This window comes from Corvus moneduloides, chromosome 18 (genome assembly GCF_009650955.1).
Source record: "Corvus moneduloides isolate bCorMon1 chromosome 18, bCorMon1.pri, whole genome shotgun sequence".
NCBI classification, from domain to species: domain Eukaryota; kingdom Metazoa; phylum Chordata; class Aves; order Passeriformes; family Corvidae; genus Corvus; species Corvus moneduloides.
Window position 1 is genome coordinate 9,933,638 of NC_045493.1, and position 228,636 is coordinate 10,162,273.

At 50.9% G+C, this 228,636-nt stretch overlaps 5 protein-coding genes and 1 long non-coding RNA gene across 19 annotated transcripts; 1 reads left to right on the forward strand and 5 right to left on the reverse strand.

Moving 5' to 3' along the window:
• The first annotated feature begins 2,337 nt into the window (after positions 1-2,337).
• LOC116453248 lies at positions 2,338-7,101 on the forward strand. Its single transcript, XR_004243724.1, has 2 exons — positions 2,338-2,564; positions 5,782-7,101. It is a non-coding gene; the product is annotated as an uncharacterized LOC116453248 (long non-coding RNA).
• Positions 7,102-13,250: 6,149 nt separating this feature from the next.
• On the reverse strand, positions 13,251-67,217 carry MYO18B (myosin XVIIIB). Its single transcript, XM_032128343.1, has 43 exons — positions 67,200-67,217; positions 66,759-66,914; positions 65,625-66,665; positions 65,323-65,389; positions 65,013-65,125; positions 64,659-64,835; positions 63,322-63,520; positions 62,568-62,710; positions 61,518-61,618; positions 61,017-61,080; positions 59,587-59,731; positions 55,785-55,949; positions 54,904-54,994; positions 54,435-54,627; positions 53,087-53,167; positions 52,550-52,697; positions 52,257-52,416; positions 51,356-51,539; positions 49,862-50,054; positions 49,227-49,336; positions 47,429-47,494; positions 46,064-46,192; positions 45,665-45,808; positions 44,415-44,504; positions 43,049-43,168; positions 42,835-42,943; positions 42,096-42,220; positions 40,655-40,809; positions 40,213-40,336; positions 39,404-39,598; positions 39,183-39,293; positions 38,403-38,507; positions 36,122-36,268; positions 32,799-32,912; positions 32,281-32,397; positions 31,493-31,576; positions 30,528-30,665; positions 30,131-30,316; positions 23,115-23,248; positions 22,111-22,152; positions 21,240-21,401; positions 14,718-16,009; positions 13,251-13,949 (listed from the first exon to the last, which is right to left on the reverse strand). The coding sequence occupies exons 1-42, from the start codon at positions 67,215-67,217 to the stop codon at positions 14,719-14,721; spliced, it is 7,437 nt and encodes a 2,478-aa protein (XP_031984234.1). The 3' UTR covers positions 13,251-13,949; position 14,718.
• Positions 67,218-69,986: 2,769 nt separating this feature from the next.
• GRK3 (G protein-coupled receptor kinase 3) lies at positions 69,987-130,322 on the reverse strand. Of its 3 annotated transcripts, XM_032127674.1 has the most exons (22): positions 130,116-130,322; positions 116,521-116,597; positions 102,317-102,390; positions 99,558-99,659; positions 98,717-98,791; positions 97,701-97,762; positions 96,589-96,640; positions 95,888-95,979; positions 93,107-93,206; positions 87,691-87,769; positions 87,121-87,251; positions 86,275-86,369; positions 85,338-85,445; positions 83,238-83,304; positions 82,943-83,043; positions 81,520-81,586; positions 80,972-81,067; positions 78,624-78,786; positions 77,746-77,882; positions 77,446-77,481; positions 76,691-76,804; positions 69,987-76,182 (listed from the first exon to the last, which is right to left on the reverse strand). In XM_032127674.1, exons 1-22 carry the CDS (start codon positions 130,226-130,228, stop codon positions 76,021-76,023), a joined length of 2,103 nt encoding a protein of 700 aa, XP_031983565.1. In that variant the 5' UTR covers positions 130,229-130,322; the 3' UTR covers positions 69,987-76,020. The 3 variants fall into 3 exon arrangements, with proteins under 3 accessions (XP_031983565.1, XP_031983566.1, XP_031983567.1); XM_032127675.1 differs by lacking the exon at positions 77,446-77,481; XM_032127676.1 differs by lacking the exons at positions 116,521-116,597; positions 130,116-130,322 and adding an exon at positions 102,685-102,688.
• A 13,698-nt stretch (positions 130,323-144,020) lies between these two features.
• Positions 144,021-147,739, reverse strand: CRYBB2 (crystallin beta B2). Of its 2 annotated transcripts, none has more exons than XM_032128314.1 (6): positions 147,636-147,739; positions 146,794-146,869; positions 145,963-146,081; positions 145,015-145,147; positions 144,450-144,592; positions 144,021-144,333 (listed from the first exon to the last, which is right to left on the reverse strand). In XM_032128314.1, exons 2-6 carry the CDS (start codon positions 146,848-146,850, stop codon positions 144,165-144,167), a joined length of 621 nt encoding a protein of 206 aa, XP_031984205.1. In that variant the 5' UTR covers positions 146,851-146,869; positions 147,636-147,739; the 3' UTR covers positions 144,021-144,164. The 2 variants fall into 2 exon arrangements, with proteins under 2 accessions (XP_031984205.1, XP_031984204.1); XM_032128313.1 differs by having other exon boundaries at positions 144,973-145,147.
• Positions 147,740-150,026: 2,287 nt separating this feature from the next.
• On the reverse strand, positions 150,027-156,069 carry CRYBB3 (crystallin beta B3). 4 transcript variants are annotated; one of them, XM_032127518.1, is made up of 6 exons: positions 155,427-156,069; positions 152,540-152,619; positions 151,231-151,349; positions 151,020-151,152; positions 150,801-150,943; positions 150,027-150,293 (listed from the first exon to the last, which is right to left on the reverse strand). In XM_032127518.1, the coding sequence occupies exons 2-6, from the start codon at positions 152,612-152,614 to the stop codon at positions 150,128-150,130; spliced, it is 636 nt and encodes a 211-aa protein (XP_031983409.1). In that variant the 5' UTR covers positions 152,615-152,619; positions 155,427-156,069; the 3' UTR covers positions 150,027-150,127. The 4 variants fall into 4 exon arrangements, with proteins under 4 accessions (XP_031983409.1, XP_031983408.1, XP_031983406.1 ...); XM_032127517.1 differs by having other exon boundaries at positions 153,404-156,069; XM_032127515.1 differs by lacking the exon at positions 155,427-156,069 and adding an exon at positions 153,321-153,339.
• Positions 156,070-156,168: 99 nt separating this feature from the next.
• Positions 156,169-221,976, reverse strand: KIAA1671 (KIAA1671 ortholog). Of its 8 annotated transcripts, none has more exons than XM_032127505.1 (14): positions 208,922-209,028; positions 208,226-208,354; positions 201,381-201,510; positions 199,482-201,120; positions 198,884-198,977; positions 194,273-197,470; positions 193,371-193,493; positions 166,284-166,402; positions 161,498-161,753; positions 159,858-160,032; positions 159,539-159,666; positions 159,216-159,349; positions 158,992-159,064; positions 156,169-158,566 (listed from the first exon to the last, which is right to left on the reverse strand). In XM_032127505.1, exons 4-14 carry the CDS (start codon positions 201,065-201,067, stop codon positions 158,540-158,542), a joined length of 5,913 nt encoding a protein of 1,970 aa, XP_031983396.1. In that variant the 5' UTR covers positions 201,068-201,120; positions 201,381-201,510; positions 208,226-208,354; positions 208,922-209,028; the 3' UTR covers positions 156,169-158,539. The 8 variants fall into 8 exon arrangements, with proteins under 8 accessions (XP_031983396.1, XP_031983400.1, XP_031983398.1 ...); XM_032127509.1 differs by having other exon boundaries at positions 158,982-159,064; XM_032127507.1 differs by lacking the exons at positions 208,226-208,354; positions 208,922-209,028 and adding an exon at positions 221,859-221,976.
• Positions 221,977-228,636: the final 6,660 nt, after the last annotated feature.

Genomic DNA, 228,636 nt, shown 5'->3' on the forward strand with positions numbered 1-228,636 from the left:
ATGATCTCATTACCCAGGGGTGCACTGCGAGGGAGGGAGGGGAGCAAATGACTTATTGCCTTCACTGGGGGTTTTGCTGGCAGTGTGAGGATGGTTCATTCCCTCTTCCCCAAAGCCAGGGAAGCAGCAGGTGTGCTCATCACTGCCTGGGAGGTTCCTGAGGTACTGGGAGCAGATGCTGGACAGAGGCTGGGGTGCTCCTTGCTGGTCCCTATCCTCCTGCAGCCCAGAGCGATGCTCCATTTCCAGCCCCCATGCCCAGGAGGAGCCAGTGAGATGATCCAAAGCAGCCAAGGATGTCACGGGGCTGGAAATGTGCCTGCAGCCAGGGAAAGCACCTCATTGTGCTGGAGAGCCATCTCCATGCTCACCACTCATGGTTAGTTCATCCCCGTGTGCTTGCAGCGTGGATATCTAACAGGGCGATGATCCAACACAGGAGTGGGAGGGATTTTGACTTTTCTTTTGGGGATCATGTTTGTTTTCTTGACATGCTTCAAGGAGTTCTGTGCAGCGGTGTAGAGGATGAACAGGCTCTCCCCAGCGGTGACTGGGTGCAATTTTGGTAGGGGATCAGGGATGCAGGGACTGAGGGGAGATGGACTCTGCCCTTCAGTGATGCTGGGATGCTCCGGGGCTCATGGCCCAGGGGGACACAGTTTGGTGTACCCAACTTTGTTTGCCCTTGAAGTGAACAGTTAAAGGGAGAGTGGGAGCTTGAGCAGGGGAAGGTTCCTGGCTGTGTTAGAGGGAAGATTTGCAGTGCTGGCTGTGGGATCAAGGACTGCATTAGTATCGACCTCGGTTGTGGCGAGATTTCCTAACTCAGCACAAGGCTGTGCTCGACTCTAAACCTCACAGAGCATGGGCAGCCATAGCCCCTGCCTCGCAGGAGTGTTTGGGGTCTTGATTCATCAGTGTCTCCTCAACACCCCCATTTCCTGGAGGGGAAGGATGCTCCAGCAGTGGGACCCACAGTCCTGGCTGCTGATTGTGCATCAGGCACCAACATCTGAAACCCAGCGTTGTGCTGAGCAGGATCCCAGCTCCAGTCTCAGGGAGGGAGGGAGGGAGATGATTGAGGAAGGCTGGGGGAATAAAGCTCCCCTATCCCCTTGTCCTTCTGCTGCAGCTCTGCCCTGGCACAGCAGAAAGGCCTCATGCTGGGCTCTGGGCAGAAAGAGCAGGTGATGGTTGTAAAGTCTCGTGTTGCTTGCAGGAATGAGTTATCCCAGGAAAAATGCAGGTTCTCTCCTCCTGTGGTCTCCTGAAGCTTTGATATGCTCCGTCTGCGAGTGAGAGAGCCAAAGGGAACGTGGAATCAGCACCGTCTTCCCCCTGGAGTTCTTCTTCAGGCTTCACTTGGTGTCATAATGATCCAATCAATCCCAGGAGGCTCTAAATAATTATTAATTAAGGCAATGATTGGGTGATTTGGCCATCATTGCAGCTGTCTTTCACAGGGAGAGAGAAAAGCCTGTTCCTTTCTTATTTTTCCCTAAAGCCTGACTCTGATGGCACGCGGCTGCTCTGCAGAACACAATGTAATAGCAGGGTGAGTCACAGCCAAGGATTTGTATTCAATATCGGTTCGGATTACATTAGCTTTGCCTAATGCCTGAGCAATAAAGTGCCTCTTCATTGTATGGCTGCAATTTATTTCGGCTCCTGGGTTGGTACAGAGCAAACATCCATCATGCAGCAACACGTATGCCCTGCGACAGGAGCGGCCTGGGGGATGCCGGCTCTGCCTCTCCTCCTGCTGCCGGCAGGAGCTCTCATTGTCATGGAATCCTGGAATGGTTTGGGTTGGAAGGGACTTTAGAGGCCATCTTGTCCCACCCCCTGCCATGGACAGGGGCACCTTCTACTAGAGCACACTGCTCCAAGGCCTGTCCAACCTGGCCTTGGACACTTCTAGGGATGGGGAACCATCCATTTGTTCAGCCATGAAGCCTGCCCAGCTGTCACACAGGAGCCCAGCTGAGCATGGTGGCCTGTTCCCCCAGCGAGCTGTTGGACTGGTGTTGGGTGCTTCACTCCCGGAGCAGATCCCTGAATCCCCCATAACAATCCACAGGTCCTGGAGCAGCATTCCAGCCCCCTGTCATGCTCCAGGCTGCAGCTGCTGCCTCTCAGCTCTGAGCAAGGGCTCTGGCTGGGATTTGGATCCACCCAAGACCCTGGGTGGACCCGGCAGGTCCCCGAGCTGGTGGCGTTCTGGTCACATCCCTGCTGTTCTCCTCCCTCTGCCGGCCTCTCCTCGGTGCCTTTCCCACTCGTGCCGTTCCCCCGTGTGCGAGCGCCTTGTCAGAGGAAGAGAGAGATGCAGGAAAGCAGCACAGGCTGCGAGAGCACAGCCCGGGCTCTGTTCTGTGCCGGCTGCAGCTGCTTGGCAAAGGCTCCCTGTGCTGGGCTCTGGCAGCTCAGCACCGCCGGCACAGCCCAGAGCAAGGGCGAGGGGACAGCCAGGATTGCTTTTTTTAGTTTGCAGAGGTCTGGGAAAACGGAGCGTTTTCCTTGGCTGCCCTAACGGGATCCAGCGATGATTCACGTGGGCAGCGGTGAGTAAGAGTCTCATCTTTATTTACTCCATGGTTTCGTGCCGGCGCTGTGGAAGACCTCGGAGGAGGAGGGGCAGGTCCACAAGGAGCCTCTGTGAGCACTTCCAGCCTGGCTCTGGCGGGAGGATGGCTGAGCATCGATGATTTATGAACTCTCCCGTGCAGGGCAGAGGTCCCTTTTTGCCTCGCACTGGGCTAGTTGAAGGAGGGAACCGGCCCTTTGAGCGATGCTCAAAGAAGCTGCCAGAGATTTCCTCATTGCCGAGGAAACGCCCCCGCATCTCCTCCTGCCGTGTGGCGGTGGGTGTTGCGTGGTCCCTTCCTGTTTGTCACCCAGCCAGGAGGAAGGAGCGGGGCCGTGTCTGCACTCACCCGCAAGGAGCAATCCATGAGTATTCCCAGCGAGCTCGCTGCGGTGTCCCCAGGGGGGATGGACAGGTCAAAAAGCCACCACCAAGCAGGGACCCGGTGCTGCGCCACTCACCTGGTGGTGGCACAAAGTCCCAGCAATGTGGGAATGAAGGAAGTGGCTCCAGGGCTGTGCTGGGATTGAGGAATGTCCCTGGGATGGGGTTTTTAAGGCTGGGTGATGCCATCACCATTAATTAGCCCGTGCAGCGCTGACCGCGGTGCCCGCGCTGTCCCCGGCGCTGGACGCTGCCGGTGTCAGCGCTCCGGGAGCAGAGCTGCCGTGTTCCCGCACTGCACGGAGCTGGAACGCCGCTGCCGCTGGCTGGAGCCATCGCTAGAGGTGACATCTGACTGCTGAGAGCCCGTGACTGCCAGCAGGGCTGGGCCAGTGCCAGCTCCGGGCGCCACAGCCACCGCGGGCACATGCCCGGCCTGGGATGGGGCTGCTCCGGTGCCTGTGCGGTGCCATCCACCTGCAGGGCACCACCAGCACCCTCAGCTTTCCCACCTGCATTTCCCAGGAACCAACAGCTCTCCCATGGCCTCTTTGGGACCGTTTGCTGCTGGATAACCCAGGAGCAGCACCATGGGGCTGGGCCCTCGCTTGTGGTCTGGTGGCCAAGCCAGAGCCCTGGAGGGTGCATTGTCACCCTCTTCTTTCCTCAGAGGGTGGCTTGGCCACCCCTTGCCCTCCAGGGTGTGCCAGTGGCTGTGGCAGCAGCTGCAGGAGGGCCACAAGGACTTAGCAGGGCAGGGAATTCCCTCAGTGCTTCCCAGGCTGCCGGGATGGGAACGGGGATCCCAGAGTCCTGATCTTCCCACAAACCCAGCGCTGCTCCCACTAAGGAGCTTAAGCCATGGGGCTGATGCTAAACCTCTTAGTGCTGGCAGCAGCACCCAGGAGCCGATGGCTCCATGCTGAGGGTGATTCTCTGGGATTAAGAAACAGTTCCCTTCCCACAAAGTTTGGGTAAAAAGCCCTGTTTTCTGGGACTGCTGGCGAGACGGTGTCCCACGGGAGCGGGCGGATCTGGGTTCCTTGGTAAATCTACTGCCATCCAAGAAGAAAACACATTTTAATCAAATCCAAGGCAATGCTGCGATCTAGACACAGGAAATATAGGCCATGCTCACAAACTGGGAGGCTGCGTCCCAGAAAACATCAAATGTGAAAATCATTTAGAGGCTGGAGGAGTAAAAGCAGCTCCACAGGCATTCTTAGGGCTCTGGCATCCTCCAAGGCTGGAGCCAGCGGCCCCAGAACAACCCTGGTGAGGTTTAGGGAGTTGCCATGGTCCTGGCACAGTCCTGATGCACCTGTGGGACCGAGGGGAATATTCCATGCAGGGCTGGGAAACGTGGTTCATTAAAGAGGGGTTTGGCAAACAGGAGAGGGTGAATAAAAGAGGAGGAAAATTCTCTGAGGACTGAAAAAACACCACTGAAAGGCAAGGAGGAAGGGAGGTCCCTGGGGTTTAGCCGAAGAAGGATCCAGAGGTGCCTTGAATCCACTGTGCAAGAATGTTTCTGGGATACAGCAGGCTCTGAAAGGGCCTTTTAATCCAACAGGGAAAGCACACGAGAGCCAACAACTGGAAGCCAGAGCCAGACACACTTAAATTAGAACAAAAGACACATTTCTAATAGTGAGGTAATTAACCACTGGAACGAATTATCAAGGGGAAGTGGTGTTTTCTCAGCCTCTTGAAGTTTTCAAATTAAGTTGGGATGGTTTTTTCCGAGAAAAATCTTCACTTGAGCAAAAACAACTGGAGGAACTTACTGCCTGTGCTCGAAAGTCAGCCCAGACCCTGCAGAACACTCTGGCCACAAAACCAGCTTTTTATAAAACTGGTGGAATTTTTAAGTAATTGCCCTGGAAATGGGAAGAAGAGACATTTCCCATCATATTCCTATTCCCAGTGAAGCCAGGACCGCTGGCCCTGCCACAGGCCGTGCTTTTACACTTGTCACCCTCGGGGCAATTCCTTTGCCCTTTGGTAAATATTGTCCGAACAAAATTTGGAATTTGGAGAATGGCCTGGATGCTGTCCCAGGGACCTGCTCTGGGTCATGGTGCAGGTGCAAAACCACGCTGGAAGCAGAGCCCTGTCTGAGCTGGGGCTCTCCTTGCAGGACGCTGTAAATACACAGATATCTATATTTATATTTATCTATTTACATTTCTATGGCACACTGACAAGCCTCCAGCAGTGGCACCGCTGCTGTGGCCATGCCTGAGGCGAGGGTGTCCCTGTGTGTTTGGTGTCAGACAGTTTGGCCCTTCCCGTGAGCCGGGGCTGAGCTGGGAAGTCAATCACAGCAGCTCCGTAGAGCTCTGGTCCTGTAATTACTCCGTGATTAAATAAAAACGTAATTCCTTCAACACCTCCGCACTCCTGCTTTATTGCAGGAGAGCCCACACAAGGAATTAATGTTTAAATAATGGCTTTCCTCCCCAGGAGCAGGCTCTGAGATAGGCAGGAATATGTTAATGCTCTGTCCCGCAGATGGAAGGAGCAGCACCTTGCTGGGGGCCGCAGAGGCGACAGTGCAGCATCCACTGGGATTTTCCCACTCATCTCTATCTCCATGTCTTCTGGGCACAGCCCAGGGGTCCCTCTGGATTCAGCCCCCCAAATCCCCACCCCAGCTGGCACGAGGAGCCTTTCCCGCAATGCCAGGGCTTGGAAGGTGCCTGGTAATTCCTGCAATTCAGATGGAAGTTTGATGCCTGGAGGAGTGCAGAGAATTCCAGCCTCTGGCTGCGCTGATTCCTAAGCTGTCCATCTTTTCCTATCGGCAGATGCCAGCTGGGACGTCAGTGCCTGGTGAAGAATTGTCTCTCTCTGCAAAGGGCGACGCAGTTTCAACCTCTTTATTAAACCAAGCACAATCCTGTGCACCAGCAGAGATGAAGAAAAGCTCCTGATAAGTGGGACTGGCCATTCCCCGAGTTCCCAGTCTCCTTGGTTACAGTACGCCACACAAGTGCTTTTCTCGGAGAGCAGGCTGTGAGCAGGGAGTCTGAATCCCAGATTTTGAGAGGTTCCCCATCTCCCTGCCTCATACCTGGTGCTGGGAGGATGCTCAGCACACGACGGGGTGGGGAACGGGCTCCTGCTGGTTTTGCTGAGAGTCAGAGCAGATCCAATGGACTCTGTGCAATCCCAGATCCCAAAGCCTGGACGAGCTGCTGCCAGCTATTAACAAGGCTGAATGGGGGATGTGCTGCCTGTTGGAACTGGTGTGAGGATATGGGGAGCAATAGGGGGCTCAGAGAGCCTCAGCCCTCACCCAGCTCCTCCAGGGAAGCCCAGGAGGGTGCTGGTCCCATATCCAGTGACAGGAGGGTGCTGGTCCCATATCCAGTGACAGGAGGATGCCGGTCCCATATCCAGTGACAGGAGGATGCTGGTCCCATATCCAGTGACAGGAGGATGCTGGTCCCATATCCAGTGACAGGAGGATGCCGGTCCCATATCCAGTGACAGGAGGATGCTGGTCCCATATCCAGTGACAGGAGGGTGCCAGTCCCATATCCAGTGACAGGAGGATGCCGGTCCCATATCCAGTGACAGGAGGATGCTGGTTTCATATCCAGTGACAGGAGGATGCTGGTCCCATATCCAGTGACAGGAGGGTGCCAGTCCCACATCCCGTGACAAAAAGGTGCTGGTCCCAGCTCTAGAGCACAGGCAGGAGTGGCTTCAACACAAGTTTGCCACTCTGACCCTGCACCAATGCTGTGCCCACGGTGCCACGTGCTGCAATGCCACCTCGGCGGTGTCACCCAGGGCACGGCAGTCCCAAGGGGTTGCTGTCACCACAGCCAACCTGTGGCAGCCATTAGTAACGTGATCCCCTGGCTGGTCAGAACCTCCTGTAGCTATGGTAATGGACTACCATAATTCACAATTATAATGTCAGATTTAAACCCAGGGCTTGTGCAAAAGGATAAAAATATCTCTTTGCTCGTGGGATCTCGGTATTATTTGCTTTGCTATATTGGAAGCTAAATGCTCTCACGAACATCAAGTGATTGTGCTGAGATTAAACACTTTTCTTCTGTTTATGCACGTTTCACCCTTTTATAGTTTTATTAAAACGCTGGCTGCACTCTCAATTAAGTGAATCATTTCTGCAGTTGTAAGCACATTTCATAGGAATAAATAATTTAATCTGCAGGGTGTTTTGGGCTCAAAACCACAACGCTAAGATATTGGGGGGTGCAGAGGTGAGACGGGGGAGCAGGCAGTGCCATTTCACAGTGCTCCAGCTGGGGTCAGGGATGTGAGCACAAAACCCTCCAGGTGTGCCCTGGGTGTGCCCCCTCACACATCTGGTTTGCACCTCCAGCCCATCCCACCACCCACGGGGAAAAAGGGGGCTCACATTCCCCTTCCTACACCCCATTAGTCCTGCGTTGTCCTCGGCCACCCATCACAGCCATGCCACTGACATCTTTCATCTGAGGAGCCCAAAGCCCCCTGCAAATATTAAAGAATTAATCACCCAAACTGCACAGCTTGCGCTCCGCCAAGCTCGCAGTCGTCGTTTCTGCGAATTTCGCATGGAAAAATCTGTCTGTTTTCTGCCATTTCTTAACCTCCAAATGTTGCTTTCTTGGCACTTTCCAGAAAGCACATGTTCACGTTTCCAGTACAGAGTCCTGTTTCCCTGGATCCCTGCCCACGTTCCCCGCGCTCGGCTGAGCTGCCACGTCCTGGTGCTGGTCCTAGTGCTGGTCCTGGTGCCTGCCCAGGGCACCCCAGCACCAAACCCTGTTCCCCCTCCCTGGCACCTCTCCTGGGTGTGTTTGTACAGCACCAGGCAGACAAAATCCCTGTGAAATCCCACCCACCACTGCTGGGAAACTCTGGCAAAGCAGGATGGCTTTATCCTTCAGGATGGCAGCTGACAAAGGCGGTGCTGTTGGAGAGTAATTAAAATGGACAGGTACCAAACCTTTGTCTTAAAACCCCCGAGACCTTGAGCTATTTCTGACACATTAGCAAAAAGTGGCAGCAGCGTGACAAGCTCAGGGTCACAGCCAGCTCCGAGGGGCCCTTTTCCCAAGGCACAGCCATGGTGCCCTGGCTGCTCCAGCCAGCAGATGAAAACATGAATATTCCTTAGGAAAAGCATTTTCAGCAGCACCAGTTCGCCCCAGTTTTGGATTTTTGCTGTAGGTGATGCCTGGGTGGGTTGGAGTCAGTGCCAGCCTGGAGGTCTGCAACGGGAATGCAAATCAGCCTCAGATCTGGGATTTGCTTCTGCTGGGTGGGTTTTATTCCCTTTAAAACCCTCCCTCTGCTCCAGGTGCCCCAGTGCCAGCAAGGGGCTCTGGAAGGGTTCCTGCAGCAGGAGCTCTCTCCCCGGCTGATTTGCAATGTGCCGCACAAGCACAAAGACCTTGCACTGTAATTAAGCTCTGGCTGTTCTTTCAGGACTTAGATTCAGAGAAATTAATCACTCAGAAAGAGCAGCTTGACTGGGAGTTGAGGGAAAAACAACCCTTTCCCCCCAAAGCCACGGCCAGTGTGTGGAGGTTTATGCCCAGCAGTGGCTGCTCCCTCTTCATCACATGGGTGAGCAAATGAGGACCCATCCTGCCTTCAGTCCTCTTATAAATTATTTAGCACAATCCAAATTACTGGGAATGTTCACTGTCTGTCCAGCAAAATCTAATTTGTATAAAGCTCATTTGGCAGCGATTTTCCTTAATGGCCAGGGTGGCCTTCTGTGGGCGTGTTGTAAAAGTGATCTCTTGGGCACAGGTGGGAAAGGCCTGCATGGGCTTGCACTCCAAAATAACAACCAAAAATTAATTATAGCCATTATAACAGCTCAAAAGTACATTTAGTGAAAGTGGAAAATAGAATGAGGATAATTATAGTGGTTTTTCCCTACTGTATCAGTCATTTGATGACTTAGCAAGCTCCTCTATAAATATAGAACACATCAATAAAATACATCATACAGGATACAGAACGCAGAATATATAACATCTTACATAATATACAGTAGACAATGTAATTGTAAGGTGTATCAATAGATAATATGTATCTAACATCTATTTATATCTAATAATTTCTTTATAATGAATATGCAAAATATATATTAGCTGTATATGATACATAATATATTTAATATATAAAATACACAATATATTTAATGTATATATTATATATTTAATATAGAAGATACATAATATATATGTATTATATAATGCATATAATACATTTTCTGGACATTTTGAGTTGAGAGAGACCAGGAGCCATCCAGGGACACGTGGGGGTCTGGAGCAGAGCCAGTCCTGTCCCTACTGCTCCTGGGCAGATTCCAGCCTGGGGAGGTCACTGAACAGCCCCACCACATCCCCCTTTGCCATCTGGATCTCAGCTTTTCCAGGCCCCCGGAGCAGCAGGATCAGCGTCAGCCTAAACTGAGCCCAGCAGAGCCTCAGCCCAGACACCCCACTCCTTCCTCTGACTCCTTGTCCCACCTTCAGGGATTTTTCCCCCTCAGAGAGAGTGAGGTGCTGGCACGTGTGTGTGTGTGGGGTGGTTGATATTCCCAGATGATCCGGGATGCTCTGGGCTCCGCCGGGATCGCCGGGAGCCTCGCTGGAGCGCAGCACGCACCTGTCAGCGGCGCGGCAGGAGGGTGTGGGCTGGCTGGCACTGAGGCAGGAATCCCAGCGGGACTTCAATAAGGATAAAGCTCAGCCTGATAAAACCAAGCCCCAGCCTGACAGATGGCCCTGAGCGAGGGGGAAAGGCGGGAGCTGGGCAGGGAGCACATCCTGCCTTCCTCCCTACTGTTCCCACTCCAGCATCGGCAATGAGGGACACCCTGGGAAGGGCTAAGATCCTGATTTTGGTGGGGACAGGGGACTTGGGGTCACCCTCAGTGGTCCTGCACAGCACAGAGACACAATTCCCGCTCTCCATCCGCACAGGGATGAGGAGGGTGCCCAAGGCTGCACTGCTTTGGCAAACCCAGTCCATTTTAATTTTCCATCCATCCCTGCCATGCCACGCCATGCCAAGGACTTGGCTCATCTCTTCACGGACCCTTTTCCCCATTCCAAACCCATTTGGAAGTCCCTGTGCTGGGGATGGGCTTGGCCAGTGCCGGAGCTGCTGGAGCACAAGCCCAGCCTCAAGAGCAAGCAGTGAGCAGGGGGCAGGGGGAGGCTGCCACGCCTGCTGAGCCACCGGAAGGAAGAATAATTTCAATTCTATCTCCCTTTTGGAAGGGACACATTTAATGGCAGAGAGGCTCCATGCATGGCAGCAATCGGGAATTAACTCCCTTCATCCAAGTGCCGTGAAATTGAATCCTGTCAGCGCGAGCAGGAGCTGAACATGGTGCAGGAGAGGTGGGGCTTCCACGTCCCCATCCTGCTGCCAGAGCCACCAACCCATCAGGACAACCCTGGCTGCTCTACCAGCTGAGGATGTGCAGCTCTGGGTGGTTCCCATCCCTCTGAGCAGAGCTAGGAGTCAAAGCCAAGCATTCACAGATACAGGCGTTGGGAAGACCAGCTTATTTGTTGGAAAAGAGGCTCATGGACGCGGCTAATCACTTGGAAGTGCAGTAAATGGAGTTCCCTGATTGCTCTGAGAGCATTGGAGGAGGCCACAGAGCACCTCAGGCACATGGTAGGATTCTCGGGGTGGTGTGGTGCAGGACTAGGAGTTGGATTGATGATCCCTGTGAGTCCCTTGCAACTCAGGAATTCTATGATCTCCCTGATGCTCAGCACAGCAAAGGTGCCATGATTCAGGGGGGTGATGGGGAGACCAGGGGGGTCTCCAGCCCTGGTACCCACCTCAGAAGGGACTGGGAATTGCACCCAAGCCTGCCCAGCTCACGCTCAGTGCTGCTGGATTCTTCCTGAGAGATGGATGTGACGAGCCAAAGGCAGCTCTGCCAGCAGGAAAGCAGCCGGTCCCAGCACCGGGAGTGCTGCAGGATAGCTCTGGACACTGAATCCTGAGTGATGGGCATCATGCAGAGAAGGAGCTCTTACAGAGATCACTCCTCTGAGGAGGGCTTTCCACAGGCACAGCCAGTGGAAGAAAAGAGCATGCTTTAATTGCGCTAATTAGAGACTTGGCAGTCTCGTTGCTTGGTGCTTTTTGCATTTGCTGCGGAGACATTTCCCTTTGCCAGGGTCTGCCCTTCCCGGAGAGGGAGGGATGGCTGCTGTGGGGTGCTGGGGTCCAGGGGCATTACCCTCACATTCCTGCTGATCCTAGCTCTGAGATGCACTTGGGTGAAGGATCCTGGCTGACAGGATCCCTTCTCCAGGGGTGACGTGGAGCCTCCACACTTCCCATCCCTGCCAGCAGCACAGGGCAAAGCTCTTGTGCTGGAAGCAGGAGAATGTACTAAAACACAGGGGCAAAGGGAATAACTCCTGTCCTCCCACTCCAGGCTATAAATGGCCATGGTCCTGCTCCTGGCTGGCTCAGCCATCGTTTTTGTGTCTCCTGAGCATTCCGGGGGGAGTGAGGAACAGGAGCTTTCTCTCCTGTGCCGTGCACACGCCGTATTTTCCGCTGGTCAGCACTGATGGATGGCTCGGTCTCACCATCCATGAGCTTTGCTCTCTGGCTGCTCCAAGGGCAAACAATTCTCTGGACTCAGCCTGAAACGCTCCAGGCCAAGCATCGTTTTGTCCTGGTTTGTCATTAAAGGATGTGCACAGCCATTCCAAGTGACAGAGCAATTTCCTTTGTGTGCTGCAAAGCAAAAGGAAAAGAAAGAAGTCAGCGTATTACACACAAATCTGCTTTTCTCCTGCAAGTTGAAATAGGAACAGCTTAATTTCCAGCAAAGCCAACGCTGTAGTAATTCCAAATCAAAGGCTTCGTGTCAAAGGAATCATTTTGCTACAGCCACAAATAATGAGCAATTTATGTCACGTTTGGAGATTAGATTAAAAACGAGCTGCAAAGAGACACCTCAGCTGGTGGTGGTTGTAGGTCTGACTTCAGAAGCCAAAGGTGGGGCAGCACTGGACTCCTGGCCCTGGGTGTCCCTCCTCCAGGTGCCACTGGTGTCCCTCCCCTCAGGTGCCAGCAGTTGGCTCTGGGCAGGCTGGGCTCCCAAGGGCTGCTGCCTCTGCCATGGAGCCAGGCTGGGAGAGCTGGGGGCGTTCACCTGGACAAGAGAAGGCTCCAGGGAGAGCTCCGAGCCCCTTCCAGGGCCTAAAGGGGCTCCAGGAGAGCTGGAGAGGGGCTGGGGACAAGGGATGGAGGGACAGGACAAAGGGAAATGGCTTCCCACTGCCAGAGGGCAGGGATGGATGGGATTTGGGAAGGAATTGTTCCCTATGAGGGTGGGGAGGCCCTGGCACAGGGTGCCCAGAGCAGCTGTGGCTGCCCCTGGATCCCTGGCAGTGTCCAAGGCCAGGCTGGACATTGGGGCTTGGAGCAGCCTGGGACAGTGGAAGGTGTCCCTGCCCATGGCAGAGGAAGGAACTGGATGATTTTTAAGGTCCCTTCCCACCCAAACCCTTCTGTGATTCCCTCCTTCTATGAAATCCCTCTGGGGAGAAATACTTGCTGCAAAGAGAAAAGCACTTGCTTTTCTCTCCCAGAAACAGCAGAATCATTAAAAAAAGACCAATTTTAAACTAATTAGAGGCAATTTCTTCATTTGCTGCCTTCTTGCATGAGGCACACGTCGTGAAAGGGACACGTGGGAGCACAGGGAATGTCACCCTGAGCAGAGCTGCCTCCTGCCAGGCTGCTGGCCCTGCAGGGACCGAGGAATCGCCAGGAACTGCTGACAGGCGGCCGAGCAAAGTGCTGATGTGAGGCCTCATCCCCAGGCTCCTCATCCATTGCTGACAAGGAAAATGCTGCTTGCTGCAAGGCCTTCGCTTTAAATTAGAAGTGAAGGTGAAGAATCCAACAGGCAAAACAAAATGCTGAACAGTGCCCAACTGGCCTTTCAAGCTGCCATTGCCCCCTGGCTGTCCCGGGGGGTCCAGGGAGGTTGTGCAAATTGGTGCAAATTTCCCAGCCAAGCAAATGACTTGGAAATTGCTGATGGAAGAGGACAGATTTGTGCACAGATCCTTTTGCCCCAAACCTCTGATCAAGGATTAAGTTTGGATCTCTTCTAGGAAAGAAGGGTGAGGCTGAGAAAAGAGCTTTTTGTGCATGTGGAAGGACGGGCTGGGCTCTGCACTGCACCGCTCCCATGGACCTGCTCCCACCGTGGGGAACGGAATAACGAGAAGGGACCTGCGTGTCAAAGAAGCAAATATTTTATTGTGTAAAAACCAAGCAGGCATTAAATAGAGCCTCCCACTGCCCCCCACACCACGTGCCTGGCATGCCACTGGGATGTGCCCAGATATCCCCCACAGGCTGGAGCCATGGAAGCACAGACAGCTCCATCTTCAAATACCTGTGGAACTATAAATGGTTCCGAGCTCTGCTGTTGCTGGGTGCCACACTGAGACCCAAGAGCCTCCTCAAAGATGGTTTTTGAGCAGTGCAATGTTGGATGAGACACCCGGGCTGCAGCTCTGGGTTACAAAGGAGGGGTTTGGTGTTCCTCCAGCTCCTCCCAGCGTGGCCTTTCCCTGGCCATGACATGTCCTCAGCATCTGTGGCAGCCGCTGGGTTTTAATTAAAGCACCAACTCCCACGTCAAAAAACTGCAGGAGAACAGGAAAGTCCTCATCCCCGCGGCTGGCCCTGAGCAAAGCTGCGGCGCTGGGAAATGGGGCAGGAGCACAAGGAAACCGTGTCCAAGACCAAAAAAGTTTGTAGAACCATCCCATGACTTTCGTGGAGCCACCTGCAGTCTCTGCTCATGTGAGGTGGTTCTGCCAGGAGCAGGGAAGCCGTGTGCCCAACGTGGCTCCTCGTCGGGGCCGGCTGCTGTGCTTGATCGAAAGGAATCCTGCAGAAAGTGGGACGTTGCATTATGCAGATTTGCTTCCTGGAAAGAAATGTTTTATTAACACACGCTCCCTTCGTGTGTTGGCTTAGTCAATCTGGTCACAGCTTGACATCCAATAAGTTACTCTAAAGGCAGTGGTTTTACAAAATGTTTTTCTAATCTATTTTAAACACTTAATTACAGTTCTGGCGCATTCATTAGGGACTCTGCTTTCAAACCTGGATTGCAGCAATAAATCCTAATTTTCCAAGTGTCAGTTGCAATCCAGACATGGCAGCCAAGTGGGTGTCGGGGGCTGTTGATGACTGGGGGAAGGATGTCTGGGCCAGGCAGAAGCCCTGTTCTCCAGAGAGGGAACTCCCAGCATCCAGCCCGAGCTGATTTCTAATCACCAAAAGAAACTTGGGCCCCTGAGGAGAGAGCGCTCGAGGGCCTTGGGGTGATGTGTCTGCTGGGTGCTAGGGTGGGAGCTGAGGGATGCTGTTTTGGGAAACCCCAGTGAATTCTGAGCTGGTGCTGTGGACAGCTCTGCTGGGGCTGTCCCTGGCAACAGAAGCGTCCCCATTGCAGCCCTGAAGGTGCAAAGGCAAGCGGGGGCCAGTCCCAGTGCCACACACCCCGAGGCACACCCTGGCAGCCCTGGGATGCTCTGACATGCCAGGAGGAGCACAGGGACTCCAGCTGCCCTGAGGTACCCCGTCCCCACACACTGCCCAGCATCAGCACAGGCACCAAGGGACCGTGGATCAGAGCCAGCATCCCAAACGCGCCCCCACAGCTCTGAGCTCAGTGGCTCAGCACAGTTACCTCAGTCTTTGCCCAGGTATTTCTTCATGATGCTGCTGACATCGTCCTCCTTCCCCTCAGCCTCGGCACGGCGGCTCATCCCGCTGCCCTGGCTGCTGCCTCTGCTGCTGGAGCCCTCCCCGTCCCCTCTCGGGGGCTGCGGCCGGCGCTTGATGCTGTCGGCACTCCGGGAGGAGAGGTGGGAGCCAGAGGATGAGGAGGTGTCCGAAAGGTCTCCGGGCTCTTCCCGGCTGCTCTTGGCCGTGCCCTTGGTCCCGGAGGACTCCAGAGTGCCCGCTATGGCCTCATCCTCGAAGCGCACGGTGAGGGGCCGGTGGCCGTCCCTTCTGTCCCTGCGGGGTCTGGCCAGGCTGCTGGTGGAGCGGGACTTGCGGATGGCCGGCAGGAAATCGTCAAAGTCAACCTTGGTTCTCCTCTCATAGTTGAGGGTGGGTATTCGCCAGCTGAAGGGGTCACTCGCCTTCTCCTCACCCAGCCCATCGCTGGACAGGGAGCTCAGAAATCCCTCAGGCTCCTTCCCCAGCTCCACGTCCTCCAGCGACGGCTCCAGGCAGCTCCTCCAGGAGCTCAGCCGCGACACACCCAGCACCTCCACCCCGGCAGCCGGGGAGCTCGGCCGGCGGCTGGAGCCATCGAGGGCCGGCAGGAGGGAGTCGTAGGAGCCGAATTTCGATGCCCTCTTCAGCGCTGGGGAACGCGAGGGCTCGGCTGGCTCCGAGGCCATGCTCCGCAGGCTAGAGGAGCGTGCGAGGCTGGCACCTGCTCCCTCCCCTTCCCCTGCCTGACCCCCCTCCAGCCTCCCCAGGGGCTCCTCGGCCGCTGGGACCGCCCGGCAGCGCCGCAGGGCCGCGGCACCGGTGGTGCGGTAAATGGGGAGCGGAGAGGTGTCCGCCCCCAGCGTGGGCAGCCCCGGCTCCCGCTCCGCTGCCCGCTGCCGCCGCAGCTCCTCCACGTACTCGGAGAGGGCAGCCGAGCTGGGCACCGGCCCCGATGCCACCGAGAGCCTCCTTCTGCTGGGCACCGGCGGAGACACCGCGCTGGAGAACCTCCCGTCCGCAGCCGGGGAGCTGCCCCGCCGCAGCAGCGATGGGGACGTCTCTCCTGTCCTATCCGTGGGCTTCTTTGGGCTCTCCAGCTCCTCTTCTTCTGCCAGAGGTTTTCCATAGTCCCGTCTTCTGGTCCCCAGCAGGGGACTCGCCGTCCTCCCCGGATCTGCAGCCTCGCCAGGCCTGGAAGAGCTCCGGGAGGACAGCGGCCGACTCGGAGCAGGCTCCTTGGTGTCTCTGCTCACCCTGAACGACAGAAATTGGTGTTAGTTTAGACTGGGGGATTCCCAGTGACTGGGATGTCATTCAGCACGTGAAAAGCCGGCATAGGCATGGGAGTCTCGGGATAAACTCACTGCTGCATCCAGCAGTTGGGCAACGCCCAAGGATTTTATCTTAGCCCAGGTCAGCCAGGCCGGGTAATTCCTGGTGTAGAGCGTGTGGTGTTGGCTTCAGCTCTGCCAAGCCAACACTTACCTCCAAATATCCTTTTTCTTGACAGATTACAGCAATATGTAGGATTTATTTTATTTCTGTCAAAGCCAAAGATTATTCACTAAAATTTTATGAAACCAGCTCGCAGCGCACCCCTGACGCATCTCACTGTTATTGCTGGGCATGTTTCACCCAGGCTGCTGCTCTAACAGTTCTGAACTGCAGGAGCCCTGCAACACCTGGGCAGCAGCTGCACAGCGAGGGGGGACGGCCAGACAAGACCACACCTGGGACAAGGGCTGGTGCAGGAACCACGTGGGATCCACCTCTGCTCAGCCCTGAGGATCCACACCAGAACCCCCAACCACGCAGGCTGTCCCTGTCCTCGTGCAGCTGATGCACAGAGATGGGGGGGACTGCAGCCACCGGTGGGCTTGGGGTCACTGGTGCCACTAAGCCCCTGATGGGACACTTTATGGCCCCCTCCAAGCACCTACATTTGCTTGCTGGCAGTGTCCCCACTCCCATCACTGTCCCTCAGCCGAGGGAACCCAGGACTGGCCTGACTGGGAATTCTGCTGGGATGTGAATTTGGGAAAGAAAGGAGGAGGGAAAAAGAGGGAACAGGGCAGAGCAAAGCAGCAGAACCCAAACAACAAACCCATCTCTGGGAGGGAGCAGCACTCAAGTTGTGCATGGCTGTAATGAAGCTTCCTGCTCTGGGAATGCTGCTGTTGCCATGGGAATGGGGTGGGAGCAGATAATCCAGGCACGCCACTGGACGCTCGGACCAGGCTCTGCTGACCCGTGAAATAATTTACATGCTGAGATGGGCTGCAGACAAACTCCAGAGCTGGGAAATGCATGATTGCAGAAGGGAAGGGGCAGTGGAGCAGCTCCACCTTCCTGGCACAGCCCAGGGAACAGAGGTGCCCACCTGTCCGGGCACCCACCTCCTTTCCCTGCTCATTAAACCAGCCTAAATCATTTGATTATTCAATATAAAAAGGAATTAACCAGAGATTTCATCTCCCTGAATCACTGCACCCTTCAGGGCCATCCCGTGCTGACGCTGCCGAAGCACCACGGCTGATTAATAGTTTGAGACATTTCAATAATGCTGGAGTTTAGGATCCTAAATTGCATCTTACTTAAAATGGCTGGTGTAATCCTTCGGTGAGGTTTTGTACAGAAATTGCTCCATTCACTCTGCACGTTTCCAAATAATAACGTTGTAACCCGCGTGCTGCATGAATGGCTTTCATAAATTCAACGCCAGCATCAGTGTTTTTATTTGGGTTTAAAGGCTGAGATAAAAGTGAGTGGAGAGGTGAGAATCACTAATGGGCTGTGAACAAGGACTGAACGTGCCGTATTTATTGTCCTGTTCAGCCTGGCGGACAGGTACTGCTTTTATGAAAATCTTTGGAGTCTGAAATGGAGTGAAATCTGTGAAGCTGGGATTGTTCCAGCTTCCGTGGCTGGCAAGGGCCACACAGCCCCGGAGTCCAAGCAAGGATCTCACACTCTCCATGCCCCTGTTTCCATCCAAAGGCTAAGACTGCCCCATCCATCCTTGTCTCTCCCAACCGTTCCATTTTCTGCACCCATTAAACTGCCAGAGGGCAGGGTTACGTGGGATATTGGGAAGAAATTCTTCCCTGGGAGGGTGGTGAGGCCCTGTCACAGGTTGCCCCATCCCTGGAAGTGTCCAAGGCCAGGTTGGATGAGTCTTGGAGCAACCCGGGCTAGTGGAAGGTGTCCCTGCCCATGGCAGAGGATGGAACTGGATGGTTTTGAAGGTTCCTTCCCATCCCAACCATTCCATGATTTGTTTCTTTAACTGTACCCTTATGGCTACCAAAATCCCCCTCCAAAATCATGGCTAGTCTTCCTCATCCTCATCCTCATCCTCCTCACAAGGCAGGACACAAGAGCAAGATGGTCGCACCCCATCCTGTGGCATCCTCTGCTCATCCATAAATCCCTGGCAAATGGTACCAGCAAGAATTCCCAGGGCTTGGAATGACCCCAGGAAGTCGCAGGCAGCCCCAAAGGAAGGTGATGCCTCAGGAGGAAGGACCATGAGCCCCTCCAGCCCTGAGCTCCTCCATCATCTTCAGGGAAGATGATTTTCCCAGCAAAAAGCAAAAGATGCCGAGCCCAGGAGGCGCCTGGAAGCCAACGGAGCTCTGCAATCTGCCATTCACACCAAACCAAATGACATACAACAATAATTAGTGAAGATTACATAGCAATTAGCATGATTACAATTATACCAGTTGAAATAATTTATACAATAAAATCCACGCATGCTTTGCAACACATGACCAGGGCCGAAAGTGTGGCTGGGATGCTTTTCCTGGGAGCTCATAAATAAAGCCAAGACAGCTCCATTTCAGGGAGGGAAGGGACACCGGCCTCATTTCTGTCAGAAGAGGATTTTCTTGTCACACTATCATCTACTCAACAGCTCCCAGTTTCCCCATGTAATGATTTGCTTTTGACACAATCATGGTTAAAAATAAACGTGTTGGATCCCCAGCAGCCTTGGGACCAGGGCTCCTGGTTTTGTGAAGCCAGGTGGGAGGGGAATTGCTGCCAGGGTGATCCTGGGGTGATGCCACAGCTGTGGGATGCAGGATGGAAAGGCAGATCCTGGGTTGTGGATCCACTCCCTGACTGCACCTCTGGATAATCCCCCATCACAGCACGACCTTAACCTGCCTGGAAAGGGGCAGAATAAATACATAAACTTTTAAATTGGCTTCTTAATTAAAAAAAAAAATCGTATTTGTTCCAACTCTGTGCTGTGTCATATTTACGGAGGCTTAGCTCTGCTGGCCAGCGTTCTGTACAGCCATTTAAATAGCAGAGAATTAAAGGAAACGTTAATCAAAGCTCTCCCTCCTGTAAGCACACGGGTGATAAGAGCTCCCCACTCTCCTCTGGCTCTTGGCAGCTGTTTGTTCAGCAAACACCCCAGATGTGGTGCTGAGCAGCCAACACGAGCAAGACTCGTTTTTCATTACTGGGTGCTTCTGTAAGACAAAGGAATCTTAATAAGGAAGAGCTCGTTTCCCTGATCTCATTTTTATTACCTCCAGTCTCGTCTCCTGTTTGTTTGCATTTCATCTCCTCCTCGCTCTATTTCCATCTTAGATGAGCTGCAGCCAAACACAGCTCCCACACCAGCATTTGCAGTTTGCCCCTTCACAAGCCCCAGGATGGAGGGTGATGGTCACACTGTGGCCAGGGCTCAGGACAATTTGCTTTTCACAAGAGCCACAGGCAGCCCAGCAAACCCCGGAATCCCAGAATTGCTGAGGTTGGGAAACACCTCCAAGAGCATCGAGTCCAAGCTGTGACCAATCCCCACCTTGTCCCCAGCCCAGAGCACTGAGTACCACATCCAGGCATCCCTTGGGGATGGGGACTCCAAACCTCCCTGCGCAGCCCCTTCTGATGTCTGACCACCCTTTCCATGAGGAAATTCCTCCTGATGTCCAACCTGAAAGCCTGCATGTCTTTTACTCTGAGTCTGAGGAGTTTCAGCTCAGGAATAAGGTATTAGCCACAATGCCTGTCTTTCTGTCACCCATTAACGATCAGAGTTGGGTCATTTGGACCAAAACCTCCTCAGCAGCACTTAGGAAGGGCCTTATTTATTGTGCAGGGTCCCAGTGAGCTCAGCCAACTGCTCTCAGGGCTCCCACTCATCACTGGTCTGTGGAAGATGTCCCTGCCCATGGCAGGGAGTTGGAATGAAGATGATCTTTAAGGTTCCTTCCCACTCAAAGCATTCCAGGATTCTGTGATCTCCCCACAGGTCTTTGCCCTACCTGACTGTTCTTAGACTCTGCCTTGTACCTCCACGAACTGCTCCAGCTCACCCAAGGCATTTCCTGCTCTTCAGAACATCAGTTCTGACAACAGCAGTTCTCCTGTACAAGGCAGGTGGGGGGCAGAGCTTGCCAGAATGGGAGCAGGGAGATTAATACCAATGTCTGCAGTGCAACTGTGCTCCTGACAAATTCCATCGCCTTGGAGCATCTACCTACACACCTGAACACAAGCAGGGAGCAGCTGGGAGCTGCAGTGAGCTGTGCCCAGCCTCAGCCTGGCACCTGCCCTGGTTATGGGGAGAAAAACAGGAAAAATAGCGATGCAAAAATAGCGATGGGTGTCCTGAGAGACCAATCCCCGGGAAAGCAGCAGGGTGGGGAGGCCCCAAGTCACAGGGGCTGCAAGCAGGGGCACTGCCAGCCCTGCCCACCCTGAGTTTGGGTTGTTGGCACCTTTTCCACCTTGCCTACAGAGGGATGATTCTCTCTGGAGCCCACTCTGCTCCCTGTCCCAGGACTCAAAGCTCCATCCCTGCTCCATCTCTGCCCTCACAAGCCTCCAAGGGGATCTGACACACTCCTCCATCCCCACCACCTCCCTCCACGATGCAGCCCCACACCCTGATTTACAATGCTTTTCCAAACTCAACCCACGTGATTGTTTCACACATGAAACACAAAGAACCAGTTTCTCTGTGACCTGGAAATGGGGTTTTTCTCTGGATTGGGGGGTGGGCACCAATTCAGGCTGGGCACCTGGGCACCCACAGAGCCAAACAGAGACATTTGGGCTGTGCAAGTGCTCAGGCCCCTCTCCAGCTCTCTCCCAGCCTGTCAGCATCACTATCAAAAATTAACATATTTGATATTAGAATGGTAGAAATGAATCCCTCTTCCTCAGCAGCAAGCATATGGCATACAAATCCTCAAATAGGCTGCATTGCCTCTTTAAATTATCTCCAGAGAATACATCAAGGGATATTTTCCTGCTTGAAGCATGTTTTTGATGTAGTGACTTTCATCTGGTGTTTCACTGATCCTGGCGTGGCAGTGGCTGCCTTCCTTGATTTGATGCTTTGACCTTAAACACCACAGGTCCTGCTGAGCTCCATCCTGCATATCCCGAGGGAGCCCAGAGGAAGCCCCCACATCTCAGCACCCCCCAACACACCCAGGATGGGCTGGGGGTGCCTTACCTCAGGCTCTGGGTGCTGCGGCTGCCGACGGACGGTGCTGAGATGCTCCCGGCCACGCTGGCACTCGCCAGGGACGTCCAGCCTGCGGAGGAACTCGGCCAGGACTTGACGCTCTCCGCAGGCTCCAGGCTGAGCACAGAGCCAACACTGGAGCAGGCATCCCTGAGGGGACAGGAGAGACCTGTCAGCTCTGCAGGTGCAGGCAGGAGGGGTGCTGGGTCACTGTGGTGGTGACACAGGGCACAGAACGGGGCGTCCTCACACTTCCACCGCAGCAGCTCCAGCTGGTGAGCTCTGCTCGGGCTGGTTTGTGGCACCAGATAAAAAGAAATCTTTCCAGGCAGCCTGGTCCTTGTGCCATTGCTGCTGCCATTCATTAGTTCCTCAAGCTTTTGCAAGTGCCCTGCAGCCCTTGGGCAGGAAAACCCTGCACTGCCTGCCAGGCCTGGGGCTGGAGCTGCAGTGACAGAGCTGCTGTGACCCTGGGCACCCCACTGGGCCCTGTGCACTCCTGGGCTCCCCCAGAGCCAGGGCTACCCCAGCCCACCCTCCAGGAGCCCCCAGACCAGGTGCAGCGGATGAAATCCTTTAGGATCTCAGTTTTCCTTCAAAGCCACAGATCAGCTTCATCTCTCAAAGCACAGTCCAGAGGATTGGGAGCATCCCTCGGGATAAGAGCCAGAGCTCCCAGGGAATGGGAGCAGGTCGATGGGCACGGGGCACACAACGCCAGCACATCTGGAAGCCAATGTGAGCCCTGCCCGTGCAGTTGCAGCAGCCACTGGACCCCTCAGAGCAGCAGCTGGTGGTCCATGAGCTGTGCCAGAGGCAGGCACAGGCTCTGGCAGCAGCATCCCCCGGGATCACTCATGTGCCTCTCCTGGAGCACAGCGACTCCCGCGCTGTCTGCACGCTGCAAGGACCACAGGAGAGGGTCAGCGATGGCTCATGGGCACCCCAAAACCACTCCGAGGTGCAAAACTTCCCAGACCGACTGCAGCAGAGCCGCTGTGGCTGGAGCAGGGGCTGGGCTGAGCCGGGGAACACTCCCAAAACAGCCGGAGCTGCAGCGCTGGGGCAGGGAGCAGGGCTGGAGACCTGCAAGGGTCAGCCCCGGATGCAGACGGGACCCCAGGGCAAAAGGAGGGAGCAGAACACCCCGGCACAGGGCTGCTCCTGCCGGCAGCAGCTGCCGTTCCTGCTGGGAAGCACTTCTCACCTCCACCGGTGCACCAGCTGCATTGGAAATCATCCTTTTTTTGGGAAGCAGGGAGTGTCTGAGCTCACGGTTTGTATCTCACCCTTCTTCCCTCGTTTAATCACCACGCAGAGCAAATGCTGACAAGCACACCTCAGCTTTTTTTCTATTTTTTTTTAAGCTCATTTATCTCTTTTGTCTCCATTTGTCCATTTGATGCCCCTTTAGCTGTGTGGCAGAGGGGAAAACTGAAGGGCTTTAGGAATAACACCTGAAAAACGCACTGGAATTTTTCCCTCATTTTTTTCCCTAGTAAAACCCTCTACCCAAATCACCCCTGGCTCCTCCAGCTCCTGGGGATGATCAAAGCAGGATTTTCTCGATGAACCCAGCGCTGGGGCACCAACATGCTGCTGCCAGGGACCTGCTGTACAAATGGGGGTTTCCCACCCTTTTGGCTCGCTTTAAACTGGGCCACACAGGATGATTTCAAGGGTGCCACTTTTTCATGAAACCTTCCATTAACACGAAGTTTTTTGCTCACAGACACAGCATGCGTGAGCATGAGGACATGAAACTACAGCCACCCTGGCATTGCCCAGCGCTGCCTCTTCCCCACCAGAGAGCAGCTGAGTCCCCCACAACCCCTCCAGCTCCCCCCAGGCCCCGTTTCTCACCTGTCGGCATCGCTGTCGTCGCTGTCACGCAGCCCCTCCAGGGCCACCTGCAGGTCTGCGATGCGGCGGATGGAGGTGCCCAGGTCAGCCTGCAGCACCTGCCTCACCTCTGCCAGCTCTGCCAGCTGCTGCTCCTGCACAGGGGACACCAAGTGAGGGCCTGCACCTGACGTGGCACCTGAACTGCGAGTGGGGTGACTGCTAAACCACCCCTTCCTCACCCCAGTGCTCCCAGTGACTGTCAGGGCTGGTTACCTGCACCACGCCCTGCGGCACCTGTGAATGTAAACTGCAGCTTCCAGCACCTTCCAGTGCTTAAAGGGGCTCCAGGAGAGCTGGAGAGGGATTTTGGATAAGGGCATGAAGTCACAGGACACAGGGAATGGCTGCCCACTGCCAGAGGACAGGAATAGATAGGATATTGGGAAGAAATTCTTCCCTGTGAGGGTGGGGAGACCCTGGCATGTGTCCAAGGCCAGGTTGGATGGGGCTTGGAGCAACCTGGGCTAGTGGAAGGTGTCCCTGTCATGGCAGGGAGTGGGACAGGATGAGCTCTGAGGTCCCTGCAACCCAAACCGTCCCAGGATTTACAACCTGACACAACCCCCAGGGCTCCACGGGCCCAGCATCGCCCACCTTGCACACCAAGGACATCAACTTGGCCCTGCACCCCTGCTCATCACCCTCCAAGTCCTTCCTGCTGCTCCTCCAAGGAACCCTTCCTGCTGCTCCTAAGCCATCCCAGGGCAGAGAGGAGGGAGCAGCAGATCCCCAGTGATTGAAGCTGCCAGCTGTGAAATCGCCGTGGCTGCGGTGACAAGGGGAGGGATGATCTGTGACAGGCCGTGGCACAGGAGCTGGCACACTGTCACAGTAAATAATGGGAGGCCTGGAATCACCAGGCACACAGGCCCCAGGGGAAGAGCATCTTGGTTCATCAAAACAGGCAAAGAAACAGCCCCATTTGGGTCGCACGGTGTCACAGCGGCTCCTGGGAACGCGCTGGTCTTGGTGCAAACCTCAGTGCTGCTCAGAAGTTTTCTGAAACTTGGTGTCTCCAAGCCCTCCACTTCCCTCCTGGCTCGGGCAGAAGGTAGAAAGGACCTGTTTCATCAAGGGAAGTGTTTTGTCAAGGAGCTCGGGGGCTCAGAACAGGGCACATGGTGAAACACCAAGCCCTGAGAGGAGGAAAGAGCCCCAAGCTCTGGGTGCCTCTGTGCCTGTATTCAGCTATTTGGGGCTGCAGGAGCAGGGAGTGACCCCAGATAAAGAGCTGAGCCCTTCCACAGGCTGGTAAGAGCCTCTATTGACCCAGCTCCTCAGCTGCAAGATACGGCACAAATTAAATATGGTTCAGTAGCTGCCTTTAATTCCACTCCTCTGTTCTGCTGTTATTAACAGGGATGGGCAGGGAGGCACAGAGCAGCATCCCCCCACCAGCACCCCAGCCCCGCTTCCTTCGGCCACGGACACAGAAATCTCCTGGGATGGCTGTGGGAGCAGCAAACAGCGAGTCCTGGGGGCTGGAGGGGTCACCCTGGCTGGTGGGGTCCCCCCCGACCTCGCTACCTTCCGCATGGCACTGAGAATGCGGAGAGGAAAGGGACCATCCCAGGTGATGCTGCCGAGCTGGGGCCCCACCTGCCTCCTCCCAGGACATCCCTGGACACCCCACTTTGTGGCACCCACGCTGGTGGCCTTGGGAAGGGGACCTGCAAGGCACTGAGGTGACACTGGGGACTGTGGGTGACCCTGGGGTCCCCCACCCACAGGCCACCCAAGGGGCAATTTGAATGTGAGCCAGAAAATGGAGCTGACACTGCTCAACCCCACATGCCACCCCACATCTCAGCTGTCCCAAATCTCACCCACGGAGACACCTCATGTTTTTCTTTATACCCTACAATTGTCTCAGGGAAAGGAATCATTTTGCCAATATAATTCAATTTCAGATGGAAAAATACTGTCTGCAGAACACAAACTGACAAGGCCCATCCCAGCACCAGGCCCCTGGCACGCAGGAAGCTGCTGGACACCTCTGACACACGTTGTTTCTATCTAAATGTAAATCCAAGAAGCATTTCTCTTTTCAAACAGTCCCTGGGCTGAGAACTGACACCCTCACACTGGGCAGAGCTGGCTTTTTGTTTCCTCTGAGCAGAAAAAGGGGAGAAATAAAGGGGAAAATAGATCAGTTGAGAAAACTCATATTATTGGGCAAACTGCACCACAGCTGGACCTGAAGGGCTGAAAGGAGCATCCTCTGCTATTAAATCCCTCCTGGCACCAGCATCTCTGGCTGCTTCCACCAAACCAGTCAGACATGCACAGCAGGACCAGCCTGACCAGTGCAAAACCCCTGGCTGATGTATATTTTATCATCAATAAATAAAATATACGTTCTGCCTGCTACTGAGTACATTTCCAAACCGGATTCTCCCATTCATGCTGGGGGAAAGATCACCCCAGAGCACAGGACTGGCTCTGCTGGTGGGTCAGAAACCACGGTTCTAGAAGGTTGAGGTTGATTCTGGCTGACGGGGAGGCTGGATTAAAGGTTTCCCCAATTCAAGGGGGCAGGAGCTCACTCAGTGATGGCTGGCACTCAGCAAACCCACGGCGAGCTGCTCTCAGCTGGACTCCTGCCCTCGCCCAGGGGCTCCCAGGGAGGAGATTCTGCACATCCCTCATGGAAGGCAATTTCTAAACCTTTTTCTTAAGAGGTTTGTTTCTTTTTTTTACCCCCAACTGATTTCGTCTCAGAATTACTGGAAGAGAAGCTAAAAGGAGATAAACAAAATCAGCAGTGAAATGATCCGTGGGACTCCAAGGGATGCCCAGGCCGGCGCCGCGGAGCATCGAGCACCACGTCCTTATCACTACCTCGTCCTTATCACCACCTCGTATTTTTGTTTGCGGTTCTGCTGTGACAACACCACCTTTGCTCGCTCCCATCCACCTCGAGCGAAGTGCAATCTAATTAGTGCAATTTGGATCACTTTTCTTCGGATAACTTAGCACGCACCTGCACAATTCATCCATCATTGTTATTTTTAATTAAGCCGTTAACTCGCGGGTTTTCCAGAAAGTTTGAAGTGACAAAATTCGCTCAGCCAACGGCTGGGAGTGAGATGGGGCGAGCACCGTGTAATTGGTGTGTGAGCAGCCACCGGTGCTGATGGATTCCTGAGGAATTTACTCCTTTAATGGCAAAGCAGGATCACAACAGCCCTAATTAGCACGTACACAGCCGAGCTTTCACTCCTGGCTCCTCCATCATCCACCCTCACCTCTAAGGACCGGCTGCCTTTGATGATAATTGTCGTTACACTTCCTCAAAGACATTCGCTCTTTAAGGGAAGAGCAGCTGGAAAGACCCAGGAGCAGGCAGGGATGGGGACAAGAGACATCAGAGGGTTTGCTGGGACCCTGCTGGGAGCTGAGCGTTCGCCTGGGTGGGAGCGTGGCATTCCCGGCTGGAGGCACAAACAGCTCCCACTTCGCTTCTCGAGTTCACTGGAAGCGCCAAAAAAACAAAAGAAGCTTTAAAGTTTGCAAAAATGAGCAAAAAGCCCTAATCCTGGAGTTCGGGCTGTGTTGTGTTCCACAACGTGGCCATAGCAGGGCCGGGGCACAAAGATCTGCCAGCAAAAGAACCAGGGGAAAAAAAAGGTTATTTACTCTGAGGCTCTCACAAAAAAAAAAAAAAAAAAACAACTTGTGAAGAGTGTCTTCACACCTGTACTTCAGTTTTCTGTAAAATTAGTTAATTATTATGCTGATGAATTTTCACAGCTTCGTTAAAGAAACCTGATTCGAGGATAGCACCCGCCAGCCCTCGTGGTGTGCTCAGGGGGGTCAGTGGAGCTCTGCTGGGTACAGAGGGGCAGGAGGAGACCCAGCAAGTCCCTGGCTTGTGCCTCGGCCAGCCAGGGCTTCGTCCCAGCTGGATCAGCCTCTGTTTTTCCCTTGGCATTCCATCAAGAAGGCACCTAGCTCTCCGGAAGAAGAAACCTGAGAGGCTCCTGCCCATGGCTGGACCCCATTCCAGAGTTTTCATCCCAGAACCCTCATCCAGATGCTTGATTTCTGCCATGAAATCCAAGCTGTACAGGCAGTTCAGTCGGCAGCAGCACAGCCAGCACCATCCTTCCCTCAGAAATCCTGGATGCTGCCGTGTCCCAGACACAATGACACCCTCTCATCGTCCCACATCCCTGCTCCACGCCTGCTGCCAGCCCTTCTCCATCCTTCCCAGACCCTGTTCCATCCTTCCCTGCACTGCAGCCTCACCAGGGGACACGTGTAGGGGACAAGCACGAGCCTAAGTGCACACACGATGAACACAGAGAGCACGGCTTGGGTTTAAGCCCAGCAGGATTAACTCCAGGCTGGAAATCCATCCCTCACTCCTCACCATGACTCAGTGTCTGCCGTGGTCTGAGGACACCAGCGGGACTGAGGATGGCTTGTCAAGCTCTGGGTGACAGCACAGCAGCTGAGCAATGAGGAGCTGCTGCAGGCTGGGATCCAGATTTTGTTGGAAGAGGAGCTCCAGCTCCAGGGAGGAAACCCTCGATGTGCAGCCAGAGCAAAGAGAGACCAGCAGGGCCAAGTCCTACCCCCTGCCATTACCAAACACGCTTGGAAAGTGTTCAAAACCCATCCTTCTTACAAAATTCGTAAGGCAGAGCCACCTGCCTGGCAGCCAGCTCTCCAGCTCCCAGCCCTGATCCTCACTGCACATTCCCTGCTGAACGGCACAATGCTGCCTCCCAACTGCCCTAAACTGGGTGGGAAACGAGGGAGGGATGGAAATAGCTGCCCTGAGCCTGGCTGGGGATGGTGGCATGGGATTTTCCAGTGCATCCACCACTGATAAATACGAGTTGTGAGAACAAAAATACCTTCTATTTTGTATATTGCATCTGTATGCCATACATAACTACATCTACAGGCAGCAGCTGTGAAACAAGACAGGATTTCTAACCCAGTCTGTGCAAGAAATTTGTCCCTCCTTAAACCTCGACAGTGTGTGGCAAGTCCACAACCCCACCACCGTGTATTTAAATAAAAAGTAAAAAAAAAAACTGTTAGGAGCAGAGCATGACTTAAGTAATGTCAAGTGAATAATTCACGCTGGATTTATAATTGATGGGGAGTTTAGAAGGAGCAGAGCCGTAAGTGGCTTCCTATTAACTATTGATGCTCCCCACCAGGCTCCCGACAAGCTCAGCCAGGCTCCTCAATCACAGCCCTGCCCCATGTTTTATTTAACTGCTCTGAAGGGAACGCACAGTCTGGGGGATGCCTCTGCTCCCAGGAATGTCACAGCAGTCCCTGGCTGTGGCCGTGCCCACGGAGCCAGCTCCCGTGGAACAATCACCACGGAGAAGCCGGGATGGGGAGGTGCGTCTGGGGGAGCCCACCTGCTCCTTCCTCCAGCAGATGCCAGATAACCCCAAATATTTGAGTGTCTGGATAACCCCACACTCCTCAGTTCTGCCTTACAGATTCAGCTGTTTATGGGGGTTTGTGTCGTATTTGAGGGCGGTGCCCCTAAAATCCCTTTCAGACCTCTTAGCACACTTCACATGGGAGAGCACAAGAGTGCCAGGAAGTTCCTTCCTTCACCCGTCGCTCACATCCCCACATGAAACATTCAAAAAGCTTCTAAAAACCTAGGCACAAACCCAAAAATACAGCAAAAGATCCCACCCCTATTCCAACAGCCAGAGCATCCATGTTCCAAACACTGCCCTTCCAGCAGAGCTGCAACCAACACCCAGCAACCAATCCCTCAATCCCACAGGGAAAGCAGCAGGATCAGGGAGCCTGGCATGCCCGTGGCTCCTCAGCACAGCCTCTCACTCCACCATCCCATGGCTCTGCAGAGCATCAGAGGCTGAGAGATGCAACCTCATTCCATGCCCAGGGGAGCCAGAGCACTCAGGGCTCAGCCTGGCAGAGCAAGGACAAAGCCTGACCATGGCGAAGGCAGAGGATTGGGAATCATTCACACCATTCCCCTTGGGAAGGCTGGCAGCCTCGGGGCAGAATAAATGCTGGAATCTCCTTGATTGCTAAATAAAAGATTATTGATAAAGTAACTGCTCCTAATTAGGTCCTGCTGCCAGCAGAACTGCAATATCTTTCAATTACCGCTCGGGAGTGAGGCTTTCCCTTGGATTACTGGAAGAAACAACATGAAAAAGAGACACTGGGAAAGGGCTGGAAAGTGCAGGTGAATCTATTTTTGCTGCTCTCCAAACCCAGCTGGGGCTCTGCTCGCTCAGAGCGGGTTTAGCTGCTGGTTGGCACCGTCTGAGCTGCAGCCACGGGGGTGGTTTGGCAAAGCTGGGAGCTCCAAGAGGATCTGGTGCTTGGGCTGATTCCTGGCACACCCAGCCCTGAGACCAGCACTCAGGGGCTGCTGCAGCACCGGGGCATTTCCCACCCACCGTGGTTCTGCCTGGCATGAGGAGAACCAGCTTGAGGAGCTGCAGGAATGACCTGAGCAACTTGGAATCATAGGTTCATCTAGGATGGAAACACCTCCAAGATCATCCAGTCCAACCGTTACTCCAGCACTGCCAAGTCCAGCAGCAAACCGTGTCCCCAAGTGCCACATCCACACGTGAACTGCATTTCTGTGAGAGGAGCAGGCAAAGCCACCTCCTTCCCACAAAAAAAACGTGGAGCAGAGGGACTGTCCAGGCTTCCAGCCCAGCCATGGAGAAAGGCAACATGAGGGTCCTCAAGGACAGCTTTGGTTCAATGGTTTGGGGCTGCAGAGGGACGCAAAGCAATTCCCTGCTCCTCCCAGAGGAGCAGCCCAGGACACAGGGAGTACCTGCACAGGGAACAGCTCCATCCCCAGACCCAGAGCACACAAAGCACCGCACAGAAAATGACTTTTCTGGGGCCCTCAGGCCAACCCAGGGGTTATGAGGGGTCTGCAGCAAAACCCCCCTGACCATGGGACCACCCAAACCCCGGGAGCAGCACCCCCTCACCAGCTCCATGCGCCGGCGGCTGGACTCCAGCTCCCTCTGCACCAGCTCGTCCATGTCAGCCTTCATCTCCTCCATCCTCCTCTGGTAGTACCTGCTGTTCTCCCTCTCCCGTGCCTCCGACTCGGCCGCCTTCTCCAGCTCCTCTCCCATCTGGATGATGCTGTCTCGCAGGCGCAGCACCAGCACCTGGGGTGCGAGGGGAGGGTGAGGTGTTAGAAAGCTCTCTGCGAGCACCAAGCCACTGTTGGCTGTCAGAAACCCCCACGCAGACACAGCAGCAGTGCCACGAACCATCTGGGCTGCCTCAGCCCACACCTGTCCCTCCCAGCCCTTCGCAGGTGCTCCTGTCCCCACAGCCATGCTGGTGGCACTGCCCTGCCTGGTGAGGAGGGGGTACCTCAAAACGCTTCATCTGCACGGCCTGGAAGTCCAGCTGGCTCTCCAGGTCCCGGATCCGGGCTTCCTGCCGGCTGACGATGGAGCGCTCGGCCGGGCACTGCTCCAGCTGTGCCGCCCTGGCCTGAGCTGCCTGCAGCTGGGAGAGCAGGGGCTGTGTCAGCATCCCCCAGCCCTGACCATGCCAACACCCCCAAACCCCTCTGCTGAACACTTCACATGCACTGGGGGCCTCTCCTGGCCCCTGAGGTGATGGGCACCGTGGCCAAGCGTTGCCCTCACTTCCCAAAGAATTCCCTGCTGTTAAAGCCACACGGCACAGGCCTGACACCAACGTGTGGCTTTGAATGGAGAACCTGCTGGCGAGGGGCACGTGTCCGGGGCTCCTTTGCTTTCCTCTTCTCACAGACTCTTTGAGGACAGCAGGCATAAAAATTCACAGTCTTTGTGGAAAGCTGCCTGGGCCAAGCTGTTTCCTCAGCTCTTACAGCAGGATCTCCAAAGGAAACTGCTCTTTTAGTGATCCCGGTACAGCTCAGGTTCAGATTTTGAATTTGACCTAGAACTATGGGAATTTGTCTCCTTTTATCCGGCCTATCTCCAAAGCACCACCCGCTCCACCTCGGAGGGAGCGAGTGAGTCCCGCTTCTGATTCTCGGGCAGCTTAGCCACGCTCCAATAAAGCACTTAACTTAATGGCATTACTCATGTGTTTAAAATTAAATCCATCACTCCAGGAGGGCTGGCACAGCCACAGAGGCGAGGGGGTGCAGCCCCTGCTGGTGCCCACCCCAGGGCAGCCCTGGGGTCAGCTGGAGAGGAGGGAGAAGCGAGGCTGTGAATCCCAAGAACTCGGCCAGGAAAAGCTTTCTCCAGCCCAAAGCGCTCCCACTCTTCAGCAGGGGTGCCGCAGGCTGGCAGGAATTAGCTTCTCCTACAGGAATTAGCTTCCTCTGCAGGAATTACCTTCTCCTGAAGGCTCTGCTTTTCTTTCTTCACATCCTCCACCTGCGTCTGCAGCTCCCGGATCTGAGCGATGTCTGTGGCCGACTGTGGAAACGGAAAGTTGGGAGTGAGAGCAGCGGGATCAGAAGCAAGGGCTTGGAGCAGAGGGCTGGTTCCTGCCTGCACCTCCTGCCACTGAGACGGTGAGCTGCCCCTGGACTGCCCTCCTGGAGCTTAATGCTCCCAGCTCGGTGCAGCTTCCTTAAGTTTTGAAAGAAGTGTTTGTGGATCAGGACAGAAACTGTGTTGTCATCTCTGTCCTCAGGACCCTTCCAGACAGAAGCTCCCGGATCCCTAACACCTCTGCAAGGGGCACCAGACTGGGAATTGTCAGTCTGGCCAGCCTGCCCCTCTCCCATGGGAGTTTTGGGGTCCCTCAGCTCCCAGTACAATCCTTTGGGAGAGCCTGACATAGTTTGGGTGTGGCACTGAAAGCCCCAGGGCTGTCTGGCAGCACTTTTTAACCTCTGCATGAGTAAACGGTGAAAGAAAGAGTAAAAAAATGACCCAGAGGAGCAGCTGTAGGATTCCCCAAGTATTGAAACTAAAGGCAAAACACCTCTTGGAAGAAGACTCTCAAGTGCAGGTGAGCAGAGCCGCAGCCGTGAGCCTCCCCCTCCTCATCACAGCATCTGTGTCCTGCGGTCCCCACCCCCTGTGCACCCCCAGGGGCCACCACCTGCTCTGTGCCAGCCTGCAGGGCTTTCTGAGTGCCCTCCCAGGGTTGGAGACACTGCCCCAGCTCCCACCTGGGCGATCAGAGCCTTGTGCTTTTCCATGAGCTCGTTCAGGTCCTCCTGGTCCTCATCGATGCGTTTCAGCAGGTCAGCTCTCTCGTGCTGCAGCTGGAACAGCTGCTCGTCCACCTGCAGGAGGATCCACAGGACCACTGGTTCACGGATCCCACAGGGAACCCACAAAATCCCCTCTGGGATGTGCTGTCAACAGCCTCCAACCCACAGGAGAGGCAGAGCAGGACCACGGGACGCTGCTCCCTTGCAGGAATTTTATCCACCCATTGAACCACCCGTGGGCTGCTGTTTCCAAACAGTCCGAGTGATTTCAGTGAACATCCTTGGAGACTTAGTAAATACGCTCGGACACTTTGTAAATATCCTGCACGGTGTAATTAACACTCCGAGGGGATTTATTAAACGCTCTGGTAGTGGCTGATTCAAGCAAGCAGCTGCCCATTGCTGCCAAACCCCCCGAGGTGGGACTGTGCCCTCCCACCTGCCCTGCCCTGGTCACATCTCCAGCAACCCACCAGGGTCTTGCTTCTGCTGAGGGTCTCCAGCTCCGTGTGCAGGTTCTCCAGCTCCAGGGCCGCTGTCTGCTGAGATCTCTGGGCCTCTGCACACTTTGCTTCGCTCTCTTCCAGCTGGGAAAAGTTGCAGGGGATCATCATTAAAGGAGCAGAAACCACGTGCTGATGGTGCTGTCCCCGTGCCACACAGCCACGTGTATTTCCACTTCCACAGAGCTTTTTCTCCCTGCTAAAGAGCACAGAATCTCGACCTTTTAAACCTGCGCTGCTCCTGGTTTTCAGGGAAAGCAAAGCTTCCTTGGCAGTTCCCAGCACAGACCCCAACGCCACCGACAGTCCTGGTGAGTCCAGCAGCCAGTGCCTCGATGGCACATCCTCCCTCTGCCTCGGTGAGGTAGAGCTGGGATCATTAATTTGCAAAATTATGTGAATTACATGTAATTCCTGATTAGAGCAATTCACGATTCGGGGCTTTGCAAATGGGCTTTTCACGTGGCGTAAATTGCATTTGCAAATACACGTGGAAGATCCCATTTATAAACGCTAATGTGCTCTCGGGTTTCATAGCTCAGCCATTAAGATCACAGCGATCTTCAATGGGTTGCAAACATCTGGAAGCTGCAGCGTCATCCCCAAAACTCCCCCCTTGCCCGGGCGGAGGAGTTGTCGTAGGCTGTACCTGAACATCCAGTTCCTTCCCCTGCTCGCTGGGGTTCCTTTCTTTCCTTTATGGAAAACTAAACCCTTCGCTCACTGCTCATTTCCTGTGCCTGGTCCTGGTTTCCCTGTGGAGTTCCCAGGAGCAACGGGAAAAGCTGCACACCATGGCCAGAGTTTGAGAATTTTAGGCTGTTTCCTTAGGGTTTACTTCCTTTTTTATCTCTCTCTCTCAAAAAAAAAAAAATAAAAAATAAAAAGGAAAATAAAAAGGAAAAAGAAACGGGGGAATCATGGAATACTACAACTGGAGCAATCCTCAGCTCATTTCCCTCCACCGTTTGAGGAGATTGAGACCTTTCACTAGAGAAAGAAAAACTTTCTTCCATCAGCTGAAAAATAGTCTCTGTGCTTTGCTGGGATGAGTTGAAGATGCCACTCAGGTCAACTCCTGGTTTTATGGCCGAGGACTTTCTCACCTGTCCAGCTGCATCCACAGTCAGCCCTTGGAGCGGCCTCTTCCCTGCCACAATTCCCACCAAACTCCTGATAGTTCAGTCAGATAGAAAAGCACCTCCAGGACCCTTCATTAAACATCAGCTTCCACTTCACTCGGTGTAATGGAATTTTCCCACTTGGGAAGAATAAATTGAAATTCCCCCCAAAAAAATGCATAATGTATGAACTGTGGAACAACATTAGTTTGCTGTGAACACCATCTGTTAAATACCTGCATAAAATGGATGCCTCAGCCTTATTAAGAAACAATGCTGCACTTCCAGCCATATGGATTTTGATTAACGGAAATACAGCATTTTAGCAAAGTTTTTCTTCTCGTGCAAGTCCGTGGGCTGCTGGTAGGATGCACTGGCTTTTGAGAAAGTCGTCATGAATGCCATTAGAAATTGTTTCAGCTTAAAGGACAGAATAATCATGTGGCATTTTAAACACATGCAGAGTCTCCGTGTTGGTGGCACAGCAAAAACTCCACATTCCCAAAATCCAGGCCGCTTGCTTGTCCCCAAATACAAGGCAGCTGAGCACAGGCTGTGGAGTGAGGGAGCCAGGGATGGACTGAATGGCACCACAGGGAGAGAGAGTGACCTCCTGCCTTGCTGTGGGTGCTGGGCTGTGCAGGGAGCAAGAATCCCAGAATCCCAGAGTCATTTATGTTGGGAAAGACCCCCAAGGTCATCGAGTCCCATCTCTGACTGATCACCCCTTATCCATGAGACCAGAGCACTGAGTGCCACATCCTGCCCTTCCTTGGACACCTCCAGGGATGGGGACTCCAAACCTCCCTGGGCAGCCCCTTCCAAGGCCTGAGCACCCTTTCCATGAGGAAATTCCTCCTGATGTCCAACCTGACCCTCCCCTGGCACAGCTTGATGCAGTTTCCTCTCATCCTGTCCCTGGGAGCAGAGCCCGACCCCCCCGGCTGCCCCCTCCTGTCAGGGAGTTGTGCAGAGCCACAAGGTTCCCCCTGAGCCTCCTTTGCTCCAGGCTGAGCCCCTTTCCCAGCTCCCTCAGCTGCTCTTCCTATGACTTTACTCTAGAGAGTAAAGATTTACTTCCCCAGTTCTGTTCCCCAACTGGGCATCACTCCCCAGAGAGATGGGGCTGGACACCACGGGATGGCCACGGGATGGGCAGAGGAAGCACCTCAGCATCGATGTAGGTCCCTCAGCTCAGCACATGGAAGGGACCTGAGAGCAGAGTCCTGCCACATTTCCTCCCATCAGGGACTGGGAAAAAGCAGGGACAGTGCAACCTCTCCAGCCCGCAAGTGGGATTTGGGAAATATTGAGGGATTAACCAAGTGCAGCACTACAGCGCTGGGTCAGTAACATTTAAGAGAGAACACGTGAGTGCAAAAAATGGCCATTCCCACTGCCTGTCCTGGCCATGGCCATCTCCTGCCCTGGACATCCAGGTAATGGACACAGGTAAGGCCACGGACACGGGAATGGGCACGGACACAGCGCTGGCTCCAGCAGGCCCAGCTCACCTTCCCCTTCTCCCTCGGCACAGGTGGGAACAGCTGCTGCTCCCAGCTGTTAATTTATGCACAACGACCCTCCCAATTATATCTGGATGTTGCTGGAATCGCTCGTGCCTCCAGATTCGTTTGTTTCCAGGGGAAATGTGCAGAACAGATTAATTCCCGAGTGGTTTTAGAGGACCAGCATCGTTTGCTGAGCCCTTGCTTGGCACTGCGGGATACACAGCCCACAAGGGGATGGACAGCTCCGTGGCACCCCTGTCCCGTGGCAGGGCACCCTGCAGGACCCAGAGCTCACCCTGGGGCTGGGGTTGTCCCCAGTGTGGTGGCACAAGCTGGCACAGAGCTGGAGCCGCTGCCCAGGTCACTCAGCACCGCTGAGCCAGGGCTGAGGGCGCTCAAACCACGGCAAATCCCCCAGATCCCTCTCCCGCTTCCAGCATCCCTATGGCAACGCCGCCCCAGCCCGGCCGTATGAGACACACAGAAACGCACCAAACAGAAGGTAATTAACAGGGAAAAAAGGGAAAAACACTCCAACACCGTTGGCTTAATTACAGGGAAGTGCTCCTTACAAGGAGACTCTCGGCGGCGCCCGCCCGGGTGTCAGCGCTCAGTCAAACCGGGAGAGCTGGGAATGTTCCTCGCAGCTCCCCCTCCCTACCTGTTTGCGGAGGTGCTCCAGCTCCTGGCTGCTGGCTCCGGGCTCTGCTGGGGCCGCCAGCAGCAGCTGCACATCGGCCAGGAGGGCGCGGGTCCTCCGCAGGTCCCGCCGCAAACGCTTCTCCACATCGAAGTCACGGTGGCCGATCTGGGGAGGGGACAGGGGATGTCTGAGCCCTGATGCCTCCCGAAACCTCCATCGGGCCCTTCTGACCCACCCCAAGGTGTTCCCCACGCAATTTAGGAGTATTTTGGTGATGCTGAGGTTGTGAGGCAAGAAGATGTTGAGTAATAATGAGTAGATACTACTGTTTTCACAGAGAAATCACGGAGTCACTCAGGTTGTAAAAGACCTCCAAGGTCATTGAGTGCAGTATTTGATCACCACCTTGCCAACTACACCAGAGCACCGAGTGCCATGTCCAGTTGGTTCTTGAACACCTCTGGGGTGTTCCATATTTTTCCCCACCAAAGAGCTGCTCCTCCGAAAACATTTGCCCACCCCTGGTCTCCATCGGCCACACCCTCCCCAGTGACCACCCCTGTGGCCAGAGGGACAGCCTGGCCACACAACTGTGGGGAGCATCTTAAAAAAGCCCACCCTCTACGCTCCCCCCCTGGAGAGAGGGAGAGAGCAACCATGGTTACAGGGATAAAGGAATTAGAAAACCACCAAATAAACAGGGACATGGTTTCAGTGCTTGATTTCAGCGTAATTGAAGTATAAGAACATTTTCCATTTAGGTTGTTTTCCACGGCTCTTTTTTCAAACCCCTTCCTTCTCCTCTTTTCACTGGCTAATATCAACTGAGTGGATTTGACCTTGTAGCCTGCTTTAGAGCTGGCTGGAATTTGCTGGAACCAGAAATCATTGGCATCTCCCATTTCCTTAATTAGTTTTCTGGGTTGGCTGTTTTCTTCCCATTTTTTAATGAACTCGCCTCTGCAAACCAGAGGGTGTTTGCAGCACCAGCACTGCTGTTCTCCTGCCATCCCGCCAGCTGGATCCTGGACACTGCTCACATCATTTTCCTGTTGCTCAGGTTCTGTCCACAACCACGGGGGATAAATTTGGCTCCGTGGCTGGAACCAGCTGCCCCCTCCTGCCACTGCAGCCCGGGATTTTTAGGTGACAAAGCCAGGATTTGATTTAATAGCTGCTGCCAAACTGTGGTTGTGTCACGCACTCCCATCTCCCCTTCCCTGACACCAGGACTGCCCTTGGGGGGCTGCAGGCTGCCAGGGCAACACCTGGGGACTGGAGGGACAAGGAGCCTTTCCTCATGAGGCGCCCCCCAGCTCCTGCTGCCTCCTCATCCATCTCAGCTCTCCTCCACCGAACAAGCAGGACATGTTGGACTGTTGTAATAATCCCCTGCTTTGATACAGCAGTATTTATTGTGACAGTTCCCAAAACATTTTCCAAGCCGGGAGGGTTGTGTTGGATAAACCTCGTCAGACCATTTTGTGTCTACTTGAAATATTCCCCCCATTCCGGTGCTGCAAAGATCCCAGGTTCATCCCGGTCAATGAACACACAGGACTGCCAGGGCTGGGGAAATGGTGAAATCCAGCTCGTGCCAACATGAGGGTGGGCAGGAGGCATCAGGACAGATCCTCTGGGGAGTCCTGGGGTGCAGCACCACCAAGACGGTGACACTGAGCTGGTGCCACCCTCATCCCTAGGGGAAGGGCCGGGTGGTGACCTCACTCAGCCACCAGAGCTCTGGGATGGCCTCTGGGTGATGCCAAGGGCTGCCCTTGGAGGCTGCATGCAGCTCCTCACCTGCTGACTGAGCAGGAGCAGAACACGGTGTGCTTTTCTCCAACTGCTGCCACCGACTCATCAGAGAGGGAAAAAGGATTTGTTCACTAAATGTGCTTGGGATATAATTCCTCTGCTACAAGCAGGCTTGGATAAACTGCTTTTCTAGGCAGTTGGATGCACTCCAGTGCTAGACCTGGCTTGTTTGACTCTGATCAAACACCAGCAAAAAGCAGATGCCTCCCCCTGCTTGGATAATTCTCCTGTACAAAAAGGAACAGTTCCTCTCTGCAGGTCCTTAGTGGGACCACGTGGCTCCTGTGTGATCCCTGCAGTCCCAACACCTCCAGATGTCAGTGCCTGCTGTGGCTGGCTGGCATTTGGGAGAGATGAGGGACAGGAGCACCGTGGGCAGCTGCATGGCTGCTGCTCCGGCTGCACTTGTTTATCCCCGCTCCTGTTTTTAGGGCAGGACATGGCCTAGGAAGGAGCCCCTGGGAGGGCACTGTCCCCTTACCTGCTCACACAAGGTGCCAATGAGCACTTCCAGGTCCTGCTTCTCGTGCAGCACCAGCTGCTTCTGCTCGTGCTCCTGCTCCAGCTGCATCTCCAGCTGCCGGAGCTGTGTGGGAGAAACCCAGCCACGCTCAGTGCCCGGCCACCCCTCAAAGCCCCATGTCCCAGCAGGGCAAAGCCACTGCCATGGTGGGGACGTGGCATTCCCCAGGAGAGGGAGTGCATCGAGGTTTCTGCAGCCAGCACTGGGGACCAGGAATGGCCCCTGTCCCCTGGAGCACCTGCTACCCCTGGCAGTGCCAGTGCGGAAGAGGGGAAGCACTCCAGGGACCTGCAGGACTTTGGGGACTGGATGGGCTATTTGACACACACCCAGACATGCCCAAGGGCTGCCCCTGCAGCTCTGGAATTTGTGTTTGCACCCACCAACCTCATGGCCTTGTGGAAATGGTATTTTCTGCAAATCATCCCCAAGCTCGAAGCCCTGGAGTTGGCACCTTTGGTGGGACACTGGTGTTACTGGGAGCAGTGGGTCCACCTGCTGTTTCACGTGTGGCTCTCACACACTGTCCCCAACAGCCCCTCCAGCATGGCAGGGGCTCACCCCGGCCCCAAAGCCTGATCTGCACCCCCAGGCTGTGACCGAGGCTCACGCTGGGATGATGGTGGGGAAGCAGCACCCTGGCACTTCCCTGGGAACATGGACCCCTGGAATGGCTCCGGAGGACATGGGGAGCTTTGGGGAGCAACCAGCATCAACCCCCACTCAGCAAGGACCTACCCTCTTCTGGCAGGACTTCTGCACATCCTCCAGCTCCTCATCCTTGTCCTCCAGCTCCTTCTGGTGGATCTGCTTCATCCGCTCCATCTCCAGCTCCAGCCTCTCGTGAACCTGAAACACCCAGCGATGACACCCAGCCCCGAGGGGATGAGGAAGGTGTTGGCCTGGGGTCCATGTGCCCAGTAGGGACAGACACCTCTGGCCCCCCAGCCCCACACTACCTGCTCCAGGTGATCGACGGCGGCCGTTTGCCGCTCCAGCTCCTTCCTCTGCTCCGCAGCGCTGCCCTCCAGGTCCCAGAGCTGCTTCTTGAGCGCGGGCACCGTGTCCGTGGCCCCGGGAGTGCTGAGCTCCTGCACTCGGCCGGCCAGCACGGCCACCCGCTGGTCCAGCCTGGCCACCTCGGCCTCCTTGTGCTGGGCAGAGCAGTGGTCAGAGCCTGGACACTCACACCCCACCCTTAGAACCCACAGCATTTCCAGTGGCATCATCCCAACCCCCTGGAGCAGCAGCAGGGGTTGGGCAGCCCCCACCCCACACCCAGAGCCCCATCCCTACCTTTCCCTCTTGATCCTGATCTCACCTTCCCACTCCCCTGGGCGTGTCCCCCATGGATTCCCTGCAGCCCCCGCTGCCTGGGAGTGCTGGCAGCAGCCCTGGGGGTTCCCCCCCACCCCAGCAGCCGTGCCCCTGCCACCACGGTGGCATTTGATGCAGCCCCATCCCACGGGGCACAAACTGGCAGCTTCCCAAAGGTGGGATTGAGGGTAGGGATGTGAGGAAGAGCACAAGTGACCCCAGTGAAAATGGGGGGTGGCCCTGATTAGCTGAATCAGGGGATGGGGATCACTTATACATAGCAACAGCCCTTCTTCTGGAAGGAAAGTGATTTAAACACACAGAGCTGTGCTAAAAGAAATTGGAATCAAGTTTCCTGATTGCCTCTGCTCTAATTGCAAAGGTAATGGCTTTGCTCCCAGAGCTGTTCCCAAAACTGGGCACAACGCAGCAAAGTGGGGTCTCCTCTCACCTCCAGGCTCTGCTGAAGTTTGCCCATCTCCCAGCGGATGCTCGTGTTCTCCTGGGACAACTTCTCACGGAGGCTCTTCTCGAAGGCAGATTGCCCCAGGGCCTGGGCTAACTGCAGGTCAAACCTGGAGGGGAACACCCGTCACCTCTCCAAGGCCAGGCTGGGCTGGGCTTGGAGCACTCTGGGTGGAAGGGGGATCTTCCCATCCCCCATAGCAGGGGATGGAACTGGATGAGCTTTAAGATGCCTTCCAACCCAGCCCAGTGTGGGATCAGACCACGTGTCAGTCACACAGCAATGGGATGGAAAAGTAACTCCCAGCAGCCGAAAGAGATGAAACCAACCCCACCCTTGCAGCAGCTCCTCACGCACCCCAATCCTCCCCATTCCCTGGCTCCTGCTCCAGCACCCCCAGCCCTCCCCGTGCTCCCCCCAGCCTTACTTCTTCTGCCTCTTCTCCAGCTCGTGGCTGCGGCTCTGCTGGTTCTCGGCCAGCACTCGGGCGTCCTCCAGCTCGCAGGCCAGGCGCTGGCACCGCCGCCGCAGCCGCTGCGCCCCATCCCGCGCCGCCTGGCACGCGGCCTGCGCCTCGCCCAGCTGCGGGAGGGGTGGCAGAGACTGTGGCACGTGGACCCCGGGGGAGGGACAGATGGAGCCCACGGACCCCACAGAAGATGGACACGTGCGCCCCATGGACCCCGCAGCACAGATATCCCATGGAGGAGGGATCTCATAGACCCCATAGATCTCATGGCACATGCACCCTAAAAAGGAGGGACACATGGACCCATGGACCCCACAGAGGATGGACCCCATGGCACATGCACCCCACAAAGGAGGGACACATGGACCCCACACACCCCGCAGAGGACAGACCCCATAGACTCTATGGCACACACACCCCACAGAAAAGGGACTCTTGAATCCATGGACCCTACACAACCCACAGAGAAGGAACCCCACTGACCCCACAGCGCACAACCCCTGGAAAAGATCCCCACCAGGACTCAGCCTTGCTTCAGTCCCCGGCGTAGGTTCACCCGGCGATTTTTCACTAAATAAGGACAACCTGAGGTGCTGTGACCCCTCCAGCTCCAGGCACCCTCCCGAGAGCCTGCAGCATCCCAGCCCCCCCTGCTGAGTCAGCAGAGCTACCACGGGGCTGTGCCTGATCCCATTTCTCTGCAAAAAGCAGCGTCTGGACTGGAATCCCCATGGATTCCCGTTGTGTTTGGGACAGACATGCAGAGCTCTCCCACGCCAGGGAATGGAGTCGTTAAGGAATGACTTTAAATAAGCAAAATCTTGCGTTAATGAAGCCTGTAATTCCAAACGGAGAGCAAATGGGCTGCTTCGCTTTACCCAAGCTCCTAAGACTCAGCTTCTTTCTTATTACTATTTAATGTGCCATGAGAAATCTTTATTTCTTTGTTTTGTCCTTATGGGGAGTGACCTGGCTCCCAGGCACTGCTCAGGGAAGCACATTGGCTTTTTCCTTCCTTGGGGCAAAGCTCAGGAGCTGCCAGCTCTTTCCACCAGCAGCTCTTTGTGTGGCAGATGAGGGGAGCAGAGCCCTTTACAGATCCCAAAGGCAGAGCAGCACCAAGCCCCACCACCAAAAATCCCCTGCCCACAGCTCCCCACCCTCTGCCCACGCTCACATTTGACCAAGGTGGGATTTTGCTATACAAAAGTGATTTTTGAAGCTCAAACCAGTAGAAAATATCTGGTTTCCCCTGGTTGGTGGGAGCAGCAATGAGAAGCAGATGCAATGCTGAGGCTCAGCCCTGCAAAGCTCCTGGGAGCAGGAAGAGGACAACCAGCTCCAGGAATAGCCCTGCTCCCTCGGGGTCCCTGGCCCCTCCTGGGCTGGCAGCACTTGCCTTTTGCTCGAGCGCTGTCCTGGTGCCCAGCTCGGCCTCCAGCCGCTCCTCCAACTGCGCCAGCCGCTTCCGCAGGAAAACGATCTCGGTCTGGGCGCAGTCAAACCTCACCTGCCACTCATCCTCTGCCAAGGAGAGACACCCAGGGGTGCAGGGTGGGTGCTGGGGCCTGACCAGCCCCCGTGGCCCTGCTGCAGGCAGGGAGGGGGATGCACAAGGCACCGACGCCAGCACGGAGCTCACAGGGCATGGCTCTGCTCTGTGTGCCCAAGGCTGCCCCGGTCACAAAGAACACGCGCCCTGCCTCAGGCACAGCTCATCCTGCCACATCCCACCACCTCCCATCCCATCCCATCCCATCCCATCCCATCCCATCCCATCCCATCCCATCCCATCCCATCCCATCCCACCCCGTCCGTGCCTCAGCAGCGTCCTCTTCACTCCACACCTGCTTCAGACCCACCCTGAAGTGGGGAAGCGAGGCACTGCCAGCAGCACCCTGGGGCACAGTCCCTGGCAGCACCACCAGCCCCATGCCAGTCCCAGAGCTGAGTGTGACCGAGCTGTCACTGCCAGCTCCCGCTGGACGAGCAATGCAGGATGACAGAACACACTGGAGAGGCCTGGGGCTGGAGAGTGGCACTGACTGGGGGGGACAAACCCCTGCCCTCTTCTCTGTGGCCCCACAGGTCAGGCTGGATGCCCAGAGCATGCACTGCCTCCGGAGGGACGTCCCTACCTCCTCCAGAGCCACTTATCTTCATCTCACGCAGCTGCACCAGCTGCTGGGCCTCTTCCAGCTGCTTCTCCACCGACTCCAGTTTCTTCTGCACTTGGTCGTGTTTGCTCTGGGGAAGGGAGGGAGGGAGCAGCTCTACCTGGCTCTGGGGCACTCAGGAGGGCAGTGCCAGGGGGATGGCACGGCCACTGTCACAGGCTCAGGGCTCTGGTACCTGCAGCTCCTGCAGCTCGCGGGTGCCCCGCAGCCGCTCCGCCCGCTCCCCATCCAGGGCCTGGCAGGTGACATCGCCCTTGTACCGCTCGTCCGACAGCTCCGTGGTCAGGTCGATGATCTGGGGGAGCAGGGCATCAGTCTGGGCATAGTTCTGCCATCCCACAGCCACCCAGAGTCCTGACAGCTCTGCCTGTTCCTAGGAGTGCACACCAGCAGTGACCAGTGTCACCAGTAGGAGCCCAGGCTCCTGTCTGGCAGCTGCCTGCACTGCGCTGCAGGCAGGGCTCAGCACGTGTCTCCGTTGTCCTGCTTGATTACATTAAATTTCCTTTGAAACCAGGAGCAGATGAATGAAGGGGAGAATTATTAATCCAGAAAATCAATTCCATTTTCCGCAGAGCAGATGGGCACATGGTCCTTCCTGCTCAGCCGGCCCAGCGAGGGGCTGCAGAGGCAGCAGGGCCACGGGAAAACACGGCATTCCAACGCTCCTTTCCTGCTGTCTGACAGCATTTTAAGGCACCTCACATAGTGCAGGCACCAGCTCCTTAGGGGTTCTCACAAGTTTAACCCAGTAAGCAAATCCCACAGGATTTTTCTCCCTGGGGAGACAGTGTTTTCCTAGGTCTGCCCTGAGGCAGTCGCCTTGCTCAGCACTCCCAGCCTCATGGGGGTGATTTCACCTTTAACAAAGAGCTTAAACTAAAATCATCTTTACCATCTTTACCCCCTTCCCATTGACAAGGAGGGTCCTGGCCTTGGGGGCTGTTGGCACCATGAGGCAGAGCTGCAGCCTAGACCCAGCTGAGCCCTGCTGCAGCCAAGGGAGCTGGGAAAGCCCAGGGTATTTATAGAAACCTTGGGAGCTCCTTCTCCTCATGGTGCTTGGCAAAATCCCAGGCACAATCACACGGGAGCTGCGCATCCGAGAGCAGAACCCAGAGAGGACCAGCAGCCAGCTGGGATCAGGGAAATCCGGAATGCTTTGGGTTGGAAAGGACCTTAAAGCTCATCCCATTCCACCCCTGCCATGGGCAGGGACACCTTCCATTATCCCCGGTTGCTCCAAGCCCTGTCCAACCTGGCCTTGGATATTTTCAGGAATGGGGCAGCCACAGCTTCTCTGGGCAGCCTGGAGTGATGCCAGCCTGGAATTCTGCAGCTGGACACTGCAGCCTGTCCGGAGTCCTGCCCAGAGGACTATCCCTGGCATCTGCCCCTGCCCATGGCTTCTCCTGCTCTGATGGAACTGGTGCTCCTGTCCATTGGCTTCTTTCCCAACCCGGCCAAACAGGGCTGTGGCAAAGGTTTCGGGGTCTGTACCAGAGGTTTTGGGGTCTGTACCAGAGGTTCTGGGGCTGTACCTTGCTCTCCAGACTCTCTGTAGTCTGTCTGAGCTCGCTGCACGCCTGCTCGGATTTTTCCAGCTTCCTTCTCAGCACCGCCATCTCCTCCTAGGGAAGATTGGAAAAAAACACGCACAGAGAGTTCCAGCATCCTCGGTTTATTTATGAAAACCTTGTTTTCTGTTCAAAATAAGTGGAAGGGACATAGCTGCCTTATTAATAAAATTTACCAGGCAACTTTGAAGGCTGCTCACTGCAAATTGCCGGGACTACAGCTCCTGACATGAATTCCATCGGAGGGAATGTCAGCTTTGGTATGTGTAGAGCATGTTTTATGAGACAGCAGTAAACCTCAAAAGCCTGGGATGAACAGCCAAGGGCCTGGATCATGCCCAGGGAGCGTCCCAGGGCCCTGGCAGGTATCACAGCACGGTGCAAAGGCACGGTGTTGGCTGTGATTCCTTCCCAGGCAGCAGGAGCTGCTCCACGCAGCCTTGTTCTGCTTTGATGTCCAACACTGAGCAGGAGCAGAACGTGCAGAGCGGTGATAAAAACAGAGGTTAACAGATGATGGGGCCTGATGGATCCCAGGTGGGTTTGGAGACAAAAACAGAGGTTTGGGCAGCTTTTATTTCATCTGAACCAGCCTGAAAACATCTTGTTAAAACCTCACTAAAGCAACAGGAGGAGCAGGACTCCAGGGAAGATGGACTAGGAATTTAGCACAGATCTCAGATGGTGCAGAGGGGTGAAAGGAGCCTTTCCTGTATCAAAAAATGTCCATTAGCATCTCCCATCACTCAGGGCAACACAGGTGGATGCCGGCACAGCACTGGGGACAGTAGAGAGTGGAGTCCCCTCTGTCACAGATGTTTGAATGCTCATCTTCCAGCATCCCACAGGCTGATGAGCCCATTCCCAGGGGTTTGGCTCAGGGGACACAGCCCCTGGAGCTTGCAGAAGGCAGTGGGAGAACCCTGGAATGGGCTTTGACTGTGGGGACGTGGTGTGTTTGCTCCTGTCCCTCTAAGGAAGAAGCCACTTCTCCCTCACAGCCCTGCAGAACGTGTGACACAGGGCAAAAACTGCAGCGCTAAGAACAGATGGCAACGTCTGGAGGGTGGCAAAAACATCTTTGCCTGCACAGAAGTGACTTCCAATTTGACCAATCCACCTGGCAGAGCCCCTAAAGCAGCCTGGCCTGGCCTGGCCTGTCTCACCCATCCCATCCCATCCCATCCCATCCCATCCCAACCCTTGGCACTCACTTCCTTAGCACGGAGCTGCTCCTCGGCGAGGTTAACGCTGAGCAGGGGCCGAACGTGGCTCAGCAGCTGCCACCAGGGCCAGTGCCTGACTGCCTGGAACACCACCAGGTTCTTCTGGATGCAGCGGACGGCGAGGCGCTGGATCTGTGGGGACACAGCAGCAATGACCCTCACCCAGCCATGACTGGGACCGCTGGGAAGGACCGGGCTGGGACACCAGGCTGGAGAGGGAAGGGTGGCAGAGGAGCTCAGGGATGGCAGCACAGCATCTCATGGCTCATGGTAAACCTGGTACCCTTCAAAGGAGCTCGAAAGAGCTGTCATTTGGGTGCTTTGGGCCATACCCCAGCAGCACTGACCTGGGTGGGCTCAGGTATCCCCAACCCATGGGATGGGTACCTTCAACCTCTTGAACTTCTGGCGGCTGAGGAAGCCCTTGCAGGCAGCCTGGAGCAGAGTCATCTTCTGGGCTATCAGCTTGTCCCGCTGCTTCTCCAGCCTGGAGATGACCCCCGGCTTCAGGAACACCTGGCAGCAAGGAACAGGTTACACACCCCAGGTTGGGGGCTGAAACCTTTCCCTTCTCCTGCTCGAGGTGCAATTCCTCAAAACTTTTCCCTTGGGATGCTCCCCTTTCCCCCCACTGTGGGGATGGATGGATGGATGGATTGATGGATGGATTGATGGATGGATACCTCCACTGGCAGTGGATTCTGACAGGTAACACACAGCTGCACACAGGTAACAGCAATGATATGTGACAATAACATAACCAAAATGAACCACAAGGTTTTCTTTCACTGAACTGGTCAGAAACCCCTCAGAAATGACACAGATGTGCTTGATGCCATCAAATCCAGGCCGGTATCGATCTCTGAGTGTTTGAGGTGTCTCTGGGTAACTGCTGGGAGAAGCTCTTGGAATCCAGGACCGGGAGCTCCCACCCATTTGCATGGCCCAGCTTTAATAACCCCCGAGTGACACGGGCGAGGCCGGGGCTGTGCTGAGAGAACTGCATTTTAACCACGCCAAATTGAATCAAAGCACAATCCCAAGGAAAGTGGCTCTCCTGAGCTGATGCCGTGATTGCTCCACCACCCATTCGATTGCCTCATTAATGCCTGAATTAACTCCCCAAGCCTGCAAGTTTCGCAGCTGCTACAAAATCAATGCTCAAAGCGACGGCAAAGCGAACTCGTCCCTAACGAGATGTGACCGGGGCTGCCACCGCGCTATTGATTAAGGACGAGGGTTCCAGAGAGGAGATAATTACAAACTGCACAGTGCAGGATGAAAGAAAGTCATTTTGCTCCACAGAACCAGTTCCATGAATTCTTTCTTCACAGACTCCAGAGCTGAAGGCGAGCACGCACGTGAAATTAATTTCTCTTTGAGACCGTCACATCGAAGTTCAAATGTTGTTGCTGTGACAGTTCCTGCTCTGCAGCAAACCCACGAGCTGCCCAAGCCCCCTTCAATATCAGGAGACATCAGTGGTAATTAGGAACTTAAATACCACCAGGGGCTGGCTGGATTTTGGTAATTAGGTACGAGTTTTACCCAGGGTACTGCTTTCAGATGAGAATTAGGAGCCTTTTGCTCTGATTTTTAGCGAGGCTGTTTCCCAGCCCACCTGGTGCCACAGGCAGTAGTGAAGGGAGCCTTTCTCTCCAGTTTGGGGAACTTTGGGCTGCTGGGGAGCCTGGCATGGGGCTGTGCCCACACACACCAGAGCAAAGGGGAAGCAGGGCCCAGTTATAGTACCTGGGTGCGTCCTATGGCAACGCTCTTCTTCTCCAGATCCAGCGCCTGGAACAGCTCCTCGATAGCCTGCGGAGAAGGGGCATGTCATGGAATTGCTCAGGAAACACCCCCACCCTGCTGTGACCTGCTGAAATGGGGTGCAGAGACCCCCAGTCCTCACAGGCACCCAGTAAGGGTTCATCCAGCTTTGTGGCACCCCACAAGGGAGCACCCAGCTCTGCCCTCCTTTCTTCCTCCGCTTGCACTGCCCAGTCCCAAGTCCCAGTGCAAGGACTTCCCCCCGCCAAGGCTTTCAGCAGCATGGGGAGTAAAGATCTGCAGCTGCAGGCAAGATTTTGCCCCTTTTGCTGCCATCCCTGGTCTGGCAGGGCCTTGGTGAACAGGCAGGAGGTGACACAGGGGACAGTGCCTGCCCCAGGACCATCCAGCAGCACTCAGTGCTCCCCTCCTGCCCACCTCACCAACAGCTCATCCCATGGAGCCAAAAACAGGGGGATGGGCTGAGTTCTCCCTGAGTCCACGGCACAGCACGGAACTCCCTGGAAGATTTGAGCAGGAGATTATCCCAAGGAGAAGCCTGAACTCAATTACTCCGAGCTTTGGACTAAAACATGAACATAACAGCCGGCACCACCAGCCATTCCCCTGGAGCAGCCACGCTGTCTGCACGGGTGGATGGTTTGAAAGCCCTTGGGCTGCAGAAATCATTACAAAATTCCTCTGCTAATACCTCACTCCACACAAGATCCTTCAGCAGCCTCACGCAGCTCCTCCCCGAAGGACAAACCCGCAGAAGGAATATTCCACCATGGACCCAAGAGGAGCAGGATTGCACCCCTGACCTCACCAGTAGCTGTGCAAGGGGGGGATGGAGTACACCAGGGAACAGGGATGGAGTACACCAGGGAGTGGGGATGTGGACCACAGTGTCCTGTCCTGGACAGGTGAGGAGGCACCAGTGCTGTTGCTGTGCCTGTTGTGGTGGCACTGCTGGGACTGGGACTGGGACTGGAACTGGGACTGGGACTGGGACTGGGACTGGAACTGGTGTGGGCTGTGCAGGACAGCCCCATCCCATCCCAGCACAAGTGCAGGGCCAGCTGTCACTGCACTGTCCCCTCACAGCTGACGAGCCTCTCTCCTGCTCCAGCAGCCGGGTTAATGCCGTGTCCTGGGAAGCATTTCCCAGCTAACAAACCCTTGTGGCTCCAGGGAGGATGGGATTTTCCAAATCCCCTGCTTACACGCTGCTGACAAGGCACCCTCTGCCTCCGACAGCATTTCATAGCAATATTGACCTTTCCCGATTGTCAGACTTGTCTTATTAAATCCCGAGGTCTTAACTGCCTTTGCACATGCTGGCTGCAGTTTGCACAACACAGCACGTGCCCAGCTTTAATTCAGCTCCTCTCAGCTCTTCCTGCCTCATCCATAGCCCTATTCCAGGGGTGGCTTTGCCCTGGTTCTGCTACAAATTTACCAGGAAACAAATAAAACTGGCAAATGTCCGCTTTCCTTCCTGAGCTCTTTTGGCTTTCAGCATCATGGGATGAGGTGAGGAGTCACCCCAGGCTGCAGGTGATGCCCAGTGCCCAGCAGCTTCCACAGTCCCTGCTCTCTTGGGTCCCTGGGAATGTTGCCTGGTTTTGGGGGAGCCGGGGAGAGGGACTTGTTCTGCTGGGCCACAGCAGTGCCCAGATCCTGCCCTCAGTTCATGCCCCGTCCTGCTGGAATAGCTCTGGCATCATCACAGCCCCACGTGGGGGTCTCAGCTCATGCCCCCCAGCCCAGCACACACCTTGCTCTCATCTGGCACCTCGTAGGCAGAGTTATGCTTCTTCATCACCTCCGGAGCCAGCACCTGGAAGCGCCTGCGGAACTGGGTGAGGAGCAGTCGATCCGAATACCCTGGGGGCACACAGGAGTGTTGGGGGCTGCACCAGGCTCAGGGCACTGGAACTGGCACGCTGGGGAGGGACCTGCTGGGACATCCTGTGCACAGCAAAGGGCACCAGGGGTGGAGGGGACATGGGGAGCTTCCATGAGAGAGAAACCCCTGCAGAGGGTACTGAGATGAGTTTGAGGTAGCCAGATGCCCCCCAGCACCTCGTGTCAGGCAGGATATGCCCCTGGACCTCCTGCACAGCTTCCTCTGCACATGGCATGGGCTGTGGTCATGGTCAGTGCAGGTCCAGCCTGATCCACAGATGCTCCAAGGGGAGCTCCACTGGAGCTGCAGCTACCAAGCTCAGGCATGAGAGGGGCTCAGAACCCATGCAAAAAGCAAGAATAAAAATTGAGGGGATTTCTGAATTGAGGGGATTTCCTTGCCTGCTGGTGAGAAGCAGGTGATGAGCAAAGGCTGGAAGGGCTGAGCCAGGGGCAGGGAGCAGAGGGTGGGACTGGCATGGCCAGGGCAGGGTCTGGACGTACCAACACGGTGGAGCCGCAGGGCATCCAGGAGCTGGGTCCCTTCCAGCTGTGTCCTCAGGGCCACCACATCCAGCTGTGGGGCTGTGTCCGGCGGCGCCGGGGGCCGAGGGACCAGCCCTTCCCCACCCATCCCTGGGAGGAGGCAGTGGACAAAGTGCAGCTGGGACCGTCGGAGAAGGTTGGTGAGGGCATCCTGGAGGGCAGCAGAGGTCAGTGGGGATGGAGGGGACAAAGGGTCAGCATGTGCTGGCAGTGGGAAATGCTCCCTGTGCGCCTGCAGGGTGTCTGGGCAGGTGGAGGAGTCAGCTCCGAGTTGGGAGCAGCTCCAGTCAGAGGGGTGAACACGAGTGGTGAGCAGGACCCTTCCTCCTAATGTCCCATGTTTTCAGTTGGTGGCCACAAAAATTACCAGGATTCACAGAATCATGGAATGGTTTGGATTGGAAGCATTAAAGATCGTTGTGGTTGAGGGATGCTGGGCAGGGGGTTTGTGAGGCACAGGCAAGACCCCAAAATGGGCTGGTCAGGGAGTCAGCAGAGCGTGAGCCTCATCTCAAGAGTGTTTGGACACCTAATTACGTGTGAGAGCAGCAGGAGCCTGGCCCATGCCCAGCACCGAGGGCTGGTTACTGTCTGAGCACTTAAGAGGATTAAAGCAGAGAGGTGTGTGTGATCTGTGTGATCTCTGTGATCTGTGTGATCTCTGTGTGATCTCTGTGTGATCTGTATGTGATCTCTGTGTGATCTGTGTGTGATCTGTGTGTGATCTGTGTGTGATCTGTATGTGATCTCTGTGTGATGTGTGTGATCTGTGTGTGATCTGTGTGTGATCTGTATGTGATCTCTGTGTGATCTCTTTGTGATCTGTGTGATTTCTGTGTGTGATCTCTGTGTGATCTCTGTGTGATGTGTGTGATCTGTATGTGATCTGTGTGATCTCTGTGTGATCTGTGTGATTTCTGTGTGTGATCTCTGTGTGATCTGTGTGTGATCTGTGTGATTTCTGTGTGTGATCTCTGTGTGATCTGTGTGTGATATGTGTGATTTCTGTGTGTGATTTCTGTGTGTGATCTCTGTGTGATCTCTGTGTGATCCGTGTGTGATCTGTGTGATCTCTGTGTGATCTCTGTGTGATCTCTGTGTGATCTCTGTGTGATCCGTGTGTGATCTGTGTGATCTGTATGTGATTTCTGTGTGTGATCTGTGTGTGATCTCTGTGTGATCTGTATGTGATCCGTGTGTGATCTCTGTGTGATCTCTATGTGATCTGCACCTGATCTCTTTGCCTGGGAGGCTCTCCCTGAGGGACAGCAATGCTGGACAGGCCAGCACAGCATCCCCGGTGGCCAAAACCACAACGGGGACGGCCAGGAGGTCACTGCTGGGGCCTTGGGGCACCCCAGTAAGGGAGTGTGTCCAAGGCAAAGTCCCAGCGTGGGGTCACCATTCTCTGTGCCACGACAGGGGCAGCAGGGTCCCGGCGCCGGCACTCACCGCCTGCAGCTTGATCTGGGCACACACCGACCTCTTCCTCAGGGCCGCCAAGCTGCTGGCGAAGGTTTTCCTCAGGCAGGCGTTGCGGTGCAGGGCGGCCTGGGAGCGCCCCTCCAGCCCGGCCAGGGCTCGGCAGGACAGCGGAGCGCTCGCCCGCGGCTGCACCAGCTCCCGGACCGCGGCTCTGCCGGGACACACACGCCATGGGGCACCGGGCTCGGCTTCCCAGCTTCTTCTACAGGGGTGCAACACCCACGGCCCCAAATTCGGAAGTGGTGCTGCTCTGCAGAGTGGAGCAAGATGCTGGGACACCCCCACCCACTGCATCCTCTCTGGTCCGAGCACGGAGCTGTTGGCTGCTGTTAGAGCTTCCCTGGGCTGAAGCCCAAACCGAATGAGTCAGGAATATGCAAGCAGAAGGTTAAAAACCCCTCGTGTGCGCAGACACCTGCAGCACTTCAGTTCCTTTTCAATTCCAATTTCGTTTACAAGGTTGCTCAAAGCAGTGGGAAACCCGGGCAACTGCTGGTGAAGCCTCACGGCTCTGACTTGCGCAGGATGCCCCCAGGCAGGGACACTGTCCATGGAGGAGATTGCTCCAAGCCCTGTCCAACCTGGCCTTGGACACTCCCAAGGGATCCAGGGGCAGCCACAGCTTCTCTGGGCACCCTGTGCCAGAGCCCTCACCTCCCTCCCAGCCAGGAATTCCTTCCCAATATCCCACCTAACCCTGCCCTCTGGCAGTGGGCAGCCATTCCCCCTTGTCCACACAAGGGATGCCTCACACACCCCTCCATCTCCAGAGCTGGGGCAGGTTTGCAGCTCAGAGCAGGGGCATCCCCACCCCCCTCCCAGGGGCACAGGGTTCTCCACTGGTGCCGTGGCACCTCCTGGTACTTACACCGTGGAATTCTGCAGCACCTGGATGGCGTTCTGGGCCGAGAGGTTGAACTTGGCCTTGCTGACCCAGCCCGTGAGGTCGTAGTGCACGGGGGCCGTGCCCAGCTGGTGGCAGATCTCGAAGTGCAGCGTCTGCTCACACCTGCGCAGGTGCCCGTCCCCTGTGACAGCGACAGCACCCCAGGGCCAGCCCAGAGAAAAGCCCAGTGAGGGGTTTAATCGTCCTCATCTCCCAAATTCCCAAAGCCAAATGGTGATGGCAGAGGCTGGGCAGTCGAGCCGAGCCCAACTCACCCTCCTGGTCGGGTCCCTTCATGGCGAAGTAGGAGCAGAGGCGCTCGAAGGCAGTGCCATCACCAGAGCCTGGGATCAGCACCTCCTCGTCCAGGATCCACAGCAGCCCCCGGCGAGCGGCCCCGGGGCTGCCAGGGAGCACCTGCGGCTGCCAGGGGACACGAGGGCTCTGGGCTCTGGCCACAGCCATGCCAGCCTGCTCTGCTCCCTCTATCCTGCTCCCACTGCCCAGATGTAGCCCCTACCCCACAGCAGAGCCAGGAGACCCTCCCGACCTGATCCAGCTCTGGACATCACCCTGAGCCCTCCACAGTGACAGTGTCCCAAAGGAGCCCATCATCCCAGGCTGGGAGGGGTGATGGAGTGCACAGCTTGGTCAGGAAGGGTCCCTGTATTTTAAAGAGCCACAAAGGTCCTGCTGGATGCTGTCCCCTCCCCTGCAACACCTCAGGTTGCTCTGGGACACTCCTCAGGGTCCCGCTCTGCCTCTGGAACCCTCGCTGCTCGGAGCAGCGGGATGCAGAGGGGACAGGGTACCTGGGAGCAGCTCAGGTCGATGATGGACAGCGTGGCCAGTGGAGAACGCTCTGGAAGATCAAAAGACACCTCAACATTTTCCTGGAAAACATCATTTAAAAGCTTGCTTCAGTCATGGGATGGCATCTGGAAGCCAAGAGCAGATCCACTGGCAGGGATAAGGAGGAAGGCAGAGATCCAGCACCAGGGGAGAGGAGCAGCCACCAGAGCTGTGACACAGAGGCATGGCCATGTCTGCCCCCCTGGAATTCCCTATGGAATGCTGCTTCGGGGTGTCAGCCAGGCTGCCTAAATCATATGATTTATGTTATAGTTGAAAAGAATCTCTTGACAAGAAAACAACCAATTACTTAATTCGCAGCTTGCAGGTGTTGTGTCCCTCCCTCCCTGGGGGCTCCAGGGGTCATCCCAACACCCCCAGCACCGGGAGCCCCCCAGGAAGGGAAGGGAGAGCACGGCTGGTCCTTCCTCATGCCTGAACCAGGGGTGCTCAGCAAAAGTCGTGGCTCCAGCGTCTCTCCATGGCGACATGGAGAGGTTCTGCCAAGGGATCCGGCTCTGCGGGCAGAGCAAAGGCAGCAGCGGGGACTCCGTTTCTTCCTGCACAGGGCACGTGCCACTGTCACCCATGTGGGACCCAGCACTGGCACTGAGGGGCTCACAGAGTGGTCTGGGGCTCACAGGGCCGTGTCCTGCACCATCCTTATCCAGCAGCAAAGCCCAGGCAGGGGGAGCCTGCCGAGCCCTCCGGCATTCCAGGCAGCAATTACATCTTCATCACTAGGGAAGGGCACATCTGTCCTTACTCGGTGATGTGTGTGTTAAACCATGGGAATTCAGCTATTTTCCCAGGGCTAGAGGCATTATGGTAACTCCTTTAAGCCTATAATAAGTTCATCTCTGCCTGTAGGTTTCTCAGCAGCTTATTTCTGCAATAATTTATCATTTTCCTTTCTATTCTCTATTATTCATCACCTGAGGAAAAAGTCAGCTGCACCAGCAGAAGGGCACGAAGTCTCCTGAGCTGGAGCAAGTGTATCCCAGGATTCCAGAATGGTTTGGATTGGGAGGGACCTTAAAAATCATCTCATTCCAACCCCCCTGCCATGGCAGGTTCCACCAAGATGCCAAGAGAGCGTCTTTCTTTGGCACATCAGAAATAGCCAAGAGGATTCAAAACTGAGGCAGGGGGTGAAGAGAGAGGCAGCCCAAGCTTCCTGCTCCGTGCAGACCCCCAGTAAAACTCGTGAGTTATTCACCCACACCACGGCGGGACACAGGGATTCCTGGAGACAAAGGCAGCCCCACTCCCAGGTGCTGGGAGCTGCTCCCAGCCCCTGCTCCTCACCTCTCGGTACCTCTCCATCTGCCACAGGAAGGTTTTCTCATAGAAGAGGCCCTGCAGCCTCTCCTGGACGTAGTTGTGGCACAGCTCCTCGAAGGTGGCCGCTCGCTCGCTGCGCTGCTGCCGCGGGCTCTGGAAGCCAGGGGTGTCCACCACGGCGATGGAGGCCATGGAGAGGTGCTGGGAGGAGAAGGACCTGGGAAGAGCCACACACACCACCAGGATTTACCCACGGGCAGCAAAGTGGTGCCAGCCAGGCACACGCAGTGCCTGTGCCACAGGAGGGCAGGACACAGGAGTCCCAAGTGCCACTGCAGCCCCAAGGGCCACCGCCATTCCCACTCAAAGATTTTTCACACAACTTCCTGGTTTTCCAGCAGGAATCAGTCACCTGCTCCATGCTCCCTCTCCTCAGCAGCCCCTGGAGAAGCGGCTGCCACCCCAGCCCCAGTGCCCAGCAGCTCTTTGGTACCTGTTGATGAGTGAGACCACGGCAGCAAAGAGCTCCTCGTAGAGCCCCGAGGCCATTCCCTCCACACACTCCACTCCCGTCATCTTGGGCCCTGGCACAGCGGGAGGGAAGAGCAGGCACACACATTTATTTCCAGCCAAGTTCAGCCTGCTCAGAGCTGAGGTGGGACCTGGGATTCCCTGGATTCAGTGCAGGAGAGCCCACATGGCTCCACAGCATCGCCCCTGCACATCCCACTCCCCCTGCCTGCCTTCGGCTCCTCTCCTGCCTCACGAGGATTTAAGGAATACAGCTATTGCCATGACAAAGGCCACTTCCTCAGGCTCTCACTTTTATCAGGAGAACTTGCTGGGCCCAGCTGGAATTCTGCTGCTGCTGAGCATCATGGAATCATCAAGGTTGGAAAAGACCTCCAGGATCATCAAGTCCAACCTTCAAGGAGTGTGGGAAGGCTGACCTGAAACCCAGGCAGTATCTCACCCTCCCACCTTGCACATGCTGGATCTGCCTCCATGAATTAGATCCGTACATTAATTTAAGGTTTGTAGTGGCTCAGCAGCACAATCCCTGATCCAGATCTCCTTGCAGGACACAACACCAGCTCAGCTCCATTCGTGGAGTTTGGGGTTTTTTCCCCATTTTTCTAGCAGAGCTCTCACAGTGTTTAAGCCACATCACTTATCCAAATTCACCTGACTTCATGTGTCCCTAAGGAGAGTCAGGCAGGGGCAGCTGCAGAGCTGAGGGCAGCGACGTGACACAGCCCAGTTAATGATTTTATTAATATTAACAACCTAATTGGGCCAGAAGAACAGGACACGTTGCCTCACCATTCCCTCTCCTACAGAAATAAAGGAAAAAGGGATGGGGCATCCCAGTACCTGGCGGGCTCTCCTCTGCTGGGGGCCGGCCCCGGGCTGTCACCTGCGCCAGGATGTGCCTCAGGTGGTGCTTGAAGACGGCGGTGCCGAGCTCCTCCACGTCGCAGCCCAGCACCTCGGCAGCGCGGCTGGCGCTCTCGAACCTCAGGAACTGCTTCCTGCCAACTGGGGAGGGGGCACGGGGGGCTCAGCCACGGCCAGCTCTGCCTCAGCATCACCAAAAACCTCCCACCCCCTCCCTCGTGCTGCCCCAAAATCAAAATGATCCGAGGCAAGTCGGGGACCAGGTGAACCACATGACGGAGCAAAGCAGCAGATGTGTTGATGGGAGTTGATGGGAGCTGATAGGAGTTGGTGGGATTACAAACCAATCCCTCGAAATCCGGGATCACCTTTCAGGGTCCCAGCAGTGTTTGCTGTCCCTCCAGCCGGCAGCAGAGGTTCCTCCCCACGAGCAGAGCTCTGCACATCGCTCACACCCGGTGATAATGATTCCAGCTTAATGATTAAAATCAATAGGGAAGTAATCTGCAGGATTAATCCTTTTACAGATCCAGGGCAGAAAGGTGTCGTGGAGGCAGCCGGGCAGCACAGCTCAGGAACACGGGGGATGAGCACAAATGGCAGCAGCCAAAGTCACCCAGAGACCTCAGGGTGGCACTTTTGGGTGCTCGGGGGGTGATGAGGAGCTCAGGGGGCTCACAGCTAAAATGGGCCCTTAAAACACAGCTGGTGGCTGGTGGTGGGGAGAGGGTGTGGGATGGAGAGAGAGAGGTGGTCACATCCTGGGCAACCCCATGGGGGACCCACTCCTGGCCGAGGGGATGCACAAAGCAGGGCTCGATGCCTGGGGGTGATTCACAGCACACCCACAAGAGTCAGCCGCCCTCTCCCTTCCCCTTTGATCCTTTCCCAGTATTTCCTATGCTGACTGAAGGACTCCAACATCAAGGGCTGTGCTGGAGCAGGCGGAGGAATTGCCTCAACGCTCCAGGCTTTGATTTATTCTGTTCCCACTTGTTCTTGTCTGAGCTGGCTGGACAGACACTGATTCCTGTCAGACACAAAAGCTCTGCCTGCCAGGGAGTGGAGGGGTTGGGGGGCCAGGGCTGCACAGACCTGGCTGGCATCCCATACTGCCCATTCCAGTATCCCACACTGCCCACTCCAGCAGCCCTGGGACAAACCAGGGGGTCCACTCAGCCCTGGGCATCCCCAGGCACCATTTCACCCTGCATAAACTACAACGAGCAGCAGCTCCACGTGGCCCTCCTGGGTGTGATGTGACCATGGAAAATTCACTGACTTTAACCTGAAAGGAATTACTTTGGCCCAGGTAATATTTAAGAGAAGCAGAAGGAAAACACAGGGACAGCTCAGCCTCTCGTGCTACATCCCCAGCCCTTCTCCTAACCACTCAATGCCCAATTTCCTGGGTCAGAAACAGGGATGCTCCTTTTCCTGCCTTCCAGGACATGATGCCACAGGCGTGGGTCTGTGCAGGAGCTCCTGGGCAACAGCAGCCCCCACGTACCAACAGCCTGAGCACTCACCCCGGCCTATTGCAGGTGGTCTCACTGACCCCAAAACTGGCCCCTGGCTGTCTGGGTACTCCCATCCCTCCTGCTGCCCTGGTGCCCCTGACCTCTGCATGGTTTTAGGCAGCTCAATGTCCTCCAGCAGGTTCCAGCCCTCCTGCCCTGTGGTTTTCCTCCATCCAGAGGGGTTCAGGAGGTTGGGTTTGCAGCAGCCTCGCTGTGCCATGGGGTTTGCAGTGACTCCTGACCACGACTGACTCCTGACACACCTGTGGCAGCACCAGGAGGGCTGGAATCGCGGCCACCTCCGTTACAGGTGCGTGGTGGGAAGCCCCCAGGGAGCTGGGAGCCACAATGGTTTATTCTGATATCAGCCAGCAAAAGGACAGCGTGGGAGCGAGCGGAACGCCAGCCCCGCTGCGCCCCAAACCTCCCTCCCGCTTACAGAGGTAGCAAATAAATGAAAACAGGGGATTTTCTGCAGCCCACAAAGGGACTGGAGCACTCAGGTGAATGGTGCCCGGGGTGCCCCGCTGGCCTCCAGCTGCCAGGCTGCTTTCCCACTGAAAGAGCTGCTCTAATACGTTTCAAAGGCAGCGGGGAGGGCTGACACCGGGATGGAGCAGAACGAGCTTTTGAAATTCAACCTTTTCTTCTCAGTGTTTTTGTAGCTGCAAATGCATTTCCCACCCCCAGCCAGGGAGAGGTGGTGCTGTTCCCTCCCGGTTTATTCCCGCACATACTGGACGGGTGAGGAGAGAAGGGAAAAAGGTGCCTTTAGCCCACTCTGGGGCCCGTTTAACACGTGCCGGGGCCGTGGCTGTGGATGGGGATGGAGGAGGCGCCCGGCTGAGCTCCTGAATGCCCTGGAAAACGAGTGCCGAGGCTCCCTTCGGCGAGATTTCAAGGAGAGGATTTGGAATACACAACATCAAAGGGCATGAAAGGGGAAGGGAAGAGATGGCTATCGGGAGACAGGTTTAACCACATTAAAAGAGTCGTCGCCCCCACTGAGACTTTTGCTCCATCCGGCTTTGATCCATTTTTTATCCATATTTCCTTTCATTTCTCCCCTTTTGTTGACACACGGTGGGGGAATCAATACCAGAGTGAGTGACACTGAGACATGCTCTGCTTGTTAATCCCACACCCGAGCGCGCTCGGAGCCGCAGCCCTGCCTGGATCCGCTACTCCCATTCCTGTCCCTGCTGCAAGAATTGAGCAGGATTTGTTGGATCCAGCACTCGATTCCCTCCCAGACTGATTTACAGAGGGCTGAGGACAGGATGTGCAGGAAGTCTGAGCAAAGAAAAGCTCCCTGCGATCATTCCTCCACCTGCCCTTGAGCTGGGCACTCCCAAAACGAGACACCTCTCCAAAATCTGCTCTCCTGAAAACTCACAGGGCAGAAGGACTTTCAAATTTTTTTGGCCAAGAGCCTTCCTGACACTCATCGGCCTGTGCCCACAGGGTCATCTATAAAAGCTGGAAGGGCATTAAGGTAGATGGAGTTGAGGAAAGAGAACACCAGAAAGAAGGAGAAAAGAGAACTCACTGTAAGTCATGACAGCATCTATCCTTTTAAAATAATTAATAAATGATTAATGGCATAAATTACCATAAGATGTGTTATGACATGCTGCAGAGACGTTTATAAATGTCTATGGCTTGGTTTATGGCAGCCTTTGTGCAGCCCTCATAAATTGAAGTGTGTAAATCAATGTGGCTGCCTCCAAAATGGGTTAGAGCACGTCCTAAAATAATTTGCAAGGGCTAAGGCAATTTCTGCTCACCCGTATTAACAAAGTCTCTATAAATACAATCTTCATCCAGACTCAGCCTGTTATAATTCAGTTACTGTGGTAGACACTCAAGAGATGATAGCATTAGTGCTACCTGAAGCTGTCCCTTCGTGGTGTCATTGGGGACAACGTGCCAGTGAAGGAGTCACCCACAGGTTCTTCCTAAGGAGCTGGCATGAGGTGACACCCAGCAGCCCCTGCCCTGTTCACATGTGGCAAGGACAAACCTGCTCCAGAAGTCCCCACAGGGCAGGACACCAACACCCCCCATCCCACCGTGGAGGAAGAGCAATGAAAAGCTTGGAGCCCCCACAGATGAACAGCCTCGGGATGAGCATCATCCCCGCACACCTCCCCATTCCCTGCATCCCAAAAACCCCTGCTCCCCGCCAGGACACGCTCCCTGCCCTCTCCAAGCACAGAAACAAGGTGTGAGGGAAGCAGAGGCAGGAGCCCCCGTACCTTTGCAGGCTCCAGCAGCTCCCAGGTGGTAGATTCCGGCCAGGATGCGCCACACGGCTGCCTGCTCCTCCGCGGTGATGCCCAGCGTGCCCATGGCAGCCCGGAGCTGGGAGAAGGCCACCGAGGCTCTCTGCTTGTCCTCGGGCTGCAGGGGGAGACAGCCAGGGGATGTCACTGTGCTGGGCACTGTGCCCGACAGAAGCGAGAGCGAAACCATCAGGACAGCAAGGAAAGACAGCAAGGGGTTCTCGGAAAATTTGGACAAAGTGGAGAAGCCGCTGGCAGGTTCCTCGGGTGCCTGGTGTTAGGAGCAAGCTGGGTACACCACCTCATCGGACAAGGACACGTAATTCCCGCTTCAGGAGTGTCTACAGAGCAGCAGCTGGAGATGGATGCTTTATATCGTGGAATCACCAAATGGTTTGGGTTGGAAGGGACCTTAAAGCTCATGTCGTTCCAAGCCCCTGCCATGGCAGGGACACCTTCCACAGCCCAGGTTGCCCATCCAGCCCCGTCCCCTCACTCCTCACCAAACACACCTGCCCAGAGCTGAGCAGCTCCCGGCCACCAGCAGGGCCTCACCTGCCACCTCCCACCACAGACAGCCCCTCCTGCAGTCCCTGAGCTGGGGCTGCTCCGTGGGGCCAGGAGCCACCGGCTCCAGCGGGCAGCATCCCTCCTTGGCAAGGACCAGGGAAAACCATCCGTGCTGGGATGGCAAATCCCCAGCAATCAGAGTTGTGAAAGGAGGGGAAAACCCCATCTCTGAATGCAAGCCTGCTGCATCAGCAGGGTGAGGACTTTCGCTGTGCCCTCCCTGGAGCTGCTGCTCCAGCAGGAGATTCCTTTGGCTGCCGAGGCGGAGCAGGAGCTCCCTAATGAAGATGGAATATTGGATTCATCAATAGATGATGTAACTGCAAATTGCTGTGATTCATCCCTGCACTTTGGCTCGTGGACAACCTGCTGGGGCTCTGCAAACAGCTCAGACTAATGAGGGGCTGGGGCTGGGAATCAGCTGTGGAGCTTTAACCCCTAAAATTCACCTTCTGGGCTGCCCAAAAGGATGCTCTTGCCACTGGGAGTTGCTGCTGCAGGGGAACATTGGGTGTAGGTGACCCTGGAGCAGCAGGATGTGTTCCCAGGGTGGCTGTGGCATGTGGAAAAACCCAAGCAGAGATCCCAGGCAGGGCAGCCCCAGTCCCAGCAGCTCCCCTGTGGCTGTCAGAGGGGTGCTGGGGGCTGTTCAGGCAGCCCCTTCCTCACATCTCAACATTCCCTCCCTCCCCTCCATGCTCCCAGCACAGTGGCATCATCACGAGTCACCCACCCAGCAGCCAGGGACTCCTCTAACTGGGGGTGACAAAGGGGGTGCCCTGCAGCAACCCACGGCAGAGGGGCACAAGACTCCAGCATTTCCCTCTCCCTACCTTTGTGAACGGTTTGATCCCAAAGGAATTGCTCTCAGCCACCTGGTGCAGGTGCAGCATCGTCCTGGGAGTAGGCACAGAAAAAGAGAGTCAAGCTCCCCCCTTGCCTGCCCCCAGCACCCCCAGCCCCCTTTACAGCACCATCGGAGGGACCTGGATGGGACAGGCCACCACAGCACTGCCCTATGCAGGGACATGAGCTGGCACACCAGGAGCCTTCACTGGGGACACAGCTTGGGTGGAACCAGAAGTGAGAGGGAAAGGGACCTCGATCCCATTTATCACCCCAATTTCAGCTTTAGTGGAGGGGCAAAAAAGCACCAGGAAACACCCCCCTTTCACAGAAAATCTCTCTGTGTGCAGAAAGATCCCTGCAGCCCCACTAATGCAATTGCTCTCACAATCTCTCATCAGGGGGGTCTCAAAACCATTGATGGAGGGAATTTGGGTATAAAGGGGGAATCTCTGGACAGCCCAGGGCTGTGGGAGCCTCACACCCACCTCTCTGCCACATCCAGCCCCGCCAGCAGCAGAGGGAAGATGTTGAAGCTGCTCTCTCCGTCGGGCTGCTGGGCAATGCGGGCCCTCTCCAGCAGCAAGGTCTGGGGAGGGAAAAGGGGACAGGGAGATGAGGAGATGCTCCTGGGACCTGCCAGGGAGGGGCTGGATTTCTCCTTGCAGGGACTCAGCTGGATTTGGGGGCTGTGCAAGCAGGAGCTGAATCATGCCCCAGGCACCAAGGGGCAACGCTTCAGTGCATGAGAGCAACACCCATGGTCCCTCTGAGCTTCCAGAGGTCTGGGAAGTGCTGCAGCCCCAGGAAGATGCTGCAGGATCGGGGTAAGTCATTGCCTGGGCTTAAGATAAGCCCAGCTCAGCTCCAGCCTTGCCGAAGGTGTTCAGTACCAGCACTGGGGCCAGGAATGAGTCTCTGCAGAGCTGGGGGTCCCCATCCCAGACTGTCCCATGGACATCCCAGGATGGTTCCAGTGGTACTAATGGGGACATCCCCACTCCTGCACAAGGACAGCTCTCCCGAGCCACCGGCTCCCTGCGGGTGCCCAGGGCAGAGCAGGGACAGCAGTGGGAAGCCCTGGTGCTCCCCAGGAGCAGACAAGGCTCCAGCCCTCTCCTCCCTCAGACAAGGCCCAGAGGCACGGGCAGCTCTGATTAAAGAGCCTTTGATAAGAGCCCTGACGGTGATAAAAGCCCTCTGAGGCTCAGCTCCAGGCCGCCGTGAGGTGCTGCTAATGAAACGCTGAATTATACATTTCCTCATGAACATTTCATCTCAGCATTGCCCCGAGCTCCCTGCCAGGGATGGGGACAGGCTGGGGGACCCTGCCACGCTGCTGACAGAGCTTCTGCTCAGGGGCCACTTGGTCACCCCTGGTTTAGGAGCAGGGAGGGGAGCAGGGAGGGGAGCAGGGAGCAGAGCGTCGCTCCTCATGCCCAGCCTGGCTGGGAAGTGCAGCACAGGCGTGGCTCATCCCCACCCCAAGGACCCCCATTTTCAGCCACAGCCCTCCCATCCCACCAGGTGACAGGTACCTGGAGGTGTGCAGCAGTGACCTGGCCGGTGGCACTGAAATCCAGCGACAGGACCATGGAGAAGCGCGTGGAGCTGCTGCTGTGGCTGGTGGTCACCGAGCCAAAGGCTCCCAGGACTGTGAACATCGCCTGGATCTTCTCCACTGCAAAACCACCACCAGAGCCCCCTCAACCCCCCTGCAGCTCTGGAGGAGTCATCTCCTCCTGCCTCACCTCTGCCTGCTCCTCCCAGGGTCTGTCCCAGCACTGGGGAACTGGCCAGGCATGGGGCCAACATCCCACACCGGCTGTACGCTGACAGGAAGGGGATGTGCCAGCCTGCCCAGCCTGCCCACTCTGTTCCAGGCCACCCCTCAGTCCTTTGCGAGAGCACGGTGTACCCAAGAGAGCTCCAAAATCCAGCCACGCCCTCTGAAGCCACTGCCTGCTGAGCAACGCTCCCTCCTGCATCACCAGTAACCCGAGCAGGTGGGAAAGCACTGCCCCAAGCACCGGAGTCATTCGAGTAATTCCCTCCTGCTGCTCACGCCGGTGTTTATCAAAACAGCAAATCTGTTGAGTCTGGGACGGGGACAGTGGCAGTCGTGGCCACACCGGCTGCTTAGGAGCCACCGCAGGGGAAACAAATCAGGCCATGATTGGTGTGGTTTTTGTGCCCCCAGCCTGCCCCCTCCATGTGCTGCCTCTGCCCAGCATCCAGTGCCATCCCTGCCCATACCTGAGACCCTGCCCCTACCTGAGACCCTGCCCCTACCTGAGACCCTGCCGTCCAGGCTGCCCGCCGTGCCCACCAGGTACTCCAGGGCACTCTGGCAGCACCGGGTCCTGCCGGCCCCGCTGTGCCCCAGGGGGACGATGGCCTGGTCCTGCCGCTGCATCAGCAGGTTCCTGTAGGCTCGGTGTGCCAGCGAGCAGATGTGCGGGGGAAGGTTGTCCCGCTTGCCCCTGGGAACCTGCAGGCAGGGAGAGAGTGGCAGAGCACATCCCAAACAGGAGAAAATCCTGAAAGCATTCACACCTCAGGGTGCAGAACCCCCGAGACTGTGTCCTCAGAGCACCCCCAGCCCCAAGACCAAGCACCCTCAGAGCATTCCTGGCCATCAGTATCTTCAGAGCATCCTCCTCCCAGAACATCCCCGGTCCTGAGTGTCCCCAGAGCATTCCCAAGTCCCAAACGTCCTTAGAGCATCCCAAATCCCAAACGTCCCCAGAGCAACCCGGGTCCCGAGTGTCCCAGAGCAACCACAGTCCTGAACGTCCCCTGAGCATCCCCGGTCCCAAGCGTCACCCGAGCATCCCCGGTCCCAAACGTCCCCAGAGCGTCCCCGGTCCCGAACGTCCCCTGAGCATCCCCGGTCCCAAACGTCCCCAGAGCATCCCCGGTCCCGAACGTCCCCTGAGCATCCCCGGTCCCAAACGTCCCCAGAGCATCCCCGGTCCCGAACGTCCCCTGAGCATCCCCGGTCCCAAACGTCCCCAGAGCATCCCCGGTCCTGAACGTCCCCTGAGCATCCCCGGTCCCAAACGTCCCCAGAGCGTCCCCGGTCCCGAACGTCCCCTGAGCATCTCCGGTCCTGAACGTCCCCGGAGCATCCCCGGTCCCAAACGTCCCCTGAGCATCCCCGGTCCCGAACGTCCCCGGAGCATCCCCGGTCCCAAACGTCCCCAGAGCATCCCCGGTCCCGAACGTCCCCTGAGCATCCCCGGTCCCAAACGTCCCCAGAGCATCCCCGGTCCTGAACGTCCCCTGAGCATCCCCGGTCCCAAACGTCCCCAGAGCGTCCCCGGTCCCGAACGTCCCCTGAGCATCTCCGGTCCTGAACGTCCCCTGAGCATCTCCGGTCCTGAACGTCCCCGGAGCATCCCCGGTCCCAAACGTCCCCAGAACGTCCCCGGTCCCAAACCTCCCCAGAACGTCCCCGGTCCCAAACGTCCCCTGAGCATCCCCGGCCCCGGCTGTCCCCGCACTGTGACGGTCTCACGGTGCCATCTGCCGGCCCCGCCGCGCCCGGCGCCCTCCGCCACTGTCCCCAGGGGGGTTGGTGGCCTCTTCCCACGGGAGATCCCGCCGCCCCAGGTCCCCTCTCTCACCTTCGCGGCACTGCCGGCGGGCGCGGGGCCGGTGGCGATGGCCACCAGGCTGGGCCCCGCGTAGGTGCAGGGCAGGCGGGCGCGGAAGCGCTGCCGCAGCGTGTTCATGACGCTGCACTCGTTGAGGCTGATGAGCGCCGCCAGATCCTCGGCCTGGTCCAGGCTGGGGGGGTTGGTCTGCGGGACGAGAGGCAGAGACCCCTCGAGCTCTGCTGTCACGGCAGGGCTGTGCCAGCCCCGCTGGCACCGCGACACCTCGGGCACAGCCAGAAGCAGAAGCATCATTGTGCCCGGGCACTGTCCTGCACCGGGACTCTCGTCCCTGCACCAGCCCAGGCTGGGGAGGGGGCTCACCCTCTGCACGCTGTCCTCGTCCACCTCGGTGACAGTGCCGTCCTCGTCCCGGCGCACTCTCACCCTCCCCACCGGCAGCTCCGGTGTCCCCACGTCTGGCTTCAGCTGTGTGGCTGAACGAGAGGCTGGTGAGCATCCCTGGAGTGGGGCAGCCCAGGGCAGAGCTGGCTGTGGCGTGGGGAGAGGCCAAGGGGCCAAATCCAACCCCGACCCCAGCAGGGCACAGCCGGGCAGGCACCCGGAGCCTGCCCTGCTCCCGACATGTCTCATCCCCGGCGCTGGAAAGCCAGGGCAGAGGGAGGAGAGTTACCGAGCGTGAACCCGTCCTGCTGGAGCAGCCAGACCTTCTCTGCTTCGTACCAAACGTCTTTCGGAGCCTGCAGGGAGGAGAGAGGGGAATTGGGCAGGAGCAGGAGGAAAACTGAGCTGAACAAAATTGCCTTTGCCCCACGGACAGGGACAATTCCACACTCCTGCCCCTCTGCTGCCCATCCAGGCCCGGGGCCACCTTCCTGCCAGGCCCGGCCCAGCCCAGGGGAACGGGAAGAGCTGCATGAAACCAGAAAACTTCATCAGGGCCCCAAAACCCCAGATAACACCCCGACACATTACCTGGTCCTTGTCCGTGCTCTCGCCTGATGCCTCTTTATCCTGGTCCTTTTCCGTGTTCTTGCTCATCTCTTTGCTCTTTCCCGATGTTTCTTTAGCCTGGTCCTTGTCTGTGCTCTTGCCAATCCCTTTGCTCTCCTTCAGCATCTCTTTACCCTTTCCCAGCTCTTCCTTCACCTTCCCCACCTCTTTTCCCACATCTGCGGACTTCTCTTGGATTCCTCCTGGCTCCCCCTTGAGCCCCTCTGACTTGCTTGTGGTTTTTTCAGGCTTTTTGATCTCCCTTGGCTCCTTCTTGCCACCTCCAACATCTTTCTTCATCTTCTCTGGCTCTTTCCTGGCTGACAACAGCTCCCTCTGGGCTTTCACCTTGGCTGGGGGCTCCTCGTGCCTCGGGGGCGTCCCCTTCTCCTTCTTGGTGCTCTTGGGGACTGTCCCCTTGAGCGTGTCCCCTTCCTTCACTGGGACTTTGTTGCCACGCTGGGAGCCCTGGCTGGATGCAGGGGCTGGAGCTGGGGGGCTGCCCCCCAGGCAAGGGTCCTTAGGGGTCTTCCCAGGGCAGAATGGCTTTCCCACCTTGGGAGCCCCTGGACGAGGGGTCTCTGATGGTTTGGAGGAAGCCTCTGCTGTTTTGGGAGATGTTTCTGCTGGTTTTGAGGATGTCTCTGCTGGTTTGCAGGGGGTCTCTGCTCTTTTTGGGGGTGCCTCCACCAGTTTGGGAGCAGGTGCTGCTGTTTTGAGGGATGTTTCTGCTTTTTTGGGGGGTGTCTCTGCTGGTTTTCGGGGGGTCTCTGCTCTTTTTGGGAGTGTCTCTGCTGGTTTGGGGGCAGGCACTGCTGGGCCAGGTGCAGGGGCCGGGTTTTTGCTGAGGATGGTCCCCGGCACAGCCTTCTCAGGGGGCAGCTCCTTGTGGGGGGGGGCTGTGACCCCCTTGCCCCCCTGCCCCTCAGCCTTCAGCCCGTTCCGCAGTGGCCCCTCGCTGGCCCCCCCTCCTCGGGCAGCGGGGCCGTCCCCGGCTCGGGCCTCGCCGTCCCTCCCCACGGGCTGCCAAGCAAAGGAGAGGAGCCGGCTGTGACACCTGGGGACACCCGGGCACATCCAGCCCCCCGGTGCTGCGTGGGGTCCCTCAGTGCTCACCTCCTCCTTGGTGCCCACCCTGCTCTCCTTCCTCCGCCGCGCCGCCTTGGCCTCCTGCTCGGTCTCCCGCACGAGCTGCTTGATGAACCCCCCTGGGATGACCGACAGGAGCAGGGGGGGTGCAGACGGGGGCGGCCCCCGGTCCTCGTCACGGATCTGTTTGTGGGAGCAGAGGTGGGTCACAGGGCAGGCACAGAGACAGGAGCCAGCACATCCCGTTAGTGGCAGCAGCACCCTGCTCAGGCTGAGGCACTGCCCAGGCTCCCACCGAGGCCACGGAGCACCCGTGGGCACCACGCTGGGTCAGGGATGCTGTGGGAGCAGAAGAACTTAGAAGAAAAGCCCGGAGAGAAGTGCCCAGGTTGGTGCAGCCCCTGAAGGCTGGCACAGCAGGAGCCCACGAGTGCTGCCAGCTCTGCTCTGTGCCAGCAGCCCCGGCACGGCCACAGGAGGAACCATCCTGGCTGCAGCCAGGCAAGAAGCAGCTCCAGCATCACCGCAGCCACATGCAGCCCCGCAGGTCCCTCCAAGCCAGGCTCCAGGCCAAAACCAGCCCCACTTCCTGCAGCTTTCCCAGCAACAGCACCAGCATCAAACCCTGCGGCCGCCTGCCAGGCTCACCCAGGCAGGCAAAAATCACTCAAACCAGAACACTGAGGCTGTGAAGGAGCCCAGAGCCTGGGGGTCAGAGCACAAGGGAGTGCACAGGGAGCTGTGGGGATGCGACCCCGGGGGCTGCTGCAGTGACACCCCCCCAGCACTGAGTCCCCGGGCAGCCCGAGCACCCAGCCCCGAAACACCACCAGTGCCAGCCTGGACCGAGACTTCCCTTCTGCTCCCAGAGCGCGAGGCGCGAGGAGATGGCCATGGTGGCGGCGAGGCAGGACGGTGCTGTGCGGAGACACGTGGGGACACACCGCGCAGAGAGAGAGGAGAGAGTTAGCCAGGGGCTGCCGCTGGCCCCAGAGCTGTGCCACGCCGGCAGCACCGTGACCTTGCCGGGCATTGCCCACCTGAGCTCGCCGCACGGCAGGGGACGGGGTGGTGTGGCAGTGTTAGGGGGGACACGGCCACCAGCGGCCACCTCCAGCCCTGGCAGCGATCAGGCAGCGTGGCGAGGTGGTGGCACACAGGGTTGGTGGCACGGGGGTGATGGTGGGACCCCACGGCCCCAGGCTGGGTGGCCGCAGGAGCCCGTCCGTGCCCCACTTGGGGCTGACCCCGGCTTCACCTGTCGGGATCATTCATGCACCGAGCGCGTCGGGGCTCGCCCGGCCCTGCTGCGCTCCCCGGCAGCCGCATCTCCTTGTACAGTAAAGGGCAGGAGCGCGGGAGCGGCCAGGAGCGGGCTGGGGAATGTCACTTGCCTTCCCGGGCGGCTGCCCCGAGCGCCACGTGGCCTCAGGGACCGGCGCTGCCCCCGCGCTGTCCCCCCGGCCGGGCTCCCCGGCCCCGGCAGAACTGGCCCCGATGGCACCGCAGAGCCCGGAGGGGGCGAGCGACAGGGCATTGTCACCCCCCGGCCGGAGCGGGACCCTCCGTCCTGCCCGGCACACGGGGAAACTGAGGCACGGAGGGGACGTGCCTTGACCAAGCACCCAGGATGGCACCGGGGGGCCCCGGGACCACCAACACCAGCACTGCGCTCCCTCCGCTCAGGATGCAGCCCCAGCTGGGCCGCGGGCGCTTGGGTCTGGTCCTTATTTGGGACCCGCTGCCACCCTGGTGCGTGCCAGGAGCCGAGGCCATTGAGGGGTCCCCAGCCACCACCCTGCACAGGGCAGGGAGCACCGTCCCCGTCCCCAGCCCCGCTCCCATCGCTGCCCTGCCGTGCTCCTTTCCGCAGCACAGCCGCCCTCGGAGCCGGGGCTTGCCTCTATCGCCATCCATTCCCAACTAAAAATAACCCTCCCGGCCCAGGGGCACCGACCGGACCCCGACCCCCACCCAGAGCCCTCCCCACCCCCCGAGCGCCGGTACCTGGTGGGGGCGGTGGGAGCAGGGAGCTGATGTCCCACACCAGCACCGGCTCCGCGGGACCCCGGCGAGCCGAGAGCGGCGGCGGCGGCAGCGCGGGGAGCGCCGAGAGGGTCAGCAGCCGCCTCCCCCCGCCCCCGCCGCGGTGGCAGCTGAGGTGACACATGTCACTGCTAAAAATACCCGCGGCGGTGGCACCGGGGCCTCGGCTGGGGAGAGGCACCGCGGGGCCCTCCTGTTCCTTGGCCTCTGCACCGGCTGGGACACGCGTGTCACCTGTGCTCTCCTCAGCACACGTGTGTCACCCGTGCCCCCACACACACACACAGTTTGTGTGTCCCCCCCCCCCCCGGTGCACACCGCTGCACCCCAAAGAAACGGGGCAACCGCTCTGGTTTGGTGTGAGCCCGTCCAGGGCACTCTGGTGCTGCCCGAGGGGACACTCTGTGCTGGGAGCCCAGCACGGGGCTCCCCAGAGCACCCCAGTTCCCCCCGCCCTGAGATGGGGCCGAGCTGGAGAAGGACCTGAGAACAGAGCTCAAAATAGCCCCTGGCACCAACACCAGCGTGGTCAGCACCCGGCCAGGGCAGGTGGGAGGGGAGCAGCAGAGTGGACACGTGGTGACCACATGGGGTAAAGGGTGACCCCCCGGGCCCAGCAGGACCTGTGTCCCACATGCCCCAGCAGCCGACAGCCAGTCAGGATACAGGTCACCAGCTCAGGCCAAGCTGAGCTGCAAAGGTGCAATGTCCCCACCTCGGCTGCTCCACATCTGACACACCCACGGCATCAACACCCACAGCCAGAACAGCTCTGGAGTAAGAAAGGAAATGGGATTGTCACTGTGGAGTCACCTGGCAGGAGACTGAGGGTTGGCCCAAGCATCTCACCAACCCCAATTCCACCCGGGACAGCACAAGGACACGCAGTTTCTATGATCCTTCCCAGGTGGCACTGCAGAAAGCCACCCTTGGTCACCTATCACACAACTCCAGGCCCTCCTGGCACAGCCAGCACCGCCGCGGCCGCAGGACACGGCCGGTGTGTCCCTCGGAAAAACCAGGACAAACGCAGTGCACAGGGCTGGGGGAGTGAAGGGACTTACCTGGCAGCGGGGCAACGGGGCGTGGGCTCCATCCAGCTGTGCCCTGCAGGCAGCTGCTCAGCCCAGTACAGCCCAGTACGGCCCAGTACAGCCTCATGGCCGGAGCGGCAAGGGACAGGTGACACGGAAAGAACGAGGCGCCGGCACACACGCAAAGGACGGTTTTTATTGGGGTCTGGTCGTAGGAGAGCAGTTGTACTGACCAACACACAGAAGCAGCTTAGCTGTGCCAAAATAATCCGTTAAAAAAATACTGGCGGCAAGAACCGAGGGTGGCACACCCGCCACGACGGGGCTGTAAACTCCGGGACAGTCCGTGAGGAGCGAGGCCACAGCTCACAGGCACCGGGACCCTCCTCCCCACAATAAATATGGAAAGAGCCAAGTACATAAAACAAGGAATGATCTCATCGATACAATATCTAAAGTTATTTACAGATCCTGGCTTTGCTTACCATTCATTACACATTTTGGACAGGTTCTTTTTCGATCGTTTCCTTCATCACGAGTAGCTGTTCGTGTGAATCTGCTCCTTTTTGTTTTGAAGGACCTAGTGAGGCACTGGGAGTGCTCACAAATCCCCTCTCCGAGGATGTTCCTGCTTTATTCTGTTTTTCACACGCATTTTTTGTGCCATCTTGCCCACATCTACTGTCTGGGAGCAGGCAGAAGATGCCTGCTACCAACAGGAAAGCCTCTTCCCAGCCCATACCTCACCCCATCTCCTTTTCCAGCCTGGAAACACATCGTGTCACACAAACCCAGACCAGACCTGGCCCTGGACAAAGCCACCTTCCTGCACCTGGCCCCAGGTTCTCTGCCAAAGCCCTACCTGGACACACCCCAGGCCAGCAGCCTCAGCACTGTCCCCACCAGGGCACCTTTGCAGGGGTGACATTAAAGAGCCACAATGCCACCAGCACAGTCTCACCCACCACCAGCTCCCCCCTCCCTCCAGGAACACCTCAGGCTACAGCTCACCCCAAAATCCAATGGGGTCAGAGGGGGAAACGGGAAAGAAGGCAGAGACTGCTCCAGAGTGAGCACAGCAGAGATCCCTCCCTGCCCCAGGCAGCTCCTCAGCAAGCAGAGAACTTCAGCAGCAGGAAAATGCCACATTTAACCCCGGAAAAGCCACGGGGATCAGCCCTGACCAGAACACACCTCCAGCCCCACCACGGCAGAAATTCAGAGCAGGTGGAAATTCAAGAGCACACGACGTTCCACCCCAAGTATTCCTCAAACTCACAGGCCATGCTCGCAACTGGAACTATTTTTAGGAACTGATAAATTTAGGGCTATTTCTGTACTTCACTGGGGATGGGGGTGCCGGGGTTGACTCTGCAGATGTGCCCAGATGTGCCCAGCAGAAGCAGCTCCTGGAGCAGTGGCACCACAGGGGGGTCCTGCCTGGGGGTCACCCTCCCCACACCCCCGAGGGACAGTCCCTGCAGGGTCCCGGGGCAGCCACTCCCCTCCTGGGATGTGACACGAAGCAGGGTCCTGCCCTGGCCCTGGCTATGGGACAGGCACTGCTCCTGCCTCAGGATCCTGTTTTTTAGGATCACTGATCCCCCTCAAACACCAAACCCAGCTGCAGTAAGAATGTTTTGGGTCCAGGCTCTCCCTCCGCTCACTCCTTCCCCTCGGAATGATGGAGCTCTGCAATTCCCTGATGGCTGAGCTGGATCAAACACCAAGCTGACTCCTTGCCCCAAATTAGGTCATTAGTTCTCATTAACTCAGCACAGACTCCTGTGAATAAAACGCTTGCTCTGGGAATGCTGAGGGATAAAGGGGAAATTTGGAAATACCACATTGAGGGGTGGATTTGCAGGAGCTTCCCAGGTGTTTTTGCGTTCAGGAGCTACCTGAGATGGTCCTGACAGAGCCTGGAGTCCCTGTGCTGGGAGAGAAGGGCTGCACAGCCTCAGGGAATCTATCCCCACTTTGTCATGAAAAACAGAATAAAGCTGGCTGATCCTGCTTGAAAGGAGCTGCCACTTCCATACACATATGGAGCAGAAATTCTGTGGAATGTCAGAAGTTGGAGAAACATGTATTTAATAAATAATATAAAATGCTTTTTCTGTTAAAATAGAATTCTCAGGTTTATACCTACAGAGCATAGCAACCTTTACATAAACAAAATAAAGCTGAGTCTGTGATGATTAGTTTAACACAAAATAAAAATACAATTTAACAACAGTATTAAAACAGCCAATGTTCCATCCACACAATATGTACACCATGGAATAGAAACTAACAGGAAACAAAAGTAGATTATCTTGAAACTCCTCAGACATTTGGATATACATATCTTCTCTGTATATTTTAGATATCTTCCTTTTTTTTTACAATATTAAAATTAATACTATGCTTTGTCAAAATACGCTTTTCAGATTTTTTTTTTCTCTTTAATTCGTAGAACTGACTCATTCCTTTCATTAATCAACACAACTAGAATTATTTACTGTCTACTGTACACTTCAAACAGTCCTTCCTCCAGGGATATTTCAGGTGCAAACACCTCAGAGGCGGAGGAGCCGTGTCACTGCCACGTGCTGGGAGGTGACACCGCCGTGCCAACGGCCACGGGACATGGATATGGACGTGGAATCAAGGAACCTGGTCCTAAAGCTGACCAGCTGCCAGGGAAAGAGCAACTCAGAGCTCCAGGGATTCCACTCCTCATGAGCTGGTTCACTGTAAACGCGAGGGATGACGATGCCGAGTCACCCCAGAGCTGGGGCTGGTCCTGCTCAGGGAACATCAACCCTGAGAGCTCCTCTGGCCACCAGCAGTGTCCACTACGGGCAGGAGCACAACCAGAACAAGCCTTTTTTAGCACAAAGCAGCGTTTCCACCTCCTCCACACCGGGCTGCAAACACCTGATATATCTCAAAGCCAAACCCAACCTCACAATTCAATTTCTGGGTTTTCACCCCTTGATGGAAGTGGGAGAGGCAAAACTCCCGCTGCGTTTCCAAAGGGGAGGTGCTGAGTCACAGAATCATGGAATATCCTGACCCACAAGGATCATCAGAGTCCAACTGCTGGCCCTGCTCAGGACAGCCCCAAGAAATTGAGGGAAACTCGAATGTGGCTAAGCCCAGGTCTATCCCCGGAGCTGCTCTCCCTACCTGCCAGGCTTCCCTTCCCAGACACACTTCCAGCTATTATTAGCCTGTTCCAAGATTTTTTGAAGCCTGCTGGGGGGTGGGGGAACATACCAGGAATGTCAATCCCAGCTGGATCCACTCCAGCATTACACCAGCTTCTCTCACAGCAGCATTTTGGGAAGAATCCGTGAGCCTGCAGCTGAGGCTCTACTGGACCAGGGACAAGAACACAAAAAGCTCAAACACAACTAAGAGGAAGAAGTTTTACACTTGGAGAAGTGGATGGCCAACACTTGGATGAAGGATTGGAAAAAAAAAAACCACAAAAAACACCCCACAGTAAGTGTTTCTTTAACAGGTTTCATGAGTTTGCAACATAATTACCGAATAAACGAGGGGTTCCTAAACACACAAAGACCCTCCTGCAAATTAACACCACCAGGAATTTTTGTCCAAAACAAAAACTTCAGAGACCCTGCTTCCTACAGCAGGAAGGAGCAGTCTGGGGCAGTATCCCAGATTTTTCTGGTTTGGAGGGAGCAATTCCAGCTCTCCCTCCACACCAGCACATCCAGTCACTTCCACAGAGAGCCCTCGTTTCTTACTGGGATCCCAGCTTCGTTCGGGAGTTTGTCCCTGTGATAACCTCTCCTCTCCTAGCTGCACAGTTGGATACAAGTCAAAAAAATACAGCTACTTTAAATTGTCAATAAATCAGCTGGCTAAAGAAATCCAAATCTTTTCCTGCCCCTCCCATCGGGATGGGGCAGCAAGGACCAGGATAACGAGGGTATTCCGGGGCCATCCCAACTCCATCACATTCCAAAATAGATGTATTACCCTAAGTCAATACACAGCCTTCATTTCATACAAAATCTCTGGGTTTGAGGCACAATTTCCCAGCTGATGACCTGTTCCTCCCTCCCTGACATCGGCACCGGAATCTGCTGACAGGGAGTGAGAGTGAAACCCAGCCATGGAAAATAACTGAAGGAGAAGAATGGAACTGATCAGGGACTAAGAAAGTAAAAACAAGTTACACAAGAACTGTGAGCAGGTTTTTACACCATCTGAGGGAGATTTTTTCTAAATCAAGGAGGAAAATACGAGCACTGCATGGTATTGTAGGGAAAGCTGAACCACAGCCAGCGGGATGGGACATTTTCTATCCCAAACACTTGTTAAATACCACACACAGAATCATGGAATCATTTAGGTAGGAAAAGACCTCCAAGATCATCAAACACAACCTTTGACCAATCACCTCTGACACTGCTCCTTACAGAGGAGCTGAGATGCTCAACAGGAATGACAGAGAGGCTGGTACTCTTTATACAGAATAATTTGGAAAATAAATGGGGGGGAAAAAAAAATCATGGGAAGGAACCACTGACTCACTGGGGGTATTTTCCAGAATGCATTTTCCCTTTGGTGCAGCCCCAGGTGGTCAGTCAAGGTTTGCACAAGCTCTGCAGCAAACCCAGCCCCCATGCAGAAGCAAATAGAGCCACTTTTACTACTTTTCTCCAAGGAACTCTGTGGTGATCTGACAGCCACACACGCTCGACAAACCACGCACAACTTCTGCTCCCACTTACACAGGCACAGCTCCACTGTCTTCAGGGACTGGGAGAGTTGTACCTCTGTAGCTGGGAAGAAAAACCTTCTCTAAGGTGTTCACTGAACTGGAAAAAAAGCTAAGTTCAGCCCTGACCTCTCTCTTACAAACCACCACAACACCCAGGGCTGGAAGCTGTGTCCCAGCTGGAAGCTGTGGGGCAGCTCAGGATTTTCCTTTCCTTCAGCAAGACCTTCCACCCAACACACCTGATGCCCCAAGCAGAATTACCATAAACCCAGCATTTGATCAGCTCGTCCTGTCAGTTCCACTCTCACTTTTCCCACACTGGTTTCAATGTGGGCAGTTTGAACTCTTCAGAACAGAAAACGAGAGATCTTTTCCCAAGCTGAGCTGTGATATGTGCACGAACCTCCCGGGCCGGGCTCCAGGGGGAACTGGGGATTTCTGGGGATTTCTATGCTATGGGAACACGCCTGTGTACAGCAGAGGAGGATCCCGAGTCCCAGGACTGAGGAGTGATCCGGAATACGTACCGAGGTACCCACACACACCGGAACCCAGCACATGCTCTACAATGCACTGGATTTGAATCATTTCTTTTTAATTTTTCAAAAAGTGCAGTTGACCTGAAATGGAAAAGAACTGTCTTTATGTTCACTGTAAACTTGTCAAAAGGAATCTGCTCTTTAAAAACTGTGCTAAAATAGTCAATTTATACAACAGAGCACTAGATGAAGCTACCATAAATTCCTCTTCACCAAATTATTACTCTATTGTGTCAGTTATAGTACTGCATATACGTAGAAGAAGCAAAACGGTGGTAGCTACTATTAGTGAGTACAACAAACCCAGGGAATAATTCGAGTTCAACGCTCCCATGAAGTAGCAATAACATTTAAACCACAGGACAGTTAGAATTCAGTACTTTGAAGTGCATCAGAGTCACACTGTTGATCATCAGCAGTATGGAGCAAGGTTATCAGAGAGTCAGCAGTAATGGTCGGGAAGGACACGGCAACACGACAGAGTGAGAGGCACCCACCACGGCCAGGCGGCAGCTCCGGCTCCGTCGGTGCCACCGCGGGAGCGTCACCCAGCCAGCAGCACCCGCGCCAGCCCCGGCCCGGGGCCGCCGAGCCAGGGCACGGCAGGGAAAAGCCTCTTCCTTCCATCAGTAGTTCCAGAGGGACGGAGCTCGGCCGGGCCCCGCCGGGGGTGGGGACGCGTGGGAGCAAGGAGCAGCCTCTCCGCTTGGTGACTTCCAGGGGCAGGGTCTCCCCCCCGCCACCCTTGCAGTCTGCACAGCCTCCGGAGACAGAGTCCTGACGTGATCCCACGCTGTAAACATCGAATTCCTCCTCTTGCGAGCACATCCCGCGTCCAGGACTGCACAAAGTCATTCATTCACAAGGATTCTGGGACACTCTGCAGGTTCACCAAGCAGCTCTCCCTGTGGGGACGTGGTCGGTGTCTCCTACAGCCCGTTGCTGTTCCTGTGGCTGAGCGGGGGCTTCGAGAGCTCTACGACTGTGGAGCGGGATTTATTGAGGAACTTTGGAGCCCGGCGCAGCAACCTCTGGGCCTCAGTGAAAGCCTCTGTCAGCTCTTTTTTCCACTGAACAAACTCGGGGTCGCTCTGCAAGAGACACAGAAGCAGTTTGGCACTTCATCCTACGCGGCCAACAGCATCTTCTCGCTCAGACAGCACTTTAGGGAAGTTATTTTAATTTTCCGAAGGAATGAGCAACTTGGGTATTGCCCACGCGCAGCCCTTGGCTTCTCCATCACCCCAATGAAGGCTGGTACAATGTTTTGAGGACTTGAGCACTTCCCCCTTCCACACAGCAGCTCCCCACAGTGACACATGAGCCAACGAGGCCCTTGGAGCACACGGAGTTTGAGCAGTTTGGGAGCTTTTAGCTATTTAATAAACTGAACTCGTTTTGGCCCAAATACCACTGAAATCCATGACAGGAACTGGCACAGCTGCAGGTTTCCTGCTTTCAAAACTCGACTGTGATAAACACTTCAGCTCTGCTTCACCAAGTGCCTTAGTTAACATGCAACAGGATGACCTGAAAAACTTGTCAATTGTTTATCATATGCAAAACAATCTGATCAAGTTATCAAAAAACAAGTCTTACCTCACACTGTAGGACAAACTGTTTTCCTCCTTTAATTCTCAGTAAGATGCATTTCTTATCTTTAATTTGTGTTTCTTCAACAGATACTATTTGTTCCATTGTCAGCAGATTTTGCTGCAGCATGTGCAAAAGAGCAGAGAATTAACTGAAAAAAAACCCACCTGTTGCCCATCAAATAAAGCCACTATCTCATTTTCCTGGACTACCCACATGAATTAAGTTATGAACATTAAGAGTCATTACACAAACATTTATTTCTGAAGGCTGGGTCATCAACTAAAGATAGACAGGAAGGTAAGAGAGATTTACAAGGGGCTTGGTTGCTTCAATAGTGACAACAAAATATCAGCTCTAAAAGCCAGTAATGACAGCACGAAATAAGAATCTACAAATAGGTGTGTCTGCAAACAGAATATTCACTATTTCCCCTCAAGAGCTGCATATAATTTGATACATTTTTCAAGCATTACTGTTATTACAAAAAAAAAAAAAAACAAACCCAAAAACCAAAGCCAATCTTACTATTTCAAAGAGCTGAAAGGGAATATTTCAGCACTGAACACTGACAAAGAGAACATACACAGCAGTGTGCAGGAAAACTCTCCCTATGGACTGCAGAGGACACAACGTCTTAAATTCCAAACCTTTCCTTAAATATACAATTTATCTGCCCTGCACATGAGCACAGCTGGGCTACACTACAGCCACTATAGCATTTTCTTGGAAACAAAATGCTATAGCATTTGTCACCTTACCAGTTTGTGTTTTTTTGTATAAATAGTCCAGAGGTCCTAAATGAAAAACAACACCATCAACTACCAAAATCCTTTAAAAACACGACAAAACAGAGCAAACAGGTTTCTCAAGACAACTTTATGTCTCCTCTGTGCAGTGTGAGCTACCCCTTAACTACAGTGAGACTCGAGAGAAGTTACTCAAATCCACTGGGCTTTTAACTCAGAGAAAACTCCTTCCCCAGGAGAACCCCTGGGCACTCCAGGTGTGTCTCACCTCCAGCTGCCTTCCACCACAGCTCCCCAGGGCCCCTCACTCACCCGGGACTCTCCTTCTCCTCGCCACTCCAGCCGGTTGGGGAAGAGGTAAAAGTAACGCCGCTGCCACTGAGTCAGGAAGGGGTTCCCCAGCTTGAGCATGTATCCATGCATGATACAGTCCTTCCCCAGGGCATAATCTAAACCAAGAGGAGACGTTAGCAAAGCCACAGGAGGTGCAGCCTAAAGCATTCTGCGTGAGCTCTGTGAGGAGGGGACGGAGCCCTGGACCCGCCGTGCCCTCAGCAGGTTCAGATCACACACACAGCCCCAGTTCTGCCCTAACTACACAGCTGCTGTGGCTGCAGAGCAGGGATCAAGGACAGGACTTGGCTCTTAAAGAAGTATTTCACTGGAGGAGTTCATTAAAAGCATTTGCTCTCCAAAGTTTGGGGGTTTGATGCAACACCCCCGTGCAAGCTGCAGTTTGCTGTGCAAAACCTCCTAGGGCCCTTCCCAACTCCTGGGCAGGAAATCAAATCCCACAGACTGGGAAGGTGGGCAGGCCCTGGCACAGGGTGCCCAGAGAAGCTGTGGCTGCCCCATCCCTGGAAGTGTCCAAGGCCAGGTTGGACAGGACTTGGAGCAACCTGGGCTAGTGGAAGGTGTCTCCGCCCATGGCAGGGGGTGGAACTGGATGGGCTTTAAGGTCCTTTCCAACCCAAACCATTCCAGGACTCTGTGATTCCATGAATCTCTTTCCAAAGCCTGATGTCATCATTCGGCATTTCAAAACATTAAGAAACATCTTAAGCAACACGACAGTGATCAAACGAATCCTAACAACTCCCAGGAATGACAGCAACAGGAGACTGTGGAACTCCAAACCCAGGAATTACTACCTAGCAGCAAAAGATGAGAGAAGTGTAAGGACAGATTACCTTCCTCGTGGCCAAGCTGCTTATTTTTAGCCCTTTTTCTGGCCTCAATTTTATCTGTGTCTGCATTTACTGCATCATAAACAGTTTCTGCTACTTCTTGCTGCCAACGCTCCGATATTACCAGAGGGAAGTTCTTATATAACTCCTGGTCACTATCAAGCAACTTGCAAGAGAAAAACAACAAAAAACCCATCATTTTAATAACTTTCACTATTCTTATCCCCAACAGTTAATAGTTACCCATGCAACAGTATTATTTGACAAGATGGATTGAACTCAAACCTTCACAAAACAGACAGATGCAAGCAAGAGAAGCACAGACACTAATTGAAGCAAAGATATTAATTTATGTGCAGAGAACAGGCCACCTGCTCAAAACTTGTTTGGATGGATAGCTCTAAAATCCTCAGCATTGTCCCATAATGCTCTCTAGACTTCACATTTCAATAATTACTCCAATGGAAGCAGCAGCATTCTTAACTTTGTTGCACAAAAACTTCCTCAGCACAAAAATTCCCCGAATAACTGATAAGACACCTTTCCCACAGCAATGCCTTCCATGCTTCCACAGCTTGGCTTTATTTTCTTAATAATTAACCCTCAGAATTCATCAGCATGTGCTGCAGACCTCAATTTCCCTGCTATAAGGATTCTTTTCCCCACTAATCCTTGGAGAATGTAAACTGAATTGCACTGAAGAAAATTAGGAACAAATTCCGCACCCAAAGGGTTGTCCAGCACTGAGCTGGGCAGTGGTGGAATGCCCATCCCTGGAGGGGTTTAAAGCCACGTGCATGCAGCACCAACAGCTGCAGGAGCAGCACTGGCTTAATTCCCCTCCTGCAGTCAGGCCAGACACTCCTGGAATAGATATTCTCCTCCTTTTCAGAGATCCATGGCCACATCCCAGCAGGAAAATACACACCAAGAAGACCTCTCTGCAATTGCAAGGACTCCCTGGGGCACCCGAGGAAGGGGGAAAAGACCCAGGCATCCCCTGCTGGCTCCCCCCGCCCCGTAACCCCAAAGCTCACGTGCTCTACTCGGGGCCACAGGACATTCTGCAGGATAAATATAATCCCAGGGGGCAGGGAGGAGAGCAAGGTGTTCAAACTTGAACAGAGAGGGCTCCTGGCACCTCGCTGGCAGCTGACTCAGGCAGGAACCATCCTGTCCCCTCTGGACGCCTGTGACACCCGGGGAGGCCGTGCTATCCCTCCCTGATTCACCCCCAGGGGTAAATTTATCCCATAGGCAGCCTGAGCTGTGGGATTCTGAGTTCACACTGGAGATGACACAGCACTGACCTGATGATAATTCACACGAAGTGACAGGATTTCTCACTAGATCATCTCATTGAGAATATCTGATCCCCTCAATAAATAAAAAGACTGCCCGGTTCCTCCTTGCAAAAAAATGTTCCTCTGAATTCTGGCATTCCAGAATTACAGGAGGCTGGAATCCTGCCAGGCTAACATTGATGCTGAAAATGCGGAATTTTCTGGGATAAAGAACATCCTGGGCTCTGTGCACTTTTCTGTGCCAGCTTCTGTCACCATAGCAGGTGACACTGACAGACGAGCTCCTTTTTAGGCTCAGCGAGTACTTAATGGGGCTTTTTGCTTATAAAGTTTAGAACAATTAGTTTCCCTCCTGACTCACTTCTGTAATAACAATAACAAGGTCTGATCTACTGCAGAAATGGGGGATGAAAACAATGAAGAGCAATGACCCCAAGCCCTGCTGTCCAAAGTCCCAGGGAAACTTCAGAGAGTGGAGGAATTCACAGTGGGGTCACCCCTTCGTGTGAGTCCCAAAGGGGCCAGCAGCTTTAACTTCTCTTTTTTTATCATTTATATTATTCTCATTACATTTTGGATAATACCAGAACCTGAAAATCTCTTTTACCATTTTTTTTAACTTATGACATTGTTACTATCAACACAGTTTGTCATTTTTAAGAGCTTTCCCCACCACTCTCTGACCACTCAACTGTTAAAATGATGTTTAGCTCCATTTCTCCAAGCCACCAGAAATAAATCACAGCTTTTAAAGACACAAACCATAAGGTACTCTAAAAAATCTGAAGCTTTCCCAATTGCTTCCTGACCATTTGAAACATTTCCTTTATCCCATAAAACTTTTGGGTAAGAAAAGTAGACATCAGTTAATCTAAAACCATGAGGACTTGGGAACCAGCCCAAGGTACCAGCACAGACTGAATTTCCCAGCCTGAAGGAATTCCTTGCACATCCAGAGCCCTGAAGCAAAGGAATGCCACACACACACACACGGAAAGCCAAGCACAGCAGTCCCAGTGCCACCCTCCACCACTGAGAGCTGGGTACCTTAATGCCTTTAGTGTCCTCTTCATCAAATGAGCCAATATCAAAGGCATCTGCTGCATTGACTTCTCCCCGGGGAGGAATCAGGGGGGGAGGGTACTAGAAATTAAAAGCAGCATCATTAAAGACAAATTAATGGGCATTATTTAACTCCATTCTGTAGTTATGCACACCCCCTTTTGATTTTTTTGCACAGATTACACTCGACCGTGCCAGCGTGTCCCCCTTGGAATTAAACTTCAGTGCAAAGTCGTTGCCACTTCTTTTAATTAAAGCTCCTTCAAAAATTTGGGGATAAAACTCCCCAGTTTAGAGACAGCAAAGGAAAGGAAACCATGAAGTCACTTGACCCCAGAAATGTAACAACTCACCCCTAACAAGCAGGAAGATCTGTAGGAATGAATATTCATCAACAACCCTCCCTGTATTTGTGTGAGTGAGCAATGTGCTGGGCACTGCGACCCTCGAGTATTCTGCTCAGTACCTGTTTGGGTTTATTTTCCTTTCACTGCTTTAGCAAGTAAGCCAAAATTACTGTCTTCATGCTTTACCTTCTGTAAATAGACTTGCTGCCAATCAATGCCTTTGAAGAAAGGATGTTCCTTTACTTCTTGTGCGCTGCAAAACAGAAGTGACTGAAGTCAACAAAGGGAGGGGCTTTTCAAGTGGATTCAAGAAATACAAAGCCTTCAAAGGTCACATTTCTATCACTTGAGAGTATCGGGGAAACGCTTTTTTTGTAAGAAAAACGTAAGAATTCTTCAGTAAGCAACAGGAGAGAAGATTTTCATGTGGAAACACTTGGAATAGTGCTCTAGGGCTGGCAGGCAAGAACTCCTGATGGCACTCCATCATTTCCAACAGCAAACAGTGTTCCTCTCTTGTCAGATCCCAACACTGATCTGTGTCAATCCCAAACTCTGCTCTGTGTCAGATCCCAAAAATACTCTGGGTCAGATCCCAAAAACTGCTCTGTGTCAGGCCCCAAACACTGCTCTGTGTCAGATCCCAAACAAGGATCTGCGTAAGATCCCAATACTGCTCTGTGTCAGATCCCAAACATGGATCTGTGTCAGGCCCCAAACACTGATCTGGGTCAGATCCCAAACACGGATCCTTTGGCGGATCCCAATCACTACCTGTTAATAACCACATTGCTCCACACCATTTCACATTACACAAATTCTATGGGAAAATCATCAACTACTCTTGTTAGGCCCCAGGGAAAAGCAATCTCGGGTCGTTATCAAAGAGTGCTCCAAGACAAAATCTCCCACTGGAATTGGAGCCAGCCCCAGGCTCAGGTGTGACCATTATCTGTTATCACACACCCCAATAGTTTCCCAACAGTTGTTTACTCCCCTCCTTTTCTCTCCCAGTCTCACACTGGATTTTGAAGCAGGAGATAACAATTTCATGAACAGCTACAAGCAAGGTGAGCTTGGCAGGAGCAAGGAGTGTTTTGTAGTCAAGAAACAAAACAAAAGCTCTTTTCCTTAGAATAATGAAGTGACACAGGCAACACCAGCAATATTCACAGCTTTTTGCTGGGTGGTTTTGGGATTGGGTTGGGGGTTTTTTTTGTATGTAATATGCTCCTATCATTACAGATACAATAAAAGCAATAAATTTTTCCCTATCAGTATGTCTGAGTCAAGTCATATGATCTCATGCCAAAACAGATCAGGCAAAACCAGAAAAACAACCAAGGGATGAGAAGGAGGAACACCACCCAATGCAAGCATGACTGCAGGGAACTCAGGGGAAGGCTTTAAGGACAGAAATTGTCCAAAAAACATGTCCAAACCAAAGGAAGCTGAAATGTAATTCCATGCAGCAGCACTTTTTCATGTTCTCTTTCCAAAATTAAAATCCGCACAACAGGAAGCAGATTTTCACTTGAAACGAGTTCACTCATTGACAGAGAAGTGGAAATTTTTCAAGGCAGAGGTCCAAGGAGAAGCCAACACCTACCTTCTTCCTTGGCATCCAAGCCTCTTGCTCACATCCCGCTGCAGGAGCCCTTCCAGAAGGGACTTCAGCTCGGGAGAAAAGGAATCCGGGAGCTCCACATTCTGTGGAGAAAGGAAGTACAAAGAGATATTCCAGGATGGAAGTGGTGTGTTCTGCTTTCTTGTCTCTGATGGTGTTTGTTAACTGCTCTGCCATGTGCAAATACAGGTCTCTGGGAGAGCAGGGGGTGCAGTTTTAGTTTTAGGGGAAATGGGAGCTGGGGGAACACGGGGATGTCACTGAGGCCAGGCCTTACCACGGTGAGCGTCATCCGGTCGATCTCGTGCTTATCTTTGGTTTTGTGCTGCCTGAAAGGGCTGTGCCTGTGGAAAGAAGAAAAAAACCAAAACACTAATAAATGTAAAGCCACAGCATATCGGGGTAGTTCAGCTGTGGCAATGCCAGGAAAGAGTGGAGCATCCTGTTAGTTCCATCCTTCCCCCTCATCAATCCTGTCCTGCAGAACAATCTGATCCACAGGAAGGTGAGCAAAAAAGCTGGGTAATTCTTAAACAGTGATCTGGCCTTAAAGATGTGTTTCAAACGCCTCACCAATTACGTCTGTCTCCCAAAAACCTGAACAGTTCTCAGCTAACAAGGAAACCCCAAACAGCCATCACCCACAGGGATTTAAATCCATGGATTTCTATAGGGAAGCTGAGCATGACCCACTGAACTCATCACTCCCCATCATGGAGAGTAAGGAGATAAGAGAGAAGGTAATCACAGATCCCACAGCATCAGGCACTGGGAAGATATCTGATGGTATCTAGTAAATTATCAGCTTTATCCCTTTCCTGCTTTATAATTCTGGTTTGAGTTTGAATTTTCCTCTAAGCTATGGAAGACCGTGGCACATTAGAGATTTATCACACAGTCCTTCATGAAAGAAAGAAGCAGCATTGTAGTAAGAGATATTTTAATTACATTTAGGACATATTCCCTGCTTCTTTTCTTCAAAACCTTGAGGGGATGATTATTTTTTTGAAATCAAAATGTTACTCACTTATCAATTCCATTAATTAGCTATTCTAAAGCATTCTGCCTTGCCACATGGCTGAGTGTACCAGCATGTTTCAGCTGGAGACCTGCTACTCCCAAGTTATTTTCCTTTTATCCTCAAAATTGTTCTGATTGATGGATGCAATGGACAGACCAGGACTTCAATATTTCTCTTTTTAGCATGACAGGTAAATGGTTCCCACACAGCCTCATGCACTCTGACAAGGAGGCTCTGAGTAGATCAGGGAAGAAAATGATTCACTGGCAACTTATGGGCAGATTCTTTGCCAGACTAAATTTACCAAACACCAAGAAATGGCACCATGTGCCCAGCCCTTGTTTGGGGATGTGTTTAATTGGCTTCAGAACAGATGAGGAACCAGGAGTTCACCGTGGATAATGCTCTGGCTTCTGGCTGAGCACTGATACCACCCTGAACATCTCTGCCAGGGAGAACCACAGCCCAAAGACCAGCAATTTAAACACTTCTTTCTCTGTTTGCACCCTTACATAGCCCTTTTTGTGCACAATTACTGTTAAACTGATACAGCTCTGCAGTTCAATTCACAAGTCACACACTGACCTTCCTTTGTACAGTGTCTGGATGGAGATAAAAGCTTATAATTAATTATGTGTGAGGACACAGGATGACCTAATGATCAATCTTTGCAGAGAAGCATTGTGAAAAGCCTCAGATTCTTCTGGTTTGCCATTAACATCGAGGATGCCATTTTCAACAAGCACTTGCCCATCAGTGCTTGTTGACTGCTCAGATAAATCCCATGGTATTAATCAATTCTAGACACGTAAATTTAACAAGAAGGTAATTGCTGACAAGGCTGTAATTACCGTGGACCTTTGGACACTGATAAGGTAACAGGCCAGAGTCAGCAAATGGAAGGATCCACGCTTTGTACCTGCCCCAAACCCTGCAGGAGGGAAGGCTGAGTAGCACACAACAAGGGACCAGTGCAGCCAAGAGCTTCTCCACCACACCACATCTCAGCTTAACATGAAGCCCACGATTTAACAGGGCTGCTTCGTGCACTCCAAGGAGTAACATCCCAGCATTTAAAACACTACCAGCTACCAAGAGAGGAGTAAACTGCTGTCAGCAGCAGTTCAAAGAGCACACAGAGGACCTGCCTTCCTCATGTCCCACATGTGTAGCCACTACAGGGAGCAGGGCTTGGGTTTGGTTTGGAAGGAATAGCCTGGTTTTGTCTCACATGAGGATGTGGGTCAGCACTGAGGGATCATTTCAGACAACCTGTGACACATGATGTCCTGATATTCCAAGGGATGCCCACAGAGGCCCCCAGGCTCCCAAAGGCAAGGCAAGAGCCCCACTCACCCCCTCAGCAGCTTGAAGAGCATGCAGCCCAGGGAGAACCAGTCGGCACTGCTGTCGTAGGCCGTGCCCTTCTGCAGCACCTCGGGGGCCATGTACCCGTGGGTTCCTCTGCAGAGCACAACAGCACAGAACATTCATTACATCCAACACTATCACTGGAAACAAAATCATTCAATGTTCTCTCGGTAAGACAGCCCAGTTTGGAAAGAATTCATTTTAACCATTTTATTTTGCTTCCAGTGGGTTTCATGTGTCACCTGGGTGAGCACAGGACACTCCTGAGCTCAGCCCTGGGCACCACTAGAAGCAGCCACCAGGTATTGCTTTTACCCTTGACATACTCAAAACATATGGACTTTTTTCAAGAAGCTACTGAATTGCAAATCTTTTAAGGTGTGACAGGCTGGAGTTTCCCTTTTTGCATAAATTCCGAGACTAAATCAGGGCAATTGAGGACTTCAGAATAAAATGTGCCAGGTAAGATGTAAATCCACACACAACTCTGGGAATTCAGTTCCTAGTTAAATCCTGATGGCAAGTGGCAGAAAGGAACATCATTTGCCTCCAGTTCCAAGAAGATCCAGAAAGACAAAGGCACAATAAATCCAGGATTTTAGTCAGTTTGGGAATATTTAATTACCAGGTTGGGACAATTAAAGCAATCTGGTACTTTAACTCAGTCGCGTTCTTCTCTGAGCAGTGAATCATCCCAAAATAATGTGTCATCTCCCAGCCATGCCTACACATCAGCTGCTACAACTGTGTAGGAAAACAGGGAGAGGAGTCCGAAAAACCTCATTAGAGCCTCCAGCTCAGCAAGCCTGGGCCACACAAGTGTCACTCCTCCCCTTCAAGCAAAGTTAAACTATAAAGACAAATTCAGGATGTACTTAGCACTACCTGTATGTGCAGCAGAGCTCCCAGATATAATACTTACACACTGGCATGTGGCTTCTTTTTGGAAAAGTCACAAGCCAGTCCAAGGTCTGATATCCTCACGTGCCCATGTTCATCCAGCAGGATATTTGCAGGCTGGAAACCAACACAGGGAGGTGAGTGCTTGGTATTCCTCAGCTGACACAAGTGCAAACTCTCACAGCACAGCAACTCAGACATCAATACTCCCTGGTAATTGGTAATTGCCCTTTTTTTATTTAACATCACTAGACCAGGCACTTTCCAGACAAAAATCTACATTCTCACAGAGCACTACCATCAACTCCACAGGTTATGAAAGACTGAACACCAGAAGAGAACAACCAAGCAGGGTTTGAAACACAAAGCAGGTAATAAATGAATAATCCATTCTGGCCTCAAGCTGCTTTTGGTTTCTTCACAGCAGGGTCTGTGTGTGGCTCTCACACCTTTTATTCTCAGTCTCTGGGTAGACTTTAATCCCCTTGTGCTGTCACTTGGTCCAGGGACCCTTCTCTGGGACCTGTCCTCGACTTCCCAGCTGTCAGTGAAACCCCCCAGCAACTCCCCTGCTGTTGTCCCCCATCACACACACAGGCCTCTTTCAGGGCTCCCAGAAACACAGTAGATCCTCTAAATTATTCCCATCAGGGAGATAAGTAACACTGCACAGGATTTACTGTGACCCCCAGGAAGCCTCTCCCAGGCTAGTTAAATTGGATAATGGCACAGATTAGAACGACTTTGAAACCTTATTACGAAAACCAGGCAGATAAAGAAATAATCCTGCCAAGGAAAGGTTTCAGATAAAGTAATCCATGAAGTTATCCACGGGCCTGTGTGGATGCAGGCACCCACCAACCATTACCTTCAGGTCTCTGTACACCACGAAGCGATTGTGCATGTGCTCTAGCCCCAGGATGATTTCAGTAGCATAAAACCTCATCTCTTTTTCAGAAAACACTCCGTGCTGGGAGAGGTGGTAGTGCAAATCTCCTCCTGAAACGAGAAGAATTGAAATGTAACTAAATGAACAGTAAAATCTTACCCTGCAGGCAGACAGGGTGACACTGTGGGGGAACAGCACAGCTTCTGTAGGTTCTTATCACCTGTGGAGCACACAGGCCCACCCTCTGCAAGTCTGTGTGGTGACAAAATAGCTGAGAAAGTTCATACAGAGATTTCATCAGTCTGAAACTCCATTTTAAAATGCATTTATTTCATAAACATTTGCATTCAGTGACTAATCCAGCAGAGGACTTCCACCCAAGCAAAAGGCTGTACCACACATTGGTTTGTGAGAGCTGAATAAATCAGCTCATAGAGCAGCCCAGGCTTGAGGGACCAACCATCTCAACAATCCTCCTGCCAAAATTCCTGTAACATCATCATCATCATCATCATCATCATCATCATCATCTGCACAAGTCTTGCTTACCATTCATGAGGTCCAGAATGAAGCAGAGCTTGTCAGGGGTGTGGAAGGCATAGGTCATACAGACTATAAAAGGGCAGTCCTGCAAGGGAAGAGCAAAGAGGTTTCACCTCAGGCAATGAGCAAAGTGTGACTTAGGAAAGCTAAAAATACATCTGGTATTTTTCCTGTGCTATTTGCCAGTATTCCCAAGTTCTATCCTCACTCCTGAAATGCAGCTATGCTGGTAACCCCTGTCCCCCTGGGAGGGCCCTGCCCAGGTGACAGGGAAGGTGTTTGGCTCCCAGCAGCATTTCCAACAGAAGACTGAAGGAATGTGAACACACCAGGCAGGAAGTTGGGATTCTGGGGTGTTACAATGGCCAGGAAGCAGCAACAGCAACGTCCAGATCGTGTAAAACCCACAACACGAGGAGGGTGGGAGCAGCTTTAGGAGGTCAGAGCAGAGCAGCCAGGGCAAGGATGGGTTACAGCCCACCTCCAGATGCACCTGGAACCTCAATTCACCCCATGTTTAAGACAAGCAGCCATAAAAAATTCCATTGAAAAACACATCTTTATTCCCAGTGTCCTGGTACCTCCAGCACACACATTCAAAACTCCACGGCAGCAGCTGGCAGATCTTCCTCTGCACTGGGCCTGTGCTGGATGCAAGGGCTAATTCATAATTATGGAATTGCTGAGGTTGAAAAAGCCCTCTGAGATCATCGAGTCCATCCCCCAGCACTGCCAAGGCCACCACTAACTCATGTCCCCAAGTGCCACATCCACACATCTGTTAAATCCTTCCTGGGATGTGACTCCACCACTGCCCTGGGCAGCTGTGCCAGGGCTGGAGAACCCTTTCCAGGAAGAATGGAACTGCTTTGGTCCTGCTGGCCACACTATTGCTGATACAAACCAGGAGGCTCTTGGGGGTGGCTATCACTTCGTCAACTTCTCCAAAGCCATATGGGATGGAATCATGGAATGCTTTGGGTTGGGAGGGACTTTAAAGCCCATCTTGCTCCAGATGGGCAGGGACACCTTCCATGGATGGCTGTGGTACAAAACCAGGGCTGTCTGGTGAGCCTGCAGTGAACCCTCCAGGAAAGGCTGTGCTGCCCCATCCCACATCTGATCCCAAAGCTCCAAGGGGGGCAGGGAGACGATCCCAGAGGAGACACCCCGCAGGAAGCAGAGCGTGGCCTCACGTGACTCCAACAACATGCTCAGCATTGCAGGATGGACAAGGGAAAGCTCTGGGAATCTCTGACAGGAACTCGCTCCCTTCCCAATTTAGAAACAGCAAAACACGGCGGCCTTGGGCAGCGCGGGGCCGGCTCTGGAGAGAGGAAAGGGAGGGACAGGGACACTTCAGAGCCCCTTCATCCTTCCATGAGGCTCAAATACAAAGCTTTATAGACCTGACTGTAAGCCCAGGGATCCCCACAGTGCTTGGGTACATCCTGCCCTGCTCCAACCCAACTGCACTTTATGTTTTGCTCACCCCAAACGCTCCCTGCAGAGGGGAGGGATGGGTGTGAAACACCTGCACAACATCCAGGAAGAAAAGCCAATGGCCCTACAAATAAGGAGCTTGATGTGGTGTCTAACACAAGATACCACCTCTGGTTATGAACTCTGTGCTGGGGACTATTGCAGCTGCCACTTAACTTCACAACAGCAGCTTGAGCAGAATTATTAACTTAATTTCCTGCATCGACTGGGTAATTCAGAAGTGTCCCCAAGCAGGACTCCTAAAATTTCAGAGCAATCTAATTACCCAGAAGGATTTAGTGGCAGAATTTAAACACCACACATAGACAAATAAAAGGGTTTTTTCGACACCAGAACATAGCTTGCCTCTATTTTTATGGATTTGAAAAATAAAAAGTTATCTGGAAGTGTAAATGTGATGCATAACTCATTTTTGTGGAAGCATTCCTAATTTCATCATTACCCTTTTCTCTGCTCACAGAGAGAAAAACTGTACTGCAGTATTTTCCTGACACAAAAACCACAGCAAAAGAGTATTTTACAGCATAAAAATTTTTAAAAATCCACCCTACAGTTATTTTTTTAAAGGACACATAAAGCAATTAAACCAATTTCCCAGGAGAGCAATTCTTCATTGCAGTCAAGTTTCTGCTCTGATGAAAATAAGCAACATTATGACATTAATGTGTGAATTAAGACCAGTTTGGAAAGAGTTCCTTACATCCAAACAATCCTGGATTGAGTCCAGAGAACTGCTGAAGTCAAGTTTGTGGTAATAAATCAAGTGGAAGGAAAAAAAATATTAGAGCAACCATAAAAAATGCAGAAATGTGATATTTTGAAGACATTAGCACATTAAAAAGTGCTCTAGGAGGAAACCTTTGGTTCTGACTCTTCCCTGAAAGCCAAGCACTCGGCTTTGGGGGCACAAAGTGACAGCAAAGAGGGGACAAAGGTGTTCAGAGCACAGAGCAGCTGTGCCCCATTTTAACTGGAGGGCAGCTCTGCCCTGAGGCATCACTCAAAGATGTGCCAGTCCCTGCCTGAAACACGTGAAAACCAAGTACCAGTTCTGCTCCAAAAACCCCAATTATTGATCTCAGACCCACCTCACGGTGGGCAGGACTCCTGGGGTGTCCTGGGCAGGGATAACTGAGGATGTTCTAGGATTCTGTGATTGTATTTATCATCCTTTGGAGGGAGTCTTGAATCCAGCCATTAGTCAAATTATCTCAAGAAGATCTGGATAAGGCAGCTGAAGTGCTGAGGTTTTTCAGAAGGAGAAAACTGGGAGCCACAACAGAGAGAAGCCCTGCACGGCCCCTGGTCTTGCAACAGACAGATGGAATGACCCCCTCCTACCCTCAGGAAAAGATTCATGGAATAACCACTTCCTTCCACAAACAGCACCTTGGGGCTGGCTGGTTTCACAGGGTCCATCACCGCCTTGGTGATTTCCATGTTCCAGTTTTCTGAACAGAAATTAGGCAAATATTGGCTACTACAGAAATTAAATATTTAAAAGAAAGTAAACTCTCTTCCCTACTCTGTGACCTTCCAAGGATTTCACAATGCCTTTCCAGCCTGAAGGTCTGTGTGGGAGGGGAAGACGGGGCCTGTGCCTTGCAGAAGAGGAAACCCAAAGCTCAGTGACAGTTTGTCCCTGTTACACCACAGTGACACAGCAAAGGCACCAAGGGAGACTGAGCCCTGCAGAGCCCAGTTCGGTGCCACCAGACCCATCCAAGAGGCTCCAGATGCTCTGCAGAGGTGCCTGTTGTACTCCTGAACCCATGGAAAGCTGCTCTCACCACGCAGCCACGACCGACTCCAGCATGGGAGCTCCCTGCTCCAGGAGTGCTGGGGAATGCCAGAGCTTTAGGTGGATTAACAGAACTGATTACACAACCAGCTGTGTCATCTGCACAGCTGTTATTTGCAGAGACATCTGGATTCCCAGTTAAGTGACTAATTGTACTGTGATGAACTTCCCAGTTCCATTCTGCTCTGGGCAGTGCAGAACTCCTGTCCCTGGGCACAGCACGTGCCACTCCAGCCCCCCAGCTTCTATTCAGGGATTGAAGGAATTTTCTTATTCCACCACTTTCAAACCTATCTCATCCTGCATATTCCAAGTGCTCCAGCCTCTGCTATCCAGGTGTACCTGACCTGAATGAGCAGTACTTTGTACAAAACCTCTCTTCAAAGTCTTTCAAATTCCTGAGAATCTGAAAGAAATGTCACTCTAACGAGCTGACAATCCTTAATGAAAGAAATAAATGGTTCCTCCTGCTGCTCCCCCTGCTCAAAGCCCCACTGTGTGCTGGCCTGTGAGAAAGCTGCCTCCACCAGCAGCTCCTGAACTATTTTCTCTTTGAATCTCTAGACATGCAAATTCACATTCAGTGCTGGAGCCACAGAATCACAAATTGAAGTTAATGGGACAATTATTACTCATTTGCCTCAATTTCTTGTCTAGTCTCTGCTACAGACCTACTCCCCACTGGTTTTCAGGAATCCTGACACACACGGACAAGCCACAACTTATCTCTGGTGAAAACAGGTAACTTGATTAAAAAGTCTGAACGGATAAATCACAGATCCCAGAATGGTTTGGGGTTGGAAGGGACCTTAAAGCTCATTCAGTTCCACTCCCACAAGGCAGGGACACCTTCCACTAGCCCAGATTGCTCCAAGCCCTGTCTAACCCGGCCTTGGATACTTCCAGGGGCAGCCACAGCTTCTCTGGGCACCCTGTGCCAGGGCCTCCCCACTCCCACTGGGAAGAATTCCTTCCTAATACCCCATCTAATCCTGCCCTCTGGCAGTGGGAAGCCATTCCCCCTTGTCCAAAGTCCCTCTCCAGCTCTCCTGGAGCCCCTTTTGGCACTGGAAGGGGCTCTAAGGTCTCCCTGGAGCGTTGGCTCAGTGGTGGCCAGGCTGGGATAATGCCTGGACTCGAGGATCTTCAAGGTCTGTCCCACAGAAAAAATCCTCTGATCTCTGAGGACACAGCCCTGGTCCATGAGAAGAAATCCCACTGTTTGCCACTGCAGGGAATTCTGCTCTTTGCACAGCTCTTGTACAAGCCTGGAACAAAACCACTCACGATTCCTCCTCATTCCTCCCGTGTCTGCTGGGAACGGGGGCTGTGTTCCCACACTGAGCGTTTAATTCATGCACCACAAGGTGAGGGAAGTGAACCTTCCTGCCAGCATCACCCGTAGCCATGGTAACCACGGTGTCACTGCAACGAGGGCAGAGCCACCTCCAATCCTGCCTGGAATTTCTCTGAGCCCAACACACCTCAGCCACCACCCAGTGGCCCCAGGGCTGGGCAGCCAATGCCAGGCAGGTGTTGGCTTTTTGCACACATCAGTGATGGTTTCAACTTGTACTCGATTTGAATTAATCCAATTTTAATGCAATTTATAAGTAGACTAGATAGGCAGAGCAGCTTGGTACACCTTGACTCAGCTGAAGTACATAAAAACCAAGAATTGGGTATCAGAGTAACAGGAAAGAGAGGATGAACCGGAGTTTTCTCTGCAGCAGCACTTTGGATTCTACTAAAGCACTATGTAACTAGAGCAAAAAAGGAATCTTTTTTAAAAGACAGAATCGTGTTTTGGAAACGTTTCAAACAGAAATAGTTGAAAAAAGGATATTTAAAAAGTCAGGAGGGGAGGAGGATGAATTACCTGAGAAACAGGCACCCCCTCAAGCCTCTGCAGCAAAGATGCTCATTCTGCAGGAACCAAACTGATCAAGCAAGTTTGGTTTTCCCTTCTCATTTCAGACACATTGCAAGGATCAGGGGGAGGCTCCAGTGGGGGTTAATTTTTGCATGGCACACAATGGAATTGATGGAATATGCATTACATGTAACAGCTTTTCCATTACACAGAAGGAAGAAAGAATAACAAATAGTGATACTTACTCCTGTACTGACAAGAGACAGCATAATTCTTTCATTTAAGGCTAATGTTTCTCCTTGCTTCATCTTAATTCTCTTCTTATCTAAACATTTCATTGCATACCTGAGAAAAAAAGACAACAATTCAGAAAAAGCACAAAAACCTCCTCTATCAGTACTACTCACTGGCAGCCAGGCCATGCACATTTACAGGATCCTGTAAGCAAGCTTAAACCCAGGACTAAAAACATCATTTCAGGCTAAGCATGAAACCTCCAAAACCCTCCAGAATTAATACATTTCCAGCAGAAGCCTCCTAACAGAGAAAAGTGCTTTAACAAATAATTCCATGTCCAAGCTATCACAGTGAGATAGGAATTACACAACATATATTCATTTTCTCATACCTACAAGCAAGGATCTGCCATAGGAATTAAATAACAGAAATTCTGTTATGGTTCCATTTAATTCCAACAGTTTCAACACTACCAGGAAAGCAATATCTTCTCGAACACACACTGAGTTTTATATATATATATATATATATTTTTTTTTTTTTCCCCCTTAATTTTCTTTCTACTCAGAAAAAGGTCAGATACACACAAGAAAGCTTTTTTAGTCTTCTACCATCTGTGCTACACAAATTAATACAATTTTGCTCACAAAGGATGTTACCCTAACAACCACCAACCACAGGAGGATATGATACAGGCTGGGTATTTTTCCAAGACGTTGGGTGAGTTCATTAATAGCTATCAGTGAGAAGAACACTTGTGCTCCTCCACAGAAGACTCCTAGACATGGGCACCCGTGGATTTTTAGGAAGATGCCACATTACAGCAGTGCTTCAATGCCCATCTGCCTCACTGTGCCAGCTCCAGCCAGCCCCAGGGCTTCACCTTGGCTCCAGCTCCTGAAAACAGCCACGTCATTCCTGACATCAGCGTGTTGGGAGTGGGGGAGTGAGGGTGAATTTTAAGTTTCCAGACTGGGAATATTATTCATGTGTTCTTGCTGAGGAGTCTGTGAAGGGTGAGTAAAAATAACCTCTGATTCTGCCCTGCTCTGCCCTGACCGGAGAGAGGGACTGGGGATGTTCAAGGCTCATGGAAATCACAGAATGGCTTGAGTGGGAAGGGACCTTAAATTCATCCAGTGCCACCCCCTGCCATGGGCAGGGACACCTTCCACCAGCCCAGGTTGCTCCAAACCCTGTCCAACCTTGGACACTTCCAGGGATGGGGCAGCCACGGCTTCTCTGGGCACCTGTCCCAAATCGAGTCTGTCACTGTCCTGCTGTCCCTCTCCCTGCAATGCAGGCTGCATCCTGCTTCTGGCCCCTCTCTAGAGGTCCTTGCAGGGGTGGCTGGCAGAAGGCTCAGGTGTGTGTGTGTTCAGTGAACACTGCTCGTGTTACCTGGGAGGGAGGGGAGGCTTCCCACGCTCCTTGCAGGCTCTAAGTGCAGCAGAGGCAGCCATCTAGAGGGGATGGGATCTGGGTTAGGGATGGGCAGACAGGTTTGGATCAAGAAAGAATTAAACCAAACCTCTACCCAGAAGCTGAACCTCATGTAAACTTTTGCTTCACATTTGGAAAAGAAGGTTGGTTTTCCCACATTTCACTTCCTTTTGCTCTATTTATATCTGATAAAACCTGTCCTTTGCTTCACTTTTCCTGTCCTTCTCACTTCTCAAGGTTTATCCACCTCCTGCCAGAGCCCTGCTCAGACACAGAGATGGCTGTGACTCTGAGAACTGCCTGCTGAGTGTGCCTCAAGCTAAATAAAATGTTTATTTTTTGTATGTGGACAAATGAATGAATTGTACACGGACAAAAAGTACCAAAGCAAGAATAAAGCCAGCGTTGTTAGTAAGAATATTAATATAAATACTTGAAGTCACTGCAGAAATACTGAATATAAGAATAGCAACATTAAGATGTCTTCCACTTGTTCAGAGTCAGAAGTTTATTATTGTCAGGGATGTCACACAAGTGCCAGGGGAGCCAGCTGGAACCAGAGACAGGGCACGTCACAGACGGCCTGCTCACTTGGAAGGGAAATGTTTAACGATGGGCCATGGACTAGAATTGTTAGGAGAAAAGCAAGATGAAAGGGTGGGGTGTAAAGAAGTGGATTGTCATTGAGACCAACTGCTTAAATCCATGCCCAGATGTTCAGATCAGAACATCATGGGAAAGTGATGCCTAGAAATGGAAATCTGATGACCAGGTGAGGTGTGTGAATGGTGAGATCACAAAAAGAATAAAAAACCACCCAGGGTTGACCCTGGAGTTCCCACGGAGAGCTCTGGGAAGCACAAGCCCAACACTGGGCTACCCCCTTCCAAACAGCAGCAGGGATCACTGCTTTCACCACACATGGGGCAGGCACTGATGCAATTCCCCAAATCGGGAACAGCACACTGGGAATGGGCCCTGGCACAGCCCTGACTGCCCAGCACTGGGGACAGGTTCCTGCAGCACCCCCAGCTGCCCCTGGAGCAGGTGACACCCGAGCAGCCACCACAGCTTCCACAGGAACATCCCTCTGCCCTGGCAGCCTCTGATCCAGGGAACTGCTGGAGCACACACACCTGATTTTAACACACGTGCATTTTCCAGCAGTTTTGACAGGACATTCCATGTGCCCAGGAATCAGAACCTCTGGGGATAAAACTTCATCACAAAGAACTTTACAGCAACGTGATGCTGCTTTCCAGTGATTTCCTAGGAAATGACTAAAAGGATTTCCTTACCAGTCCAGAGTTTACAATCACCTCTGCCACAGAGTGGGTGATACTCACATTTTTCCAGTGTCTGCTTTTCTGCAGCCGTACACTTCACCAAATCCCCCTCTTCCTATTATTCTATGTACACTAAAATCATTCATGGTCAGCTGCAAATGGAAACAGAGACAACAAAACAAAACCTTCATTTTTCAGCATTAAAAAACTTACTGTGAAAGCATCTAAATGATCCATGAATGTGTTGAGATCTTCAACTGTAATTCAACTGCATTTATTGTGTTGGAAAAGCAGCCCCTTCTTGTTGATATTTCCATGTACTTGGAAGCACTACACTGTGAAGTAGGAATAAGGGGAATGTTCCCAAAAACTGCCAGTCTCATTCAGGGCTATTTTTGCAGCCCAAGTTGTCACAGAGAAGTGCAGAGGGACAAAAGCAGAGGCCAAGGGAAGGGGCTCAGAGGGTGCTGGGATCACGGCAGGACTGGAGTGGGAAAGGGAGATGGACAGGGATTGGGGCTGATAAAGAGCAGCAATTCTGGCAGTTCAGCTCTTTCAGCCATTAAAAAATCAAAATTCTATTAACAGAGGAAGGCAGAGGGGACGTCCAGACAGGAATCATCAGGGCTGTGCCTAAGAATAGCAGAGCAGTGACATCCACCACCCTCCTTAATGAGGCCTTTGCAGAGCAGGATTCGAAACTGAACATTCTCTTTCCTGTATCAGCCTCTGACAAGATAAATATACTTGTAAGTACTTACATGAATATTTAGCTCTACATTTTTCCATTGACAAAATCTAGTAAACTTGTCACTGCAAAAGAAAAAAAAAAAGTTTAAAAGTTGTCTGAGACTATTGTGTAGAGTATTACAGGAAATGTCAAGACTCTGATATTTAAAATCTTGTCTGAGCTAGGGCGTGGGGTGGTATTTAATAAATGACAGCCTTCCTTTCACCAACTGTAATCTCACCCCCACCAAGAAAAACAATTCCCAGGCAGAGCACACTCCACGTTTTACGTCCTTGGGAGAGGAAGAGAGCAGATAACCTTATCCCTGTAAGGGCTCAGTGTGTCCCCACACCTCTCTCACAGGGTTTTCAACCATTCAAAGATGGTTCTCGATTTTTAAACAACTACGTTTGGAACTAACAAACATTTAAATTACAGCAAGAGGAAGATAATGATAAGAAAACAGAGGCAGCTGGATTTATGTTAATGAACCTCCATATACTCCAAGGAACGTTTTAAATTCATTGTATCTTAAAATAGGAAAAACATCAGCAATACCACAGGCTTTGGGGAAAAAAATAAATAAAATAGTTGCTTATTCCTACATGAATAATTAAGTATTTATTCTCAAAGTAAGAAATAACAGCTTTATGGAGGCATTTTTATAATTATCACAGAATAGCAGCAAACCAGTTTAGAGAGTGGATTTGGGTGTTGCTGGGTGGCAGCTGAGCTTTCCAGAGCCTGACACATGAGCAGGAAAGGGCTGCTCTGCCGAGCCAGACTTGTGCCTCCAATCCTTCATTACACCTTCATTGCAAGGGGCCCAGTCCCACACCAGAGAAGGGCACTCAGAGAATATCCCCAAAACCCCAGTTCTGCCTTTTCACACCTTGGAGCCCAAACTCCAACCTCTCCCTGCTGGGACTGAGAAATCCCTCAGCTTTCCAGCTGTTCCACTCACACATCCTGACACTGGTTAGGTCGTCCCACAAAGCTGGGTATTTACAAAGCTTGCTGATAAACTCCATCTGATTCATGGTGTATTAATACCCATTTTTAGCCTTATTTACAGCAGTACTGAAGGGACCTGGCTTCCCACTACATTAGGCAGCTAATTCAGGTAATATTCCATGTTCATACCTTTCCATAAATTTCTGAAATATTTTTCCTCGGAGACTATCACAAATTTCTTCTATATATGGCTAAAAAGGGTGAGGAAACAATTAGTATTTAAGCAGACAATAAATGGCTTTTTTCAACCCCATCCATTACAGAGAACTCTCGTTGGCCCCACACAGCTGCAGCACATCCTGGGTTGTCCTTAAGAAGCCTCAGTGAAGCATTTTAGCTTTATTTGGCTTTTGAAAACTGAGCAGGTGTCCTGAAGTCAAACACAAAGTATTTTCACGAGCTAGAGAACCTTAAGGGTTTGCCAGGGGCAGGGGTGTGGGGGCAAAAAGTTCTTTTTTTCAAATGTATTTAAACAATAAATTGTCACCCTCTGCGCAATCCAAACTTTCCAGAGCTGCTCCCTCATCTTTGTGGTGCTTCTCTCCTCTCTGTCCTTGCTGAGAGATCAGCACCTTGAAATTGCAGGTGACTTTTTCCAGGGAAATCCCTCCCCTGGCTGTGTGATGGCCCAACCTCTCCCCAGTTAGTGCTGAGACATCACCCAGCACTGCCATCACCACATGGCAACAGCCAGAACAGCTCAGGAGCACAAGAGGGATCAGGCAGGGGCAACCTCCACATTTTTTCAGCATATAAAAATACATCAGATTTAGATAAAAGAGATTCAAGCTTACAAACACCCCCATGATGGATAAGACAATTTCTCCACTGTTGCAGCTCAGTTCACCCTGACAGGATGAGCATCTTCCTGATGGAAAGTGATTTACTCCAAATCATTTAATGGCTTAAAATTACACAACTATAAAAACTCTTCTGTTCACATACCAAGGTACAGTTTGCTTTTCTAAATGTGCTTGAAAATATTATAGGTAAGAAGAGCAAATTGTAATTTTGACTTGGAAAAGCATTTCAATCCCACTTACAGCACAGAATTAAACTGGTCCCATTTACTCTGTCTCTTTAAATAATATCTACAAAGTCACTTTCTGTCAGAGAAGCTGAACGTTCAGACTGTGAAAGCTCACCTGGAAAAGGCTGGCTGGCACTTGTTTCTTGGCTAAATGTGTTTGTACATGATCTACAGCTTGTTTTGAGAAAGGCTTTTGGAAAAGAAAAAGAAAGATTTCAAACAGTTGGAACTGGCAGGAGTTTCATTTCAGGTCACAGCACTGTTGTTCTTTTCCTCACATGGAAACACCGACCCCAGGGGGAATCAGTAAGGCCTCCCACAGGTGTATTAGAGTGAATTTTAGTGTGAAGTGTGCAGAATGATCCAATAACAGGATTAATCTGAAGCAGAAAGGCAGGAGAGGGAAAGATGAAGAGGAGGAAGGTGAAAATCAAAGGGGGTGATGATCTTCCTTTAACAAATCCATGAAAAATTCCATTTACAGGCACAGCTCCAGAGCCAGAAGCAGACATGGACTTTTTACTAACAAAATAATGCATTTTGGCAAAAAAAACCCCAAAAACCCACTTAAACCCTCCACCCAAAGCATGATACCACCCTGCAAATCCTTCTTTCAAATGAGAGCACATGAAACTGTTAAGAACAGATCAGTGAGCCCAAACTTCAGCTGGAGAAAACTGTACTTTCAGTGACTTTGGCCACTTAATTTCATCCTTTTGGAAACAGAGATTTAGTCTAAAGAAACATAAACCAGATACATCTCCTGATCCTTCCTTTGCGTGCCACTAAGTTCAGTGAAAACTGCAGCACACCGTCAACCTTTACACCTCAGAAAAGAAAGGATAAAAAAACCAATATTCTGAATTTGGCCAAACCCAGAGCACCCTGTGGATGGAACAGCAGATGTGTTGCACCATCCCTGCTGCCAGGCAGGGGGAAAAGGGCAGGATACCCACGTGGGAACAGGAGAGCAGCTCCTTCATGATGTAGGTGTCGTAGATCTGCCGGCTCCGCGACAGCCGCTCCTCCTCCGAGTCCAGCTTCTCGTACTCCTTGATCTGCAGCACAAGGGCAAGCACACACCACTCATTTTCTAATGATTTCTCACCCATTGGGTCAAAACAGGACTGTGGCTGGAGCTTTACTTTATAGTTTTCTTTATTAATGAAAAATCACCTGCAACAGCACAGTTAAGAGTTGAGATTTCTCTTTGATATTAGAATTTTCCAGCCCTGGCACAGCTGGCACTGGTGGAGTCCCCATCCCTGCAGGGATTTAATAGGATGTGGCACTTGGGGACATGCTCAGAGGTGGCCTTGACAGTGCTGAGGGAACAGTGGGACTCGATGGGCTCAGAGGGTTCTTCCAACTCAAACAATTCCCTGATTCCCTGATCACAGCACATCAGGTACAGATGTCCAAGAAAGAATAACAAGCACATTTCAAAATGTTCACATAGTTCAGCTACACTGTGGATTTGAAGCCTAAAGGTGGCTAAAATACAATTTTACCAAATATATCAAGTTTCCTCAGGTGTGCTGTAGGAGATCAGCGTGTTCCAGGTGAAACAACAGCAATCCCAGATGGTTCAATTACAGAACAAAACCTGACAACCAGTTCCAGAACAAGAAGTTCACCAAGTCCAAGGGTCCTCTGGAGCATATTTAGGGAAAGAGTTCTTCCAGGAGTGACAAAATGTAAAAAACTGTGCAAGATCATTAGGGGAAAGACTCAGCTCTGACTTCCTAGACCTTCCCAGCCTGTGAAGTCCTGGGATCCAGATCCCTGTCAGTGAGCAGATCTGCTCCGTGCCACAGAATCCCAGGATTGCTTAGGTTGGAAAAAACCTCCAACATCATCGAGTCCAATTATCAAGAGACAAACTGAAACCAACCTACCTCTGGAGGTGGAACATTAATTAAACTCCGTATCTTTCTAGCTGTACTCCTCTTGTTTGCTGACATGATAAGGCACCAGTCCCACCCCGATTTGCCATCTGTGCTGCTTCCCCCTTGATACCAATTTAAAATTAAAATGACTCAAAACATCTTTGCCCAAGAAACAATTTTAATTAATGCAATGACACAAAATAATTAGCAGTACAGGAGGAAGCCTGATGGATATCTGATCGTCTTACTTGAGTACAACCTCCTGTCCCTCAGTGTTTGGTTGTTAAAGCACCCAATTCCACAGCCAGCGCTGAAGGGTGTCAGCAGAACCCCCCAGCCATCCCAAAAACCAGCAACAGGCACAGCTGGGAGTGTCCCATTTATAACACAACCTGTGCCTGGGCAGCAGCTCCACTCCTGACCCCGGGAGAAGGGAATGTACCCAAGGTCACCCCGGCAACCTCCAGGAAGGGGCAGACAAAGGACCTCCTCAAAAACTGGGATCAGAATGCATTTGTTTTCAAGTATTTAGAAGCTCTTTTTTTCCTACTCTTTTTTTTTCCTTTTTTTCTGTTTTTCTTTTATTTTTCCCCCCTTTTTCTTTTTAATTCCTTTTCTTTTCCTTCTGAAACTGATTGGGATGAATCACTCATCCTGTTAAATGCCTGATCGTGACTCCAGCTGCAGCGATATGAAATCCCTGGAGTACGGAGCTCTTCTACATCAAGCAATTTTTAATGTAGCAATGTACTCAGATTATTCTATGTGTAATAAATGCAGCAAGTAAATCAAATATATAAAAAAAAGGAAAAACTCCTGGATCTGGTATGCCACAGAGGAAAACACAATGAACCTCTCTTTAAATATCTTTAATGGGATTTTTCCAGAAGTACATGACAAAGCACTGAAATTCTTTTGAGGCAACACTTTGCTAATAACCTAAAAATACAATTTTGAATTGTTTCAAAGATAAAGAGGCAGCTAAAAATATCTTGCTAAATAATCTGGTACAAGAGGCCTTTTCGGATTACTTATGACAGTGATATCTTCAGTGTACAGAGAGATGGAAATGACAGAAAAAGATTCTTTATTGACAGCAGGTATCTGATCTGAGTGGGGGAATGGAGTCTTGCTGAGGACTGATCTCCAAATTGATACCAGCTGCTTGCGCTGATAGCAAGAAAGAAGTTAAATTATCAGCTCAAGAGTGAGGCAGCCAAGACCACCCCAGCTCTAATTAACCCTGAGCATCAGGCGTGGGCATGTCTGCCCTGAAACCAGCACCTGGGAGAGAATTCACTGGGGGTTTGTTCAGTGTCACAAATGTAACAGGGAATGAATGAATGAATGAGGGAATGGAGTGATGGAGCTCGGACCGCGCGGCAGCGGAAGCTGGAGAGGACCAGGGCATTCCTTGGAATTCCTGATCCTTTGGGACATGCCCTGCACAGTGCCTGTCAGCTCCTTCCCTGGCTATCTCGTGACAAGGGACACAACTCACCCACCTGAAGCTGCCTCTCGTGTCCCCTCTGCGGCCCTGCCACAGCGGCTCCTGAAACACCTGGGCAGCTCCCACCCTACAATCCCCTCCAGCTGTACCCTGCTGGCTTTTCTACAGGCAAAAGGCTGCTGGGGAAAGGCCTGAAGGGTTTCAGTGCCATCCCAACACCAGCAACTTCATCCCAGATCCTTTTCTACCAGTCCACACTGCTTCACGCCATGGACCCTCTCCTTGCCTCTCAGCATTCCCTGACGGAGCAGGAGCGGGACAGCCTCCCTCAGCCTCGCTCCTTGCACAGCCCCAAACCTCCATCACCAGCACTCACCTCTTCGTAGAACTTCAGCTGAGGGACAGCTTCATCGATCTCATTCATGCAATAGTCTTTAAAGAGCAAAAATCCTGGAAAGAAAACCAGAAAAATCAGAAAAACTTGTCTCATTATGCTGATGACTTGTAAAAAGGCTCATGGAACCACCCAGGTTCCACCACGGACTGTGTAAACCTGTGTGAGCATCCCCAATTGCCAAGGTTTAGGATTCTGATTCCCACCCAGCTCTTCATTTCCAGCACAAAAAGATCCCAAGCCTGCTTCACCTCCCACAGGTGGATTAAGCCCATTACTGCTTCCACCTGCTGAGGATTTTATGAGGCATTTCCATAATGCACCAAAATATCTTCTTCCTCTTCACAGACCACATTTTCTTCCTTTTTTTTTTTTTTTTTTTACCCCAGTAAAAACTAGATACTATTCATGTTTTGGGTTTTTTTTTTTTGCAAGAGATTTACCTACATTTCACTGATGAAGCACAACCTTTTCTGCACTCCCATTTTAGAATTACCGGTTCATGTTACCTCTAATGGGTTTTATTGCTCAATAAATTACATCAGGGTCCTTACAGTTCGTTTGCAAGTAATTTAGAGCATGACCCCGGCAGGCTGCAGATGAGAATCTTCCATTAGGAGCATTTTAATGCACTGTCACAAGCCTCATCCCATGGAAGCAATGTCTTTCCCTGCCTTTGAGCTGGCACCTGCTACCCTGGAATTTCACGCAGGGATCTGTGTCACAAATGTCCCCATCACTGCCAAACCCACCCAAAGTCCCCCATCTCCCCAGCCAGACCACCTCTCCTTGCCAGCGTGGCTTTTTGAGGACAAAAAGTGAAACTTTGGGAGCTGACTCAAATTCCTTATTCCCCCCGTGATGGAAGCAGCAGCAGCACGGAGCAGAATCCTGCTGAATGGACTGAACTTTTCTAGGACAATGAACCAAAGAAGATTGGGTAATTAAGAGACTGAAGAGTGGCACAAACAGCGCTGAATGCAGTGAAAGAAAAATCCCTGGCCTGGTCCCAGCTCCTGGCTGGGGCCCAAAAAAAACCGACAAACAACAAAAAAAACACAACAATAAACCACAAAGACAACTGTGGGAGGAGTGTGAAAATATACCAACACACATTTCCAGCAAGGCCACGCCAAACATTCCAGCCCTGCTTAGTATTTTCCAAACTTTTTAAATTTAATTATGGCAGAGAAAGAAGAGGTTCCCAAGCCCATGGCACAGGGAACAATCAGAGGCTTATGCAGCCACAGGACACGGCCTGCTCCTCCCCGAGGCCCCTTGGCACTGCACTGCAAAAACCCAGATATACCCAAAATATACAGACTGAGAGCTGGGGCTGTTCAGCCTGGGGAAGAGAAGGTCGTGTGGAGACCTCACAGCACCTTCCAAGATCTGAAGGGACTACAAGGAAGCCAGAGAGGGATTCTGCATCAGGAGCTGGAGTGACCTGACAAGGGGGAATGGTTTCAAACTGAAAGGGAAATTTAGGTGAGATGTATGGAAGAAATCCTTCCCTGTGAGGGTGGGGAGGCCCTGGGCACAGGATGCCCAGAGAAGCTGTGGCTGCCCCTGGATCCCTGGAAGTGTCCAAGGCCAGGTTGGACATGGCTTGGAGCAAGCTGGGATAGTGGAAGGTGTTCCTACCCACGGGACTGGATGAGCTTTAAGGTCCCTTCCAACCCAAACCATTCTGCGATTCTATGACTCAGAAAAATCCAATTAGAGCTTAATGTTCCTCAGACTGGAATTGTTTCTGTTTCGACCTCCCATTCTATCAACAGACCCTGCACTTCCCCTGCAGCACAAAGGAAATCTCCTCCTTTACTGCTGCACTTGGATTAAGTGAAAAATGATCAGCCAGAAACTGCAGCTCTCACATAATGGCACAACGAAGTGACAGATGCAGCATTGAGTAAGTGACAGGAGTTTCAAGAAGTTCAGGGAGTGCTGACGAGGAGCACAATAAGCACAGTTAACAGCACACAGAAAAATAAGCCCAGGAACAGAAAGCAGGAATTAATAAAATGATAGCGTTAAGTAACAGCTAAAAAGAACCAGCAATTATTTATGAAATAAAGATGCTGACAGCTTTGGCTTTAAAGATTCCTTCTGCTATAACTATATAATTTCTGCAACAACCAGATCACTGGTTGTTAAGGGAAAGGAAAAATATTTTTTAAGAGCTTCTTCTGGTAGCACCAAAGTGATGGATGGTATCAATAATACACACACAGAGTGTGAAGCAGCACCCAGCTCCCAGCCTCCTCCTTCTCAGTCTCTGGACAATCATTTCCCCCTTTATCTTTGTATGGACAATCCTAAGAGAAATTTTCCAATTGCCATGGGTTGCACTGATTCTAATTACCAAGGCAAAATATCTTCCAAGGAGGGATAAAAGCCACCTTTGAGGTTTGCAGCTCAGTGTACACCAGAGGCTGAGGAGCAGGGAGGGATGGGGTGGTGGGGAGAGCAGAGTCAGGTGAGGCAGCTCACCTGTGACCAGGTATTCCCAGAGCTCATCCCCAGCTAGACAAGGTCCCTGTCACAAGCTTGGAGGGCACAAGGAGGGGAACTAAGTTAACCCAACTCTTTTAAAAAGAACACAAACGTTTACTTCAGTATTTATTTCAAATAATTACGCTTTTCTAGCATGACCTCAGGAGTTCTGCATGAAATCCCAACTCTAATCAACGGCATCCCTCCACCCCTGGTTTTTGTCTCCAGAATTCAGCCCTTCCCACAATGCTGCTGCTGACCAGCCACACACTCCAGACTCCCCATCACGTTTGTGGCCTCCGCTGGACCCTCTCCAGGAGCTCCTTGTCTTTCTTGAACAGCGGAGACCAGAACTGAACACCACACTCCAGATGTGGCCACTCATCACGATTAAAGCCACCTTCTTCTCATCTCCCAGTTCTGTGGCATTTTCCTGCCCTGCTCCCAGTCTGTGGCACTGCCAATGTCCCCCCAGGATAGCTGCCACAGGGGCCACCTCCTCCAGCAGTCTAAAGGTCACCTGCAGCCACAACACCACCTCTCCATCCCTGTCAATTAGCTGAGAGCACTGAATAATAAATATAATAAAACAACAACGAAGAACTCCATCATAAAACACTTGGAGAAAACGACTTAACTGGAATTTTATGAGCATCTGATTCAAGTAACCTTTCAACAGGAGTAAATAAAAATCTTATTAAAGCAAACAGGAGTGACTAGGTGAGAGAGCAGAGCTAAAAATAGCCATGTTTAGCCCCGATACAAGTGTTCACAATGTCACTGATTGAAAGGAAGCTGCATCTATTTACAGCAGGCCTGAACGTGGTCCAAAACGCTGATGTAGCCTCTTTCTAGCAGGCAAAATAGCAAATTAGAGAACAAAAATATCAAGCTGCTTCCAAATCCTCCCGAAACGTGCTGTGTATAAATACAGAATCCTGACAAACAAAGCAGCACTGACATCTGCACCAGACACGGGCTCCTTTCCCGGCGCTCCGGCCAACGGCTCCCGGGCAGGAAAAGCTTTGGGAATGTCTCTGCAAAGTCTGCAACACAGGGTCTGGCCCTGTTTAGGGCACTTAAAGGTCTCCAATCTAAGTCCCTCCAAGATGTCTCTCGTGATCTTTCTTGCTTGGTGAAGTCAGACAACAGCAAGAAGCCATGGCCAGAGGGACATGTCACCTCCTGCTCTCTGCAGGACACTGTACCAAGCTGGGGGTCGGGGTCTGCTGCCAGGGAACAAGGGACAGGACAAGAGGAAACAGCCCCAAGCTGTGCCAGGGGAGGGTCAGGTTGGACATCAGGAGGAATTTCCTCATGGAAAGGGTGATCAGGCATTGGCAGGGGCTGCCCAGGGAGGTTTGGAGTCCCCATCCCTGCAGGTGTCCAAGGAATGACTGGATGTGGCACTCAGTGCTCTGGGCTGGTGACAAGGTGGGGATTGGTCATGGGCTGGACTTGATGGTCTTGGAGGGCTTTCCTGAGCCAAATGATTTTGGGATTCTGGTGCATCTCCTCCCCAGAAATGTCTCTCATGTAGAACTGCCACAGGACAGCAAAGCTCAACCACCAAACCACAGTGACATTACAGCACAGCTGTGTTTAAATCCAGCTGTGGGTGTGTTCAACCTCCTCAAATAGCCTTCGGTGACCTTCAGATCCATCAGTACCAGTAACAGATCTGGGTCACAGACACAAACACTGGGACAAAGTCTACTATTAAACCACATAAAAACTGTAATTCCCACCAGCCTGCAATTGTCACAGAACACCAGGCCAGGTTCAGACTCCTGTTCTTTCCAGTGCCCACACGGAGCTGCCACAGCACAGGGTAATTGAGGCCACCTGAGAGCTCCAGAACTGAGAGAACCACCAATTTCCCTCTCCAGGAACAAAGATTACCAAGGAAAACTGTGTAGGAATTGTGTTCTGGCAAGGTCCAAAACCACAAAAATCCTCCCAACCCAGAAAGCACCACACATTCCACTACTTTTCTTTCCCTAATCTATTCTTTCCTAATTGAGCCTAATGTTCATTCACTTTGTATTAAAAATAATACATTATAACAGACTGAAACATATTCCTGTGCATAGAAAGCAGGGGAAAAGAACAAACTGTATTTCACAAGAGGACGGGCATCCAATGGTGAGGAGAACAGAACAATTTCCCTAGAACAGAACCAAATTGAGCTCAAAATTAGGCTGCAAGTTGCCAGGTAGCTTGTTTAATGACGTCTAGAAATCATTATATGAAAATAAGCTTTGGCTAAAAGGTTTTACGTGTTGTCAAAGGAACTTCTTATTTCCAGGAGTATTTTCCAATAGCTTTTCACCCAGGGAAATCATTGTTCAAGCTTGGTCAGCCCTCCTTCTAAACCAGACTTGTGCATGCCTGAAATTCCTGCAGGGAGAGGAGCAGGAGAGCTGAGCTGCTCCTCCAGCACTGACACTGGGGACACAGTGGAGCGGTATTCACAAATTCTGTGTCAAATCTCAAAAGCTTGAGGTCTGACACAGGTAAAAGCATCTCAAGCAGTGAATATACAGACTTAAAGAAAGCATTCAATTATCATTATTAGGTTGCCCAGAGAAGCTGTGGCTGCCCCAGCCCTGGAAGTGTCCAAGGCCAGGCTGAGCAGGGCATAGAGCAACCTGGGATAGTGGAAGGTGGAACTGGATGAGCTTTAAGGTTCCTTCCAACCCAAAACATTCAGGGATTCTCTGAATATCCTCACGAAATAGTAGTTCTGAACACTGAGCGTGCGATAAATCATTTTTTAAAGCCATGGAGAGAAAAGAATGGGGAAAACTTATCTCAGAACCGTATTTACTACAAATCTTTCATATTCTGGTCTCCCTTAACATGCAGATTCCAGCTGACTGAAGCCGAGGATCAAAGGCACTCAACATATCAAAGGTGAAAGAAAAAAGAGCATTTTACACAAGAAAAATCTCCTCTAAAAGATGGAGAAGTAATAACACTAAACAGAGGTACACAAAAAATTCTAGTTTTTTTAAAAGGACCACTAAACACAGAATTGAAGCACTTCATTTCAATCAATTATTGCAAAGAATGTGATTAAATTCCTTCACTAAGTCTCATCAAGGAATACACAGCATTTGAGGTTTTGTTTTTTCTTCACATGTAAACAGAAGATAATCTCAGCCCTTTGCAACGGGTAATAGAAGGTTCCAGCAAGCTGTGAGCAAGCTAACAACCAGGAGCAGCTAAAAACCCTCATGGTGGTGGGATTGGGGTCTGTTGTCTCTGTTCTTTCCCCACATCAAAATTCAGGCCCTATGAAGGACGTGAAAGTTGTTATTTTCCCGACCGGTATTTTTCCATTATACAACATTTTAAAATTAATTACATAACACAAACCAACATCCCTTTATTACTGAGAATCCCACTTTTCTTTCTGCCCTGCTCCAAGCTATGAACTTCACTGTTAGCAATTACTGAACACACAAACTACACTGGGAGCTGCAGTTCTGCTCCTCAGGAAGGGCCTAGATCCAGGTATGGCTTTCAGGTGGCAGCAAGGTGATGGGATCATTTGATGAAGACATGGAGTAATTCCACAACAGAAGGGTGTTCTCAAGTTCCTGGTGCCAGTATTTGCCTCAGCAAGCTCTGCTCAGTATCTGAACCACTGCGAAGAGCCAAATTGTTCAGCCAGAGCATCGAGGAACTGTTGTGCTGTGGTCAAAATCAAAACACAAAGCCAGCAGTATTCAGTTGGTAAATACACACAGCACTTAGGTAAAGAGCAGCAAAACCACTAAAACAACAGTGACAGAGCCCAGCTGATTCTCCTACAGGAATTTCTGAGCCTTCCTCTGGTTTATTCTGGCGCTCTGAGAAAGCTGCTGTGAGCTGGAGGCTCAGAAACAGATAGTTCTGCTGTTTTTCCTCTTTTAATCACAGAAAGTATGGGCAGAACTACCTAGAAACGTTCAGAAACTGTTTTGCAGATTTTTTGACCCCACCTATCCAACCTCCATGGACACGTGTGACAGCAGGATGGCACAGAGGCCCTGGCTGGACAGGGCACTGTCAGGGAAGGGGGTTTGCCAGGTGTACTGCCCATGTTCTTTTATAGGACAGATGTTGGTATGGACCAATAAAAGCACCTGGAAATGGGGTAATTGATAGCCAGAGCTCTCCAGCGCCTCTGCTCTGCAACTCTGACTGCTCCACCCCTTAAATGCACTGCTGAAAGTGAGAACACTTAATAGCTCCAGTAATTTAGATTCTACTGACTGGTGCTGGTTCTGAGCTGCTCTGTGGCTGCTGAGTGATCCCACTGAGCGGGATGAGCAGCACTGGCAGGCCCAGAGAATCTGCTTTATTAGTGACACACAGTTATGCAGGTAAAACTCATTAAAGCTGTTGTTATGCCACCTTACAGACCTGGCAAGTTAATATTTCCCTATTTCACAGTGGTGCTCAAAGGCTTAATTAGTCTGTGAACTGTTTCAAGACACATTGATAAAAACTCCACGGGAGTGCAACTGTTTTGGATTGAGTGAGGAATTGCTGGGCGGGAAGAAGTGGAAATCAGGATGGTGTGTGAACAGTGGCAATGCACAAGGAGAAGATTCCACCAGGAATGGGTGAATAAAGCCCAGGTGAGGACAAGCAGAGAAAAACACCACCTTTGGGATGGAAGTCACTTTGCACAGTATTAATCACAGAATATCCAGATTTGGGAGGGACTCACAGGGATCATCAGCCCAGCTCCTGGCCCTGCCCAAACACCCCAACAACCCCACCCTGGGCATCCCTGGGAGCAGTGTCCAAACGCTCCTGGAGCTCTGGCAGCCTCAGGGCCGTGCCCATTCCCTGGGGAGCCTGGGCAGTGCCCAGCACCCTCTGGGAGAAGAACCTTTCCCTGCTCTCCCACCTAAACCTCCCTGACAAAGTTTAAAGCCACGGCAAAGGGAGCTTGAGGAGAGGCTGGAGAGGGCTGAACCAACCACACAGGGCCCCTCTGATCAGAAGGGGATGAATTTTCCTACAGGACTCCAGGGACAGACCTCTGGCAGGTGCGCAGCAGGGCAGGCGTTTGTGTTTGTTCGCTGGAAGCTTCCTTAGAAACATCCAAGGGAAATGTCATGCAAATAATTTATCATTTGTTCTCTCTATAATAGAGTGATAGTCCTTAACACTCTCTTCTTCTCTCCTGTGATACTACTACTTCAGTTCAAAAGTGCCAGTTTGCCTGGAATTCTTGATAATTTAACCCAAAAACCGTATAACTGCACTGCTCTGCTGAGATAAAGACTTTCTCCCCATGCCTTATATCTTGCAAGAATTGTACTGCATATAAATGCTAATCTACCAGGATGTGTACATTATCCATCATGGGACGTTCCAGATGATAAGGTATATATTTTTCCTATTTTAAAGCTCAGATTTAATCTGCAGCTCCCCTGGGAAATCACACAACTCAGCATCTTCAACCCCCCCACAAAGGCAGGCAGGGGCATCAGGCTGCAGCCCAACAAAGAAATGCTCAATTATTTCTCATCAAAAGAAAATCCAAAACGAATACATGCATTTTGATAGTGCCCACGGATACTCTTTATCCCTGACACCAAGACAGACAATTCCAATGCACATAAAATCTACAGCAGGAGCTCCAGCAACACCCCTCGAAACGATCTTCAGTGTAATTCATGCCAAGTATCACTTTATTTTCCCACAAAATAAGAGGGTGTTGAAAGAAATGTAGCTTCCAGTAACACTGAAATTACGACGTAATAAAGAGATCTTAAATCTAACACTCATTTGGTGAAAAACATTGCAAACAGCAAAAAGGACCAACTTCTAGAAGGCTCAGAGTGCAGATTTCTCTATCACTGTCCCCTCACCCCAGTTTGGTACAAGCACAGAATCGTGTGAGGAGCAGAACCCTGTGAAATGTCCCACATGAACGGTTTCTGTTTCAGTTTACAGCCACACAGTTTCCGATGTCTCCTTGTGGTTTGGGTTCTGTGTCGTTTTTAACTGATCACAGAACTGTGCAAGGGCAGAAGGGCTTCCACAGCCCCCCTGAGAACCTCCTGCAGGCTGTCCTCAACCCACGTCCCAGGCTGATCTTGTACTGAAAATTAGAAATACCATGAGGAAGAAGATCAGTCTTTAAACAGCATTTTAAATGTCATTTTTTGTTCGGAAGGCAACTTCCTAATTTTGGTGGTGACTACTTCTGTGTGGTGGCTGCCAGGTCAGAACCAGAACCTCAGAGTAAAACCACTTTGAACAAACAACCTGTGCCCCTGCTTTTACAGAAAACCCACCAAGTTACAATGTCCCTGCTACTTGGCTGGACATTATTTAACATCCAGGTAGCAGAACAGAGCAAAATAATCACAGTGCTCATGATACAGCTAAGAAAAGTCATCCCTGCTCACTTCACAGGTGCTTTTCTTTACTCCTGACCAAGTTTTATTGCCTTCATTGTTATTTCCTCAGAGGACTATTTAATTAGTCCAGAATGCCAACAGCACATACATCTTCTGCTTAAATTAAACAATAGCTTAAATAATGCTCTAGGGAGGCACTTTTCCCAGCCTGTTATTTTTAGGAAGCTCAGGGAGCGTGGTGCCAGCAGAAAGAGGAAGAGCATGAATGTTTTTCTCAACAGATTTTAACTCCTATCTAATGATTAACGCCAAAGCTCTGAAATAATGAAATACGAGTCCATAACTTGAGAAAGAAGCAACAGAAAGCACGATTCACTGCCCCCAAAAAAACCACTGTAGCTGTTCTCACCCTAGTTTCAGTTGGGTTTTTTTTTTTTTAACAGCAAATTGTCCCTGACCAAGCTGGAGGAAGCAACAGCCAGAAGGCTCAGCTCGAGCACATCTCCCTCGAACTGAGGAGGGCAGGCACAAAAGTCCCTGTGCAGAAGGAGCTACAAAACAGACCAAACACTCTGGAAGCTCAGCTGAGGAGCTACAGAAGGAACATGATCCATGCTGAGCTGGATCAGGACAATGGGAGCAGGGAAGGTGCTGAGAGCCCCCACAAGCCCCCGTGGGTAGGAAGCAGCGCTGATGCAGATGGCAAAATGCTTCTCCTCCCAGCTGGGAAAACCTCCAGCTTGGAGTTGGTTGAGGAGGATATGGAAGACAGTGGAATGAATCACCTCAGAAAGATCATCCCTCACTCTGCCAAAGTGGATGGTAAATAAGGGGGGAAAAAAAAGGTTTGTAACTTTTTACGTCAACTACAAGATGTTTTAATTAGTCTTATTTAATGAAAATATAACTGAGCCACCTTCAGGGGGAAAAAAATGCAAGTTACTTCCTAGGCAAGGTGAAAAATTTACACTGCAGCAAGACCAGCTGCTGAAACAGCTAAAATATGTCCTGTTCTCATCCTTCCCCCAGACCCAAACCCAACGGCTCTGCGAGAGATGAGAAACTGAGAAGGGTGTGAAGGAACTGCCACGTCCCACCAGCTTCAGGAGATGAGAGCAGCCTGTTTGCCTTCACAAGGGTCTCGAGCACTCACCAGAGAACCCAAAGGCTGAACCCAAGCCAGGCATGGAGCTGTAGGATGCTTTAATATCACATCCCAGGATTTCTAACCCAGCTTCGCTCCCTTCCTCACAGCGCAGTTTGTCTGAAAGCCCGGAGTCAGACACAAGAGTCACCGAGCTGTAACTGGCAGCAAGTTTGCTCCAAAGCATTTAATAACCAGGATAATCCTGTTCTAAAGCAATATTATGATCTAGGAGATTCCTTTGAAGGCCTGGCAGCACGTTGACTGCAGCAGCCCCCGATTTGCTCATTTCCCACCTGCCCTCTGAGGGCAGGGGCTCCCCAAGTGTCCCCACCCCACAGGGCAAGGGGTACATGACAAGGACTCCACGTGCAATTTTAATGCAGTTGTGAAGCAGAGTGGATTCCACATGTAAATTATGGATATTGGGATACCAGAACCATAGAATGGCTTGGTTTGAAGGGACCTTATAGACCATCTCATTCCCACCCCCTGCCATGGGCACAGACAGCTTCTACTAGCCCAGGCTGCTCCTAGCCCTGCCCAACCTGGCCTTGAGCACTTCCAAAACCTCTCAAAACGTCTCTATTTCTAAAGAAACTCATAATCTGGTGTTGTAGCAAACAGGATGTGGTATAAGAAAACCAGCTAAGGTGGTTACGCACTCGGCTTCGAGACAGGCTGTACTTCCCCAAGAGGCTTCTGCTGTGGAGGAAGCAGCCTCTGAAGGAACAGCCGGCTGGGCTGGGCTGCCAGCGCTGCCAGAGCACTCTTCTGGGTGCTTCTATGAGCTCCATGTCCTCTGACTCACCAGGACATTCTTAGAGAGCTCAAGATCTTTCTGGAGCATCACGCAGGGGGCAAACAGCAGCGCCAGCACCAAGGGATGAGAGCAGCTTATTTGCCTTCCTGAGGGAAGAGATGCAAATAGGGGACAGACGCTTGTTTATGCAAATCTGATGGGCGCTTCCAGGCCATTTTCATCCCTGATGAGCTTCCTGCTCTTATCCTGATCCCAAAGGTTTTGGTTTCCAAGCCAGAGCTGTCCCTGTGGCTCCCTGCAGTTGCACACCTGGCAGGAAGGGAATTTGGGCCAACCTTTAGCAGTGGGACCAGGAAAGCACTGACCCTAAAACGATTTTAGGGCTCACCAAGAATAAACACTTGCAGATGATGAGACTAGCACCATAATTAGACACATTCATAGGGAAACATCCACAGGAACGACTCCACACTGACATCAGAGCCCTTGGATCAGACAGCTGATCAAAGCCTGGGTTTGCATTTGACAGGATACTGAAAAACAGAAAAAAAAACCAGTGACCTGGAGCTGTGAGGAAGAATTTAGGTCTGGGGAAAAAAAAAAAAAAAAAAAAACAACAAACCAGTTCTCATCTAGAGCAGTTGCCAAGGAAAAACTGGGGAGCTCGGTGCAGTTTTATAGTCATTGTGTAAGGATAAAGCAGGGAGTGCTGGATGGCTCCTCAGCTGAGGAAATAACAGCCCAGGAGAGCCGGCAGCAAGGGATGATCCAGCAGAATTACTCAGGAGATCCAGGCTCATGGAGACTCCTTGGAGAAGGAGGAGCCTCCCGTGGGTCCCCCCACATGAGCACACCCAGGACCTGCCTCACCTGTGGTCTCACCACATGCCCCCCGGACAAAGAGACAACAAGCAGAACAAAAAAGTGATTAGGCTTTTAATTACCTCCCCATACTTCTTCTCACAGCCCTTTGCATAACGCTTGCCTAAAATTGCAGGTACTTTACCACAAGCAATTATGCTAATGTCTGGAAACAGAGCTAATTGAATGGCAAAGAACAGGCTAGAAAACGCAATCAAATTTAAATGAACAACCACAGTAAGGAAATACTGTATTTTCCAGCGCAATGCAAAGTCTGCTGTGAAGAACAGTCGTGTTTAGCTTTAATCTTTTTTTTTAAATTCCATTCGAAATCCTGTTTCAGCTTCAGAATTAACCGAAACTCTTGCACAGCATTCACAGAACTGCTTCTCATTTCCAGGTAATCCAGGCCAAGTACTGCTCTGACTGTACCCGGGGAGAAGAGGAGGAAACCTCTCCTCTGTGCATAGAAACTCGTATGTTAATGGAACTCTGGGCTCTAAAATTCCAGGTTTAATGGCTACTACCAACATGAGGGGAAAAAAAAGAAAGATCTAATCCTTCCAAGGTTCCAGTTACCTAACTATAATTGCTGTAACTTATCAAAATAACTGCTACAGTCCTCACTGTAACTGGTAATGAGAAGTATTCAATTACATAAATAGAAGTATCCATTACACAGAAGATGGTCTGTTTGACTTCTTTTTTTATAGAGGGGAAAAAGAAAAAAATAACTTCTTCATTTCACTGCCCCCAAAGAGACTCAGCTGAAGTCAGGCTATGTTTGGTTGCTTAAAATTCCGCTTATTTCGCAACTGCCAGGCTACAGCAAAATATTAATGATTCAGCACAGGCGCTGGAGCTGAAGCACACACTGAGGTGTCAGTACAAGCAAACAAGGTATCTGTGCATTTACACGGCAGAAGTTTTGGCCACAATAAAAATTCATAGTTTTAAGCACAAGTACAGACCACACTCCAATTGCTGAACCCTGCTGGAAAGCTCCCCGAGACTTCCAACAGCTCTGAGACCCATTAATGACACTCTGAGACACAAGAACACTGATTGTTTTAATGTGGCAATACCTAAAACTCCCACTCCAGTGAGCTGCACGCTGCCAGGCAAGCAGGAAGGTTTTGGGGCATTTCTGCTCCAGCCTGAAGGGAGGCCAGTGAATGCTCAACCAGCCCAAAGATGCCCTCATTGCACCACTTTTCCTGGGAAACCAGGGACTTTGTTCACTACAGTCTCATTTCAGACAGGAATAAAACCACTGACCTCCTCAAGACTTCCCAGCCCGTTCCTCATGTTCCAAGACAGGAGCAGCTGTGCTATCCCAGGCAACCCACTCCTCAAATCTGCTGGACAAAGATCTCACGAGCTCCTCATGACATCCACTCCCTGCTTTATTACCCACAGTACCACTACAATTTTAAATTTTATTCATATCCAGATTTTTTTTTTTTTTCATTGACACATTAAAGCACTGGAAAATGGACTAACCTCATTTCTGCAACAGCTTTTCTGGTTTTGAATCATGTTCAACCTCACTTCTCCCTTCCACTGCACACATCACACCCTATTTCAATACTTCCCTGTAGGTCAGATTTAACAGACTGCTCAGCAAGGTCTGCTCATTCCCACTGCTCTTTCCTGGACTCTTCCCAGCAGGTCCATGTATATTTTTTTTTAATCCACTGCCAGGATGGACACAACATGCTGCCAGAAGAGGATTATTTCACATGCCTCACTGGCTACAACACTGATTTTATATTTAGTCGTGTGATCCAGCTGAGCCAACACAGCCCAGGGCTGGCTGTCACAGCCAAGTCCCTGCCCCAAGGGTCCCCACGCTGTGCCTGTGAGATTGCTCTGGCACAGGTGCAGAGGAAGAACACTGCTGGATTTCCCCCTGCCCTGGTTTATGGAGTGTTTGTCACCGTGCCCTTGTCCTCAGTGTGTCACAGCAGAACACAGAGGGCTCTTCATCCCAACACTGATGTTGCCATGCAAACTCCCTGGATCCACCTTTCCGTGGAATACTGATTAACTGCTTCACAAGTCCATTTGCCCAGCAGTTTCACCCCCTGCACACTGCAATTTCACCCAGGCTACATTGCCCCGTGCTGTGAGCAAGAACACCATGTCAGAGAGTCAAGACAACGCATCTGGGATCTTTTCTCCTACTCCCTTATCAACAGGCTCATTACCTCTGCAAAGAAAAAAAAGTTTAACTGATGTGACACATTACATTGTTGACAAGCCCATACCAAGTAATATAATTTTCTCCTCGATGTTTCCAAATAATTTAATTATTTTCCCTGTAGTTTTCCAGAACCTGAAGTTGACAGACTGCCTTGCTTCGTCTTCTTCCCTTTCAGAACATTTCATCTTCTTGAAGACCTCTGTTTCACTAAGTCCTGTCCACTCTCCAGTGTTCTTCAGACAATCTGCAGCACTGATTTCTCAGCAGGCATCACAGAGAAATGTAAAAACCAAACTCATCTTGAAAATCTCCACCTGAGTAACATTTTATTGAGACATGACTTACCAATTTTCTGATGAAAGATCTTGTCAAAGGTTAATTCACCCCTTTCCTCGAGGTATTTCTGCATAACACTGCGGATACTGAAAGAAAAAAAGGGGGAAAAAAAAAAAGAGGAGTTACTTGAAGTTGCTTTTTTTAAACCTTTGAAGAAAAGTCAGGTGGAGCCCTGGCCTGGCCTTGGGTGAGCTGATCCCTGGATACCCTGGTCACCACTTGGGTTCTTTATTCCTGCCTCAGGTTTAGCTTGCACTGTGAAATAACTGCACAAGTCACCCCGAGCTGCCCCAGATCAGCCACACAACGAGCCAACAGCAGCTCCATTAGGCCCCGCTTGGCTGCAGTGCACTTAACATCTACTTTGCCTAATTTATAATGTCACAGACACTCACTTAAACCACATTAACAAAGATTTCCTTTATTTGTCAAGTAACCTCAATATTCATTGTAATATAATGCCTATAAAAATTTCATATGAGCAACAATACAAGTACATCAATCTTAAAATCAATGCAAGCCAGCAGTGCTGGGCCTTGGTAAAGCAACTCTACTGTCACAGTATCGAGTCAAAATTCCACCAGACTTTCTCTGTTTCCAATTTTAAAATCGATAATTTCCAATTTTAAAATCGGTAATTTCCAGACGTACTATTTATTACTATAATTATACTACTTTTTATTATAATTATACTATTTATTATTGTAAAAATAACCTTGAACAAAGTACTCATGCTCTAAACAAGGCCATTAAACATCACTCATATTTCTGCAGCAGCAAAACTGAGCAGCTAATCCTTGCTGACCTCAGGGATGTCGACAAGATGTGCTCACAGGGACCCCATCATCAGGAGTTCTGAGAAATTTCCCAAATACTGACAAACATCTCCTCCATGGAGGGAGGAAAGTATCCACACTCCTCCTCAGAGGAGGACCTGAAGCACGAAGTCTGAATGACCTGACCACAGAAAAGTCTATAATAAAGCCAAGGACTTTGCTGGAAGGCCCTAAACCCCCATGTAGGGAAATATCCTATTAATAGTTTTCTGTGTATCTCCAAGTCCCACATGGAACACGGATCTCTGAACAGTGTGATCCAAAGCGAGAGCTCTGGAGGCCAACCACCACATCAAGTCAGACAAGAACTGGGAGGGCTAAACACTGTTAATCAGGTTTGAGATCATAAATTATTCAGTGACGAACTTGCTGTTTATTTGTTCATTAAGAACTGGGTCTGCTCTCTGTGTATTTTAACAATCTAAACAAAATACTGATTTTAAATGAAGAGGAAGCAGTAAATAAGAGATCGTGGAATCACAGAATGGTTTGGATTGGAAGGAATCTTAAAGAACACCTTGCTCTACCCCCTGCCACGGGCAGGGACACCTTCCACTATCCCAGGTTGCTCCAAGCCCCATCCAACCTGGCCTTGGACACTTCCAGGGATCCAGGGGCAGCCACAGCTTCTCTGGGCACCCTGTGCCAGGGCCTCACCACCCTCCCAGGGAACAATTTCTTCCTAAAATCCAACCTAGATCTTTTGCCAGCCAGACGTTCCCCTCATCCTTTTGTGCCTACGGAGGACCCACTGGAGATGAACAAGCCTGGCACGAGTTCCCAGAGCCCGCAGCTCCCCCTCCTCGGTGCTGCCATCGCCCCCCGGCACCGTCCCGTTCCCACTGACCACCAGACCAGCAGCAACAGAATAAGCCTTTTTCATAATAATGACATCAAGAAAGCTTTCCTCTGCTCCAACGAGTGCACTACAAGAAATTACATCAACAGATCTTCAGTCTAGACAATGGGAGAAGAGAATGAAAATTTAACGTGTGACTGAAGCACCCAGGAAAACAGTGATTGTGTAAGGAGCAAACCTGTCCAGCGCCTCCTCCTCTCCCGACATGCCGTACTTCTGGTCTGATGGATAACGCCAAAGGAACAAAATGTCTTTTGCAGCCACAGAATCTGAACAAATCTGTAAAATGATCACAGGCTACAGGAGTCTGCGCTACTTTCTAGCTCCTCAACACTCGCACCCCTTTGAAATCATTGCTACTTATCCATATGAATAAATAGGAATAAATTACATGGAGTGGATTATCACTATCCAGAATAATCACCTCCTAATTCTCACATGGGAGCTACAGGTAGAAATCTTTTGGAGTTCAAAGAACTGACGCAGAGTCCATGTATCCTTCAGAAGGATGGAAAATTCTACAACGGAGGTCAGCACATTCCCCAAACAGGAAGAAAGGTTCCCTCTCTGCTTTAGTCCATTGACTCATCAGTTGCCCTACACGTAAACAATCTGGGATTAAAAGCTGCATTTCACAGAAACGCAGCCATTTCTGAAAAGCTTTCCCTGGCCAGAGATGCCATCAGCACAAACCACGTGCTAATGCAAGAAGTGGCCATTTCTGCACGAGTTCATCTCAGTTCACAGCATGATCCACCTTAATAGCAGCACTCACAAGGAGCAGAAACAAAAGTTGGCTAAAAACAAAACCTAGGGGGACTTCAGAAACAAAAGTACATCCAACTGGACTGCAGCAAAACCTTCTGTTCACGTATTTTTTTCATTCAAAGAGGAAGAAAACACCAAACAACAAAAAGTTCACACTCTGCTTACTGTCCACATACCACAAATCAACTGAAATACCCAAGACAAGTATGTTTAGGGGAAGTCAAAAGTCAGGCCTAAAATTTGGTGAGAAATGCAGCTTGGACTCTGGGCATGCCTTTCCGGGCATCTTCACCTTCACTGAAAGGGTGGTCAGGCATGGGAAGGGCTGCCCAGGGAGGTTTGGAGTCCCCATCCCTGCAGGTGTCCAAACAATGCCTGGACATGGCACTCAGTGCTCTGGGCTGGGTGACAGGTGGGGATCAGGCACACATTGGCATCGATGATCCTGGAGGGCTTTTTCAACCTCAGTGCTTCTGGGATTCTGAAATTGCTGGTTTAACTGGGAGCACGGGGAAGCCCTTTGCCACTGGCCCCAGGGAGATGCCCAGCAGTGCCAGAGTGTGGGCAGCTGGGTGCTCCTGCACCTTTGAGAGCCCCTGGGTGAAGCTGCCCTCAAAGAAGGAGCTGAACAAACACCCCAGGCCTGCAGAGCAGGTTGGAGCACACTGCCTGGCTCAAGCAGGCAAAAGATGACTTATCTGCATCCTCATCAAACCATAAACTCTGTGAGCAGCACAGGTCACTCTAACCTGGTCAGCTCTTCCACCTGCCCAGGAAAGGGATTTATTTCAAGCATGAGCTGAAGAGTCTCTTGAAAGGAGCTTCAAGCTGCATCTTGGAGCTCTAGTTACTCCAGCCTTGATCAAAGAAACCTGCTGAAAAGCAGCCTTCAAGGTTAAACTCCATTCTGGAATTAAACAGCTCTTGCTGTCTATGAGCAGCCTGGCAGGGCACAGGCAGCAGCCGCAGTGCCAAGGTCGGCACAGGCGGAAAATATCTACTTGAAAACATGTCTGAAAAGCTAAGAAGAAAACACATTATGTCCTTTCTAACACAGAAAAGGCCATGTACGGCAAGAGCATCCACGATCCTCCCTCCCAGACGAGTTCCAGCAGGAGCAGCAAACCAGAAGGAGCCTTGGAGAGGAGCTCAGCCAAAGCCAGGACTCGTCTTTGGCTGCTGCACTGGACAACAACAGCCACTCCTGCTGTTCCCCCGGAACAGAGCAGTGACAGCCTGGGACTCTCCAAGGAGAAGCATGCCAAGCAGGAGAAATGAAACTTCTGCTAGGTGTCCGAGTGTCTCTGCCAGCAGAGCCCAAGGATGGCCACTGGAACTGAGGAACCATCCATAGGGCAGCCGGAGCACAACCACAATGGATGCGGGAATATGCCCAAACCAGGATTTACAGAGGAGAGGAAAACAAACAGCACTCCTTCTGATACTTCCAAGAGAGATGGAGAGGGACTTTTTCCAAGAGCATGTAGCAACAGGACAAGGGGGAATGATTTCAAACTGGCAAAGAGAAGGTTTAAATTAGATATTAGGAAATATTTCTTCCCTGTGAGGGTGGTGAGGCCCTGGCACAGGATGCCCAGAGAAGCTGTGGCTGCCCCATCCCTGGAAATGTCCAAAGCCAGGCTGGACGGGGCTTGGAGCAACCTGGGCTGGTGGAAGGTGTCCCTGCCCATGGCAGGGGGTGGAACTGGATGGCCTTTAAGGTCCTTTCCAACCAAACTATTCCATGATTCTATAAAAGTTCTGCTAGTCATTTCACACGGATTTTGTCCCTGAAGTTCTGCTGAAAGCAACTCACACCTCAGAAAAGGAAAGGGCACAGAACGAGGCAACGGGGTGTACCCATATATACAATACTCCTACTATTGGAACTAGGTCAAGAAGCTCCTTACTACTGGCCTTCTTACTACTGGATCTTAAAGGGGCTTTGAATTATTTATCATCAGGGCAGATGATTTTTTCTTGTAAATCAATAAGAGTTCAGACTTGTGGGATGTTATCTGGTGTAGAGGTGCACATATGCACACCACAGCTTGGAAAAAATGGCCAACATTAAAGAACCACACCTGCATTAAGAACGAGCAGTTCCAGTCATTAATATATTCTCCAATAGGCTGAAACAAAAACAGGAGAACAGAAAAACAAAGTAAGAATGAAACAGCAGCTTCACAGAGACTGGGAAGAGCTTAGTTCAGGATTTAACTCTACCAACACTTCTTGTATCGTCACGAGCAGGTCATAAACTTTATCTGCTCAGATCCCCAGTCTGTAAAATAAAGCTGGATTTATTTTTTCCCTCCTCTTTGTCGTCAGAGCAGGTACCATCCCTCTGCATCCAACAGCACCCTAAGCTCCTCATGGCTCCTGCCACGTCCAAATTAATAATTATTTGAAGAAAATGCCAGATATTCATCAACTCCGTGGCCAGTGCTTTGACTGCCAAGGTTTGGCAGTGCCTGTCCACTCCCTGCACTCCCAACATCCCATCTCCACACCACAGCCACCTTCATTTATTCCTGTGCCAGGGGTAATAAACACTGAACACTCACAAACCACTGAACCCATTTCATTCTGCTTGCTCTCGGACTGCACCCAGCTCGAAGTTCAGCAGAAGTCAGTGCTTCTCCAAATGACTCGGCTCTCAAGGCTGTAAAAGCCATTTCACACATTGTCACTGTGGTTCCAGCAGTTCGTGGGGCAAATTCCCAGCACAGAAAGCCAGAAAAGATCATTACACCATCTAAACTGATATTTTAATCTATGACTTGTAAACTCACAGAATCACACTCAGTCTTGGAGGTCTTTCCCAGTGCAAATCCTTCTGTGAGTCAGTTATTAATTAGTGCACATGCTCGGTGCTGACAAAGCAATGAGCGACCCCAAACTTTGATTTCTTTCCATGAACACATCACACCACACGCACACCCCACCTCCACGGGACTCTGCCACTTTCTGGCCCAAGTTTCACCCATTTCTGCCCCATTTTGTGCCCTCACACCCCCTGAAGTTCGCAGCAAGCCACCGCCAAGCTCACTGCGGTGAACTAATGCTCTTAGAACTGTCGTGGGTGATTAGCAACATATTTCACCTCAAAGCCCTGTGGGATGGAAGGGATTAGAGCTCAGCAGCACCTGCCCACACCCCCCTCCTGTCCCTGCATCAGCAGCTTCACTTATGCAAATGATTTTAATGGAGAAAGTTTACAAGGAGGGAGCCAGAAGCAGGAGCTGTGTAGCTCCAACTTCACAAAACACCAGCCCCAAAATCCTTGAGGATCACTGGCATTATCAGCGCTGAAATCTGAAACTAATATAAAAGCTTCTAAGTACATGAATTTTTCAGGAATAATTACACCAAATTGCAGTGTCAAGGACTTGCCCTTCCACCAGATTGCTGCTGCTGAGAACTTGCAAGAAAGGGAAATCAGAGCAAAATCACATCTCCTCGCTCTGACTGCAATTAAGGCATGCGCCAATCATAAATTACTTTTTTTTTAAACAAACACAAAATTACTGAAGACGTGCCAATTTTTTCTAATCTTTCTCAATCTCAAATGTTTAGAACTTTCTTTGCAAGTAGCAAGTACAAACCTTGACTGAGAGACCAAGAACTACTGCCAACACTGACAAACGCCTCTGATTTATTTATTCATTTATAAGCTCAGGATGCAATTTTACAGAGATTTGAAATGTTTCTTTCCACTCTCCAAATCCATCATAAAGTTGCTAAAATTGGACCAAAGATCCTGCCCTAAAGGCCTCTGAACTGAAAGCATGACAGGGTCAACAAGTACAATTCAAAGCACTGGCAGAATGGCCCAGAGCCACCACAGCCAAAAGTGGGTTGTTTTTTTCTCTTTGTACAAGCGCATTTAAAAGGTTTAGCAATGCAAGATTGATCAAAAGCGAAAACTGGGATGAAATATTTGGCCTAAGAATCAGATCTTTCAAAGCTCTTTTAAACAACAAGTTAAAACTACAGGAATGTTCCTGTATTTTTGAACAATTAGAAAAATCTCGGGTGAAAAAAACAAAAACCACCAAAACCCTTAATAAAAAATTTAGAGGACTAATGCACAACACAGAATTGCTTCAAACAATGCAAATGAACAGAAGAGGATGGAGAAGAAATGGAGAAGCCAGATTGGAGACTGGAAAACAACAGCAAATGATGAGAAGGCTCAAAAAGGAATGTCACTCCCACAGCTATGTCCCATTCCCATGGCTGTCCCAGCCATCCCTACTTGAGACATCAAGAGTAAAACATCCACACACGATTTGTCCTCTTTTAATTGAGTTACGGGATTGTTTAGGTGGGAAAAGCCCTCAGAGACCACCAAGTCCAACTGCTCCCGCAGCAGTGCCAAGGCCACCACTGACCCATGCCCTTAAGTGCCACATCCACAACGCTTTTAAATCCCTGCAGGGATGGGGACTCCACCACTGCCCTGGGCAGCCTGTGCCAGGGCTGGACAGCCCTTTCCACAAAGGAATTTTCTGTAGTATCACCTAATTTTCTGTAAAATCCACCTAAACCTCCCCTGATGCAACTTGAGGCCACTTCCTCTGGGCGCTAACAGGATCTAACTCCATTCGCCATCACCCTCTGGACCCACCCCACTCTCTGCACCCACCACCCCTCTTCTCCACTTAAAGCTCAGTTTCACAGAGCTCGTTTTCCCTGCTGAAATTGAGGCAGAAACACAACAAATAACAGCAGTCAAGCCACATCCCCAGAGCTGTCACGCAGAGCCCCATTCTGCACTCGGCCCCTCGGGACAGGGGGTGTCTTGCTCCAAGGTCTGAAGCACTGAGTGTTTCATTGGGTTCCCTGGAGCTTTTTAATTTCCCAGGAGGATACAGGAACTGCCGGGAGCTCTTTCCTCGTGTGCACCTTGAGCAGAAGTAGAACTCCCCCGAGCACCCAGCAATTCCCAGCTCCTGTGCCGAGATCCCAGTGGAGCTACAGGAGCTAGGAGTGCAGCTGGTGCCCGTCTGCTGTCACACATTTCAGACTCGATCCCTAATGATGGCTTTGATCTTCACAGCTCCACCAGATCCCGAGAAATCCACCCTTTCCCCGGCTCCCTCCTCAATAGGACATGACACATGCTGACAGGATGAATTCCTGGCACACTGGAAGGGGGCTGAGGGGCTCTACATTCCTTCAAACGCTTTCAAAAGTTGTTATTTGTTTCTGCAAGGCATATTTATATAGGTGTTCAGACAGTGTTGGAATGATTTTTTTGGATAAGTATGGGGTGAAGCTCCTGTGGAGAACAGCTGTCTTTTCTAAACTAGAGACTGCTGCTTTTGCACCAATTTAGTTCAATTAAATTACGTTATTTGGTTTATGCACCTGGACCTGACGGCTCCTGATAGGCTTTTTACTAATTTTATTAATTACCAAAGAAAATAGGGCTATTATTGATAAGAAGATTAAACCAGGCCATTCCACATGATTTCACCAGAACAGAAACCAATGGCTGCACACCCTTGAGTCCTGATGTTACAGTTCCAGTGTTGGATGAAACCGTTTCACACAGGAAGGTCTGGGCACTGAAAAGCCATCAGCTATAAAAGGAGCAAAAGCTATAAAGTTCATTCATTTTACTGAAAAAACATCTGGCAGGTCCCACAGCACCTGCAGCCCACCTGCATCAGCTCACACAGGTGCTTCACACCTATAACACATCATCACATTTCGGAAGCTTTCCCCAAAAACACATCTAGAATCATCCCTCTGTTTTTAGCACAGGAACAGAAGGCTGCACACTTATCTCCCCCCACATCACCCTTATTTACCTTTTTTCTTAATTAAGGTAATGACACCCGAGGGAAGGTCTACGCTGCAAAACATACACTGCAATCCTACAGCATCCCCAGGGAGAAGTAATTGGAGCATCTCTCCGAAGGCCAGATCTCTCCTTCCTGTGCCCAGAGCTGCTCCAAGCACCAGATGCTCAGGAGCTGAGACAGTCGAGGACCTCCACTGAAGCTCAGAAAATTCAGCTTCAACTCCTGCACCTGCCCAAGGTGCTACATGTGAACAAAGGTACATCAGGTATTTTCTAACTGGCTCCTGATCTGTACAACGTGGGTAACAACAAGCTGTCCTTCATCCTGACTCTCATTCCTTGTCTCTTACAGCTCTGCAACAGGACTTTCATCCTTCCATGCTCTCCTGTCTGTTATCAGGGTATGGGACACTGCAGGTACAGTAACAACTGAATTCCCGAGAGAGAGCACCCAAACAGAGCCAAGAGCAGCACCCACAGCAAGCAGGAGCCCTCCCATACAGCCTCCTACACTGACAGGCCATATCCATCCCATGGCATGCATTCTTCCCAAGAAAGTGCTGTAGTACAAAGCTATCTTGAGATGAAAAGCAAGTACACGTTGTCAGCAGCCCCGGCATTCTGTATGCACACAATTATTTTGAGGGAGCCATTTCTTACTGCCTTCACAACCACACACTTCTGCTGACAGCAAAGCAGGGAAGCTGAATTTCCAACCAAAATTTCACTACTCTGTCTCACCCTGAGCTAGTCCACCAAAAAGCACAAGTGTTCAGCCTTTCTAGTACTGTTAGTTCAGAAAAAAAAGCAAGTCTTTCCTCTTCCTCAAGCAGTTCCCAATGAACCCTCACATGTGCCTTTTTCACACCAGCAGTGCTAGATAGCAATATAAGCTGTAGTTTACTCATTTAAGCTTCAGATTTTGGATGTCAGGAAGAATTTTTTCATGGAAAGGGCTATTAGGCCCAGGAATGTGCCCAAAACTGAACAGTTTTCTTGCAGCAACAAAGAAGCACCTAGAGAGACACAGAGGGCTGACATGGGCGGAACAGCAACAAAGATGAAAATTACACAAGCAATTGTCAGGAAAATTTTCCCAGAGACAGCACCGTAAATGAATAAACACAACACGGAGGCGTTAAACAATGCCAGAGAAAACACCACCAAAGTCACCCAGACTGACAGCAGAGACAGGGGAGTGTGAGCCTGCAACTTAAAGAGGTTTACAGAAGTTTCACGAGGTGCAAGAACTCCCTGAAGGCCACCTCAAAGAAAGAACTGAAATCCACAGAAAGAGCAAGATAAGGCCAAGAGAACAGAATTACAAAATCAGAAGCAAGAGAGAACAGAGCAATGATGCTTAACCCTGAGCAGGAGATGTCACTTGGATTTCAACAATATTCAGCACCAACAGAGGAGGAAAAGAAATCACGAACAGCTCAGAATAGAATTGGGAAGGCAAATCAACCTCTGTGTTTTCAACAACCCTCAATCAAGGTTTAAGGGCACATTAACCACCCTACAAGAAGCAGCTGGGTACCAGGGGCCAGTCTTCACCTGTACAAGTGAAGATGGGGTGGTAACTGAGGAAAAATGTCATGATAAAAGCATGATTTTTAAGAAAAAAGTGACTGCAACTTTGCAGTTGCAGATGCTCCCCTTTCCCCCAGCAGAGCAAGACTCAGAGAAACACAGCAGACCAAAGAAAAAGACTTGAGAGCAAAAGCAGAATTAACTTGCAACAGAGGTAATTACTGGAAGCAGGTTAGAAAAGGAGAGATGAGAAACATCTACAACCTCAGGGGGAGAAGCCTGGACAGATGAATGCTGTGTTTTGTTACCATGCCCGTGGTATTTGTATACCAAAAGCACCCAAAGCTTACGTGATGTTTATAGTAAGAAAGGCTTAATGTCAACTTTCCAGGGGCACGCACAAGAGGCTTCTGCGAGCCCTGAACGCTCTCCCATTTGTTACCTGATTTCTTGGACCATTTTTCTCAGCTTCACATTACGCAAATCCTTTCCTCAAACCAGAACAAAAACAGCTGTTCTATAGCACCCTTCCACTCCCTTTGACCAAAATAAGGGAAATGTAAAATTTACATGGAAAAGTAAAAAACCTCAGCAGCCTGCTGAATAGCCAAAAAAAATCAGAGTGCAGTTAATTCACTCCTTTCCCACCAAAAGTTAAGATATTTGAAAGCAATGCTGCAGAATAAGATTTAGGTTTTGTATTTGCTCATATTTCCACAGGGCTGACTTCCTTCCCATTCCAGGCCTGATTTCAGCAGGATATTCTGCCTCTGACAGCCTTTCTGCCCACCCATGCGAATCTCCCTGAAAAACAGGCTTTTAGGAAACAATGTACGACAGAAAGATACCACAGCTCTCACAGCTCTTGGCAAGGCTCTTAGGAACGAAAGGAGGAAATGCAGAAGGGAAGGAAAAGCAGATGACAGAGGATGGAAGAAGGGTTGTTTTGTTTTGGTGCTTAAAAAAAAAAACAAAAACACACTAATCCTCTTCCTTAGGCACTGCCGGCTCATTAGTGTTTTCCTCCCCAAACTGTGATATTCAACGATTTCAGGACAAAACCAGTCTGAGGATAATTCACGTAAACTCAGCAATAATCAGCCCTACGGCCAATAAACTCTTCACCCTCATAGTTTATTTGCTGCTAAGCCTTGGCCTGCAGCCTTGGAATTCATTCTGCCGGCACTACAGCTATTTCCCTGTAAACAGGAAGCCCCCTCAAATTTGCATTACAGTAAACTCATTTGCTTCATTTAGCCTCAGCCTTATCTGGGAAAGATAAAAGGGTGCCGACAGGTGCATTGGGCTCCAGCAAAGGGACAAGGAACAAAACCTTTGTAAAACCTTTGTAGTATTTCTGGAGGAGGTAACGCCAGTGCACAGGACCCGTCCCTGGGCTGTGGTTGCCCGCCAGAGATAAACCAACACGTTCCTGTGAGCAGAGTGCTGCAGTAAGGCAGGGATATTTATTCTCAAGCATGGATGTGATATTCCAGTGACCTTCCCGCTGTCTGTCCCAGTGACAGCCAGGACTGACGGCGGAGATGGCTGCACACCCAGCGTTACAGAGCCGAGCTTGTGCTCCTCCAAGGAGCTGCTCACACCCGCACAGAAATAATGAATATCTGGAAAAATTGTTTGATTTCAAACAAGAGAGGACTCCGTGTGTTGTATTTTTTTACTGTTACTATATCAACCTGCCTTTAACCAGCCGATTTATGTCATTTTAAATGAATCACTTTGCCAGCGATACAGAATATTTCAGTATACCCAGCACACCACGTCTGCTCTAATGAGAGGGATCAAAAAAACCATCCAGAAGCCAGCACAAAGATATCTGACACCAGAATAACGGTCACAATTTCCTACTGTATGAGGAAATCCCTGGTTTCAGTTAGAAGCTGAGAGGTTCAGTCATTTCGAGCACCCTAGAGCCGTTTGTGGTCCCGGGCTGAGGTAAGTCCCCGTTCTGTTATGTCCGTGCTTCCTTCCGCTCCTGTGCTAAGGGCCTGGCGTGTCCTTGTCCCACAGCACCACGTACAGCCCCAAACCTCTCCTCACTGAAGGCTTCTCACCTCCTGCAGAGCACAACAGCTCAGGGAGGGTGGCAAACCAACCTTCTCCTCTAAGATCTCATGCCAACAGGTTCTTCCACAGGCAGCCCAAGGAGCGAGGCACTTTGGCCACCGATCCCTTCACCTTCCCTCCTGCTCTGTAAAACTCCCCCTGACACCTGGCTGCCTTTCCCACCTAAGGAGCCAAGCACAGGTGAATCATCTCTCCCAGCTCAGGGAAACCACCAAACATTGACACCACGTAAATCCTGGAGCAGGAGAGCAAAGCACAGCAGGCTCCTGAGGCCTCGTGCTGTGCTTGCTACGAGGAGGCTTCTGCCGCGCTGGCCACGAGGGATGTCGGTGCAGGCAGCAGCTTCGAGCCTCTCCACAAGCACCAACTGTGCTGATATTTCTCATGGCGTTGGGAGGACTCCTCGTGCCCTGCAACCCTCCACGTCCCACCTTTCACCTGCCCACAGGGGTCACGTCCCTGCTGGGAACAGGGAGCAGCACCGCTGCACATCTCCGAGGACAGCACTGACATCACAGCACTGAGACACATGAAGCCACCAGCACCCCCAGCAAAGCTGTACCTCGGGCTAGCAGGGCAGGGGAAATTTCATGGATACCGTACTGTTTTTGAAAGTGTAAACACATACCAGGAGAAAAGCAGGCACCTTTGTCTGTCCAATAACACCATCCTCAACCAGACCTCAAACACAACAGCCAAACTTCATCACCTGAGGTCTCACTGCCCCTGCAAGGGGGATAAACATGGGCAGGGCACCCTTCACCTTCCCCTGCTCTGCAGCCTCCCTGTGCTACCCAGCATTCCAGCAGAAAGGCAGGAAAACGAGTGAAGAAGTGGGAAGAGGGCTCCAGCGATCTCTGGCTCACAGCAGACAGCTAGGCTAGGCCACCAGCAGGCTTCCAAACTGCCTACACATTCTGCAGTAAAATTTGGTTTAGATTTTTCCTGTTGCAGTATTTTGTTTGCTGGCTGAATCTTCATTTTTAATATATACATACACACACACACATAGAGCCATGAAAGAAAGGAAAAGCTTCGCTTTAATTTCAGCAATAAACAAGCAATGCTCAGGTGATGTTATAACACACACATAACCACAGGAAAAAGCTGGTTTTGCAGAAGAAAATCTGCTTTTAGCACCAAGCCCCAAGCAAACAACCTCGGCTATGCTAAGGCACCCGTCTGCTCCCGCGGTGGGACCGGGGAAGGTCGGGGCGACGGAGCCCAGACCTGCACCAGCACCTCCGCTCCGTGAGCTGCCTGCTAAGGGCGAGCTCCGACCCCGTCCTCCTCCCGCATCCCCTGTCAAACCCCATGAAGCATCACCAAAAAACCGCTCTGCAGAGCAACACGGCCAGAGCGCGGCTCGGCTCGGTGCTACCGACTGCTCTGGACGGAATTCCTCACCCGCCGGCCGGAGCACCACCGGGCTGGGGATCCATAAACCCCCGAGCTGCGGGGGTTCGTCCCTGGGGGGATCGGCGTCCCCCCTTCACCCGCCGAGGGACTCCGCGCAAGTTGTGCCAAATGAACGCACGCATTCAACACATCCAGCACATCCAGCACACCCAGCCCGGCTCTGTGCTCGCCACGGCCGGACCCGGTGCCGGCGGAGGCCGCGGGAGCCGGGGCACGGCCGGACCGTTATGTCCGGCCCGGGGAGGGCGCCGGGGGCCGGCCGGGGCCGCGGCGGGGCGGGCGGTACCTGGGCTCGGGCAGGGTGATCTTCTTGCTGGCCCTGGCCGCCGGGGTGCTCTTGCTCTTCTCCATCGCCATCAGGTAGCTGACATCGGCCAGCACCGCCTCCAGGTCCGCCATGTTCCCGCTCCGCCGCCGGGCTGCAGATGGAGGCTCCGCCGGGGCAGCCGCCCCCGGGGCGGGGGTTGGCGGCGGGCGGCGGCGGCGGCTCCGCCGGTGCGGCCGAGCGGCACCCGGTGCGCGTGTGCGGAGCGCGGGGGCCGCTCCCCGCCTCCCGCCCTGCGCCCCGGGCGGGCGGGCGGCAGGAGGGAGGGACGGACGGACGGTCGGTCGGTCGGACGGTCGGTCGGACGGTCGGACAGACGGCAGAGGGAGGGAGGGAGGGAAGGAAGGAGGGAGCCCCCGCCGCGCCCCCTCAGCGCCCGCCCGCCCCCGCCGGGCCCATGGCGGCGGCCGGTCCGCCCCCGCCGCTCGCAGCCTGCGCGGCCCCCGCGGCCCCGGACCCGCAGCTCGGAGCGCGCGCGGCGGCCATGGGCGGGCGGACCGGGCTGCCCCGCGGCGCCGCCGAAAATCCGGACATGGATCGGCGGCGGCCGGAGCGGGGAGCGCCCGCCGGGAGCGCCGTGAGGGGGAGCGCCCCGAGGGCACCGAGCGGGGACGGCACCTGCGGGGTTCGCTGGCCCGGACACGGCCGGGGGTCCATTCTGCCCTGTGAGGGTGGGGAGGTCCTGGCACAGGGTGCCCAGAGAAGCTGTGGCTGCCTCATCCCTGGAACTGTCCAAGGCCGGGTTGGACGGGGCTTGGAGCAAGCTGGGCTAGTGAAAGGTGTCCCTGCCCGTGGCAAGGGCTGGGATGGGATTTAAGGTTCTTTCAACCCAAACCACTGTGGGATTCCATGGTTCCACTAAGGGGGAAACACCAGAGCCAACGCCAGCCACGCAGCACTGAGCTGCCTGCAAGCCTCAGCACCCAGTCGGACACATAAATTCAGAATTAATTTCCTCATCATTTATTAAAACGCGTGCATAACAAAAACAGGATACAAATAAACGCATGTGTGTGACACTCCGCTCGTTGAACCGCTTGCTGGCAAATAACGATGCGAAACAGGGCACCCAGGTGTCCTTGGGCTCGGAGCAGAGCTCCGTGCTCGTGTTCCTCCTTCAAGTAGTAGTAGCTCCACTGCAGCCAAGCAGATATGCAGATTTCAAGTGCTTTCTTTTCTGAATTTCGTCAAATATGTCATAAATAATTGGCTCAATGAAAGGCTAAGTCAATGACAAGTCTGAAGTTTGAAACTCAGCGTGTTTTGAGCTCTTTTCAAGTGCCGCCACTCCTCCTGCCTACATCTTTATGAAAGTTAATGATCTGATTAAAGCGAGGTAGAGTATACAGCTGGGAGGATTTCACCGTGTGCCTCATTATGAACCGTCTGAGAACCTGCTTTTTGTTGAAAATGTTAATTTAAGCCAACACTTTCCACCGCAGCAGATCCATTGGGGAAGGTTTCCCCTCCACCAGTGGCCACAGAGCAAAGCTGAAGCTCAGGTTGTCCAAGCAAGAGTGGAAGGGAGCAGACGAAGAAGTGGGGCACATCCCTCCTGGAGGTTCAAGGGTAAAGTCTCCCACCAGCCCCGTTTAAAGGTTTCACTGATCCAAGCTATGAAAAGGGATATTTTTATCTCCCAAAAACCTCTGGACTGGCAAGACTGCTGGGGCTGGCTGTGGTTCCTGAGGCTCCTCAGGCTCAGTCCAGACCTGGGGCTCCCACCCAAAGCTTATTCCAGAGCCTCCACGTGGGCTCTCCATTCGCAGGGGTGTGATGGGGAAAGAAATTCCTCTCACCACATCCTCAGCCTGGTGATGTGACTGGACACGTGCCTTTTGCTGGCTCTTCCCAGGGGACTGCCCCGTTGTGGCTTCTGCAGCCCCTCTGCCCATCTCTCACTGGTATTTCACATTTCATTTCCTGAAATGTGACTGCAGAAGCAGCAGCTCACGGGGAGGATCTCGGCACTGACCTGAGGGTGTTGCTAAACACCCCGAGCAAACAGAAACCATTGCCCGGATGAGGAGGCCCCTGTGTTTGCTGAGATATTTGAATGGCTTTACAGTGATGGTGACAGCAAAAGCGGCCACCAAAATGCCCCATAGGATTCCTAATGCTCTCCTATTTATTCCTGTGCCACGTTTTCATCATCATTAGCTGGATATTATTGTTGTGTAGACATCAAAGACATTCCTGGTGGCAGTTTCTAGGAAGTGAGGTCTGGTGAGGGCCAAGTTAAGGTACTTGTTCCTTTCTTTCTGCTTTTGAGTTTCCACTGGTGCTGGTGTGGCAGCAGCAGCTGGCACCAGGGTGGTGGTGGTGGGAGGTAAGCAAAGGTGTTCTCTGCACTGCTGATTTCCCAGGTGTGACTGCAGTGCAGTCGGAGGTGGTGGCACGTCCCCACAGCCACCCCTGGCTGGGAAGAGGCAGCCCACGTCAGGCTCTTCATGCTCACCTCTAGCAGTGTGTAAAACATTTTTCAGTGGTGTATTCAGATATTTTAAAGGTCACTGGGACAGGTATTTTTTAATAACAGAGTGGAATAAAACCTGGGTTTTTTCCCCGAAGCGAACAGAACAGGCAGTGCCAGCCTTCTTTTCAGGGAAGTTCAATTCCCCAAGTGCAAGGCCTGCAGCTTTCCTTAGCCCGTGTTGTATTCCAGGCTGAGTGTTTGTGTTGTTCTTGCGTTGTTTTGTGCCTCGTGTGTTGGGTTTGGTGTTTGTGTTTATAAACAGTGCTCTGGGGATTCCCCCAGGTAAAGGAAACCCAGAGTTAATCGATGCCAGGGTTAGCAGAGGTCAGAACACGATACACTCTGAATGCATTTAAGTATCTCCTGACATTTCTGCGGATGGTGATGGATGCTGCTCAATCAATTTAAGCGTGTCTCGAGGCCTGGCAGGGCTGCAGGCTCTGCATCCACTGCGGAGCCAGGAAACCAACCTCCCCTCTGCTGCTCCTTCCTTCCGAGGAGCGAGTTCCTCCTACCATCTGTGTGAGATTTAAATGTTTTATTTTGCCCTGCTCTGCTTCACAGGATGACAGATGATATTACAGGGAGCTACGAGGCTGTTGTAGATTTATTAGTGCGTCCCACTCTGACACCATCCCATCAAGATAACTCTGCAACACGTTACCCAGGACAGAACCACATCCATCCTGCTGCCCTCCAAGCTGTGCCAAATCCCATATCAGATAAGATCTTTGCTCTATGCTGATGCCAGCAACATCTCTCAAGGGGAATGTTCACATGAAAGATCTTTAAATATTATTTTTAATACGATTTTTACTAATATTTCTAATATACTGACAGAAGTGCACATAGGTTGAGATTAAGAGAATTAAGGAGTGTTTAGCTCAGTTCTCTCCGTGGGATGCTGCTGTCTACGGAGAGGGCAAATTCTCTCCTCCCTGGCAGCACTGGTAGAGGATAATTTATTGGTGATGGATCCCCATAGGAATCTGACTCTCTGTGGCTTGTTTTGCTGCAGTACTGGCAGTACTTGTGGGGTGCCTGACTGAAGGGGAGAGGGCAGAACCCCCTTCCCCACGCTCCCCTCAGTGTGCCAAATCAGCTCCCGAGCACAGGGTTACCTGGAGGGGAAGCAGCTCCTGCTTAATGAGGTTGTGTGAGGATTCACCAGGCAGCAGTGCTGCAGTGCCTGGAGGCCAGTGGGGCAGGAAGAAATACAAACCATTCCTGGGAAAAGCAGGGCAATGCCAGCGCTCATCCCGCAGCCTCACCGCTCCTGCGGCTTTAGCCCGGCATCCCAAGGAAACAGCCTCACTCCATCCCCTCTGCCTGTCAAATTCTGCACTTTGCCAGGCCCCGGGGTGGCTTTGGCCCCTCTCCCCTCCAGTGGGAGGCACATCCATGCCAATCCCACGGGCATTCATTCCTCTGCAGCATCCGCACGCACCCAGGCTGGAGTTGCATCCCATCTCCTTAATGCTGCACTAATAAGTGGTGAGAGGCAATGCGGAAAACAAATAGAGTAATTAATGGCCGTGGCTGCTGCTGCTTTTATTCACTGTCTGTTCCAGAAGGAGAAGCTTTACAGAAGGCAGCCTCTGCCCTCGCAGTGCCCTTGCATTTGGCACCCCAAATCCCAGGGTGGGGGGAGCTCCACAGCTCTGGCCTCCTGGAGAAGCAGGGTGGCTCCTCCACATCTCCACGGATTCCTCCAGCTTGCTCCTGAATACTCTCAACAAAGGCACTTCAGCCACCTCAGACAGGTAAAACCTCAACATAGCTTAGCATCAGCATGTTCCTTTTTGCAAATAGCTGACATGATGAGGAGGTTGGGTTTTAATTAGGAAACAAGTGGCAATTCAATTCTCAAAAATATTATTCACCATCAAACATTTGTACTGGCATAGTCAGACTAGCAATAATTATGTCCTCTGGGGGCAGAGATAAGAGCAGAGTTGAAAGTCATGCAACATCTATAAAGTCTTGCATGAGAAAACACAGGCACGAGAAGTCCGGGGCCTCCCGTTCGCAATTGCATCACACCATCCCTCTCACCATGGAATAAAAATATCTTACTGACATTTTCCTCTGCACATTTTCTTCCCCTGACACGGCACATAGCAATGTCCTGGTGCTGCCTCCCACCCCAGGCTGTGCCTTGCCAGCTGCAGCCTGGAGCCCTCGTTGTGACCCCCTGGCAGCTCACACGGGGACATCACTGATGGCACAGCTTCCCTCCCTCCCTCCCACCATGCACACAGATAAATAAAGAAGCATCACCCCCTCACCTGGCCAGGGCAAGCTTTAAAAACACAGGAGCAGCATCAGGACAAGCTGGGTCACAGAGCCAGAACTGCCACGCCAAAACTATCCCAGGTGACCAGTGGAGGCACAGGGGTGACGCTGGACAGATGAAACACCCACTGCAGGAGGGCAGAGCCAGGGCTCTGCATTAGCACCCAGCCCTGGTTCTGTTCCTTAAGCAGCATCCCCTGGTGCATCCCCACTGCAGCCACCTGGGCTCCTCTGCAGGAGGGGCAGGGATGTTTGAGCCATTTTCACACATAAATCTCCACTTGTGGCTGTCCTTACAGCTCAGTCGTGACCTAGATGTGGCATCTCACTCAGTCCTTGCTGGAGGGGCTCATTACAGCCCATGGGGGTTAGAGGGGCCTGAGAACCAAGGGCAGTGGGGCAGTGACCCTCACAGACCCCCCCCTCCTGGGTCACAGAGCACCTTCCCCGTGTCCCCCAGCCTGTGCCATCCCATGCCCAGCTCAGAACTGACCCATCTTCAAGAAGTCCCTGATTTAAAAACAATAGAGTGTGTTGTCACAGATTAAAGCAAATAAACCCAGTGAGAACTGGAACAGCAAATGTCTCAAAGCCCCACAGAGTCAAAGTGTTCCCGGTTCAGCATTGTGGTGGGATCAGACACTGAAGGAGCATTTTCCCTGCACAGATTGATCAGCCAAACAGATGTCAAGAGGGACCCATTGAGCATTTGCTGTTCCACAGGCTGGCTTGAATGTAACTTCATAAAGGGAAAATAAAAAAATCAATAATTGCCTAATTTAGCTATAAATTCTGAGGGACAGAAGGAGAAAAACCAACAACTGTGCAGATATTGAAATGGCAGAAGGTAATTCAGATTCTGTCGTGGCATCTATGGAAGTTAAATTGTGTAGTGCTGGAAATGAGAGCCTTCCTCTCCTGGGAGGTTCTGCTGCCCATCACAGGGGTGAATCAGGACAGGGTCAGTGCTGGAGGTGCTGGGAGGGCTCAGAGCTCGCTCCAGCCGCAGCGATGCCGGGCCAGGCGCAGTAGGAGGGGGTCGGCAGCCGGAGGGTGCGGGGCTGAAATCCCCCCGGAGCGCCAGAGAAGCTGTCTCTGCTCCTTGGAAACAAGTCTGGGTGTGTGGGAAATGCTTTCTAGTTATTTCTCTTCGCTGGCTCTTTGTGCTCCAAGTCTGTTTACACTCAAATTGGCATTTTCTGCCCTGGCTGATCGTTCACCCGGATCCCATCTCACCTGTCTGGGCTCGGTGCTGGCCCTCGGTGCCTGATGTCACCGCAGACAGGGGCAGTGTCAGCTGAAAGGAGCACCACAGGCTGCTCATGCAGCTTGGCTGCCCGGCCCCAGAGCACCCAGGAGCTGCTGGTCCAGCCCTCACACAGGCAAACCCACCAGAAACATGGGAATGCGCTGCCTGCTCGGGAGCGAAATGGCACGGGGTTTATTTGTACTTCTGTCACATCAAAGGGGCCCTTGTTTGAATTCTTCTGCCTTTAGCCTGGAGAAGAAGAAGGGGAAAGATTGGGTCCTATTAATAGCCTTGCATCCCACAAGATCCGAGCCTCGCAAGAAGCCATGAAAGACTGCGGCATCTGATTCCCTGAATAAATGAGGTAATTTAGGAAGAAGTGCGTGCTCAGCAGCCTTCATTACTGCCTTCTGCAGCTCGGTGGGAGATGACAGTGACAACTCACTTCGGTATCAGTAGCACCCAGGTCCCAGAGGAGCTGTGCTGTGCCCGAGAGCATGGGCAAGGGTGCCGCTTCTCCCTCAACATTCCTGATGCTGCAGCAAAAATCCCCAGGACTGGCACAGAACGAGTGGAAGGAGCACTCCAGCAAGCTGATGGGCCAGCAAAGGAGGGGCACAGCTTTGCATGGATGCCAAGAGACTGGTGCTGTTGACAGGGCAAAGGGATGTTTGGGAATTCACTGCACTCGGAGGAGGACTGTGTGGTGGGGCTCCAGTCCTACATCCCCAGGGACTGAGGAGGGAAAGCCACTGGGGACACCCCGGCTGTGGGGAAGGGCCAGGAGCTGTAGATGGGCTGGCATGGCAGGGACGTCTGCTGCAGGCCCCTGACATCATCCCACACCAGGATTTTTCTCTTGTGGGCTGTGGGATGTGTGGAGCATCCCGCTGTCCCAGCTGTGGGTAACACCCACGGGGGCACCGGCCTGGGATTAGCCAGAGCGCAGGGAGGGCTCTGACCCCGCTCCACGTCCTGGCAGCGCTGAGATTTATGTCAGCTTTCCCTTAAGCAGATTTTTGGCCTCTAAGTGTCAAGTTTAATCCCGACACCGAAGGTCTGTGTGGCAGCCGGTGCCTCTGGCTGTGTCATCACCCCGCACGCAGGTGCTGGGGACTGAGCTGCCCTTTGCATGTCAGGCCTGAGGTCACCAGAGCCACCAGCTGTGCTGTCCCCAGGCTGCTGGATATGCCCTTGTGCCAGCACCCAAATCCGTGGCCACCTGGTCTGGAGCGAGGCGGGGGTGAAGGAGCCCACGATCCTTGCAGAGCTGCGCTCCCGCAGTGCCTGGCAAATGGCAAAACAGAAGGATTTGCAGGATCATGCCCCATCCTATCTGCAGCCCCATATGCCAAACAATTAATCTTCCCTCTCGGTGCCCTTGTAAAGCAGACCAATAAATTGCCTTCATTTCACAGCTGAGGGAACGTGGTTCCAGTGAGGCCGCTGCCCGGGGGAGTGGCCACAGGGGCTCTCCGGAGTGGGTCAGTGGCCACATCCACACGGATGGCTGCAGCCCCGCCAGGACAGCCTTCCCCGGGGGAACAGGGACTATTCTCAGAGAGATTTACACGTCAGAGAGCACAGCGAATAAACCCTGAGTGACCTCAAAAGCATCTTTCTGCTAAAATGCATTCCCATGGCCTTAGCATCTGCAGCTCAGCTTGACCCTGTGGCTGGGAAGAGGCACCTCCAACGGGAGGGTGTAGCAGGCCTCAGTGCCATGCATTCTCTAAGGGAATTAGGGCAAATTCGGGCACCAAAATGCCATTACTGTGGGAATGGACCTGCTGCGGTCCTGGTGCCTTCATCCCTACAGTGGCCACTGTCCCCACGGGGGCAGAGCCACTGTCCCTTAGAGAGCAGGCGGTGTCCAGAGGGATGAGGGTTAAAGCGCCCCACTTCCCGTTCCACACGGGAACAGAACGAGTGGAAGGAGCCTCTGCCTTTGGAGCTCATCTGGGCAGATAATGGACTTTGCCTTCTGACTTTATCTGCTGCAAATCTCTCCCGTAATTGCTCATCATCCGGAAACCTGGAGAGAGCCAGGACAGACATTCCCGCCGTGTGAGACAGCCGTCCTCTCCCTCCCTGCCCTCGTCCTGCTGCCAGCCTGTGCCCAGAGCCCCCAGCAAACCAGAGCCCCCAGTACATCCATCACACCAGAACACCCAGTATGCCCAGTGCAACCAGCACACCAGGGCACCCAGTGCACCCCTGCGCGTCCAGCCAGGGGGAAGCTCTCAGTGTGGGACTTGTGATGGCAGCTCTCCCTTTCAGCCCCTCAACTAAAGGGCTCTGTCCCCCCACCCTACCTCAGCTTCTTCCACCCCTAAAAGAGCCGAGGGCTCCGCGGGCGAGGGGCAACTCAGAGGCTCTCAGCACCCAAAAACCCCGCGCAGCACAGGGGCACAAGCCCGCCTCGGGAACTGGGTGTTGGTGGTGGGGGCTGCTCGCACTTCAAAGCGCCTCTCCGGCAGCTTCGAGCAGCGTTTCGTTCTGCGGCTGCCGAAGGAGCAATCCCGTCCTGCAGAGGAACACCAGACGTCACTCGCGGGAAGGTTGCTAAGCGAGCTGGTCCCTCCTCATGATGCACGACTTCATTACGCGGCTCCCTAAATGGATGTTACACACAAATGACATTTGCCTTGGAGCATATGAGCTCCCAAAATAGCGGGCGGCTCTCCGCGCTATTGCTTTGGTTTCCCGAAGAATGTCCCTATTGTCTGCGGGGCTGCTGTGCCCATGCCTGGCACAGCCCGCCGGGGTTGGGGGGTTGGGTACAAAGGGATGGGGACCCCCAAACCAGCCGAGCTGTGCCCGGCGTGGCAGCGATGGGGGAGCCCGGGGTGGCCCCGTGGCCAGGATGGAGTGAGGCCATGAGGAACGATGAATGCAGGCCCTTCTCTTGCTCCGATCATCTTCGTCTCCCTGCCTCAAAATTCTTTCCTGATGCTTCGCTCAGGGTTTTTCCACAGGCTGGGTGTTTCCCCTGAGGGGAAGAGCCCCCAGAGATGCTCCAGACACAGCCCCGCTCCTGCACGAGCCTCCCACCACCCAACGCTCTGCCAAAGGGACCAAACCCAGCTCATGACGCACCTTCCAGCACCTACAGAGGTGACAGAGGGGACAGGGCACCGTGTCATACCCCAGGCACCCAGCTAAGGCCACTTCTGCCAGGCTGCAGCCACGGCCGTGGTGGCAGCGCCAGGGACTGGCTGCTCACGTGGCCATTTCATCTAAAATTCTTAAACTCAGCGCCGGCTGTCCTTTGAGATGAACTGAACCATGCAGAGAGAAGGTCTGGCTCCAGCTCTGCGCCGTGTGAAAGGTACAAATAAAAAAGAAACATAAAGGTTATGTCCATGCCGAAGAGAGAAATTTGCTTTTCCTTTTTCTTTTCTTCCCCCCCCTCCCCCCCCCCCCCCGATTTCCTAAGAACATCCTCGGCAGCCGATCTGTGCCGCTCTGCTGTAATCCGGTGATATATTTTAATCCCATTACGTTGCCATGCGCTCGCTCGAAGCCCGCCCGGACTGGGAGGAACAGATGTTTCCTAATTGGCACTCGTGCTGCCCAGGGGTTTCCAGCTCCGACAATGTTCCTCTGCCTCCGCTGGCGCTGTCCCTGCCGCTGGATTTGCAGCCTCAAAGGATGTAACAACGCTGGCTGCTCCTGTGCCAATGCCCCACCTGGAGCTGCTGTTCTCCGGCCCCTGGTGCCCCCGTGGAGGGGTCACTCTGTCACTGCTGGCCGTCCCCGCGGGTGACCGAGGAAGCAATCGGGGCTGCCCTGGCCGCTCGCCCGCAGGGAGATGCAGCATTTGCTTTTTTCCGTTTGTTTGGGGAAAGGATGCGGAGGGAGCCCCGTCCCGCGGCACCCGGGCGGCCGCGGCTGCCCAGCTCCTCACTCCCACCACGGCTGAGCCGCTGCTTCCCAGCACATCCCCTTGGCTCTCCATGAAGCATTTTAGTTTGGTCCCGAGTGTTTCATCATCGAGGGCGGGCGCGTGGGGCCGCAGCGTCGCTGTCCTGGCCGGCTGCAATCCCCTGATACCCGTTAATCCCATTATGTCTCCACGAGGCTGCTTCCAATTCTGGCCTCTGAAGAAGTGATGTTTCTTAATTAGCTTTTCAACCGGACAGGGGTTTTACTGGCTGAAAGGAGCAGTGGAGGTTTCATTCCTTCCTTTCTCTCCCTCATTACTCTGATCTCAGGAACAAAAACAAGGAGCAGAAAGGAAATGGGAGCCTGGCATTGAGGGCAAGAGAATCCACCAGCCCCTGTCACAGAGCCCAGGTACCAAGAGGTCGCCGTTTGTCTCACCAGTTGCAAACTGGGTTTGTGCTGCCTCTGCCCATAACCCAGAGCTCTCTCCCGCTGCCCCACACGGTCCCTGCAAGGTGGGCAAAGCCCCACTCCGGGCTGGCACTGGCCCGGCAGCGCCAGTGTGTCCCCAGCCAGTGCCCAGCAGCCGCCAGTCCCGGCTGATTCCCTTTCCACTGCTAATCTGGGGGTTTGACTGCAGCATTCAGAGCCTGGAACGGAAAAATTTCCTGACCCCCCGCTTCCCCACTCCCCCTTCGCATCCAAGTTTTACTGGTCACTACAAGCAGAGGTTCTGCTCGTGACACGGTGCCAGCGCCTGGTGCCCCCCAAGCCCTTTCATCCTCCCCCAGTCCCCCAGCCACTGGCGGGGACCCAGCACCCAGCAGGTCCCCACTGCCCAGCGGGTCCCCGCTTGCAGCAGCTGGTTTTTTTCCTCCCCAGATGTTTTCTCTAATCAGAAAAGGGGGAAAGAGGGTGCAGCAGCCGCAGGGAGCTCGGTATCCAGCTCCTCCCTGCTGCTGCCCATTCTCGGGAACAGCCAGAGCCCGGCGTTCCCTGCCAAAGCTCCTTTCTCTCTCCGGGATATTTCACTCCTGCCTCAGCCCTCGCATAAATCAGAGCAGAGATTACTTTTCCACATGCCAAAGCTGAACATTGATAAATCACAAGTCTGCCCTGTAAACCGCAAGGCTTTAATAAAACATGCTGGGTTCCTGCTTGGTTTTCCTTCCTTCCTTAAACCTTCAGTGTTTGTGGCTGGGTCTGTGCGTGGAGGCACAAACATGAGGCTGGAGGCTCACTTTAATGCAAAGAAGAAGAGGAAAAAATTGAAGCCAAGAATCTCATGTAATCACGTGGCTCCTGAAGCTGGAGAATTAAACATAACAATAATTTTCAGAGGACAAAAATCCGTGAAACCCACAGTAAAGCCCTCCCAGCGGGCAAGGCACGTTAGGTACCCAAAGTACCCAGGCTGCAGGTGCGACTGAGCTCACCCCACTGTGCCTAAGAATAAACAACTCGTATTTTTCAAGACTGGTGTTTTTTAGCCCAAGGTGATTCCCCAACCTGGGGTGTCCCGAGGGGGAAATTCGCAAAGGCAAAGCAAAGCAAAGCCAGTGGGAGCCGACAGGCACATCTTCATCTCTTCAGCACTTTTGCGTCCTCCTCCTCGCCAGCCCATCCCGCATCACCCCCGGTCCTCACGGAGGCGCCTCCCGAGGACAGACAACGGCTGCTGCTCCAGGTGGAAAAGAAAACAGGAAGGAAAAGACACCTCAGTCTCGGATGCGATTTAGCCAGGGTTTGCGTTATTCTTTCATTAATTACTCCGTGGCAAATTACTGCTGTTCCCCTGCAGGCAGCCCCGCTCCTGTGGGGTTCACCTGCCGAGGGTCCCGGGGTCCCCCCGCCCAGCCCAGCACGCTCCAGCCGCGGTGAGCACGGCAGGAACCGGGGGGCTGGAACCAGCACGGCCGGCGGCGATGGGGTCTGATCCCCCCCTTCCCTCCCCCATCCTTTTTGCTGGGTGAAGAAAAAAAAATCCCTTCCCCAGCCTGGAGAACAGCTTTAGCTCTGCCGGCTGTTGGCACGACGGCAAAACCACCCACCCACCCACCGCAGCGCCGTGGGACCGCTGACATCTCCGCAGCAGCGGCGCCGGCAGCCCCGCGTTCCCCCGCAGCCCCGCCGGCAGCGGGGGACGATGGGCAGCGGGAGGGAGGGGACAGGGACACGGCTGAGGTGGCCGGGGGCTCCGAGCTGCTGAGGCGACGAGCGCGGTAGCAGCGAGCCAGATGGCAGCTCCGCAGCGGGCGTGGGACGGAGGCGATCTTCTGCTTTTGAATAAAATTGAAAAAAAAAAACCCCAAAATAAGCTTTCAGCACATTTCCCCAGAGCCAGCGAGGGAAAAACCCTCCTCAGCAGAGCTGAAGCTGCCTTCAGCTGACCCGAGGGCGCCCACCTGGGTGCACCCAGCCGCCAGATGAGGAATTTCCCCCAACGGGTCCCACAGGAGCTGCTCTGGGCTCGTTCACATTTCGGTGCTTTTCCCCCCAGAACCCTCCCAGCTCACCCACAGCCGGGCTCCATTGTCCCCGCGGGAGCTGCCCTGGTCCCCGACTGCCGGGTTGGACAGGACTTGGGGCAACCTGGACTAGTGGAAGGTGGCCCTGCCCATGGCAGGGGAGTCGAACGGGATGAGCTTTAAGGTCCCTTCCAACCCAAACCGTTCTGGGGTTCCATGGCTGGGAATCTCTGGGGTCTCTTCTCCCCACGTCGCTGCTGCTTTCAGCAGTTTGCCCCCCAGAAGCCGCCGTTTCCCACCGACTATCCCGGCACGCACAGAGCACCGCGGGCACTCTGCCGCTGCTGCCGCTGAAATCCCATTTTTCACGAAAACGTTTGTGTCTGGGATGCTCCTGGATTCTCCTTGAGGAAGGAAAGGCGCAGCTTTCCGCAGGGAAGCGGCGCGGTGGCTGCCAAAGCACGCTTCGCCGAGGAGCTGACATTTCGCAGCAGCGTGTGGCGCGTTGGGCTGGTCGCCCGTGGGCTGGGCTGTGCCCGCCGTGGGGCTCCGCCGGGCTCTCTCCTCCGCAGCACAGGGAAAAGCCTCTGGCACACGGAGGATTCGGGGGCAAACCCCACTCAGCGGGAGCTGATGAGGAGGATGTTGTGCATCCCTGACTCCCCGAGATTCCCGGGTTTGCCGGGATTCACACCAAAACGCCGCAGCCAGGCAGGTCCCTGCTCCCCGGGCGCGGCGGTGCACGGGAGAGGAGAGCGGCAGGAGGCACGGGGTGCCCGGGGTGCCCCGTCAGGCGCCCCTCACCTGTGCCCACCATCGGCCCCCCGTGCCCACACGGCCGCAGTGACACAGAGAGGCTGCCACGGCCACGTCCTGCTGCCGGAGGGGACCGAGCCCAGCCGCCCCCGCCACCACCTCCGTCACCGTCACCGCCACCGCCTCTGCCACCACACGGAGCCCCCGGGCAAGCAGGTGCGGCTGCGTTCCTCCACCTCCTTTGCCGGACTTATGATCATAAAAGCATCCTCTAGCACCCTGACTGCTGAATTAAAGCATTATTACTAATTAAAGCTTCCAGAGCCTAATAACTAATGCCATTATTCGGATTGGAGGTGCCCCGACCGAGAGGGCCAATCCCCGCCCCCAGCATTTGCGGCATCCGCCTGAGCACCCGGTGCTCCGGGGACACCTTTGTCGGCCGCAGCAGGATGTGACCCCAGGACAGGGCTGAGCCCCAGAGCCACCGCGCTGGGGCCGGACGCCCCAGGTCCGCACAGGGTGAGCAGTCCCCGACCCTCCCGCTGAGCCCCAGGTCACCTCCCTCACCCCGGACACTTCGGTGACCTGGCAGCACCGATGGCACCGGCGGTGGGTGGCACTGAGAGCATCGGGGGTGCGGCCATGGGACCCCCTCCCCCACCCAGGAGCGCGGGGGGCCAGGACGGGCACCCCGACTTCTCTGCGCGCCGGGAATGAAGGGGTAGAGCTGGGACTTTGAAACTCCAAGCTTTATTGAGTTGCTTCGGCAGCGTGTGCATCACACGGGGGGAGGCGGGAGGCGAGGCCGCGGGGGCACAGCGGCGGCCGGGGGAACGCTTGCTCCGCTCCCCGCGCCCCGGCACGGGCCGGGGGCTTTAGTTGGTGGGGTGGTAAGCACCGCGCTGGTGCCACTGCATGTCCCGGATGCGCCTGACCGACTGGATCTGGGGGTGCTGAGCGCCGAAGTCTGAGCTGTCCTTGTAGTCCCCCTTTTCAAACAGGTACTGGTAGCCCCGGTAGCCAGGGTACTGGTATCCCACCCACCTGCCAAGGCAAGCGGAGGGGGGGTCATACATCACACACACCCCAACCATCACCCGGCAGAGCCCAGCCCCGTGGGGATGCTCCGGGATCCCCCCCCGGCCGCCCCCGGTACTCACGTGCCGCTCTGCACCCGCACGGATGAGACCTTCTCCTGGTAGCCGTGTGCGTGGAAGCTGGGCACATCGTCGTCTATGATTTCGATCTTCTTGCCGGTGAAGCTGGGGTTTTCGTACAGCACGATCTTGTGCTCCTGGCTGTCCTGCAGCCGGGAGAGCAGAGACGGGGGTCAGCGGCTGCCGGCCCCGCGGGGCTGGGCAGGGGGGGCAGAGCCCAGGGCTATGGGGAAACCGAGGCCAGGGCCGGCACCTTGTGCCGCCGCTCCCACCGATGCCGGGGGTGCTCCGCATCCCTCCATCCAGCTCAGAGAGCCGCTGCCTGCGCGGGCACTGCCAGACTTACCAGCAGACGTCCTCCGCTCTGGGGTCACCTGCCACTGCCCCCGTCCCCGCGCCCCCTCCGACCCCCCCACGGCTCCCCGGGCCCCGAGGGCTGGGGCGAGGGTGCGCAGGAGGGGGTGCCCCTCCGCCCGCGGGGCTGGGGAGGGCGGGGGAAGGCTGGGGAAGACTTCTGGCTGCAGACCTTGGTCTGGCGGGTGGGTAGTGGCTGTCTGGGTGCTCTCACCACTTTGATGGGTCTCAGGGAAGTGATGCTGTCGCTTCTCCGGCTGTTGGTCCAGGAGTCCCAGCGGGGGTACTCCCCCTTCTCAAACACAAACTGCTCCCCTTTGCAGCTTGCCTGCTCGTAGCCCACCCAGCTGGAAGAGAGCAGGGGACGCGCTTCAGAGGGGGCAGCGGCGCGGGGACCGGCCCCTGGCATCGCCCCCGGCGAGCGCCCGGGGCTGAGCCCCACCCGTGTCCCCTGCGCCCTGCCAGGAAGGGAGAGGTGCCAGGGAGGTGCCAGCCGGGAGCGGGCGAGGCTGCGGTGCCTCCGGCCAGCCCGCGCGTCTCTGCTGGCAGTGCCACCGCAGGGCTTCCCACTGGGGATGCTCCGACGTGGTGGCCACCCGTCCTTGGTCCCTGGGGACCCACAGGATCACCCAAATGTCCCAGCTGGGGCTGTGCTCCTACCAGGGCGCTCGGCAGCTGCCCCGTTATTCTGGGAGCAGCACTGCTGGGTGCAGGCAGGGAACCCTCCAGGGGCTTTTCAGGAGCTCTCCCTTGCCCGGAGCCCGTGGCTTGGAGAGCACACACAGGGCCAGCAGGCGGGGAGCGGGCACCAGGGGGGTCCCAGTCTCACCTGTCCCTGTACCCAAAGGGAAGGAAACCAAACTGGGGGTAACGCTGAGTGATCTGTGCCCATACCCACACCCCTCCAGTCTCCCTGTCACTGAGTGGGGGTTATCAGCCTGTCCAGGCGACGCTGTCACCCTCTGTTCACCCACTGTGTCCCCCTGCTCACCTGCTGGCACCCCCTGGCACCGGGCACTCACTGGGGTGAGGTGGGCGAGCAGCTCAGCTGTGTTGGCCGCAAGAAATTCGGGGTGCGATGCGGGTGTGGCAGCGGGGAGACCCCTCCTCCCCAGCCCCTTCCCTCCCACCCCCCGCCTGGCCCCCAGAGCCCCTCACGTACGGTCCGGAGTGCACCAGGATGGAGCCCACTTTGTCCACGCCGGCTTCCTTCAGGTTGGGGCAGGCCCCGCTGAGCTCATGGCAGCGGCCCTGGAAGTTCTCCTGCTCGAAGATGGCAATCTGGAAGAGAGCAGGACCTCAGTGTGGAGGTCACCCCGGCCCTGCTGCCACTGCGGGGGGCACACGCTGTTCCCGGCCACTGGGCAGCACATCTGCAGCAGCCCAGACCTCTCACTCTCCCAAAACTGCACTCCAGAGGGTTTTAAGGAGTCTGTGAGTGCAAGCCACCGCTCCTATCCCTCTGGGGATGCAGCTCTCACTCACGGGTGCCCCCGAGCCCCTGCCAGCACTGTCCCAGTGCCCCTGGTAGAGGGATGCCCACACTCACAGCGGGCATCAAACAGCTGAGGGACTTGGGTTGTGGTTGGAGCGCCGCAGCCACCAGCGGGACACTGCGACCCAGACACCCGGGGACAGCTCGGGGACAGCCCCAGGGCCGCCAGCTCAGCACTGATCTCAGGGGTCAGCGGGCAGTGGGGACAGATCTGCTGCGTCTGCAGCGGTGGTGGGAGATCAGCGCTTGATCTGTTCCCACCCGCTCCACCTGCACTGAGGCTGCAGGATGCCAGAAAAACCCCGTTCCCCATCCCCTCGTCCTGCTGCAAACAGCTCAGCAGCGCAGCCGGCCGCGCTTGGCACCAGCCAGGGGTACTGGGGGTGCTGGCGAGGGGAGCTCAGCTGCTGCCAGCGGTGTCTCAGGGTATGATTTGGGCACCCAGTGAGGCTGAGAGTGCCCTGGCCCCTCTGCAGGGCTGGGCAGTCTCACACTGACCTTGGAGCTGGCTTGCTGCTGCTTGGAGGCTGGCATTTGGTGCTCGGAAGCCATCATCAGCTGGGTTGTCTGCTGCCTTGGGAGGGAAACTCAGCATGTTAAAAGCTGCCACTGAGGACACACTGGGGACCATGCTCAGAGCCCCGCGTTCATGCCCTGTCTCCGTGCCCCTGTCCGTACCCTGCAGTTCGCCCGGGGAAGAGGGTGTTGGGACCAGGGCTCGCAGCAGGATGGGCTCAGGCTGGGGTTGTCAGGGACAAACCCTGCTTAGGGCTGCTCAGCACCCCAAACCTCCCCAGGCTCGTGGCAGAGCACAGGCAATGGCCCTTGGGACCTGCCCGGCTTCTCCAGCACTGGGAACTGTGAGCCCAGGGAATTCCCAAATCATTCCCAGTGGAACCCAGCCCCTATGGTCGAGGCTTTTCCTGCTGTCCCTGTCCAGCAAGTAACAGCTGAGAGTTCCTGTCCCACGCGGGTGCTTGAAAGGGTGATGGAGAGAAGCCCCAGGGCTCCCCCCCGCCAGCCCCAGCCCCGAGGAGCCTGTGCCGAGCCCTCCCTACTCTGCCTGGCACTGCCACTCCTTGGAAGGAGCCCCGTCCTCAAGCCCAGCGGGGCCCTCAGTATCTGAGCAGCTCCAAAACAGGTGAAAACGGCTCATTCCTGACAAAAAGAAACGGAGCCATGGCCGGGTGGTGATGTCCTGCTTTGGGCTGCAGGGACGGGACTGCCCCCGGCTCAGCCGCTGCGTGCCCACACCCCGCTGGCACCGGGAAGAGATCCCGGCCCCGGGGATCGGGAGGAGGCTACGGCAAAAGAGAGGACAACAAATAGCAAAGTCTTACCAGTTATACCAGTACCCGCTTGAGCCAGTGACGGGCTGGGGCCGGGAGGTGGAATTTATACCGAGCTGCAGCAGAGTGGTGCCAAAACTATTTACAAAATAGTTAAAGCCTGATTCAAAGCGAGAATGCTGGATTAAACCCCAATGAAAACCAGGGTCAGCTGATCCGCCGCAGCCTTTGTCTGCCCGAGCACCAAGCCCGAGTTATTTCATTACCTGTCACATTCGAGTCACCCGCTTTGTCGGGTTGGTGGCGAGGAGATTTGGAGTTTGCAAGCATCAGCCGAACGCGTGCCAAGAGCCGGGGCGGCCCTGGCCAACAAAGCCCCGCCAGCCCCGCTTCAGGCGTTTCGGGGCCAGAGACTTGATCCCCCCGACAGCCCGGCAGCCGCCGCCGGAGCTGCTGAGCTCGGCTCTTTCCATGCGCGATAAAACGCCTCAAAGCGCTGGTGAACGTCTGGCTTTGCCCGTCTGCGGCCCGGGGAGGGAGCGCCCGCGGCCGTGCCAGCGCCGGGGGCACCGCGGGAGCCCCTTCCCGACACCGGCCCGGGGCTTCGGGCATGGGCAGGGGCTGGGCAGGGGCTGGGGGCAGCTGCAGCAGGGCAGCACCCAGGCAGCACCGTGGGCCTGAGCATCGGTGTTGGGTGTTGGGCTCCTCCCGCGTTACCCCCGCCCTTTTGGGGTCCCTGAGAAGCACCCCAGCCCCACAGGGCAGTGGGAGCTGCAGCAAGGGGGCCCTCTGTGAGAGCGGGACAAAGCTGAGGTCATGAGGGGCTCAGTGTGGGACACGTCCCCGTGGCTGGGATGTGCCTGGGTGGGCAGCACGGCCAGGGCTGAGCTGGAGGCCGAGGGCAGCAGCAAAGCCCCTTTGCTGGCATTGTCCCAGGAGGCTGCTCAGGGCTGGGGGCTGAGGGTGGCTGTGGCAAAGGGGGGACAGACACTGTCAGACTCCCTGGGTGCGGTGCAGCACCCACAGCCCTCCTCACTCCACAGAGGAGCTGACCCCAGCAAGTGTCACCCAGCTCGAACAGACCCCAGGCCTGCTCCCTCCCTCACACAGCACCTCCCGGGGGTCCCACAGGAGGTGATGGGCTGCAACCCCCCCCCCCCCCCCCGGGGTCACCTCTGCCCCATCCCCTGCCCCAGGACGGCTGCACACAGGGTCAGCCACAGGGTGTTGTCACAGAGCCTGCCCTGGAAGTGACATGTGGGGGGGGTCAGTCCCTGGGGTCTGCAGCTGCCCCGGCTCTGGGCAATGGGGTTTGTGGGGCCAGAGGGGCCAAGATGACCGTGCAGCTCTGCAAGGAACCCATCAGGCCACGGACAGGCCAGATCAAGAGTTTCCAGCATTCCCAACCCTGGAGTCCTCCTCTCTTCCCTGTGCCTCCTGCTGCAGCCCCACAGAGGGACCCAGCATTGCCGTCCCCATCTCCTGGGTAAATCCATCGAGGTCCCGAGCCCTGGACCCTCACGGACCTGTCCCAGGTCCCAGTGCAGGGCACTGCAGCCCTGCAGCCACACCCCGTCCTCTCAGCACCACAGCACGGGGCTGACACGGTGCTCAGCACGGCTCCTGTGATTCCCTCCCTTGGCTCTGCCGGGCTGGATTCCCGCTCATCCCAGCCCCAGGCGGTGGCGGTGCCGCAGCCCCCTGGCCGTGGCAGCCCCAGCGACTGTTCTGGAAGCAGCTTTCGCCACTCGGGGCCAGGCACTCGCCTTTCACAGCCGCCAACCCCCGCCCGAAGGGAAAAGCTCCGGAGGGGTTGCTCAGGGACCTGCACGAAGCCCTCGGGTGGTCTTGAGCCCATCTCCCATCTCTGTCCCCAGCCCTGTGGGTCCCCGAGTGTGCCCACGGTGTCCCTGTGCAAGGGCAGTGCCAGGGCAGCTCAGTGTGGCACCCCTCAACCCCTCACCTCTGCCCCCAGAACAGCCCCTCCGTGTCAGAGCTCATCCCCCAGGAGAAACCACCCCAGGACTGTGGGAAACTTCCTTGGGGACAGGCTGGAAACCCTGCAGGGAGCTGGGGTTGGGCACAGCCATCCCACCACGGGATGAGCCCCCTTCGGAGCGCACAGGGCCTGGCACGACCCAGGGGTGGCCACTCCGCACGTCCCCCCCGGCCCCCTCCCTGCCCTGGGCCTGGCCGCCCGCCCTGGGAGCGGGCAGGAGATGCTGTGGAAAGGGACAGAGGCGCTGGAAAAACCCTGACGCGGCAGCACCGGGGGTTATTTTTGGAAAGCTGCAGCCTTTATGTAACACTGCAAACACTGGCACTTCCCCCTCTGCCCTGTGCGGGGGGTGCTGGGTGCGGCCATGGCCCCATCCCCATCCCCATCCCCCTGCCCCCCTCCCCGACCTCCCCCAGCCCAGGACCAGGCAGGCCCCGGCAGCCTCCAGCTCAGAGCTTTATTGAGGTTTTTGCACAAAAATCACCACGGTCACGGCATCAGCCGGGGGACCCCGCGAGCGGCCCCGGCGGGAGCTCGGGGTCCCTCAGCTGTTCTCGAAGGAGCCCCGCTGGTGCCACTGCTGGTCCCGCACGCGGCGCACGGACTGGATGAGGGGCTGGTTGGCGTCCCACTCGTTCCAGTGCCGGTACTCGCCCTTCTCGAAGACGTGCTGGCGGCCCCGGTACCCGGGGTACTCGTAGCCCACCCACCTGTGGGGACCGAGGTGGCGCTCAGCAGTGCCCACCCCACACCCCCACATCCCCTGGAGCAGGGGCAGCGTCCCCATCCCCATCCCAGTGCCCGTGTCTTTGCCTGCCACAGCCAGGTGGTGCTGCCCCGGGGCTGCTCCTGTGTCACCAAGTGCCACCGCACAGGCTGCAGCCACAGCGCCCAGGTGGGAAATGCCGTGTGCCAGGAGGGGATGGAGAGTCCAGAAGGGAGCACAGCTCCACTGCTCTGGTGATGGGTTAGGGCAAGGAGCCATCACGCAGCCCCAGGGACACTGCCATGGTCCCCATTACTCCCTGTGGGCCAGGGAAAAGGCGGCAGTGGGGAGGGAAAAAGGGACACAATGGGCATGAGCAGCACCGTGGGAGCAGCTGCCCCAGCCCCGCTGCAGTGGCTGTGCCAGGCACCCCTGCCACCATCCTGGGGGGACCAAGCACGGTGCCATGGACAGGAACCTGTTGGGGTGTCCCCTGCGTCCCCATCCTTACGTTCCGTTCAGGGCCTTGACACTGGCCACGCGGTCCTGGAAGCCGTGGGCCCAGAGGCTGGGGACGTCGTCATCCACGATCTCCATCTTCCGCCCGGTGTATCCCACGTTCTCAAACAGGTGGATCTTGTGGTCGGCGCTGTCCTGGGGGAAAGGGCGGGTCAGGGGCTGCCCCCAGCCCTGCAGTCCCCAGTGGCCACCCCAGCACAGCCCTACTCACAATCTGGAGGGGCCGGATGGACATCAGGCTGTCGCTGCTGTGGCTGTTGGACCAGGAGTCCCAGCGGGGGTAGTCGCCCTTCTCCAGCACGAACTGCTCCCCGGCGTAGGCCTGGCGCTCGAAGCCCAGCCACCTGCGGGACCCCAGCGTCAGGGGGATGCTCTCCCTGCCACCCCCCGTGGCTGCTCCACCTTCCCCACCCCAGACTTACGGGCCAGACTCCACCTGGATGGAGCCCACCTTCTCCATCTCCTTCTCAGTGATGTTGGGGAGCTCCTCTGTCAGCTCACACCTTTTGCCCTGGAAATTCTCCAGCTCGTAGATCGTGATCTAAGGTGGGGAGAGATGCTGTCAGCCATCACACTAGGGGAGTACCCTGGGAAATGGGAGCAGCAGTGGATCAAAGGGCTCTGGCCGTGTCCCTCCATCCCGGCCATCCCATGCTGATGTCGCTCCTCACCTGGCAGAGCCAGGTCCTGCCAGTGCCTCTGGGCCGAGCTCTGGCCAAGACTGTTTGCTTGGTAAAGCACAAGCTGGAATTTCATCCATGACAGGCTGAAAGCCAGCTCAAACACAGCACTGGAAACATGGAGGGTTTGGGCTAAGAGACTTCCAGAGCTATGGGCTGTCTTTCCTGCCCCCAGCCTGGTCACTGCCCATCCTTTCCTTATCAGTGCTCCCTCCAGATCCAACCATTCCCTTGGCCTGGCCTGGCACAAGCTCTTTATTCAGTGTTTCATTCTAAGCCCTGCCAGGTGCAGAGACCCCAAAGCCTCCTCAAGGCTGAGCTATGGGATGGGTTGGAGCCAGTCCCAGTGGCCAGAGTGTGGCACGGAGCAGGGCCCAGGGTGCCCAGCACCATTCAGGGACCAGGAAGGTCAGTGGGGTGACCAGGCACCCCCTGGCACTGTCCCAAAGGGGTCCCAGCTGCAATCCCTGAGCCTAGGACAAGGCAGGGCTCAAGGGACAGAGGTGACACCCACGTTCCTTAGGAACTTCTGTGCACCATGGAGCAGATCCAGCTCCTGGCACCCCTCTATCCCACTCGCAGGATCTGCTCCCACCTCCAGCCTTCCCTGTCCAGGAGCAGCTTTGTGGGAGGCTCTGCAGCCACCACACCATCTCCAACCAACCTATGAGCTGAATCCAAACCTACAAACACACCCGGGGAGTTTCAGTGCCTGGGCCCACAGCCGATCTCACCGTCCTGGATTAAATCTCTGGGCAGCTGCACAGCAGCCTGGCCAGCCAATGTCCTTGGCAGCCACGCAGGCAGGGAGCTGTGCCCCTCCTGCCAGGCAGCAGCAGCAGATCCCTGGCTCCTCCAGCTGCCTCTCCAACCTGCGGCTCCCCCCAGAGCAGGGCCACCACCCACTGCTGCTGTGGGAGAGCTGGAGGGCACTCCTGTTGCCAGCACCAGCTGGTTCCAGCCTGGTGTGTGCACACCGCATCCCACGGCATCACCCGGCATCCATCCATAATCAGTACACCCCAGTACACCCCAGTAAACCCCAGTATACCTTGTAGTTGCCACCTCGCTCGCCAGCACCCTCCCCAGTCGCCATCTGCTCGGGGGGACTTTGCTGCTCAGTCATTGTGCCTGGAAAACCCAAATTGCAGGAGGTTAAGGCAGGAGGCACTGGGATTACAGCCGGTAATGAAACACGAAGCATGAAGCTGGCATGGGAACAGGCAGCACGGGTTAGCACAGATCCCGATGCAGCAACTGTAAATCCCCAGGGATGTCCAGGCTAGGAACAAGCTCTGTTATGCATCCTCCTCTCCCTCCTGCACACGGGCCCCGCATCCTCACCCAGGCACCCGCAGGACTGAACCGAGCCCTCTGCCCAGGGCAGCTCGCCCAGTTGCCACTAAACTCCCATCTCACATCCCGGCTTTTGTTCCCAGCAGGAATTTGTCAGCTTCCAGCTGCTGACATCTTTCCCCACAACATAAACCTGACACCTCTCCCTTGCTCCAGCACCCCGGGGGACACCAAACCCGGCAGCTGGAGCTGCTGCCGCCGCCTCGGCCGGGAGGGGGACGGTGGTGAGAGCCCCCTCCACGCTCTCCAGGAACATCCACAAAACTCTGCTCAAACATTGGAACAAGCCTTCCCCGGCCACGCCACGCCAGGGGGTTTAAGAGACGAATAAAAGAGTTTGATCAACATCCTGAATCAAACCCTGCAGCTTCACTTCTCGCCACGCACGAGCCAAACCCTTTGCTCAGGGACACCTCGGCTCAGACACACAAATTGTTTGTGGAAGCCCCTTGCAGTCCCGGCGGTGCCGCCGCTACCTCTCCGTGCGGTTCCGCTGTGCCGGGCGGCGCGGGCGGCCCCGCTATTTATGGGTTGCTTCTGAACAGAACAGCAGAATTACCCGAGCGCTGATACAGCAGCTGCGTCCACGGAATTCCATCCATGAGATCTCATCTCAATAGCGCGGGCGCGCAGCGGGCTATGGAAACGTCATTCAGATTTCTCCCGGCTGTCCCTCGGACACGGGCCACTCGATTTACAGAAGATTAACGTCGAAATTCACATCAGCACGTTCACGCTGCTTCTTGCCAGGTTCTCTGGAAAACTCTGCCATCAGCAGTTCACGGGAGGGTTTAGCCTGGAAACCGAGCGCAGCGCGAAGCAAAATCCGGGCAAAATATCCCCGTTTGTGTGGGCTCCAGCGCAAGGTGCGAGGCAGGGCCGGGGTCAGCTCTGGGAGCTCAGTGGGAAGCTGGAGCAGCTCAGGATCTCCAGATTTGTGTTCTTGCTTTAACTTTGGCCCTAAGTAGGTTCTCTCCCTCAAGTCCCTTTTCCTTCTCTGCCCCCAGTCCGGCTCCCTCCCCAGGAACACACTGGGAACACACCCTGGGGTGTGTGATGAGGGATTTCTGGAGCCAGGTGCCTGGCACAAGGGTTTATCCATCTTCACAGGCACAGGATGATGTAAGGGGGGAGCGCAGCCCTTCCACACCAGGCACCAAACTGGGAGCATTTCACTCTGCTGGCAAGTGGGCCTGACTCCCTCTTCACCTTTGAGAGTCCCTTCAGACTCAAACCATCCTGATTCCTCAGGGAACTCTTAGTTCAGCTGCACATATCCCCATTTACTGCGGCCCTTGCAGGTTTTTCTACCTGCTCTGAGTGTGGCTCATCTTGAAACCCATGAAACCTTTACTGAAATTGCCAGAAAAGCGAATCTCCTGGGTCAGGCTGGACAAACTGAATGGGAGAGGGCTGGAAACCTCTCCTGTTACACGTGTTAAAACGAGGCCCTTCATCCCCATCCCATCCCTGGGTGATATTCCAGGCCTGGCGTGACAGGGATGACCCAGGAGGTGTCTCCAGCTGCCTGTTCCCTACCCTGCCCATCCTGCAGTTCCTGATGGAGGATTTGCTGTCCCCATCAGAGCCATCCCACAGGTGCCACAGCTCCAACAGGCACAGGCTGAGGAGGAATGGATTCATTTCTGTCTTACCAAACACAACATCTGTTCTCAACAGATGAGAAACAGAATTTCTCATGCCAGTCCCTCCCTTCCCAGCATCCTCATTCACTGAGCTTTGCCACAGCTGCAGGGCCCTGGATCTGCCTCTCCCAGCTCTCCACGCTGACAAGGCAATTCCAAAAATATGACAGAAGGGGCACTGGATCTCCTTGATGCCTCTCCCAAACAGACCTCAATTTCCTCTTGCTGTCAGCCTCTTAAATCCCTTTGAAAAATGACTATTAGAAAATAGCTATTTTTTGTTAATACCTGGCAGAGCTAAACTGGAACTGTAATGGTACAGTGCAAAACACAGCAGCCAGAATATCCTTATTCCCTAAGAAAATGTGTAATACAAAATATGCTATTTCTATCACACGATGTTTTTATTGTGACCCAGACTGACAGACTCTGTAAGGCCACGTGGAGCAACATAAAAGTTTAATCTCTACAACAGCCCCGTCTAGACCAGGTTTGATACCCTCGTGTTTAATATGGAAAGAGAAAACCCCATAAACCACCGGACCTTGGCTCTCCTTCTCTGCCAATCCCACCAGAAGAACCAGAAGTTATTTCAGGTTATATTTTTGCAATACATTTATATTTGAATGAACAGGACAGCCATGGAACAGAGCTCACCACCAGCTCGGGAAGGATTCCCACCCTCCACCCTCTCCACTCCCAGTGCGAGCAGAACTAGGCCTGGACTCTGCAGCCCCTGCCAGAACACCTCAAATCCCATTAAAGCTCCATGGAGGTTGTGTCACAGGATGGTTTGGGTTGGAAGGGACCTTAAAGCTCATCTCGTTCTGCCCTCACACCTTCCCCTAGACCACCTTGCTCCAAGCCCCGTCCAACCTGGCCCCAAAAGCCTTCACCTCTGAAAAGTCCACCTTTAATTCCTTCTGAAGTAAATACCTGTTTTTGCTTCTCAGCATTGGGCTGAAGGGACAGATCCAATACATCCCTCACATGGCTGCAGCTGCTCTTGCACCAGTGTCCTTCAGGGAGGTGCAGACGGTGACCTCAGGCTGACAGGGAGCAGAGTTATGGTGACAGCTCTGTATTTCACTGGAATCGTTTGTTTTACCCCCAGAGCTGGCCTGGGGACAGCAGTAACAGCGCTGGGGACTTGCTCCAGAGGTTCTGTACCTGGATACACCTCTTGAGGCAGAGCCACACCCCAGAACTGCCCATCTCCCCCTGAAACACACTGTCCCTGCAGAAATCAGGGATTGGCTATTCCAAACCTTTTGCAGGTCACACTTCGCACTCCCAAATCCGCCCCACATGCATTTCAGTTTGCCAATAACTTGCAAACAAAGAACAGGGTGAAACAAACTTTTGTGGGGGTGAAAAGGGGGTGGTGTGTGGGGGTAAGTTCTATGGAAAGTCTTGGTATGTCAAAGGTTGGAGAACCAAACATTGCTTCTTTCTCTGCAGGAAGTGAAAGGCTGTGGTGGATGAGGACCAAACTGAAGATTCACAGATGTTAAAAAGGTGAATTTGCAAACAGAAAAATAAAAAGGATCCAGGAGTGAAGGAAGCAGCACATCTGAAGGAACCTGAGAGCTCACTTCCATCTCCAATAAACAGCAGGAAAAAGCACATGGCAACAAAAGTGAAAGAATAAAAAAATTCCAAGAAGCATTATTTGGAATTAAAATAGAATTATATAAAGTGTATTACAGTCTGTTCTATCATTTAAGAAGTAATAACATATTTATATATCTTTTATTACAGAGCGATAACCCGAAGAGAAGGAAGTTGATATTTAATCCATGTACAATATAAAGAAATAACAGAGCAGAAAAACCACTTTCCCATTCAACAACATTCTAAAGATGCTTTTTAATTAGACATTTAAGCATTAAACATTTCTCAGTAGTAGGTTAAACTACTCAATACAGTAATTTCAGTGCATTGTCCAAGCAGACGTGGAAATGCAAACACATTCAAGGGCTTTGTGGAAACCTCGTGTCAATCCCCTCAGTTTCCTCAACACAAACAGTCACAGAATTTCTGGCCTAGACCAAGAACCAGAAAATCCTCCAGCTGTTGGGAACGCAGCACTGTCACCTGTGGGAGTGGAAAACCCAGCCTGTGGGAATGTTCCTGTGAGCGTCACACGTGGGACGCACCCATGGAACCCTGGGGTGCTGCCACGGGAATATATCCCAAAGAACACACCAAGAGTCACCTTTTCCACCATCATCTAAAGGAGAGGGAAGGAAATCTGTGCAAGGTTTTAAAAGGAGCTGGGGGAGCTGGTTAATGGTGGTGGCTGCACTGACACGGCCCATCCCCATCTCCCATCGCCCGGCAGGAATCCTGGGGATCGCTGCTCCGTGGGGAGCAGAGGGGCTGCCAAACTAACAGTGGCAACAGCTCCCATGAGAAACAGGGCAAAGCAGCAAGGAAAAGACTTTTCCATCAGACAGACGTCTCCATCTCATCTCCAGGGAGCACAGGGAGCTGCTGCCAGAATAAAATCCGGGAGCGAGAGATGTGCAGATGGGACTTGTCTCCTGCCATCCTGCTGCTATTTCCTGCAGACTGGGACTGCAAATCCCCCCCTGTGACTCCTCCATGAGAAGAATTGGCACATGGTTTTGGCAGCTCCAAGCCTGACAGACAGTGGCCCGGACAGGCCCCGTGGGAGCCGCGCTCCCGAAACACCGATGGGGAAAAAGACAAAAGGAGAAGGAGCTGAAGTGCTGGTGCTTTATGGTTTGTATCCAGAGCAGCCCCTCAGCAGGACATGGGGAGGGCAGCCCAAGGAGCTCTGCCAGGTGAGGAGAGCTCTCCACTTTCCTTCTCCCTCTTCCACATTTTCCTGGTTGAGCATGAGGAACACCTGGAATCACCTCCCTCCCTGGGCTATGCTTTTAAAGGTTACTGAAAGAGCACTTATCTGGGGCAAGAATTAAGTCTGTCTTCCATGGCCATGGTGGTTGGTGTTTCAGAATGAGAGTCCAGAGACAGGGAATAGCTGAGAATTAGGGATACCCAAACACCCGTGTGGTCCAGGAGATCTCTACTCTGCTATCAGCACATCTTGCCAAAGGAAGGACAGGAAATCATCTGAGAAACTGAAGATCACATTTAGGTTATCCCACAAGATCAGCATAAAAATAAAAACTTAAACCTGGTATTTACAGATTAACAAATAAAAATATGAAGTGGGACTATCCGAACTGCTATTAAAGTGACATTCAACAATTAACTGGAACCCTGATATGAGTGTAACATCCTCCCTCTTCCCTTCCTTTTTTTGTTATAAAAACAGTATTTACATAATGTTACTTTTTTTTTTTTTTTAAAGAGAACTGGTTGACATTATTGCTTGATCCTTTTTAGGAAAGACATTCCAATGAAGCAATTATTCCACATGCTGACAAAACACAGAATATACCAATTCAAGAGTGACAAAAGTTAACATTTTGTTCATCTAAAAATTATCTCCATCTGCCGGGTCAGCAGATCACATGTAAATATTAGCCAATCAAAAATACATTTTACAAAAAATAATCAAGTTTCCTTTTTCAATATGGCAGTAAACATGATTTGTTCTTCCACTCTCACCTTCCACAAACTTCATTCTAAATAGGAGCTTACTATTTGTTCACCAAAAAAAAAAAAAAAGATAAATTCGATTAAAATTATTATTTTCATAAACAAACACAAAGCCCAGCCAGACACATCTCCCAGAGGTCAGTGCTGAACACCTACAGAGTCCGTTCCACAGCGAGGGGAGTTCCCTGGATCACAGCATTCCCAAACAGCTCTGTTTTCCAAGACTTTCTGAAGTGCTAACCGTGACCCAGGGGTTCTCCTGGCAGGCAGGTCTGAAGTGCCCCTGTCCCCCCTGACCTGACAGACACAGCTTTGTATTTGACTATGAACTGAAGCAGCTTTTCTCCACAAAACAGGAAGGCACCATGCACAGAGCAGTTGAGGCAGGAAGCAAACAGCAGCAACATGACATGGGGGTTTAGGTTCAGATGAGTTAAGGCTTCTGTTGAAGTTCTTTATCTTCTCCTAGTTAGAATCACTGTCTGGAAAGGAAAACAGAAAGAAAGGTGGGATACAGTCAGGCAGCTGGAACAGGAACCCCCTGAAATGTGTTTTCTGTTGTAGTGCCACCTTGGTTGTGGTCTATTTAATGCATTAAATGCTCAAGAGCTGCCCAGAATCGTGCTGAAACCACACCAAGTTTTCAAACTTTGGGAAATCACAGCCCCAACAGAGTGAGTGTTGTGAAAATCAAATGATGTGCAGAATCAGTGGAACTGTGACTGGGAGGGAAGGGGCACTGCCCTGCTTGGCACCATTCCCTGACACCCCTGGTGCACAGGGCAGGGTAAGGGTGGTGTTGGTGGGGGCACAGTGGTGAGACCAACACATCGAAGAAAATGTGAGTTTATTACTGCACACCTGCACTTAGCAAAGCACCCCTTCCTACCCAAGTACCTTTTCAAACCTGATTCTCATAATGGCTCTGTCTCTTCTTTGATTTCAGCTCCTTCAGCCACTGAGGAGACTTTTCTTCTGACCTAAGATATAAAAAAACCCACTCTTTATTCTTTCATTATGAAAATTCCTGACAGAAACAACAAAAAAAAAAGGAATGTACAACTTGTTGCATTATTTTTTCCTTCCACCAAGAAGCGCATTAGCCTCTTCCTGACGCTGGGATTCTCTCACCTGTCCTCCTTTTCCACACTGGAGGGCAGCACTCTGCTGCCGGGAGTGCCGAGCTGTGCTTTGGGGGATTTGAAGAGCTGAGCAGAGCCGATGTCACCAGTGCTCTCAGACTCTTGTCTTTTCCGCAGTTGGGCCTAAATACAAAAATAAAGAAAGGGGTCCTTTGAAGCCAGCATCCAGGCTTTTTTTGGAAAGCAGAACAGATCACTCCAGATTTATAAAAACAAAAAAATTCCCTGAAATGAGTGAGGGAGTTCTTTATAAAGCACCCACAGCTACTGAACTGGTTTATCTCCCACCTGCTGGGCTCTGCCTGAGCTCACCTTGAGGACAGAGTGATCCATCCCTGGGAACACGGGCAGTCTCTGGGCTTGCACAGAAGATGACCTTGGAGTGTGCTGGATCTTGTCTTCCTCCTCAGAATCTTCCTGTTGCATAGTTTTCTTCTCTTCTAATTAATTGTATTCAAAAAAAAAGCAGAGGGGGAAACCATGAGCCAGCTTTTCACCTCTGCCTTGTCCTAGATCTCTTCCTGCACTCGAGCAGGAACGAAGGGCAGTACTTAAAAAATGCCCTTTACAAACTCCTACCCTTGCACCCAGGCTGATCACAACCAATTATTCCAGGTAGCTGAGGGGTTACCTGTGGAATCTTTGAACATCCAGGCATTATCTGGTTCTTCTGTCAAGGAAAACCTGTTCTCCAGGTCCAGCCCTCTGCTCCTGCGCAGCGAGTGGGACGCGGGCGCCCGGCACCGGCGCTTCTTGCTCAGCTGCACCCGAGTCTTCAGAGCACTGGAGTCCAGGACAGCCGTGTGCTGGAGGAACACAGACCTGGGAATCAACCCCACCTCCTCCACAGTGACTTCCCAACCCATTGGATTGCATTCACCTGTTCAGTTTAATTAATATATATATATATATATATTTGCCTGACTATTATTATTGTAGTTACTTAAAATTATACAGAAGAGAGTTTATGATGAGGACATGGTACTTCGTGGCTAACTGGGTGTAATCCTCTGGTCTCTCTAGGCTGTGGATACCTGAGCTGCATGAATTATTTGCACTAAATGAATATAAAAAATAACTGCAATTATCAGGAGTTTGGTTCCTAGAGTGTTTTATGAATACAGGCCTTGCTAGTCCAAGATTGGGATCTAAAAAGAGAAACTACACAAAATTCCCTCGTAGTGCAGAGCTGCAGCTTCCCTGCCAGCCACAAACACTCGAAGCCACTCACCAGCAACAAGGACACTCCAAGTTTAGTGTCACAGCATTCAGAAAACTTCTGTGATCAGTCATTTCCAACATATCCAATCAGCAATAACATTTACAGAGCAAAACAAGGAGCTGTAATTGATTTGCTTGCTTAAAGCAATTTGCTGTTACAGACTTGCCTGTAACCACCAAATATCCCTGAGCCCTCCCTTCTCCAGCAGATGTGGGTTTGCTCCTTTTCGAAAGATTTCAGGTCAGGAATAAACTCCTCATCACACAGCATTTGGAGCTATTAATGTTTTACAGAGACATCTTTAGTGGCCCAGGGACAAAACAGAACCTTCTGGAAGTGTTCAAACACGGTGTGGATGTGGCACTTGGGGACGTGGTGGTGGTGGCCTTGGCAGTGCTGGGGCAACAGTTGTACTCCATAGTGCAACTGTTTAGTTTGTTTTCCAAACTAAACAAAGTTCTTGCAGCACTAGACCTCATTAACTGTGTATGGCCAGAAATTCCTGGCCTTAAACCAGCTGCAGGATTCTTCACTATAAAAAAATCCTTTAAAATTCAACTCTGAGCTACCATGGAAAGAAACCAATTGTAAATAAGAAAAATATTAGTGAACATCTTTACGGCCTTAAATCTGCACAGCTGACAGCACAGCAGCCACTAACTGTTTGTGTTATTTAACTATGCTTCCAATGTTCATCCCTGGAAATGTCCAAGGCCAGGTTGGATGAGGCTTGGAGAAACCTGGTCTAGTGGAAAGTGTCCCTGCCCATAGCAAGGGGTAGAACTGAATGAGCTTTAAGATCCCCTCCAACCCAAACCAGCCTGGGATTTTATGATTGATTATCCAAGGCCAGCAGCTTTATGGAATCTCTCAGAGCCTGAACACTACAGAGACTTAGAAGAACTCTGTAGTTTTGATCCTCAACTTTTCGGGCAGGAAAGCAGCTGGGAAAATCAAGTTTGGGAAAGGCAGAGCAAAACTGGCTGCACAGTTTCCAGAAGAAACTGCTTTGAAGGGATTAACCGAGGGCACGCACGACGGCAACTTACATCAATGAAGGAGAAATAACTGCTCTTGTCCTCAGGGAGTGTGTCTCCTGCAGGAGGCAAATCAGTCCCATCAGTGGAGTCCATGTCCGTGCTCGAACGGTCCAGGCTGGTGCTCCTTTGGTCTTTGGAGAAGTCATGGTGCTCGGCCAGGGAGGGCGGCTCTGTCTGCGAGGACAGCGAGGACGGGTGGCTGCCCGGGGGCTGCTTCCGCCCTGGCACAACCTCATTTTCCAGGGAAGGAGATTCTCCCACAAAGCTGCAAACAGAGCAAATGGAATCTGTGAGACTTCGGGGTGAATAAATACCTGCAAGGCCAGGCTGGATCCCACATGATCAGCGCGAGTTAAATAAAAGTGGAATGGAAAGTTTGAGCACCAAGGGGAGGCATCAGGTACCAGCAGCAGCGTGTGGATCCCTTCCACTAGCACAGCCCTGACCCCTTGGATTCACAGTGCGTTGGGGATTGGGGTGTATTCCAGCCAGCCAGAGGATGTTTCCCTTCAGGAATGCTGGAGCTGAAGAGAGGTGGGCACCAGGTGGCACCCTAAGGCAGGGCTCCACGGGCAGAGCTTCCTGCGCCTCGGGGAGGACGGCAGCAGCACCTGCACCCGGTGCTGGGATGCTCCCAGTGTATTCCTAGAATTCCTTCCGTGGCCTAGACTGACAGGAATGGGCTGCAGGGTCAGGACTGGAAGCTGTACACAGTTGTGGCTGCCTTTGTCACAAAGGCTGGAGTATTCCTTGAAACAGCAGGAAGACTCTACTATCAATAAAAATTGGGCTGTCTTGCTTCTAATTCCCAGTTTGAAAAAAAAAAAATCTAAAGGATTTAGTTCTGATTTTTTTTTTCCTCCTCTTGATAGAAGTCTTATGTCACTAAGCACCATTTCTTGGGCACATATCTAGAAAAACTGTTCTAAACCTAAAAAACCACGTATGTATCAATTTACGCACATCTTTTAACAACACACCTTCGTATTTGGCACAGCAATCCAAGGAGAAAAACACTCAGGAGTGTCCTGCTGGATAACAGCATTCCATCAGCACCAGCACATGGTACAACGTCCAGTCTGGCAGAGCAGACACTGCCCAGAGGGCTTCCAGCACACAAGCAGAGGGAATGCTGCTTCCCTCCTTCACCAGTGGGCCCCAGGATAATTAAGAATGGCACTAATGAGCTCTGGGGGAAAGTTTTTGTCTAGGATTTGTGCTTCAAATGACATTTGGTAGCTGCAGCATTAGGCTTTAGAGCCACTGCAACATGGAAGAATGGAGAGGGGAGGGACAATCTGTAGGACCTTTCATGGAAATTAAAGCGTGTGTTGAAAGGATCCTGTTGGATTTGCACATCTCCAAAAAGTCTCTGCCCTGCTACATCCATCCCAGGGCTGCAGCTGATACATTTCACTGAGGCTTTTCAAACTGAAATATTTGAGAGCAAGATGTGACACAAATCCAGCTGAATTCGCACTGGTTGGTGGTTCCTCATTCACAAACCTTCCCAGTGGGTTTTTCTTTGGAGTTCCTGCACAATTACAGCCCCATACAACAACCCCTGTGGCACAGCTCATCCCCAAATATGGGAAGGATGCCTGGAGTCCAAACCCTGTTATGTGCAGTGGATTCTTTCCAGTGAACAGCAAATTAGAGGGGGAAAACTCCCTTCAGAAAAATGAAATTGAAAATGGATTTTCAGTTCTCATTACTGAGATGTATCGTGCACCTCCTTCCATTATTTCATTAAGATTTCAGGGTTTGTGAGCACATCCATGAGCTGCCCCTGATGTTCCACAGGTGCATTTACAGACACTTCTCTGAGAAATCATCCCTCACGTGGAGCACACAAACCCAGCAGGATGGTTATCACAATGGGCAATAAAGTGTCAGCAATCCTCACCTTCAACTGCAATTAAATTTAATTAGTTTTAGCAAGACAGTGCGTAGAGGCCATAAAGGTGTTGCTTCAGCCTGTAAAATGAGGAGTTAGAGATGCATGAATCCATCACCTAAAGCCAATTCCTTTCCTGTAAAAACCAATAATTTTCCCTATGAAGACTGTTCTAACCTAAAAGAGTTTTCTACAATGCCAACTTGGAAAAGCTTACCAAAGCCTAGCTTACTAATTTGAGAAAAATTAAAATAAAATCTTTTAGATAAACTAAGAAAAATCCAATTAGCGCCTCCAAATTGGAGGAGATGGTTTCATCTCTGTCCTTCCAAGGAGCTACTGGCCAAAGCCCACTGGAAGCAGCCCAGAGGAGCTCCTTACACTAATCCCAGCAGTGACTCGGTTCTAGAGGAAAATGCTCCTTTCTTCACCTTCCAAAAGCTCATCTAGGAAAAGGACCGTGTTCACCCTGTTGCCCTGTAGTTATGGCTTTTTGTTTTAAAATTCCCTTCCTCTCCCAGACAAGGGGTGGAGTCACCACCCCTGGAAGTGTTCAAATGCCAAGCATTGGTGGCATTTGGTTGGTTTAGTGGCCTCGGTGAGATTCAGGTGAATCACACTGGACTCAGTGATCTTGGGGGGCTTTTCCAACCTTAAGGACGCTGTGATTCCATGAAGATGAGGTCATTCACACAAGCACTAATAAAACTCTCCTAAAAGAATCCCTCCGTGGCCCCAATACTGGGAAATGCCCCAGACTGGAGGTTCCCCCAGCACAGCAGGAGGCTGGGACACCGTCTGGTCCCCGCGGGATGTGACACCGTGGGGGCTGGCAGGGGAAATGCTCCGAGGGAAGTGAGCCAGGCCAAACAGGAAAACTGAACCATCAACATCTCCTGCAAGTTCCTGCCTCCAGCTGGGGCGAGGAGGAGGCACCAAAGGCAGAGCCCTGCTCAGAGCACCCACAGCAACATGAGGAGAACGTCTGCACTGCTCGTGGCAGGGACTTCATCCAAAATAAACTGCAGACAGAACGCACGTTCAATATATTCCAGGAAGACTTCCATTATTTAGAAGTACATTAATCTCATTTCTCTTCAAGTGCCTGAATTAATACAGCAGTAATTCCCCTGCAATGAGCTGTAAGTCGAAACAAAGCAGAGCAATGGGGTGGCAAAATGCTGAAGAGTCTCTACACTGACACCATGATACTGTAAAAAAAGCAAAACCTAAACATTTCTTGCAGTGGAAACAAAATTCCAGCACATGGGACTGAGTTCAATCCTTCAGTGAACCGGAATGTTTAGGTGGAGCTGCTCTAATCAGGATGGATGGATTGAAATAACTCTCCAGTGCTGTCTGCTCTGAAGCTGAGACAAGCACCTTTGTTAAGAAACTGATCTCAGAAATGTCTGTATCATCCTGGAATCCAAGATAATTTTACAGCAGCCTGGCTGTCACTGTTGGCATTCACTTGGCTGCTGAACCTCCGAGCTGGTCGTTACCCTGATTTCATAAGCAATAAAATATTTATAACACACAGTTCTCAAATGCAGAACACACCAAACATAATTGACATTAATGTCTGCTGTAAGATCCCAACAAGTATAGCATTAAAAAACAGATAAAATGCTATTTTCATACCACACTGAGCAGACAGGACATGAGTTCAGGGTAGATCAAGCTGTAATTTACACAACAGGTGTAAACTATAAAAAACCTCACACTTTGCTGCTCTAGGTTTATTTCACTAAATCATTCTAAGAACAGAAAAGCATCAGCAGTACTCTGTTTCACTCAACTGATATCCCATTTCATCCTCCACTTCACCACCAATAAAGCACTTGAGAGTCTGAGCTGTGGACACGGAGAGATGAACCCTGTGTCACCCCATCTGAAGCCCAGAGTCTTTGTTCCAGAGGGATTTTGCCATTCTGCTATTCCAGAGGGATTTTGCCACTCAGCCCACCTGGCAGCATTGTTGAGGCTGTTAAAAGGAATGGCAATGGCAGAAAAACAGATTTATAAGCAAAGAAAACAAATAAAAGTGTCCAAGAACAGGGCTTGGAGCAACCTGGTTTAGTGGAAGGTGTCCCATGGCTGAGGGCTGGAATGTGATGATCTTCAAGGCCCTTCCAGCACAAACCATTCTGGGATTGTTGGATGGGTTGGAATGTGTTGGAACCCAGAGTGCAGAGAACGTTTCTCTGCCTGTCCTGAGGGACCCATCCCCCCAGGGAAACACTGTTTTTAACCTTTGTCCATGGAGAGGGCTGCCAAGGCTTTGGGATGAATTAGAATCTACAAGGGTGTGAGTTAGGTGGTAGTACAATATACAGTTTGTTACAGGGTGAAAAATTTAGAGTTTTAGGTTTATTAATATGGTAAGTAGATGAAGGCAAGATGAAGGATCCCTGTGGTTTTTCAGGTCTCCTCCTTCTTCTTCACCTACTCCATTTTCTGCAGTGTCGGTAGCACAGAATGATTGGTTAGGAAATGCCACAGTTTAGGGCTACATGAATAGATAATTAGTTCATTAGGCACTGGTAGAAAAGTCAAAATAATGTACATTTTTAGTGACAATTGGGTGATTTATCTTTCAAAGGGCCTTGAGTTCCCTGCATTTTGTCTTTTGGTACTTGCTCTCCTTCATGCTATGTCAGCAGCATGTAAATTACTGGTAAGATACAATGAACAATCTGAAGACTGAGAAGATCCAAAAGTCCCGTTCGTCTCTTACTCCTGGCAAGGACTTTCTCCCCCATCCGGGGAGGACATGTGGGGGTCGAGAACCCACACAGGAATGTGATGACCTTTAAGGCCCTTCCAGCACAAACCATTCTGGGCCTGTGGGATTCCAGCCTTGCCCCTCAGCCCGGAGCTGAGGAAAGGCCTCACCTGTCGCCGCTGTGCCGCTGCTCGTTCCAGGTGCCGTACTGGCTGTCGGGCTCCTGCACCAGCGTGTCCGTGTCCTTCGCCCCCGGCGGCTGCCTGGAGAAGCATTGCCTCAGCTGGTCCTGCAACAAAACCTTCTGTCAGTCCTCCAGCCCCTGGTTGAGGGATTAACAGGTTTTATTTGCAATAACGGGTTGGAATCTGCCAATTAAACTTGGCTGATTGGGAATGAACTTAAACACGGAGAACTGCTGGGAACTCAGAACAACCATTCTCTGTACAAGAATTCTCTGCACAATGATTACAATAATTGTTTTCCTGGCCAAGTAATGGATCTAGAGGTTGGAGCTGACTCCCTGTTTTCAGTAACTCCATGCTGCTTTAATATTGCTCTTATCTCAGGTTGCATACAACTTCTCAAAGCACCTATGCAAGCACAAGGAATTCTGCTGGGAATGACATTTCATCTCCTCAAGCACAGCAGGCAAACATCAACTCCACTGCTCTTTTCCTGGGTTTAATAAAAAGATCCTTTTTTTTTTTTTTAAGCTTTCTTTGGAAGACATTCAAAATAAAATGCACAAATAAATAAATAAGCACAGGGCCAGACACAAAAAGCCTTCTACAAACTGATGTAACGTCCAAACCCAACGCAGGAGAGCCCATGGTGGGTTTGCTTTGTTCTATTCTGACCTTTAATTTCCTAACTGTTTTTATTTCATGGATCTGCTGCTTTGCTAAGAAGAAAAGAGTGGATCCCAGGCCCGCTCATTTCCAGGGAGAGAAGTGGGTCAGTGCTGGCACCCCAGATTTGCAGCACACCAATGTCAACACAGCCCTGCAGTTGTGCTGAGTTACTCAGGGAGCTTCAAGAGTTCCTGAAATCCTACACTGGGAGCAGAAAATTAACTGTTGGTCCCTTTCACCTTCATTACCCTGAACAAATACAAACATGGCTTTCAGCTCCAGATCGGCTTTGCTTATCAAGATTTTATCTGACAGCAAATTACATGGTTTTCCACCTGTCCTTGGAAAAATCCAAGGATTTTTCCCTCTTTATTAGTACCCCCTGCCTCAGACCCATTGAGCAGAACATGTTGCTAGGACTAAGCCACATCTCCTTCTCTTTGGGCAGCACACACAAAGTAACAGTAATTAAGAAATCCCATCTTTAATACGTAGAATTCCTTCATATTACTGAGGGGAAAAAAGAGAGATTGTATTTTTTTCTTGTTTCCTTAATTTTGCACACCTAAAGAATGTCACCGTAAGACTATAAAACCATTAAGGATAATTCGGCAGTGCTGATAGCTGGCTACTGAAGAAGTCCCACAGCACTTCCAGCTCTCATAACCACTTCTTATTTCCCAGTGGCCACAGCCACTCTCCAGCCCTGTCGTGCTCTTTGCTGCTGACAAAGTGTTTGTGTTTTAATGCAAAGAAAATACAAAAGGCTCCACCACCTACTCCAACTATCACCACAAACCTCAGAGTTAAAAGACCAAGTAAAATTCTGTTTGTAATACTCAAGTAAAACAGGCTCAGTTTGTGAGTTACACGGAACAGATGTTTCCTGCTTTTCATACTCCAGATGTTCCTGGAGCCCCAGAATTCACTGGTTCTTACACTTTATGCAATCATACGATTCTTAAGGTTGGAGAAAAACCTCAGAAAGATGGAGTCCAACCTATCCTATACAGATATCTAAATACAGATATGTACATGAATGCCTGGAGGCGAGTTAAGCTCTTACATTTCCCACTCCATGCCAGGTACAAGATTCCAAATGCGAGCCAGGCACACGCTGCTTCCAACATGGGAGATAGAAACCACAGGGCATTTCCTTCTGCTTGGCTTGGCTGTATGTTTTGCCTTCCATAAATTCCCTCTGCAACTTCCCAATCCCATGATTTGCTCCAGGGACTCCTGGGCTGGGCTCTCACCCAGTGGCCACAGCACCTTTGGCCGGTGGCTGCACTTCTAGGAAAGGCACTAACAAATTCCAGTGGTTCTTCCCACTTCCTTCCCCAACTGTCCATGCTCATCCAGGTTTTTTTTTTTTTTTTCCCCAGCTTGATGCTTATTACGAATTTTTTTCAATCCCAATCTCACATCACGAGTTACCCCACTCTTACAATCCATTTGTACAGTATTTCCCACTGGTTATGACTAAAGCCCGTTACCTCCACACACAGCACAGACCTTTTTATTTGCAATCACTCACACTGTTTCTACTAGAAATTAGACTAAAAAGCTTAGAAACAGGAACAGGAGCAGCAAAGGAGCAACTTTTGTCCTGTTGCAGTGGGGAGCCCTTGTTTACACAGTGCAGAGTTATCAGGGCCGTGGGGGCTGGACAGGAGGGGTGTGGACAGCCCAGATAACAAGGGCTCAGCAGCCACAGGGGTCAAGTTTAGATGCAAAGACAGGCTCAGTAATTCCCAACAACATTTTACCCTGCTGGCCAGAAACACACCATTAGCAGAGTTATTTCTCTGTGCTAAACCCAAAACAAGCCTGAAAAAGAAATAAAATAACCTCACAGTGTCTTCAGAAGCAGTAAAGTTCAATACAACAAACAAAGTCTAAATGTCAGGAATAAAACACTCCAAACTCTAGGAAACCTAGAGTTCTCTACATTCTAAGGACTTTGTTATATTCAGAATCATTATTTCATTTTGCTTCTGCTGCTTATTTCAAGACAATTGTGTCCTTCCCTGACAGGCCCTTTCAACATGTACTTTTTAAGGTGCCAAATGATTAATTGGAAAAAAATAAATGTTCTCTAGGTACCAAGCACAAAAATAAGGAGTGGGAAGAGGAGCTGATCCTCTCCTTGGCTGGTGGAGGAGGTGTTGGCTGGGGGCACCGAGGGTGGTGCAGAAAAGCAATTTATAGCCTGTGCAGCAGCTCAGAGGAGAGGGGGTGCTGAGGAAGGAAGTGATAACAAATCAGGAAGATTTTCCTTGCCAGAAAGTCATTATTAGCAAGAATGAAGAGTTTTAGCTTTTTTTTTTCTGAAGATCTCTTTTCTATCGCTGCCATCATATTCCTGAAAGACTCAAGGCAATCAACACATGAAGCCAGGCCAGGTACAGACATTTCCTCCATAAACAGAATATTCAGGAAACTGGAAAACTAATCATTCCGAAGGAAAAAGCAGTAAAGAGGGGTCTGGTGTCTTTTTAGCACACAAGATAAACCCAAATTAGAACTTTTCTAATTTACGATGACAGAAAAATCTCCCAAATCAAATAAAACCCACACCTGATCCAGGTTTCAAATGCTGTAATTCTCCAAGCTTTGATCTTTAACTTCCCAATTGTTATGCCAGGAGCCAGGAAAAAAATCTACTTAATTTTTCTATAAAATAAAACAGCTGAGCTGTGTCCTGCTTTGCCTCTGGTTCTTCTTCTAAAATGAGCCATTATGCCTCTTCCAGTCCTCCCTTGGAATTAAGCTGGGCTTGGCTACAGTCCAGGGCTGATTACTCCTGCGATTTCCCATTCCTGAAAACGATGCACACACAACGTTGGTCCCAGAAGCCCCAAAATCACCTCTAAATCTGAGTCAACACAGACATTTATGTGCAAAACCCTCCTGCATGGATGGGAAATGAAGACCTGGCACAGGAGGAACAGCAGCTCCGAGAGATCTCCTGAGTCAGAAGCTGCACAGACAGTTTCAAAAATATCTTTCTTCGCCAAGGAGCCCGAGACATCAGCCAGCCAAAGTGACAGCCCACAGCTTGAGTGTGAATGTTCAGAGCTGAATTCCACTGGCATGGATTGGATATGAAGAGAAACTGCACAATGGAAGGAAGTTTTGACCATCTGCCTTGTTAATACACAACTCAGAGAAAAAATGGTGCTGATTTCTTGAAAAGGGATTTTTTTTTTCATTTTTCCCTCTCCTTACTTTAATTAAAGAAATAAAAAATGTGGTCAAATTGCCCCTTAAGTGTGACACTGAATTTTAGAAGAGCTCACAAGTCCTTACAAATCCAGAAAAGTATTCCAGCTGCTCCCCTGCAGCATGCCAGAAGACAGCTACAGACCTCCACCTATTCATATTTTATGACATTATTTTGTAGCTGACTCTGCTTTGAATGGGATGCTGGGCTTGATGAGCTCCACAGGTCCTTTATAACCTAAATTATTCTACAATTATCCTAAGGATTCTAAGGACTAAGAGGTGAACTATATATTTTGGAGCACTAAAAGAATCATCAGAACATAACATCAGATTGAAACCAACCAAACACTGAAAACCCCACCACAATAAGAGGGTCTGTGGGTCACAGCCCGTGGATTTTAATTTGGAAGCACCCAAATGCCAGGACAGCAAGTGGGAAGAGGATCCCAGGATTTCCATCTGTACTTACTATCCATCCAATGAATGCTGCCCACAAGGAGTAAGTCATGGCTCCAGCTCCTCTTAATTCCCAGCCATCAGGTGGGATTCAGACTGGTGAGATGGCCAGCTCCGTGTTTAAATTAATTGCTGGATGGAGTCAGTGCCTCAGGCAGCGTCCCAGGCTGAGGCAGCACCTTCTGCCCCCACCCTCCCTGCTGCAGCCCCAGATAAAGAGTTCCAGGAACTGCCCAGCTGAGCTCAGGGATGAGTTACAGACCTCCAGCATGAGGGAAGGCTCCCCAGCCCTCCCAAACACGCCAGCCAGAACAACGGCCTCAAACAGGGCAGCACTGCACCATCCCTGGAGCCCAGCCCCAAGAGCAGGGACAGAATTAAGGGAATTAATCCCACCCAGAACCTCCAGGTCTTTTACACCACAACACGGCCACCTCCAGTGTGGTCAGAGGATTAAGGAGATGGCAGTGAGTGGCTGTGGTGTCTGTTCAAGTGGAACATCCCTCTGTGGGATGTCCAACTCTGGGGTCCCAGCACAGGGAGGACATGGAGCTGTTGGAGCGAGTCCAGAGGAGGCCGTGAAAATGATCGGAGGGATGGAGCAGCTCTCCCCATAAGGAAAGGCTGAGAGTTGAGGTTGTTCAGCCTGGAGAAGAGGAGGCTCCAGGGAGACCTTACTGTGGCCTTTCAGTACCTAAAGGGGCTCCAAGAGAGCTGGGGAGGGACTTTGGACAAGGTGGAATGGCTTCCCACTGACAGACAGTAGCTTCAGATTAATGTTAGGAAGAAGTTCTTCCCTGTGAGGGTGGGCAGGCCCTGGCACAGGGTGCCCAGAGAAGCTGTGGCTGCCCCTGGATCCCTGGAAGTGCCCAAGGCCAGGCTGGACTGGGCTTGGAGCAACCCTGCCCATGGCAGGGGGTGGAATGGGATGGGCTTTACGGTCCCTTCCAACCCAGACCATTCCACGATCCCACTGGCCCCAGTGCATCCTGGGCTGGGCAGGACAAGCTGGTTTTATGTGGGAAACTGGAGCTGCTGCTGCTGAATGCACAAGCAACGCCTGGAGAAACACACGTGTGCCCCATGTGACTGTGAGCACTCACACCACATATTCAGCTCTCTTAGATCCTGAGGAGCTATACTGCTCTGCTCAAAAATCCTTTAAATAATGGATGTTTTCCTCTCCCATGGGCAGTAATGTTCCAGTCCCACGGTACCAAGCATCTCATAAATGCCATCAGCCCCGACAGCCTCCCTGTTGCTATGCAACCCTGGGCTGCCTCTCCATACGTGTTTTCCGTGCCTCTTCCACAGGGATACGATACCCAACCACCAACGACATCCCTGATGCTAAAGCCTGACAGCATTTCCCTTACGAAACAGGAGTTGTTTTTAGAGGGTGACTGGTCTAATTCTCCACCTTGTCATTGCTTCCCCATTGATGCACAGGCCTGAATCCCAACCCCCTTCTCCCTGGAAAGGCACAGCAAAAATTGCAGCAAAGCCGATGTACTAAAGGGGCTCCAAGAGAGCTGGAGATGGACTTTGGACAAGGACATGGAGGGGAATGGTTTTAAACTGGCATAGGGCAGGTTTAGATTAGATACTAGGAAGAAATTCTTCCCTGTGAGGGTGGTAAAGCCCTGGCACAGGCTGCAACACCAGAGACAGACACAAAGTCTACCCAGCATCGATTCTGGCCACAACAGAGAATGTGGTCAAATTAATGCAGATGAAGTTGGGTTTGCCAGGGATCTGGTTACGATCATGCAGTGACATCAGCTCCCTGCTCCTGCAGTGACTCCTGGTGCCGTTACTCTCCTCATTTCACAGAGGATTTCAAAGATATTTGAGAGTTTATCGTTTTTTCTACCCTGCAAATCGAGCTGCTCTGCCCCGCTGTGAACACTCACCACATACACGTCAGCTGGTTCAGGGCAAGGCTGAAGATGGAGCAGAGGTTGACTCGATGTGCAAAAAGCAGATGAGAACTAAATTCTAAATATAAGCCCTGCTAGGGCTGCGTGAGCCACGACAGCACTTCCTCTGAGAGGTGGGAACGTACAACACCACAGCAGAGGAACTAGCTGGGAACATCTTTAAAACCTCTCCTATATCATCAGATTAAATTTCCTTTTCAGCCTCAGGCAGCCAAGCTGATAAGGAATGAACCCCCAAGAAAGCCAAGGCAGCAGGAAGGAGCCAGAGGCTCCATCAGGAAGATCCTGAGCAGCGACAGGGAATCCAGGCTCTCCCCAGGGCACGTGTAACTCCCATCAGTGTTAATAAAACCTGGCACCGAGCGTGGAACAGGATCCCTCGACTTCAACACTGCAAGAGGCACAAGCCAGAACAAGGCAATTTCATACTGGGATGCCAAGGAGGGAATAGATTTGCTTTTTTTGAAAAGCTGCATAGTTGAAATCAACACCTCCTACTCGAAATGCTGCATTTCACAGCTCTTCTGCACAGTTAACGTCTCTCCACATGAGACACAAGCTAAACTTCAAACAAACATTCCTGGGAAGAAGTGCTCATTAGCTTAAAGCCTGGAATTAAAGATGTACAGACAGTGATAGGATTTCCTGACAACAAGTGAATAACAAACGTGCTCGTTTCAACACACAGCTCGCACAGCTCAGGAGATGTTTTAGGAGACAGCAGTCAAAACACACACACAGAGAACACCAGGAGTGTTTCCCAAAACTTTCACAGTATTACCAATTGCAGTAAAAATGGATTGCCAGGACAGGGAGGCTGTGAGGCCCTGGCACAGGGTGCCCAGAGAAGCTGTGGTTGCCCCATCCCTGGAAGCATCCAAGGCCAGGCTGGAGCAACCTGGGATACTGCAAGGTATCCCAAACCATGGCAGGGTGTGGGACTGGATAATTTTAAGGCCCCTTTCAACCCAAATCCTTCTGGGATTCTAGGATTCTAAGGTTTGTGTTCAGAGAAGTTTTTGTTTAATACAATTTACTTCTCCTGAAAGCTGTCACTTAGAGCTTTAAAAAAAAAAAAAGGCAGCAATGTGGATGAGCACAAAATACCAGCTCTAAATCTATTTATGCTATTTTCTTCTTGTTTAAGAGTATGGTAAAAATCAACTCCTTGCAGTCAGCCTAAGTGAAATCACAGAGTAAAGTCATTTAAATAATTATTCCTGTCAAAATAACGAGAGAACAACAAAGGCAGCCACCAAATGCCCATCACTATGGGTTTCTGGCCCAGATTTATCTGCCAGCTACGTTCATGGCCTGTTAAACCAAAGAGAAGTTATTAAGAATGAAAAAGCAGGAACTGTTTCAGCACTGGCCCTTGTATCTTCATTAATTAAACTGAACAGCTTCACTCCTCCCCCCACCCCCAAACAAGACAAACAACCCATTTTTAAAGCCTGCCTGCTGCAAACTTGCTTCCCCCTACCCTAACAGCTCCCTGGGAATTTAAAGATAACATTTAAAGATTAAAATTCCATTTACTGATAGTACCAAAAAATTACTTTTGAGAACAATTCATTGTGTTCTTGGTGAATATTAGGCAGAAGAGTTCAGCAACTATCCCCTGTAGGGTCTGTACCTATTCCAAGTTCAGAATCAAAGTGCCAACTTGTAGTAATTTCTTTTTACAAATCGTTTGTTGAAGGATGTTCACCACAAAGGACAAACTTCTGCAGACAGACTTGGGTACAACAGAACAGGCACTGCAGATCAAAGCTTTTTTATAAGCAGAGACACAGCCCCCGGTGAATGAAGGTGTGGAACTCAAACCAGGACCCTCACCTGCTCCAGAAAGGGATCCTGTTCTATGGGAAAAGTCAGAGTCCACCAGCTCTCCCCAGGAACAAGCTGCACAAGCTTAGACTGGCTGGAAAAGAAACATCTGGGAAGATTAATAAAAACTAGGATGGGAATTTCAGCCTCTAGCAGGGAAAAGGCTGTAGGATGCAACAAAAACCCTCAGAAGGACTAAGTGCCCTCCCAGCACATCTGGGACACGTGCAGCAAACAAATCACTCCACTTCCATCTTTATTTTGGAACTATATCAAAAATTGAATTTAAACTAAATAATGCTGCCAGATGAATTTTGAATGAAAACACCATTTTCTTTGACTGCCCAGTACACCAAAAGGAAACCACTACTAAATGCACTTTGGTGTTATTTCTAGCACACAGCAGAGCAATTTAGGTAAAACACATCGACCACTCTCAGCCTCAGAATTCATCTTTCCTGTTCTGTGTGAAACACCCCCAAGGTTTTCCATGACTTTTTTTAGCAGTGTAAGTGGAGCCAAGGGCATCAGACAACTGCCCTGGTTTTATTGTATGGCAACAAACCTCGAGACCTAGAACAGAGCTGGCTGTGAAACCAGATCTCACACCTATAATAGAACCATGACCGAGAGACCCTGATTAAATCAGAGGCCATGTTTAATGCATGTATCTCTGCTCCCCTTACAAAGACACCAAGCTGATGACATGAGATGAAAATGGACAATTAACTCAATAAAAATACCTGAAAGAAAAATCAGCTTCTATTTAAGAAGTCTCACTGCAAAGTAAAAACTTCTGCAAGCTCAGCTATGGATTCGCAGATGTGAGGCTGAAGAAGTTTACTCACACTGACTTAAATTGTGCTGCCCAAGTTGAATTTGGACACGTTTCCTTGCCTTGTACAATGCCAAATTCTCCACCAGTAGCCACCAGTGGCAGCAGGAAAGGGAGCTGGAAGCCACTGGCCCTCACTGTGTCAGGCAGGAGCTCATGAGCACGGCTGACCCTTGTTTAAAAACTCCATCAGCACTGAGTGACTGCTCTACACTACAGCCCTAAAGCAGCACAGAAGTCAGTTCGTATGAATTACACGCTTTTTACTCGTTCCACAGTTTTTGGTAGCACAATGTCAGTAGTTTTAAGGACTGAGACAGGACCCTGTTGCAATCAGATAAAAAAGTACCAGCTCCAGGTCTCAGTCATTTGCCACAGACACAATGGCACCAACCACAAACTTCTCGGAGTGCTCAGACCTTACGTTTGAGCCCAAGTGAAACCAAATTCACACATAAAGCCAAGCACAAGCAAAATTCTTGCTGAAACTGAGGAACAGCAGCTCCAGCACTGTCACCAGTGACTTAAGTGAAAAGGTCACCCCGTGTCTCCCGATTTCTGCTCCGTAAGCAGGGCTGCGTAGGACAGCAGAACATTTGTCCTTTGCAGGTTTCACATTCCCATTTTTCAGCCTTCTTTCACACGAGTTGTTCATTCAGATGATTCCCATAAATCTAAAACACCAGCTTAAAAAAGAAGGCAAGAGAACTTCACCATGCTAACGCTGTAACAGTGGTTACCAAATATTTTCTTCTTTATTCTTTTGTGCTTACTTGACACTACTTTCTTTCCCAGACTGTCCAAACAGGACATGGATAGCAAGCTGGGACAGAAATGCTCTACCCAGAGCTGATAGAGAGCACTGGAAACAGAAATATTCAAACACCACACCTGCCCAAGGAATGCAGCGTCACTTGCACTCATTCCCTGAGCAAACCCCGCGAGGCCACAGCAGAGCTGCCCGTTGTTTGCACTTCACAATGAGTAACTGTTTTGTTTAATAATAAAAAAAAAAAAAAACCAAAACATTTTAGCCACTTCAGAGAGTTTGGATTTACTCAATGCGTTGGCACCAAGGCTTGGGGCCCCTTTCCACACAACTCAACCACAGTCACTCACTTCCCCCTGGTCAAACATGGGGCTTAAATCACCAGTTTCAGGTACAACAAAAAACACTGGTTTCAGCTCCTCTCCGTGAAATAAAATAGAATAAACCAGGTTTGTTTCCCTTTCACTCCCTATCACCCCAAACCTTTGCTGCTTTGTAGGATGTGCCAGAACTAGAATTGGTCGGGAGGATCGTGGCAGCCACAGCCCTCAGGAAACCAGCCTCTCCTCCACCACTCTGCCATGCCATGGAATACAGACAGTCCTTCCTGAACATAACCTGGAAGCTAATGGAAAAGGGAGGGGGAAAAGGGCTCCATCTGGCACAGAGCTGTGGGGAACCAAGAGCTCTTCACCTTTGCTTTGCTCCCAGGAATTGCACCCTGCCTCTGTCACACCACAGCCTTCACAAGTCACGTTGACCCTATCACTTCTGTGGCATGACAAAGATGGAAGCATTCTGAGAAAAAACACCCTTTTTTCAATAAAAGAAGGGAATAATGATCATTTATGTTGCCTGCACAGTGACAGCACTTCACTCTTCTTACAAATTTAGCTTCAGGCATTTTTTTACTGGAAAATCACAAATACTGAAGCACACCCAAAGCCATGCTGGCCTGTGCTGGGGAACTGACCAACACCAGACCATTGTCAGATTAACTTTCTCATTTCAGACCAATACTTGTCCTACCTTAAAAATCAACCACATTTTCCCCATTCCCCAAACCTTGCCTCCCTGGCAAATGAAAACATCCACCTGCGCTGCAGGAAGCAGCTGGGAGAGCAGACAGACAGACAGCACTATCTGGAGGTGTTTTGGGGGCTGTTTTTAGATGGAAAAGCAGACAGGAGGTAGGTTTTGTTACGAGATAAAATGCTGCAACAAACCCGAGGGTTTTTATCATATTCTCTCCCTTGAGGGTCTCAAAAAGGTGCATCGCTTACAAGCTCGGGTGGCTCTGAGCTGGGCTGCCTCTTCCTCAAAGAGGAAAACCTCTGCTGACTCCGCACTGAAAACCTTCGGAAGGACTCTCTGCTCCGGGATGCAAAGTGCCTGAAGGAAGAGGTTCTCTTGAAGGGAGTCCTGGTGCCACCTTCCCCGCCACTCCGCTCATGAGCCACCGCAGTAGTGACTAAATTTAGTGCTTCCTGCAAGGATCTCCGCACTGTGCCCATCCACTGGGTCATGTGAGTTTGTGCCACTGTCAGTTTGTCTCCAAGGTAATCCATTTTTTTTTTTTCCAGCAGAGATGAGATATCAATATCCAGTAGCAATTAAAATAGATTCTCCTTAACAACCCTGATATATTCTGCGAAAAGTGATTCCGTGTATAAAATATTTCCAGCTAAGGTAAACAGCACTGCACTATCACCCTCAGCATATTCCTAAAATTAAATAACCAAAGATGTGAGGTGGGAGATTGGTATTTGTCAAGTAGGAAAAAATAAAAGACTTTTCCTACTTACAATCGGCTTTCCAGAGTTCCATCAAAATATGTTTAATTCAGCCATGTTAAAGAGATAAATCAATGTTTAAATCCTGACACAGTCACTTGAAACGAGTCCATTTGCAAGCAGAGAATTAGGCTCTTACTCTCTCATTTCTGAGCAAGAAAAGCAACTCCCTTTTTAAGCCAAGTTTTTGTTTTGCTGTAAATATCAGAAGGATAAAACAAATCTTATTCTCCTGGCTCGGCCACTCATCAGATGAGAGTGCATTGACCAAAGTTCTGGTGCTCCTATACAATCCATTTAGCAGCAAATCGATTAGATCTTCTGAACAATAAATCCAGATTCTTTTCTTCCCAAAAAAACTCTGCAGAAGGGTGTCAGCAGCAGAATCCCCTCCTCACCAGCCTTGCTGCCTTCAGAACCATCCTGGAGCTCTCCCCTGGCAGAATTGCGGAGCGAAGCCGGGGAGGCTGAAGGGGAAGCGTGTCCAGCCTTCCCCGCGGGACTCGTTGGCTGCTCAGAGCCTGCCAAAAGAGCTGCTGGATGACATCAGCTCCTCTGCTTCCAGGGGGGCTCCCAGCCGAGGGACAAACGCACGGACTGTCCCCACGCCTGCTCTCCTCACACGGCCCCGAGCGGCTCTGCAAGCAGCTCTGGATGCACAGCTGTTTGTAGCCCGTCTGGCTCCCAGGCAGGGTCTGCCACGCTCCCAGCGCTCCCGACTAAGGCACACGAGGTTACAAGCAGGAGAACGCTGCCTCTGGAATGCCGATCCCTCCTCTCCGTCCCTGCCTCGCCTGTGCTCCGGGGAGGAAACAATGAGGAGGTGACCAGCCGCAGAGGTCTGCCCAAGGAAGGATCTGGGCTGGGCTTTATTATAGTACAGGCAGGGTTACCATGGCAACGCAGGGAACAGCATCTGCTGGCTCCGGAGCAGGCAGGAGTTGCACAGATCTATTGGAATGATTCATAGTTTGCATATGTCACGTGGACTTAGTGATTTTAACCCTTCCTGGGGAACGCGGCTCTGCCACGGAACGTCTCGCACAGACACCAGAGGATTCCCACCGGGATGGGGCCACACCTACACCCCGCTCCTGCTGCTCAACGGGCACACGGGCAGTGCCACCTCCTGTACCTGGTTCCTTGTGCCATTCACGGCCTCAAAGAGGACACGTCCCAGTCAGCGACTGTGCTATCGGCACAGGATAATGATTAAGCCAGAGGCTCAAACCAAAGCTGAACAGGTCTGACCACTGGAAGCCGGTTTTTTCCACTTTTCTACACTGTTCCCTGTTGTGAGGAAGGGCTCCATGTCCTTTCCCAGCTCGGCTCCCTCCCCAGCTGCTGGGAGACCACGGTTGGTACCACAAACCCCAAACGACTGAGGGTAATGACAGGAGCCCAGGTATCACCAGCCATGGAATTCCTGGGAACAGCCCACTTGGGAGGACAGCAGGAATAAAAGCTCGGGGTTTAAATCAATAAACCTAAGTTTGTAACGTAAATTTGGACTTAGAAGTCCAAAGTCAAGACCTGACTAGTTCAGGACCGAGGGTAAAGAGGCAAGACAGGCATGTTGGAAGCTGCTCACTCTCTTGTTTGTTCAAGGGGGTTTGTGGCTGTTGCTTAATTTGCCATACAAAGTACCATGAACTTGCATCACCCTCTGCTCCTCTGAACCATCCAGGAAGAGGATTCAATGGAACGAAGAATTTCTAGATAACATTTGATGCAATGGTTCTTGCGTAAGGTTTATTGTATCAGAAATGTGCCTTGCAGACATGCACGATCCCAAGATGCCCTGAGGAAACGGGGTGCCTTCCCTTTTAATCCCTGCTTTTAGGAGCTCAACTCCACCAAGCTGTAATTTATCTCCAAGAAAAACATTAGTGACAGAATGTAGCATTCCCTAACTTATTCTTATTTTTGAATGTATTTGTTTTGAACATTCTCAAATTAGTAGCCTCATAAAACCTCTCAGTGATAAAAGAAAATCCAACCAACAGAAAATACTTTTTTCTCCCCCTCAAACAGCTCTTCTCTTAAAGAGCTGCAGGGTAATTTTTGTATGGAAATGGAGATAGTTTTGACCAGAAGCCCCAAGAGCTCGGTGTTTCTTAGATTTGTAAAAAAATAGGGAAAAAATTAATTTATCTACCAGAGTTATGGATAATGCTTCATGAACGACAGCGATCCTGCATCCAAGGCTGGAATTTAAGACTTACTGCACATTTTTATGCTGTTAAATCTAAGTGTGATATTTCAAACATCTGCGCCTTTGCAAGTGCAGCTCTGTGCCTGCTGCAGTGCAGGGATTCTGCACGGGGCACTCTGCCATTCCAGAGGGTTTCAGGCTCCATCTGATGTGGGAGCCCCTCAAATAGCAGCCCGAGAGCTCTGCCTGGAGCTGCCATGTGAGTTAGTCAGCAGTTCCTTCACCTCACCAGGATGGGCAGAGCAGAACCCAAATTTAACTCCCCTTCTGGAATATCACCTGGGGCAAACAGGGGGAGAGGCAGAGCCAGGTTTCAGCAAGGCTCCACAGAGCAAGGCACTCCTACAGCTCGCTGCAAGGACTCCTCACATGTGCATGGAACTTGAAGGATCTGAAAAGTCGCTACAGAATATATTCCACTTTTTTATTATACCTCCCCTGAAAAAAGAATGTTATACCAAATATACCATTTTTGCCCTCAGAAGATTGAAAAAGTGCTGATTTGAGTCTTTCTGCAATACTAAATTTAGGATCTTCTGGCACCACGTGAACACACTGCTGGGTATCGAAGCATCTAAATTACTGCTTAGATTTACACCTCAATTAACATCAGGGCAAAACGCTTTAGAGGACAACCAGATGCACCTTCACCATCAAATTCAAATGGCTGGAGATTTTTCTACCACTTCAGCTAAATTTGCAGGGGAGTGGAACAAAATGAGCTTTAGGGTCCCTTCCCTTGGAGACCATGGGCACCTTCCACTAGACCAGCGCTCCAAGCCCTGTCCAGCCTGGCCTTGGACATTTCCAGGGATGGAGCAGCCACAGCTTCTCTGGGCAACCTGTGCCAGGGCCTCATCACCCTCACAGGGAAGGATTCTCTAACTGGCCCCCAGCCCAGCAGTCTTGGCTGAGTGAGGGGTTGTTCCTGAACAAGAACAGCACAAAACGATCTTCTGCCCTTGACGAATCCAAGTGATTATCTCACCCTGGGTCTGTCAGGGATCTGCAGCTCCAGAAAACAAGAGCGCACATACACACAGCTACCCAAACTGCATGACTAATTACCTCAGTATAAATGGGACCTCGTTATTCAAACATCGCTGGATACTTCCATTGTTAACATCTCTTCCACCTACAGCTCAAAAACACAACCCTGCACAAAGACCTAACAACCCTTGTTTCTCCCCTCATTCAGCAGAAAACAAAATTCCATGGTTACATTATATTTTCCAAAAGCCTCTTACAGCTCATTTGGAGCTTCACCTGCTCTCAAATACATGTAATTATGTTAATGACTCTGTGGGATTGGAAGGTCAATTCAAAGAAGGCCTGCAAGCAGCAGAGTACGGAACACAGCCCAGGAGGGGCAGGTGGGACTTGCAGCCTCTTTATGGGTGTGAGTCCTTTCAGCCCATGGGGTTTCCCTGCCACCAGCTCCATCCCAGCAGCATGGAACTGGGAAGGAAATCCAGTTGAAAACCCAGCAAGACACCTGGGATTAGTTTTCACCTCGACTGGGTCCCCTGAAGGATCCTTTGCCAGCAGAGTAGACGGGACAGAAAGGCAATTTTAGTCTGGACTAACTGTGACAACAGTTTCTGCTCTTCCCTTATGGGAACCTCAGTCCAGACCTCACTCTCTGATGGGTTCCTCTTATCACCACCCCCATCACTTCAATCAGCAATTAGCATTAATTCAGGCATTTCCAAAGGGTTTTCTGTGAGGCATCATCCCATCTACAAAGAGCAGGACCCAGCACTTGTGAGGACCACGGGCAGCTCCAGTCCCACCTTGTGACATCCAGTGCTCAGCACCCCTGGGAGCAGAGCCTGCCCTTGTAAGGCTGTCCTGGCCCTGCATTCCACACCAACTCTCCTTCTGCTTCATTAGTAAGAGAACTTAATTTAACCTCTTGTGTTTGACAGGATGGACTATTTAAAGATGCAGCACTGGGCTGGGCTCAGTTGCACAGCTCCAGACTCAATTTTCTTGGGCTCCTCAGACACGACAAACAACCCATGGTTTTACAGGCTCCTTCTTTTTGCCTCTGTGTTCTGTATTTTGCCAACTGAATTGTCACATTCCATGAAGGAGCAGTGAGCATTCCTAACTACGGGCTGAATTTCTTACATGAAACACCCCATCATGAAGATTTTACCACGTCACCTTCAAACTCTTATTTAAAGTAAAAAAGAAATGCCTGGCTGCACATCTGGCACAGAGAGACCAAAGCTCAGCAGGTGGAACAGAGGACCTGGCTCCATGGCAGATACCCACCCATCACTCCAACCCAGGAATTCCCATGAAACTTAACACAGACAAAGACAAAAGGGCTTGATTTTATCTGTTCTGTTTTGTGGGTTTTTTAAAATTTTCATGATGATAACAATAATACAATTCATTGAGATGCCCAGACAGCATCACATGTAGACAGGCACTCTACAGTCAAAAGAAAAACGGGAAAAAAACCAAAAGAGAGGAAAAAAGAGTGGAATGGATGGAGTGTTTTAACACACAGACTTTGGACAGAGAAATCTCTTTTGTAACCTGAAATCCCAGGTATCTCAATATTTACACCAAATATTTGGTTTTTATTCCCACTTTCATTTTCTACTGAAAATAAGCAAGTCACACTCATGGCCACAGCTCTAATTAATGGTTATTCACAATCTTGGACAACTTGCAGAGAGACCTTGGCATTAAAGGTGTTTTACTTGCACACACCAACTACAAGAGGCTGAAATTCCATTTCCAGACTTTTTCCTTCAATCAGGTAATTTTAAAAGCCCCCAGAGGCCTCGCAAACCAGTGAGCAAGGAGAGACTGTGGAAACAACATGCTCTGCATCAATATTGGTAAAGTTTACACAAGCACACACTGATATGAGAGGCTTTTAAAGTGGGTTCATAAAAGATCCCATCGATGTAGTGCAAGGCTACTTTAAAAATCTTTACTTTAAACAGAGACGAAAAGTCTTAAAAAACAATTTAAATCTGCATTCCTTGTTTTCCTTACAGAAGTACTCTTGTGATAAAGAAAACACATTAATAGTTTTCGTGACTGAACAAATGCTCCACTTACTTGTTTATACCTGCCAGACTAATTTTTCCATTCTACTGCCATGGTGATCCTTGATAGGATCAGCAAAAACCTGAACTTTCCCATTTTATTTGTAATCAAAAAAGTCAGCTATCCTTTCTCTGCACAGGATTCTGGGCACTTTTGCAGTAGCATGTCATTATTTCAAGATAAATAAAAATTTGTAAATAAAGGTAACTCTGAAATATAATTTTTACTCCAAGTTCTTAAACAATTTAAATACAACTACGACTAATAATTCCAACAACTAAAGCACAACAGTATTTCAGAAAGTGCCAATTCTTTTGTCCCCCAAACTATCCTGAACCTAAGCAAGGCCCAGTTAAACATCCTGAACGTACACAGCTTTTGTGCCCTGAATTGTTTCACTGTAAAACAAAGCTATCAGTGTTAAAGCTGAGGAAACCAGCTAAAAATATACGATGTTGTTTGCAAACTCATGTCCATAATCCTGTAGCACTTCCCTTCCAGCTCAATGGAGGAGGAAAAACTGAAAAAACAGAAACAGGAAATTCCTACAGCACAAATACACTGGAAAGGACTAAACCGATTTTCTTTACATTTGTTTATGTCCAAGGGATCGAGCCAAGCAAAAGATGAATAGTTACAGGTTGTTTTTAATTTGTACAAACAAAAATCCAGGATGAAGATGTCTGCAGTGGATCTCCCTGCACCAGGGAGGAAAAACAAAGTAGTGCCATAGTTAAGGTTCTCCTAGGAAGTCCATCATGGGAACAGCTGCTGCTCCATCACTTGACCCAATGGACATGTTAAGCACAGATAACCACAAAACATCTTCAACTGAGACTTCTCAAGCACAGAACATGGCCTAAAATACCTCCACCTGCTGAACTTTTCTCCCAGGGCACGGAGGGTGAGTGGAGAGCACCAAGACAGGCAGGAGAACACGCTGCTCCTGCTCCACACCACCTGCCTGAAGAGATGCCATAGCATTTGTTCTCCTCACTGAGGGTGCTCAGGAAATCTCCAACTGCTGAAGGCTCAGATCTGACTCACAGAGAACACTCTGAAGGAAGAGCTTTTTTTTCATGCAAGGGATTTTCTTCTCCAAAGATCAGTAACAAGGAGCTGCTTCTGAACCCATTCCAGCTGTTCCCGGCGTGATCACAAACTGCCCAAGGCCTGTCTGAACACTGTTCTTCCATCTTCTCCCTACAAAACACTATTCCATGTGTCTTCCACTCACATCAGGCACTGCTTGATGGCAGTAAATTGACCAAACACCAGCTGTAAGTTAATACAATAATTCCTTCACCCATTTTAACCCATTTGATGATGAGAGCAGAGGATTTATTTGCCATGGCTGTGTAACCCTAAGTGCACACACCTTCCTTTACTTCCAGGTCTCTCTGCTCTTACTGCCTCCTCCTCCTCCTCTTCCTCCCAGGCACAGCACAACAGCCCCGTGCTCCCACATCCCCCAGGACATGGACAGCACACAATCCATACTGCCTCCCCTTATGTGCCAGGGATTTATTAGTCTCCACCATGAATCACTAAACCAAATACTACATTCTTCCAAGCTTCATTCAAGCTCCAGATTTTGCTGAAGTTACATTTTAAGAACACCTGTGCCCTGCAGCACAAATCCTGTGGTATCCTGAGGAAAGTCCTCTACAAAAAGCTACTTTCCCCATGCTCAAGTAGCTCCCTAAAAACGCCGTTTCCTTTCAGTGCAGTAAACACGTGCTGGCTGCATGAACAACTCACCACTGCTGAAAAGACAGGAACAATAGTGGGAACTTGGCTGTCTCCCAGCATCAGCAACACGGACAACAGCTTGGGAAAGCAGGAACTGAGTCAAAACAACTTTAGATCAAAATATTAAGAGGGAGGCAGTGAAGTTACCTCTGCTTTGTGTGTATAAATGAGGATTAACAATTCTCTTTAGCCTCGTGCCACAGAATGGCCTGGGTTGAAAGGGACCTTAAAGATCATCCAGTTGCACCCCCTGCCATGGGCAGGGACACCTTCCACTGTCCCAGGGTGCTCCAAGCCCCATTCAACCTGGCCTTAGACACATGCAGGGATGGGCAGCCACAGCTTCTCTGGGCACCCTGTGCCAGGGCCTCACCATCCTCACAGGGAAGAACTTTTTCAGAAGCATATTCACAATTCCAGACTTAAAATAAGGGGAAGGAGAGCAGGCACAGTCAGCCCCACTTCCAGCTGCTCTAAGCCTGGAACGACACAGTCGCTACAAAAAACTTATCACGTCTACAAACGATTACATCTTACTCAATGAAACCCTTATTGCCACAAGTTAACCTAGAATGTGCTATTCCATGTGAGCATTTTATGGTAAATTAAACTTAATACCACACCTCATTAGAACAAACTGCCTTGCACTGAGCACGTGTCCTTGGGCTGGGAGCGGGGATGTGGCTGCGGGCCAGCAGCGCTCCATGGTGGAACAGCACTCCCTCGTGTTCCCGCTGGGAATGGGGCTCCTCGGCCAGGCTGACCTGTCTGCCTGCTCTCAGCAATGCCACAGACACCACAGCTCCTCTTCTACAGCAGCAGCTGGGAACTGGGGAAATTGCCTTTCCAGATTTTCCTGTGCAAGGACGTCATTTACCCAGGTTCTCCGAAAGGTTACTCGGGTATCTGCTGACACCAGGGGCAGATACACCTGGCCACCACCTGGGTGGGAGGGGTTTTAACTCTTTGGAAGAAACATCCACATCCCCACCACCAAAACCAAATCCCACAAGGGAAGAGCAGCACAGTCAGTCCACAGGGACTTTGCAGAAGTGCAAAGAGAGGGAAGGCACACCACACCTGCACAGAGCCCCCTCCCTCCCTCAGAGCAGGATGACCCCTGCTCGGGGCAGGATGACCATCACCCGTGGCTGCAGGCAGATGGTTTCAGTTTCCTTCCATCACCAACCCAACTCCTCCCACAGTGACACGTCAGGACAGTGGTTATTAACCAGCTGCTGCTTCCTTCAGAGTCACCTGACAAAACATATCAAAACTACTCTTAAAAGGTAGCAACCAAAATCTTGTCAAAACAAACTCTAAATCTTTCTTCTTCCTTAAATACCCCAATTTTCTTTTGATTTTGCAATTGTTCTTTCATGACTGTCAATAAAGAATAAGGTCTTTTTAAACCATCTCAGTGCTGCAGAGGAACGTTTTATTTAAAACAAGCCATTTGCTTTGAGTGCTTTCAGGATGTAGCATTTCTTTGCTGTTTGAAAAATGACAAGTGCCAGCCTGGGAAGAAACAACTCATCAGGACTGGTACCAGCATGGGCAGGAGACGCACCACCACATCCATTCCAGAAGGCCAAACTGAGCTGTGAATCAGAGCAAGAATTGCTGACAACTGAGATGGCCAAGGGCAGGAACAGAACCAACTGAGAGCAGTCCAGTAGTGGTTGTATCCACCAGGAAGCCAAAAAACTGGTTCTTGGACAACGGGCATTGGAACAGGAAACCCCAGTGCTGTGGCTGCACACCTGGCACAACCAGTCTGACCCTGTGACTGATGCAAGACCACTGAGCTGCACTTAAAGAACTTCCTGTGCAAGCCAGGCCTAAAGACGTCTTGTATCAGCTGCAGCAGAGCTCCTCACCAGCTGGAAAAGGGGTGATGGATACCCCATGCACCCTGGAAAATACTCAAATACATACAAGCTGTGGGAAAAAAAGTTTCACTGGACACAAAGACACTTCTCAGAAACCCAGAGCTGCCACCCACACACAGGATGCAGACATGTGGTGGTCACACCATTGCACACGGACTGGGGCAGACCACAGACCCTGCTGTGCTCAGAAAATACTGTTTGTCACAGTAAGACACATCCTGTCCAAAGATCAGGAGAGCAATCGGCAAGGAATTAGCAGAGAGCTGACACTGAGCGGGTCCAGTGATGTCCCACAACTCCACCACTGTAGGAGTAAAGCAAATACACAGCAGAGGAGATGCAACCCATCAGTAACTCCATAGAGTAGCTCTAAAAGCCGATTTTTGCTATAATATTGTTTAATTAAGAGTTGTAGCTTCTTCAGGTACATGTGCCTAATGAATAAGGCATCTTAGCTCCCCAAGACAGATTAAGTAACACTTGACAACCAACCCCAACATCTCTGGTTACTCCTGACTGTAAGTAGAGATAAGTATCCCCTTAGTAGCCTCCAGCTGCAACAGCAGCACAAAAAGTGACAGAAGGCACAATTGTGTATGTCCCTTAAATTTCTTTTAACATCATGAATATCACAACTGTCATTCCAACATTTTCTTGCAGTAAATCAGGAAGTGTGCATGAATTAAAGTGCCTAAGGAATTGTCCAAGACCTCTAAAAGACAATGTACAACCAGAAAATACAACATTCTGTTCTGTTACAGCCTAGAACTGCACAATACCAGAGCCCACCATCCCAGGCATCTTCTGGACTGATCCAAAGTTTGGGTTGGTTTGGGATTTTTCCCTGGCCTTATGGAAAATCCCATGTCAAAGCAAGAGCAGGGAGAGAGCTCTTTCACACTTCTCACACTGACAAACCACGAAGAACATCCACCCCCTCATCACACTAATGACTAATTTTTTAGTTTGCAATTTAAAGGAAGCTTGTCTCTTAAAAATACAGCTGGTCAAAAAAAACCTTAATTAATGTCCAAGCACTTCCATGTTTCACACTACTACAGTCTCCAACAGCAAAAGGTTTTTAATAAAATGCCCAGTTCCTCAAGCACAGTTTTCTCTCCCAGCAGCAAGAAATTTGCAGTGGGCAATCTCACCTCACAACTGATCAAAGGACATACAGGCAAGGATTGTAAAATTAAACACAAAATGAGGGGAGGAAACTCTTTGCTACAGTTTTAAAACATAGTAGCAAACAGCTAACATGAAAAGGTTTGGTGTCAGTGCTGATTACACGCTGAATTGACAGCTGAAAAAATTAAGATCAATGCAAACTACAACAAGCAAATGAAAACTGATCTTTGATGAGTACAGGAGAAATTAAAGCATTAATTAATTAGTTCAAAGCAATACCGTATTTATTCATAAAGGCTTTCTAGCTCAAATGTGATGGTTTCAGACACACAGCAGTCCCCGTGCAAAGCTGGCAGGGCAGCACAGTCAGAGCCTGCTAAAAAGAGCTTTTCATGACAGACAGCCCTGAGGAGTGCTGGAAGAGGAAGTGCTCACCGAGACATCGAAACCCATGAAGAGGCAAATTAAAAACAAGTAAGGAACTGTAAAATCACACACTTCTAAAGCCATGGGCACAGCTGTTTTCCTAGAATAGCAGGCAGTGGCTGTACCAGCAGCAGGGCAGGAGGGTCCTGGGGCAGCAGCTCTGGAGCCAGGGAGAGCTTTTACACAAAGAGGGAAGAATATTCCTAATTCACACTAAACGAAACTAAACTAAACTACAACTCCCATGGCTCGGTATAAACAAGGAAGAAATGCTGATTCCTAAAAGGGTTTTCCAAGGCACATTCGGGTAGTCTACAGCTTTAAGTATTAGAGATAAAACAGCCCTTCTCACCCAAAATAAATCCCCAGTTTCATGTTACTACTCAGAAAGGAACTGCTGAGGAAAGCCTTCAGCATACATGAACACTCCCAGGATTTCTGCAAGCAGTAGAAACAGCCAGCTCTGGGAGAGCACACTGACATTCCAGAGCACACTTACCCACAGATACTGCAGGAACTTCAGCAGACGTGGACAGTAATAATACTCCATTTTTCACAGCTCCCAGTTAACGCCAACCCATCCCTGTTCCAGGCAGCTCCCGGCTCTCCCCGCCTCCAGCACCAGTTAAAAGCAGAGTGGAGCAATTAAAAGCACCATGAATAATGTACCGAGTGTGTCTGGCCCCACGTCACCACGAGCTGGGGCTCCTCAGGAGCAGTCGCTGAGCTACCGGCAGCACGTGACTTAACCACTTGTTATTGAGCAGCCCACTGCTCCCAACTCCGTAATCTCGAGTGGGTTAGGCTGGAATTAGTGACAGGACTTTGGGTTTTGCAGTAAAGGCCCTCCAGAAGGAAAAGGAAGCTCTAAATCCCCTCGGTTACGAAACGCTCTGAACGCCGGCGGGGCTGCTCGCTGACCTTGTTTTTGGTGATGTACAGGAAAGACAAAAACCCACACATGTAACAAGAGGAGCTGCTGTTTTTATGTTCTCTGAATATAAAAATGTCTTTTGTGAACGAGAAGAAATAGACACAACCAAGTGGCTTTTTATACACCCCTGGAATGTTCCCAGGGAACGAAAACTGCCAAAAAAGGAAGAAAGCCCAGGCAGAGCTTTACCCACCCCCGGGTCGTCCTCCTCGGGCTGGGTCTAAAATAGAGAGTGGTGGAGTTGTTGGACATCAGCAGCGGGTGGTTTGTGAACAGCAAAAATGGGAATTGTAACACTGCTTTTTTTATTTATGTCCTTTTTTTGATAGGAAAAGGAAAGATAAGTGACAGGACTCATCCAGGCAGGGCCCCTACACCCCGTCCCCTCCCAGCACTGCTGCAGCTCTCACTCTTCCCAGGGAGGGACAAGGTGGAGGTGACACAAAACAGCTTCCAAGATACTGCAGCCTCCTCTCCTTGAAATTTTGGTACTTTAAGGAAACTACCCCTCACTTTTCTAATCATCACCTATGAATTCCAGTAGAGCTAATAAGGTATTTTGATCTTCTCCCAGGTTGAGTCAGTTTTTGGGGTAGCAGAACAACTCAAGAAGGAACAAACTCCAATATTAGAGGCTGTACACAATCCAGAAAAAGAGAAGGTGTGGTTTTCCGTGGGCAGGAGACAGCCCCTGTCATGGGCAGAACTGAAAACAACTGGTGAACTGTGACAAGCCAAACCATAAATTCATCTGCACATATTTATAAAATATTTATCTTCTCTCCCTTGCACTTCATTTCCAAGATATTTTAAGAGTCAGCTCATGATTTTCTTCAACAAACCCTTCTCCACCCACACATCACAGTCTCATATGAATGCATCTTTCTGTGGAGACCATTAGAGAGATTTTCCTCCCTAAAGGACAAAAAACCCCCGGAGTTTAACAAAAAAAAATAAATACTATGTTGAGAGCCTTCAAAATAATTCCTGCCTACACCAGTTCTAGTAGCAGTGCTCTGTTCCAACTCCCCAAAGCAGCAGTTTGGGTTATAACCCACAGCTGCACTAAAGCTGCTCCATTTCCAGCTGAAGGTGCAGCTCCTCCAGCCCCACGGCACAACCACAGTTACTTCATTTGGAGGATGAGTCCCAGCACACATTCCTCAGGTCTTAATTCCCAACATCCTTATCAGTCTGGATGACTCAATCAGGAATCCAGGCTTGTGACCCTACGTCAGCTCTGATGGAATCACACAATTTATGGAAACATCTCCAGAGCTCCGTGGTCGCCCCTGGATGTGCAGGTGCGGGGCCTTCCCGGGCAGCACCGGGTGGGAACAGCCCCATGTCCCCATGTTGGGGCTGTTCCCACTTGGAACCAGCCCAGAGAGGGTTTGATTGCCCACCTGTCCCTTCACCCGCATTCCAGGTCTAAAGGAAAAGATCCCTACAAGAGCCCAAGTTCCTGAGCCTGCTGCAGGCTCTGAGATTTGCAGCTGAGTTGGTGGGAAAAACCCCTCGCTGTCCAAAGCACAAAACTTCATTTTTATACCTACTTTGTGCTGCAGCAGAGCTAAAAGAGAGGGAAGTACCAGCCATAGCAAAACCACAGATGATGACAGTCTAGCAGTGATGCTGGAATCTTTATAAAAGCCTTACTCTGTTTTTTTAATCAATACAAACTCAAAATAGCTCAACAGTGCTATCTAGGTGAGTGTTAAAATCTCCCAAGTATCATCCTTTCCAATTTCAAACACCAATCCCATACTGCCACTTGTATTTTGTAATGGTTTGATTTCAAAGTCATCCTATGTAATGTTAATTACAAGCAGATTCTCTGGAATATAATCACAAAGAAATTACTTCTCCAGAGGTAAAATGATACTACTGCACCTTGCTTCCATTTGGAATTGTGTTTATTCATAAGAACCTAGTTCATCAGCTGTCCTGGAAAATGCCACTCAAGCAGTTGTTTATTATCACAGACAGATGTGGAATAATGCAACGAATGGATATTCTTGTAAATTCATTTGTCAGATATAAAAGGGTATCAATATCAGTTCCTCACGCTGCTTTAGTGGTGAATGTGAATCGAAGGGAATCGTTTATTCTACAACAAGACTTGTCACTTTGAGCACCAAGTCTCACTTGAACAATACCAATATCCTCACTGACCAGGAAGATGGACTGGAGAATATTTTTTGTCACTATGCCACAAGGAAAAACAAGTAACTTCCCAACTCCACAGACCAGAAACCACCCAAAGCAAAGAGCAGCACGATGTTACGTTACCGTCTACTCCCCCTTTACAGCTGCACCAAGGGAAACACAAACTGCGTTTGGATTCTGAGGAAATACGGGATTTAACTGTTCCTCCCGTGGCTCTTTCCTGACCCCTCGTGTCTGTCCAGCTCACACAGCTCAGGTGTGTCTCCAGCAGAGGGGAGTGTTGGAACGCGCTGACAGAACTGCGACTCCGCACCCAAAGTCTGTGTTTTCTCCAAAGAAAACAAAGGCAGAGCCTTGGTGCAGAAGAAATAGTTTGGTTTTACATAATCCTCTGCAGTACCTGTGTGGCGATTTGGAAAACATCAGTGTGGTGAGTTTTCCACCTCCTGAGCACAGGTGAAAAGTCCCTTCTATGCACACACACTTCCCTTACTCACACTTTACACCCAGGAGGACCAGGCTGCCCTTTGGCTCCCATGGCACTGCACAACAAACACACCCCGAGGAGCCTTTCCAAAGCAACACAAAGGAGCAGAGCGCTCGGATCCTACTGAATTCCACACATGTGAGTTTTCTCTTTTCATGGAACTGGTTCCACCTTTCCCACCCTCCTTTCCTGTCTCAGACTACGCTCGGTGAAGTTGAAGGATTATTCTGAGTAACCTCTCAATTAACAACGAAGCTGGAGAATAACAGTTGTATTTATCTGAGTACAGCACCCAAACAGTTCCTTTTTCCCAGCACTACTTCCCACTGCCCTTCTGTCTCACATTTCCTACCTGGCCAACACCACCTTTACATATTTGCACCGTAAGCTGATGGCACATAACTTTTAGGGGTTGGATAAATGCCCATTCTGTCAATAACCCAAATTCCCCAAGATGAACCTGAAGTCCATGCTAAGAATGGGAAAGACAAAGGGACATTAGTCCTTGGATACCTTCCATGAAGCTTAAAGACTAGAACTGAAGGACAATCTGAGCCCATTTCCATAACTCCAATTAGGAAACTTGTTTATAAAGTCCTTACAGGTTTAGGTGCTCTCTTTTTCTTTGCTAGAAGGAAAAAAAACCCACTGAGTTTCTTTTCTTTTTTATATTTTTGTGTGTTCTCTGCTAAAGGGCTGCAGCAGCAGTGAGCCATGACAGAACAGGGCAGAGCAGCACCTCACTGCAGAGTGTGCTGGCAGAGACAGGACTGGGGAGGTGTCACCTTGGGACAGTCTGTGGGACAACATCCTTCAGTCTCCACTTTCCAAATCCTTTATTTCCCTCAGAAAAAGTTGATATTTCATTTACTGTATGTCTTTTGGAACATCCAGACCTTTGTTTTGTATTTCAGAACAACAGCTGGATATAGGATGCTATTTCACAACATAAAAGTTCTCTGAGAGCTAAAGTCAGGATATCCTTCTGAAACTGAGGAGAACAACACCCAACAACTTCAAGCAGGAATTCACCCCAACAGTTTGTGTGGTTAGAGACAAATCAAACCACCCAAAATGTCAGCTGTGATCCTTCACAGAAACACTTCTCTGTGTGTTGCCTACAGAAAGAAAATTAAACCCATCATTTCTCAGGCCGGGACACAGTTCTATTTGTCTGCACAAGCTCAGAAAACAACAAAAACCATAATGCTCTAGAGCCATCTTGAGTTCAGGATGAAAATTCTTCACTCAGAAAGCAAACTGAACAAGCTGCAAGGCTGAGGCTTTGTGTTGGAAGCTTTGGCAGGGAGCAGTGGGGTGGAATCCCAGGGAGGGGCAGCCTCGCCAGTTCAACCCCCCAGCAAGCGCTTCTCTGCTTGGCACACACATCCTTCTGCCACAGCCCTTTGCAAAAAGGAAAACAGAGCTGCAGCTCCCTGATCCCTCCCCAAACCCCTCCTCCAGGGTCACATACCATCCCAAAATCTGCTCTTCTCTCCTTGTAGAAACTGTGGCGGCTCCTCTGCGCAGACACCGAGGAGAAGTCTGTTCCCTCTGTTTTGTCTGAGCTCTGCTTGCTCCACTCTTTCCTGGAAGCCTGTAAAATATAGTTATGAATGTAATTAAATCTACATGCATATGCACATACAGATATAGATAGACAGATAGATAGATAGATAGATAGATATGCAAAATGCCTTTTTGAAAAAAAAGCCTAGGAAACTCAAAGCTGAAAACACAAAATGGAAAAACATGATAGCCATGAACTACTAAAGATCTACACTTTAATCACAGAATTATACAACCATTAAGGTCTTTTCCAACCAAATCCAACCTCTGGATTTCATTCATATGTCACTGTGTTAAGAGAATCTCCTGCCTCTCACAAAAGTCAGAACAGCAGTGGAGTTCACAGACAAATGGAAGGCCATTCAACCAGTGAAAATAAAAATAAATTTTGCTTCCTTCAGATAAAGACAAAAAACAAAGAGAAGTCCAAAAAGATCACTGCCAACAACTTGTAAAATAAACCGAAATTAATTCTTTTCAAGTAAATATAAAATGGCAGAGTTAACAATTTAACCTCCCAGGTTCACAGCACTAAAAAAAATAATGAGCACACTTTTAAAAGCTTTTTCAAGCTCTCCACAGAAACATCAATAAGTATTTCTAGACCTGAAGCAAAAATCAGGTCATCACTACAACAGATGTTGCTCAAGAAAAGAGAACCCAAAAGGAAATGAACTCCAGTGAAAAGTATGGCTCTGCTGCCTTGCTGCAGAGTGCTGAAAAGCGGTACAAGGACCCAATAAAATCTTTAATAAAGAAAAGTTCAGTTTCAGTTACATGAAACACTCGGATACCATTTGGAAATACCTTTTTATCCTCATGGAAGAATGGTTCTGACTGAGCCATCTTGTGTTTCCACACGTTATCCACACTTTCCAAGGGGAAGCTTGGCCTGGATCGATGCAGGTCCTTCCTTGCCCTCACCTCCTGCATGAGGGGCAGACTGTCCCTTCCTTGGCGGCATTTTTCCGAGTAGGACCGTCTGAGATCGGCGGGTGCAGTCCCAAACCCAGACATGTAGCTCTTCCAATCGGTTTTACTTTTGAAAGAGTCACCCTCACACATCTTATTTGTGCTCTCTTTGCTTCTCAGTGTAGAGCTCCCCACTATGTTTTTGCTCCAATCACCCTCTGGAGACGCCTCCAAGAACTGTTCTTTTGTCACCAACCTCTTCTGCAGGAGCCCATCATCTGCCTTTAGGGACAACTTGGAGGCCAGATTGACTTCCAGCCTCTGCTCTGCACTCACTGCATTTATGGGCTGTACCTTATCAGTTACAAATTTTGCACCCTGATTTCTGGAGACCAAGTTCACTTCCTCATCCTCATCAACGATGAAAGTTTTCTTCCTAGCGAATTCCACAGGTGAATTTACAAACTTCTCTGGAAAAATGCTGCTGGGGTTTCCCCAGTAAGGAGGGCTGACCTTTCTGTCTTTGGACTTCTGCTTATCGAACTCAGGGCTCTGTAATTCCAGTTTCTCTTTGCTCTTTTCATTTAGGGTTAGTTTCTCTGGCCTGGGCTGCTCTTCTGCACGTTCACCTGGTTTGTTATTAACAGAATAATGATCTGATGCACTCCTCCACTCATTCCAGCTATAGGTAAGAGTCATCCTATCAGACACATTTCTTTTGTTCTTTGATTTCTCCCTACCCAATGAGCCAAAATCTTCAAAGAGCTTATCTTGAACTTTACTGGCCTTCGCTGATTCCTCTTTATATTCTGCCATAAGCGCATCGATATCGAGAATTTGGGATCTGTACCCATCCTCAGCCTTCCTTCCAGGCAAATCAGAATTACTGTCACTCCTTTTTTGGGGGCCCGGTTCAGTGTCCTTATGCACCTGCGCGGAACGCGGCGGGGACCGGGCTTCATGGTAAGAGGAGATTTTCCTTCTGCCACTCTTGAGATCAGCTGCAGCTGTACTTTCCAGATCCTGCTTTAACAGGAAAGCATCAACATCTATAATTTTCTCTTTAGAATGATCCAGACCTTTTTCGTGATGCTGTTGGTTATCTTTCCTAGACACGTGAAAATTACCAAATGCGACGTTTTTGGAGAAAATGGTATCTTTTTCATCTTCTTTGACCCAATCCTTGCTAATATGCACTTTCCGTGAGTCTTCTCTACCAGTTGAACTTGTCACATTTTTATTTGGTTGCTGCAATAAAGGTTTGGACCTTCCAGGAAAAACATGGTCCAGATTAATTGCTGCTCCCTCACTTGAACCAGAAACCGTATTAATTTCACTTGCACTGGAAGCACCAACAAAGCTTTTCTCTTTTTTGATACCAGGAATCTGGTAAGTCACTGCAAAATAAGTTGCCTTTGGCTCAAAGACAGAACTCTGATGTTTTGTGTAATCATCAGGACTGCCAAGAACAGCTTGGTTTGCCTCACTCCCTTCCACCCCTTCTTTGATTTTTTTGCTCCTCTTTTTAAGTGAAATTTCAGCCAATTGCAATGAATCTGTCCGGCTCAGCCTCTTGATATTTTCGGGAGTGAGCCACACAACTTCTTCCACCTTGAGTGACTCCTGAGGCAAGGTCTTCCTCCTCCACCTTTCAGAAATCTTCAAGTCAGAAACGCTACTTCTGCTTCTCCTGACCTTCTCTTCTGGATCTGCTCCTCGGAGTTTCTCGCTGTTTTCAGGAGCTGTACAAGCCAGGCTGAAGTCTTGCTCTTTGCAATTTAAGTCCAGACTTTTCCTTAACCCAAAGGCTCCAGATTCCTCTTTAGTAACGTTCAGTCCTTTTGTATCAGCCTGGTGACTACTGGAAGATTTTAAAAATTGCCCACTTGCAAGTACTGAAGCCTGAGCTCCATGTTTATTGACACTTGTGGAAATCACTTCACGATCCAAGTTGGTTCGGAATTCATGGATGTCTGTCCCACCTGCTCTGAAACTCCTTTTCTCAGAAGAGCATTTCACAACATTAATCCTCTCTGATTTATCTACGGAAGAGACTTCACTCTTATCACCTTTAGTTTCAGCATGTACCTTGTTGACTTTTTCATTCATTCCCAAACCTTTACTTTTGTTTGTGGAATAAGGTATTTTCTCAGCTATGAACAGTGGCTCAGGATCACTTTTATCAGAGTCTCTTTTCTGCTCAGGTAAAGTGCATTCACTGGAGGGAAAATCAGCAGGTTCTCTCAACACAGCCTTGCTCGTGAGAACTTTTGCCTCTCTGGCTTCTGAAGTAACATGATCTTCTTTCAAGTACAGAGTGTGACTACTTGCCCTAACCGACTGTCCTGGGGGTATAACATCCTCATCAGTTTTATTCTCTTTCACAGACGATTTTCTAGCTCTGAGTGTCATGGCCTTTTTCTCAGGAGCCATTGTGATGACTTCACTAAGAGCCCTTTCACCACATGTCTGAAAGATTTCATACCTGGGCTCTATTCTTTGGTAAATTTGAGAATCTTCTGCGTTTTTGGGAGCAGGTTTTTCACTTTTCTCAACTGATGATTTTTCTAAGACAATTCCTGGACTCATTTTCCTGTCTTCACTTGAACAAGCTGGTTTTGGACTTTTCTCTACATGTGCTGGATGTTTTGATGGATCAGGTTGCTTGTGATGCTCCTTTGCAGCAGCGGTTTCCTCCCCTTCTCCCATCCACGAGCGTCTGCTGTGCCCCGAAACCACCAGGTCCTGCTTTGCCTCAGGCTCCTGGTTCCTTTTTGGTGCAGGATCAGCCCCAGAATGCTCAGCAACAACGTTGTGCTTCTGGACATTGTGCTCAAACAGGGTGGCCCGGACAGTTTTAATGAAGGGCTTTTCCAGAAGTGCTGGGTTTAATTTCTTTTCAAAATTGCTTGTGAACGAGACAGAACTCTCACTCTGCTGTGAGAAATGCTGACCATCTCCCAAAAAACTTCCTTTCCTCTCCAGCTGATCGGGTTTATTGGTTATCTTTAAAACTTGCCGGGATTTCCAAGGCTTCCCAGGAGCAAATGCCTCGGTGAAATCTGTGCCATGGGCGAGCTTCAGCTCCTTACTCTGGAACAACAAAATCCAACAGTTAACTGTGTTTATTTAAGAGATGCGTAATAAAGTGTATTTTAAAACCTATTTGCACCTACTTTGTGCAATAGAGCCTGTACAACTCAAACACATCCACATTCCCTGAACACAAACTCCACTGACACCAAGGTAACCTAAGGGAATGTGTAGCTGCAGCTCCTGAATCTTGATTTTAACAGAATTATCTCACTAATGACCAGTTACGTGGTCAGAAACTGCAAGGAACATGAAGATCTAAGTACATATCACAGCTGGAGCTGCTCAGCTATGAGAAATGTTAAGCTGAGCCAAAGTAAAAAGGAAAGATGGAAATTAATATTTATTACCAATGCTTCACTATCACCTACTCACAGGAAATACAAGCAGCATCCTAAAAGATGGTATTTTTAATAGCACTTGCTGAAAAAGTACAGCATGCAAATAATAAAGGGAATCAAAGAATACTAGAGGTCTTGCAAGAGTTCCATCAAGTTTTAAAATTTAAAACTCAAAGCTGACTTAAGATTGTCTTAAAAAAAAGCTAAACAACATCAGAAAATTAACACTAAAGGCATTTATAAATATATATTTTTAAGCCTGAGCTATATTCTTCTAGGAATTTCTTTAACCCTACTTTCTTGTCAGATTCTGAAAACAGCACTTCCATTAATGACAGATTTTGTTTTTAAAACAAATTACTCTTCTTGAAAATAACACCAAACTACAAAAACTTTGCACCTGTAGCTTCTCCTTACCACATATTCCTATCTTGGACAGGAAAAAAGCCATGAAAACTCACTACAAACACCCTTAAACTACATTAAATCTCCTCTACTAAGAACTGTCACCAGAAAAGTTCTGTTTTGCAACACTGAAGTGTTGCTTAGAAACAGAGAGAGCCTAAGCTTCCACAGCAAATCCCCATTTTCCCTGGAACACTTTGTTGTCTAAACTGCTCAGGTAAATGTTGTTGAGGAGACTGACAAAGGTCCAGGCTTGTGATTTATCAGGAGCTGGGACTTGGATGCAGGAAAGCACAATCCTAATGCTCTGCTTGGAGAAAATAAAGAAAAATTGCTGCATGAACCCACCACAGCCACAGGCGATTCACTGTGGGGTTTCATGTACTAGAAACCCCTTAAAAATAGCACCCAAAATACTTCTCCCTCTCTACCACTCCTGCACTGAACAGTGCGCACAATGAGCTTGACAAACTCAGCAGACACAATACTCCTGCACTTTTATCTGCAAGTCCTAAAGACAGACTCACACCAGCAAATCCACCGGGATTGTGGCAGCCCTAATGCTCTCCACACCCATCTAAAAGTCACTGATTGATGAAGCCACACACAACAGGACCTTCTCCTTGCAGAGCCAGCTGGAACCCACCAGCTGCTGCCACTTCCTTACTTTTGGATTTTCCTGCAGGTCGTGGATCGAGTCAGCTCCAGTCTCACCAGGTTTCTCAGGCTTTGCTTCACTGCCTGACGTTGGACTTGAAAACCTAAAACAAAGGACTGGTGTTACTTCTTCAGCCCAGTTGATCAGTGAGCAGGATCACTTCCTGCCAGAGCAGACTGGTAGAAATTATCCAACAAATCACATTTCCTAAAGGAGAAACATCACTATTTCATAGTAAATGGCTGTATTTGCTGGTTAAATTGTATCTAGACCAAAGGAACTCCCCAAAAATTGGTAGTCATGCAGCTTATTTGATAATAGAGAATTTAGAGATGTATAACATACTATAATATCTCTTGTTGACAGCTACATGCAAAGGTCACAATATTGACAGTGTTATTATTTTTTTTTTCAGCTGTCGTCAGACTAGATTAAATTTTCTCTTTTTTGGATTTAAAAAAAGCAGGAGAATAGCTTAAGAATAATAGCATAAAACCCCCACATTTAGTGGAAGCAAAATGATCAGCTTTTTCATTGGACTGAGAGAGCAAGTTTTGCTGAACAACATGAAGGCAAGAGGATTAAACAGAATTTCTCTGTAACCTACATCTTGGTTAAGTCTGCAGACAGTGGCCGTGATTGCAGCGACCGGCGCACATTTCCTGCCTTAACGTCAGCATTTTCTGTTGTCAGCTCCTTGATCCTCTGCTGGATGGTCACACACCTGTTTTCCTTCTCAGCAGCTGCTGGGAGAAGCTCTGTATCCACTGTGGCACTGGGATTTTCCGAAGTAAACAAACTGATGTGTTTTTTAACACTACCTCTTAAGATATTATTCTCTTTTTCCAAGGAAGCTGCAGGACTTTCACAGCCCAGGAACACGTACGTTTCCTTCTGATCCGGTCTTTTCCCCCCCTTATTAGTTCTGCTTTCACTGGTTGTTTCAGGGCTTCTTTCAGGACCATGCAAGTTAATAATTATTTCTGGTTTTGTCTCAATTTGTTCACTTTTAGATTTAAGTTTTGTTTCCCAGGTGTATTTCCCATTATTTAGGATGCCAATGTCCTGACTACTGCATTTCAGATTTGTTTTAGAAGAACTGCTTTTATTAAATTCAGTTTCTTCATGTTTTGGCCCCGTTTCAGACTGATCATGACTCCCCACATCAGTAAAAGCAATTATGGATACATTCTCCTTGCTTTCATGGGATGAACCAGCCTTCTTGCAAGAAGAAAGATCTTTATGTTCAAACTTAGCTGTCAGGTCCATGGACAAAGGCCTTGGTTTTCTAACCCCGGATTTCTCCGTAGGAGATTTTTCCTCAGAAGCTTCCACAGTGTGATGCTTTTGATCTCGTAAGGATTCCAGAAAAATAGCAGACACTGGTCTATGTTTTGCCCTGTGCTGGACATCAGCAGAGAAATCAACTTTATTGTTGAGATTATTTGCATCATCATTGTTCTTCTCCACTGGATGAAGTTCATGAGCATCTTTCTTTTCACCGGTTTTGAGGGAGTTCCAGGAGACTGGCCTGAGACTGGAAGAAAACGACATCTGCCTGTGGACAGACCCCTCAGGATTCCTGGGTGTCTCTGCTGGTTTCACAGAGCCCTGGAGGTCCTTGGTTTGCAGAGCAGTAAATCCCCTGCGGTCCTGAGCCCTTTTCTCCTGGGCCAGGCTGACCTTGGCCTGCTCGGGGCCCGCTGGCTCGAACAGAATGACTGTGTTGGCACTGGGCCCCGTGTAGAAAGTCACATTTGTCACCATGTCACTGTCAGCCTGATTTTCAGTGTCAACGGCTTTCTGATCCACTAAGGGAGGGACAGTCCCACTCAACACCTTCACAGAGGACGTCTCCTCAGTGGCTTTTCTCACCGTGCTGCTGGATCTGAACGCTGGGACGGGCGGTTTGACATTTGCAAAAGCATCTGAGGATTTCTCTTTACAAAAAGGCTTTGGGAAAAGTCTCGGTCTTGATCCCACCGAGGGCATCGTTGCAGATCTCAAGGAATTCCCAAATTTCTTGTTCTCTTCAAGAGTCAGTGATGCTGAGGCCTCCTTTGCCTTGTTGCTGGCCTCTGAAAGCACACTGACATAAACACGCTGTGCCTTCTCCTCAGCCCTGAGCTCAGCTAGGTCAGGGACTGCCGTCAAAGACGCCAAAGCAGAATTTATTTCTACTCTTGTTGCCATAGTTGGAACTACACATTCAACAGAACTGAAAAACTCCAGCAAGGAAAAAGAATCTGCAAAAAAAAGAGAGAAAAATGCAAGTATTGATGTAGAGTCAGCATGAACATCAAATAACATCATTCTCACATAAATTCACAAAGAAGTAAACTCAGATTAAGGTGCCTTTCAGATATGCTGATCCCAGAGTGTATCTCACTAAAAGACATAGCATTCCTTCTCTAAGAAACAGCAACACCATTATTTACTGACTTGGCCTAACAACCAAATACAATGGAAATAAACATATCCTACAAATTTCCACCCTCCCACTTACCATAATTTGTTGCTGCAACCAATCCATAGGGCCTGAACCTTTTTTCATAATGACAACAAGAGCTTGGTCACCAAGGGCACATTAAGGACAGGGAATGTGATCACTGCAGAGACACTGTCCAGACCTCACCCTGCAAATAAACAAAATATTCAGACTCAGGTGTGGCACATATCCAGAGCTACACAGGCAATGCCATGGGAGACAAAATTCCAGAGCATTCTAAGGAAAAAAAGCTGGTTCCCAAGCAAAAAAGCACCTCGTGTAACTGTAAAAAGCAGAAGAATGTTTATTCTTCAAAGAGCCATTAAAGAATCAACAAGAAATTACCACTTAAAGGTGTAATTGAAAGGTGAAAGGGGAATAACTTGTACTGCACACCAGACACACCAAATCTGAAGGGTTAAAACCACACTTAGGTAAGACTGTTTGCATATTCAAGTGCTGTCAATCACTGGTTAAACACAGAGCTCTGCATTACTGTAATCTCAATTACTGCAATTTACTTTCTATTGTAAAGCTCTTTTCTGGGGCAGCAGTCTGTGAAGTGCTACCTAAGCAGCTGACCTGCAAACGGCTGATTTTCCATCAAAATGGGACTTTTACCATGACAAAGCAGTTTTCCCAGTATCTCGCCAGCAAAGGCAGGAGAAGAGCTTTGGCTTTAATTATATTCTTACTGCAGAGAAGTGGGAAAACCAGCAGTAATTAGAATTTCAGCTACAAGAAGTAACCTGAATTTTCTCCCTAACAGAAGTATATTTAAACTCGTAGCAGATGCAGGCAGCTATGTAAAGTTAGATTATTTTTTCCTTCAAAAGCTGTCATACTCTTCCTTTTTAGAAAACGCACACTGCACTTCATAGCCAGGGGCCCAAATTTGTGTTGCCACCTTCTTGTCTCTTTTGGGCAGCCTTTGAAGGGGCAGTTTTGGACTCCTCTCACGGGACCTATTTTGGTGTGAATTTACCATGCAAATAAACTTATTTGTAGATTGCATGGAGTACGGAGCTTCCTGCTTGTGATTATTAAAAAACCCCAACCAGGATCTTGCCTTCCTGAGTCTGCAGAAGTGGTTATTTCACCTTCAGCTTCCCTTGACCAGACTTAGCCCACACTGGCACCGAAATTGCAGGGATTTATTTTTGTCCCTGCTTGTGCTCCCTCTCTCAGGCAGGAGAACGAACTCCACTCACCTTGTCCGTTCCCTTTCATCTTCCAATCCACTCGGGAGTTCTGTCTCAACCACTTATCCCTGATGCCATTCCTCCCCTCCCAAGTCCGTGACCTCCTCTCTCTGAAATAGCCACTAACCCAATCAGCTTATCCACATCAATCTGCCCCTTCCACCATCTCACAGATCTCCATGAAATCTTCCTCCCTCTCCCAACTCCTTGTTCTAAGAAATGCCATCAAAATCCGATTAAAATGCTCTCACATTCCAAGGATGCAAAGGTTTGGGAGGCGCTCTAAAAGGAAACTTGCTGGAATGAGGCTGATGCTCACAGGCAACATTGCAAAGGGAAAAATTCAGCTGTGAAAACAGCATCTGTCTTGCAGTAGCTGAGAATCAACTCTCTCCTACCATTCTGTAGTCCCTGTTTCTCTGGAAAAGAAGAAGGGGGCACAGCACTTCTTAAATGGACTAAAACTTGATCCTCAATGGAACGCGGGGCAGTGAATTTACAATGCAGGACCTAATCCTTGGTAACAGAGTACAACTCACTTCTCCAGCCAACATTCCTAACACAAAACTTACCCCTTCCTTAGTTTCATTACACTCCAGCTTTACAGGACCCCATTTTCCCCTACATAATCTACCCAAGTCAGTTTTCATGTTTTAAATTCAAATACCCTACAATAAATACTTGGCCCCAAACAGACAAGTATTTGAAAAAGAACAAAATATTTAGGGGAAAAAATAATCACCCAACTTTCAAAGTGATAAAGCTCCTTGATACAAATACACTTGATAAAGAGGAATCATGTTATCAATGCCAAGTGTAACATACACTAGACACTGTGTCTCAGTTTTGAAACACATATCTTGGTTTAGATAAATGTGTTTCCTTCTTAATAAAATATCTCTAGTCCAGTTGGCAACATACAAAATTCTGGGCAATTTATAAAGATGAACTGTAAATTAAACTGCAGGAGGATTTCAGACGCTATTAATATTTAGTAATACTACTGTAATCGTACTGCTACAGTTGTAAATCCCTCACCATCAGCTACATCGTGTTATTCCCTCCCTGACCTCCTCTGCCCAGGGACAGTCAGCCGAGCTGCCCGTGCTGCCCCTGCACCCCCATCCCGTGTGACAGAGCCCTCAAACCACTTTGTCCCCAGCTGTGGGCACTTTGTCCCCAGTTGTGGGCACCTTGTCCCCAGCTGTGGGCACTGTTTCTCTCCACGCCCCCCAAGCAGTGCCCATGCTCCCCTCAGCTGTGGTGGATGCATTCTGCACACAAATGAAATTATAAATGGTACTGAAGTGTCTCTTGACATCCTCCTGCTTTTATCAGAAAGGCTGGCACACGAAGACCTGGCTCTTCCCTGCTGCTCTTCTTCCTCAGCTTCCAAACACCTGCGACTGGGATTTTTCCTGGGCCAAGCTGAGCCACCACAGGGTGTCACAGAGATGCACACACAAACACCGCTCCAGGCCCCTTCAAATCTTAATGCCCTCAGGTGTTGCTTGCATTTTTAATTAAAAGATCCATCATTACAAAGATTGTTAACATTGCTCATAAGAAATCAAAATGGATTATTCACTTTGCAGGGTTATTTTTGCAGAAAATCATTCGGGAAGGGCTTCACCCCAAACACACCCTCGCTTTGGCACTTGCCCACCCACCACACACACAACTATTATTTACATCACTGCTAATTCCTTTAAGCCTATTAAGGCAACAGCCTGCAGATAATTTTTCCACCGTGAATCACGTGACTATTGCCAACTTCCCCGCTCAGAAACAAGAACGTTCCAAATGACACAAAGCAAAATCATCTATAATCTGGCCCTGAACCTCGCAGCAGATAAACAAGTCCATCTGTCTTCTCTAAGGGTGGAAAGCATAAAAATTCCACAAAGAAAATCTCTCTGCTATTAAAAAACCCAAACAAACAAAAACCAAAACCATGTTTATGACATGGAAATCAAGCAGAAAGCCCGGCTCCAGCAGCGAATACCCACTAAAAATACTCCATAGAAAATCACCAAATAAACACAAAGTTTTTCTTTTTTATATACAACTTTATCTGCAAATCTGCTTCCAGTATAAAAAAATTACTCCCTTATTGTGCAAATAGAGGAAAAAGTTTGTATAACTACATGTATCAGCAGCTCCTGAAAACATGGCTTTGTCCATGACTGTGGTTGGGAGGTTGGGACTGGATGATCTCTACGGATTCTTCCAACCCAAGCCAGTCTGGGATTCCATGATTCTATACATTCCCCTGGCCTGCAGCTTTTCCCTGGCACAAGCAGCCACAGGAGCTACTGGGAGCAGATGACCATAAACCAAGATTTATTTCATCCCTCCTACAAAAGGTTGCCCCCCTGTCTTAAATGATTCAATCTTTACAAACACTTCTCTCCTTTCTCCTTCCTGTCCTCACTGACCGAACACTGGGGTCAGTCTGCAGCAATCCCTGTCCGTTCTCCCAAGAAATCCTCCTTCTGCTGCTTCCTGCACTTGGAGAGGTGCTGTGATTGGATTAAATAAGAATTAACAGAGCAGATCCTATCACTTACTGTGCACGTACGAGTGTGAGTGCTGACAAGAACGCGACTTACTACAGCACAACCAAAATAACACAAAGAAGAAAAAAAACCACCCCACCTATTCTGAAACTTTCATAACCAAGTAGATCATGAAACTAATTCAGTAAAAAGCAGGCTTTTTCTATTTTTGGGTTTAAGCCTGATTCACATCATCATTCACTGAATTGAATCCATCAGTTGTACTTAAAAGGACATTCAGGGTCTCTTAAAGGGGAAAGATTAACAAAAATACTTCCACAATGGCTCTGACTTTTAATTTCCCAGGACAAGTTTATTCACAAAGTAAAAACAGCTAATAAAATGCATTTAAATTATCTTTTCCCAGATTCACAGTGAGAAACTCAGTTCTGCTTTTCCATAACGAAAACTAGAAGGTTGAGAATTAAAACTACATATTCCAAATCTCACAAGCCAGATAGATCTGCGAAGCTCCACAGATCATTAATATTAAAATTCCAAAGTATTGCAAAGTTCAGAATATCTTTCCTCCATTTCCCATGTCCAAGTCTCTTGGAAACCTCTAGGTCTTTTCTTTTACAAAAAAACCTAAGTGCTGTTCTTTTGGACATTGCAGTCCACTCCCATCCCAAGGATGAAAGACTCCACTCTGACATTTCCTCCCACTGCAGAAAAGATTAGCATTTCGTTAAATAAAGTGTCCATCCTATAAATAGCAGCATTTACAAGCACTTGTAAATCTCTAATTGCTCCTGCCAGCACAATTGCATAACAATCATCACCTGCCAGAACTTCACCCCCATGCAGCTGCAATAAAGACTAAAGAACTGCAATATTTTCAACCACCCTTTCCATTAAGTGCTGCCATCTCGGTACCACAATGAAAACTTTACACCTTGTATTTTGCTCTCCATGCTGCAAAGACTGGGCAGTTAAAATGGTAACAAGTTACAGAGCAGCAGCTTCAGTAATTCAAACTGGCCCCACAGAGGCCTTAACATTTATTTATTAAAGCGAAAATTCAATGTTAAATACACTGGTGTGTCCATGTAATGGTCATGAATTTAAGATCACATTCCTGATGTAGCAGGACAATCAGCTGAGACAGAGATTCAGGAAAACACCGTGAGGGTGGGGAGGCCCTGGCACAGGGTGCCCAGAGAAGCTGTGGCTGCCCCATCCCTGGAAGTGTCCAAGGCCAGGTTGGACGGGGCTTGGAGCACCCTGGGACAGTGGAAGGTATCCCTGCCCATGGCAAGGGTGGCACTGGAGGAGCTTTAAGGTCCCTCCCAACACAAACCAGTCTGTGAGTCTGTGATTAATTTATGGTAGAATAGGATTCAACAGCAAAATGCTCCTGTGTGTAACCAGGGCAGAATGCATCGTGATGGCTGTGGGGCACAGGGAGTCATCCTCCAAATTTCCTTGAATTTATGAGACAGAGATGTGTCTGGAGAGAATGATTTGGGGAAAAAATTACATGTAATAATCGGCTTCCACAGCTGCCAGTCCTTGCTATTTTCATAACAATGTCTGTCACACACAAAATGTAACCCAACAGGATTAATGTACAAAAGGGGCAGATTGCTCCAGTTATTTCTAGAAAACAGTTTCAGAATATCATCCTTTAGACAGGTCCAGTTTGCAACCATAGATTTATTACCAACTACCCATTTTTTGGGTATTCAGCTCCAAAAATTTCTGCACTGGGTTTTGGGAGCAATGACCACTGTTCTACAAACAATTCAGGCCAACTCCTTTTCTGTCAAGATCAGCTTCATCCAAGCCAGCTCTTGGTTGGGGATGTTCCTCTTTGTCCATCCTGTTCTACTCAAGAGATCCCTCAAGAGCACAGGGACTGCCAGAGCACGCTCGGCATTTCCTCTGACTGCACAACTGCCTCATTACACCCCAATCTCCCACAATTTCCTTCTCCCCAACCCTCTCATTGACAGTTTCACAGGTAACTCTTCTCCTTTCCCAGTTTCACAGAAGGCCTACTTTGTTTTGAAAGTTTCTTGAATCTCAGGTAGAAAAAAACCCCAACCAAAGGAAAATTACATTAAATGTTGATGAATCACCATTTTTTTGGTACCAGAAGCTACATATCCTCACCCTCCTGTGTGAATCACCTTTTACTTCCAGCATTCCACATGAGGGATTCCACCCAGCTCATTAGTGGGTGGGTATTTTCAGAAAGTCCAATTCTTTTGGCAGTTGAAATAGGGAATAAAAGCAAAACCCTGATTTCTGCCAGCTGAGGATGACATTCTGAAGAACAACATGAATTATGGGATAGGCTGAAGAGAGGCTAAAAGTCTGTTTGGGCAGCAGGTGGGTATTCCCAGCAGGCCTCAAAGTGCTGTTCTGTTTGCTTCTCTCATCAAATCTTTGCTTTTGTGGTCAGTTTCAACTCCTGCTAATGTTCTTTTAGGTTCCCTCCTTGCAAATGCTTTTAAACCACAAAACAAGACCTGCAAATAACCTCCCCATGAAGTTTAGCAGGAAAAAAAGACATTCCAGAAAAAACTGCACTGCGTGCCAGATGAAACATTAAAGATCAGGTTTGGCTACAAGCAAGAAAAACTGAGTATGGAACTGAAAAAAGAAAAAGAAGTCAAATTAAGGCTATTCCAGGAAGATATTTGGTTGTTTCAGGGAGGACTTTATTCTATCTGCAGCTCCCAAAGGTCAATGGGGTCACGTCCCGGACCCAGCAGAGGGTGGGTACTTGAATTTGCCATGTAGTAAATTTCTCCTCAAACCTTTTCAGAATCATCATTCCTCTGGTTAATTGTAACATGGTGGTCTTGTTGAAGGAAGCTTAACTTCACTTTTAACTGTATTTAAAATAAATTTCGGTTAGAGTTAAGATTTTCTTCACAGATTCTGAAGGAATGAGTTAAATCCCTGTCTGTGTCTTTTTCGTATCTTATGCTATACATCATGAATACGATGGAATTAATCAAAAGCTAATTTATTTATATGTCCTTTGAGTGTATGATCTCCATGACCTTGCTTTAAAAAGGTCCAATTTGGCTCATTATTGTTTCAGAAATACATCAAGCAGCTACTGATCCCTCTGACCCCAAGCAGGCAGTACCTTCCAAAGCCCCCAGAACTGAGGCAGGGCTGTGTTTCTCCAGAGGCTCCAGCTTTGAGTGGGAATGCTCTCATTTGGCAGGCACACCATGGACACAGCTGAAGGAGTGTAAGGAGATGGATGAGCCAGCTGCAGCACAGACAGAAATATGGGATTGAAAAACAACTTTGGCATTCTTCCATTTGATACTCCCCTACACAATACCACGCTCGGTACCATGTTTCAGCAGTAAAAGGAGCTTAGAGACCACCCACACCTGGAAATATTTACTGTAACTGTGCATATTTCTTGTCCTCTTGGCAGCAAGGGAAGACGAAGGACAACTGTCTGATCTCAGAGCTGACAGGACGTGGATATCACCACTGGGTTTTGTTTTACTCGCTGCTTTTAGAGCCACCAGCTGCTGCAAATGCTTTAAAAGCAGCAATGATATAATTGGGACCATTTTCTCCCGAAACAGTGGTGGAAGCTACTTGGACACTGACATTGGAACTCCCTGATGAGCAAAGGTGCAGTTAAAATAGCCCAGCAGTACAGGGCTGGCAGCCAGTGTGGGGACACCAAAGCTCATGTGAAGCGCAGGAGGTGCAGCACTCCCGTGGGAGATGGGGCTCGGCTGACCTGCTGAGGAATTCAAGTCAAAGGATCGAGTGAAGCAGATCCGTGGGCTTTGGTTTATTGAAAAAATCCACCTACTTGTTACAAAAATAGGCAAGTGCCTCCACAGCACTTTGAAGCCTTCAGAAATAAAGCTGACCCATGGCCCTGTGCCCCCAGGCAGGAATGCGGGGGACGGATCTTTTCACACAAACCCAGCCTCCGAAGGTCACTGTAACACAGAAATAGAATGAGGTGAGAAGACATTTCCTGCTTGCCTTCATGCACAGCAGGTGCTTTTGTGTCAGAAGGACAAAGCCTCTAATCCTCTGATCTGCCTCCTCAAATTCTAACAGGATTTCCAGTGCTGGAAAATGCATTTGTGGCCTGGCACAGTAAACCACCTTCAGAAAGTACAAGCAGCTTGAGCTGTTCTGTGATTGACATGGGGGCACCAGGACGAATTTATAAATGCTGAGCCTTTATACATTCATCTGAGTGTTGAAAAATTAATTAAGGTATTGCCATATGGAGAGAAAAAAAAGTGGTTTCATCCAGACTTTCCGAAAACTTGAGGCTACTGGCCTTGGAGCACAACCTTGAACACACAGAGATCACTTCAACAGTTTAACCATCTGGAGAAAATCTGAACCCATAAAACTGAAGGACAAAGGAAACAGAGCGATGGCATAGAAGACCAAAATCGTGACATTAAAAATTATATATGTGTATATATAGCTATGGTGACTAACACGTGTATTCGAGGGCTAAGAATTAACATTCCTTTGCTTCTGCAAAAACAAGAAAGCAGGTTTACAGTGCATTATTTTTATACCTGTACTTGTCCTGACGGACACCTTCGGAAGCTGCACAGTCGCCAGCAAAGACTCATTCACAAAGAACACGTGGCAGCTACTGATAAAATACTCAGAGCAGAGATGCTGCAATAGATTATGCTGCTCCTAAGCTTTCACCTGGACAAAAAGAAATCACAGGATCACAGACTGGCTCAGGCTGGAAGGGACTACAGAGGGTCAACTGGTCCCATCTTCCTGCTCAAGCAGGGTCATCCCAGAGCACATGGCAACGGTTCTGGAATAACTCCAGTGAGGGAGACTCCACAACCTCTCTGGGCGATCTGGGGAAAACTGTCACTGCACGTTCTCAATACGAATATTTGTGTACTGCTTCAGCTCTCACAGCTCTGCCATCCGATGTCTTCTCTGATGACTGATTTTCCACTTGCGATCTTAAAAAATCATATGCAAAAAGCTCAGTGTTCAACAGCTTTCGATTTGGCTGCTAATGACACATTTTCTGTCAAAACAGACAGCCAATACCGCGTCACAGCAATTTCTCCATTCAGTCCATCATTCCACCTTTCAGATATTTGATTAGTCAGAGCATAAGCACGTAGTCAAGCTCAGTCAACAAGCAACTACACTTGAGCCCAAAATACTTGTACCAGGCAGTGCTCTAGAAACAAACTGCAGCTTCATGGGAGAAAGACACTGATAAACAGGGGGTTGGACCAGGTGGTTCCCAGGAACAGATTATTCTGTTCCGTGAACAAATGAACAATTTCAAAGCCTGCTCCTCTGAATCGTAGCAACCTCTGCCCTGAAGATCAAGCCAGCAAAGCCGCAGCACGGCAGTACCCAGCTGGAGATAAGGATATCTCCCTGGTACTGCTGCAAGAGACAAGCACTGTGACAAGAGACTGGCAGAGCTGGCACTAATAAACAACACAACTCCGTCTCCCAGGCAGCACCTCCTCCCCCAGCTCTACAGCAGCAATTCAAGTGCTACACAGAAAAGATGATCCAACTTTGAACAAGAAAATTATTAACAGTATTAAACTGGATTAATTTTACTCCAGTTATGCCTTTCAGGATACTGATGGAGCCATTAAAATCATTCAGATCAAATGGACATGACCCTCAGATTTACAATTTCCACTCCCGTTTCATAAATAGTGAAAAAAGCATTGGACTAAGGAGAGATGAGTGGATCTATTCTGAGTCAAATAAAATATTGTTATAAAAGCCAAATACTTGGTGGCGTTTATCATTCCCTTGGCCAAAATCCCTTATGTCATCCCTTTGTTCTACAACACACTGACATACTGAGACATGAATCTTTTTGCCTCTCAGGTTGTTCCCAATGTTCCAACAGCTCTTTGATCTCTTCCTTGTGTACTGAACCCAGCATTAACTCGAGTAGGATACGGTGCTGCCTCCTGCCAGGCATCCATAAACTGCCCTGAGCTGCACACCCAGAAAAAACCTGCTCTGTCAACAATGTCTGACGTTGTGCCAGAGGAGCTACTGCCGCTGCCTTGATGATAAGGCTCCTCTTTTTCCTTCAGTGGGGACATCTGGCTTTTCACATATGCAGGAAATAGGGTTTTTTCCCCACTTAAATGCAAATGCCCACCTCAGAACCACTGGCTGGGTATTGCCAGCTTGTACACGTGTTCCTCTGGTTACCTGTGAGCAGGTCATTGTTATCAGCAACCCACAAAGGAGCTTCCTCTTCCCCCAAAGCCCCACGAACGGAACAGAGCTCAGAGGGTCGCGTGTGACTCTGAGGAGTCAGAGCAGTGACGCTGCATTTCTCCCCGTTTCTGAACAAAAGGATGTTTAAGCCAGGAACTCTGACAGCAACAAGCCTGCACAAGCATTGTACACTACCTTGTTCTTCAGAAACACAACATTATTCAGCAAAATCAAGGCCTGGAATGAATTATTGATAACACGTACACTATCTAGAAGCTTTATGAGCACTAAACAATCCCCTCCACCTCCCTACATGCTTGAGAAAGCACAGAAAGGGAAAAAATGTCTATTAATTGAAAGACAACAGTTCAGGCACTAAAAACATTAACGTATTTATTGAGGGGGGTGAAAGAAAAAGAAATAGCTGAAGCAGGAAAAACCAGCTCCGAAACCCAAATGGTGGCACCGGGAACCTGGGAGCACCTGGATGTGCACAAACACTCGTGTGGAACATCCCCACATCCAGCACAGGGACAGGGAGGCCCAGGGAACCCCAGGGGCTGCTCAAACCACACTCACAGCTTTGGCACAGAAGAGCATTTTTAACCACAAGTGAACCCCGGGGACTTTTTTACTTTCTGGGAAGTTTTAAGCACAGAGACCAGAGAGGCACTTTAACACATCAAAATGAAGACAGAAGAGTAACATAAAAGCACTTGAAACTCACGCTCCAATGTAGAGACCACCAACATTTTAAGGCAGGATAATAATGAACAGCTGACACAGGTGTATTTGCAGCTCACAAAAACGAGGAGGAATGGAAGATCACAGGTTTGTCCTCACCAGTTCATCCAGACCTGAGCGCCTCAGCACGAGCACTCACTTGCCCATGAGCAGCCAGACCAAGAACCTTCCCTCAAATTGCCCCCACCGAGCCACACTCACACCACAATTACAGCAGCCCTGGCACCTGATCCCAGTTTCTCTGGGTATATCCCAGGAAGGGATTTAGTAACCTGAGAATGATCTCACAGTGAATTTAGAAACACCTTTCTGAATTTATTACAAAGAAGGATCCTTTGACTTAAATCTGACTCAAAAGAAAACCAGGCTATACCGAGTTCTCCCAGCTCCCCACCTCATGCCTGTCCCCACAAAGCCACACAGTGAAGCACAACCAACTGATCCCACCATGATCACTGTTAACACTCTGGAAGGCATGAGACGTTCACCAGCCTCAAGAGGCACAGCAAGTCCTGCAGCTACTGAGCAATCTGCTTAGCCAACTCCCTCGCTGACCTTTTTGTTACAGATCTGCAAGTTCAAAGGGTGGCATAAAGCTGTCATAAAAACAGATAACTGGCACTGCATCCAGAATTTCTGCAGGGGGAATCCCACCTGAGCCAAATCAGTTACAGAACAGGAGCCATGCCAATCCAAGCAACTGAATGTGAAATGGCAAAGTTGGAAATTAAAGATCCACACGTCCAAACATCTTTCATGACACAGCAGCTGGTACAGGATGCTTCAGAAGCGACTTAGGCACAAAATCAAATGTCTTTTCATTTTCCAGTAATCTGTAGCTTTGAACTTGATGAGCCAACAGGAGACACCCGCTCAGTGAAAAAGATTGGGCAATTTTTTCGTTTTGTTTCACCACATATGAATCAACCAGCAAACCACGGACAAAAGGTCCATGTGAACTACCAGACACAAACTCTGCCCAGGAACTGCCCCGGTCAGCCTGATGAGTTCTCCTCCCCAAAGTCATCAGGTTCAAGAGCCAAAGTGTTCAAAAATCAGGATGAACAAAAAGCAGACAGACAGGATGGAAGAGCTCTGCCTGACCAAACCTGCCCAGTGCTCAGGCAGCGTGTGGCTCTGCAGCAAAGTGATAAACGCCACAGATTCTGAAGTCTAATAAAAGCCACTCCAGCCTACTACAAACACTGTCTTGCACATTGGTTTAGAGCCAATATTGGTTAAACAGTTATAAACAACCTTCTGTTAATTATATATCTTAAAATATACACTCATGCCTTAACAAGTTTTTCACTCCAGCCTTCTGTCCAGATGTGAGCAGGAGCAGAGCCATTGGATCAGCCACGGGCACTGTTTGCAGACAAGTTGTGGTGCTGACTCTCTCTGTGAGCAGCTACAATCTCGGGCTCTGGGAGCTCAGTTCAAATCCAGCTTTCCAGGGTTATTAGACAGGACATGACAGACACAAGAGCACAACCATTTCTAGAGTCAAGGTGAACAAAGATGGCAAAAGCTTTAACCTTAAAGTTACTGTTTTCAGCATTTTTAGAGTGGGAAAAGCTGTTAAATCAAAAATAAAATAAATTCAATGGAACTGAAACAAGAATTTTGGGGACAATCTGAAAAATATACTAACCTGCTCCCTACAGAGCCAAGCTTGTGAAAACACCATCTTAACCAGCCATAAATCTACAGTACAAAAAACCTGGATTCCAGATTAACTGCATTCTACATGGTGTGCAACAGTCCCATATCAACAAAGACAACACTCTGTGTGATCATTTCTTTACACATGTATCACACACACGCAGCACAAATAATCTCTGAAGAGTCTGCACGTGCTGATGTGGAAGCAATACTAAAACACATTCCAGTATTTAAGAGCAAATAAGAGAGAAAAGGCTCAGTGTTGTTTGTCAGAGGTGTCACTGGGGCCTAAGTTACAAATGTGCTTCAATAAAGTGCCTTTGGGATAGGAAAATATGTATTTCATCCTAAGCCTTCAGCCTCTCCATCATCTCCTTAGATTTCCTCCTTATGCATAAGCACCAACATGACAGTGACACTATTTAAGCAAATATTTCACATGAAGAACAGATTCAGACTGAGACCTACAGACATTTCCTGCATGTGACAACACAGGCTACAAGAAAACCTCTCCCTGTCCAAAACTAACCCTCTGTGCCCCGAGAGCGAGAGCGCAGGGAAAAGGATCCCATGGAATCTGCAAGCACTGCAGAAGCAAAAGGAAGCACAATTCCAATATGTTTAACGACTGAATTAGCATAATGCTCACGAGGCAGAAAGCAGCCTCCCTGACCTTCTTGAAATGCTGACCTGTAACTATTGATGAGCGTTTCCAATGGGTGCTGTGATTCATCCAGTTGAGGAAGGAGTCAAGGAAACATCATTGTCCTGTCAAGTGAGAGCAGGTCAGACACCTCTCCAGCAGCCTGCACATCCACACAGGAATAGGACTAAAACTGTACTTAGGAGAGACACAAAGACCTAAAGTTGTACTGGAGGCTCTGCTGTAATCAGAGTGATTTATTTAATCTCTCCTTCGCAGGCAGCAGCCACAGCGGCTGCAGTGATTTAATTATTTTTTAAAATATTAATTTTGTGAAGAACATTAACTGAACATTATGATGACTTGTAAGAAATGTGATACATAGATCCAAATGTTTTAGAAATATTTAATACTACTTGGCTAAATGAAGATATCTATTATAGAATCACAGAAGGGCTGGAAGGGACCTTAAAGCTCAACTCATTCCACCCCCTGCCATGGGCAGGGACAACTTCCACAAACCAGGTAGCTCCAAGCCCTGTCCAACCTAGCCTTGAACAGCTCCAGGGATGGGGCAGCCACAGCTTCTCTTGGACATAACTGTTACTGCAGGCTCAAACATGCAAAAAACCGACACTGCATCATGTTTACAGCAGGAACAGGATCGTATTTAGATAGCTCTGCAACCATCATGCTGCTGAAAACATTCTGATGGCAGATTACACTAATATTTGACATTCAGTAGTGCCAATACAGTAAGACACTGTTTGACAACAATAACAACAGTGACATTTCTGTAAGGTCCCCCAGTTAGGGAGCAAGCCAGCCGTGCTGCTCAGCTTCAGCAGAAAGGCCTGTTGTGCTCGTTTGGGTCAATGAAGAATTCCCAGTGTTCTCATGAAATATCAAACAGTTACAGTGACCAGAAATTCCAACTCTGTTTAAAACACGTCCTGGCTTTGCTGGGCTCGTTATGGATGAGGCAGCTTTGTCCATCGAAAGCCTTGTATGGTTGAACATACTCCCAGCAGATAAACATCCCTCCTAAATGTTGGCACAACTCCCTCCCTGCGAGGAGCCGCCCGTGCTAGGGCTGCACTGAGACAGCCAGGCCAAGCACGGGCTGAAGGCTGAGCTCATTAAAAGAGCAGAATAAAGACAAACTTCAAATTCCGCTCCTGTTTGTGCCTTTCAAAGTCTCACCAACACTGTAAAATAACGATCATCCTCATTTTATGACAGCAGGAATAACCAGTTTTAGAACTTGACATTTATTAACATCACTTGTTGAAAGGCATTGAAAGCACATATTTAACCAATACTGTGATTACAAAAACAGTCACTATGAAAATATAAACAGAAGAGGCCGCTGTGTATGGCAACAATGTTGCAGCACTAAAAGCACACACAAATCCTCCTATTTTCATGCACTTCACTAAAACACTGGCAGCTTCCTACCCCTGGAAACTACAAAGGCTAAAATGGTTCGTAACTACCAGAACCAAAGACAAACTAACAAAGCACAGCTTGAGCATCTTCACTTCCTCTCCTCCTCCCCAATGCACTAAACCCATGTAGTTCAGATTCAAACAACAAAATGCAGCTAACTTCTTTTTCTTCTCTCTTTGCCATCCATCTCCTCAGCATCCTGCAGCAGAGCTGGAGTTGCCCGTTTGGAGCACAGGCACTTCCCGGAGCTCCATACAGGAACTGGGTCAAGCCCGGAGCTGGAGTTAGCAGCCCACTCGGCTCCCGGCGATTCCCAGCCCCCAACCAAATGAAAGGGGTGTTTTGACCTGGAAACAAGCCTCAGATCTCCTCCCTGCCCACATTAAAGCTCATCTAATTGTGTACAGTAAGACAAGCCTTACTCCAAAGCTGCCCGTGCTGCAGCATCTCTCTTTGGAAGAGCTGCTGGAGCGCACACGCTTCTTCCCTCCAAGTGAAAACTGGGGAGATACCAAACCTCCGGCAACTGAATTATTTTTTTCTGCTCGTTACACCAGCCTAATGACCATCCTGACTCGTAATTACTACAATAGTAAGAAGCTTTCAGTTCTCACACTGCTGCAAGACCAACACTATCTCCTTTCAGGCAAGCAGCAGCTTTACTCTAGGCCAAAACTGAAGTTTTGGCACTTAATTCTGGTTAGAACTTTTAATGAACAGCTCTGTAAGTGGCTTTAGAGGAGTCCAGATCCCCCACCCCCAGCGTTTAAGTGTGTGCTCATTGGACATGACTCAACCACAAACAAGCAGTGTTTTGGATAATAACCCTCTGTGCCCTGGACTGCTCAAACTGCATCACCACAATCACACAACCCTCAGAAAACATTCATTTCCTCTCCTCAAGCGTGTTTTGTAGAGATGAAGAGCATAAAAAGAAAACTCAATTCCCATTGTCTCAACGTAAGTGTAAGGCATTCAGGAACAGCAAAAATATGTATTAATGATCTCCTATTTATATAGATGCACTGAAAAATATCCCCAAGCTGTTTGAAAGCTTCTTTGTTTGCAAAGTTCCAGCATTACATGTTCCCAGAACAAACCACAGACAGCGAGAACCAAGAAAATACATCTCCTTCATTTGAGAAAGGAATCTAAAGATAAAGTATGTGCCCAGAAACAGCTTAATTTTAAGAGTCTGAATTCTTTATGCCTAGGCCTGAGGAAAATCATCACCCAGTAGACTTAAATATCCTTTTGTGATCAGGTGCTCAGGTCATACCAATCATGAGAATAAAAGGGAAGCATTGGGGGTTTTTTTAAGCAATAGCTGCAAATAGATAAAACAGCCACCACACTAAATATAGTGTGTTTTGGCAACACTCAATATCCAGGTTTTCATAAGAATTTGGTTTTCCTGCCAGTTAACAGAACCCAAGACATGGAAAGTCCTCTTCACCCACAGAAGCCCTCTCAAGGCAAAGAGCAACTGACTTGCTCTGGATTTGTTACTCGTTAATTTTTGAATTATTCCTGGAACACAGCTTGAAAAGAATGGCCTGAGAGTTCAGAAGTTCGTGTATGTCCTTCAATCTCACTGAGAGTCAATGAAGGACAAGAGAACAGAGAACCAACTTCACTTCTAATCCAGCAAACAGAGCATCTCCTTGGAATCACAGATCTCACTGGAAGCACATATCCAGGCAACTCAACAGCCAATTCCTGGACATTTTTAGGAAAAGTCTGCACATCCAGCTGCCTAGGGCAGGTGCATCTCGAGTTTGTCAAGCATGAAGTCTTCTAGTTAAGCTGTTAAACCTACCAGGCTGTGGTCCCTCCAAGGAACATGATTAGGATTCAAGACTGGTTGCTGTGGAGAGAATTCCACAGCTCTCCCAACGCTATTATTCCGGTCTCTTTGGCTGCGAGCTCAAGACAACCACGCAGTGGTTTACACTACAAAGGCTACTTCCACAACCAGGGACTCATCATTTAAAGAGATTTCTGAAGCAAAAGCAAAAAGTCTATGGCTTTTGCCCTACAATGTCTTTGGGCGATTCCTACACACAAAACTAAAAACATTGCAACATTCCCAGGTTCCAGTCAGCCCTGTGCACCAAACACAAACCAGTGATACAGACTGGGCTCACAGCATCACCACAAGCCTCATGCCTGGGCTTGCAGGATTAAGCATTTATTTCAGTCTCACTTTTCCAAGCAGCCCATGGCACATAGCAGCATCTCCTGCTCTGTGAATGGCTCCGTAAAGGATTCACTGGAATGGTTCCTTCCTCCCCAAATGCTGCCTACTACTTGAGAATTGAACAAGCTGCACCCGCCCGAAGAAATAAATTTATAAAATCAACGAGCAGAAAAGCTGCAGCACTGCAAACCTCCCTATGACCAACAGCATCATGTACATTTAGCCAGCTAGGGAAGTGAAAGACTTCCAACTCATGCAAGAAAATGTCCCACTAAAAGAAACAGCTTGAAAATCAGGAAAGAACAGTGACATTACACATAAATGGATGCAGAACACTCCAATCTGCATTTAGACACACCCTTTTACTAGTCAAATTTTTCACTAACTACCCAGCACACGAGTCAGCATGACCAATGCATGTGCCAAAGGACACTTCCCCTGGATAGCGAACAGTGCCAAGTTACCAACTTCTTTGGAGTGTCAATTCGAGAAAACACACCATAGCTTAAAGAACTATCTTGATCTATGAAACTTCCCAATAAGAAACCAGTATAATTTTTAAACACACAGCAGCCAGGAGAAGTCACAACTGTAAGGTGTCCCTAACTGACATGCTCAAGAAAATCCTCTCCGACAGGATCGCGAGTCCTGTCCCTGATGGGCACAGCACTCCCCACAAGCAGCACTACACCAAAATTTTCAAGACTGTGGGAAGTATTCTTATCTCTGTTTACAAGCTCAAGGACAGACAAATCATATCAATTTGATTCTCATGTTACTTGGAAAACCTGCCAGAAGGGAGGAAGCTCCATGAGCAACGAACAAACACAGAGTAACCCCAGGGCAAGGACCAGGGAGGGAAGAGCAACACATTGCACACCACGGAGACTGAGCTCCTCTTTTACCCTACAGTAACCAAACACGTGCAAAAGAGAGGGCAGGTGACAGGACTGGTTTCAAAATTATCTAATAGCCAGAGAAACACAAGTGCTGAATGGAGCAGAGTCCACGACAACACCCAAGCGAAATCACAGAGCTGTGCAGAGTCGCAGGAGTGGGAATGCCTGAGCTCTCTGTCCACCTGGGACCTGCTGGTCAGGACTTGCTTCTTTCACATGTGGTCTGAATGTCACCTTGAGCACACAGGGCAGGAAGGGCTGGTTAACTTATGAAACACAAAGTCTGAAATTCCTGCTTTCAATAAAATCTATTTCCAAGTTGTAACTGTTTTTTTTTTTTCCTTTGGTAGAAATCAGGCACTTGGGGAAGCCTATTGCCACTGCCAGAGGAGTCTGCACACACAAGGGGCTCAGTTAACACCCAAGGTGATGGTGCTGCACATGGCTGAAAACAGAATTTAAAAAAAAAAAATATCCTGCAGCTACACAAAGCCTCAGTATGGCAGAGGGAAAAACTGCTTCATCATCAGCCATGGAAATTTTCTGAACCCCTGGTTATCTCGTCAGTCCAGAGCTGGGTGAGGAGGAGCACAGATGGGTACTGTGCCCTTTCTCCTGCCATGAGAGTGGCAGCTCCAGAACTGCAGCGTGAGCACAACCCTGGGGCTGGGGCCGTGCATGTCCTTTACTGCCACATATAAAATGAGACAGCAAAAAATGACAAACCAAAGTATTTGAGTTGGAAACAGTCCTAGACTTTGCCTCCTTTTACAGACTTTCCATACTGTGACACTCCAGAGTGACTTGGGTCTGTGTCTTCTATATACTGGGAAAGGAACATTGATCTTAGAATTAGCTCAGGGCATTGTCTGAACCAGAGGAGAAGTTTACACACCTATTTTCAATAAACTCTACACCTATCAAAAGGGAATTACAGGCTGTGAGGTTTATTTAAATAGGATTCCAACCTCCTTAACCACTCTGAAGGACAAAGGCTTTAGAGCTTTACTTGCTAATAAATATCCCCGGTAATTTTTACTGGAAAAGGCAGAGCATACAGTGAAGAAAATCCTAACCCAAAAAAAATACCCCAAAAAAGCCAAAAAACGGGGGAAAGTTTGTAAATTCTTGCAAGATTTTTTTTTTTTCTGAGAAAGTCTTTACCTGGATTAAGCTGCCAGGCAACTTTATTAGCATTTCTGCCACACACTGTCTGCTTCCCCGTCACACCCTGCCAACGTCACAGGAAAACAAAGAAAACTCCCATTTTCATGTGGTCGTTAGAAAGATGCAAATCCTTCTGGTTTGTGGAGGAGAGACAAGGAAAAGAAAATGCCATCAACCTTCAGCTCTGGCAAAAAGTACCTCAGAAGCAGCTGAACAACTTCCCAGTTACCCTGGAAACAGAGTTTACCCCTCAGCAGACGGGAAAATTGCCCGCAATTACCACCCTGGAGAAAAGCACCAGTTTGGACAAAACATCAATTTCTGTTTGCTGCAGCTCCTTTAATGTGATCCCGGTAATTCATCATGAGCAATACTGGATCTGGAATGGAATTCTATTACCAAACCCCAAAGACTCTGAGTTCTATTACCAGACATGTAGGTATAATCAAAGGTTAGGCTATCTCCTAATGGTACAGAAGAGCTCTGCCATCTGCCAAGTGTGATTTCCCCTAATCCCATTGCCCACACACAAATCAGAATCACCGGGATTACGCCACAGAAATAGAAGTCAAGTCAATACCTGAATCCACGGGATTAATCTCCCACCTCCAGACAGGAGAAAGGCAAGAACAGCAACAATGCTGTAGGCAGGCTCAGGAAGGCAAAGCTTTCCACCCGACTCCGAACAGCACCACACAGGAAATTCTGGGATTTCACTGATTAGCTTCATCCGTCCAGAATCCCGGTGCTGCTCCCTCCCGAATCTGAGCGCAGAACTCTGTGCAAATTCAGGGAACTGACCTCCACGTGATCTTTTGGACCAGCTATTTCCACCCAGAAGCAGCACTCCACGTCTCTCCACGCACATACAAACCGCTCGGATTTGGAGTTAGGAGGAAAAATTAACAAACGAGCTGCATATCACGAGAACAACACAAATCTGGCCATCCAAGTGCTTCCAAAACAAAAATATATACCCCTAGCAGGGGGGTTGGAATGAGATGAGCTCTAAGATCCTTTCCGAGCCAAACTATCCTGAGCTTCTACATACACGCGATGCCAACAAGCAAAGCTATGTGCATCTTCAATTAAAAAGAAGCAGCGTGATGACTTTAAACTGGCACTTCAAAGTAATTGTAACGAGCAGATAATATATTTCCTGAAATCCAAGGCATAAAAGAGTCACATTCCATTCTTGGCAATGCCTGAATCCCTCCTGCTCTGCCCAAGGAGCCGTCGCCCGGCTGTAAACCAGGGGGGAGAAGGGGGGAACATCTTTATTTGTCCATTTAAGACCTCCAAGCACATTATCATCCCTAATCCAGCGAGGAACAGATAATTGCAGCCCTCATGGATTACAAAATTACGCTCTAATCCTCAGAACCACCAGCACACCACCATCCACCAAAACCCACCTAACAACCCCTCCCCACCTCACACCGCTGAATTAGAACCACAGAACGGGGTTTTTTCGAGGGGGGTTTTTCCCCTCTTTCTAACACACGAGGACATGAGCCCTTGGCTCTGACGCAGTGAGAAAGAAGCAGCGAGGAGGTCCGGCACCAGGGCCAGGGGCCATGCGGGAGCAGCCACAGCACCGCCGGCACGGGACCCGCTCCCCGTTTCCCCGGGGCCGCGGAGGAGGAGGCCGAGGCACCCCCGGGGAAGCGGGGATGGGGTTCCCATGCCGGCCCTAAGGGTGAGCGAGCACTGTCCACCTTTGTCCCACCGCCGCCTCGCCCCTCACCGTGGCCTCACCAGCAGCACTTACCCAGCCAAACCACCGGCTGCTCCCTCGGCAAAACCGGGCGCCGGCTCCGCCGCACCGGGGAAGTTGCTTGAAGTGAAGTTGGGTGCGCAGCGGCCTTTCCCCCGCGGCGGCGGCGGCGGCGGCGGCGGAGGCGGCGGCGGCGGCGGAGGCGGCGGCGGCGGCGGCGAGCGGCGGCCGGGCACGGCCGGGGGGCGGGGCGGGGCGGGCAGGGGGCCGTCCCTCCGCGCTCCCCCGGAGCGAGGGGCTGCGGGAAGGCGGCGGGAAGGCGGCGGGAGGAGGGAATGTCCCGCCCCGGTGCCGGTCCGGCCCCTTCGCCCCGGCGGCCGCGGGGCCCCGCGGGAAGCGCCGCTGTTGCCATGGTGACCGCGCGGTGCGGGCCGTGGGCGGGGCTCCCCCCGCGCAGCGCGCTCGCGATTGGCTCCGCCCCGCTCCACCTGCTCCGAGGGGGACGCGGGTTCGAGTCCCGGCCCCTCCGTCCCGAGGGACAAGGGGTGGGTGTGGGTAGTGTTGGAAAAGGTGGGATATGTCAAGATTATCTTATTGTGTCCAGTTCTGGACAAGTGCAAGTAAAAAAAAAAAAGAGCTACTGGAGAGGGTCCAGCAGAGGCCACAAGGATAATGAGGGATCTGGAGCATCTCTGTGATGAGGAGAGACTGTGGGAGCTGGGCCTGGTCAGTCTGGAGAAGGGAAGGCTGAGACAGAACCTCATCAATCCATACAAACATCTCAAATCTTGTGCCAAAGAGGATGGTGCCAGACTATTTTCAGTGGTGCCCGGTGAAAAGGAGCAATAAACTGAAGCACAAAAAGTTCCACCTCAACTTGAGGAAGAACCTCTTTCCATGAGGATGGCAGAGCACTGGGACAGCTGCCCAGGGAGGGCGTGGAGTCTCCCTTTCTGGACACATTCCAAACCCACCTGGATGCATTCCTTTGTCACCTGCTTCAGGTGACCCTGCCTTGGCAGAGGGGTTGGACTGGATGATCTCCAGAGGGCCCTTCCCACCACAACTGTTCTGTGATTCTATGATTCTAATCAGTGGAACAGGCAGCAGCTGCATCCCTTAGTCAAGGACACCCTGAAACTATCAAGCTTTAAGGACCTAAATTAATTTGTTGATGTATGTTTATGTAAACATTGGTAAATTTCAAAGCCCATATATTCTATAGCTGAACTATGTTTGTTATAATAATAAAAATCACACCTACAGGTCAAAAAGACCCTGCCCAGGTGAAGACCCTTCCCCTGAGCATGTGGAGAAGCAACTTGTATGGAAATTATTGGCCAATCCTAATAAAGGATTGTGCTTGTAAAGTTACTAACTCTGAATTTCTGTGTATAAATAATAGCAGGAAAGTCTGGTGGGGTGTGCTGGATTTGAGGAACACACCAAGCACCCAGGCTGCACAATCCTGAAATAAAAAATCAATGTCTCTCTCAAGTGTGTCATTATTGGCTTGTCACACACCAGGTAAGAAATCCAATTTTGTGGCCACCAGTGGCAGCCCCTTGGCCACCACTGTCCTTCTGTCACCCTCAGGGCAGCACAACTGTGGAGCCCAGTCCAGGGAACATTGCCTCAGAGCAGGGAACATCAGAAAGGCAGCATTTCCCCTCAGACCATGGAGTGTTCCTCCTCAGTCCCCTCCTGAGGAATGGCACCGGAGTCACCGGATCCGCCTGCTGGCATCCTCTCCATGCCACAGCTGCCACAGTTCAAAAGCTCCAAATGCTGCTTTTTGTCATTACCAAAGGTGTGGTTCCCTGCTGAGGAGTCCAAAGTCGGCTCCGAGGTGAGGCCGTGACTCACGGCAGGAGGAAGGAGAGTGTGGATGATGGGCTGGCCACAGGCCAGGGTGATACCATGGCACATGGAAAACGCATCTCCATGTCCTCAGCCAGCTCTTGGCAGGACAGGGAAAGACCAGGCAGCTGGTCCTGTGTCCCTGCCCTCCATGGGGAACTCACTCATCTGCCTGTAACCAGCCCAAATCTCCTTCTGTTGCAGGCACGGGGGTCCTGAACCAGTGGGGCTGCTGGATCTCTCCGTGATCCATTCCAAGGGAGCCATACAGAGTCACTGTAGCTGCTCCTTAGCAGGTGCATGGATGGAAGCAAGAGGAAAGGTGTCAGCAGCAAAAACATCCAGCCCTGTAACAGCAGCAGGAATACGGAGCTTGCCTCGCCTCCTCTGTCCCCACCCACATCCCATGTAAATTAAGATCGCTTTCCCACAGCTTCCCCCCTTGCTCCCAAATCAGGATAATATAGGTGTTTTCCCCACCTTGGCAACCCTTTTATCTTCACCACACAAAGGAATCCCAATTCCATGACTCATTTGCCTTTTGCTTTTCTAGAAGCCAAGCCATAACCCATCCCCTCAGCCACCCTTCCCTGCCAGCACCTTCCCTGCACCTCCGGCGCAGAGGAGGGCGATCCATGACTTGGACCGGTGCCTCTGCAAGGAGGGTGTTCCTGCCTCTTACACCTCTTTGAAGCGGTTCTTGTTCCACCCATGGCTGGGAACCCCTGCTCCAGCACACGGGGCTCTCAGCAAGTCATAGAGAATGAGGAAAGTGCCTGATCAGTTATTGAGGAGCCGCTTAATGGCAGCTCCCTCCACAAAAACACCTCCACAGTGACAGAGTCAGAGAATTGGGCATGCCAGGCTCCGGAGGCTCCATAGCCCTGGGAGCTGCATTCAAATGGATGCTTCAAGAGAGCAGCCGTGTTCCCAAGGAGCTGCTGTCTTGTTTCCCGCTGTGTGAGGAGGAGCCTCAGCGGGTGCCTCTGTGAATTCCCCCAGGAGATGAGACCTGGGAGCTTCAAAGTGGCCACAGAAACTCGGGCTGGTTCAAGCTGCGGCAGGCCCGGGGCAGGAGCAGCTCCGGCGGGATGGCAGCGCTGCGGGGCAGTGCTGGGCACGGAGCAGGCCCGGGCCCGACCGGTGTGGGGCCGCAGGGGCCGGATCCTAAGCCTCTCCTGGCCCTTGTTGTCCTGGGGACACCCCGAACCTGTGGGAAAGGGAATGACTGTAGTGCGGGGCCAGCGCAGAGCGGGGAACTGTGGGACCGGCAGTGCTGCACGGGGAGACGAGAACCCCCCGGCCATCACAGCCCAGCCCTGGCACCAGGCAGGAGAATTGCCACCCCAGTGCCACCCCAGTGCTGCCACTCCCTTAGAATCATAGAATTATTTGGATTGGAAAAGCCCTCTGAGACCATTGAGTCCAGCTGTTCCCCCAGCACTGCCCAGGCCACCATGTTCCCAAGCTCCACATCGACACATCTGGTGGATCCCTCCAGGGATGGGAACTCCACCACCTCCCTGGGCAGCCTGTTCCAATGCCTGACAATCGTTTCTATGAAGAAATTTTCCACAATATCCAGTCTAACTCTCCCCTGGCACAGCTTGAAGCCGTTTCCTCTTGTTTTGTCCCTTGTTCCCTGGGAGCAGAGCCCGACTCCCTCCTGACTGCACCCTCCTGTCAGGAAGTTGTGGAGAGCCAGAAGGTCCCCCCTCGATCCTCCTTTTCTCCAGGCTGATCTCCCTCAGATGCTCCAGACCCTTTCTCAGTTCTGTTCCCTTCCCTGGACACACTCCAACACCCCCAGTGTGCGTCCTGCAGTGAGCAGAGGCCAAGGACATGACCTGGCATGTTTCACAGCCCTGGCTCCTGGAAAGGTTCTTCCCCTGTGCTCTGTCCCCACCTGAGACCCTACAGGAATCTTTCTCCCACTGAGTTTATCAGCACGTAGCAGAGCAGAGGTGACCCCAATAGGGGCAGAGTTAAATGCAGAGCCCTGGCCTCTCACCCCATGTATATGAATTAGGGCTGTAATTCCACCCTGCAGTGTGGCTGGCAATAGTGAACAGACACTGCCAGACCCATCTCACAGACATCTGAGCTTTGACCCTCTGTTTTATGACTTCACTGGAGCCATCAGTGGGATGACAAGCAGCAATATGCAGTGAAGGAGTGCCTGCACATGGAAAAGAATGACAAGCCCCGTATCTGTGAAGTTTCCATTCTTCAGATACAGTTTTCAAACAAAAGGCTCCACTCCTGTGATGAGTAATGCCACTGTTTCTCCTCTCCACCATACAATTAATTTCCAGGCTGGGATCTCTTCAGAATTGAGCAAAGAATGGCATAAACCGGGGAATATCAGGGAATGTTCCGTGCACCAGTGGGGCTGCTCTGGTGATTTAGCTCCTCTCACACAGTCTGTCAGTGCCCTGCAGTGGAGAAATGGGTTAATTGCAAATGGCACATGGACACTGCCCATGACACACCTGCACACCTGAGGGCAGGGACAAACACCGGAGGGTCACAGGCAGACCCCCCAGCCCCTGCTCTGTCTCGGCCCTGTCCCACCCCTGCCTGACTTCGGCAGGTGCGACAAGATCCCCTCCTTTGTTCCAGCCAGGAAAAGTCTCCGTCTCTTCCTGCTGAGCCAGTTGCTCCTGTTAGGAGACAAGGTGGAGGTTTATGCAAAAACAGCCCATCTGGGGCAGGGGGAGCACTGATCTTCCAGTGTTCCCCTGCTACCCTTCCCAGGCCCACGTGGTGTTGAAAGGCTCTGGCCCTCAGCAGGGAAGTACTTCAGTGTCTTGCCTTGCAACCTTCCACCAGGTAGCTTCTCCTACAAAAGCCAGAACTATTGGTGACAGCTCAGGATGGGCCTCAGGAGGAAACAGGCAGGAGCTCCCCACACACACCTCAGGCACTGAGCACTGCAGGAAGGTGCTCCACTGCCCACCACATATAATCTGCGTAAAGGAAAGCAGGAAATCCTCCCACTCCCCATCACCACCACAGCAGCTGTCCTTAAAAGCTCCTTTCCCACCTCTTCATGCTCATCCACCATGGAAATCAGTGCAGAGCTACACAGAGAGCAAGTGCCTGGCTCAGAGCACAGGGAGGGCACAGCCCTGGCACTGCCTTCCCAATAAAACCCCACTGGCCATGGGGCCCCATTGCTGCCTCTCCCATCCTCAAGTTTGACTCAGGAACAGGTCTGGGAGAAGGAAGGCAGGGGAGAGAGTCTTGATTTAAAGGGAAGAGTCTGTGAAACACACAGTCCTATGTCCTTGTGAAGGCTGAGCTCTGCCAGACCCTGGAAAAAGCATCTCCCCTCCAAGGGAGCCCAGGACCTGTGGGATTACACCGTGGTGTCCACACAATATTTCTCCCTCCAGAAAGGAGAAATTTGGGAAGGCAGAGACTGTCAAACCTCAGCTGCTGAAAGCAGCCATAGCCAAGAAACAAGGATAATTGAGCGTCAAATTTGTATGTATAATGCTCTCCAGTAGGAAGGAGTTGTTAGATTGCACCGTCACGGAGGTTTCAGTGCAACAGAGGGAAGAACCGGTGGGTGTGGGATTGTTGCCAGTTATATAATCCCTGGTGGTTTTGCCTGCACTGGTTTGGGTGAGGACATGGCCCCATCCCGATCTCAGTGCTATCAGCAACAGCACGTGGTCAGACTTGGGGGGCTGTGGGGAGAACAAAGGGATGCAGATTTCCTGGGAGTCTGCTTTTGTTTTCCCAAGCAGAAGAGTGACTCAGATTTCAGCGCACTCCTGTAACTCAGCCAACAACAACACGTCCTTAGTCACGGCGATAAAGCCGAGGATCTGTGTTCCATTTGCTGAACTAAAAAAAGCTCAAACTCATCCACCCAAGGGCCAGGTCAGTCACTAAACCAGACACTGCGCTGAACCCCAAGCTGAGCACAGTGACGACAGCATCTCCCTCCCCAAGAGCCTCACTGAACTCCTGGAAACTGCTCAGAAAATCCACTGAACCAGCACGGATAATCTCGGTGCTGCACTATCACAGAGAGCTCTCTGATAACTCCTAAGCACTCACATGTCATTCCAACACGGCTGCCAAAGCCTTGCAGAAATGCTTTCACTTCCTGAGAAATGCTCCAGGAAAAAGCACGGTACTTCCTTGTGCTTAAGGACCGGACTAACACATCCCTGTGCTGTTGTCTCCTGGATCTGAGCTCGTTTTTCATGGCTGTGAGGTACATCCACAGCTCATTGCAAATGCCAGAGCATGGATTGCTCCACCTCAGTCATTGCACTCAAAAATTGTGAGCAAAAGGAGAACTTAAACGGACAAAGGGAAGGTGTGATTGAATTTTAGGAAGAAATCCTTCTCTGTGGGAGTGGGGAGGCCCTGGCACAGGGTGCCCAGAGAAGCCGTGGCTGCCCCATCCCTGGAAGTGTCCAAGGGCAGGTTGGACAGAGCTTGGAGCAACCTGGGCTGGTGGAAGGTGTCCCTGCAAATGAGATGGACTTTAAGGTCCCTTCCAACCCAAACCACTCTGTGATGCCCTGAGGCTCCCAATCCCAGGCTAGCAAAATCCCTGTTGTAGAGTCCTCCAGCCCCCAGTGCTGCAGGGCTGGGTAGGAACCCAAGGCTGTCAGCCCTTTACCCTGCATCACTCAGGTGGTGGTGCCTGTGCAAACTGGGCCTCTCTGCAGGGTTTGCCCAGGCATTGCTACAGCTGTGGATCAGCCTTTGAATTTTCAGCTTCATTGTCCTTTGGAAAAGGCCTCTCTGAAATACGTGCTGGAGCACCTTAAGGCAGCAGAGGGAGCGTGGGGTGTTGCCAGGACAGCACCCACCTGGGCAGATGTTTGTGCCAGGACTCAGCATGTCCATTCATGCATGTTAACAAGGGCTATAAATACTCCAGGTCCTTCCCAGCTCCGGTGCCACGTGCCAGAGCCTGGCAGGAGGGTGTGTGAGGACAAGCACT

Bases quoted from the DNA above. Each gene is read 5' to 3' on its own strand.
- MYO18B (XM_032128343.1), bottom strand. The intron at 54,995-55,784 runs GTACTGGGATGC...CCGCTGTGCCAG, and splicing joins AGCAGAGGAGAGCCCGCCAG to GGCCCAAGATGACGGGAGTG. The intron at 23,249-30,130 runs GTGAGGGGGTGC...TCCCCTGTGCAG, and splicing joins GCCGCCGGCGCATGGAGCTG to GAGCAGCAGCTGGCAGAGCT.
- GRK3 (XM_032127674.1), bottom strand. From the start codon at position 130,228: ATGGCGGACCTGGAGGCGGTGCTGGCCGATGTCAGCTACCTGATGGCG. The intron at 86,370-87,120 runs GTAATGGTTGGT...GTTGGTTTCCAG, and splicing joins TGGTGTACAGAGACCTGAAG to CCTGCAAATATCCTGCTGGA. The intron at 81,068-81,519 runs GTAAAGCATGAA...TTTAATTTCTAG, and splicing joins AGCAAGTCTATTTACAGAAG to TACCCTCCCCCCCTGATTCC.
- CRYBB2 (XM_032128313.1), bottom strand. From the start codon at position 146,850: ATGATGGCTTCCGAGCACCAAATGCCAGCCTCCAAGCAGCAGCAAGCC. The intron at 145,148-145,962 runs GTACGTGAGGGG...GCTCTCTTCCAG, and splicing joins ATCCTGGTGCACTCCGGACC to CTGGGTGGGCTACGAGCAGG. The intron at 144,334-144,449 runs GTGAGTACCGGG...TTGCCTTGGCAG, and splicing joins GTGCGGGTGCAGAGCGGCAC to GTGGGTGGGATACCAGTACC.
- CRYBB3 (XM_032127516.1), bottom strand. From the start codon at position 152,692: ATGCTTCGTGTTTCATTACCGGCTGTAATCCCAGTGCCTCCTGCCTTA. The intron at 151,153-151,230 runs GTAAGTCTGGGG...GGGGTCCCGCAG, and splicing joins ATCCAGGTGGAGTCTGGCCC to GTGGCTGGGCTTCGAGCGCC. The intron at 150,294-150,800 runs GTAAGGATGGGG...CGGTCCCCACAG, and splicing joins GTCAAGGCCCTGAACGGAAC to GTGGGTGGGCTACGAGTACC.
- KIAA1671 (XM_032127507.1), bottom strand. From the start codon at position 201,067: ATGGCAACAAGAGTAGAAATAAATTCTGCTTTGGCGTCTTTGACGGCA. The intron at 198,978-199,481 runs GTAGGTTACAGA...CCTTTGTTTTAG, and splicing joins TCTGCAGACTTAACCAAGAT to GTTTTCAAGTCCAACGTCAG. The intron at 159,350-159,538 runs GTGAGCTCAGGC...TTTTGTATTTAG, and splicing joins TGGATCACTCTGTCCTCAAG to GCCCAACTGCGGAAAAGACA.